The sequence below is a fragment of the Zonotrichia leucophrys genome, chromosome 12, assembly GCF_028769735.1.
Source record: "Zonotrichia leucophrys gambelii isolate GWCS_2022_RI chromosome 12, RI_Zleu_2.0, whole genome shotgun sequence".
NCBI classification, from domain to species: Eukaryota; Metazoa; Chordata; class Aves; order Passeriformes; family Passerellidae; genus Zonotrichia; species Zonotrichia leucophrys.
Genome location: NC_088182.1, coordinates 4,979,116 through 5,267,473, shown reverse-complemented (window position 1 = coordinate 5,267,473; position 288,358 = coordinate 4,979,116). Strand labels below are relative to the sequence as shown.

The window sequence follows — 288,358 nt, the reverse complement described above, 5'->3', positions numbered from 1 at the left end:
ATTGGGAACACTTATATAAGAAATAAAGCTACAAAATCTTTGGGCAATATAAATTGGCCTATTTCCATTTGACATTACTGAGTGTTGCTTTATACCAGTTGAGGAGCTTCCTCCCAGGAGAGCTCATAAAAAACTTTTGTACCTTCAAACCTTTCTGTGAGGAGCTGGACTTTTTAGATCCGTGTGCAATGGCCTGATAAATCATCGTCCATTTTTTCTGAGAAAGTGAAGAAGTGTTTGGAAACAGTGCTGTTGTTCTCTGGAAGAAAGCTGTATGACAAAACAAAGATAACCAGATCTTGGTCAATCCTTGTCCTGTCAGAGCCTCCACCTTTGTCATTGCTGCAGTTGCTGTACAATGTCCCCTCCTCTGTTTTGTTCTGGTGGTTGGTTACAGGTGGTGTAAGAGTGGCTTTCTGCTGAGGGAGGAGATTGAGAAACAATTCTGTTCCAGAGCTTTTACATGACTTTGGAAACCTACAGTGCTACTGTGTGCCTGAATTTCTTCATCAACGTGATCCTTCCAAGCTACTCTATCTCATTCCACTGTCCTTTTCTTTCTGAGGGGCTGCAGTGAATCATAAGCAGTCCATGGAAACGCCATGCTTTTGTGCAAATCAATTGAATTTAAACACCAGACAACTTCTCACTGAGAGAAATCCTGCCTATTCTGTCTAGATAAATATAAAACAGGGACAACAAAGCTTAATTGTTGCCAAGTCATCTGGGAATAGGTAGGGCCCCAGCTTTGCAGCTCCACAGGATGGTGGTGGTGTGGGAAACAGCTTGTATCCCAAAGTGAGCAGTGGGAAAGTAGCTCCTTGTCCTGGTGCAGCAGGACTTTCAGGATCGTGCAGGAGCCATGAGGTTCAAGTCCTGCAGGAGGGACAGGGCAGGCAGTGCACTCCTCTAAGCCATGCACCAAGCACTTCCTGAAATCCAGACTCTTCCAAGCATTCAACTCACGTTTCCAATGTAGCAGGGCAAAGCCAGACTTTCCATGTGTCAGATTCATCCAAGAATAAAACCACACTATGTGAGCCTCATTATTATTTTATTATTATTATTATTATTAACTGGTATGTATTGCATTTAATTGTGGCATGAGCTGATGCTAACTACTTCCAAACAGCCTTTTTAACTAGAAAGTTTATGTTGTATTTTATTAATGCAATAGGTTCTGACTTTCCAAGTTTCCTCAAAATGAAACAATTTTCTTTTCAAGTGTACATCACTGAAGTCAAAGAGACATAATATTCCCAACTGTATAAAACAGCCTGTGGCAACTAGGTTAGAGCTGTCAGTTTTACACATGGGGTGCCTGACAAACATATTATACATACAATTCAAGGCTGACCTTATACTGCACCTGAATTTAAATCTGTGTGCTGCACAATGCTTTATATCCTAAATAAGCTGTTAACACCCTCTTGCAGCCCTTCCCTTTATAATGGTATATAACTGCAAACTCTATATTGTCACGAGCAGCAGCCAGAAGGTAACAACATAAAATTAGTTAATTTTAACATAAAGATGCCAAATCAATGCTGCACACATTTGAAAAATACATTTTCTTTTAAGTAGTTGAGTGCTTGCAGATAAGAAGAATGTTCCATAAAAATTCACCATTTCCCCCCATATTTTAGTGTGTCTGGTATCTCGAAAATACACGGGATAAGAAAATGGTGAACATACAGGACTGAGAACCTTTAAAACAGAAATTCAACTTTGCAAGAAGCACAAACATCAAAGAATTATTTCAAAGAATTTTTATTCCAAATGTTGCTGTAAGGAAAACTGTATGCAGTGGGGAAGTACCAATAATCTCTATAGACCATGGGGATAGGATACAGCTTTTCTCAGGAGCTTCTGCAAGTCTTGAGAAGGCATTTCATGGGCAGTAGGCTATGAGTGTCACTGTGGGGCTCTTGTTCATCTAGTGGGGAACACACTTTGCCAACCTCTCCTTCCTGGAATATCCACAGGGTTTTACCCAGAGGTGATAATCTCCTCTAAAGTAGAAATTGCTGTTTCCACTAGTTTGGAGATGCTGAGATATAAACCAGTGCTTTCCAAGAGTGTAACACAGTCATTTTTCAAAACTCCTGGTGACTTCAGCAGGGTAGAAATTCTGCTGTAATTAATGAGAGCACCACAGAACCAACCAGCAGTGCTTCCTCTGCTCATGTGCTGGGGAAGGAAAATTGTCATTCCTCTCTTATAATGGCTGGAAGATTTTCAAAGGGAATTTTTGCAAGGGATGGTGTGACTGCAGCCAGTGCAGGAGGCAGGGGGAGGTGGGAACAGGGAGGATCTGAGCAATACACTAAATCTCAGTGTAAACTTCTGTAGGGTATGTAGGAGGTTAAAGAGGGAGGTGAGATGTTGAGACCAATGCTTTGCACCTCTTGACTCTCTCTGCCTGTCCTCCCTTATGCCTTAACCTCAAGCAGGAAGTTTTCCAAGCTTAAGCTTGTCTCCAAAATGGATTTTTCCCACCTATGGTCACAGAGGGAAACTGTTTGGAGTAGGTTTAGGATGTTTGTTATATATAATTTAAGCACTGCTTGTCCTGACTGCCACACATGGAGTTCATTGTGTCACACAGGCAAAACAGGGGCAGAACTGGAAAGTGCTTCAGTCTCTGAGTATTATTTACACTGTCTAGTATAAGTGCATCCATTCCTCTGCTGAGTAAATAGGAATATGGAAGGGATCATGGGATCAAAGGGGTCCATGTACCTCATCAGTCCTCTGGCCTCTCCCTCCCAGGAGGTCTGGTCCAGTGTTGTAGCACTGCACACTTGTAGCTGTGTCCTTGCTCAGAATCCAAAGCAATTCTGGGGCTTACTTTACAGCACTATTTCTCTTATCTTTCATGTCCTTGTTGTTGCAGAGATGTGCTGTTTGCATGTCAAATTACCTCTATATTCCTGCTCAGAGGACCAAAAACAAAACAAAAAAAAATTATCCAGCCAAGCCAAGCTGAGGAGAGGCTCCAGAGCAAGGAGCCTGATTTCAGACTGACCCAGGCAGTGGGAAGGTTGAGATCAAGATCTCAGCCAGAGCTCTGTAAATTAGGCTTGGCTCTTTGGCCAGTTTCCAGTCCACAACAGGAGCTGGCTGGGTCTGGCTTCCTGCCCTGTCTCTGTGAGCTCCTACCATGCCTGGCACCTTGAGCAACAATGGAAAAAAGACTGCTTTTCTTGGCATGAACAAATCCTTTTGGAAATGTTTTCAGGCATTTGGAAGAACTGTTTGGAAGTATCCCATTTCAATCTGTAGATTCCCTCCTTTATTTTTCTACATGCTCCTCTCAGCACTAATAGGTACTGTTTCCTTTCAAATCCTTTTGGAAGTAAAATCCTTAGGATTATTGGGTTTGTCTTTGATTTGGAAAGTTGCCACTCATTAATTCACATCAGACCTTAGAAAACTGTCTGACCTAGGGCACAGTGTAGCATGTATATTTTTATATAGTTAATGAAATTATTTCTCACCTGTGGTGCTTTGCTAACAATCAGTAGTAATTCATTGACTGGATTAGTTTCTATAATTGATTGCCAACTTTCTTAACAAGCTTGTACTCCGAAACTTTTAAACATAAGACGACTCCTCTCCCTCCTCTGGAGACATCTGTCTTGTATGCATTATAAAATGGGTACAGCCTATTAAGGTATTCTTTTTCCCTGCTTGGATATGACAGATATTCTCAAAGGAACTAAACTCATTTCTGAACACTGTGCTAGAGATCTGAAGAAGTAAACTATAATTTGTCCTCCCCAAGTAGCACTTCTTAATTCACTGCCCAAGCTGGATCACCATCCCATGGACTTCAACCATGGATGTTTATCTGTGGATCCAAAGCCATATGGATTTATTTTCATAATATGCAAATCATTTTGTAGATAATGTTGGAAACAAACATTTTATTACTGATTTCCTATAAATTAGACAAGGTCATTGACAAAAATTTGACTAGTTACACAGATTCTATTACAGTTTTGCATATTGACTTTTAATTATGCACTGTTTAATCAAACAAATAACAATGTCTTTCCCATCAAATGATAGGTAAAGTATGCAGTCTCTATCATGACTCATTTTCTTAGCTCATCCTCTAGATTTTGTGAGTTGAATGAAAAATCAGAATTTTAAATGTGTGTTGAAAAGTAGGAAGGAAGCCTCTAATATTGTACAATATTCTTACTTGGAAGAATGCTTTGTTGAAGATGTTTGATTGGCACTGATTTAACTGGCATAGGCAATCTGACTGTTTAAACTTGGTCCATATGTCACAAAGAGATTTTTTTCGAGGCACCCTTATGCTGCATCTCTTTCTTTAGGAATTCACTTTTGTTGGTTCAGGACAGGAAGTTTTTATCTGTTTTCTGTGATCAAAGAGATAAAATACGATGGGTGTTAAGCATCAATTTTCCTGTTAGGATTAGCATGTTCACAGACATATACTAACCCTCCGTGCTAGTGGGTAAAAGGGCAGCAAAGTTTAGGCAATTCCTTTTGGGCTTCTTAATCCAAGCAGGGTTGTTTAAACAGCTTTTCCTCTGGGTCAGATGATCACTTAAGCAAAGTCATGGTACTGCCTCTCAGAGAAGAGAGATGAGCAGACATTGAAATCAAGACTGTCCCAAGTGAGAATAGGCTGCTGGTTGCTGAATCCCAGTCTCAGTGTCCCTCTGAACAATCTGAGTTTGCTGCTCTGAAGCCCAAAGCCACGAGATGATCCAGCAGGTCAGCGCTTCTCTGCATGCTCTTGGCCCAATTCTCACCCAGAGATATTCCCCCTCTGCAAGACAGGTGGTACAAGTCACAAATACAGGGAAAATAGTTTAGGAAGACAGGAAATACTTCTGATAGCCCTTCTGAAAGTGGTAGAAGTCACAAGCATATTACCTTTCAAAATAGCCATCCTTCAGTTTTTGTGGTTTCTGGCCTGCTTTTGCCCATCCCAAGATTCCTCTCAAGATCACTGTTTCCCTGTAATAACTGTAATTCCTCAAGCCATTCTTAAACTACACTTTAAAAGCACAAATAAAATGGAACTATTATGAGAATGTTCTTCACATATGAAACTGTGGCCTGAACAACTTTCCAGGTGTTTTATTTGTTAATTAATCTGGAAGCTTCCAGAGCTTATTTTAAAGAGTCCAGTTTATGGACACATGCACCCAGTGCAGCAGCCTGTGCTAAGGAATATGTTTAGAATATATGCATGGAATTGTTTAATGTTCATATAAAGTATAAATGTTGTTTTCTCCAGGTTGTAGTATCATGATTCTGGAAACAAAGGGTTCTGTACTAAAATCCTGCCAACAGAATGAACAATAGTTATTAGTAATTAAGCATTTTTTATTAGAGTGTTAAAAATACTTATCTCTTCTCACCTCTGCAGGTGAGAGGGGGGACTGAGGGGTGCTAAAACATTTGCATTTGCTCTTATGTGAAACACACAACGATTTTCCATTGCTCTCACTGCCAAGCAACTTGGTAGCAATGAATTCTTTGAAAAGCAACCATTTTCTTCAAGTGGCAGAGCTGTTCCTTTAGCAACTCCTTCTGTTAGCAAGTTACTGACACTTAAAGCCTTAAGAGAGAGATTTTCCAACCCTCCCTTTGTAAGAGAAAGTTGGCCTGTAGACATAGTGGGTGGGTATTCTTACCCTTTAATTTTAATTTTAAGGTTTCATTGAAATCAAATCCTGACCTTCCAGATTCAGAGTTTTTTCAGTGCTAAGGGGGTTATGTAGGCACTTTGACAATTGATAAGTTAGCTGTTGCCAACTGCATGTTAATTTTCTATTAATGATTGTTATTAAATAACTCAAGGACAAGTGCAAGAAGTGTAAAAGGTTCAATATCATTCTTGTCCGGAATTAAGCCCCTGTTGCAGTCTCTGGTACCACAGAGAGCACCTACTCAGTGGGCAAATTCAGATTTGTACCTTGCATGAGACAAGCACTGCCTGCCTCCGAGAGATGCACAAGCCACAGAGAGCTGAGGATCAGCCAGATATCCACAAATATTTTTATTCTAGCACTGCAGCATATGCATGTGGGCCCAGAGTCCCAAATGAAGCCCTGACTAACCTGGGCAGGTGCAGGACATCCATCAGTGAGAACAGCTATCTTAGGGCCAATGAAGGAAGTCTCCAAGAACTGGGACTTGCATGCTTAATGGTTTCCTTGATGTGCAACACAGGTGCACCAAAGCATTTGGGAACTGGAATCCCTTGGTTTTGGCTGTGCTTTTCTGAAAGTGGCAGCTTATCTGTGCTTCTACATACAAGAAAAAACAATGGAAATATCTTCAGAAGTGGGCTCAAGAGGCTGAATCATAGCTCCAGCAGAGAAATATCCCACTTTTCCTTATTGACCTTTAATATAGCTTCCCTGGCACTCTGCAATCAATGTAATCTTTTCACTATGATCATAATGGCCATTATCCTGGAGACAACAGATAGAAGTGGAAACAATATTAAATTAGAAAAATAGCTGAAGGATTTCTTTGTTTTCTTTGCGGATTTCTCATGAGTTTTTCTTTTTTTTCTCTCTCTTTGTTCTTCCCCTGGAGTCAAAAATATTTTTATACTGAAGCAAGTGGTTGGCCCCATTAATATTGCACACTTTCCTCTGTTCCAGTACGTTGCTAACAGTAAGGTGTTATTTAGGGAAAAATATAAATGCATAATAAACAGATCTATACAATCATTACTGAACTAAAATAGCAGTTAGGAAAGTATTTTTATTGTGAAAAATGGCCCTGTAAGACTTGCTGGCTATTTGTAATGTTGCAATGTAACTCAGATAAATTGGTGCCCAGGAGTGTGACATTTCAAAAGCTTGAAAATATACTAAATTTTTCTGGGCCGCCATTTTTGTCATTCTGCTGGCTATTTTGCAGGAGCAAGAAGCAATTCCTCTATGCCCAGGCAGTTCAATTAGAGTGTTGTAGATGTTGTCAGAAAGGCTCAAACATGAGTGCCCCTGAGCAACAGTTGCGATTACATGAAGTATCCTGTCCCCCTTCTCCCTGGTAATTGACATTTCTGGTCATTTGTGTGCAGTGTTATTAAATAAGTTTTTAAGTGATGACTCATTTTTCTTGTAAACTTTGTATGACAAGCCCTCCCATTTGGGTTTAGACATGCATTTTTTAGTAAAAATTGGTTAATAGATTAAGACTTCCACAGGGACAAAGGCTTTTTTCTATTAAATATTTCTACTAACATAAGTAAAATTTCACCAGATTCTGGAGATGGATGTAGGGCAGCCTGGTAACATTACCTGCTTATCTGTCATTAATCATAATGCAGATCAAGAGTTCAGGAGATATCCAAAATCCGTAGTGAATGCAGTCTGTGGAGTAAGAAGGGGTGAAGCAGATCAGGCACTGACATGGCTGACCTGGGGGTTAAATGGCAACCCCAGCTACCTAGGCTGGGCAAACAGCACTGCACTTTAGGGGCAGAAATCAAGAGCATTTGAGAGTTTGGATGTGCAGCCATAAGCTGGATAAACTGTACAGAACACAGTGGGAGTGGAGCAATGGATCGGCCCACCACTACACTCTGTGGCCAAGGCATCGCTCAGGACTGGATTCACTCTGGCTCCCTGGACCTTCCCATCATTCTTGTGCTTTGCTGCTTCCATTTCTCACTTCCCAGCAGGGCTGGAGCCCCTTTGACCCCTGTGCTTCTGTGTGCACCCATGGTGCAGGAACCATGGGCAAGGCAGGGCTTCATCGCTGTCCTTGGTCAGACACAGCTCCTGCATGCACCTTGAAGCACCTCAACATCTGCTGGACCCTCTGCACAGACAAGTGCCAGCCCTGGAGGTTTAGGAATTCAGCTCACCAGCTCTGAACACATCTTATTTCACCAGCAACCAGCTTCAGCTCCAACCCCTCCACCCCTGGGGATAAGGAGATGCAGCTCTTGGTCTGAGTGCTGAGACTGCTTCCAGGGCACCTGCTCTGATCCTCAATGCTGCCCCAGTTGCCTGAATAATTGCAGCCTTCAGAACTTTCCCCCATTGTTTCTTCACTGTTGTCTTCATGCAAAAGAAAGATGATTTGTGCACATTTAGGAGTCATAGATTTGCTTCATGCTTCTGCTGCAGTTTTCAGACAATGGCCTTGATTTCCCTGCTCTGAAATGGGACAATAAGATGTTTTCTGATCTATCTATGTAGTTGCTTTGAAGGGACAAGAACGTTTTCCTACTGTATGTGCATGCAATGCTCAACACAACAGGATGCTGATTTTCTAAAGCAAAGCACAATCTGTCTTGTTAACCTCCAGAGTCTTCTGAAGCCAAGAAATGGGAAAAACTTCCTACAGGTGAGATGTGACAAGCCTATTCCTCTTAATTTTCTAATTTTCTACTAGGAGTTTTCACTGACTGCTATGAGAAATTGTTACTGACCAGTTGTCTAAAATCCTCTTGATAACAAGCAACAGTTGTATTTTTGCAATTTGGAAATTGATTCACTCTTCTGATGATCAGCCTCCATAGAGGTGTGACTTAAAAATCCATTTCCTAGTGATGATAAAGAGCAGTCTGGATTTAAAGCCTTTGTAAATCTCTGTATGTGACTTAACACCAGGAGATGAGACAGCATGACATGATGCAGACTTGGTGTTTTAACCCTGAGGCTTAAATGCTATAATGCAGCATCACTTGCTGTTACTACTTAAGAGACATAAAAATAAAATAAAATAAAATTATGGAGTATGGTTTCAACAGTTTCAGTAATCAGAACATGTTATAACTCTTGGAACTACATTTGTCATGTTTCACATGGAATCACTTCATGTCCCATTATTTTTCTCATAGATATCCACCCAAATGACATCAGCATCATTGTCTACATCAAATCCAGCACTAGCATTGAGTTGGGAATTTGATCTTAGGTATATCTTAGCAGGAACTGCCTATACATCCTGGTACAAAGAAAAGACTAAACCAAATGCCCTAATCACAATTTCTGCTACTATCTGCTTTCTATCTCAACATTCATTTGACCTGGAATGTTCCCTTAGAGGAAAGCATTACCATTTTCTGTGGACAAAAACACAGTCATGAGGTCTGAGGGAGAAAAGCGACAATTATTAAACAAGCACACATCAATTCCTAAAATTGCTGTTATGTTAAATACATGGTGTACCACTTCAAAATCTGTTATTATAGGTTGCTGCTAAAGAGAGCAGCATTTTTTATTCTTATGCCTGTGGCCTGATAAATAATCATGAGAAGAGAAGCTTGGAGAAACTTTCTAGTGCAGTGAAGGGTTAAATCAGATTTTACTCCCTTAGTCCAATTCAAAAAAGAATAACTTACTTTTTCTGGAACATATTCCAGTTTATATTCCAAATCATTCCAAGAAATGATCCCACTTAGTCTCTCCACAGTGGTTTGAGATCAATTTGGGATGTGTATCTAAACCTCTGTCTAGTGGCAGCTGCAACAAAGGTCACAATATACAGACATTACCCTGCATCAGAAATAAAAACCAACCAAGCCACCAAACAAACAAATAAACAAACTGGAAGAGCATTCCTCCAACAAAGTTATTTAATAGTACTACAGAGAGGAGTTCTTATTGTTGTTATAATCATTGTGTCTGCAGTCTGTCAGATACTGACAGGCGCCTCTTCACCTTTGGAAAAGGGAAAAACAGATGATCAGATTGCCAAACCCATAGACTTTGATATCTGATCATGTCTAGACAGCCTCTGTCCCTGCCTTTTAAAGACCATTGTCAAACGCTCTGCATCGATAATTCGAAATGCTGCTGTTTGCAAAGCGTTGAACATTGATGTCACCTCCCTGGGTCCCCAGTGCCTGCCTCTTCCACACTCGTTATTTTTAGGTAATAAAGGATACTTGCTTGTGTTTAGTTTTAATAATCATGCAGAACCAGCAGCTTCAGAATCTGAATAAACTGCCTCACAAATTAATCAGTGCAGAACAAAGCTGTTTCAAGCTATGACAGCCGATAAAGTCGTTTGTGATGCATTATCTCTGCTATGTGCTAAATACTAGTGTGAGCTGCAGAGATGGAAAAAAATTTATTAGAAATCAAATTCTCTGGAACTTTTTGCCAAACTGTAAAACTGGATTTTATACATTATACATGATCATTTAATGTAAGTCCTAAACTTTCAGAGGATTATTTAAGAGACTACAAGCTTTAGGGAATTAAGAGACAGAACTGACAATGGAATTGCCCTTGTGATCAGAAATTTTGGATAGGTTAGAAGCCTTGAAGCAGTCATAGTGCAAATTTCTCTCACTGGCAAATAGAATCTTCTTTGAACAGAACTGAACTGTTTGTGGTTGAATTGTAATAAACTTCCCTTAGCTCAACTGCTCACTTGTTGGGCATTTAAATTGTATGGTTGTAGGAAATAGCTGAGTTATGTGGAGCAGTTTTGCATCAGCTCATCAACGCAGAAGGAACTGACCAGAGCCATCATTCATTTCTTTTCATTTTTTATACTGAATACAGAAAAAAAAAAGTTGCATATTGAGCTAACCATTCCTCTTGCTTCTGATTATTCTCAGATTACATTTAACTCTATCATCTATCTGTTCAACAAATCTGTGTCCCTAAAGCATTTATGAAAATAGCATGGGGTAGAAGCTGACATATTAATGTTGATAGATATGCAGAGATAGTGAGGATTTTGAATGTAGCACATTGTAGATGTGAAGACCTTAGTATAGAAATGATCTCCTGAGTAAAATCTATGTGAGATATATAGGAGTTGCAACACAGAATATTGGCTTATTGCACTCCATAGATTTGAAACCATCTCTCTTGGATGGCGGTGGAAAACTTCAATATACTTACATGAATTATAAATGATGTCTGATCCTCTTGTTGAAGTAGGTACTGTATGTTTTTCTAACATAGGCCCTTCAGCCTTTAAAAAGCTCCTTTGTATGTGCAAAGGCGAAAGATCTGCATTTGGAAACATTTACTGCTGTCAATACCTTTGTATAAATTGTGTACCCTACTGGAAATATTTTTGTTTTAATTAGGAATGCCACAGTTATTCCCTTAAAGTCATGGCTTTTAAACAATTAGTTTGGATATGGAATTGATCTGGAAGAAATAATGCTCACAAAGATGCAGTGTAGGAAACCAGAATTGATTCAAGGCGACAATTCTTAAATGGTTCAGACATTTTGGTGCCTTGAAATGAACATCTTTTCTGTCAGCTCAGAAATATAATAATGTGCAACAAGGCAGATCAAAGACAAGAAATCATCACTTTGTTTATAGGATTCTCAGCAGCGATACAATTTACATTCTTTTAGATGCCTTTGCATTGTTTTTAGTGCAGAACAGTAAAACTGGAAGTGCCCATTGCCAGCCTGGATATTAACCCTTCATCATAATAACAGTAATGACCTCAGGACCTGAATGATGGATAAAATTCTGAAGCCTTTGGACAGGATCTTTTAGATTCTACAATGATGATGAACTTGGTTCTTTTCTTGGCAGAAAGAAGAAGCCTTTCTGATCTTTGTTTGGAGCATGTGAGGTTCCAGGTAATTCATCAACCAGCAGAGCTTTTAAACTTTTCGTGCACTTCCTTAGGGCTGGATCCAGATGACTTTTCCCTTATTGAGTGCCATAGACCCTTCACAGCCCCGAGTGAGTTAAGTAATTTTGGCATAGTGAGGCACATCTATGTCTAGGCTGAGAATCTGACTTAAAAACTGAAGTGTTGCACATGGACAGAAACATGCAAGTGGCTTCTTATTAAGTTGAAACCTGAAGATTTTGTCCCATTTGTAGATCTCATCACAATATCAGCTGGGCTGCTTGCAATGCTGCTTGTAATTCCTGGAAAGCACTGCCCTCAATATGAACAGTCAGGCTGGGAATAATGGAACTGGTAGGCAAGGCATGAGCCAAACTACCCTAGCAAAGGTCAGTCAAGGATAAAGGAAGCCTGGCAGACTGCTTGATGTAAGAATTGCTTCATGCAAAAAGGTCTTAATGGAAAATAAAATGCATTTCCTGAAAGAACAAACTCATAAGGATGGAGTGGGAATTGTTATCATGTGTGCCAAGAACAGAAGGTGGCCCACACTGGAGGGTGCCAATGGGAATGACTTTTAGTGTGTTTCAGGCCCATGCAAATGTGGGCAGGCTGTGCCAGACTCCAGCAAACCTGAGGTATGTTTACCTGGCTTAAAGAGGATATTGTCAGAATTGGGCTGCTCTAGAAACTGTCTGGTTCCAGCCCTTGCAGTGCCTGTCATTCAGCTACTCCAAAACTAAATGTGAATCACAAACTCAATACATTTCCCAGTCTGATGGCACAACTTGGGTCATTATCGTTGATTGCAATGCAAGGCTTTCCCTAAAAAATGTGTGAAGAGCATTGTGGTACAGAGTCTGAGCAGTTCAGTGACAGAAGGACAGAGTGACTGCACAGAAACATGCCCAGAGCCACCTGTGCAAGGGGTGATCACAGAGGGACTGAAGAAAAGGACACAGACTTGGAAACAACCTGAAGCCTTTTAAAAGAACCACAAGTTTCAAACAGGTGCCTAACAGAGTTTGGAAAGAAAAATGGAGCCAAATAAGGAGAAAGTTGCCTGTAACACTACATTACCTGCTCTGACAGAGCACTTCTTCATCACAGATCTCAAGACATCTTAAAACCAGAGATAAATATCATTGTTTCTGTTACATAGCTTGGGAAACTCCGAGAAAGAGGAAATTCTACTTACTTATTCTCATTCAAAGTGAGTCTAAAGCTGGAAAAGATGGGTTTCCTAATTCAATCCATGCCTGCTATCATGTGACCCCGAAGTCACAGATGAATGAACTGTAAAATACAGAAGAACAAGTTGATGAATATTAAAGTCATGTTTGAAATATTTGAACTGATATTTTTGCACCTTGATCTCTCTTCTTACTCTACCCAGCTGCCTTTCATTTTCTGCTGCCTGTGTGCTATGCTTTTTTTTCATATTCATGATACAGTTTAGCTCTGCTAATGGTTTTAAGGAAGTTGTTCAAGTTTTGTTCTGCATTCCTTTGATGATTCTGTACCAAAATCAATTATAAATAGCAGAAAATGTTGGGGCTTTATATAAATTATAAGCCAAATTCCATGTTAGAGAAGGCTGATTAAAATAAAATAACTGAAACAATGTCTAATTATCCTAGAAAATAATTTTATTATAATAAATTATAAATTACATATATTATTCCATATATGTATATATTTATATATTTTATTTATATATTATGTATATCATATATCATATATCATATATCATATAGTATATAGTATATAGTATATAGTATATTATATGTACTTATTATAGATAATATATAAGATATATTTTATAGATGTATATGTAAAATTTTATTACAATATAAATATTAATTTAAAATATAAATTTATTTATTTTTTATAAAACCTATTTTCTATAACAATTTTTATTAGAAGATATATTTTTAGTATTATTGTTGTCAGTGCCACAGTCATTTTCAGACTGCATTTCTACAAGTTCAAAGCCTTCACCTAGAAAAGATGCCTTTTCCCAATTTAAGACTCTCATTGCTGTTATTTCTTAGTGCAATGCAGCCTGTTCAGTGGTCCTGCACCCTCAGAGGGAGCTGATAGGAACTGATGGACTGTGGCAAATGCAGACCCAGAGGAAGTGTTTTTCCAAAAGAGAAAACATGGAGTGTATTGTAAATACATTGTCAGAAGATGTTACATCTTCTTATTTTAGTGAAAAGACAGTGATCCCTCCATGTCCCATGCCAACTGCCGGTATGTACAGCTGGCAGGAGAAAATGTACCTGACCTGTGTGCTTGCTGCACAAGAGTGCAGGGACAATTTCCAGTCCATGGATCTTTAATTGCAGCATGTAGCATCATGAAAAGATCTTGTCTGATTTTTTTTTTTCTTTTTCTTCTGCATCAGTTTTTGATGGAATTAGGAGGAGGGGAAATGGGCACTGTGAGCAAAGAGGCCTCCAGCAGGTTTCTCTGGCTACGCTTTGTGGTGCATGTCTGCCCTCTCAGTGGTGCATGCACCAATTTGTGGTGCATCTCTGTCTTTACCAGTACAGAGGGGATTTAGGTGCTTTTCCTGAGGACATAATGGCAGCAGGAGGGTGCCCTGGTGCTGCTCTCTGCACCACAGCAGTCAGTGATGAATGTGTGCTCCTGGAAACACACCCTCCTCAGGGACAGGGATGGGGAACATGGGGCAGCTGGCATTCTTCTTTCAGGCTGCATCTGTCCTTAGTATGGAAAATTCCTTCCAAAAACTTAAAAATACTTAGTAGAAATACCATTCTTAGGAAATGAGTTCAGCTCATCGAAGCAGTTAGAAGACATGATGAGTTGGAGAGCCCAGATGCTGATGCAGGCAGGTGCAGCACTCCTGCATTTGCTGTTTGCTGCATCCTCCTGGCAAACACTCCAGAGGGGCACTCTGGGGGAATTCTGTAGCTGGATTTGCACTACAGCAAGGTGGGTTACATGGGGCTGGAGTGAGGGATAAACAGCAAATGAGTGACCACAGACTGGGCAGCAGCAGCTGCTCCTCTTACTGAGCTAAAGGCAGAAACTGAAATAAGGCTTTTGTCATTCTGGGATGCAGAAATACTTAACTGTCTCCTGAATGGGTGAGAGAGTGACTGTAAGATGTAATGACAGATACTTGGAGTAAGCAGGAACATTTGAGTTCCTAAAACAGATTTCACTGGAATAATCTGATATTTAAAGTATGTTATCACTTGGTCAAATTAGAAACAGATTTCTCCCCTTTTTTTACCCTTATTCACTCCCAGATTTTTCCTGAGAGTTTACATAATAACTCCTGTCAGGGTCATGTGTTTGTGAAGTGGTAAACATTAGGGAAGTCAATATTTGATTATAACACTTAAAGCAGCAACATGTCATTGAACAAAATTCACCTTTGGAAAAAGCAAATGGCAACTGGTTGCCTTTAGGTTTATGAAGGAGTAACTGAAACCTCAGGGAAAGTTGCTAGGTTGAAGTTTGCGTCTGTTGACCATGAGTTGATAGCTCAGTATGAGGAAGATATACTTTAGCCTTTTGGGAACTAAGGAAAGCCATTTTCACTTTTGCCCTCCTGACTCTGGAGCAGGCCCATGAGTAAGAGAGAGCAGATGGAGATTTCACAATTAAAGAAAAAGAAAGAGGAGCATTGGGAAGTGCTGTGGTGTGGACAGGAAGAAATGAGGGTATGGTGGAGCAGAACAATTCTTTATTCATCCCCATATGCACACAGTTGTGCATGGCAGCTAAAGAAATAGGGAATGTAGAAATCTTCACTAAATATTTCTTCATATTTAAAAACATGGTTTAGAAGTCTTCCATTTCTGTTGTATTTATCCTTTTGCATTAGCAAGTAACTGCTTTGCCTTTCCCATCACCTGGTATGTCATTTTTCAACTAATCACACTATGTTGTATGCACACGAACTAAGTACAATAAAACTAAAAGTATATAGTGCAGAAAATACAAAGGATCTCAAATAGCTTCACATAAATTAATATCTAGGAGCTTAAAAACTGAGCTGCATTTAAGGCTGGAAGAGCCAGCCTTTTGTTTTAAAAAGATAAGATTTCAGTTTTGTTTTAAATGAATTCAGTGAATCTGCATTTCTGATGTCAAGTAGAAGCAAATTCTGTAGCTCTCATGAATAGCAAGCAAAAGCCCTACGGCTATGAGAATTTAATATGAATCTTCTATTTTGCATGTCTGGGTTTTTTTTAAATATATTTCTTTTCAAATGTTCTGAAATCTCTGTGGATTTTTGATCATATGAATTTCATGGGTTTTTTATTCCCCACAATTGTCCTTACATTCCAGATTACTAAATGAAACATTCTCCTGGAAAAATATTGTTAACACAACAAATAGCTTTGAAATGACAGCTAGGATTCTTTGGAGCAGAATGCTTTTAAGTGGAAAAGTTCCTTGCTGTACTGCTTTCTCTTTGAAAAAACCCAGTCATTCAAGAGAAGCTGTGGTACATATGATTAATATATATGGATACTCTTAGAATTATGTGTCAATAAGAGAAATACAAATGAAAGATCATCCAGGAGATTTCAGTGCTAAGTCTGCTGCTGTAGGGTCATTAACCGAACTTACAGTTCTCAGAGATGAAGAGAGGACAGAAAGAATGATTTTATGACTAAGGTTCAAGAAATCTACATTAATTCTGGCCTTTTTGGCACTTTGTGCCTTCCATTTCCAGTGACCAATGTCCAAGTTTCTCTGTCTTCTTTTATCTGTCTGATAGGCTTCCCTTACAAACTTTTTGGGACAATTGAGGTCTCCTCTTCTGTGACTGTAGAGTGAAGCTGAAATTCAGAATTTCCTTCAGAACTGTTGAGTTCTGAACAAGCAACAAAATAGTAAATACAGCGATAGTGGATAGCAGACAGACATAACACCCTGGACTGATAAACACAGTTATTACTGTTGCTGTGGTACCCTTCTCTGCCTCCTTCTGCTTTGATTGCAAAGTCCCAGGAAAGGTTGTAGGTGGGGAGAAGAAATGGTTCTGGGGCTTTGTCCTCAAGAAAGATGAGCTGGAATTCCAGATCACAATATCTGATGTTTAGTTTTGATTGCTGCTAACTGAACTTCTTTCCCTTTTATAGAGTTGCTAATAGTCCTCAGAGTCTCCTGGGGTTTCCTCTAAATTATCCCCTTTCCAAAATGATAAAAAATGTGAGAAGTCCCTGAAGGGTGTTCATAGATCTGTGGTGTCCCTTGTTCCATCTCCATTCCTCCCAGCAGAAATAGTGCTACCACTGTATATTTACTTTGTGCTTATTCACTTTGTGCTGTTGTGAAATATCTTTGGCTCTCAGGTGCTCAATATATACCAGATTGTTTCTGGGAGGTCAGAGCTCACACTGTCAGGAGAGATGCAAGTGAGCAAGTACAGCACAGGCACAGATTTATCAGGGATGGTAAAGTGGTAATAACTTTACCTAAACTTTGTACAATCACTTGCTGTTCATCCCTTTTTTCATATCAAAGTTATATCTGAGTCCATTATAGTCATATCCATCAAACCCTGGGCAGAATATAACATTTTTCTTCTAACTCTGTTCCCTGATGCCTCAGCCCTGGATTTCATGGGTAAAACATGAATGTCCACAAGAACCTGAATGTCCAGTGCTAAACAACCAACATTTTCCAGTGTGGGAGAAAGAAAGCACCAAGCAATTTGTAATCCTTTCCAAATGAGAGTGTGCAGCAGAATCAGACACATCTCCCTCTGCAGGAACACCTGGATGGAAGCAGAAGTACCTGACACTGCTCCCAGGTGGGAAATGGGTTTCCCACTCTGCAGCAGTTCGTAAAATTTTAGAAATAATAATTTTAAAGTAGGATAAAATTGAAAATGGAAAAATCCAAAATGACTTGATCATCTCATGCTGTCTCCCTTAAGCTCCTTGTTTCAATAATTCTGAAAACACTGACAGTCTATTAGACCAGGAAATGAAACTTCTTGGCAAACAAGGTATTTGCTAATTTCGGTATTTTGTGTGAGTCAGAAATGTGTGGAGGGAAATATATTGAAACTAACCCTGTCTTGTGAACTCTTTCATATTGCATAACTGACATTTGCCAATAAAAAAAATGTTACATCATATGGTTTCTGAAAACATCCAAAAGAAAAGGCATTAAAACCTACTGCAAACACTTTCTCACAAAGCATTGAAGGCCACTGGTCACACTGGATTTTCACAATGGTCATTGTGATCAATGTCTCTGTGTCTAACACCCACTAATTGCAAAATAATCAAGTTCATTTTTGAACTTACACATTCCCACATAATTTGCTTGATCACAGAATTACTCTCCTCCATTTCTTTTTACTTCATGCTTTCAGCTGCTTGGTGAAAGCAAGTTGATGGAAAAATCCAACTCTTTGATATGGGAGTACAGCTTCTAGAAATCTGTAAAAAGTTTATGCTTCCCTTGATAGCATTTTCACACCCACATGTATTCAAAAATCTTAAAATTTTCATTTTGGCTTCTGGAAAGTACATTGTAAAGTGAAAATTATGGCTACAGAATTAGAGTTGTGGTGTTCAAAAATCTACAAAGTAGTCTTATCTAAATTATCCACAATTGTCTGTTTTTCTTCTTACTGAGAAATAATTTTCTTCTTACCAAGTGTGTTACAGGTTCTCAGGATTTCCTTTGAGTTATGCTAAAAAGCCTTGCACATTACTTATTTGCTTAGTGCATTTTTGAACAGAAGCATTTAATGTTGGAAAATAAGCAGTAAATATATCATAGTTAATTGGAGAGAAAGAAAGATTTTGGGAAAGAATTTGAGCTTCTGTGACAGCTTTAAAATTACAGAGAGATGTGATTTTATTGTCTTTCTTTCTGAGATCTATGTTGAATTCTAATTACATCAAATAAGCAAAATATTTTAAGAGTTAAGGAAACTTCCAAGAGACAAAATAATTGGATCAAATGTGTGAGTAATGTGAAGAATGGAAATTCCTGCTTAACTAGCCTGTATTGACAGCAGGTCATTCAAGAATCTCCATGGTAACAGTGAAAAAATATGCAGATATTTTTAATTTTCAGGAAGTTCTTTATTAAAATCAATATGACACCTGAGAAATGTCTAAACGCAAAGTTACAAGAATCTGAGTGGGCAGTGAAGAGTCAAGGACAGAATCCACTGAAGATTGAATGTCATTTTTGGAGTGATTCCAGTTATTTCTGGGTCTAGATCTTCAGCAGTAGATCACTGATGATTCAAGGTGTGGAAGGCCAGGGGGGCTGATCCTCAGTGAAGAAAATCTTTGCAGAGAAATGGATATTCTTTTGCATTGGCTTCACCCATAGCTTTTAGCTCTGTAACTGGGGAGTTATAAAGCCAAAAGAAATTGATGACATCTTATTGTTCTGGAAGTTTCTATAGACATTTTACTGATAGTGCCTCTAAAGTAAAAACTTTACAGTTTATTTCACTTATCCCATGTTGGTTTTTGTGTATCAGAAGGGGGAGATGTGGCATTCTCTAGTGACAATAAAATAAGGCATTGCTCTGAAACTGCCACACTGATCCCATTTAGAAACACAAAGTGAAATAACACACTGAGAGTGTCTTTGTGGAGACAGAACTGTTCAGATTAATTGATTTGGGAAAAAGACACTGAACTAGGCCATGACCTGAATTACAGCTACAGAGTAAGGACTTCAGGAATGCCTGGGTGTAAAGTCAGGATGGATGTACAGTATTGGCTGGTCCTGGCAGCTTGTTGAACGCCACAGGTGTGCCAGCACACTGACTGAGGTGGGACAACTGCCCCAGGTAGTCTGAACTGCTCTGCCCTGGAGGAGCACAGACACACTCTTGTGCAGAGGCTTCTTGAGAAAGCCAGATATGGATTCTTTTATTTCTCTCAGGAGTGCTGTAAAATCTGGTGTTTCCTTGAAGTGAAACCTGCCTCATGCAGTGCCCTGCCCAGGTGTGAGAGAAGTCTGTGATGGCTGAGGAGGATGGACAAGGCCAGCCAATGCTTCCCCCAACAGTTTTAAATGAACTTGGCTTGGAGCAGTTGCAAGGGTCTTCCTTTATCATTCTCCAAGAAGATCAGAGGTGATCCTGTAGCCATCAGGTCCTTGATGTGTTTATTTATCTGCTGCTGCCCCAGTGTCATGTCTGTCTTTTGTCCCACAAAGGGAAGCCCGAGCACAGGAATTTCTGTGTGCATTAAGCAATGTTTATGTATTCACAGAGCAGGGGGCTCTCTTCACTAAATTTTTGGTCCAATAATCATCTTTGTGCCATAGCACCAAATAATACAGAGGAGGACTATTTTTGCTCTGACTGCATCTTGTTGCCAATCTTCCCACTCTTGAAGCCAGTGCAAAGCCACGGGTATGGCAGTTACAGGATTTCAGTGGTCCCTGACTCAGAATGCCTTTGGGACCAGTTTCTGCTGCACAGGGGATGGGTGTATGGGGGAAACAGGGGGAAAAAAGCATCCCAAGTCACAGAGAGATAATGAAACAGAGAATGCTTTCAGAAGTTAGAGCTGTCTTAGCTTTTCAGCACCAAATGTGGTTTCTTTGTGGAGTTATTTCCAGTAACGACACATGGTGGGTGGTGGGTTGTGTATTCAGCTCCCCAATTAGTTGTCTTTGCATGAGGTCCACTTTTATCACATTAAATAGAACAAAACTCAAGGCAGATGCTACCTGCTGATCAAGATACTGTGGTACAAATGCCACGTGAGTGCTGTGACAAAACCCCAAAGCTGAAAAATCCAGATTGTGGTTTGGTTACAGCTAGAGTTAAAAATTATACTCATCTAAGTTCCAGCATCAAAATATCTGTTCACTTGTCCTCTCTTACAAAAGTGCTCACAACCTGGAAACATTCAGAACTAGTTTTATTGCATCTTGCTTCAAAGTCCTTGCAGTTGTTCCAAGGACTCTTTGTTATTAGAATATTCCAACTTGGCATAGCCCAGCTCGTAGTATTTCTATCATAGATAAATTTGCTGAGGGAAAAAAAAAAACCAAAAACGGGAGATATGAAATAGAAACTATTCTGGACAAATGGGTAGCAAAAAGTATGACATGAGTTATTCTCCATCTCATAATTCAACATCTCTTTAGGATGCAGCAGAGTTGGTGTGGTGTGCCCTGTGGCAGCTCCCTGAACCAGTAATTCTCTTTTCAGTGTGGCTCTGTAGATCCATAAAGGTTCTGTGCCCCTCTGCTGTGTGTGCAGGGATCACCTGAGCCCACAGAGCTGGGAGCCTCAGCCACACAGGGAGCTCAGCACCTGCCTGCCCTGTGCCAAACACAGAGATCTCTCTTGTTTGTTCTCTCATAAGTGGGTGAAAAGCAAGAAACAAAATATTACAGTGTTTACAATAGTTGAGAGTTAACTTTATGAATATATTAATATTATCTGGACAAATCATGTCCAAAATTTAAAAAAATAAGTAGAACCTCCTTTAAAATTTATTTCAACAAAATGCTTGAGGCATCCATGTCTGTGAGCACAGATCCCCCTCTCCATTGTGTGTACATATTCAAACTGTTCAAACTACCCATTATGTCAAGGATGTGGAATGGAAAGGAAAGTGTGAAGACTGTTTCCCACATATGTCGAGAAAAAAAACTGCAGCAGGCAATAAAGAATCTGGTAAGGGGAAAAGTATCTGAAGTTATGTTGCAAGGTAAAAGATGAGACCTCGGCTGTGAAAGCAAACTAAAGCAAGAGAAGAGATAAAATAGCTTTTTACCAGATAAAGTGATAGGACTGTGATGCCACAGTGTGTTTGAAGCATTGTGGGAACGGAATTTGAAGGGTTTGGAACCTGGCCCAGCTGCCTTTGCTGGTGCTGATATTATACAATATCAGCAAATAATCATATAAATGTCAAATATATGGCATTCAGATAATCATATAATCAAATTATAAAATAATATTTCTATATTATAAATAATATATAAATGTCAAATAATCATGTAAATGTCATTCTGACCAGGGGGGCACCCAGCCAATGAAAGGCCAGAAAGTCTGAACCAGGAAAGTGGGAGGTTGCATTACCCTGAGAAGGAGCAAGATGTTTGCCACAGTGTTTGCAAACAGGCCAGGGAAGGAATCCCCACTTGGAGCTGTAACACTTGAGAGTTGTAAATAAATACTTGGAGAATATACTTCACTTGGCATTAATAATGTGCTGCCTAAAGTATGTTGGATGTGCTTTAAATATTACATGTGAATCCCAGCCCTGTCTTGTAATAATTTTAGAAAATATCCATAATCTTGTCATTTTAACAGCAGAACAACTTTTCTGGCCTTTTCATCTTTCTTGGTGTATTAGGAGCTAAGAAATGTGGACTTTCTCCACATAAAAATTGCATTTGCTGTTGTTATTGCCTTTGCAGCTGTGCAAGTAACAGTCAACTTGATTTCAGACAAGCACAATAAATTAAGAGAAGATGAAGATCCAAGCACAATAAAGCTACTTTGGAGTCATTACAAGACATAAATGTAGAGTAAATCTCAGGTCAAATCCATGTCTGGCATCAGCAGTCACAGCTCCAGCCTCTACAGGAAGTGCCTGCAAACATCAGGGTTAACTTCATCTATCAATCAAAATTTGGATTGATTGGAAAATAGTGTTAGACTTTAGAAAACAACATTAACAGTACAACAGAATCACTGAATCATCAGTGAAAGGTTCTTGTCAACATGACTTCTATTCATTTATTTCACAAATAAAAGCAGCATTACTGTGCATGCAGATGAAGACTACCTGGTTTTGTATAGAATATCAAACAAAGCTGATTCACTTTTCTACTTCCAAATTTGCCCTAAATTAAAGAATAAGAAGTAAAAGGAATGCATAGGCAGGAAAAACAATTAGGAGAATTTTTTTCCCACAAAAAAATGTGTCCACTTGCACCGAGTGTCACTGGGACTTCTAAAATATGCTTGCAAGAAAACAATTTGTTCTTTAGATATTAAAAGATACTCAGCCTGTTGCTGTCAACAATGCAAGATGGGCAAGTGGCACAATTTCTGCCTGAGCTAAATGAATGGTTAAAATTTGTATGGATAACTTTTTTGTTCCATTTATCCCATACCTTTGATAATGCTGCATGTTAAAGGTCATGGTAACAGGTCAATCTTTCTTTTGTTATTATTAAAGCAATGCTTAATTAAATTAATGTGGAACTGCTCTCTGATAGCAGTTCTTTCCCCCTTAAACTAGGGCTGACAGATTTAATCTGATCAAGAACTATAATGATTATTTCCTTCCTTCCTGCCTATCCATTTTATTTACATTTGTACTGACATTTTTTTCTGTTTGATATGATGGACATGCAGTTTATTTGCTTAGCTATCCATCCTGATAAGTCTATCTACTCTCAGTGTGGCTGCAGAGCAGCATTTCCAACATGAACTGTAATAATCTCATTCCAGCAGTGATGGGGAGGGAGGAACCATTGGGCTGGGGATGTGAAAGCGAATCCTCGTGTTTGTGGGGATGCAGTGTGTAACCACAGGCAGGTCCCTTCCCCTCCGTGTCCTCCTGCCCTTTCTATCTGCTTTGACGCTCTCTGAAGCGCTGATTGCCTCTTTCCTGGGCAGCCCTGGTGTGGTTTCCCCCTGATGGCAGCTCTGATCCTGTGAGAGGAGCCTGAGGGCCCTGTGTGGGGGTTCCTGTCCTGCTGGGTGTCCCCATGCAGACAGAGGCTGGACAGGTGAGGCAGAGCATGAAGCCACAATTACTCTGCTCAGCTCCCCAGTGGAAATCTCGCCGATGCCATGTGAAAATTGAGCCCTTTGCAACACAACAGGCACCGGGGAACGGTGTGAAATGCACCTTCTGCTTCGTTTTGTAATCTCTGGAGTAGGGTGTGCTAATGGGGGGTTACAGTCTCTCTTACTCCTTTCTGCTTTGTCTGCTCAGGGAATACACAAATATGCTGCACACACACCCCGAAAGCAGAGAGGATTCTGCAGGAAGCTGTTCAGTGTGGAAGTCATAAATCACCCAAGAAATGAGTGTCACCTCCATGGCCTGTGTTATATGAGGGTTTCCTTAGATAACAAACACCCAAAGAGAAGGTAAAAATGGCTTCTTAGGGCCCAGACTGCAAAAATGCCACATTTTGCTGTGGAAGAGGGGTGTTCTGGCAGGGCTCCCATACTTAAATTATCACCCAAGGCAGGAGAGTGAACAGGAAAACTGGGGAAATGGTAATGCAGGGAAGAAGAAAGCTGGAAAGAAAAAAGAAAACCACACAAAACTCGAGCTGTTAATCACATCCCTATGTTGATAAAATATTTATGAGATCTCATTCAATTAATTAGAATAAACTATGTAACACTGCAGGAAACAAATTGAAAATTTAATAAAGTAAGTTCACTTCCAATTTCTTTTGAAGAAAGAAGCTAATTATATTTAGTTCTGTAATTATAACTTTAATTAAAATATAATGCAAAATATTTCATAGAGTGAATACAATTCTGTGATAGAAAATGGAACATTTAAGACAACTTGCTCCTCAGACAAAAATTCATAACAATTTCACATGAGCATTTTAATATACTTGTTTTTAAAATCTTTTCAGGATAATTTTAATACAAATCCATCTTAGAAGTGCTCATTATTGTTAGCTTTTACTCAAAACAGTGGTTTACCTTCCTGCCTCTATCCAGAAATGTTTCTTACTCTATGTTAGTTATGTGTATTTTACTCACTCTATTTAAACCAGACACATTCTTTATTTATACTTGCCTATTGCAGCCTACAGAACCCAATTTTTATTTAGAGAATAATTTCAAAACACATTGTAAAGTATATCCACATAGCAGCTGCCTTCACCTGAGCAACAAGGAAAGAAAGTGCCTCAGGCAGAGAGATCCAGGCAGGCACAGGGAAATTTGGATCTGGCAATATAGAATGAGAACACTGACAAAATGACCTTTCAGTGATGTTTTCAGTGATGATGATTTAATAGCAAGAGAGTCTTCTAGGCTGGTATAAAATGAATTTGTCTTTAGGACTGGAAAAATAATTTTACAAATGATTTCTAGCACACAATCCCAATCTACTCTGCCCTGGCACAGCCTCACCCTGAGGTTTTGGGCATCACAAAATAAAAAGGACATTAAGCTATTAGGGAACATCTAAAGGGGGCCATGAGAATGTTGAAGTGTCCGGAGGGGAAGCCAAATGAGGAGCAGCTGATGGCACCTGGTTAGTTCAGCCTGGAGGAGAGGAGACTCAGGGGAGACCCACTGGGGTCTTGAGCATCTTCACAAGGGCAGCTCCAATCTCTGCTCTTGGTGCCCAGTGGCAGGACCAAGGGAACGGCCTGGAATTGTGCCAGGAGAGGTTTAGGTTGGATGTCAGGGAAAGGTGGTTGGGCACGGAGCAATCCCCAGGGCAGCGGTCACAGCAGCAGCCTGACAGAGTTCCAAAAATGTGTGGACATCACTCTCAGGCACAGGGTGGGATTCTTGGGATTTTCAGTGCAGAGCCAAGACATGGACATTGATGGTCCTTGTTGGTCCCATCCAACTCAGAGTAGTCTGTGAACTATGGATTTTCAGTGCTAACAAAAACTCCTTCTGTTCTCCTGAAGAGGATCAGCTGTAATGAGAGTGAGTCAGTGATAGCAGTGTTAATTGAACAAAACGGGGACTGAAAATAGAACAGTTTGAAGAAAATGCTGGATTGACATATGCTGTTTTCCTACATTTGTTGAACATTATTGAGCATTTCTAGTGCAGTAATGGGAGAGTAGGAAAATATCTGGGAGTGTTTATTTGATAGAGTTTACATTACACAGCCTGCAATACAGCCACAGCAGCATTCTGTGATCTTTCTGATCATACAGTTGGGGTTTTTCCTCCTCTTTGCCAGGGAACTTGTTATGATCAGAGCTGACCACTGAGTGAGCAGGGCTGGTGTTTCCAGGTCTGCCTAATGAACACGAAGCACAGTGACACCCTGATCCTCTCTCAGTGCATCAGAGGCTCTGGCACTATTCCTCAAGGAGCTGCAGAGCTCACTCCTTTTCTGAGGCCATGACAGGGGATGCTTTAATCTCTCACAGTTTTTAGTTTGCTCTGCCTGGTGAGTCAATTGGGGTGCTGGTCATTCATCCCCTTCACCATAAAACCCTTTGTCCTTCAGGCCCTTTCCATGATGGAATTTCTTCATCTCAAGGAGAACAGCTAAAGACACTTGCTCAGAGCTGGCTCACTTAATCCCTTTTTGGCAGGACTGGCTCTCCAGTGACATTTCAATCACCCTGGAGAACTGAAAAGCTAAAGATCTGGGATGGTGAACTCATCCAGATGAAAATCAATACTGAAGTCAATGAAACTGGACCAGGACATAATTTGTGCAAATCAGTAGTATCACCACTGAGCTTATTGGAATTGCTGCCATGTCTGATCCTAATTAACCCTTTACTTCAAATAACTTTAGAATAGGATTACTTGCTGACACATTTATACAGACACAGTATTGGTTTGTACCCTTCATCCACAAATAAACTCACTGAACAGGCAAAGCTGTCTTAGGGAAAGATAATAAAAAAAAATTAAAAACCCCTGTACTTTGCCAACAAAATTGGGTTGAAAGGAAGTGGGGGCGTTAGGTTTGAACTGCAAGGACTAAGCATGATGAACAGAGGGTCAGGTGAACATTTACTTTGAGTTGGTTAATATAGAATTACTTATTGTATCTTTGTCATGGTGGGATCAGATCCTCTCATACAGACAAGAATTTATGCTGGGTTTTTAAGTGGCTTTAGAGAATTAGGGACTCAGCTGCAATTAATTAAATTTGCAGAAAGATGTGGTTTATATCCTTTTTTTCCTGTTGATTCTCTAGCATAGCACAGAAACCGACTGTGGGTGAAAATTATCTTCTGCTGGGTGTTATGGTTATGATTTGCAAAGGCCTTTCTGAAGTGTCTGCAACCAAAGTATCATCTTTAATCTAAATATAATACCCTGTGAGTTCTGCCAGGAATCTACTACACAACTATTTTCCCTTTGATTTTTCCATCCCTCTGATCTTCTTCCTGCCTAGTTTACATAACTTCCACACTTCACTGCAGGAATTAACCTTTCTGGTATGTCTATACATTACATTTACAGAAATGGTATACCTTTATGGTATGTCTATACATTAAATTTATAGAAAAAGGGGGTGTTAATCTCAGGGAGGCTTCTGGACAGAATTATCCTGCAAGGAAGAATTTAATCTGTAACATGTCTGACCTTGTTGTTTTCAATTCTTCTCTGCATCCAGAGGAAAACTAATAACAAAGGGAAACAGACTCAGTTGTCATAGAGGAGATGTGAATACTTAAATAGCTGCCTGCTCTCTTTCATATTTTTAAGACTTAAAGGTTCATGTTTTTTTTTCCCTGCCTGTGTTAAATGAAAACATCTTTACTTGATATTCATCATTCTACAATGGCCATTTTATCACCTAGACAACATGAATAAAAGTTATTATTCTTTCTCATTAGTCACTCAGTCAGGGAAAAGAGAAAAATTGAGCATTTTAGAACATTTTACTTTTCTGTCATTTCAGAGTAAATGACACTCCTAAATGATGGCCAGTCAAACCTACAGAATCTATTAGTAACTTGATAATAAGTGTGAAGGGATGCTGGGACCCAAAGGAGTCTTAAAGTGGCATTTATCAGGCATGTCACATCATTGCTAGTGGTAATAAAAGCATTTTTGTTTTATGCTGCAGCGTCTATAGAGGATAATATTTTTTGTGCTATAGCCAAAAGTGATATTGCTACATTCATCACACTGTTTGATATGAAATAGCCTAAAAGCACTGGAAATTGGCTGTCATTATTTGTTTCTTGCTTTTTTTTTCCCTAATCAAGGAGCCTTCTCCAGTGGTGAGGAAAGTTTTCTTTCTCTTCAACATGGACACACAACAACTGTAACATTTCTCCATTAGAAACCCTTTGTTTCTAGCATCACCATAAAGTTTTAGTGTCATTTCAAGAAGAACATTTATGATGAACTCATTTCATTTCACTTTGTCTTTCCTTATAAGGTTCAGTGTTTTTGTTTGCTGTTACAGCCTTTCCTGGCAAAACCTTCACTGGCTGCTGCTGGGAAAATTCTGTGTGTTTGGGGACTGCAAGATGGTGACTTTGAATGTTGGCTTCCAAAGTGCTAAAAATCAGAAAGTAATCAGTTGCCTGTGAAACTGATAAAATTATTTGGTTTTTCCTCTTTATTTGATACTTTAAATAAGATAATTTAAACAAGGGCAGGTCATCAGGTGCAATTAGGAAGGTCCCTGTGCTACAGTCCTGGTGTAGAAACCCCTGGTGATGGGATGGTGTACACTGCTTATATTGCTGAAAATAGTTTTCCCTGCTGGCACATAGCTACTGATGATAGAAACTAAACTCTTCAGGGGGCAGTTCCTGAGTTATGTAAATTTTTTTTTCAGGCCTGAAAGACACAATGAGACCAAGTTTAGGCACTGTGGGAAATTAATGGTGTGTTGAGAACTCAGTGCATGACTGTGATAGACTCTGCTCTTCCTGAAAAAGAAAACATAGTGATAGCAGTAACTAAATGTTAAAAATGAATCTAAAAAACCCTCAAAACCCTAAAACCCAACAAAATCCACAGAAACACCTAGAAGGGTCTCTCTTCTTTTCAGTTTCCTTCCTTGATGGTGAAAAAAATTCCATCAGTTATGTTGGATTGATGGGTCAACGAGTCACGACCTTGTGCTCCCCTTTACAGCTGCTGCAAATTTGCATGAGAAACTTGTGCTATTTCCTATGGAATTATAAGGCTGGGATAGACAAATGCATCACAGAAGCTTGTTTAATAGCAGAGAGTAAACATCACATTCATCATATTGAATTCTTTCTCTGTAATATTCATCATTTGCATGTAAAAATGCCATTTGATTCTCTCCCTCATAAACCCAGTGTGATGTTTTCCTGTTTTCCTGTTGTTATTTTGGCATGGATTTAAATCTGGCACTTCTAAAAGCTTACAAATTTTAAGTGCCATTGCACTCTGGAAGTAGGAGAAAAATGGGATTTTGAAGGACTGGGGAAGTGTTGGAGAATTTTGTTCAAACATGGCTCATAGAAAGAGGCCATGAAAATATACAGCTGATGGAAAAGTAAAAGGCAGCTGAAAGCAGCAATTCTCAAGCCTGTTTCTTGAGTAGGATTCAGAGCAGGATTCCATGACAATTTAGTTCAGGGTTTTAAAGTTCATGCAGCCAGACAATAATAAAAGGCAGAACATGCAGCAATGTGGAAAAGCACCACAAATGCAGAAATGCTATACCTTTAGTACAGATCCACATTTAGAATGGGTGAACAGCTTATTCCTGCCTTTTTCCTTGCTTTTTATGTAATTATTGCTCATTTTTGTGCAGCAATTAAGGACTGGCAGATGAAGCAGACTTCACTTTGAGGGAAATATAATCACTTGTAGAGTATGGTGTTAAGGAATGCCCAAACATATAAACATATAAATATATGAACTAATTTGTAAATAAGACTAATTTATTGAACTCAAGCACTCTCTGGCTGAAGCTGTTCAGCCCTTCACAAGATATGACATGCCTCAAACCACTGGTTGAATATTCATCTGTTTAACAACTGCAGACCACAGTGAGAAATCAGAGTCATAGAACAGTTTGGGTTGGAAGGGACATTTAGAGGCCATCTAGTCCAACCCCCTGCAATGAGCAGGGGTGTCTTCAACTAGCTCAGGTTCCTCAGAGCCCCATCCAACTTGACCTTAAATGTCCACCACACCTATGCCAGCTTTTCACCACCATCATGTAAAAACTTGCTTTATATCTAGTCTGAATCTACCCTCTTTTGTTTCAAACTGATACCCCTTGTCCTATTGCTACAAACCCCATTAAAAGTCTGCCTCAATCTTTCATAAAAGCCCCTTTAAGCATGGAGAGGCTTCAATAGGGTCTCCCAGGAGTGTTCTCCAGGCTAAACAACCCCAACTCCCTCAGCCTTTCCTCATAGGAAATATGTTCCAACTCTCTGATCATTTTATGAATAAACTGATATCACTCTGCACAGACTCAATTTCTTCTATGTTCCTTTTCCCCAATAGCATTTCTTTCTGAAGCTATTTCTGGCAGAAATCAGTTTGGTTGGCCTTAGGGTGACTCTTGTGGGTGCTGCTTTCTGCCACTGGCAGTTTTCCTAAGCATTCCTTACCCCTTATTCTGGTAGAATTTGCTGATTTATTTCTGTAAAGATAATGCATACACTAGCAGACAGTTCTGTAATAATCATGTCTCAGCAGTTGTCTTTGGTCACCAGTAATGAGAAGAAAGGGATGAGCTTGAGAAAATGCTCTAATTAGTTCCTGCAGATCAGAGCACTTCTCAGCTGAAATAAGCCATGTGTCTTCCCAGAGCTAATGTCACTGCACTTAAAAGTGGGGGTTTCTGGAGGAAAGAAATCGCAGAATGTTTTAATGGACAAACCAAAATAATTTTGTTATGCAAAACAAACAAACTGCAGTAGACAGAGGGGAGAAAGTTCAGGGTTTGTATCTGAAAATCTGAAAATCAAATATGCTTGTATTTATGTATTTATGTTATGTATTTATAGCTCATGTTTAGTTTGCTGTGATCTGTGCTCTTTGGCTGTTTTCAGACTGGGTTTCTTAAGCTGTTTGCAAAAATTTTCCTTTTGTTTATTTAATCCTCAATTTCTGTCTTGCTGGTTTCAAACATCACTGTCTCTCACTGGATTTGAGCTAAGTGAAATGACCCACTCTTTCTTTCATTAGTAGTTTCCTGCAAATCTTGACATGTTTGCAAAGGATCCATGAATTTATTGTGCAAGCAACTGCGAGCAAAGACAATTTTTCTATGTGAGCACAGTGAAATTTCACCAGGAGCAAGCCACAGATGTCTTTCCCTGAGACAGCTTGCCATTTGTTAGAGGAAACAGTCTGAAGCTGAAATTCACTTCTTCCAGAGCAGCTGCCTCAGTCCCCTGTGCATGGTGTGGTGAGCAAGGCAGGTGTGTGTGCATTGCTGTCACCCCCTGCACACCCTCATCTCCCTCACTTTAATTTACCTCCCCACGCCCTCTTTAGACAGAAGGGAAGCAGAACAGTGGCTTTTTCCTGCCCAGATATTTCTTGGCATTCATTTACCACTCTCCTTCCTTCAGGGCTGTTTCCCCTCCCTCTTACCATAAGAGTGAGTTGTCAGTCAAACAAGGATCATCTGTGCCAATACATTGGCACTTGGCAAAAAATAATACCTGGGAAGGAGAAATGAGTCTCTGAAATGAAACTCTTGCTGGGAAATACTTTTTCTGATATTTGGTTCAATGTTTTGCTGTTTCTGTTTAGTCTGGTTGAGAGTGGCTTATAAAGTTTGGACATAGCAATCTTTTTTTCATCCAGGCAAGTGGAAACTCTGGATTTGAACAAATAACTGAATTCTTAAATTCCCTTTTCTTGTGAAACTTGGCATAAGAACTGATATACTAAACAGTTTAGCTCACATAGAGTTAAAGCTGGAAGATTAGGATGAGTATCTCTAAAGTCCTTAAATTTTTCTGGATGTTTATAACTACAATACAAAATTTCCTAACTAAATGGGAATGAAGGATATCATCTACAGCTTATCAATTTATACTGATAGCACATCACTATATTTATTATCCAGCCTTACAGAGAGCATTCAGTTCACTTGATAAAGAATAGAGCCAGATGCACTGTGTTCTGTTGAAGTTATGAGTGTTAAAATGTACATCCTTAAAAAGAAAACTAGTGAATGTTTTTGCATGTTCACCAGTTTGCTGCAGTCTTGTATTACTTGTGAAACATATGTGATGGCATTTCTGGGACAATCCTGCATTCAAAAAACTTGGCACTTCCTTCTTCTTGAAGAGGCACATCCACTGCTGACATTACCAATGATGCATAAACCAGCAATGATAAATTAGACATTACATTTCCCAGTCTAACTCTGAATGATTGTTTTGAGAGACACCTCAATTTCTTCAGCTGTTCCTATAGCATCTTTGTATTTGTGTCTACAGTCTGTGTGTGTGTGTAGCTCCAAATCAAAGCTGATGAAGGTAGGAGGAATACAGAAAGATGGAAGAGTAATGTTTACAGGAAAAGAGCTGAGAAAAGGAGATTTTCACTTATCTGGACAGGTGGATTGCTGTGGATGGCAATATTTGATGGAAGACCCATGCAAATGTCAGGCAGGAAAGCAATACATTCTGACAGCTATCAGAGATCTAACAGAAAGATGCCTCTGAAAAGGAAAGTGAAGATCTACAGCAGCAAACACCTTCAGTGCTTTCTGTGGAGAGGAGATGTGGCAAGAAAGACAGAGTAGAAATTGGATGCTTTGGTACATTTCTAAAATCTTTCTGGAAATAGAAAGCAAGGAGAGAAATTGTTAAGCAGACTTTTTGCAGATCTGCCACCCAGATATTTGAGCCAGACAGAAAAAAAAAAAAAAAATACAATTTCTAGTGAATTTATTGCTTTTCTATATTACTCAAAGCTTGAATAAGCAAGTTGTCAACTGTAGCTCACAGGGACAGTGAAGAAAAATGGAAGACAAGGCTATGACAGGTTGGGGTGTTGGGACTGAATACAGAAAGGAAGAACATCTGTGAGCAGAATTTGAACAGATTCCAGGCAGCTGAGATGCAGACACATCACCTCCCAGTCCCTCTGCACAAAGGAACTCACATGGTCAAAAATCATCTGGTCACACAGAAGAGAGAATACTGCAGAATGGTTTGAAGAGGTTCAGGGTTGTGACCTTTCTACTTGGGAAGAGTGAAACAGCTATAGTAACTCAAATAACCCCTGTTCCTACTGCTGCAGTCATTGTTGTATGAAAAATAAATCAGGATTTGTGCTTATCATTCTGGATAACAGTTTATATTCTAGTTGGAAGGTGTCTGTAAATTGATCATGCTCCTAAGACCTTATCTCCTTGTTTAGGCCCTTCTCCCAGGTAAGAGAAGATATAAAGCAGCTTGCAGAGGAGCAGAGCCTGCTTTGCCAAGTGTAGGAAGAGGGCAGTGTTTCTTTCAGTTCTAAGCTTGCCTTTTCAAGGAGAAAGGGGCAGTATGAGTGAAATATCTAGGATGCTAATTTGGAGGAGGATTTTTATCCCAAGTAGAGATGCTTGAGATGGGATAAGCCAGAAATTCTGTCTTGCCCACACAGGGAAATATCAGAACCACAGATTTAAGGGAGGAAGTATGTATCTATCTTAGGTGTGTTTCCTGGCACTTAATTTTTATATCTACATAAATTTCTGGTCACTTTGTGGGTAACAGTTTGCATCCACCCATCTGACTAACCTTTGCAAAACTCTTACCTACAGGTGCAGCCAGGAGAATAATTATTTAGAGCAACACTTTGCATCAGTTCTTTTCAGCTTAGCCCTGAATGAGTATTGTGAAGATACTAAGATATAGGTTATACCCTGCTACTGGATTTATATCAGATTTAAGTTACTCAGGGATATAGCCTCAAAGCCTGTGAGTATTTGAAAAATTGATTCTAAGTATATTGTTGTGTTCCACCTCAGTTTCCAAACCTGGACATCCAGGGTATTTGGTAATATGAATCTCAAAACCTGAATTTTTTTTTCCTGTTTACTCTTGAAGCTCTTCTCTTTTGAAATCCCATGCTAAGCAGAGGTTTCAGACTAGATTTTTTGTTAGGTGAGCTAGTATGTTATTTATATCCCTTTATCCTGCTCCCCTATCCATCTAAATCATCCCTGACTTAAATATCACACATAAATAGTGTATTTTTATAGCATGAAATAGGAATGATTGCTATCTGGCCAAGTGGAACTGAAATAAAACCCCACAGTTTGTGCTAATAGCTTCAGAGTGTGTCCTGAGGGCTGGTAAGCCACTGCCATTCTATTGATTTCAAGATATTGCATACAAGTTCTTAAAATGTGTTATTAAATAGGATTTTCTCCTGTTATTTGCCATGAGTAGAATGTGAAACACCCCCAAAATGCCATGGTAGAAGGACTGAGGAGGCAGGTGAGTGCCACTCGAGTCACTGTCCCACTGACAATGCTACCTTACTCCAACAGAGCTGGCTTTGTTTGAAGCACGGCCACAGCAGCTCACAGGTGAACCTCTCAATTTTATTGCATGCCAAGTTCATCCTCCTTTGACTCTTTATTGAGAATTTTAATCCTGCAATTTAATGGAAATGAATTTCAGCCACTGGCTTTTGCATCGCTTTCTAATAGCTGTAAAATTGCCCAGGTTCTTTGGAAATTGCCCAAGAAGCATGAACTACAACAAACCTTTGGAAAATATTGTTATATATTCCAGATGCTCTTAGGAGCATTTCCAACAGCCTTCAGTGATAAAGGCTGGAAGCTTTCCAAAGCTGGTAAATGCATCTAATTCCCTCCAGGTCCAATAGCTACCACAACCTCCCTTGGAGCCTTCAGCCAGGAGCACACTGTACTTTTGCTGGGTAGCTCAGACTTTCCTTTAGCAGATTATCAGAATGTAATCATGTTAGCAGTGAATTTTACATTAAAGCAATCCCAAAAATACTACCAATCACTTTAAGTTTATGAACCACATCTCTCAGAAATGAACCTGAGTAACAGGAATTGTGTGAGAGTCAGATAATCCTTCCAGCTGCAGAGAGCTCTTCTAGCAATTGTTTTAAGATGTTATTGTGGGATGAAAGCACTGCTTTAGCTGTCCAATAGTTATAAATGGGGCTTTTTCTTACACAGCACCTCTTTTTCTGGCAATCACCTGATCAACTGTGTATTTTAATCCGATGCTGTAATGGTCTACCTCAGTTCTTCTCTTACTGCTTTTCAGCCCAGAGGCATTTTATATCATTTACTTGCATTCCCTATTACTTCCCTATTATGCATTTCCCATTACGATGATCTCTGTTGTTTTGAACAGTACTTGATCTTAAAAACACTGCAATTATTTTAGCCACATGAATTTCAGCCTTTATGCAGTGCAGAGCAGGGTTGCTGTTTTGTCTAATAGCAGGTTTTCTATGTTAAATCTTTTCCTTTGACCTGTGCCACAGAGGATTCAACCCTAATAGCTGGAGAATGTTTGGCAATGAGCCCATGACAGGCTGTATCCAAGTTCTAAAAGCTCACCAAGTCCACCTGCCCAGTCAAGGCATGGCTGGGGACAGCAACATCAACTCTGACAGCTAAATCCAATTGGGATGGCTGTAGGGAAAACCAAGAGCAAATATCTGTTCAGCCTCAGAGCTCAGCTAAGCTGTAGCTGCCAATCTTGAGTCTTTTTTCACTGGATGGGACAACCTAGGCAGGCACAGGTTTGTGTATGGACAAGTCAGTAAAAGCTTCCGCAGTCATCTGAGGGATTAAGTTTGGCTTGCAAGTGCACCTAGACCTTCCAGCTCTTTATCTGATCCTGAATGGCATTTTCCTTCTCTTCGGAGGGATAACAGAACATTTTATGAAAGACTGCTGAACTCATTCATTCTCTGAGTCAGTGCATTAAGTGAACCAGTCTCAGGTTATGTAAGAGACCAAAGAGAAAGCAAGTGAGTCTAATGGCCATCCAGTCATCCCCACCATGGTGACATCCACATCCACATCCATGTGACAGGTGACAACCTGGGGCAGTGACCTCTTGATAAGACAGAACCCATCCTGCTGTGTGGGGCAAAGTCCCATGGTTTACACTGATGGTTTAGGAACCTGAACATCCATGTATACAAACATCCAAACCTGTAATCCACAAGGAATTATTTCCAAGTCATGGGTTGAGATCAGTTTTTTTTCTAAAGGATTTTATCTCTGTGGTTCCATGTGAGATTGTGGAGAGGTTTTCTTACTCCACATCCTGTTCTGGCAGAGATTTCAGGACAATAAGATGACCTGGCTCTAGTCTCATAAACATGCATTTTTAATCTCTCCCTTGTAGGAGAACTCTAAAAGTCACTAAATGTTGGAAAACCAATGATGAAGACAGATCTTTCAGCAAAACTTTTAAGAGATTTTTTACTTTCACCTGCTTCCAATAACTCATTGGTGCATGGATTATTAGACTTCAAAGCTGTGTTCGCTGCTCATGATTTAGGTTTTAAATATGGGCAGGCTTCAAAATGGAGTGTTAGACTGCATTAACAATGTTTTTCATCACACAAACTCTAAATTTTGTGTGTAAAACTATATTTTCTTGCAATTTTTCTTCAGTGTTTGTGGTGACTGTAATGTCACCATCTGTTCAAGAAGAAATAGCTCAGATGTGTCAGAGACATTAATGCCATGTAATGTTCCAATATTTCACATTATGATAAATCTATTTGTTTACATTTAATATATGTCTATACTAGTTATTGTTTGTAGTCAGAATGTCCAGCTACAGGAGTTATAAGTGAGAAATTTGACACTGATTGGACACTGGAGGTGAAATCTTCCAGGGAAGTTGAAAGCAGATTTTCTTCTGACTTCAGTTTGCAATGTTTCTGAAATTAGCTCTAAAAATTACCTGCTTATTTTGGGCCTCTTTAATAAAACCCTTCAGTTCAGAGCATACATTGCCTTAGCTGATCATGTTGTGTTCAGTCTAGACCTACATTTCAGCTGTGGCAATCATCAGCCTTGATGCTTTAGTGGGCAGGATGCTTTTATTTTATCCTTGTTTGAGACAGTCTGCCAAAGACAGGATTATACCAGGTGTAATATTTGCCAGTAATCACCTCACTAGAGGCTGTCATAGGTTGTCATTCTCTTTCTAGAAACAGTTTGAATTTAAGTTTTAAATTTCATTTACCAAAATGGCCAAGCACTGGATAGCTAATGATTTTATCAAACTAGCTAGGTAATAAATCTGCTTAATCTCACTCTAACATAAACCAGCCATCAAGTTTGTAAATGCAGTAATTTTCCTTTGGGCAACCAAGCCAGTTTCTGGGATTGCTGTCTGAGTAGGAATGGATGTACCCTGATATATTGAAATAGTTCCTCAGTTGTGTCTACAGCAGTTTCAGCCACTACTCATTGTGAGGAACCTGACATGTGCTTCAGGACCAGACATTACTTGAAGAAATAGTTATGTTTTAGAACAATTTGTCTCACTTTGATGAAGAATCAGTGCAATAGAAATATTCATTCTTTCTACCTGGGCAAGAGGGTTGGCACATCCCTGGTAAAGGCAGCAGTAAAGGCAGGGATTGACACAGTTTGGAGGTCATGAGTTCTCCTGAGACACTGCATCATGGAAGGTTTTGTCAGTTCAGCAATTCCTTTATTAAGGCAAATAAACAAAGGGAAAAACCATAATAACAATGCTAATAAAGTGCAAATCTGTGCAAGTTATGGTATGTAAAGTTCACGCTGATATCTATAGCACGCTTCAGCAGTTTACATTAAATGCAATATTTCAAACTCAGATACTTTAGTATTGCTACAAAATGAAAGTAGGAGATAATAATCTTCAAAATCCCTAAGGCTGCTTTTTTTCTTTTTTTTTTTTGAGCAATTTCAACCAGGACCTTAATCAGGACAAGAAAATAGGCAAGAAAGGCTTTAGGCATGTATAAAACAACCCAAAAATCATAGTGACAAATCTCCTGCAATGGCCAGGATCAGATGACACATGCAGCCCTGTCAAAATCCTTTTTTACACTGACTTAAACGAGTCTCTGGGCGTGTGAACCCAAGCATGTGAAGAAGCCAGAAAACATTTCTAGAGGAGTTTAGTTTCTTCATGACCTGTTGAGTTTGTTCTCTTAGCTCACTTTAGCATAAGATACTCACAGCTGTCTCAGGTACAAAGTAACAGGTGCTAAACAAACATGGAGTAATTATAGAGAAGTTGAGAGCAGAGGTCAGATCCCTCCCTTTTAAAATAGCTTTGTCTCCTGTCATGCTGTCAGTCATCCTTTGAGTGCTGGTTGGTACCTAAAGTCAGAAGGACTGCAGAAAAAGTAAAATGGTGTAAACCAATTGCTCCCTTATGTAAAAAAGGGGGAAAATAGTGTTTGACCCCTGTGAGCTGACTGGCGTGTGTCTGGAAGTGTGAGATTTAATTAAACAGATGGTAGCATACATTACTGCTTTAGAAATGTGATTAATCATTATAAATGTTCTAGGTCCTTTAAAAGAATGACTAGAGCATCTGGCTATGCACACTGAAACAGTGAACACCCACCTGACAGGAATCCATCTCCATAAGGTAGATGATGCTTGTGTTTATGTTAATTATTTGGAATCTTTATGCTTCAGTTGAACGAACGAGTTCTGGCACATTCTTTTAAATGAGGCAGATTCATTCTGATGTTAGACTGCATTTAGATTCTACCTACTGGTGAATTTTAGCATCAACAAAAAAGCATGGAGTAAAAAAAAATCCAACCTTAACCCAGCAGTTTTCAAACATGCTGAAGCTGAAATTTGATGTAGAATTTCAGACTCGTTTCTAAACAGCTCTCATGTTACACACACATGTGATCCAGCTTTATCAGAAGTCAGTGATCAGAATTGCTGCCTGGCTGGAGTTCCCTCATGTTCACATATGTGATCCTATCACTCCTAACCACAGTCCAGGTATCTTAGGAGTTATTCCACATAAAGGTTCTTGGCAAGTGCCTGTGAACACAGGGAGGGCTTGGCTGGTGCTGGTCAGCTCCTTCTGAGTGCCTTTGGTAACAAGCCTGGTGGTTTATTTGCTTCAAATAGATATTATATTTTTTAGTCTTCTATATTTATCCACGTTCTGTCATTTAGTTCCATCTGCTGTACATAGGAAAATGGAGTCTTTATTTTAGAATACAAACTGCTGTCAGCTTGAGGCTCTCAGAGACTGGCAGTGCTTAGAGCTGGACAGGACCCTTGTTTTCAGCCTGTTCTCTGTTTTCAGCCTGGAATCATGCATTCTAAGATCCTATTCTATGAATTTTTGCCTCTTAATTAATTTTTGTTCTCCAGTTGCACATTGCTGGCTGATATCCAGAGTATACATCAATCATGCAGGAGGTGTTTGGTGCCTTGCAGGGTGGGGAGATGTCCATGCAGCTCTCTGGGATTCCTCTTCCTGGGAATATTTTAATAATGCTCAGAGAAATAAGAGATGAGATGAGCCTGAGACTGAATTACAGCCATCAGGTCACAATCAGTGTTCTAAAACAAGGAGTGTGGGCTTAGTTGCCAACCTATATTGGTTTTCACTTGCTAAAAATCCCAATAAGAGCCAACAAGCCAGTTTGCTGTTCCTCTGGCTCAGCAGATCAATGAATTAATACTCTCTGTAATTTTCATATGACTCTGAAAGGTTTACAGAAATAAACTTGCTGTAGAGGATCACCTTCCAGTCTCTGTGCATTTATAAATGCCATCTGTTGGTAGCTGAGAGCTGGGTGTTATGGTAACCTGAGTGCTCAGACTCGAGCTAATTGCAGAGTACGTGCCCATGCTCAGGGAGCACAGATGCATGTGGGTGCATAACGCTGGCACGAGGATGGCACAGGGAAAATCCAGAATATGGGAAGCCTTTGGATGGATCTCTCCTGCAACAGTGGTGTGCTTGGAAGCAAGGAGCTCACCTCCTCCACAGCCCCAGCAGGCAGGGAGGGTTACTTGAGTACTACACGTGCCCAGAGGCCAGGTAACAAATTGTTTCACAATATGTGAAAAGATGGGGAAAGATAAGGGCAGGGTGAAGCCTCTGTGCTGAAATTTTATTTTTCATATAAACTTTGAGATGCCTTGTGTGTGATTCAATGTGAAAGTGGCACAAGTTCATTCCATCTGTACAAAGAAAAGCTCATGATCACTGTAGCTATGAAGTGAATTTGAATCATCCTGCACACAACTCTGTGTGCATTTTACTGAATTTCTGAGATTATTCTTCACAGAAAGTAATTTGGCATAGGTACACAGCACTTTTCCAAATGCCTTGTGCTTTTAAAAGTATCTTTCAGCATATGGCCATGTAGATCTAATAGAATTTAATAAAACAATTTCCAAAAGCTGGACAAGTACATGGCCTCATTCCACAAAGTTGACTCTTGTATTAACCAGTATCCTGCTCCTGTTTTCCTGCTTTGTGCATCCATTAATTGTGGATCAATTATTCAATTCTTTAGGAACTCAGGTGAGCCCTGGGCTACTGAGTTGTGAAATTAAAGCAATGCCACAATGAACAGGAAAGAACATGCATTTACTTCAGAGCCATCCTCCTTCTGTACTGATATTCCTGGGACAAAAGTGGTTTTCTTCAGTCAATAATTAAGGCAATTGGTGTGGTTGTGCTTTTCCCCACACTGCTTCCAACTCTTCCAGCATATTATTTATCAAGATCTGCTTTCTGAGTGACAATCTTTCCCCATTTTTAATGGCACAATCAGAATCTGAAAGCCAAATGCCTGTTATCACTGTAGGCACAATTCACTCTGTTCTGAATGTTTCCTAAATGAAGCACAGCACAATTACCAGAAGAACAACTGCTTTACAAAGTGGATCTTGTACTTCAGTAAAATGCAGCCACCAAGGATCAGATCAACAAATAGAGCATTAATTTTCTATTTGACATGCTGGAAAAGATGTCAATCCAAACTGAGAGCAGTTTCTCAGCTTCTGGGAGCAGGAGGAGCAGAACTCTCCATCACATTGCTCATTTTACAGTCACCCTCTTTCTTATCATTGTACTTTTGATTCCTCCAATATGTAGCTGGTTAAATCAGTTTCTCTTTACCTTTGGGGAGTGAAATTTCTGGTGACAAATCTTTTGCAAGTAAAAATTGTTTGCTTTTGAAAAATGCTCTCCAGTGTAACAATCTGAATAAATTTGGAACAAAATATTTACACAAAATCGAACTATGCTAACAAATGAAGATAATGGCCTGTTTTTCATTGCTTCACCCTTTGTTCAGTCATCTACATCAATCAAGTTAATCAATTAAGCAAATTACAGGAAAGTTCTAACACTTTATAGCTTTTTTGCATGGAGAAGAAAGGGAAATTAAGCTGATATTGTTTTCAAATATCTGTTCTTCTACTAAAGTGCCAGGTCTTTATAGAGTGCTGTATTCAATGCACAGTCTCCCTGGCAATAACTGCTGTATTGTAATTTATCTTTAACAATGCAGCAGGAAGTCAGCTCTCTGTAAGAGTGAGGAACGTCTGTGCTGCTGAGAACCAACCTGCTGCTGTCAGAATTGTTTAAAACCTCAGCACAAGGGCTGCAAACCAGTCTGGGCAAAGATTTCCTTCTGTTCCTTTCCAAAATGATTCTTCTATGCTGTGTGATAAAGGTTGATCACACCACTAACCTGAGGCTGCCTTGGATAGCTCAGAAAAACGTGAGAACAATCATTTTTGGGACCCCAGCCCTCCTTTCTTATTACTGAAAAAATATTTAGGGCTTCTAGTTCATTTGTGAAACCAAAGCTGGATATGGAATGATGCATAGTTGAAAAAAAAAAACCCTTTATCTCTAATGTTCCAGATGGACACATTTTGTTATTTGGTTTCCAGAGAGGTTTTCATGACCTCCTGTGATGGCAAAGATTGTCTTCTGCCATATGGTCTGTGAAGGTGGGAAATATGTAAAACAAAAGCTTAAAGTGTTTATTTTACTTTTTTTTTTTTTTAGGTTTTTTAGGTTAAAATGGGGAAGAAAACCTACTTCAGGGTAGTCAGATAGCAATGATTTTGGATCATGCAAGTAGCCTACAACAATGGGCTATTTAGGCTGGGCTTGTTCACTTCCATGATACTTCCAGAAGTTCTCCTTGAGCAGAAAACAACAGCGCATCCAGGAATTCAGAGAAACTTTTTAACTTTTTGGTTGTGTGATTGACACTGAGTTACAATATAACAAATTTTTTTTCTGAATTAAAATCATTAACCTTTGAAAAAGCTGTGTTGAAAGTTAGTTTGTCAGTTTAGAAATGAAAGGGTAAAACTTCCCTTAGTCTATTTGGAAAGCTCCAGCCTACACATATTTGCAAGTTTCTCCCAGAAAATACTGCCCAGGTGTAATAGCTGCCAGAGGATGGTGAGACAGTGCACTGCTCTGGTGTTAGTCATTCATTGACAAACTGCCTGCTTTTGCCACTAGATTTATACAGCCATTTAAAGAGAGAAAATTCAGGAGCTGTGGACTAAACCAGAGCAGCATAATGTGCTATTTCTCCATCTAATGGAAATGTGGTCACCCTTCTGTCTGCCCATGAAATTCTGTGCCTTGAAAAGCAGCCCTATGTTTTATATAGGACAAATCTAATTAAAAAGGCCTTTTTTTTTCTCCTTCTGAGGGAACATTTTCTGAGGTTCTTTATTATCTGTCTATACAAGGTTCAACCCCACTCTCAAGGCCAGACTTGTCCATCCTCATTGATGGTCCCACTGTCCATGTGAGAGGGAACTCAGCCTTACTCATTCTCATGGTCTGTCTGGAAGGAGCACCAGTAAACTCAAGTCCAGTCTCTTTCAGGTTTCAGATCCATTTCTTCCTGAGATGAACCCAGACATCTTCAAATTACCTGTGCTGGAATCATATAGATGATCAATCCTCATGCTATGGAGGAGTTTGCCCAAACCCACTCCCAAACCAAAGCTCATCTTGCAGCACAGACACAAGAAGTTGGTTTGTGCAGGATCCAGGGGCTGCAAGCTTCAAAGAAGTGCATCTCTGGACCTCAGTTCAGCAGCCCTTTTAATGGGCCCAGTCATATCAGCTTCAAAAAGCACCTTGAGCAATTTAGATAAGGCATTTAGCAAGCAGGGCTCTTAATAGACTCTGACAGCCAAACGGGGATAACACTTCTCACTGCTATAAATTAAAGGAGAGATTTCCTTTTCTCATGAGGACTTGGAATAGTGCTAGCAAACACATTTCCTGATGGCTTTTTCCTTTCTGTCTAACTTCAGAATACATCACCTTGGGGACTGCATCCATCCCTGAATTGCTCCTGCTTGCCTCCCCTTGCTGCTGCCTGCTCTGTCAGCAGTCTGGGATGCAGCTGTGACATTTCTCACTCCTTGTCTCAGAGGCACATGGTGCTGAGCCCTGCCCAGATGCTCCTGCAGGCCTTTCTGTGAAGCCTCAGCATAGAGCTGTTCAACTGAGTGATACTCACAGCAAGAGAGGCAGTCTTGAGAAAGGAAATCAGACTAAAAGCAGCCTTGTCTCAGATGGCGCAAGCAGTTGTTGAAGAACTTGATTTCAATTTAAAGGGCACTTCTTTGCCAGTTCTGAAGTGCAGTGTGTGGTAATAAGAGATGATTATGCCACACAATAGCCTGAATAAAGTCACTGAAGTATGTTGAAATTAAAGGAGATTTCTTCATATAAGGCATGATGTAATGATTTCTGTCATGCTTACAGCCAGCAATGAAATTAGTAACTCATTACAAACCCAAACTAAGCAAATATTTAAGGCTGCAGGTAGTACATAAGTAAGAAAACCAAAGCCAGTCTAAGGAACCAAAGGCTGAGTGCATTTCCTACTTTATTTATTAGACCAGAATAGAAGAAACTAGAAATAACCATCCACCTGCTCTGAGCATCCTGCCAATTATTTCAAACTACAAACCCAAAATACAATATGATCATCTCCCTGCTTCTAGCAAAGCACAATCCCCTCTCAGATATTCCTACCCCTCCTTTCCAACCAGCACTTTAATTCATTTCTCTTTCTCCAATAATCATAAGTAGATGATTATTGCAAGCACTGCTGATAGATGCAATAGCCAAGCATTCTTTTCCTCATTTTTCAATGAAAAGTAGGGATTGTTGTCAAAAGTGCAATGAAAACATGTTACAGTGTCTGTTTTTAGCAGCAGACTTGTGAATTACTAGGCCTTTGTTCCTTGTTCTGAGTTTTCTTGAGACTTCTTTTTCTCTCCTTTTCTGTGCTTAGCTACTCAGTAATATTTTGACCTCAGAAATTCTTCTCTGCTCTCTTCTCCCTTGCAACTCACTACAGCTTGAGAGGATGAGTAGCAATATCACTTTAGCAGGAGAAAACTATCTGAAAAGCTGCTGATGCTCTTGCTGTTTAACCACCACATCTTTCTCTCCTTTAATCTCACTTAGAGGTTAACAGTATGTGATGTATTACCCTGAAAGAATTAACTTCTTAAAATTATTTATAATTAATTTTACAGGTATTGCCATTATTTAGATACAAACCAAGAAAACTGTATTTCCCAGACCCACAAGAGCAGTTCTGTGTTATGACAATAGCTGTGAAACCATAGATGCAAACCTGTCACCCTGGAAATCTCTGGCAGAACTACCTATAGTGCCAGTACCTGCATTTTCAAACAAATCAAGTGTCTGAATCCCTTTGAAAAGCTCAAATCAGTCACAGGCAATGTCATTGCAGCATACAGATGGTTTGGGGGGGCTGTGAATCTGTTTACAGATGTGACCCCATGGCAGTGAAGAATTTAGCCAAGGACTGCTGAGAGAATTGAAGAGATTCAGACACCCATATCCATGATTTCTCCTTCCACTCCCACTACAAATATTTCCCATTCATGCCTGATCTGACTGCCCACAACTGGGTGTAAGGCTGCAGACACACTTTCTCTTCTGGAGCATCTGTGCTGCTTAAAGAGGTTCAGCCCACAGCCCACACCCATCTGTCTCCTCTCTCTTATTCTAGCTCTGGTTTCTAAAGTCACCTGATTCCCTCCAAGCCTTCCAGATGTCCATCCAAATCTCACTGATATTACCAAGAACCACTGAAGGCAGGGCCACAAAGTAGGAAATGGGGAACTTTTTTTTACTGAAAGGGAAAAACGTTATTTTCCTTTTTTTAATAAGGAAAATAAATGGAAAGGATGAGATGTACGTTTTTTTCAGCCTGATGTCCAGGACAAAAAGTGTATTTCTCATCATCGTTTTCTTCATTTTTTGTACAGCATGGTGAATGTCCATTGCTTTTCAGGTCTGCTCTGAGTTGTGCTGCAGAGGAACCACCCCTTCTCCAGGGGATGCACACAGTCCCAGCCAGGTGAGGCTCTCTGTGCCTTTCCCTCTCCCCTGCTCCAGTGTGCACCCCTCAGGTTTTGGTGCAATACGTGGGATGTGAGCTCTGAGCTGCAGCTCCATGCAGACATTTTTGCTGCTTCATTTCAGGAGACACGCTCACTTGGTGCATAAATAAATCTGAAGGTGACTACACCAGATGAAATATTAATAACAACTCCCCCTTTCCATTTCCACCATACCTTTGGTGACTCTTTGCATCCATACAAACCTGGTCAGTGACTTTCTGAGCTGCAGAAGATGCTGCTTCTTCTTTCTGGTCCCTCCCGTGTCCCTGGTGCAGATCTGCAGCCCTGGCTGGCTGCTCCAGTAATTCTGGTCTCTGTGTGTGCTCCAGGCTCCCTGCAGTGCACAGCAGCTCCCTGCTCAGCACAGGATGGATTCCCTGAATCCTCCCTCTTGTCAGCTTCAGTTGCTCTGTTGATCAGGAACAATGTTCCTGATCCCAAAATGGACATTTGGCAAAGGTAATGCCCTTTCAGAGGATCTTGCAGCAGAGACTGAGAATAAACAGATGCTCTCACTCATGGCAAAACTGAAAGTCTTTGCTTAATCAAAGGGTGTTGTATGGCCTATTTAATATTAATAAAATTGTCTTCTAAGCATAATTCAGAGAAAGCTTTGATACACAACTTGCTTTCTCTCTTTATAAAAAGGTGGAAAAGCACTTCAGCATTTCTAGATTGTTCCTTTGCATAGTTTGAGTTGCAGCAAACATTGATGTGTTACTCCCAATCAAAGTGCCTTTGTTTGGATGTAAAAGCTTATTTGAAGTGGCATCAACATTTCTTTTAAATGCCCCGGCCAACAAAAAGGAAAAAAAAAAACAGTTTATGGATGTGGCTTCTAAAATTCTGTACTCAGTGCCCTTTAGTATTGCAATCCCATGTTCCTGAGATCCCTTCCAGATATATTGTCAGATTTAGAAGTGAGTAAAGGTGAACTTTATTGAATAAGTTCATTCTAATGATATTTCATAGGTTTGGGCTTGCGATTAATGGATTGTAAATTTATACTTTAAGACTGGAAGAACATGATCATATAAATTGTCTTATTGAAGTTAACAGGGCTGTTCTTTGAAGAAAAATGCCACTCAGCAGAACACTTCAATGTATGCATAGCTCTAAGCATATGTTTAAGTTCAAATGAAGTCAATCTTTTGGTTTTAAGAGAGCTTGACTGTGCTTAGGTTCCTTAAAACATTTATATTAATGTATAGGGTGGCTGCTGCAGTAGCCTTGGGGTGTCATTAATGATTTAAAAACAATAGTCCTTCTGAGCACTCGTGAACATTAGGAAAGAGAACTACTATTAGTTGGCAAGAAGGTTAAAGCCTTAAAAACTCTGTCATCTGATATGTTTATTAAACTTTCATATGCATTTTGCAGATGCAAAGAAGAACATTTAACTGCACACCAGTTGCTGAAGACTGGCACCTGCTTTCAAGTTTTGTAAATAAAAAGCTGCCAGAGTGCAGTTCAATGGTAGTAAGGAAAGGATTTGCTATTGCTAATATGTCTGCCTACATATTCAGGAAAAAAAATATTGTGGATTTGCTTTGAAAATCATTTTCCTTGGGTTATTTTGGAATATCCTTTCCCTCACAGACTAATAGTACTTTGTGGAAGGATGGGAAGGAACCCTCTGGTCGTACTTCTCTGTAGTGACACAGCACTGTGTGATGAAGGAGCATTGCTGACACAGCAGCCACTGCAATGCATCTCCCTTACAGCAAAACCTGCTTTGTGTGAGTGTAGTTTGAAGGCAGAAGTTCAGTTATTATATTTCTGTAACAAAGACACCTGATGTCTTAATTAAGAAAGCAATACAAAACTAACAGGAACATTCTACATTATTAAACAAGGGTATCAAGGTTGAATGTATTTTTTGCTCTATACACGTCGGACACTGTATATACAAAGGAAACTTTTTTAAAGTAAGCCTTCCCAATCTGAATCTCAAGGTCCTTATCATAGGTAATCTATCAAGAAACACAAAACAAACAGCACTGTTAATCCCCTGCTTCTGAAGTGTATCTGCAGGTTACTTGGCAGCACAAAGCAATCACATGCTCCACAGAGCATCCTTTCCCTCCTTGAGAGAAAATCAGCCCATCATTTCTTTCTCCCCTTTAAATTGCAAGTTAATTTTTACATGAGCCTCCAGCTCTTTCCATATCCCCAGTACCCCTCTCTCCAGAACTGAAGGAGAGCACTAGTACATTGGTGTCTGGTGTTCACACCTTAAATCAGCCCCAAACCTGCTGATTTCCTTTATCCAGGAGTTCCATTCCCATCAAAGAGGTGATTAACAGGTTACAGCAAAGGTTACATCCCTTTGGCCTTTTATCTAAAGTAAGAATAATGAAGGATGGAGCAGCAGTGATGATGATTGATCAAGTCTAACCCCTTTATATTTGAGCAAACCTCCTGATCATCATTCTACATGACTGAGGTCAGTCATGGTTCTGCAAATGCCCAGGTACACCCATAAAACCATGGAGAGGGAAAGCCTGTGAGAGATAACCCCAGAGCCCTTCGTGGCCATTCCTCACCTGTAGCATGAACTCTATAGCACTTGGTTGCTGTTGTCTCAGAAAACACCACTCTCATTTGCACAAATGACTTGATAATATGATATCTTCTAAAGTTCTCTTCCACATAAATGCCCAGAACTAGTGGGTTCATAGCACCAGGTTTTCTGCTGGACACTAAGTGGTGCAATTCAGAAGAAATTCAAAATGGTCTCTTTTTTAAAGCCAGGCAAAGGTGCACTTTCATGCATTGAAAATAAAAAAAGTCCTTATGTGGCTGTGGGTATTGAGAACTAGTACAATGGGAAAATGTTGATTAAATTGCAGATACACTGCACTGGGCACTGCTTTAATAATTTTTTTTCATACATTCCCCAAAGAGATGCATACTTTAATTTAAAAGCTCTGGAGAAATAAAAAAGAAGACAGTAGTAACATCACCAATAGGATGTAGAGAAATATCAGAGGCCTCATTCAAACATTTTCAGACTTTTGTACAGCAAAGCAATGAATGGCTCAGAAATGTACAATATCAGAAATGTAGGTTTTCAACATTGCTGCTCTGCTCCAGTGAATGGACATAAATATGATATTTATAAAGTTTTGTGTTTGTCACTCAAGGACCCACTATAAAACCTTTTAAGTTCATTATTGGAAATATGTTCTGTTCCTTTTCCAAATTCCAGCCTGTACTCTGGAAGTCAAAAGGCATATTTTATATCACAGGCATTGACAATAAAGATGAAGATTCAATGCTAAATTAGGGCCTAATCCATAGCTCAATACTTTCAGATTTTAATGCACCTGCCCAAGACTAAAACTTATTTAACAGCTATTAGGATGCTGATACAAAGGAGGCAACTTACATTGCCCTCTTACCTCTGACTTGGCTCTCAGGAGCTGAGAAGAGTCAAAATCATTTCTGTCATAATACTCAGCAGGACAAGGTGAGTGTTGTCTGAAAAGGACAGAGGACACAGGAAAAGGTGCAGTTCTTACAGGTTCTTTTCCAGCTGGAACCACAGCTTGAGTTGTAATGGGTACTCTTTTGTTCTCATACACAGAATTCTCTCTGAGATGGTGTGAGAGAGCTGAGAGCAAGTTATCCTCTGGACATTCATTGATTTCAGCTAGAAAAACACAACAAAGTAACAGTAATCCACCCATAGCTGGCCAGTGAACAAAGCTGGCTAGAATTAATATTAAAATTCATCGTGCTACGCAAAATTAAGGCAAGTGTGATCAAGAAATGTGGCTTTTACATGCTTGCTTCTATCAAAGTTCAGAGGTTTTGTGTAAATATTTTTATACAAAAAAAAATTTGTATAAAATAAATAATTTTCCAACAGAAATATGTAGATATTTGTTTTGGAAGATCACCTCACTTAATATTTGGCATTTTATTTCTTAACAAATTATTTTAATAATATTTGTGAATAAACTCTTTTTTTTAAATTGAAACTTACAGAAATAATATAAGATTGGCCTGTGAGTCATCTGAGCATTCTTATAAATTTCTTTTGTTCTCAATTCTTCCTTAAATTAAAAATAAAGTTCTGGGGAATGGAAATTTCTTCTGACAGTTGGTATTTAGAGCAGCATTTCTGTAGCTGCAGCTTAGCCTGGCTGTTAAGGAATAACAGAAACTTTTTAAATTATAGAACTAATTATCCACACACAGCTGATCAAACACTTTGCACTTCTAGCTGTGAGCACAGCTCACCACATCTGTTGGCCTCTCCCTGGGTAAGCCAGCACTGCAGTTGCTGCTGTGAGTGTTATGGAGTGGAGACACACCAAAGGCAGCATTAAACTAACAAGCCTTGGATTTGTGAGATGACAGCACAAAGCTTCGTGGTGGCTTTTTGCCTGGAGCCTTACCCAGCCCTTGCTGGGTGTTGGAGCCAGCAGAGGGTTTGGGGGTGCCACAGAGCTGGGCAGCTGCAACTCCTGCCAGCTGCAAAGGCTGATGATGCTTGGCCTTCACAACCTTTCCTCCACTGTTTTTTGGTGTTTTTTTTTTTTTAAAGTTACTTCAGAAACTGACTGGACCCACGGATTGCACTTAATGTTCTTGGAGGACAAAGGGATGACTGTGAATTGGCACAACATCAAAAAGGGGAATAGTCCAGGCAGACTTGAGGTGGTTTATCCCTCCATGAAAAAGCTGAGTATCCTTGAGTGGTACAAAGTGGAAGAGGAAATTTGTAAAGATTTCTCTTGTGTTCTCTTGAGTACATTGTATTGTGCTGTTATTTAACATTGAAAATCTCCTTGTGTCCCTTAGCTCATGGAGCTGCAGGATAGAAGCACAATTAATGTACAACGTGCTCACCCTGGCCTGTCACACCAACAGATTGCATCAAGAGTTGTCAGACTGCAGAAGAACCTTCCTGCAGACCCAGAGATTTCCACCTGCAGGGCTGGAAATGCGGTCACCCATGAGCCTTGGTACACCCTCCACATGTCCAGCCTTATGCATATCCATAATCACAGAAAGCCATAAGATGTTGTGTTTCATGTTTATGCATAAGAAAAGTGCTACAAAGCTTCCTGATGCTCCACATTCTCTTTGCAAGCAGAAAAGAAGAAGCAGTTGCATCCCTTTTCTTCAGACTTGTGCCATTTTTCCCCTTTCAGGATCAGCAATTGTCATCCTGATGTTTAAAAATCCCCTGTGCTGGTGCTGTTTGTGGTGCCTAAAACTCTTGCTTTCTCTGACAAAAGGCTTTTTATTGTTACTTTTTCCTCCACTGAATGAGATAATAAGGGCAAGTGATTTTTGATTTAACCTCCTGCTGCTAAGTTTTCAAATTTTAAAGTGTTAACAAAAGGGAATGCATGTTTTCAGTGTTGAAAGCTCTGATTATACCATGTTAAAAATTTATAAAAATCAAAGGCGGGCAGACAATAGCAAGCTAGAGATATGTGACTCTCTTTAGCTGCTGGCCTCCTGTAATAGAAATGGAACTTTGTCAAGAAAGCAAGCTGTAAAGAGAGACTGTTCTACCCAGTCTTAGACTGTATCCATTTTTGATAGATATAGTTAACCTACAAGGGAACAACAGTATTGACATATATCACTTTGAAAAATGCCAGCTGAATGAGGTATTTTTGTTTCCTGGGTTACATGCTGAAGCCATGTCATTTGTTCTGGTTTTTTCAGTCCCTGCTAACACATTCTGTTCCTGTATTTTATGATTATATTTTCACTCTCTCAACTACCCCAAAGATATTGATTGCATTTTTTGGAGAGTGAACAGCATTTCAGTCTATATGAAACTTTCATTTTTTTTTGTTCCTAGTTATGTAATCTTTTGGACTAGAAATACAATTAGATGAGTAAAATTATTATTATGAATATCCTTTAAAGCTGGTAAATTATTTTTGGTAGGGAAACTTCTGGTTCCATAGTTTTCCTCAGCTGACATAACACATGAGAAAGATTTACTCCCAAAGGAGGAAACTAATGAAATTACTTAAATTTTGGTGTTGTCTCAGTAGGTTTTTCATAATAATTAATCACTTCCTGGTCCTGTGCCTTTCAAGTCTCCATCCTGGAAGGATAATGAATATTAAGGAAAGTAACCTTTAGGTTTTTTGAGTCTTCATTAAAACTGAGGATACAGCTGCCTGCTGAGGCACCTCATAATGCAGACACAGATCTGGGATTTTAAGATTCAGATCTGTTAAGATTCAGTGCATGACCAGAACACCAAACCAATATGGTCCAATGTCACCATTGCTGTTACTCCCAGCTTGTTTGGGGGGAAGAGTTTGGGTCAGGCTTGTGAACAACATTTGATGTAAACAAAGCTTTTACAAGGGAATTGTTTATTTTCCTTTCATTCTCTTGTCTTTTATTTCCTACATGTGTAGTGAGTGGGCATCTGTGTGGGCTCTCTGTGTGTGCTGCTGACACCCCATCAAATCTGTGTGCTGGTAAGATTCCTCCTGGTGTGGCTCAGGACCCTGATTTGAGCTCACCCCTTGTCGTAATAGGACATGAGATGAATGGCACACACTCTGAAACTTCTAAGGTTAAAAAGAAGTGAAGTTTATTTCTAATATTCAGGAGCAAAATTATTGCCATCCCACTAGCCACTTCTGGCCTTCATAGGAAAGCTGTGATGATCCATGTTTTATCTTTTTAGGGTACAAACTGTAGAACCAAAGGGACCAACCCCATTTTGGTGAATGGCTGGAAACATTTACTATGAAAAAATGAAATTATATTGAGAAGCATTACTTTGATAAAACAATTTGTGCTGGGAAGATGAGTGTGCTATGAAAAGCACAGGATTTTGCTGGAAATGTGCCAGAGCAACACTGTCCCAAAGTGATTGATTTGACTTCACTATAAATTTGCTTAATTCAGATGAATGACTGGGCTTTGGACCAGTTGGTATTTTAGGTGGAAATGATCCAAAATGGGAGTTGAGTGGAAAATATTTGGGAAAAGTCTCCATAGATAAAGACTTAGAGACCCAAGCCAGCTCTGAAGGGTGGTTGTTTTTCTGTCCCAAGTTATTCAGAAACCCAAACTGCAGCAGGATTTCAATGAATGGGTTTGATTTTGAGAGTCTACAGCATAATGTGAGACAATGGGCACATTAAAACCTACATTAAATTGAATAATGAATAATGAAACTACATACAGATTGAATAATGCTGAATCAATACATGAATGGAAGTGTGTGACAGGGGTTGCTATGGCATCTCCCTTATTTAATAAAGGAATAAATAAAGGAATGGAAATCTCCATAAATGGTCTCAGCAGAAATTAGAGCTGCTCCTGGTGGCTCTAATATATGCAGTAGCATTTTTTGAAAATTAATTATCTTCCTCCATAAACAAACATGGGTTTTTTGGATCATGTTTAAAATTATTTTAATTTGTCTAAATTGATGCCAGTTCCAGTTGAACTATCCCTGAAGCTTCACTTGGGGAGTAGGGAGGTTATAAGCAGAGAGCTGTACAAGTGTTGTGTTCAAATTTCTGGTTTGTGCTGGACATGTCACAGGAGAAGCAAAATACAGCCCAAAATTCCTTGGAGAATGTGGCACCTAAACCTGAAAGAAGTTGAGCTCTTAATTTTGTGACTTGACTTAACAAAGAATGGATAGTAACAGGAATTACTCGATGCCCCTGAGCTGGAAAATCCACATTTACATTCCAGATGGAGATGCCAGACCACATCCTCACACGCAAAATCAGGGTGTCTATGGAATTAACTGAATTACACGATTTGGGTGTAGGGAGATGAAAGGGCAAGGGAGTTATATACAACAGATAATTAATCTATGAAGTTATGATCTGGTTTTACTTATCAAACATTGATTTTCTCATTTGGCCTTAGCAGGATGTGATGATACCACAGACATTGAAAGAGTTTTGCCTGATCTGAGCTTTCAAGGTGTGGTATTTAATTATGTGTCATCAATCATGTGTTGTGGTCCTTCATCTTGAACAGGACAGTGCTGAAGCTGCACATCACATCTTGTATGTGTTCAGATGTGTAATTTATTGGCAACAGATATTTATAGTTTCTCTGTAGCATCTCTTATTAACAAAACCTCAATTATTCTAGCAAACATTTCCACGAAAATGAACAGGAAAAGGGCATATCATGGCAAAAGAAAATATAAAGAAAATTTGGATAAAGCTTCTTAAAATGTTTTTTTTTCTTCAATTTAAAGGTTGAGTGGAGGTTTCTCTGTGCTTGAGCATTTGTTACCCCTTAAATGTAACACACCCACCACATCTCCTACTGTTCGTGGAGAGTGTATCAACCTCTAAATGAATAATTTAAGGCTAAGTTAACTTTCCTGAGAAGGAGTTTACTGAATAGATGTAACTGGTGCCCGCTAGTTATCACATTCCAGGGTACTTGATGAATAAATTATCTTTTTTCCCTCTAGCATGAAACAGTCCTAATTTTTGGAAATACATTTGCTCAAAATATCCAAAAAAAAGTCAAATATATTTTAAAGTGTGAAGAGCCTTCACTCACTTGAGTCACAGGCAGCTATTTCCACAACAAAATGTAAAAACCAAATGACAAATGATTAATGTTTTTCTTAGGAGAAAATATCATTGTTTGCCTCCAGAATCAGGCATTTTAAGGTGCTTGATTTAAAGTTTATCAGTCACTTGAAGGTCACACACCTTTGTGTAGGTCAGGCAGATGAAGAACCCATCTTTCCCCAGATTTTTCTGAAAAGAGAAAACAGCTCATGGGGATATTTAAAAGTAGCCAAAAAAGTTCATTCAAAGGGCTCCTTATCTCTTGCTGTTAGTCTGAGTTGCAGCTGAGGAAAATGGAGCAGATTTATCAGAAATCCCTTCCCCTTGTGAGCTGTGGGCCTGTGCAGCCTCCCTGCTATGAAAGGGATGCACCACCAGTTACTTACAGCCAGTGAATTGCTGGAGTTAATTAAAAGTATAAATAATTTGCAACAAGAGGATGAATGGGGCTGGGAAAATTATTTGTCCATGTATTGATTGCAAGTGTATTTTTAAAGTTCCCCATGATATCTGATTTTTTTCCCACGGGTGGGGGAAAAATTTAGGCCAGATCATTACCTGGAAACTCAGCACCATTTGAACTGAATTCAGAACTGCTGGACAGTTGTAAATCAGCAAACAAAATTTGGCAGCTGAATATTTTATTCTCAGTAATAAACTATACTTGAGAATGCAGGTGCTCTCTTCTGTGGATTTGCACAGATGCACTTTTCTTTGGCATTATGTCACTTTTCTGCCAAACTGTATTTTGAAATTTAATGAGAGGCTAAAGGATGTTTATTGAGGTATTAATTGCTTTTCACTTATCCATTAGGCTGCAATTTCATCTTTTTACAAGAAGACATTCAAACACCTTTTGACCAAAAATACCCAGTAGGAAAAGTTGTAGCCACCCTGATTCACAAGGGGATTTTCCATGTGCCTCAGGAAGGGACAAACAAACAACTGAATTCACTATAATATCACTCCATGCAACTTTCTCTTGCCACTAGTTAGGCCTTAATAGACTTAGAAGGTTGCTCTTCTAATTTGAACTGTGTGAGCCTTTGGCTGGAGGCTACTTCTGTGTCCCAGTGATAAAAGGAGACATAAAACAACCCAGTGCCTGATCATGCTCCCTGGCTGTCAGTGAATCATGTTTAATAGCATCTCCATTGCAGTTTTGGCCAATTTGCTTGCAATGGCATCCTTTTCCATGGGCTTGCTGCTCAGCAGGCCCTGAAGCAATCTATGAATAACTTCCCAACAGATGCTGTTTATGAATTGAAGCAAATGGCTTCCCTGTTTCTCTTTTTTCTCACTTCAATAATTTTCAGTTACATTACAATGAATATTTATAGTCCTATAGCAGTGCATAAAAATGGGAACAAGCAGACCTGTGCATTGTTTCATACGTGAGTGCTGTTCTAATGGCTTCTGCCTCAATGGTTTTAATGTTCTGCTGATGGACTGAAAAGAGAATGCAAATTGTAGATCAGTCACTTCCATTCACGGCTTCAGCAGGCTGGGCATTGATGGAAGAGTGTATTAGGAGCAAGTGTAGTGCACCTGATCTGGAAATAATAAACCCCCTAACAGAAGCCTCACAGAAGCCTACAGAACCTTCCTAGTTGGCTTCATCTCCTGGGAGTAATCCCAAATCTCTGCCTTGTTGAATTTAGGAGTTTGCACCAGTGCAACCAGTTCTTACTGGGTGTGTTGGGTTTGTGTGGCCAGATTTTGGGACTGGGGCACTGCCAGAGGCTTCTCCCATCTCTGATGGAGCCAACACCAGCCAAGGCTGAGCCTAACAGAGCCTCTGGGATAATGTATTTAAGAAAAGGAGAAATAGATCTGTGCAATGGAAACTGCAGCTGGAGGGAGAAAATGGGAGAGAAAGAGCTCTGCAGACACCAAGGTCAGTGACGAAGAAACATCCAGCCCTGGCCAGCCCACTGCACTGGATTCATCAGGCTCCAGGTAAAATGTGATGTGACTTAGCTTAAAATTAATGGCTAGTGGTAGCAGTAGACAGTGTTTCAGGTGAATCAGTTGGAAAGTGCAAAGTAGAAACTAGTTTGTGATCAGCCATCATTCCCTAACAGAACAGTGCAAAATTCTTGTTCAATCCTAAAAAGGCCACTTTACAACATTTTATAATTCTGTAACAGTTCTTCAATGTTGTTTTGCCAAGAAAAGTGGTTAGATTTACAACTTTAGATGTTTATTGAGTTTTTTTCCAAGGGAACTGCTCTTGGTGGTGCTTCATTCATCTCCAAATGTCTGAACTACTTGTCATTTCTATTAAACAATAGAAGGGCTAAAGAAATAATGCTTTTACTATCACAGTAATTCCAAGATTAATAAACCCCTCCAACCTATTAGATACACTTGTACAAACATATTGTCTATAAATCTCTGCTAGATACAAAGCATGCATATTTAAATACAGAATATGTCAAATTGTGGCATTTTCCACTGCTCTATAATAAATTCATTTATACAATAAATATAATTGGAGATATGAATGACCACACACATTATTCACACTACACATCTTTAACACTGCAGTTTATTCCCAGTACAGAAGCTGGAAATAGGAAACAATCTGAACAATTTCTTGTATCCTAATATGATGGCACTCATGTGGATTGCAGCTTTTAAAAATCCACTGTAAATAGAGCACACTAAATAAATATGACTGTTGTGCCTGTGAAACCCAGACTGTGTGATTTCATCACTTTTGGCTTCCCATAAATGAATAAAAAGCATATACCATGTTAACTTACATTATCAATTGCTGTGTCAGAAAAGTAAACTGGAGATATGCAGTGTGGCCTCAGTTCTAGTCCATTAAGTAACAAAACAACACAATTACAGCCATGCCAACCTACCCTTGAAAAAGTATTTCTTTAACATTCTGGAGTCACTTCTAAAAGGTACAGACAGCAGAAGGCTGGACTTTCTAATGGACAGGATAAATCTGACAATTGAAAATGTGAATTTGTTCCATTTCCCATCCATCAGTGCCTTGAGGAGTTGTCATGTTGGGTTAGTGAGAGGCACAGCCCAGGTCGGGCTGGGTGGTGGGACCAAAGCAGGGGCTGCTCAGAGGATTTGGCTCCAGCCTTTGACCCACTCCTCTCCTTCTCCAGCCCCTGCCATCTGCTCATAAACAACTTCCTCAGAAACCCCTGGCCCCCTCTCCTGCTCCCTTTGCACCAGCAGAGTGCAATGTGCTGGTGCCTTCCTCACATCTTTGCTGAGGTTTCTTTTCTGCTCTTCTCTGAGCAGTCCTGCATGAAGTATAGAATCATAAACAAGCCCTTCCCTTGAGATTATATTTAATTAGGAAAGGTACCAAACCCACAGTAATGTAAAGGCCTAATTTGAATTTTTTCCCATCTTTTAAGAATGAAAAAATGCAGCAAAATGTTGACTAGATAAAAAAAAATCTTCTTCCTGTCAATCACACACAGTGGGTTTTTATTTAATTATTCCATATAATTTATCTTCACAGTTCTCTCTACAACTCATTTCCACAGCTCCTTGCTTCTTGGACAGGTTATTGATCTAATGTGTGCAGAGGAGGTTTTTTTAAAGTCAGTCTTTTAATAATAATCACCAATACACAAAATCAAGGAGCTTTTTAATACAGGCAGTAGTAAAAATTTGATCAATGTGATCATTAGGCCTTAAATTAATTGTTTCAGCTTACACTTTAGGTAACTTTAACATTACTTCAATATCTGATCTTTTCAGAGTTTTATCATGTAGGAAACATTATCTTCATAAATCACTGTCAGCTAAGAAAACATATAACAAAGTAAGTGGCCTGAATGATTTTCCAGGGGAAGTTGGGGAGAGAACTAGATTCTGGCCCTAGCTCCCAGCCCCATGACAATGATTTAATATTACAAAAATACCAAAGAAAGCACTGAAAAAGCTCCACTCAAAGCTTTTGACAGAAATGTTTGCAATGTGTTACAGATAAACAGCCATTGGGACAGAGCAGAGGTGAGTTATGCTGGGGAGCAAGACTGAGTCTGTATCTCAGAACTTTTTTCTTCAGTTCACCACACAAATTCCTACTAAGGAATGTTATTGGAATAAGAATTGGAATATTGGACTAAGATCAAAAGTGTAAACCCATTGCTGCCACCTAATTAACATCAATTAGTTTTTTGAAATCATCACAAATTTTAAAATAATTTTAAAAGAAATCTGAAGTAACATGTAGAGAGTGAACTGAGGGGGTAAAGTTGAAGCATTTTGCATCACACACTGCTCAGCTCCCCACTGCTCCTTGGGGATCATCATTCCCAGGGGCAAATTCCCTGTGGGAGCAGGAATAGCAAAGCAGCCAGTGTGCCCCAAAAAAGGGAAGGAAGTGATAAAATGGGTGTTCTATCCAGGAGGAAGAGATGCCCATAAAATTCACATATATTCCTTCACAGAGGTTTAATGGTGTGCATGTAGTTGTGAACTTCTGCACATTTAAACAATCAGAATGCTGGGTATTTTAATGAGTTCTATATTACTGTGGACCATCCATTTGCCACACACCAAGCAGGCTATAAATACTGATTGATATAAATTATTAATAAAATCAACATCTTTTATCACTTTCTTGCCAGACATAAACTGCAATGAGCTGAAAGTCCTACAAATGCTTTTAAGTGGTTGCCCCTCCACCCTCCCAGCACACATGAAGAAAACATTTGATTTTATACAGCAATGGAAGTGCTTTTTCTGTGGCTGGAATAAATTTCCTCAGTGTTTCTATAGTGGAGACTAATAACCAAAGTGGCTTTGTTATTGCCTAACAAAAGGCTAACATGTTTTATCTATAAAAATCGTATCTTTCCTTTTGTCTGTTTCATCTCAGCTTTGTTTTCTGTTATAGTTAATTACTTTTCTCATAGACAAAATAAACTCCATTAGTAGTAACAAGGGAAATCCAGATTAAGGGCTCAGGGAGGCTTGGATCTTAAAGTTAACATTATTGTGTGAGCTGGAATTTATCAATTTGGGATTAAAAATTAAACACCAAAAATGTTTTAGAAGCATGATTCATAGTCAAACCAAAACACTAGAGTGTTTATTTGATTCCATAGAAATGATAGTTGTCTTTATCTTAACTCTATGGGAATTGCAGTGGAAATCAAAAGGAATGTGTCTTTCACAAATTTGAAACATCACATGTGACAATTTCACTTTTTTTCCTTTTTTTTTTTCCTTTCCCAGTGACAGGACTCAGACAAAAATAGCAGGATAATATCACAGATGTTCCTTTACACCAGTCACTGGTTCTGCTTATCCAAATGATGTTTTAATACAAACACACAACTGCTCCTTCTGTTTTATCGTTGTCAAAAGTTTGTTTCAAATGCAATAAATGGAGAAATGTGAGCAGATGTGGCATTGACAGTTTGTTCTCTCCGCTGGGCTGCGTGGCAAGCTCGAGTCACATCTGCATTTTTAGAATATTTAATTCTGAGTCTTTTCCACCCAGTCTGACACTCCTCACTTGGCTGAGCTGGCGCTGTGCAGGAGATGTGGACAATTCCTGCAGCTCAGATCTGTGCAGTCAGCTCTCCCCATCACTCTGCTCCAGGTACCTCAGGCTCCTCACTGACTTCTTGGAGAGCATTGGGGGAATTCACTTTTCCCTGATGGCCCCTGCAAGCTTTGCCTGCGTTTATCCCAGATGTTTCCAGTGTTTGCCATGGCACCGAGCATCCCTCATGCTGCACCACTTTGGGCTCAGTCCCAGCTGTGCTCCCATAAAGCCAGTGATGAGTCTGGCTGCCAAAATCAGATGGATGGAGTCTGCAGCCTCTGGGATGCCTGGAATTCCACAGGAAGGGTATTTCCTGTCAGGTGGAGGTGCTTCAGGGCATTTGGTGGAATTTGGGCAGGAGAATTACCCAGATTCCAGCTAACAAGAATCCTCTAACCTATGGAAATGGGGAGCCTTTGGATCTGGGAACCAGGCAGTGAGAAATCCCAAGGAAGAAACTATTCTAGTATAACAACAGCTGAGGCCATAAACCACTGTGAAATAAATATACTTTATAAACATAAAGTGAAAAGTAGTCCCTCACTTACAGTTTTTATGTGATTTATGCCTTTAATTTATTTAAATCAGTGACCCATCAAATGCAGGCACAAAATTAGGAATTCTGAAAAAAATTCAACAGCCATAAGGAAATACTGAGGTTTTATTTGTTCTCCTCCTGCAGCTGCCTCTCCATGTTACGTGAATTTATCTCAAAATGAAGCACGATGAGAAATCATCTTGCCAGAATATTATTGATCTGTGATTTGGGTACCAGCCTCAATACCCTGCAGACACAGATGTGAAAGAGACAATTTACACCCTCTCACCCCCAAATTTTTCAGAGGGTACTTAGTTTCAGATATATAAATCTGTAAGCTTTTCACAGCAGTTTTGTGACCAAATCTATGCCACTTATATTACTTCTGGGATTTTTCAGTAAACCAAGAATGAGTCAGTATCCTTGAATAATCAGCTGGTCATGCTTTGAGAGCTGCTGATATCCATGCACAGGGCCCAGAGGGTTCCTCACACAGCCAGCCTGGGCTGGGAGGTGCTGAAGGGAAGGAGCTTCTTTTTTCTTATTCCTTTCTTTTTTTCCCCCATTGGTTACAGTGGGATTTGGTTGGAGCTCAATAAATTCAACAACAAGTACCGGATCTTCAGCTGGTGTAAATTTCACACATTTGCTTCAAAAGCAGACGCTGCCTCTCACAGTGGGAATTTTCCTGCTATCTTGGGTATGCACAATTTGCAAGTGCTGAAGTTGGAGTGTCCAGCTCTGTAACTTTGAAAAAGACACTGAGATTTTCAATGCTTTACTGGTGGCTGTACAGTGCTTTTCTCCCTGTGTCTGCTGTCTTTGTTGTAGGCTATTAAAATGATTATTTGCACAGACATTTTTCAGAAATATGTGACCAAATTATGCCTGCAGCATTTGAGTAAAACATGGTCCATGTGTCAGGACAAAGCCAAAAATTAACAGAATGATATTTTCTTTGGCCAGCTCTGCTTAATTTAGGAAATCAAAGTGTTTGTAACATTACAATCTGGCCCTCCCTACCAAAATAATCCAACTCTCTTTCAATATTTACCAGGAAGCTACACCAATGTATCAGTCATTAGTTGTTGAAAATTATGTATGAGCACAGGACAAAGGGAGTTAAAATGCTCTCCAAAATTTTGATATTTTTGTAGTCTCTGAGAAGTCAAACAACCTGTTTGGCCCTGCAGTAGCCTCTTGTTCAGGATATTGGTGGTCAGGATGGAAGGGCTGGTGGGGTTGAGTGTGAGTGTGGGCACATGGCTTGGATGAAGCCCCTCTCTACATGGTTACCTCAATAAAAACTAGTTCACTTTGCAGGCTTGGAATTTTATTACCTGGAGAAGCTCCTTTATCTTCCTTAGAAAGGGGTTAGTTCAGCTCATGAGCATATTTATTCCTTAGGAAGATATCTTTAGGATTAGACTCTTTGAAGTGCAACAAAGACAAGTTGCACTTTCTCAAGGCTAAGTCATTATATGTAAAAGCTCCTTCTGGAGTCTGGCCATTTAAAATACTTTAAAAGTATTATTCTGTTAATATGTTGAGTCATAAAGATGAGATGATGGCAGCCAAATATTTGCTCCTGTTCCTCAATGATTACCCTTCTACCTTATCCATGTCAACGAAGAGCTCTTACATTCACAATGTAGATTTTCTGCCAGTGCTTCTTAGAGCTGTGCCCAGCTCTAGACAAGGATAGCAGCTTCCTGAAGGGCCACCAAACTCTGCTCTGGGACATCCTGTGATGGCCATGGGACCATCCATCTTCCTCAGCAGGACAAGAGAAGGAAACTGATGATTTCTGCAGGACAGGAGCAGGACCTGCTGCCTGTTGTGCCCTCCATACTGTGTGCCATGGGAGTGGCACCAGCCTGTACCTGTGCAGCCTCTGCTTGGAGCCTCTGCCATGGCAGCTCCACTTCTCATTGCTGGCAGCAAGAGGAGACAGAAAAGATGTTCTAGTTCATCAGTTCTTCCAAAATATAACCCAGAAATTTTCAGCTGGTGCTTATGACTTCAGAAGGTTCAAAAGCTGAATTTGCAGCACCATCAAACCTCAGCTCCAAGAGGAGCTGATAATTCTCTTTCCAATGTCATCTCTATTGACCTCAAAATGAGATTTGCTTTTGCCATACTCTGTGGAATATGGAGCCCTCTAATGTCAAGAAACTGCAGTGGGTGAAACGTGTCCTCCACAGCTCAGCTCCTCACCCTTGGGCAACCCTTTCATTGTACTGTGCTGAAACAGGATGATTTCCTTGACGGATCAAAGACATGGTATGTGTGCTGATTCTACATGCAGATTACCACACTGATAACAACTGACTCCACTGGTATTTCATCAGGCCCAAACTCAGCATTGTATCTACAAGAAACTAATGTTTTTCTCATTACAGATGTTTTTTACAACATTCCACCAAGTACTGATGAGAAATGAGGTAAATAAACACTGTATGTTGCATGACAATTTTGTTTGCAGAATAGATACTAGGCAAATTTCTGGAAGAAGCCAGTCAGTTAAAGTTAGAAATTAAATCCTGCCAAAACCTTAAAGTTGGGGAAAATATATGGTTACCAAAGAAACAGAGCATGAAGAGACAGCCAAGCCATGGAAGCTCAAACCTCGTCCAATGGCCAAAAGCAAGAGCAAGCTGTATTAATAGTAGAGAGCTTAGCATGTAACAATGAGAAAATCTGTAATAATGCCTTAAAAAGCCAGTCTAATTTTCCATGACCTTCCATAAGCCCAGTAATACTCATTAGTGTCTACATGAATTTGTTAAACCTTCTCAGCATTGAAAAAAACATGACTTCATTCAATTTGGATTTGTTTGCATCTATAAGTTCCATATGCTGGAGCTTCCCTGGGAGTGACAATAACTTGTATTTGAGGATTAAGGAAACACATAATATATTCCACACCTCAATAAGAGTAGCTAAATAGTGTAATCTACCACATTTCAAAAAGCAGTCAAATGCACAGATCCCTGCCCTTTTAAGTAAGAGAGCTTGCCTGTAAGAGAAGCATTCTGAATTTCTTAATTAAATGAAAAATGAGATGAATGCAAGTGAGGCTATGAGCTGATGCAGCTTCATTGTAATAGCAGTCATTAATAGTTATTAATGATAACTGGGATAAACTGTTAGATGTCATCCATGTGACACGAACAAATTATTAATACATGTATCTTAAGGGGACAAAAAAATTCTTGTCTGAGACTTGGGTGAACTTGCAGGCTAAGAGAGAAGCTACAATAAATGACAGGACCTGGGCATTTGCTTTGATTTTGGATATATTGTGTTTGAGCAAGGCATCCCATAGTGGCCCACTGAGGAAACAGCAAAGTTACAGATTTCACAAGTTGTGATGAAATGCCCCTTCTGGCTCAGAATCCCATCTTCACCCTGACTAATTCCATTATGCTGCTCAAGCTGACATCCTGATTAAAAGAAAGTCATTCCGTTTAATCATTAGGCAAACACAGTATTGAGTGCTGGGTAGGTTTTGTAAATATGAAGCAGATAGGTTCCTGCTCCTCAGGTGCTGATAGCACCAGCACCTGCCTTATCTCCTGTGTTATCAGCACCCCATTCTGCCACAGAGACACTGCTTGAAACTGCAACATCATCAACAAGAAGCCTTTGGGTATTTGCTTTTCCCTCTTTCAAATACACATAATCACTCAGCAATACCAGGATGGTTCAATTGCCCTGAGAGCCAAATGACTTTGAGTTACATTTCTTCTCTTAACTGCACCAAATCCTGATGTGTCACCAACACCTGTGGAACTAATGCACCCAAAGAAAGGTCTTTGCTGGGGGGATATTCTGCCACTCATTACAGCCTTACTGCCACCCTCAGTAGCTCATGCCATGCTGCACAGACTGTGATCTTCTCCGCGTGAAGAGGCAGCTGAGCTCACCCACTCCATGCTCAGTTCATGGCCAGCAAAGAGATTTCTCCTTTGTCAATGCTGTCACTCCTCACTGCCCAAGGACGTTTTTGACTCAGGTGTATGAGACACACTTTTCAAGGCAGGTGAGGGCACTGCAACAGCAGGGGGGGCATTTTGAAAACCACTGCTATAGATCCGGCTCTTTGAAACAATGGGAAATCTACTATTGATTTCCATAAGAGCAGAATTAGAGTACAGTTTTCCAAGACCCTTCTGTGCAAAAGATGCAGACTGTATTTCAAATTCAGGGATCGTTGAATCATAGAATAGCTTGGATTGGAATCATAATCTTAAATATCATCTTGTTGCAACCGTCCTGCCATGGGCAGGGACACCTGCCACTAGCCCAGGTTGCTCAAAGCCCAGCTCCACCTGGCCATGGTGCCATGAGGGTTAAGCTGAGCTGTAGCACTGGTGGGATCCTCCTTTTTATCTCATTCCTTTCCTTGTATTCACACTGGCACCATCTGAAGTGTCAGGGGGAGCAATGGGCAGGCACACAGAGCTGGAGGGAAGGAATTGCAGCACAGACACTGCTTTCCTTGGACACAGCTCCTCTTTCCCTCAGATCCACAGCACGATGGAGCCTTGCTAGGCTGCCATACAGGGCTACCACACAGGAGGTTGAACCTAAATCCTTCTAAAATGGATGTTCTGTCATTCTGCAAGAAACAGCCTCTGAATGCCTCTCAGAACAGAAGTTTTGAAAAGCCCTAACCTGCAAATTAATATTTTTCAGGCAATTCCTGTCACATTTATTATTACAATTACTATTAGCAATATTGGCATTTTTGCCCATAGTTGCTCATGCATTTTCACAGTGTGAGGACAGAATTGGAACCCAATTAATTTTTCCCAATTCTATTCTCACACCTCTGAAACACAAGAAATTCTGCAGTTGTCACTAGCCTACCTATTATAGCTATTATTTTGTTTCCTGATTCCCTCCCAAAGAGGGGCATCAAGATAAGCTTATTCTTGGGATTTTGCTGTCATTTCCCTTTGTTTCCTGTGTGCAAGGGGCTGACGGTTGGTTGCAGACTGGAGAAAGCTCCCAGCACATCAGCTGTCTGGACAAACTGAGGGAGCAGCAGAGCTGGAAATAAAATCTCCTGGAGATGCTGGTTTAATACTGTTTGCATGGCTTTCCCTCTTCAGTTTGCAATCACTCTGACTTCAAAGAAGCTTTTTACAAGTTCCTACCTTCAGAGCTTTGTAGAGAACAGTATTTGTTTCTTCTTCCCATCAGGTACTCTCAGAAACAGCCTTACAACAGCTAGTAAAGGGGAGGGAGGCATTTTATGGTTCTGATTCCCTTAAACCAGCAACACCCTGCAAAACTGCAGGACAATTATAGCTGCTGGGAGTTATTTTGCTATCTCCCTTCCTAGTTTGTGTAATCCAGTTTAATACATCCTCACAAGTGAGATTTTCCATGATCATAGTTAATATTTTGCCTTCCAAATGCAAAAAGATGCATTTGATGCTCTGTCTGGAAGCTGAGCCAGGGAACATTGTTTCCCACTTGCTAACACTTTAATGTTCTTGGGATACATTGGTCTATTTGTTAAAATTTTGTTCAAATAAAACCTCAGCCAAAAGTGCTCTAGGGCTTTTTATATTAATCTTTCCAATGGCCTTGTTTAAAGCATGCATTTTCTTCAGGGGCTGTTGTATTAACTTATTTACTTATTATTAAAGACATTGAAGATTGAGAAAATAAAGGCAAAGTTGCAGACTGAGAGAGGAGAGCTGAGCTGAGAGACCCATTTCCTAATCACAGTGTACACTGAGGTGTAGAGATTGTGACTAGGATAAAAGCCTGGTCATGAAAAGTGACAAAACACTCATTGCCTTCAGGAAGATCAGCATTCCTCCAGTGTCTCTCTGAAGAGAACAGAGGTTCTTCTTCTTTAGCTAAAGCTTGTTTCTAATTAAGCCACTGATTTTAACTTCACAGTGAACTTCATCTATTTTTTCCCCTCCACTAAAAATTAAACTGCTTTAAAATGAACTGTGAATTTTACAGAAATATTCTGGTTTAGACAAATTTGCACTGAGTAACTGGGTATTTTTTGTTTAAAAGTCTTCAAGATCATGGCACTGATTTTACACTGATCCTGAGAAAATTTCCCCTTCAGGCCCCTGTCTGAGGATCTCATTGGTTTGATTCATTGCAGATTTTCCCCTTATCGGATGAGCAGCTTGACCATTTGATTTTATTGTTGGTTTCTTTCCAGATGCCAGAAGTACTGAGTATTTAAATATATATCTGAAGTTCAGCAGGAAATTGAAAATTGATTCTCTACAGCAGTTATCTGAGATATGGTTCAAGTTCTCACTTCAAGTTAGCCATAGCAAAGAGCTGAAGCACTCTCTGGGGAATGCCAGCTTGACAGATACTCCAGAGTGATTTCTGTGGCATCTTTGAGGAGAAATTCAGAAATTATGCTTTTGTTCAAAGGAGTATTCTGTCTCTTCTTGGTTCTACTAAATAAGTGCAGAGATTAAGAGAACAAAAAGGATTTTAATTCCTTGGTTCTTCAGCAGAGATGTGTGATGAGGTGTCAGGAGGTGATGCTTAGGTCCAGGGCTCTGTGATCTTTAGCTGTGCTGGGCCATGGCCACAGGCTCAGAGCTCAGCCAGCTCTGCTGGATCTCATGGATGGAGCTGTGAAGGAAGAGGTGGCTTCTTCCCAAAAATTTCAGTGAGATTCAGCGTGTTGGGCAGGAGCAGGATGGCCAACCATGGCTAGAGCTGGGACATCCACAGACATGAATTTGTGGCTGGCTGCTCCTACAAGCACAATCCACTGCTGGCTGCTGTTGGAAGCTCATGTCTCTGCCATGATACTGGAATTATCCTCCTTTAGTTTCCCAAGCAGCTCCCAAGGCTGCCTGGTACTGCTGAGGCAGAGGAGGCTCCACTAGAGCCAAGTGCTTACTGTAAAAGTAAGTGGCATGACATAAAGTCCTATATTTACCAATGTTTCTATGAATTTGATATCCTGACAGAGATGTACTGACTCGGACTGATGCCCTTTGGCATTCTGAGCTATATAAAAATGAATAGTTAACATTTGGAAGCAGAGTTTATTGATGTTTTTCTCGGCAAAATTAAGGAAACTATTCTTGGGTAAAATATTTACAAGACTATTAGAGCAACTTAGATACTTCCCTGCCTAAGTTTAATGTGTCTCCAGCACCACTTGCAGTGGTCACTTATCAAATGTCTCCAGAACTTGGGATATGTGAGACCTCAAACCCTTTTATGCTCTGGCAGGAGAGTGAGTGCAGCAATAATTCACTATTACAGGCCAGTGTTCAATACAGATTGATTTGGTTCTGTATCTTTTTTGTTTAAAATGCATTTCCACATAAATGAGTCTGGTGTGTTCAAACTTCCTAAATAATCATTTTACCAAAATTCTGTAATAAATAAGTTATCCTCAAAAATCTACTGGATATACAAATAAATCTGCAGAATCTCTGTTCAGCAGCAGCAATAAATCCTTCCTCTATCACATACAGTGTTTACATTTGCCTAGGGGCTCTAAAACATTATGAGATGAAATGATTTTCCTGTTCCTTGGTGTCTGACTGCCATAGAATTTAAGTGTTTCATGAATTTAATTGTGAAGAGAACAGTTTAACATCTTTTCAGCCCCCTGTGGGAAAATGGAAGGAGGAGCCAACTGGATATTGCCTGGAAAATGATTCATATTTAAAATTTAACAATGATTACTGTGTCAGGGGAGGTTCAGAAAGGCAGTAAATGACCCCATGTCCATTAAAGATCTGTGCAAACTGGCAAAAGAAGGATTTGATATCATAAGTAGGGCCTGGCCTTCTGCTTGTGGTTCAGTTGCATTACAGGTTGCATAAATATCTTTATTTATGCAACATTAAGCCAATTTTCAGCATTTTCCTCAAAATCTATTAGTTGCTTTCAAGCTCTCTGGAAGGTATTCTATTTCATTGCAGGAGAATTCATCTGCCAGGCTCTGAAGAGGGTGTTTATATTTCTGGCAACCAAAAGCTTGCAAAAAGACAGTTGCAATCTTCTGCTGGAGGAGAGGTAGATGAAACAAAAACTACTACTGTTGCTTAGATGTAAAAAGAATTCTATTTTCAATGGAAAAGATTGTCCTGACTTGCCTTGATTACTGAAATCAAGGAAAACATAACTTCAATCTATCAAACCATTTTTGTAGCATTTGGGGAATGAAAGAGAGGATTGCTGTACAAGCTGGGAAAGAAAGCAAAACTACCAGTTCTACCTCCATTAAACACACAGCCCTTCATAGTTTCATTTTCCCATCCCTATTTTGTTGTCTTGGTCCTCCTTTATTCACCTTTTTCTTTTCAAGAAATACAAGAAGCAATTCTAATGTATTGTGTATGATTCTTTATTCTGACTTCCCTGCACAGAAGTCAGGGTGTGACATGAACCACAGTTTGATGTACAGAGCCTGCAGTGGATTCTTGCATTTTATTCAGGACTAAACGACAACAAAATCTTTGAAAACCTGAGAAGAAGGTGGGGTAGTAAAAGAGATGTGTGGGAGAAGAGGAATATAAAAAAAGGATCAAAACAGATAAATTTCAGTTGGCAAGAGATAATATACTTTTCAGTTTCCTAGCATTAAATTTGTAGCTTCCGATGTATTTTAGTGATGGATTCTGCATAGGAAACTTAATGTAAATTAGCTATTATAAATTTGTTTTCTAACAAGAAAAAAATTAAATATAATCTTATAAATTTTGCTAATGTTCTTGGTAGCGAAGCAGAATCAGCAGTAACAAAAAGAATACTGCTGACAATTCCAGTGAAGAAGAAAATCAATCAAGGGTAATGTTCATCATTCCTTATTCACTGGGATAATTTGATCCTGACATTGTGCACTGTGATGGGCATGGCATGCTTTGTTCAAGATGTTGCCCATTTTGTGCCTTCAGGAACTGTCTTCTTCCCTTGCCACCAGCTTAATACACATCCTTTTAGCACACATGCATGGGAAATGAGGATTTCCAGAGTTCCTGATTGCCCCAGCACCTCTCTACAGCTGACACAAAGACAAATGAATCTGCGTGCAGGGACACATTGGCTGGAGCTCTGCTTTGTTTCATTAAAGCAGTGCTCAATAAATGCTCTTTACCACTGAAAATTAGCAGTGGTGTGAGCAGGTCTGTTGAACTTTGCAGCTACACTCAGGGTTAAGAATGACAGGGTCTGAGGGTTGGGAATTGGAATAAAAATCTGAAATCAGAGCGGCCTGGAGATTGGAGCATTCATTGCTGCATCTCTCTTAGGGTGGGACTGTGCATTAGCAGATGGCAGCCTAAAAACAATATGTGCTGAGAGAGCTGGAGATGTATGGCAAGATTTTCACCACCTACACAAGCATTCTGAGGAGTATTGTCTGTCAGGGGCGGCTCAGGAATTTACGAGCTGCTTTTGTGTGGATTTCTGCAGCTATTATCTGCACAGGATCAGCCAGGAGATGTTGGAGGCAAATTCGAGGCAAATTTTTACAAAATGGAATATGATAACCAGTCACAATATTAATCCCTAAGCTTTGATGTGAGCCTTGTAAAACACACATAAAGCAGCCCAGGCCCCTCTTTATTGGTAGATTGTGGAGATGGGTTGGGTTGTGAGAGGCAGCAGAAAATTGTGACTGAAGAGCAAATCATGATCTTGCCATCTGCCTGGAAGGAACTATTATATAGGGTTTGCTGTCAATCAACCAACCTGTTTTGAAGCAAAGGCAGAACAGTATATGATTTTTTTTTTTATCCTGCTCATTTCATGCACTAATTCCCCACTCAGAAAATCACAATTTCCAGCACCAGCACAGCATTCTGGGCTCTCCCTGCCTGGTCCAGCAAACAGGGAGAAGAGGTGGAAGAGAGTCCTTAGAGTGTTTTTCTTACATAATGACAAGTGTGTGTAAATAGGTGTGACAAGGAATTAAATCCTAAATATTGCCTGCTATATGCCACATATTCATGATACTTCTCACCTTTTTTTTTTGTTCCCGTGAGAGATCTTCCCCCCAGACTCATTTCCACCCTTTTTAAGTGTGCATTCTGTGTTGCTTTATGATTTTTTTTTTTTGGTTGGTTGGGGGTGGGTTTTTTCATGAACATAACTGAAGGCAAAAATTGTTGCTGTCTGCCTGCTTTATCTTTTCAAGGATTTTCCTAGGAACCCTAGGCTATAGCATTGCACAGCAGTGTATTTCATCTATAACCACATTTCCTCATGTAGCACCTCTAGTCTGGGGATGTCCAAGCATGCTAAAATAGGTGTGTGGAAGCCACACTGTGCTCCTGCACAATCCAGGCCATTTTAGAAGTAATAAACTGAAATATAATTTAATATCACAGAGTGATTCCATTATAAGAGTCCACACTGCAGGGGACCAGTAGCACAGAAACCTCTCCATTTGTTAACGTTTTTTTTCCCCCACCACTGTTTGTATTTATGATAAAGTGGAAGCAAATACATGGGTTTGTAAATCAGCTGTTTGGTCAGTCCCATGGTGTAATGCAAGAGCTGAGATTTGCTCAGCAGCTGAGGCCAAGGCAGAGTTAGAAAACTTTAAAGTGCAATTTTCAGGGTAGCACCTGGACTTAAAAAGACCAGAAGTGCAACACTGCAGAGCTGATCTGCCCTCTTGCATTTTCCTTTGGCACCAGCAAAGCTTCCTTTCCCAAAGAGGTGCTGGGCTATGCCAGGATGTGCTTTGGATGGGCACTGGAGCAGAGCTGGGTGTCTGAAACACTTCCCAGCCAGGAGAGGCCCTGAGCTCCTGGCACAGAACCACCCTGGCACCTTCCCCACATCAGCCTGGGTGTGCCTGAGCACTGGGATTTGCTCTAACAAAATAACATTTTGTACCTGGTGGTGTTTTGAGCCTTCAAACCAGCTCCTCCCAGTGTTCAGGTGGTTTGAGTTTATAAAAGCTCCCTGTAGAGAGGAAAGACACTGAGAGGAAGAGGAGGGTGGTGGGGTTTGCTGCCTTTGAGTTTCACAAGCAGCCAAAAGGAGTTAGAAGGGAAAATAAAAATTAGGTAGTCTAAGGTAGAGGCAAGCAGAACCAAAAACTAAACCTGCCTCTGACTTCAGACCTGATTTTTGGGTATTTGTTTGTTTTTTAAGGTGAGTCTTTGGGAAATAGAATTTTGGGGGTTGTGGAGTGGTTTGCTGGTTTTGTTCATGGTTTGGGCTTTGAGCTTTCATGGTTTGTTGGGGAAATTTTTTGCTTCTGATAGGACTGGAAAAGGGTTGATGTATTTTTGAGCTTTGGTCTGTGTAACAACTTTTTGTATGGGTTTGGCAGCTTTTCCTACAGTTGTCCATATGCCAGGAGAAGGTGGAAGGCTGGCTGGGCTGGAGGAGTCTGCCAAGAGGAGAGAGAGGGGCCATCAAGCTGGGGCTGACTTGCTGCAATGTTTTAGGGGGAAATTTGTCTTCTAGATAGTTTTGTTTCTATGCTGATGTCTGAAATATGTCAAATTTGACAGAGAAGGCTTTTTTAAAACTGTTGAAACCTCCTTTTTTTATATTACTTCATGATAATGACAGACTCACAGAATGTTTAGGGTTGAAAGGGGCCTCTGAAGACCATTGAGTTCAACCCTGCTTCTAAAGCTGCTGAAATAATATTAGAGAGCTATTTTTTTATTAAGTTTAACTGAAATTTAGGAACATAACAAGTGTAGAGGGAGTGAATACAACCCAGTGACCATATCTGAGCTCCCCACAGGGAATTTGCTTCCCAAATTTTTGAATGCTTTTCTTGGATTTATTTTATTTATTTTGTAAGTATTAAAAACACTTGCACCTTCATGTAAATGTTGACTTTTCAGCAGCAAAAGTAGATGCTAAACCTGTGATATTAGGACTGATATTTGATATAATGAAAGTGATATATCAAATGCCAAATGTCCCCTCTGGCTATAGATACACTAATTTTCAGTTCATGCAGCCTCTGACCCATGATTTGCCCAAGTAGGGGGATCTTGCCTGTAATGTGGTTTTTCTGGTCTGGAAAAGCAGCTGCAGCCTGACAAAAGTAATAGTTTGTTTTCAAACTGGGACTATTCCAACAGCATTTTATGTAATGGGCTCAAGCTGGCTCTTTTAAGAGTCAGCTGGAGGTGTTGAGTTTGTGCTGGATGAATTTGGGAATCCATGAAAAGCTTCTGGATTTTCAGATCAGGATGAGCTCTCTAGCTATAGATAAAGGCTAATAGTATCACAAGAAGCCATGAACTGCTATCAGCTCATGGGCTGTTTTAACTTAGATTTCTTTGCTTTTTGGTATCTCTGAACTGAAATGAAATGGACAGCAGATCTCCATGACATGATGGTTATGTTTACCTGCCATGATATCCTGAGCAGAGTCATGTTTTGCTGGTTATATTTTAAATGTATTGAGTGCTATTAATTTTTTTCCTGATGATAATGTACTGCACAGACAATTCATCTTGTTAATCCTCAGCAAGTGCTGATCTTGTCAGCTAATGGCAAGTTCTAGATAAGGGTTGAGAATTTTTGTGTGCGTTGTCCTACATACTTTAAAAATAACTAGGACATAAACTTTTGTGATATAAACTTCCCTGACAAATATAGATGTGTTCTTTTTTCTTTCTCTCCCCTCTTAGGCTTTGGAAAACTGTAAAAAGCAGAATCCCTGCCTCCCAAACACAGTAATTGGGAAGACCAGACATCCCTTTGACAAGGAGTAGCCACATGTTTAAGGTAGGCTGGGAGGAACAATTGTGAGAATCCTTCATTTTGTGTTCTGTTCTCACTTCTCCCTGCTTTTATCAACATTCAGACTTGTTATTTAATTGTTGTTTTCCAATGCAAGCTACATATTGTGCTCCTGTGGTTTTTGTGGGGTTTTGTTAGGTTGAGGTTTTTTGGTTGGCTTCTTTTTGCCCTGTGGTTGTGTCATCTTCCTGCTTGGATCCTCCCTGTGAACTTGGGGATGGTTGACAAAAGTGCTGCTTCTGCCAAGCAGGTTTGGTGTAGCTGAGGCAGCAGGGAGAGGCAGAGCAGGGATGTGCCAGGGATGAGAGGGTGGAAAGGGGCCAAGAGCAGCAGGTGGAGCATCTCTGAGTGTGCTGTGCTGCTGCATCCTGATATCCATGTCTGCACCTGGGCTGGAAACACAGCACATCTCCCAACATCCTGTACTTGAGGTGGGACAAAATCTGTCTGCACCAGCCCCTGGGGTGATCCCATGGGAAGGGGTTTCCCTGCTCATGTTGTTCAGCTCTGCTCTCTCAGGCTCTTGGTGTGTGTGGGGTCTTTGTGTTGGTCAGTGGAGGCTGTGGGCACAGCCAGACAAATCTTTGGTGTTTATTCCCTTAATGAAAAAATGTTGTATCTTTCTGGCAAAGCTTTTCTTGTTTGACTCCAGAAAAAACAGTGCATCTTCTCTTGTCACTGGAAAAAGCTGTAGGAGGAGCAAACCTTACAATACAGACAGAAAGATTTCATGTTGTCATTGAAGACATAGGAAGGGCAAGAAAGGAAATGGATTCAGTTTGGTCACTGAGGTTGGATTAGATCTCCTGCAAGAGAGGGAGAAAAGTGGTGAGGACTGAGAAAGGAAGTCTCAGGATGAGGAAGGTTTTCCTGGGAATGTATCCATCAAAAGTTCTGAACATGAAGTGGAGCTCCTGGCTGAGCAGAGGGGATGTGCACACAGAACATCAAACATTGCTGCACTCATTCAATGATTGTGGGCTGTGAGTGTTTGTCTGGGCCAAACTGTGTCCAGGGAGGTGATAAACCTGTGCTCCCCTGTACCAAAGGAATCCTCTTTGTGCTTCCTGTTCCACTAGGGGAAAGGAAAACAACCAGGAGCCAGAAACACAGGGAGGCTCAGGGCCCTGGCTGAGGATTCCTTGGCTGGTTTTACCCTGGGCTTCACAGCATTGCTGTTCAGGCAATCACGTGTAGGCAGCTCCATCTTCACATGCTCAGCTGCTGGGGATCCATGTGGGATGGCTCCCAGTGGAGGAAAATATCTGTGAGGACAGGAGGAGGCCAAGCAAAACAGCTCTGCCAGGTTTTTGATAAAGCTTCCACTCATGTTGTGAACCTTGGATGAGTGTCAGAAATCTGGCTTTTGGTGGAACTGAGGTAAAATTTGCTGTGAGACTGCACTTGGCTCACCTGGGAAGGAACATTTAGGTGGGGAGGAGCTGCAGTGTGCAGTGCCTGTTGCCCAGGCAGCAGCCAGGGGAGAGGCTGGGATATGGGAAGGAGCTTTGTAGGGTGGGTGGAAGCAGCTGGGAGGGGTGGAGAATGCAATCTGTGAAAAGCAAAGCCTCCTTGTCCCAGGAACACTGGAACGGAGGAGCTCTGCATTTCCAAGGTGGTGAGCCTTTTCCAGACCCTGTGAAATATGAGCCTGGATGTGTGGTGTTAAACCCCTTCATGGGGAAAAGGCAACTGTGGGGGAGGAGGAGAGGGAGGCAGAGGAGGCAGCATGCAGAAAGCAGAGGCCAGAGGCCCCTGTTTGGGTGCAAGCACCAATCTGCTGTCTGCATGAGCCTGCCTGAGTTGCATATGCTGTCCTTTTCTGTGCGCCCAAAAAATTGTGATAAATAGAGGTCCAGGCAGGGAAGAGCATTTATTTTTATTTGCCTATTTTTGTCATTCACTTGGCATCTCTAGATGAATGGTGGAAGCATGAGGGAGAGGCTGTTCTCCTTGTGCATGCAGCCCTGGGTGTGGGGCAGATTCTCAAAGACAGCTGAGTTCCTTCTGACCCCTTGCAATCTTGGAGATGCCATCCAGAGTAATGGTCTGTGCCAGCAGCCCTGTGGAGTCTCTCAGAGCTGTGGATGGGCAGTGTCCATGCTCTCAAGCTGGGACAGCTCAGGTGCTGGTGTCTGTCCTCTCCTGTGTCCCATCAGGTGGGGATGTCAGAGTGGGGATGGAAGGAGCCCCTCCTGACACTTCACCTCCCAGCAGTCAGACACAGACCATGTAACCCAAAGGGTGTTTATGGATTTATTTACCCAACACTGCCAGGAGCTCCCATTCCACAGGAAACCAGCTTTAGTCCCATCTTCCTCTTGTCTAGAGACAAATTACTTGCAGCCTTCCCTTTCCATGAGAAAGCATTTTGAAATGTGCAGACTGCTCACTTGTGGGTTTTTTCCCTTCCTATTTTCTCTTCCCAGGGTGTCAGGGTCAGTAGCCCCACATTCAAAACAGGCCCAGAGGTGCTTGTAGAGCATCATCCCCTCCCTGTCAGAGCCAGCTGAGGAGGCTGAGTAAACCCCAAACCATCAGGTGAATATGGCACTGTGCTTAGCAAAGAGGGCAAGAGGAAAATGTTTGATGTCTTGTTGGTCCACTGAAAGTTAAAATTGGCAGCAAAGACATCAAAGCAGGTGTGAGGATGCTTCTGCAAGATGTGCCAAGGACTCCTGTGCTCCTGTCTGATGCTGGGAGCCAGGGCAGGGAGAGGCTGCAAGCACAGCCTGTTTAATATTCTCTCTGTCCCTCTGATCTCCCCCCTACCCTGCAGAAGCAACATGTCCCCTGTTTCTGCAGAGCTTGTCCTGAGCAATAGCAGCATCTGTCAGGGGTTATGGTGGCATTAGCCTCATGGAGCTGGGAGTTAGCAGTGCTTGGCAGAGTGACAGGTCTGCTGTACCTTACATAAATCTGTATCTTGCATAAATCTGTCTCTGCCTACTCTGCCAAGGTGTGTGGTCACAGTTTGTCTGATTCTTCCTGCTGTCCACAAGGCTTTTGAGTTTCTTAGAAGATATTTGCTTGAGACCCTTCTCCTTCATCTTTCTTCACACCTCCCTACTCTGTATGTTTCACTTGTATCTTTCCCACTCTGTATATTTCACTTGTATATTTCCCACAAAGTCCTAAAAGGGATGTATCTTAAACAGTTGTTTATTTTCAATTAAATCCCCATCACCTGCCCCTCCCAGGAGCTGCAGAAATCTCTCTGTATTCCCATGGGATTGAATTCCTCGAGCATTCTGCAGCAAACCCCAGCAGCCTCCTCCTGCTGACTCCTGCTGTTGGCTGTACCTGATCCAGGGTAGCTACAAGGTACCTACCTTGCTCTTCAGTACTTAATGGGTTTTGTTGCCTCTCATCCACTTTTCTTGAGCCTTCTAGATCCTTCTGAGGCCAGAAAGTAATAACTACCTCAGTTCTTTGCTGTCCTTCAATGTCTAAGGAAATTCTGCAGGAAAACAAGAAAGCCCTTACTAAACATATCATTATATCCCAGACCACAACGTGTTTTCAAACAGAGCACCTGAAAAGAAAATGTTGACCCATTGAAAGCATCTCTGGTCAGTGAGGCTTGGCCTGGGCCACTCTCTGGTCCCTAGCTCTGCTCAGGGACCTGATGGGAGAGTCCATGGCCAGTGATCTCCTGTGTCACTTTGTCACACCCACCTGCCACCAATTGCTTCACTGTGTTAAGGCTGTAATAGAGACCTGCTCTGAGCATTGTGGCAGAGACCAGTGCAACATCTCTGTTGGTCTGCAGGGCCAAATACTTGGTGTGAATTACCAATAAAATACAGCAGCTCCAGAGGAGGATGTGATCTGTCAGGTGAGCTCATTGCACCTCTCAGAGTCTGCATTGAGATAGATGTCCTCAGGTGCTGAGGTGGAGGTACTTGAGTGTAAGAGTACTTAGTGCTATTATTATTTACTATTCTTTGGTGTCTTGTGCTGGTGAGCATTTAGTGAAGGTGGCACACTCTTCTACCACAGGTTATCCCGGGGGAAAACAAATAATCCCACATTGTGTTGTAGCACACATCCTGAGCTCTCAAAATGGAAGTTTCTGTTTTGTCTCCAAGCCCTTTTTCTTTTGTAGGCAGACATAAGAGCTGTAATGCCAAGTGAATGGTATGTACTAAGTCTATACAATGGCTCTTTAAAAAAAATAATTACATATGGTACGAGAGGGAGAGGAAACCACTCCATTCCTGTAAATGGCCACTTAAGACGTGGAGAATAAATAACTGCAATAAATAATCTGGCATAGCTGAGCTTTTGCATTTGGGAGTAAATCAGAGCTCTTTCCCCATTGTCTGCAGAGAAGGCTCGGAAATGGAGTTGGATGGAAAGACAAAGATTCCCCTGAGAGTTGTGGCGAGGTGCTGGACAGCCCCTGGGAGGGTGAGGGAGTCTCCGGCTCTGCCGTGAGCCTCGCTCCCCTTTCCCTGCACCTCCCTTCCCCTTCCCAGGCATGTGCAAGGCAGGAGACTCCTTAAGTCTCGCTCTCCTCTGGTGAACAGGTGCTGGGGGATGAAGGCTGGCGGATAAAGGCTGTGCTGGCGGAACCAGCCCGTCCCAGGCGCCTCGGAGGCCGCGCAGCCCCCGGCGCTCCCCGCTCCCATCCCCGCCCGCCTCCCGCAGCCGGAGCGGCCGCTCCCCTGCGCCGTGCGGGCTCTGCTGCCGCTATTTAAATGCAGCTCCAGTCGCTGGCTGAGCGAGGGCTGTGTCGCTTTAAGGCACATGTGATACTCTCCCGAGCGGGGATGTGTTGAAATAGGCTCGGGCAGGTCCGGGAGCCGCCGCCTTGTGCCGCCCGTGCGGAGCCGCGGCCGCGCTGCCCTCAGCCGCCGGCTGCTGCTCGGCCTCGCGTGTCCTGCGAGCCGCTCCTCGCCGCCAGACCCCTCCGAAGGGCTCCTCCAGCACAAGGGGATGCTCGGCAATGATCTAAAGGTGAAAATGAGAAGGTTTCCACCCCTCAAACCTTGGCCACTTTTCTGACGGCAGTCTGAGAGCTCAGATGTCTTCTTTACTCTGGAAACAGGATTTGTAACGAAAAAGAGATTTTTTTGCTTCTTTTTTTTTTCTACTTTTAATCCTGATAAAGAAGATTATTGGGAAGCTATAAAAGAAATCTCTTATTGTGGTACAGATGGATTTAAAAAAGTATTAGATCTTTCCGATGAACACTACTAGAGTGCTCTGCTCTTGGTTGGATTACTCAGGTAAGGAGCTTCCTCAGGATTTAAGATTCAGAAAGCAGATCTGGAACTCCTCAGATAATAAGTGGAAAATATTCACTGCTGTGTTTCTATATTAATGATAAGATGATCTCTGGGTGAAATTGTATGTGTGTGACAGTTTGCTGATGAACGAGTGCATGAAGAAATATTTGTAAGAAACGCTGGGTTTGAGCAAAGGTAGTTTGAAATAGCAAATGTTTGAGAGAGGATTTTATATTTTAAAAAGCCACATAAACTAATTTTAAAGCATGAGTGGGTAAAGTCTCCTGTCCATGTGTGAAGAACATGATGCCGGAGGAAAGACACAGGAGCATTTAGCAGGTTGTGGAAGTTTCGCTCTTTGACTGGGATTTTTAAAGTTCAGTTTAAATAACCTGATTACCTGAAATTCCCCTGCGTGAGGCTCACCTTTCCCTTTGCCTTGGGGTATAAAAAGCACGGGAGCACCAATTACGACAAGAAGGTGTTAATTCCTGAAGACACGGGAAGCCTCCCGGGAGCTCCCTGATCTGAGGAGATTGAATCTATTTTGCAAGATAAATGGGTCTAAAAAGAGAGGAGAAAAAGTGCATTGTATACTGCAAAGCAAACAGTTGGAAATGAAATTAATTATACACCAAGCAGTGCATCAAGCACTCAGTACAGAGAAAGGAAGAGCCTCATGCTGATCAAAATAATGTTTTGGTATTCTCTATTAATTATACTTGTCAGTTTATGTGGTTCATTTCAACTAATTAGACTTAAAAAGCTTCCCAAAGACTCTGCTGCTTTAAAATCAGGATAAAAAAAAAGGATTTATATGCATATATTTTATTGCCACAGCATTTCACTATTTTAATATTGTTCATCTTCCTAGTGTAGAAATCCCCTGATATTTCATGCAGATTTTTTTTTTTTTTGTAAAGACATGATTTTTTTCCATGTGAGAGATTTGAATCTTTCAAAGTCTTTCTTGCTCTGTGAAAATGATGTTCAGCTGATTGGATTATTAGATAGAGAGCAGCATCCCGTCATTGGCTGAGTGAGGAGAGTGCCTGAAGTTTGATTAATTTGCCCATCTGAAATGCAGCACAAGGTGCTGTTAGGGGAACTGGACGATGTGTAGCGTAGCTGAGCCTTGCAAACCTCCTGATCCTTGCAGGCACTGAGCAAGAGCTGCTGAAGTTAACAAGTCAGAGGGAAATTCACCCAGTTAGTACAGCCATGAGCACAAGTATGGAAAAAGAGTTGTCTGCACTGCATGGCCAAGTACACCAGCACCAGCAGACAAAGAAATTGCCTTTTCCCTTTGCAAAGGGAATATTTTTAAAATTTTGACACAGTCTGCTTTGCGGAAGCATCAAATCTTCTATAGAGCACATCTGAAATTCAGTGTGGCCGTACTCCAGTCCTTGTGCATGCACAGGTCGAACAAAAGGAAGCTGATTTCATCAGGGGATTAGAACATAATTCTGAGAAACAATTACTTTGTTTGGTAGACAAAAGCATAATTAATAATTAATGCTTGCAAAAGCAAAAAACCAAACAATGTACTGTTACCTTCTGGGTCAGTAATAGCCTTTTTAGTTTTGGGGATGGAGTATTTTGGCAATATGTCTTGGATAGCTGAGGATATGTTATGTCTTTCTGCAGTGTATTTAAAGCAGCTTTGATACTGTCTGGACATCATGTTGGTTTTTTCCAGCTGGTGTTGTGACTTTTTACAATTTGGTTTATATTTTTAACTCCCTTGTAAATTGAGCTATGGATCAGTGTGAGAATATTTCCCAGCTTCTATTTATATTGTGGTTTTTTTCAGCCCTCAGATTATTACAGTTTGATTTTTACCACTGAATTATTAAAGTTACCCAGGCTCCTGTGTTGATGTCTCTTTACCTCAGCTGTCCTTTTTGGGCATGACCTTTGTTGTACAACAATTGCATCCTGCAGGGGGGGAATGATAATCAAAAGACATTTAGCAAAAGGAGTGAAAAAGAAAAATATTAAAACCACTGTTGTAATGGAAGCTGACTATTGTGTGTGCTGGAAGGCATTGGATAATAATGTGTGTCTAATATTTTGTTTAGAGAATGGCAGTGGTCTCTGCAATGTCCTGGGTCCTGTATTTGTGGATAAGTGCCTGTGCAATGCTGCTCTGTCAGGGGTCCCTCCATCACACTTTCCAGCAGCATCACCTGCACAGACCAGGTAGGACTGAGCTCAGCTCTGGGCTTGCAGGCTCTCTGCCCGTGCTCCTGTCTGTCTTGATAAATGATTGACTAATCAAAATTCTCTTTATCATTTAAGTTTTATGAGTTGTTTGCCTTTGTATTGCACAGCATCTGTTTTCTGGTGAGTCTAATGTGTGTTGTGCTTTGCCAATCCAATGTGGGAATAGTCATGTTTAATGTCATTTTCTAACAATTGCCCAACAGAAAAATCCCATTGTGGGTAACAGTTCAGTTTCTGTGTCCTTGTTTCTCTCTCTTCTTCTTCCCATTTGGTGAAGTTCTGGAATTTCTGTAGAACTTGGACACTGTGAGAGCACAGGTTTGTGGAACTTTGTGCTTATCTGACCCAAACCGGGTTCAGGTTTGTTCCTTAAACCACAGGCACTGAAACTGGAGATCGGATGTTTGCCTTGGGTTAAAGGAGGCACAGTCACTCAGAGATTCTCAAGTTTACCTCTGAAATTGATGGGGCTGCAAAAGTGTGTCCTGGAGGAGAATTTGGGACTGTGAACAGAGTGCAGTGCCTGTAAAGGCAGAATCAATCCCACAGGTTAGCAGTGGAGAACACAGCTCACTTGGGCTGCTGGGTCTGCAGGGACAGCACAGCAGTGGTTTTATTGTGTTTTTAATAATAGGAATGGATCACATAACTCCTTCAACTGCTAATTGCACTTTGAAGAATGTGCTATGCTAAAAATTGAGGTAGTGGCATTTTCTAGCACAGTGTTTTCATCTGGTTAAAATTAGATGGGCCAAGAATGTCACTTAACCAAATTTGAATCCAAAGAAAAGGTGGGAGGGGCTCTAAGAGTTGTAGAAATGAAAGATGGAAAGTGTTAACTCACAGTGATGAGTCATCTTACAATGTGGCAATTAATATTTTAATTTTTTTTTGATCAAATGATATCCCTTCAAAGACAGATGGGCTTGAACACAGGTCATTGGCAACTTTAAAACTCAGAGTTTTCCCAAGTACATTTCTTGCCCAGAAATTGCAGGTATTGGCATTGTCTTGGCTTGTTCTAGTAAAACATAAATGTTACAGAGGAGTAGACCAAAATCCTTGCTAGGCCAGGTCTCAGTGCCCATGTTAGAGCATCAGATTAACCAAGGGTTTCACCTTTACCCCCTGGCACTGGAAATCTGGGAGTGCTTGAAGTTTGAGGGGTGAAGGACTTATCTGGGACTTGCAGAGATTTATTATAGTGCAATTATCAGAAATGCTGCTGGTTATTTCAGTGTGTCCCTAGTGAAGGAAAGGGGGGAAAAAAGAGCCCAGCTGCACAGGTATGTAAAGGGAAAATGTAATATCACTTTATGGAATCAGTTGAAACAAGTGACATTATGAGAAAAAATGAGAGCTGGGCAGATCCAGAGCTCTGCAACATTTGCCTAAGCTTGAAAAATCACCTTTTTTATGAAGCAAGAACAGCAAGACACTGAATGCATACCAAATGTTGGGGAAATGTGAAAAATGACAAAATCTTTCACTCAGGGATGTGCTACAGATAGAGTGAAGGTTTTACAGCTGCCTCATCACCTACTTAGAAGCAGCCAAGCTTTCCCTCCTGCGAGCCTGGCTCCGGCAGCTTCTCTGCACCCTACATGAATAAGATTGATGGTGTTCTGATCCCAGGCAGCCAATTTCAGTCTCTCAAGAAATAACCCACTACATTGACAGATGAGTGGAATTTGACATGATGTTCACCTCAAATTCAGATTGTGCTGCACCTGGGAAGTACCAGCCAGTGAGTGTCCTTTAGGGAAACTCTCAGATATTTTGGGCGATTTCTGCTGTCACAACAGAAAATCAAGACACTGTTTTTTTTATAAGGCCATGAATTTGCAGTCTGCCAACTGAATGTGAAAGGTTGTACATAAAAGGGATGGAAATGTGTTAACTAGCAAACTGAGTGATTTTAATGTATTCAACTGCAGTCCCTGAGCACACCCTATTTTTCATATTTATATTATTAGGAATGCGTAGTTTACTTTTAGTTGGAAATTGTGTAAGTAAGATTAAAATGTTCAGCCAAATAAAAGTGAATAAAAAATGGATGCAGATAAGCCAAAGCATAATTTCAGTAATTTAATACTTGGTGTATGAAATTTCAACTTATTGAATCATGGCAGATAGAGCTGTAATCAATAGCATGCTCAGCATACCTTTCCTTTCAGTTTGTGATCATGCATAGATAATGAGCTGCCCTAAAATAAGAGAGTTTGAGCAGTTCATCTCCATCATGGGGCCACTTTGGTACAAGATAATTAAAAGGGCAGGTTCCACCTCATCTTGTGCTTCTCATTCTTGATGAATAGAAGAGTCTCACTGAGCACAGGAAGGTGCAGGTAGAAGATAAAATCCTCTTGGAGTGTATTTAGCATAATAAACTTGAACTGAACACAGTGGATTAGCACAGTGAATATATCCATCTGGACCACAGCAGTTAATCCAGTTTGGAAACCCTGGAAATCAAGGGCAATATATTAAAAGGTTAGTTTATCATCAGAGATTTCTGAGCTTGATATTTTTTTTTTCCTCCCAGAAACTTTCTTAAGCAAGTATCTGAATGGGTTGAAATTGATTTTAACACCCTGTGCAATCACAGACGCTTAAAGCCTCTTTCCAGTGCAGTATAATTTTTCATTTTTATAATTCAGTACTTCTTTGTTCAGTTAGATGACTTAGCAGAAGGTATGAACCTGGAAACAAATGTGACAAACTGCTCTACATGACAGTATTTGTGACTTTATTTTCTGTGAAATGTTGGCAGGTGGGCACAGGTAGTAAGGCCATAGTAAATACTGCTTGCTTATGAGATGGATGATGCTGTATTATTTGTGCATGTTCATTAATTCTTTCTTGCCTCATTAACACAGTGAGAACTTTGAGTGCTGCTCTTTAGTGCCCTTAAATTTTGGTGCCTGTTCCTTTTGACTTGGGTAGGTGAGGAAGAGGAGACCTGGGAGTAAACCTGCAGAACCCAACTGCAGTGTAATTCCCCTTGGGCAATGCTCATGGCTTTCTGCAGGGTTTTTTATGATTATATTTCATTTTCATGAAAATCATGTTAGGCAAAGGATGTGTGAAAGCATTCACAGGAAATAACTTTATGTGGAAACAAATCTCCATCTTCTGTGCAAGCTTGTCATTTCTGTGTGATTTAAGAAGAAATAGTGGTAATGAAAAGAATTCCATGCTGGTTGTTTTGGTCTCTAAGATACACAGAGTTGTAGGGCTGTGGAATTGGCCTGAGGGGTTAGAGTGGCCACGGTAATTTGCAGAGTTATCTGAGTGCCTGTGATAGTTCATTGATCATCTGATTGACAGGATTGATCCTCCCAGCAGCAGGAAGTAGATGCTGGGGTTTGGTGACATAAGATATTAGCCAAGTACAGGATTCAAGTTTAAAAAATAAATAAAGCACCCATTACCCTTTCAATTATGCAATTCTTTACAAAATTTTGAGCTTGTTCCATAACAAGGTATTGGATCTTTCAGCTAATCATAGGTGACAACAGTGGCCGTGTGTTGGAAGGACATAGGATTGACCTGTAAGTTTGTGCAAATGAATTAGGTACACATCAAGTTAGTCTGGTGTGCAGTGTAAAGATGGAAGGCACACACAAGCAGAAAAAAGTATCCACTGTAGCACTGCTGACATTTGCAAATATGTTAATTAAAAGTAGGCCTGTTCAGAGGAAGAAATCATGGACTGAATCAAGGCTGGAATTTTATAATGCTAAACATGAAGTACCTTTTATTGTGACAGTAGTTAATGATGTGCCTATTAAAAATCTTCTCAAGAAGTGATTCTCTGTACTACAGATTACGAGACAGAAAAATCAGTCTCAAAGCAATTCTGCACCAACTAACTAGGAACATCAACCTAAGGATGCTGTGAGCATGTTTCTCAGTAGACAGCATTTTGCAGAAACTGTAGAATGTGGCTGTGAGCAAAAAATGTCTTAGTTCTGATCTTGGCCTTCCCACTGATTTTTTTATAGCCCTGGGGTAAACTGCATATTTTCACATTTCAAAAGGTCTGCTATTTTCATATGCCCCATATATGTGGCTATTCAGTTCAAAACAGGCAGGGTTTTGAATCTAATTCCTCAGGAAAGTTTAAATAAAATGTCTGTACTTTGTAGAGCAATTGAGATTGGGAAGGTGAGTTCAGCAGGATTTTTGCTCTTGCTGTGGACAGAAGCAAGTGTGGCACTAGGCAGTTAATACATAAAAGTTTCTGTGATTAGTAAGAATTGTGTTTCATTAATCACATGGTGTGAATGCAAACTGTTGCCTTCAGTATACAGTGTTCAAATTGCCAGGCAGGAGCACAGCCAGCCATGGCCATGAAAGGTGACAGCTATTGTTTCTTGCTGTGTTAATTAAAATCAGCACATTTTTAAGTTCTAAGGTCTAACTCACTTTTTATTTACTCCAGCAAATGCTCAGGAAGCAGCACAGTGCCCTGGTTTGTTTGCAGTCAGAAAATCCTGCTCACAAGGAGCTGTTCCAGTCACTCACTGGAGAGATCTCCCTTGTGATACCTTTGTTATACACACCTGGCCTTGACAGGCTGCTCTTGGAAATGTGAAATTACCAACTGCTAAGTGAAGAAATCCAGGTTGTAAGTACCTACTGTGTTCCTGGTCACACACAAAATACATTTGGATGTATGTGGACACGTACTTTGTTTAGAAAGAGAACTGAAGTGATAAAGTCAACACTTAAGCATGAGGTAGGGTTTCTAGCAGCATGATGGCAATGAACTGCCTGCTGTGCTTGTGTGATGGGCTTGTTTACAGCAGCAGACTTGATCAGAAGTATTGCACCCTGTGATTTTGGGCTTTTGATATTTTTTTTTTTCCTGAAAAATCAAGCCTCTGAAACAAAGCTATCATGGCTCCAGGGTGTGCTTGGAGATAGAGTTAGCCATGGGAAGTTTTTGGGGTCTGTTGCTTGGGACACAGGGGAAGTAAAGGGGAAGGGATAGGTTGGCATTGCTAGGGGTCAGGCTGTCCTCCCTGGCTGGTCAGTGCAGGAGCAGAAGGGCAGCTGGGATCCTCACAGCTTGGTGCAGGTGGGGCAGAGCTGTCACCAGTGACTGCTGAATGTGCTGCCTGCTTACTGCTCATCCAGGGAGATGGAGTAACCTGGAGGGAGCCAGGAGTGTCACCTCCATGGGCTGTGAAGAGCAGCAGGGCCAGGGTGTGCCCTGAGGCCTGAGCAGCCATGGGGGGCTCCCCAGGAGCTGCTGCAAGCTTGGCTGCTTTCCCTGTGAGGTGCCACCTTTCCCTCCACCCCATTGAGTGCCACTTTTTCCCCCTGTTGGGTGCCACCTTTCCTGTGGGTGTGCTCCTGGGGTCACCTTCACTGCACACCTTGTGCAAGCCAGCAATGGCAAAATGCTCCCACAGGGACAATGGGATGATGCCTCCTGTGCTGGTGCTTTGCACTGACACTCTCTGTGCTCTGGTTTAGTCCCCCTTCCTCCTGGCCATGCTCCTGTCCCCATCCCGTGCCATTTCAGCCACTTCAGCTCTCCCTCAGGCCTCTCTGCAGGCAGACACTTGTGCAAGGAGCTGCCCTGGGGAGGCAGGGACCAAAAATCTCCTCTTGCTGTGCTGGCCCTGGCAGCATCTCCTGCTCCCAGCCCTGTGCTGAGCCTCCCTCTCCAAGTGCAGCCTCGAGGCCCTGTGAGTCATGCAGGGACCTTTCAGTGCACACCACTATTTGTAGCTCGCTGTCATGGCCTTAAAGACTGTGGGAATTCATTTTGGGGTGGTAAAATCCCAAGGAAAATTTGGCACCTACAAATAATAAACCCCAGAGGCAGACTACATTGCTCTGCACTGAAGTGTTTCTGCTGATAACATCAGAAACATGCCTTTAATGATTAGCCTGCTTTAGTCCAAGGCTCATTTATATTTTAAAAAGTAATATTCAAGTGCATTGCTTCATAAGATTGATGTGTTTTCCCCTTTAAGTTTGATATTATTTTACCCTGTACTGTCTGTAATATTTGTGTTTCTTTCAGAATGTTTTTCTTTCCACTCTGTGAAACCAACCTGTGCTGTGAGCAAGATTTTTGGTTTTTTTTTCCTGGTGGAACTCGGCATTTTTTGCTGTTTTCAGATGCCCTATACAGAGCAGTTTTCTCCAGCTGATCTTACTCCTTTGCATGGGAGTGATGCTGGAGCTTTCTGTTCAGTGTGCCCTGGGAAGGGACCACGAGGACTGCAGCACAGTTGGAGTCTAAATTTATGAGAGTCAGGCAGTGATGCACAATGGGGAATCGGGGGTGTAAATTAAGCTGAATGAAGTTACACAGCCCAGTGTTTCTGTGACTCATATTTCTACGCTCTATTTAGATTGTTTTTTGACATCTCTCTCTTGCTTTCTGTATTTCTTCTGGAATACCAGTTTGCCCCTTCATAGTGGGTGAAGAAAGCACTCCTGCCCTTCTTGAAAGGTCACTACAGTGACAGCAGTGTGCAGGATCACTGTTGCTATCATGATAATCAATAACTCTGTCCTACTGTTCCACTGTAATCCTTATTTTGAGAAAACAGCTGGGCTTGGGAACTGAAATGATGGCAGGGATATAAAATTTTACTCATTTTTGGATGATGTGAAAGGCATTCCTTGAGAATCAGTGAGTGAAGTACAGCACATGAACAATCTGTTGGGATGGGTACCCTCATTGTGGTGCAGTGTCTCTGAGTTCCAGGTAACCCAGGGAATAACCAGCTCTCCATGAGCAAATCCCACCCAGCCATACATGCTGGGAGATTTTTGGAATTGGGCACAAATATTTCTACCATGAACAGTTAAGTTTTATTTGTATACCATGTACCTTAACTGTTACTAAATGAATAGGCAACTAAAAACCAGCTTAAACAGTGATCCTTGTCTCTTGATTATCAGGAGAGCTCTTGGTTCAGATTAAAGAATGTTTTTAATCCATCCTCATGCATGATCCAATGGTCTGCTGGATTAATTTAGTTTTCTGTAGCTGACAAATCTGAATCAAGAACCCTCATTTTGAACCTACCAAAAATTTGGGAAAAAGGTAAAATACACTGTCAACTAAACTGTGTACAAGTGAGAGTTATATCTGTGGAGAACTTGATTAAAGACTCCTATGCATTTACACACCAGTTTGTTGCAAAGTGAGGAACCTGGGACTGTGATTTTTCTGTGTTGTAAATAATGTCAGCAACCAAAGACTCTACAGATCAGCCTGGGTACAGGCAAAAACCTCAGGATCTGAACTGCACCCCTGTTAAAACTTTATTTTTGCTTTTTTGCTGTCCTCATTAATGCTCTCCAAAACTGCTGCTAAATATTGCTGGCAAGTAAGGCTTCTGTACAATTGTACTGTGTTGTTCAGGATTTATTAATTATAATCTTTTCTTGCAGAGTCTATTTATATTTGATCACGACATTAATTGGTTGCCAAAACAAACTAGAGTTAATGGTGTTTAATTAAGTGCTTGAGAGCAAGCAAGGACATTTTATTTGGAAAATTGGTTTCATTGATTTATATGTTTGTTTCTTACAAGAACATGCAGAAATGAAGGGAACCTATTGGTTAGCACCTCTTTCCTACATGCTGCCCAGGAATCCCAATAACACAGTGGTGACTGAATGTGTTCCAGAGTTTAAAAGTATCTGTAGCTCATGTATTTGCCTGTATAAACATATTAAAAAGTAAGTGTTCACATTCTGAATCATTCTGAATTGAAATAAAACCAAAATCCAGGCAGAAATGAGATCAAATAAAACCAAAATATCATTAAGGTCACTGCATTTTGAAAAAAAACACATTTTAGAAGAGACCTTAGCTTCATTCCTGGACTGGCTGAAGGTGCTGAGGATAAGGAAGGTATGGCAAAATACACTGAAATATGACTAGATATAGGTACTTCCTGTAATTATATTAATAAAAAACTCCATTATTTTATTTCTATGATACAGTGATTCCTATGCTTTCTATCATGTCTTTAAAAATTGGCTAATTTTACAGTTCAGAAACCTTTGAGCACCAGCCTGTTTCATGTTTTATAGCCAAAACTGGAAGTGAGTGGGAAATTCTGAGGACTTAATATATGGGGAGTTTGTTTGATTTTAAGAGTCAGTTTCCTAAGTTGAAACTTTAAGAAGTGATTCTATGTCTTTGTGCCTTCTTTATTTCTGCCTTGGTGTTCCTCTTTGTGGGAAAAAATTACCTGTGTAGCTGTCAGCAGCTACCCAAAACAAGTCATCATGCTGATAAAGGCATAAATCCTGTCTGGAAGCAGAAATTGAGATCTGCCAGTGGCTGCCTCTTCCCCAAGAGGAATCCAGACCACAGAGAGCTCAAATTCAATACCAGGGTGAACATGAGGAGGGTCTTGTGTGTCCTTCTGGCTGGTACCAGCTCTTGTTTTGGTTTAGAGCAGCACTGAAATTAAAGTAGGTCTGGTGTTTTCAGAAGATGCCCCTTTTTACACAAGGATGCACTTTTCATTAAACAGCAGAAATTTGGGGGAAAACCTTTGTTTAATCATAAGCTCTCATGGCTAAGCTAACACAATTTACTGTGACTTTCATTAACACATTAAATTCCTCTTTTTGGTTACTTGTATGGAGTTGTTTCAGATTTGTGTGGTCAGCCAGCCAGAAGTCGCTGCTGTGTGAAACAGGGGAACCCAGGGGATGAGTTGAGCTCACAGAGGTTTTTGAGTTCCTGGTTGTTTTCAGTGTGCTGGGGCAGGATCTGACAGAGAATGACTGTGTCTAAGCCAGCTCCTACATCTGTAGTATTATTATTTCTTTAGCAGTATCTTTTTGTGAAGCTTTGAAATGCAGCTTTTTTTTCCCCTCCAGGTAATTAGAAACTGTATTTCCTCAGCTGACATCTGAGTGCTTTCTCCATTAATTCAGCTGCCTGGGTGGTGTTTATCCTAACCTTGTTTTGAGTTTCTCCAACAAATAGATGACTCCTTTAGTTCTAATTTAGTTTCTCTTGGTATTTCTATTATCACTTTCTAGTTGGCAGGCAAGGAAATCAGATGTGCATCAAATGAAACCATTTGTCATGGATTAGTGCATGCAAATGCCTTGATAACAGCAGTAGACAAAAGCTGTGAGTGTCTGGGAAGAGAAAATTAACAAGGCCAAAGCAGCACTGATAGCTGTCCCTAAATGAGATTATTCAATGCCTAGGAGCAGGGCAACACTTCTGTGCCCTCCCTTGACATTTGTCCTCTACTGAAATCTTAATGCGTGAGGGAAATTCACAGTGAAGCCTGTGAAGTGGAGAAGTGTCTGTGACAGCTCCTGGCTTCCCCAGGAATATGGACACATCAGGATTTTCCCTCTATCTGTTAAAAACCAGCAGAGGTGGAGGATGGGGCTCACAGGTGGGCAAAAGCAGAGAAAAACCATTAATGATTCCCCAACCTTGTGTATCCCAATTTGCCACAGCACACTGGGAGTCAGGAGAGCTGCCAGGCAGGACACAGGAAATTCTGTTGAGGTTTAATGTATCCTCCTCAATGACTTCTCTGGAAATATTTTGCATTTCTTTCTTTCCCTGAGGGCAGAATTGGGTAATTGTTTAATGCTGATTCCTGCTGTTGATAGCACGCTGAATTGAATGAGCTGAGTGGTTATCAGATATTTATCTCATGCTTGTCGTGGTTACTCCAGTTCCATTATGAGCCTGGTTGGTCCCTTCTGAGTCCAGAGAGGTGAATGTGAGCTCTGGAGTTCCCTGCTCAAAGGATGGAATGAAGCACAGTTGGAGGAAGGGGAATTTTGAGGTGCCCTGGCTGGGAGCAGGCTGTGGGCAGTGAGCATCCAGGGCACACTGCATTTCTAACCCTCCAAAACCACCCCTGGGAGATCACCAGACACAGAGGCTGTCATTTAGTGCAGGCTCCACAATGAAGGCAGATTACCAGCTCTTTTCTGTAGGTTTTTATCCTGTTTCAGTCTTTATTTTCCCTTTCCCTTCCTCTAAACCAATTTCCTTTGTTTTCTCTAAATCTTCCTTTATGTAAGCTCCTAAGGCTCTCACTTTTGGAAAAGGCTTTCTGAACTTCCTCCTCTTAGTTAATGCACCTTGGTGTGTGATGTTTGAGCAACAAAATCCTATTTGATTTCATCCCAATTCGAACACCAGCAATATCTTAATAAATGAAAGAGTTTCAAACAGTTTTATTTTTAAAAAAGGATCAAAATGGAGCTATTTGATAAAAATTGAAATGCTAGAAAGAATTTCCTACTTCCTGATATTGGTAGGATAGATTGTTTTCTAAGAAAAAATGGGAAAAATAGAAATCACAATATAAAAAAAAATATATAATTATGTGTATATATATATAAAATAATCTACTACTTATAGGAAGAACTGTTTCTGCTGATCAGAATCTTCCAGTGGGAAAGATTTTGTCGTGGTTTCTGGTGTCTACCCACCCCACATGTGTTTTGATTGGTACCTTTTACAGCAGTGTGGCATCGAGCAGTCCTTTGTAGCAGTCAATCCTCTGAGGTTCAGGCTGTGCAAGTCCCCCCTAAACCCTGTTTTTAGGTGAAATGAATTATTTCTTGTGTTCCTTTCTTGTTTTTTAGCCTATCAAAGGAAAAGATGTAATCTCTAGTGTCTAGAGATGGAACCAAGGTACAAAGGAGTATCAGATTTACACTGAAGTCCTTGTGATGAGGATTGTGTGTCTTTAGTATGCTGCTCCCCAGATCTGAGGGGCTGTGCTCCTTAACAGGTGAGAAGAGATTATCCCTTAGACCTGACAGAATCCATGAATCAAAATCTGGAGGAGAAATTAATGCAGAGTTTGGAATGCAAACCTGCTTTTAAATATTACTATGATAATGTAATTTTTTATAATGCGTGATATAAATTAGTATCTCAAGTTTGAGATATCTTACTCTGAGCTGTGTTCTGTCTGCTTTCCAAGTGCTTTAATGTCCAGATTTCACATAAGAGGCAAAGATATGAACAAAACTGAAATATGCCTTTGTCAGGAGGGATTATTCCATTATTCCATATTTTGATAGCACATATGGGTCTCAGGACCTCATTTGGCATAAAAAAAACAAAGGCAGCCTAGTTTTACAGGGACTCTAGCACTGCCTGTTTGGTTCTTTCTCTTTCTGGCCAGCCCAGGGACAGCCTGTGCAGCATCCAGCAGAGGAACAGGCCATCAGAGGAACCAGCTCTCCCCCAGGAGCGCATTTCTGGGAGCTGGCAAGGAAACAAGTGAGGTTTTGTTACTCTGCTCCTCACAGCCTCCTCTGGTGGCTGCCAGACCCTGTCCTGCAGCTGGTACTGTGATGGGTAATGTCATGGTTGACTCTCAATTAAAAGGCAAATATCATGTGTATATGTTTAGAGAAGTTTTATAGATTTGTAGTTATGTTTTACCCCCTTGTGTTGTTATCAGGGAGTGGCCTGGGTTTGGGATATCTGGGAGGGTTGGCTTGTCACTATGGCACAGCTGACCTCCCATCAAGATTTAAGGAAGTGATCTCCACTGGACAGCAAAGGAGGAGTCAATGGACAGAACCTTGGAAGGGGCAAAAGGGTTAAAAGGCAAAACCCCTGTTGAATGGGTGAGCACATGGTGGGGAAAAAATTCCTCTGCTCCCGGTGCTGTGGTCTTTTCTCTATCCAGTCTTCTGTTGTGTTTTTGATAAGGTCTTAATAAACCTTTTACATTTTTGGAAGTGAGTATCATTTCTCACAGTACCCAGAGCAGGACTCCCCTCCCTCATGCTGTGTCCTTGGCATGGCTGCTCGGGCTGGGTGATGGATCAGGAGCCTCTCAGCTCCCTCTTTTCATGGAATCGAGAGCTTTGCCTTAAGCCAACTTCACGCTGGCTTAAACTTCCATGGTGGTTAAGCTGCAATGGCTCAGAGTGCCCCAGCTGGGAGGTGTGAAGAGCCCTGGTGTTGCTGGAGCTCAGCTGGCAAACAAGTTGTGCCATGTCAGGGAATGTTTCTCTGCCCAGGGAATGCCCAGGCTCTCAGCTGAGCTGCAGAGGGACAGTGCCAGCTTTGCTTCAAGTGTGGAGCTTCCCACTTTGTATTTAACTGCTTCCTTAAAGAGGGGAGAAGATTGAGCTTGTCTTAGGACAGAAAGGCTTCCTCTTTAGCCATGTTTCTCATTCAAAACCTACACTTTCCATCTGAGTTTAGTGCTGTGCTTCCAGCCTTTCCCAGGCAGGCTAAAATGGATTCTGTATAACTCAGGGTATTTTTTGAAATGGGTCTGATTTGCAAATATTACCTGCTCACTGTTACTCAATAGTAATTCTTGCAGGCCAGATACAGCAGTGTGGAAACTTGTGTCAAGATAAATGTCATCTTACAAAGGGGAAAAAAAATTCAAGATTATTTCTTTTGCTATAATTGGAAAAAAACCACCCCGAAACCTTAATCTCTTGTTTGATTCTAAAAACACAGATTAATCTGGGGAAAGCTCCAGAATATCTGTCCCAAAAGAGGACTGTGCTGTGGCAATCCTGGGTGCAAAATAACATGTGAGTGTTGACTTGTTTGACCCAGCCAAAGGAGTGTGCACTCCCACTGGGCAGGAGCAGGATGCTGTTCAGGTCCTTCCCCACTTATGGCCAGTCCTGGGCTCTGGCTGTTCAGGTTGACTGCAGAAGTTTTGCTTCTTATCTGTTGGAACCTAGAAAACCTCCAAGCTGGAGAAAGATCTCTCCATGATTTATCTCTGTTTTGGCAACACAGAAACTCCAAGGTTCTGTAGATATTTGTCGGTATTTTGCTTTCATGTCAGGACTTTTTGCTCTTTTTGCTGTCATAGAATGAACTGTGTGTCCCACTTCAGATTGGAGTCACCTTTTTGGGCTGGGAAGTCCTGGCCAGGGATCCTTTTCCAGAGGATCTTTCTCCTCTCACAAATGAAAAGGTGACTGAGCTGCTGCCCTCAGCCTGGCTTGCAGAAAGTGTCTGGAGGCTCTCATTAGGCCTTGAATATCAAACTTGATTCCCTCTCTACTGAAAATTAATGCAAAAATTGCTCATTGAATCTCTTGTGGTGATAAACTTTCACGTGCTTGAGTAATTGTAGTAATTTTTTTGTTGTGACAATTGTTTATTTTTTAGTTTGAGGGAATACAGGGTAACAGTCTACATTTTGAAAAGCAGTGTTGCTTTTGTTGTGTGACTAAAGCAGTGTAAATAATTGAATTTTTTTTATGTGACAGCCAAAGCAAGATATCAAGCGTTGTTTTGGTGCAGTATTTACATTTTGCAATTAGTTTAGAACCACTCGATTGTTTTTCTGACTAACTGGAAAAGAAAAAAATAGAAAACAAAACCTGAAACAATTTCAAAAATTCCTAGACACTGAAAGAAGAGTGAGGAAATGGGCAGATGAATAAAAACCACTAGAGATAGTACTGCTTCTTTCCTTAAATAGATTCAATTCAGAGTATCTCTAATCAGAAGTTGTGTTCTGCTTTAGGGGCTGACTCTTCATCTTTTTCCCTAAAGTAGATCTGTGGTGTTAAGATATGGCTGAAGGGAAAGTGCCTTCCAATAGCCCTTCAATTTTACATCTTGAATAAATAAATAAGAGAGCAGAGATGAGATATCAGGATTTTTCTGTCTCACTTTTTATGAGGCAGCAAAAAGCCCCCAATCCATTGCTGTCAGTCTCCATGGGTAAGGCAGTGCTCTGTGGAGGTTTGGGTGGCCTTTGAGACAGCCCCAACCCTGCCTGAAAGGGAGGAGATGGACAGGACACACCTGAACTCTCTGCCACTGAAGCTGAGTGTGTGGCTCTGCTCTGAGCTGGTGGGGGCAGTTGCTGGTCATTCAGAACTTAATATTTATGTGAAAATGAGGTTTTAACTAACAAAAGCATATCACAAAAGCAGCTTGTTCCAAAGTTCATGCTGTGGACAGGGAACACTTTGGCAGATTTTTCTTTCTTTTGGGAGAAAGTTGAATCCCTGCCCCCTAACTCTCACAAAGACTTTCTGCTGTTCTGCTGTGTTTGAGCTCAAGGCTTGACCTGTAGCTTCTCTCTGAGTTTTGGGAGAGGCCAAGGCTGCCCCAGCCCTGCCCGTGGCTCTGCTGATCCATTCAGGAGGAGGCAGGAGCCCAGAGGGAGGGAAGGCAAAGCTTTGACAAGTTCCTGTTTGTCTGCAGCGCTGTTCTGTTTTGCTGACTTCAGTCATCTGAAGACCTCTGCTAATTTAATGAGCACATTTCACTTGTCAGTGTGACAGTTATCCCTGTCAGACACCAGTGCTCCTCCTTTAACACATCTGCAGCAGTCATTCTGCTGTCCTTGAAGAAACCCGGACTGAAATAGGACTTTGAGAGATGCTTTTAGGGTTTTGAGGTTTTTAACAAAGTCTTAGTATTAAAAATGTGTTTATCTCAGTAATAATATTTGCTTTTGCCATTTTTATGTAAACTCAGCTCTGCCTTGCACAGCACCACTGTTCTCTTCTGGGAAAAGCAGCATTGTGTCTCAGCAGTGGAGCTCTGTGTGATATAATAGCAGTCACTGAATCCAGCAGTTGTGAAAACTCTCCCTAATTGTGCCTTTTTCATTGCAGGGAGGGTGCAGAGGATTGTGGTGGTATTCCTGTGTGGACATATTTGTTTTAAAATAGACTGGCAGTAAATGAGTTGTGTGCCAGGAGATGTTTAGTGAAATGTAGACTTGTTGAAAAAAACCAAAACCTCACACGTTTGTGGTAGGAACATATCACTTTCAGCAGGTTCCAGATTTGAGTAAATTTGAGAGAGAGGTTGAGATGTGATGTATTGGGTTTGGCCAGATTTGGTGGCAGGAGGGGGGTTCCAGGAGTGGAGCAGTGAGAAGCTGCCAGAAGCTTCCCCTTGTCTGCCAGAGCCAATACCAGAGGCTCCAGGATGGCTCTGCTGGCCAAGGTAAACCCATCAGAGAAGGAGGCATCAACAATAGCATGGGGGTTTGGGAAGGAGGCAGGGAATTTGGGACTGGGAAGAGGAGAGGCATGGGAAGGAAGGTGCTTTTGAGACTTATTTCTCATCATTCTGCTCTGGTTTGGTAATAGATTAAAGTGATTTCCCCAAGGGAAGTCTCTTTTGCATCAACAGTAACTGGGGAGCGGCCTCTCCCTGCCCTGCCTTTTATTTTGTCTCCCTGTCCACCTGAGAGGAGCAGGGATGGAAGAGCTTTGGTGAGCACCCCGACCACGCCAAGGGTTTGGCTTTTTTATTCTTATTTGGGTTTTTTTATTTTTTGCCTCCTTCCAAAGCCTTGTGGGGCCTGTTGAAGTCCCAGCCCAGTTTTGTGGGGTTTTTTGTGCTGTTTCCCATCTCACTGGGTGATCTCTGCTGTCAAATCTTAGAGCCCCAACTTTCTGCCATCAGAAATAGAATTGGGTGTGAAACATTTTGATTTTGATGGCCCTTCATGTGGAATAGAAAATGTAGGTTCATTTCATAGCTGACAAAGAGCTGATTATTTATGTTTGTTAGAAAACAACGAAGAACGTCCAAGAATCTTTTTTTGCCATTATGGATGACTTTCCTTGTATTTTCACATCGTTCTTTTTTGAATCATGACAAAGTGAGATTAAACAACAAACAGCCCTGAGATCTGTCATTTTCTTTCCAATGATTTGCATAGGATGGTGCCCATAAATTATGGAGGCAGTTACTGGGTACTGTGAATGCACAAGTACTTTGTGGTGTAATTTTGAGAAGCATCCTTTGTGTTATATCTGCACAAGATAATGATGCTATTCTGTAAAAAAAACTGCTAAACATTTTCAGGACAGTAAACCTTGAGGCAAGGGTGTTAATTTATTTCTTTTTTTTAACATAAAATTGGGAAGTTTTATGTTGGATTATATAACACTTTGTCTACCTCTCTTATTTATTTAAACATTATAATTACAAAAATCCTCAGTGTTTTAGACACCCTCCTTTGTCTGTAAATCCTCCTTCTGTAAGTGGGAAGCTTGGGAAAGATGCTCTGAGAAAAGGAGGCTTAATTCTGTTCTGCTGCAAAGACTCCTTATTTATGGCTGCTTTTATTTTATGTATTTCCCTTCATTACTGATAGCGGAAGGGGGCAAAGTGTCATCTCCCAAAGTGAGAAAGTGTGGATATGCACATGGCCAGGATTGTCTAACTTTTCTTTCTCTGTGGCACAAGAATATTCACTGCTAGCTCCTGTACCTTGCCTCATCTTGTAGTGCAGAGACCCATTTTTAGTGTGCAGAGCTGGAATCTTCACATAATTGTCCTTTGCTCTTCCCTAATTTCTTGTCTTCTCAGTACAGCCCACAGTGGGATGTTCAGAGCAGCCAGGGCCCCCTCATGGGGAGCTCAGTGCTGGGAGTTTTCTCTTGGCTGACCAGGTCTTGCCCTCTGTTATTCAAACACTCACAAGGGTTTGGGGTCTGGCTGCATTCCTGCTGGTTTTGATGAAGACTGAAATGTTTTCAGTCCTGCTGTTGCTGAGAGCATCTTTCTTCATTGTCCAAGTGCCAGTCTGGAACAAGATGTTTCCCCTGAGACCGCAGCTTGTCATGGACTAAAGCAGTGGGAACAGCACTGTGAGGGACAGCAGAAAATCCCTGTGCTGCCCTGGCCACGGGAAATGGATGCTGCTGCCTTCTCCAGATTTCTCCCTAATCCCTGAGAGAATTCCTGAAGGTTTCTCTCTGCAGCTGTGGGGACACGGTGTGTCAGAGCTGCCCCACACTGCAGGAGCTCAGCACAGCTGGTTTTCCATGTTCCTCCTCCGTGTGTCCCCAGGGCAGGGTGGCTTTGTCTGTCCTGGGGCACAGCTCTGGCAGCTGCCAGTGCTGGGCTGTGGCCCCAGTGGGACAGGCACTGTCCATGGCTCTGCCTCCACAAGGCAAAGGCAAAGCCCCAGCTGGCCTGGGGCTTGAAAAGGTGCCATTGCAGGCACAGGGCTTCTGCCATTCATTAGATAAAATCACTCACTGATGTTGTTGTTTTGTTATCTGTCTATACTTCTAATATTTTTATTCTGTGTTCTGGTTCACAGCTGGGCAGACCTCAGTGCTCACAAGGATAGGTTTTCTAAATGAACTACTTAAAATCATAAAGGATAAGCGTATGAAACCTGAAACCAGTATCAATTACTCTGCCTTTGTTCTTCTCTAGAAATATTTTTCTTATTGCATTTTGAATTATGACTCCTGTAACAAATTCTAAAGCATATCCATCAACTCAAGTGCAGAGAATGCTCAAAGTGTCTTTTAAATCTGCCATGATTCTTTCTGTCAATATTTCATATTTGGCTAAGTGCAACTCATGCTGTAAACAAAGCCATGGCAAACTGGGGGAAGGTAGTGCTTGAATGTCCATACCCCAGCTCTGCATCCACAGTTTTACTGCAATCCAGCTCAATTATTGCTTTGCATTTCCCCACATCCACATGGATTTCTTCCATGGGGGCTTCAGGCACTGTGCCCTTCTGTAGGTGTGGCAAGGTCCAAAAGCTGCAAATCCATGAAATCAATCTACTTGGTGATCTTCCAGTAAATAACACCTGAGTTTATGGTTTGTTCAGCTTTGTGGTAGATCATAATTTGGATTTAGAGCTGTTTGCCAGCCTGGTGGGCAGAGGGGTGAGTCTGCTCCCGTTGGGAGCTCCATCCTGGCAGCAGCTCACCTGTGTGGGATGCTCAGAGCCTGGCAGGGAGAGGGTGCTCCAGGGATTCCTTGCTCCTGCTAGCTGTGCCTGGGGATTCAAGGAAGCGCCAGGCTTTCTTTACTTTTCTTGTTCATTTTGCTTCCAGCACATTTCTGGCAGTGATAGGTATATTAATTATCATTTTTATCATGTAATAGTCTGTAGCCCTAAAATATCAAATTATGAGCACATCTGTAGATCAGGTTTAACTTTTAGTGCTTTTCTGCATATAGATATACCTTATTTCTTTATTGGCAGTATTAAATCATTCCAGTTGAAGAGTTAAATATCTGGATTTTATTAATTTTCCCCTTCCACCAGAATCATGCCAACATCACAGCATCCTGCCCAGCTGTCAGTATATGAAGATGACTCCTTATAAGTCTCTTATATAGGTACACAATATAAAAGAGTGGAGGATATAAAGATTTCATCTGTATGCTTTCCCATAACTTAATTTATATTTCCTATTTTTTTCAAGGAGGGAAACTTCCCCACCTGTGAGGAGAAAAAGAGAGGTAGACTATGAAACATTGTTCTTAATGGCAGCAGTGAAAGTGTTCTGTGATTTGGGATGTAAGAGCAAGTCTGCTGGGAAATGGATTAGTAGGCCAGGAGAGGGTGTTGTGATCAAAGTGCATAGTAAATTAATTTACCTCACACTCCAGCAATTTATCACATAGATATCACCTCTACATGTGTAAAGATATATGAGTATGGATGTGATATTGCTCTAGTGCTTATATCTTATTCCTGAACCTAAATAATTTAACACTCGTGCTTTAACCTTATTGAAATATTAAAACCCTGCCATTCCTTAGATTTGGTTTTGTTACAACTGTTACATTACATTTTTGTGTCATTATGACACTCGTTGGTATCTGCAGCCCAGGCAGGTCTTTGGCTGTTGGAATAGAAAGCAAATCTGTTTTGGGCTGGTAAATGCAAAGAGATTTCATCATGAACAAAGATACACTTTGTAAAGTAGGAGGAATGACAGATTCGCTGACATCAGGAGCCTTTTTAAAAAGAAGTTTTTCATTTTCTCCCCCTTGCAATTTTTGGCTTGTAGTCATTTCCCATCTCTAGAGCAGTTCTGAGTGCTGTTTCAAGTTGCACTAGTTATGCTGCGCAATTAGACTTGGCTGGTAAACAGTTCATTAAAAATATCTACTTCAAAGCAAGATGAAAGGCAGCTTTCAGAGGTTTTGTTGCAGAATGGAACAAAATAAAGATCCACTATTGTTGAAGGGCCTCGAGGTCGGGGAGTGGAGGTGGTGCAGTGAGGTTGGGCATGGGGAGTTCACGGTTATGTCCTGGCCTGAATTAAGAGGTTTTTTTGCTGCTCCTGGGCCAGGGCAGTGCCCTGACAAGGGGCTCTGCTGTCTGCCTGTGCCTTTGACCAAAACCTGCCTTGTTCCTCAGCAACTCCTTCCCATCAAAACCCCAAGTGGCTCCTCCTCAGAAGGTTTCAGCTGTACAGAATCTGTGCTGCCAGGATACGCAAACATTCCCCCAGAAAATTCCCAATTATCTCAGTGCCTGTGCCCAGTTCAGTGGGGGTGAGCTGGTCCCTGCTGCTCCTGGAGCTGGCACAGGGCTGCAGATCTTCCCCCTCCTGCCCTTCCACAATCCCTTTCCAATGATTCCCTGGCTCCTGGCTGCAGAGCCACCAATTTCTCAGAATTCCTTTATTGCCAGTGTTCCTCTAATTAATTACTTATCTCCAGGTCTTTTAAAAATCTGTTAATTGGTGTATGTAGCTGTCTGTCTCCCTTAAAGTCTGAAACCATTTTATGCACATCTTATCTAAGTGTACAATCAGCTAAATTAATACTAATTACAGTTTCTGAGGCTCTCTTGAATTCATTTTCTGAAGGGAGAAATTTTCTTCATGTTTATTTACAAGTAGAGGTCATGAATATCCCTGTATTAATCTTTTTTGATTACTAACACCTGATAACTCGGATTGCTTCTTCCTAAAGTATTTTTGGTTCAATTAATTTGCCTTTACTGCTGGATCTAACACACATTCTGCTGTAGTAAATCACCTGCTAATGAAAGTACATCTTCTTAAATCAGTTCAGACTTGCCTTGTTAGGCTTCTGTTTGAGGGGAAAAAATGTACTTAAAAATACTTAGAGAAAATGCAAATAAAAAATAGTTACTCAGATAATTAATTTTAGCTGAAATTTTTCAAGTGAAATACTGTGACCCTTAATTCTTTTTGAGTGGGTTTGACCATCATCTGCATTTTTCCTTGTAATTTTTTAGTATAGTATTTTTAGTGTTTCTTGTAGGTTTTTCTGTTTGTGTCTCAGAACCTGTACCGTCAGTATGAAAATATGACCCAAGGAAAGCAGGAATTGTTTTCAGAAGCTCGTGGAACGATGATCTGGTGCAAATATTGTAACTCAGACTCACAAAACTACCAAGAAAAAGGGGATGGAAGAAGTTGATTGTCTTGTATAGGAGAAAATCTTTCCAAAACAAGCAGTTGGATCTTGGTTGAGTTTTCATCCTCCTCTTACTCCATCAGCACAATGGAGGCACCAAGTTAGACCACATTGATTCAGTGGCACTTTACCAGCACTGCCCAAAGGACTCAGGGCAGTCGATAACTGTTCCAGGGTTATATAGAAAAGCAGCTTTAGACTCTGTACCAGATGAAATTTGATGGCTCATGGCAGGGATTTCAGATGAGCCAAGTGACCCATCAGAGAGAGGAGTGAATGCTTAATCAGGATTCCTACCCAGGGCAAAATGAATCTCTTCCACTGAGGGAGAAAATTTGTCATGGCAGCTTTTGTTCAGGTCCTCAGGAGGGAGTGTGGTGTGGGACTGGCTGTGCAGGTGGTCAAAAGGATGCAGTGATCTCAAATAAAGAGGCCAAAGCTACAGAACCACTTTGCAATGTACCAGACTCTTCACAAATCAACATGTGGTGGGATTCAAACAAGCAAATTAGGGACTTTGGCAACTAATAAACTGGAGATATATGTGGATAACTTTTTAGGTTATAATCTTCATTTATCAGTGTAATCTAGCTGTTCAAATCTTAGTATCTCTAATGCAAATCCTAGTTATGCCTGCACTGAAATGTGCACCTGATGTCCATGATATCTGGCTTTTTAGTCTGATACAATACAGTCAGAACAAAGTTCTTCTCTTGTCACAGCTGTAGCAGGACTCATCATTGTGTCAGATCTCAGTTTTAGTGTTGTCCACTGTAAATAACCTGTAACTTGAGTATCTTCTTCAGCCTGTGTTATCCTGGCTGTGTCTGAATCATGCTGCATGAGCCATCTAAGATGCAGCTGCTGAAGTTTATATGTGCAGCCAGAAGTCTTATTAAGGTTCTTGTTTCATGCTCTGATTATTTCCACCTTTGTAGGTTTTGTTACACTGTGCTGATGTCTGATTGTCCTTAGCCTGTGCCTTGTGTTCCCTCTGTCCTGGTATCCCTTTTTCCATTGTACCATTTGTAAACTACTTGGTTTGATTTTTTTAGGTATTTTTGTCTGTTCCCAGCAGATTTATTTCCTGTTTGTTGTGTTGCACTTGCTTTGCTGTGTGCCTTGCACTGGGCAGGTTTTCATGTTGCTCATTCCCACAGCACTTTCTGTACCCTTTCCAAGCACCAAGCCCATTTGGCATCAGGGGATTAGGTGTAGCAATTGGTCTGATATTCTGTAATAATTTACCTATTACTGCAGAAAGAAAGATTATCTAAAGAAAGTCTATCTTTAAAAGTCTGTACTTAGGATAAGAAATTATTCTTAAACTCAGGTGACTTTATCTGATCTCCAGAGACCTCTCCTGGGACAGAGTGGTTTAGGTACCCAAATGCAGGTTTGTGCATTTGGGGATTTCTGCCATGAGTTTTCAGGCATTTAGCTTCAAAGTTGCCTCAGGGTCTCTGATTCATTTCACCCTGAATATGCCCCTCTCATAAAATGATTCTAGGCATGTCCACACGGTGCAAAGAGCACAGAGGTGTCCTGGTTGGACACCAGCTCCAGAGCCAGCACAGGTGCATCAGGACACACTCACTGGGTTGATTTGGTACCCTGCTGCCCAGGCCCACTTTGTGTTGCTTCAGTATCACATGTGCTGATTGCAAATCTGCTTTCTGCACTCGGGTGTTCAGAATAGCCTATTTTTAAGCTATTATATCATCCTAGGGGCTCATAAGACCAAAATTCAGTATTTTAAGTGTTATCTTAATTGCACACATTTGTGTTCATGCTATGTTTCTCAGATTTTGTTAATGAACTAAATTATCAGCAAAAATTGTTAGAAGGTGTAGCTAAAATTTGCTATTGATTGACTCACTTATGCCTGTGGGTGTGCATAATATGGAGTGCCCTGGTTTATTAATCTGAACCAAATTTTACTCTCTGAAAGAAGGAAGATGTTATTAAAGTGAAATACATGTGCACAGCCAGGCTATTGCCCTACAAACTGTGGTGATAAACCTGAGGCTTAGGTACTCCTGAAAATATCCCCTGTGGAGAGGGACATGAATTTGTTTATAATAATTCAGGGACTTAAAACAGGATTTCTGCTGGCGTTTGTAGCCCATGCCCTGGCAGCAGTCAGCAAACTCTTAATTAGCATCTAAACCCAACTTTAGGGCCTCAAGGGTGACCTTCAGTAGAGGGGAGCAATGAGACACTTTTAATTTCCTAATTACTGAGTGAGGCTAATGGATGCATGGCAACATCAATTCCACAAAAACTATTCTTGTTCCTCTTGGGTTCCTTGGACTCCTTTGTGTGTATTGATTGCATCTCTGCCCTGAAAAATGTATAGGCAGTGTGAAATAAAGTTATTTTGGCCTGAGGGGCTTTGAGATCAACACTGTCACTGTGTACAGGGTGATTTAAATGTGATATTCCAAACAGAGTGCTCTGTGTTGTGCTCATCTCCACTGAAATAATAATTATTAGCTGTGCTCTGTTTTTAAGGAAATAAATGTGAAATAGGGATTTTCCTGAGAGCTGAAGGGTTTAAATTGCTGCAGTGAATAGCACACATTATGCCATCAGTTCAGAGCAGCAGCTGAGGTCACAGGACTTTTTCAGCCTGGGGAAGAGGATATTGATGAGAGACCTCAAAGCTGTCTAAAGCTTCCTCACAAGGGAAAAGTGGAGGGTCAGGCACTGAGCTCTGCCCTCTGATCAGGGACAGGACCCAGGGAGCAGCTGGAGCTGTGCAGGGGAGGTTGGGATCAGGGAAAGGTTCTACCCCAGAGGGTGCTGGGCACAGCCCTGAGGCTGCCAGAGCTCCAGGAGGGTTTGGACAATGCTCCTGGGCACAGGGTGGGGTTGCTGGGGTGTCCTGGGCAAGGCCAGGGGTTTCTGTCCCCACTGGAGCAGCTCAGCTGCTGGTTTATCTGCAGTGTTCACAGGGTGTCCCTCAGGGCAGGTGCAGAGCAGCAGCTTCTGGGCTTCAGACCCTGCTCCTGCCGTGGATCTGGGACCTGCTGTTGGATTCAGAGGCCACACCATGAGTTATTTCCTCTGCAGCACTATGATACAAAGTCCTGCTTCCCCTCCAGTTTTCTACGCCTCTTGTTAACATAGCTCAAGCTTGTGTAGTGACCTGGAACCAAGTAATTGCTGTGCATTAAAGTACATATCTTTACTGGTGTAAAATGCCAGTAATTGTGCCATAGAGCAATCACACCAACCCATCTAAATCAGTTTGACATGTGTTGTCTTTAATGCATTTCACCAGTTTTGCATTATGAAGAATGGTGAATAAGTGATTGGTCTTTCCATGTCATGTGCTAATGTTTGTGCTTTCCTGAGTCCCTCCCCTTTTTTGTCCCTGCTGGAAATTTAGTGTTTCAATTGGTTAAGTGCCCTTGGTTCCCCTTGGTACTTTTGCTGCTTCCTCTGTTTTTCCCACTGTGTTTTTTTAGGGTGAGTATCTTACATCATATAAAAAAGAGCAAAACTTAGATATATTCCTTCTGTACTATTTCTTTTTTCAAAACTATTATGTTTCTACCTCCCAAAGTGTCAGATGTTATGGCTGAACTATCATTTTTTTTTTCCTAACCTGACATTGTTTACTTTAGAAGTAGCTTGGAGAAGGTAGAGCTGACATATGACTTCAAGTGGAACTGCATCTGTTTTGTTAACTCTTGTATCATTTAATGATTTTCCCCTTTAAAAAGAAAAAAAAATCAAACCACAAAAACAACCCCCCAAAAAAATCAATTGAAATGCAGTTCAACAAATGAAAATAACAGTTAATGTTGGCCTTCAAAGTGAAGCAGGGGGAGTTGATGCTGGTATTCCCTCCAGAGCCTAGTGCTATTTTTCTTCCTTTGATAATACCAACAAAGTGGAAGCAGCTTGGGCAGATTTGTGTGGGGAGGTGTAAAAATTGTGGGAGTGTGGAAACAGCAAAATAAATTTATCTTCATCCCACTACAGTGTGTCATTGCAGCTGTTTATTTCAGTGGTTGTTCCACAGAAAATGCCAGAGCAGAGATGATTTTTGTGCTGCCTCAAAGTGGCTGCAGCACTGGGGTGTTTTCAGGTGATGGGCCAGCAAGGAGCAATGAGCCTTAATTCTGCCCACGTGCCTTGGACAGAGGCAGGTCCTGCTTCTTCACCAGAAAGCAAAATCATGCTGCAGGAGCTGGGCCTGTGCACAGCAAAAAAAAGTGAAAACCCTCTGAGGAGGAGCTGGAGCTTGGAGGATGCTCTTTCCTCTCAGATTTGAAAAGCCACATCCTGTACATTTTTTTTCCCCTGTATCCCCATTTCTGAAGGGAGCAGTGGGACAAAGGCTGAGGAGGATTCCCCTGGATTTCTCAGCTGCTTTCTCCCTCTCACTGGGAAAGTGCCACATTGAGTCACTTGTACAGCAAGAGGTGACTCCAGCAGTGTTGCTGTTGTTGTTGACTGCAGAGGGGAGAGCTCCAGCCCCCCTGATGAACCAGAATTCCTGCTTCTGCAGGGCTGTGTGTTTGACTCCAATGGGAATTGAAACCATTATTTTTTCTAGGACTTCCATGGCACTTGAGTTGTTGCATTGCAAAGTGACCTCACCATCTGCTCCCAGGTTCTCATCATACCTGGCTAGAGACAGGTGTGACTCTGGGCAGAAAGGTTAGAGAAGACTTTGGGCAATTAAATAAATACAGGTTCTTTGGTGTTTATTAAGGCATAGTAACTCTCATACTTAAATAGAAAAATAACTCTTGCAAATGCAGGGGTTTTTTCCTTAAGTTCATCTTCTGCTATATGTGATTCTGGTGCTCCTATACTTAGAAATGCTTAACATAAATTATGACCTAATTAACATTTGCATGGTAAGCGAGACTTCCTAGAGCTTATTCTCCTAATTAACACATGACAAATGATCAAGAATTAATATTTCATTGAAACATAAGTTGTCCAAGCAAGCCCATTAATGCTGCAGAAAACGTTTTGTTGCCTTATAGTTTTATAGCTGAAAAGTGGTGTGTTACAGTTGAGACCATTATATAATTTTGTCATTAAGATTATTTGTTATTAGAAAAATTATTGTAATAATGATAAGTGGAGGTGTTTCAATTTTTCCCCAAGTTGTGTTACAAACAGGTGAATCCATGACCTGATATGATCACCTGGGCTGATTAGGGTAGGGGGAGTTTGGGCTGCTCTGCACACACAGACACAGCTCAGGCCCCCCAGCTGCCTCTTTCTCTCTGTATTTCATGTCTTTTTAGGGTTGCAGAACATCCTTGTGTTTATCCCTGCTGCACTGGGGTCAGTCTGTGAGTGGAACCCTGCTCTCTGTCCTCACCTTTCCCAGGGGGATGTGTGGCCTCTTTGGAGGATCTGAGGGTCTGAGCTCCAATTTTCCATCTTTAATGGATGGCAAAGTCCAGCTAAAACAGAGAGCTAACACTTCAGGACAAAATGCTTTCTTTAGATCTACAGGAAGAGAGCCTGCTGACTTGAGTAAATGTGTATAGGCTTAGGATAATTAACACTTAAATAATAATTAGCTGCTAACTCATATAACCAAGAAACTGAAGGTCTAAATCAAGGTTGTAATTAGGGTTACATGATCAATGCAGCACAAAAATCCAATGAGCTAATTCCTTGAGTTCACAGTGATTAAGAACTGGCCATTTTTGCTGTGTCTTTTCAAGCATTTCTATTTCTGGGCACTGCTTACTGAAGATTTGAATATAGCTTTGAAGTTGAGTTAAAATAGTAAGTTTGGTTACACTTACAAAACTCCAAAAATTAAAAATAATCAAATGAAAATAGATTTTTTTCTACTTGAGTCCCCATGTAAATAATATTGCTAAAATAATAGGTACCCTTTTGCAGGAATGCAAGTCCCATCTTTGTTGTTTGGCTATCAGACACATCTCCACAGGCACCACTTGCTCCATTTCTTTGAGATAATGTGTCATCATTTGTTCACTGAGCAATAAATCCTTAGTGATTAATCAATCAATGCCTATTGGTTTCAGAAGGAATCTCAGCTGCTTTTGAAACACAGGCTCTGCTCTCTAAGGAAAGAGCAGAAAACATGCACATATTAGACTAACATTTGCTTTGTTTTAAAGTCAAATTAATTTTGCCTTGCCTGAAGCTGAGAAGGAACTTAATCATATAGAGAGTCTGTAATAAATCCTGCTTGACATCTGGTATTTCCTTCTGAGCTGCTGAGAAGGAGGGGGGCACAGCAGACAGGGTGTGCAGGGACAAAGGGCTGGTATTGCTCGAGCACCAGCTCAGCTCCAACATTTTGGATTTGCTTTTGTCCTCGAGTTGTGTGTGCTTTTCCTGGAAAGAGCTCCTGACTCAGTTTAGTTGCACATGGCTGCTTGGCACAACTCTCAGGTGCAGAGCAGAGCCACCAAGCTGAAAACTCTGCTTCAGAGATTGTCAGCTCATCTCCAGGGTGTGAGGTCTATGTTTAAGGTTTGAACTTTATGGCTTTTGTTTTATAAAACCCTGAATACTTATCTAATTATAAATTACCCATAAGCTTTTTAATTCAACCAACAATAAAGATATTTGGGTTTCTATTTTCAGTTCTGAGGTTATGAATATCTATCTCAGCAGCTCAACATGCCCAGGCTTCTACAAATGTGATTGATCGGGCTGGGGAGTCTGTTTTCTCCCCCAGAAAGTTAAAATCACAGGCCAGGAATATGGAGGATTTTGGACAAAAGGGAAAGACTGGGTTTGTACCTGAATGGTGGCATGATGTCCATGCCACCCCAGCTCTTGGATGAGTACAGGAGTGCTGGGGATCCTTGTGTGTCACCCTGCCACTGCCTTCTCAGGACAGGCCTTAGTGAGCACGGGGCATCACTCATTTTTTGTCTTAATATTACAGTGAACTGAGTGTTGCAGAGTTGTATCTTTGACTTTCTTGTTAAGGGCAACTTTTAGAAGAGTTCCCTTTGTCTGGAATGGGAGTGCAAATGGAAATTGGCAATATTGATCTGCCAACAGTGATGTATCTTAGAGCTGAGTGTGAAGCATATCATCCCTTTGAAGTTCCTTTTTTTGTTGGGCTATTTTTCCTTTGTTCTAGTTATTTTTTATGTTCTGGGATTGATGCCCACAATGCAAAGAGAAGTGAGTGAAAAAACCCTTCAGAAATACAACAGTTCATGCCTGTTTACATTCTTCTGTTCTACATTAGAGATACTCAAACACATTTGACCCTGAAAAAAGGTTTCCTTTAAGGCTTTTGATTCACTGTGACATATTTTGTGTGTCTACATTATGCAGGTGCCATCATAGCATTTGCCCTCTGCTGTACGGCTGGAGGAGTAAAGTAATAACACAAAATTTCATGTCAGTCACTTCAACTGTAGGTGACATTTCAGTGCTTCCAAAACCCAGATGTGCATTTTTTTCTTTCCATGAATTTCAGAGGAAACAATAAAAGATTGTTTCTTTAGAAGAGTAATGAAGCTGATGAGGGGACTGAAGCACAAATCTTATGAGGAGTGGTTGGGGGTGTTTAGCCTGGAGAAAAGGAGGCTCAGGGGCCTCCTGCAGCTCCTAAAGGGACGTTGTAGCCAGCTGGGGCTGGGTCTCTGCTCCCAAATAACAAGTGACAGGACCAGAGAAAATGGCCTCAAGTTGTGCCAGGGGAGGTCTAGATTGGATTTTAGCAAAACTTCCTTCACTGTAAGGGTTGTCAAGCACTGCAATGGGCTGCCCAGGGAGGTGCTGGGGTCACCATCCCTGAAGTGTCCAGAAGTTGTGGATGTGGCACTTGAGGGTGTGGTTTATTGGTGCTCATGGAGCTGCTGGGTTAACTGCCAGTGGCCTGAGTTCCAAAGAAAATATCTTGAATGTCTTTGATCTGTGACAAAAGGTCAAAAGTCTGAGATGCAGAAGATATTGCACATCACCCATGGGTCTGGGGATGGCAGAAATGTCAGTCAGGCTCCCAGCTATTTTGCAGCAAGAGCAATTTTATGTTTCCTGTGGTCCTAAATCTTCCAAATACAGAGCACTCTCACTCTTGTGTCCCTTGGTTTCTTCAGACACCTGAAGGGTGACTGTAACTTGGCCTACTGACTGAAAGGAATTGTGAATAATTAACTCTTGGCTTGTATGGTTCTTTTGGATTGGAAAGGCTCTGGTCTGTATTGGTTACTCAGATTTGATTTTTTTTTTTTCCAAAGGTTGAAGAGTCAAATACCTTGGAATGATTTTATTTCTTTTACACAATGAACAGCAGTGTTTTGTCTCTCTGCATTGTTATATCCTAATTCCATTAGATCTGGGGATAAACCCACAGCCCTGACTGCCTCAGAAAAGGTTTTACTTTCATCCAGCTGCTTGAAGCAAAACCTATTTGCAAATAAACAGGGAGCTGTTAACAGTGTCCATAAGAAACACTGCTCAGTGCAGTGAGGAGCTCCTCCAATTTGTCTGTCTAAATGCAATTAAATGCTGCAAGACTTGCCATAACAAACTGCTAAATTGTCACTGTCATCTACTGCAAGAGACCCCTCAAGTTATTGGGGGCACTGTTCATTTCCTGCTGCAGATAAGGGATCTGTCCTGCTGTCAGTGCCTGGCAGCAGTGCTGGGATGGAGCCTGGACTCCTTCTGCTGCTTGGCTTTGCTGCTTCAGGGCTGCATTTACATTTTCAGCTTCCCCAAGAGCAGCTTCAGGGGGAAAATGGAGTGGGAGCAGGAATTTAAAGGGGTGAAGTTTTGGCTTTGGTTATTTTGGTGAGACAAGGCACACCTCAGTTCCCTGGCCATGGTGAAGGAACAAGTTGTGGTTTTATCATTGGGGGTCTGTCTGCAGGAGCTGGCAATCACAATATCATTTTGTTTTCTCCACTCCAACTTGTGCTTTGTAGTGAATATCTCCGTGTCCACAGACCAGCACAACATTTAAGTGGAGGAAGAGGAAGAAAATCTCTTTTTTTGTTGTTAAGTTAGCTATAAATGCATATATAAAGACAGGACAGTCTTTACTTGTCGAGAACAGAAACCTTGCTGTCTGAATTTGGTCTCTCTCTAGCATTGAACTCTCACTTGTTTTACCTTTCTGCTTCTCATTCCTTTTTTGAAATGAGAAGAGCCCACCAGAGGCTGTTTTTTAGCATTAATTACTTGGCATAATTTGAAATACGGAGAAAACTCATGGTAGTTCAGACACTTCATTTTGGGCTCTGTTATTGATTGCTGTTGCTTTTCCTCACATGCTAATTTACTGTGGAAAACACACACCTTTTTTTCTTTCTGTCTTCTGCCATCCCAAGCATCTGGAAGCAGCTGCCTGTGTGCCAGGCCATCAAAGAGGAAAAGTGGCTGTGCACTGATGCTCGTGCACATTTCTTCCTGACACCTTTGGCTCTGGTTCTGTTGAGAGGCAATATTCTGGCTGCTGGAGCTGGTATTTCCATTTACATTTGGAGCTGCACTGTCAGTTTGCTTCATGGCTTGCAGACGTGAGGCTGTCCATCCTCAGCCCAGCAGGAGTGGTGGAGAGCCCTTCTGCTCCTGCCCCTTGCAGGGCTTTCTTTGTGACCCATCCAGTCACAAAATCAAAATGTTTATGGTGCCTGTGTCTTGGCAAGGCCCTCTGCAGTGCCCCAAACACAAATCCATCACAGAGATTGTTGCAGAGCAGCCATGTGTATTAACTCTATTTATCAGATAATTAATTTTGGGAGCAGGGAGAAGGGATGACCATAATTTACAATGCACTTCAGGGCCACGTGGAAGGAAAAACAACTCTGTAGTACTGTAGGCTGCAAATAGGAATTTTAAACACCCCTTAATATCACAGTGAATATACTAAATACATTAGGTAGCCTTCTAACCAGAAGTCCAGTCCAGTTCATGTCTTGTTTCTGGCAGGAAAGAAATAATTTCCTCCTGTATGTGTTTCTTCAGTAAGAGATGGGGTTTGGGTTTTTGTCTGGGATTTTTTTGGTGTTTTAGTATCCCATAAATCTCAAGAGGCATTATTACTGGTTCTCTGGCAGCAGTCATGTTTTAATATTTTTTTAAACAATATAGGCCAGCAAAAAAATTTTAACAATTTTAAGCCACAAATGCTGCTTATGAGATGTGGAAATACACTGTCCCAGGCAGGGCCTGAACCCTATGAATGTATAATCAGCCCCACTGCCATTTTCTGGGTGCGTTTTGTTGAATGCCCTGCCAGGGACTGCAAGATGACTTCACCTTGGTTTTCCTGCCCTTTGCTGGGAGAGAAGGAGCACACATCACATCATCTGTATCTCCTCAGAGCACATGGAGTGCTTCTTTCCCCCTCAGCAGCCATGCTGAGAGAACATTTATCCTGGCTGCCTCTTTTTCCCCTCAGTGTTGTCAGACTGGGCACTTCCATTTGACAAAAAATGTACAACATGCAAAATTTCACCTGTGCTTTTCCATAATTGGCGTGACCTCTTTTATCAATAGCTCAACAGAGAGCAGGTAATGTCTTTTAAAATTTATTCTCCTCCCCTGCAGTTTTCCTCCATTTTCTACAGTTTCTAGCTGGAGGGGGGAGAACCAAACTGAGCATTCAGTTTTATTTTCCAGTTCAGCATCCTCTGCACTCCTGCAAGCAAAGTGTGGGTCACACTCCAAACACCAGATAAATGGCTCGTTTTACCTCATCTCTGAGTGAAACAGTCCTGCTCACTTTTTTCTGCTGTTACAACGTGTTTGCTCTTGTTCCATTTGCAATATTTGTCACAAGTTCCACTCTGATGACCCCCACGATCCTCTTGGCAATGTCTGAGAGTGGTGCTATTACAGCACAAAAGGGAACCAGCAAAATTTCCTTTGCTGCTGCAGAAATGCCAATTTCTTTGTAACCTGGTGCATTGTTAGTTTGCATTTTATTTTATCTTGTGGAGTCGCACTGAATATTGTGAGAAAGTTAAAGGGATCAGAGCTTGGACCAGTTGGTGATTTAGACTGAAAATTTGGCTGTGTCCTGGGAAGTGAGACACTCTTACAAAATTATATCAGAATTTGAGCTGGTTGAAATGTGAGGTTTCAGGGTTTGTCTTTTATATGCTATTTTTCAACTTTGAAGTAATTTTTTATGAGTGGTGGTTCAGTATTTCATCAGCTCATCTTCTGTGTTGCATCTTCTCCCTTGTTTTGAGAATCATGATTGCCTTGCAGCTCCCAGATCCCAGTTGCCTTTATCAGAGCAGTGTCAGCTTTGAGCTGCAGTGAAGGGTTTGACACATTTACCAAAATCATGGCCATGGGAAAGGAGTGCAGGATGTTTCTGCCATCATGTTGGAAAAGGCGAGACAAGAACCATGTAAATTATAAAACAAGATTTTAATAGCATACTTATAAATCCCTAATTTAATTTTTAAAAATGCTTAATTAGAATACATTTCATCCCACAATATCTTCATTGAAGTTTGTATCGAATCAGTAGAATTAGTAGAAATTAATTTTTTTAGCAAATATCACTGGATCCAAGGCCACACAAAAAAACAATGTATCCTGGGGGCGAAGGCCCCTCAAGACAATCAGGTCCTTATCAGAAACTCCCTAAGACTGATGCTAAACACACTTTCTATTCTTGCCAGCTCTCTCAATCAACCTCAATTGGGAGAGAGAGGGAAGGAAGAGCTGTTCTTTCCTAAAGCCCTTTCATGAGCCTCTGAAATCCAAGACACAATCAAGTCCTTATATCCTAAGGAAGTGTGTGGTGGATATCAACCTAAAAAGATTAAAATGTGTGCATATTTCTGAGATTGACAGTAATCAGTCAGAGATGACATTTATTTTGCTATTTATACCCCCCAGAGACAGGACCAGATGGGGCAGCTGGGTTGGGAGAGTTTGGAGAGAAGATTGAGGGGGACATGGACCTGCCTTGCCAAGGCACAGTGTGGAGGAAAAACAGCCAATGTGGAGCTGTTCATCACATCCTGAAAAATTGGAGTTATGAGCAGGGCACTGATCTTAAAGAACATTTGTGTTCTTGACTATGGCCAGGGAAGGGCTGTAGGTTTGTGCAACCAAATGTGGTTTGTGCCAGCAACCACACAGATCAGCTCTGGCTGTCACCAGAACCAGATTGTCACTTCTGAAGAACTGAATGGATTTTCAGTGATATGGACAAATTCTTCTGAGGTTGCTTTGCAGCAGGTTTAGCTTGTTTCCAGAGCCACTTAATCTCAGATTATATAATATAAAAGATTAATCTTTTCAGCTTTCAGATTCTCCCAATATCCTATGTCCAAGCTTTGTGCAAGGAATGCAGAATTTAGGGTGAAAACTATCATGATGAATGCATGCATAATGTATTAAACCTATTCCTAAGCAAATACTGGCTGATATTTACCAACATTTGCTTTGTATCCAAGCCAGTCTTTTCAGCTCAATTTATATTGATCTTTCAGCCTGGTTTCCACCTTTCCCCATCAGATTTTTTTGAACCACTGACCTTTATTTTGTCCTCTGGAGCTGTAAGAATGACTGAAGTGATGCTATTAGCTTTATCTTTAGAAAGCTGATGGTGACAGTGGCAGCTTTTCCTTCAGGCTCACAGAAGCCTACAAGTGTGTTACTGATACTCCCATGTTAGTTTAATCTCTCAGGTCAGTTCCAAAGAGAAGAAGCAGTTAAACCAAACACTTTGTCACCCCCAAAATGAGAGGAGTGAACAACAGAAGCCAGTTGGTAGAGCAGACATTTCTGCTGCCCTTTAGAGCTTCTTATTTCAAATGTTATGGAAACACCAGCTTTATCCTCAGACAGGGAGCACAAAGGTTAAAATTCAATATAACTGAACACTGTCCCACTTGTGGGGCTGTCAGGAATTTTAGCTGCACCCTGCAGAACGAGAAGGATCTTCTTGGCAGGACAGCCCCTAAATCCCAGGGCTGCATTCCCTGCCTCAGAGGTGGGATTCTCTGATGTTGGCCACATCTTCCAGTGGGGAATTGTGGCTTTAAGGACTGTATGAAATATTGATGTGCCCTGCAAATGGCACTGCCTGGTTACTCTTTGTTTTACTTGTACCTGTTGTGCTACAAGGCTTGAATCAGAATTACATGGAGGCTGAATCCCAACCAGTGAAACAAACTCCTCAAAACAAACCCATTTTGTTCAGATGATCTGGTCCTTTAGTTTGAGGCTGGTGGAAACTCCTAATTCTGTCCATTTCCAGATGGAACGTGCTTTTGTCAGGATTTGCTGTATCAGGAGAGAGATGAATGCTTGGCAGTGCTTTGTGAGAACATAAAAACCACATCTTGGCTGGCATATTCTGTATTCTTACATCTAGTCCAGAGAAAAGAGCAGGTCACAAAGACCATCCTGCTGGTTTTGAGCTGTCTCTCCCACAGTGTAATTATCAGTTAACTGATGAAGAACCACACTCTGCAAGAATTATTTTGGTTTTTTTAATGAAGGGATAATGGCCTTTTTCTCCTGGGAGCTGAAAATGCTGAGCCTGTCACATGTTATGTTCAGTGCTTTAGAGGACTGTCTCTAAAGGTGGCATAAGTATATATTAAGGTTAATTTTAGGTGTAAAAACCCATGGAGAGAGGCTAAAAATCAGGACACTGAGATGATCTCAACCCTGCAACTCTCCATCAGCACCTGCTGAACTTTTACATATTCTGAGGAAACTGGAAGCAGGGTCACACATACAGACATAAATGTGGGTACATAAAGATACAGAAATATGTTAACCAAAATCTCACTGCATGTGTCACTCTGTTGGTAAATGTTTTATTGTTTCAAATCTGGCTCTTGGCCCTTCCCTCAGCCTTTCTACGCCCCATCCAAAATAACCTGGTTTTGTGATACTGTTTTGAGCAGAATTTCTGAGTTGTGTTTTCTCCTTGGAAGATATTATTTTTATTATATTTTATTATTATTTTATTTTTCATGCTATGAATTATTTCCTGCCAATCCTGACATGTTTTCTTCTTTGGAGCCCTGCAAGATTGATGGGCTTGTTGTCATTTGAGACTAATGCACAACTGTCAATGCCACTTGCTCACTCAGGGATGAAGAGACCTTTAATCATGAAAAATGGTTAATAACAACAGCTTTTCATGTCTACTATCTGGAATTAAAAATCTCATGAAAGCTTTTACATGCTCTCAAATTGTGGTCGCTTAGTGCCTTTGTACTTTTATGTGCAGAAATCTAACAACTCTCCCCTTCATGCCTGCTGAACTCACAACTGGCTGATGTGGGAATGAAACCACAAAGATGGCTAGAGCTCCTCCAGCACTTGCTTGAAGATTAATTTTCATTTCTATTACTTGCTGATTCTAATCTTTGTTTCAATTATAGTAGCATGTTGATAATGTGATATCTGGTATGGATATAAGCCAGAATTTATGTGTATGTAAATTTGATAGGTAGATCTACCTCTTTAATCTGATGCAGAAATATTTCCATGGGTATTAGTTGTGTATAAAAACATATTTCTGTAGACTTTGCAATGCCAGTTAATGCGTGGTACCACAGTGCAGGATTTTGGTCCCCTCTCAGTCTATACACAAAGTTATGTAGTGCCATAATGCTGGGTGGTCTCAGCCTCCTTTACCAAGCTGGCATATTTAGGTGCAGGTGTCGAAGGAAGGGGACCAGGACACCAGTTGGTTCATCACAGGCCTTTCAGGTCCGGTCCCGCAGGTCTTTCTGGTCCAGTTAATTGAAGAAAGTATCAAACACTTATACAGCAAATAATAAGCTTATGAATATTCTGTAAGCCAAGCAATCTATTGGTTAAACTATAGCATTAACTCATCCTCATTCCTTAGGGATTACATCTTTCTTTTCTCATGTCTCTTTCACTGTTTGTTATTATACCACAGCTAGGCCCAAGGACATGCTATCTGTGCAGGTGCAGGACTTGGAATTAGCCACGGTTTTGTAATTTTCCAGTCCTTAGCAGCTAAATTCCCAACATGGAGGTACCCAGGAAAAGTTCCCTGGTGCCTCTGTCAGTGCAGAAGAGTGGCTGGGGCCAGTTTGACCAGAGGTGCAAGATCAAATGTTTCTGGATTCACTCCTGGATCTGTTGCAGGGCTGAGGTGCAGCATCCAGTGACTCTGCTGGATTAGCAGATGGAAACAGATTCCCTCTTTTCCAGAAGGAGAAATCATTCCACTAAGCCCCAAAGAGCCCATGACATCTACCCTAAAAATAACCCTGTGGTGTATGGGAAGTTTATTGCAAAATCATTTTGTGATATTTTTCAAGAGAGCGTCAGTATACACCTGGTAGTAAGTTAGAGCAGATATTTAGTTGAAGCAAAAGAGAAAATTACCACAGTTAACTTTAAACACACTAAATTTTCCCATGTTGAAGTATTAGTGTGGATTAAGCACTCCAAGGAGTCTGTAGACATTTGGATGACATTCACAAGTTCCTTGGGAGTTTCCTGTCTGCACTGGAGATGTGCCCAATGAGTGCCAATTAAATATTTACACCACCACAAACTATTGCACAGATACAGTGCTCACCATTAACATCTCAGAATTTGTCTGCAGGTGCTTTATTCTCTCCAATTTTATTTGCTAATTCAGACATATACACAAAAAAATGGTGAGCAGAACAAATGGTATTTCAAAGAACTAACAGTTGGAGGAGGACTGAGGACATTCATTCACTGATTGTGTCAGTGTAGGATGTGAATTTAGGCAACCACCAATGTCTCACCAGTCATGTTCAAACAAAAATAATGCAGGGTGTAAAAAGTGACTTTAAAGCTATTAAGTGATGTGTCCTTTCATAGTTTCTTCTTCATGTGCTTGTAGTGAGAATGATCTTTCTTTTAAGTTGCAGTTATTCTTGTGCTTAAAGGGTACAGCTTAATAAAACACAGCTTCTCTTTGAAATGTCTCTTGTCAAAACTAAACATCGAGAAATTTTCAAACAAACGTCAGATGAACTCACTGTAATTGGCACCAGTGTGTTGAATATAAAATGCATTACTCTAGTAGCATTTGCTTCACTTGAACCCAATATCTTGAAATGAATGTAATCTGCACACTGAAAATGTTTGGTGGCAAGGAAAGTGATGAATGAATGTGACTGTGGCAATAATTACAATGTGTGAGTAAGTGTGCATTCATTGTGCTGCTGTGTAAACTTTGTTCAGGTTGAAGAGACTCAATTTCCGTGTATTTGGCTGAGCCCTTATAAGTTGCAAGATTTTGTCATGTATTATTGCTGGTTTAATAATTCATATATTTAAGGAGCTTTAGTACCTCTGGTTCTGTGGACCAGGTAAGAACTGGCCCGCAGTGGGAGAGCTCAGGTCCATCTGCACTGCCCAGAAAAATGCACCTTTAAGTGGGCATGGGGTATGGAAAGAGTGGTAGAGGAACAGGATGTGGCTAAGAAAAGGCTAAAAGAATCATAAAATAATCATAGTGGGAAGAAAAGCAAAATAAATCAAACTAGCACATCAAGAAAAGAAGACATAGTACCCTAGAGGCAGAGATATAAGAACTGAAATTAAATTGCTATCAATTACTACACCTGGAATACTCCTACTGACTAGGCCAAAAAATAGAAATGAGGCTTCAAGGAGGACCAGTGCTGGTATGGAAAAGGAGAAACAGGAAGAAAACCACTTTTCCTTTTCTTGAAAAGAAAAGCTGTGGCATTAACACCTTCAAGTATATCCCCTATAAAGAGACCATCTATCTCTTCAGAATGTAGAGTTGTTGTTTTTTTCTTTTTTTTTTTTCTTTTTTGTCTGAGAGGGGATGCAGGGGAATACCTGAAAGCAATATAGTGAATACAGTGAGGTATGAGTGAAAATTTCCTTTGTCGAGTAAAGGGTTGGGTCTTTTTTTGGGGGGGACGGGTGCTAGGTTTTTTTGGTGTGTTTGTTTATTTGTGGATTTGGAAAGTTGCAATCCTGGTTGCTTTGCATTTGGAAGCTTTAGTCCAGCTGATGTGGGGAAGGCAGAACAGAAGTTCCCATTCTGCCCCCTCTGCTTCTGCATTTTTGTTCCTGGGCTGTTGCTGAGCTGCTGGGGTGAAATAATCTGTGCTCCTGGGGTGTGGAAAGACACCTCAAGAGAACAGGGCTCTCTGCAAGAGCCAGCCATGCTAAAGCTCCGTGAATTCCACATTCCTCCTGAGTTCTGCACTTGGTTCTCTCAGAATAATACAGATTATGTGCACTTGCATTAAAAATCCTCCTCCTGACGGTGCTGTTTAGAAATATGTCAGCTGCTGGCATCAGTGTTTGGTAGGGAAACCTTCCTTCTCATGGTTCTTTTCATGCTGGAAGACAATATCGAAGCTGCCATCTTAACCTCCTGCTAATTTGCTTCCAGTCAGTCAAATGATGAGTTAAACTACATTATTTTTCCTTGTATCTGGCAGTATAAGTCAACCTCTACCTTTTCTACATTCACAAAGCCAACAGCACAAAAATGCCTCCTGACTGTGTGTACATTAAATGTGCAGTTTCCTAAATAATCTGATCTCTAAAAAGCAATAAAATCTGTTGCTTGTACAATTTCTGAACATTTAGTTTATAAAAAGTGCAGCAAGGATCTGATGGTAAAAGCTTCTGGAAGTTTTGTTTAATTTAAAAAAGAGAGGAGTTTTGGGGGAAAAATTGCAATGGGAGAGTGACACAGCATTTCTGCTCCTGGGATGAATTCTGGGTTGCATTTGCTGAAGTTGGTCACAAGATCAGTTTATGGAGCTGAAAGCCAGACCTGTCCTTTGCTGCACATCTATCAGGAACGGGGCAGAAATGCTTCTCACAGTTTAATCACTCCAAACAAGCGTGCCTGGAGCAGAAAGGATTACAGGGATATTAGGAAGGGCAATCAATTTAATACTGATGCTCTAAGAGAAGCCAAGAACTTGGGGTGTATTTCAACCCAGAATCTGAGTTTTGTGAGTTTGAATTTGAGAGGTTTCTCAGACTGCCTGGAAATCACTAACTTGTGACATGGAAGCTCAAAGCAAGAGTAACTTGGAATTTTTTTTCCCCTGCTTTGAAATGAGGTTGTTTGTTCCCTCTTTACAATCCTGGGCGATTTAGAGGGCTGGGGAGAGGCAGATAGACAGCAGAATAATTAGTTTGCGGTGCATAAAGCATTCACACGGTGAAAGGAGGCAAATGAGCGCCTCAGGGAGGATGTGGGATGCACCTGAATTAGCCTGGGTGCCCGACGTGAATGACAAAGCTGACCCCAGGCTGGCACAGGGACATTAAACACCCCTGGGCGCGGGGAGCTCAGGTAGGCACGGCGCACTTTGCTGCGGTAAATCACCCGCTAAATGAGGAGCAAGCAGGTGAGCAGGATTTACACAGCCCTGCTCTGTCATCCTTTTACACGAATAGGCACTTAAGACGTTTGCTGCGGTTATGTCTTGCTCCCCTGGGAGGCTGGAATCATTTTTGTGGGGGTAGTTTAGTTCAGCTCTGAGGAGGTTTGTCTGTACCTTTATTTTATGGCACACAGAAGCTGCTGATCTCCCTCAGCCTGTCTTTGCTTGCAAGCACTTGCTGCTGAACTGTGTGATACCTCTGTTTCCCCAGCAACTCCATTCATTCATTTAAATCTTTCTTATAAAGTAACTTTTGCTGTCTACCTTAGGATAGAGAATTGTAAGGGAATTACAAAATCAATATACAAAACAAACACAAACTACATTTAGAGAGACCGCTGCCAAAACAATGTGTGTTTGTGTTCCTTATCTAAGAAAGATTTATTTTTTGCATTGTTCACTTTCATTTTCCCTACAACTATTTCTTTATTCATCATTTCAAACACAGGAAAGGATGCTGAAGCTACTGAGGTGTGAGTTTATGCATAAATGTGATGGAGCTGTGTTATTTTCTTCATCCAGCTACATCTTAAATGTAGATCCCAGTTTTTGTAGTTTACAACCTGTATGGTGCATTTATATGGATATTTTGGAAATACAGAGAATATTTTGAATTCTGTATGGATTTTGTATGGATGGACACAGTGCTGGGTAGAGATACAGTCCCCATCCTGCCAGGATGATTTATCTACTCTATCATTACATTAGCATTAGGAATATCCAAATCCATTGTGTTAGTGATTAACTAGAGGATAAATATTTCGATTCAGTGGTATTTGGTGGATGCACAGCTAAGTGCTCTGCCTTTGGCTCTGGTTTAGAAAACATTGGCATGGAGATGAGAGGAGTTTCCCCCACAGTGCTGAACTCCCACTGCCTGCCCAGTTTGATTCCTTAGCACTCTAAATAAAACCCCCAGGACGCTGGCAGAGTCCTGAAATTTCTTTGGAACTCAGGAATGCATGAAATATAATGGGCACTAGCTTTTAATCTGTTGGAACAAACCCTTAAAAATCCAATTCTTTTTGCTTTCCAGACTGTGACAAAGCCTCTTGGGTTGCAAGAGCTTTTCCAGTCCACACCTTCATGGTGGCTCAACCAGAGCCAGGCTTTGAAGATGTGTCAGATGCCTTCTCGTGCTGAGCAGGTCTCAGGCTTTGTGTTGTCCGTGTTTTCTTCCCAAAAACTGGGGAGCAGTGCTCAGGGCACAGCCCTCTGCCCCAGGGCAAGTGGAATTTTCAAACATTTCCAATTTCAGCTACTTCTGCTCAGCATTGCACAGGCACTTCAAGGAAAGCAGTGAGGGCTGGGCTGAGCTGCTCTCCCTGGCAGGGAAAGCTGGGTTCTGTTGTCTCTGCAGCCCCTGTGTGCTTTTAAAGGATGAAAATTAAACTTGCAGGAGCGTATCAATCCTGAGAAAGTTGTGTACAATCCTATCGCCTGTGGTCTGCACAGGGGCCAATTTCACCCTGCCTTTCTTCGTAGCCCAAGGCTGTCAGCTCCTTGCTTTCCCTGAGCCATGAGGATTCAAAGGGAAAACAAGATAAAGAAAACTGCTTTGATTTTTATATTTTTGTTACCACCACCAAACAGCATATAATTAGCCTTTCTTTTACATATTAAAGCTAGCCTGATGATGCAATATCCATTATAACTCTAAAAGCTTAATCTTAAACAGAGCAAAAAAAACCCCAGAGGAGGATCATATGCCTGGAAATTAGCATAGGGTTTTTTCCTCTTTAGAGGAATGCCTGAGTGCATGGATGCTGAGAGGATGTGACTCACATAGAATGAGAACAAGTTGTTCCTCGGTCTCTTGATACAGTGCCTGGGATATCAAATCAAGTCCAAGCCCTGATTTGAAACTCCCTTAGAGGACCAATTATTAATTGGATGTGAACTACTTTTAATGCAGGAAGGACACCTCTTTTGGTGTTGTATTTTTGTGAAAAAATTAAAAAGGAGTTTTAGATGAGCAGTAACAATCCAGGGCATGCAGCCATAACCCAGCAGAGATGTTTCACAGAATTCAGAATTCACAGAATGACTGGGTTGGAAGAGATCTTCAGGATCATCGAGTCCAACCCAGCCCCAACACTTGAACTAAACCCTGGCACCCAGTGCCACATCCAGGGATGGTGACTCCACCACCTCCCTGGGCAGCCATTCCAGAACCTTATCACTATTTCTGTGAAAAACTTTCTCCTAATACCCAACCTGTATTTCCCGTGGCACAGCTTGAGACTGTGTCCTCTGGCTCTGCCTGCAGGACTCACAGCTAGACCATGGCACGTGGAGGACACAGGCTGCACGTGGCATCTCACGCAGGGGATGTTGGTATTTTCACAGAGAATTTCCCTCTCAGGACAGGAGTATTTTGCCATGTTTATGTCCAGGAAAGACCAGATCCACCTGGTGATTGCTCTGTTCTGTGCATGTGGAGAATGAATAACTGACTGGCCCTCAATTCCCCTTTCATCAGACCCAATTTTTCCCGTGCTGGCTGTGCTGTCCATTGCACCTCTGCAGGAGCTCGTTAACCTCCCTCATTAGTACAGTGAGGAGGTCTTGGCTCCATCCCACTGGGGAATGGGGTCATGCATTTGTGACTCACTCCTTTGCTGCTGCTCTATTTAGTGCCTTTAACTATGCCATGTTTTGGGTTGGTTTTGCTCCAGTGCCAAGGCAGAAGCTTTTAGGAGACACCTCCTTGCAACCTGCCCTGTTCCTGGGCAGGCACAGCACTGACCACCACCGGCTGTAATTGGCACAGAAAGTTTGTCGCATAAAAATAACTCTTGGGCAATTGTTACTCTGCCTTAGAAAGCAGATTTCGCCTATAGTTTTTTTCCTTCTTCCTTCTTATTAACCAGCCAAATAATGGCTTATAAAGCCTAACATTTAAAAAATGTCTTCGCTGGGCATAACAAGAACCAATCTGAATTAAACTACTGCTTGGAAAGAAGAAGAAGAAAACCCCACAACTTGGCCTTTGCCTTGTACTTTTTACTTTTTTCAGAAATGATGGGCTACCTGGCTATTTAAATAATCTTTCATTCCTATAACTAAGTCACTACCACAGCCTCATTATTTAACACTAATGGGAGTGTTTTGCTGTGCAAAATCTCCCTGCTCTTTTTTACCCCTTGTTTTTGTATCTGAAAACTCTCACACCAGTTGACTGTCTTTGTTTTTATGATTTAGTAAGTTTAATATTCTGCTCTATGCTTTCTGTGCCCTGGATGTTCTCAGAGTTGTTATGAAGTAGCTAAGCAAGGCTGCATTAATAATTTGCTTCTCAGTAATTTTCCTGCAAGCAAAAAGCTCTAAAACAATTATTTTTCAGCTGAAGGTCTTGGAAACTTCATTTGATTATCCAACAAGCAAAGGACCTGGTCTCAGGGTTGACTGCATCCACCTTGTTCTCCCTATTCTCTGCAGGTTTTTGTAGCCACAAATTCACAGGTGCACCTGGACACCTTTCAGTGTGTGTTGTACAGCACAGTTAATATTTGGTGTGAGTTTTTCTTCTCACCTGCTCCTCCTTGGAAAGGGAAGTGTGAGCTGCAGTGTTCCCAGGTGGTTTTTTGGTTGACTCATGCAATAGGAACGTTTCCCTGAGTTTGTTCTGCTCAAGTGAATGGCTTTGAGAAGGAGATGTTGAAGGGTCTGTAATTCCTGTGTCAAAGGAAGCTCAGCATCCCCCTTTGGGGGCCTAACATTCCTTAGAGCATATTTTTAATTTCCAAACAATGAAATCCTCAAACACAGGTTGTGATCTACAGACACCTTGGCCTCAGCTGGGTTGCAGGAGTGGTGGAGCTGGGCTGTGTCAGGAGAGCAGTGCTGGGGTGTTCCTGCTTGTTGGGTGGGCTCCCCAACGCTCCACAGCTGTGCCAGGGAGACATTTCTAATGTTTATTCTGGTTATTTGGAGAAAAGAGTCATAGCACCATACTGATAAAGGGGTTTACCCTCTAATCCAGCTGGTCTGGTGGGCACTGGGCACTACAGCTTCACACCCTGAGGTCAGCTGGGATTCAAGGAGTTTGAATCTTTTGGGAATTTGGATGTTACAAACCAGATTATTGATTTTATTTACTTAAATGGAAGCTAAAGTAAATTATTGCAGCTTTCTGTCCAGGTTGGGTTTGCTCTGAACAGTTCTTGATACCCCGGTTCCTGGCACCACGTGCAGACCTGACAAGGTTTGAACTAAAGTCATCATCTGCACCGCTGAGGGGGATAGGGAGCAACCTCTGTGTGTGCAGACACTTGTAACCTTGGATTTCTTGAGTCTGTAATACCATGGAACTCTTTTCCAGACAGCAGGACCCCTGAATCCTGTTTCATTTTGGTCACAAAGGAAATTGGTCCAACCAATTTCATTATTTCCTCACTGAGAGTCAAATAGACCTCATATTAATTGTGACAGTGCTTCAAATTTTCCTTTTTTACTACATGCTGCATTATTCTTTCATGCCAGTTATTCTTTGTTTGGCCTGCCTCACTGCAGGAATTTATTAAGAATCCTTATAGCCCAGATTTAGACATGCTTAGGCATGATGATTTTTCATTTATTGTTATAGAATGAACATTGCAGAGCAAGCAGGAGGCTAACCATTTAACACCAAGTGTCTTATTAATCAGCTTTTGTTTATTTAATTTAATAAGCAGCTTTTGATAGCTGTGAGAGTCTGGTTGGGTATTTAATTAGATCAGCACTTACTGCTCGGGTCTGTGGAACATCTGACTTCAGCTTTCCTGATACTTTGGATCTCAAGTTTATTCTTTTTTCTTTTCTTTTTCACTTGAAAATGCAGTAAGTATTTTCTCAGTAACATAATTTCAGCTCATTTTTGATTTTGGGGGTATATGTGGGGATACAGAAGCCAGGAACCACTTGCCCTTTGGCATTAAATACACAGAAGCAGGTGCTGGAAATTCCTGTCTTTGAAGCCTATCTAGTTTGTTGGGAAGGTATGGGACCTTCTTGCCATCTTCCTCTCCTTTTGAATAAGTCCCAAACCACATCAAAACCACAACTCCGTGAGGTGAGGGCCAGAGCCCCCTCTGAGACCCCTCTCTCACTGTCCTTTGATCATATCTGCTCTGGGTCTTCTCACATTTTTTGGAGCCATTTAAAACACTTCCCACCATGCCCAGTGCTGCATTCCTGTGCCTGGCACCTCAAACCTTTTCTCCTTAGGGATCTGGGCTCCAGCAGATCACTCTATGCTCCTCAAAATTCCCCAGGACAGAAATCAGCCCTGCAGAATAACAGGGCTCTGGGAAGCCTTTCTTTACTTTCATTTACATTTCATGTAAGCATTACTTATTTATTAAGTAATTAATCTGGATTTATTTTTCTGAACTAGAAGAATGCCATATGGTTTTTTGTCTTCCATTAGTTCAATCATGTCACATTAGCAGGATGGGTTTGCATGTGCAGCCTGGAGTTCCAAGAGGCCTTGGGCAGTTTTTTCATGGATCTCATAGCTGAAGCTGAACCTGACTGTATTTAGTGAAAAATCAGGAATGCTCCTTAATAGCCACTGCAACAGGATTCAGTAAGATCTTGATAAATTGAGGACACAGTATTACTGAAATAAATTCACAGAAGTGTGAGTTCCATGATAGCGTTTTTCAAGGAAAAAAAAAAACCAAAAAGACACCAAAAATACCCAAAACCCCCTCTTTTATTACTCACAATAATAATATTTTTGCAGTTTTGCAGCACTATATTGACATAGAGACCACGTATTAAATTGAGTATATATATGTATGTGCTTAATTTTATTCTCAGTGCTGTGGGCTACAATACTTTGCTATGAAAGAATATTCAGGATAAAGTCTCTTTAACTTCACAACTCCTCACATAAATTATTAAAATATTGCAAGGGCTAGGAGGGGAGTTTGAGCAAACCAGAGAATTGTGATTGTCTTGATGAAATGTAGATTGATACCATTAGTGTTTAACTCTTTGGGAAACCCTTTGGGGCAAAAAATTACAGTTTGCTGTGACTGGCAGATCCCAAAGCACTCTGAGGAATACTGGGATGGTCAGCACTGCAGAGTAGCCCTGTCCTTGGCTGTGGCCCCCAGTTCTGCCAAGTATCTCCTATTACACTGTTCTGACACCTAAACAAGAGGGTAAGTGAAGGACAGCTACTCAGTGCTGAAAAGCTCAAGAAAACCCATCCCAAAACAATAATAACAACAATAAACCCCTCCAAATCTCTTACACAATTTGTTACATTGGCTATTAAAACCACCTAACCAAAATTCCATGTTTGGCAGAAAGCCAGGGGCAAGGTTCAATTTGTTTTTCAAAAACACAAGACATGGGTATATAAGTAATTAACAAAGAAGGTTTTTAAACCCAATTTAAAGGAAAAAAAGGGGGAGAGTTTTGAAGCACATAATCCAGCTTCTCTTTCAGTTTACTGCCATGCTTTCATTGGATTTTAGGGGCTGTTGAGTAGTTCAGTTGTAGTCATTAGGATCCTAATTCTCTTAGGTGCTTATTAAGCACTAAATTGCTTGCTTGTGCCAGTTCTTAGTAACACATTCTCCTGGAATGAAAAGAGGGAGCATACAGATTGACATCTGAGTTATTCTTCCTATTGTGTTACCTGGAAGAACAGTAAAGTCAGCATTTTAGAATATTTTCCTCTCTCTGCTCTCTATAATCAGCACATAAGACACTTTTACCAATGATGGAGATCCCTCATCTAAATGGGAAAGCTGAAGTTTCTATTCCCCTGATTTTTTTTACCCTTCCAGGAGCAGCCGTCCATAATTGATTCTTGGTACCCAGCTCCCTCTATTTCCAGATATCCAAAGGAAAAGACATCTGAGCTCAGAAGCAATGGAATTCTCCTTTATCCAGCAACAGTGGGACTTGGAAACATTTTTCCAAACAGGATCTGAAACAAAGACCTTAAGCACCATTGTAGGAGTCTGAGCTCTTCACTAGGAGAGAAAGGGGCTGTTGTGTGGAGGCAGCCATGAAAACTCATTTTCCTATGTCCATCAGCAACAAGAATGGGCCATCTCTCACCTGTTATGCCCACAGAGCCTATGTGGACATCTAAAACCCATTTCTGCTGCAAATAATGTCAAAAGGTCCGTAGGTTAATTATCTCTGAAGCATTACAGCTCCTTGGGGAGGCATAAGTACAAAACCAAATGCTGCTGTGTGCATTAGGGACAGCAAGTGCAGCAATCATGTTTTAGGCACAGAAAATGCCAGATTGGGAATCTATCCCACTGCAGAGCCTTGGGAACCTTGGCTTTCCCCAAAAAAAACCCCAAGTGGCCAAATCTGCAAATTAACCTGAGATGGCTCTGTGTTCTAATGGAAGAACTGTTAGGCAGGAATGTCAACAAGTGGTCTTTGACAGAAAAAATCCTGGATAAAAGATGTCAAAAATAGTCCCTGGGGAGGGGAGACAATCAAAAGCTCAGGTTGGATGAGGAATCAGCTTTGTACAGCAAAAGGTGACACCAAGCTCGCTGCATGGGATAACAGGCAGGAAATGATCCTGGAAAGAACTAAGACTTGTTATCCTTCCATGACCTGAACTGGTGATGGCATGAAGGAGTTATTAAAGGGCAGTGGAGGCAGAGGAAAGAGTCTCCTTTAAAGTGAGAAATGAGTCATTTGAGGAATGAGTTGCTTGCTTTTTTTTTCTTATTTAATTGCTTTTTTTCCCTCTCTCTCTATTAGTTAGATAGCAGCTCTGAAAAATGTGCTCTTTGGGTTTCTGGGAATTCGTCAGCAGTATTTCAAGTTTGTTTGTCTATTGTTTTTATAGACTTATCAGCAAAAAATCATGGGAGAGGGAAAATCAGAAAATCTCTATTTGTGTGTAAATCATCAGTTGATTTCCATGGGTATTTCTCAATCTTATTTCCACAACACTAAATGCGTGTATGTGCTTCATTTTCATTGTGTTTATTTATTGGAAAGCTATGTTATCAATAGAAATGTGTTTTTCTAGGTGCAGTCTTGCTGGAATTGTAATGTCATGTCTCTGTCACTCTCAGTTATGCCAGTGAGAGTATTTGCTGCTGCCATTTCCAAAAATTAAGTCATAGGCTACCGTTCCCTGCCTTATTCCTGCTTTGGACTTTTTCCCCAGATTTTAAGCGAACTCCTGTGTGAGCTTTGCCTGTCCTCTGCACTTTAGGAGCCCATCCCTGTTGCTGAACAGCCCCAATGTAAAACCCTCAAATTGCCTCCTCCCCTGTGGTGATACCCCAAAATCAAACCTTGGAGCACACCAAGGGCTGATCTGGCTTTGTTCTTCCCATCCTTCATCTCATTTATTTATCTTACTCTTCAAAAAGATGTCATTTCTCACACCTTGCTGTTGTTTCTCCATTTTTCACATCTCAAAGGCAAACCCTCACGTTTCACCCACCCTGGCTCTCCCCGTGTCCCAGTGGTTGCTGTCCCAGGGGTAACCACTCTCCTCATCTCCTCCTTTTTCCTGGCACTCCAGTTTCTTTCCAGAGCAGTGCCTGGCAAACAGGTTTACGCCAATTCACCCAAACCAGATAAAATGAATGTGCTGTTATTTTTGTTCCTTGCAGCTTATTTCAGTTTACATCAAAACTGTTCTTACACTCTGCCGTGGTGAAGCAGCACAGAAAAGAACTGTTTTGTTTTTTTTTTAACCATATTGAAGAAACCACCCAAGGTGTTCTGCTGACTGATCCCTGCTGGTTTTTGGATAAGGAGATGTGTGAGGTTGTGGACAGGATCTGAGGGCTGTGTTTCAACCCAAAGCCTCTCTGTTATCCACTGCTTCTGCTCCCAGGTGTTTTCAGGTGAAAGAGGCACTTCCTTGTTGCCCCAACCCTCTGATTTGGTCTCAGCACACTTTTTCTCTTCTGTCTCTGAATTGAGTTTGCACCATTTGGACTTCTCCCTCTGAGTGGACAGAATTTTTAAATTATGGATTTTCAGCTTGGTTTTCTCACAAGTTCCCTCTTCTAGGAAGAGTGTGGAATTGGCAGAGCAGTCCCCTCATGGATGTTCATTGGGTCACCCTTCTCAGCACCTCTCCTGATCCATCTTTTCCCCCTCAATTTGTGTGCCTGAGCAGGGCTGGCTTCCTCAGCATCTGTGCAAACATTGCAGCATTTTATGAAAATAGCAGTGAATAATTCTGTTAGTTCCTCCTCGCTGGGGTTTCATTGCCTGTATTTTAAGCATAGCTCATTAAGGCTGTAGTTCTGTGGTTTTTTTAGCTCATATCGTTGAGTTTTCAGCTTAGATACCATCTACTGTTTATTTATTTTTTTAACTTTGGTGTCCTACTGCTCTAATAGAGTCTGCCTGAGTTTCTGGAAACTGCAGAGGGCTTGACTGTGTCAAAAAACAGGTTTTTACCTTTTCCTGACATTTATGACTGTCAATGGAACACAGTGCCTTTATTTATAATGATAAAAGATACATTTGTACCCTCAATTCTATTTTGGTTTTTTTGTAGCTTGAGACTGTGTTTGAGGGTTGCTTCTCACATCCCTCAGTCTGACATAGAGGACAACCATTGTTTTGTCTTTAATTCTGGTTGTGAGGAGAATGTAGAAGACACCTCTAGGACGGATGCTGGTTTGCAGAGGGATGGATCACCCAGCCAGGCTCTGCTTGCAGAATCTCATGGACAGGCTGGATGCCTCCTTCAGCACCAAGCACTCACTGCTTTACTGATCTGGTCTGCTGATCTTACTGCATTCATTGAAGGGTTTAAAATAGGTATTCTTGCCTTCAGCTTAATTAATTAAATTTTCTAATTGTGTTCTCTTTTTACTGCTGTAGGAGTGATAACTGGTGACTTAATTGGGATAATTCAAGGAAAAAAAATCATCTTGTTCTCATTACTGGGTTGTGGAGTTTGTTTGTTTCTTTAAGGTTTTCTTCAGCGTAATACCCAAAACACTAAATTGCTTAAGACTGTGTTCAAGTTTCTGCCAAATGCAGCACAGGAAAGATGCTGAGAATCCTGGGTGATGTGGGTCAGGCCTGGCTTCCCAACAGCCCTGCAGCTGCTAATGCTGGACTTCAGTCCACTGCTGGGAACCCATTTATTCACAATCCTTTTAGGATTAAACTGCAGCTCGAGGACCACAGGTCTTGTTAGGCTGATCCCAATTTTTAATTATTGTATTGTTCCTCTGAAATGGATGTTGGACAAGAGAAAATTGGCCCATTGGGTGTGTTATGATCACAGGGCTTGCACCATGAACCAAACTTCGTAGTTTGCTTAGCAGATGAAAATACAACAGATCCCCTTTGAAGATCTTTGAATGTCTCTAAGTATTGTCCCTGTTTTCCAGAGACATTTCATGAATGGGAATTGCAGGTTTGGGAATGGGCCATTGAGAGTTTGTGAATATTTTGATTGAAACCTTCAAGGCTTTTCTACAGGGACAATACGACTGGTGTAATTACACCTGTGCAACTGTACCAGGATCAATGCCCCATGTTCCCCAGAATGAGGGTTCCTTTCTTTTTGTTTGTTGTGCTTCCATGGTGACACATTTTGGAGAAAAGGCAGCAAACTTTGGCAGGGATGATCTCTCCTACCAGAGTGGTGGAGCTCAGGCTGTCCAGGGCTTTTCCATCCTCTGCTGTCCCCACAGCCATGTGGATTTATGTCCCAGCACGTGGTAACATGAGGAGGGCTGTGCTGCATGGCCCAGTGGGATTATTTTGTCCACAGTTCTGTGGTAGCTGTTATCCCTCTTTTCTACAGGGTGACAGAAAGGAGCTATCTAGCAGGGACATGTCTTTTTTTGGCAGCACAGATTCTGAAAAGAGCACCATGTGCTTTCAGTAAGGTGATATTGCAGGGGAGCATTGAACCACCCTCAGAAAAGCAGAGGACTCTTTTGAGGGGTGCAAGAGGCACATCCCCAGTGAGCAATGCCTTCAGGGCTGGCAGGGGAACTCTCCAGAGCTTTGCTTTTGGTCTTGGTGAGAAGAGTAGAGGAGGCAATGCAGGTGAGGGGGGAATGAATTTGCTGGAACTTTTGTGCAAGGTGCAGTTTGAAGCTTTAGGAGTCCTTGTGTAACCACTGTTGTTTGAAGAGGCAAATCTCTAATTTTGGAGTTGTGTGTTCAGGACAAAGAAATGTTGGTTCTTTCTGCAAGTCAGCATCAATAGCCAGCTGGAACTTGTATAAAAATGTTTCTCTTTGGAGTTGCAATTATTTTTTGATTAAATAAAGAAGAGGGACCTCATTTTGTTTTAAGTACACATTCTGCAATATTTCTGATACTATGGGAAAGAGCACACCATGCACTTACAAATTACTGCTCAGTAATTAACTTCTTTGATCCTAAAAGTGAAAACAGCCCACCTGTGCTACAAGGTGGCTTGCAGTGTCTTTAGAAAAAAGACTTTTGCTGAAAAAGCCTATTCTCTCTGCTCTGTTATGCAAACAAATGATTTTTTTTTTTTTCATTTAGAAGGAGTGAAGTATGAGTTCTTTTTCTGGCTTGCTAAAAATATGTGATAACAAGTTGACTTCTGTGGGAGTTCTGCATGGGTAAAATCTGAAGGATCAGTCCCCATATTGTATGTGATTTTGCCCTAGTAATTATTCTTCACTTGAACAGCTTCTCCATGGCAACTGCTTCAAGAAAGTCTTGTATCTTCACCTATTTTTAAAAAAGGACTTATTAAGATGTATGTTTTAAATTTTTTCACCCTAAAAAGAGAAACAGCAAAAGAATCAGACACAAGCAGAAACATGGAGTTTCGCCCAGAAAGCCCTTTCTTCCGTGCACATCCCCACCTTTTCTCTGTCCTGGGGGTAAAAAAGAAAACAAAACCTTAGAGCAATTAAAAATAAATTCACTACCTTGCCTTTCCCCAACCCCTTCCTGAGCCTCTGAGACATTGTGACGCTGGCTTGATCAATCATCCCACATCCACCCTGGCAGTTCCTCAACACAAACTTTCTCCTTCCCTCTATTTTCCAGCCACAGTCTGCTTTCAGTCTGGCAGTTAATTGTACCCCTGCTCCAGTGCCACAGTGGTATCCTTGTCAGAAGGCTCAGCTGAAGGTCAGGACCCGTTGGTTTGTAGCTTCTTGATATAAAGCAAAGGGAGCAAAACATTCTGTGCCTGGGTATTCTCTTTCTGCCTGGACTCAGCTGGGTCATTGGTGGTGCCTCTTCGTGCAGTTCTACTCTTAAACCAGAAAATTCTCTAATGTTGTGCCAGAGAATAGAAAACACATCTGTTGTTAGCAATGCAATAGTAGGAAAAGCATCCATTTACTTTAAACTTCTCTATTTTCATTTTTGTATGACAACTGTGCTCTCTAATAAAACTCCAAGAGCAAGGAGGTTTTCTACTTTGGAGGTCACTGTCTTCTGAAACAACACATCCTTTAGAAAGGTTTTTCTCCTTGATTCATTTCCAAATGTTGGGTGATTGTTGTATGCTGGATCTTGTCTTTTGTGTTCAGCTCCTTGTGCTGTGACAGTTTTTAAAAACTAATAGGGTAGAATGGGGTCCCTCTCCTTTGTGCTGACCTCATGAACATGGGAATTTACCTGCCCTGGTGACCTGATTTTTGTCACATTCCTGACTGACTGTCTTGCTGGCAGGTTTTCATTCATGGCTTTCTTAAACTTATATAGATAGATAGATAGACAGACAGACAACCATGTTACCTGTGTTTCACCTGCAATCCCTCATAATGTGGCACACAGAAAACATGATCTGATAGGCTTCAGCAAGGTTACACCCCCGTGAGAGCTGTTTTATCATTTCTAAAGTTGTGTCTGAAAGTTTTTGCAGTTTGTATCTGATTTCAAAATCACTGCTCTTACAGTGATCATCAACCACTGCTGATTTTTTCCTGTTTTTCTAACACAGCCGGGCTGACTGGTTCAAAAGGTGTGTGAATTTGGCACTTGGGGATATGGTTTGGAGGTGAACATGGCAGTGCTGGGTTAACAGTTGGACTCAGGTGATCTTAGAGGTCTTTCCACCTTTAATGATTTTGTGGCTGGCACTGTGTCTGAGTTTTACCTTCTGTACCTCTCACCCTGTGGTTGTGTGCTGCTCCCATCCTCCTGGCAGAGCACGTTGCTTTCAGAGATCCAGTCTATATTATGACCCAATAAAGAGTTTTATCTGCAGAACTAAGATGGCAACAAACCGTGGCAGAAGCTAGGAAGAGTTTTCTGGAGGATGAGAACATAATAAACCAGCTTTCTCATTTAACCTGATTTATCCCTGTACCCTGAGCCACAACACTCGTGCAAGCCAGGAGGTGCTGCTCAGTTTTGTTCTTTTCTTTGCAACTCTCAGTGTCAAAAGGAGGACTCATCAGGCAGCATCCCCAAGTCCACTGGTGCACATAAAGCATTGCCTGGTGCTGTTTTCTGACAGTCACAGCAGAGAGGGTGGTAAATAAAGCTAAACCAGTGGTTTTCAGTCAAAATGTTGACAGACATTTTGCAATTGCCATCTTCACTCATATCTTGGGAAACAGCTCAGTAATTAACCTTTCAGTGGAGATTTGAACTGTTTGCCATTCCTGAGGAGCACCAAAACAACACCCAGGCTCACTGGAGGGAGCAGAGGTACCTCAGGTGGGCTGGACATCAGGCACTGGAGAGCAGCTGTCATGTTTGATATGGTGCCACAAGATGGAAGAAACTTCAACAGAATCTTAAACAGGATGCATCCATTAAGTTTTCATTATGTATGTTTGGCTTGAACAGCTACAACAAGGATTTAATTGTCTTTTGTTGACATTTAAAAAATTAAGCCAGCAATTAGAAAATGAAATAAGCATAACTAGCAGTAAGAAATTTAGGGTTGTTTTTTAATATGTCTTGGCTGTAATAATTGTTAAATAGTGATTAATGGTTGGCTGTCAGTCAGGTTAGGAGAATAATTTTGCTCTAAAAAGCTGCAAGACAAAATTTCTTGTTACCCTCGGTTCTGCACTACCTGTTTTGTCACTTAGTCTAATACCAGAGTAATTAATTCCAAAGAGCTATCTTTGAAAAACAAATAGCCCTGGCTTCCTGCTGAAAATGATAGATATCACTCCACAGGGAGGCTAAAAAATAAACAATAGTTTATATATATCACAGAAAATTGGACTTTTTAATTGAGAAGTATCTAAATTCTCCAAGCACTCTCTGATTAGTGGTTCCATATGTTAAATCTGTGGGTGAAAATGGGTGTGATGTGGTACATTTCTTCAATGGTTGTACAAGTCTTTTGGTTAAAACAGCCCAAAAATTACAGAGGGTTCTTGCACCATTCACCTTAATGCTAAGCTTTTAATAACAACAAAGAGAATGCAAATCTTAATGGCTTAATGTGGTTCTGTGGACCAATGTGAAATCAGTATTGGTGTCCTGTGGATCACCAGGGACAGGTGGGACAGCACGTGGGATCCTTGCTGGTGGCATCCTTGTGGACCATGGAATGCTGTTGCTGACAGTGCAGGATTTCCATGGCCAACATTTCAGCAAAAATCATCTTCCCTGCATTGCAAAGAGAGAAACCTTTCTTCAACAGCAATAAAATGATTGATGGTGCTGTTTTTCATTACAGCTAAGTCTTAAAACATCCATTTATCCCATTTGTCTGTCCCATGCAGATTTTAGACAAAGTGACATCTTCTCCATGAGCCTCCTGAGCTTGCTGCTCTCCCTGAGGCAGGGCTCCTCAGTGCTTGTATTTTCCTCAGGACACCCATCTCTTTGCCTGTGCAAGTAGGATAGTGAATAAAGTATCCTTTTGTGGGGAATTCAGCAAGTTTATTGTTTTGTGTATTGCTGCATTTGGATTTTGAGCAAAGCATGCAGCACATGAATGCCGAAGGGAAGGGCAAGTGTTGCAGTCTGCATCACTGGCTGAGCTACCCTGGTCTGGGCAGGTCCTGAGGAGCAGAGGACATGGAATTATGGACAGCTTGTGCACAGGATTAATGTCAGATGTTTACACCTGACAGCAGCTTGGATAGTGCTTTCTAAGGCTTTTTTGGCTTTGCAGCTGTGGCACTCATCTCAGCCCTTTTATTTATGAAAGAATATCTTTAGACACCTTCCAGCGACTTGGCTAACATAAATCCTTGTAATCAAAACGTTTTCCATCCAAACTAGACCTGATGTCCCACAGTATTATGGGAATTACTCATCCTGATTTCAGCTGACCCTCGGCTGTGGGTATCCAGATGCTGAAAAAAGGATTGTGCATCAGATCAGAACTGGGCACAGGGGAGAAAGGGAGCAGGGCACAATATCCATGGCTGGAGACAAAAAGAGGAAAGGTTGTTATCCTTGCCTGTCTCTCAGATATCACCATACACCAGGTTTCTGGTTAGTTTTATCTGCTCTCCTCTCTAAGCTGTTCGTATTTGAAACATACATCTACCTGAAAGGTGGTATTAAGATAATATCATAGAATCTCAGAATTGCTGGTGTTGGAAGGGACCTTTAAAGGTCATCTTGTCATAATAGGGTACATGTGTCTCTGTCAGCTGTTCAACAGCCAGGGTTATCATAAAGTAGATGGCTAAAGCTGGTTTTGTACCATACCAGCTCATCTTGTTGTCACAATTACCGTGTAGCAAACCAGGAATTAGGTCTCTCCTCTTCCTGCTCTTATTACAAATTAATGACACCAGGGCACCAGACTAGATGGGAAGAACTCAGGAGTCCAACTTACAATTTTGTCTTTAAAAGAAATAGACCAAAAAAAGAGGAAGTGAGAGCTTTATGAGTGTTAATATCCTCTAAACTTAAAAATGCCTCCTAAATGTGATAAAGTTAACACATGTTCCTGTCAAATTCCATTTCTGGAAGGTGTATGAGCAGATTACAGCTTAATGTTTTTCTCAAGGTATCTTTGTTTAACCTCCGTTACAATGTACCTATGTAGTCTGCTGTCTACATATGGCTTTTTATTCTTTATATTTGTATCCTGTGCCTAGATTTAGGTAGCATATAAATTAAATTCTGGCACATATTAAGCAGTTAAGACTGATCCTAATTTTCAGGATCCATTAGAATGCAAAAGGAGCCATGGCATTAATCTTGCAGACTCATGCTTTTGAGATACAAATGTAAAGAAATTTGATTTGCTGGGCTGGAGTTTCAGGTCATGCTAAATTTATGCTTGTGCAGAGTTTTCTGAAGGAGAGAGCCTTTGCTTATATCTTACAAGGGATGTGAGGTAATGGACTTTCACACTGAGACATTTGTACTCCAGAAAAGCTTTTACTGACCAGGAGCAATGCCCAGCCACTCCTGCGGTTTAGATAAAATTAATTGGTGAGAGGCATTCCACATTTACTGAAAATGGAAGTACAGTGTTTTGATAACTTTAGGGACTTCTTTCCTTCCTAGATTGACCATTTGAACATGCTGAGGAAGAGATACAGTCCTGTTGGTGCACTGAAATAAATCCCAGGGAAATGCATTAGCAGGCAGGGTATGTAGTTGTGGATGTGGGCTAAATCAGATGGCTGTGATTATAGATATGGAAGAGAAATCCATGATGTGAATTCCACATGTTTCTCTGTGTGCAAAATAAATCTTGACAAAATAACAGGGAAAGGATTAGTGTATGCTCTGAAGTCAGAGTTGAAAAATAGTCCTGTGAGCTGCCCCCTTTTTAGTTAATGAAGACATAGGAATTTTTGTAACATACAGAAAATCAGGGCTCTGTAATGTGTTCATTATCCTCCCATTAAAGATTATCCTGGACATAGAAATGGAATATAAGTTAGCTTTATAGGGGAAATATCGACTTGACAGGCTGCTAACACGGAGATGGATTTTATTATTTAGAAAGGCAGAATATTAGGATACATGAGCTTTTTTTTTTTGCCTTTTTTTTTTTTAACAGAGATGCTATGCTGTCAGCAGTGAAATATTACTGCAGGAGAGTTTTCTTTTTATACACAGTGGTAAGAAGTATGGCTTCCTTTCTCGGCACTTCAGCCACAGATGCTATCGGCGAGACCATCTGTGGTGACAGATTTGTGTTATATCACTTCCAAACTCAGCGAAGCTGGTAAAGCCTCCTACTACAGGATATAAGTAGCTCCTGCTAAGGCTGGGATGCATTACAGGGCTGTCTTTCTTTGGGGGGCAGAGCAGTGGGAGGATTGTGTGGATAGAGGCTCACAATAGCTTTCAATCACCTCCCCACCGAGTCTTGAAATGCTGGTGTGGATCTTCTGGGGCAACATCTACACAAAGATCCTTCCTCTGGGTCCCACAGGGGATAGGTCTGGACTCTTCTTGCTCTCTGTGAGGCACTTGCAGACCAGTCTGATCTGGGGATGTGAAGGGGGACACTAACTCTGACCTCAGAGGGAATCTGTGTAGGTGGGAATACCAAGCTGTGGTGTGGCCCATATCTCCTCTGGAGGCATGGCTGCAGGGAGGACCTGTGTGTTCCCTCATGTTCCCTCAAAACATCTCCTCAACATTACCTTGTCCTAAAGATGGTGACCCTTTGGTTCACAGCGAGCTTCTTCTTACCCAGTCATAATTTTTTTCTTCTCCTAATGTTCAAAATTATTTTAATTGGTGTTCTGAGATTTCCTGGGTCAGGTTGGATGGGATTAGAGCACCCTGGTCTAGTGGAAGGTGTCCCTGCGCAGGACAGTGGGGCTGGAAGTAGATGGTTCCTGAACCATTGTGTGATTCCCAGACTCCAGGGATGCTCAGCTCTGATGAACACTGCTGTTAGTGTTCATCACAAGTGACCACGGTGACCTGGGCACCATTTGGGCACCAAAACCATGGCACACACAGGGCCAGCTGCCCACACCAGGGGCAGGTTTTCAGCCATGAGTAGGCAATGAAGGGATGTTGATGACACAGAGCATCACACAGCATCTCTGTGCAGTGTGATGCTCTACAGACTGCTGTTTTGGCAAAAGCATTGCAGAAATCCTGGTGGAGCCAAGAGTGGAAACCTCCAGTCTTCACATCTGTGAATGTTGAAAGTATTTGAAGATGTGTTAGATTGGAAAGATATTCATGTCTGCTAAGCATTAAAAAAAAAAAAAAAGAAAAAAGAAAAAAAAAGTGGGTTTAGATTTAAAAGGAATTTTTGCTGCTAATAACATTGCAATAGCATTGTCCTGGGTTTGGAATCAGTAGGACATGCTCATACCAAGTGGGCACAGTTAATTCAACACCATGGAAGCTCTCCAGACATCTTGAACTGGGACTTACAAGTTCCTCAGCCCCTCATTCTTCATCTCAAATTCTAGCAAGTAACAAAAGAACTTAAAGAGCTGAGCACCTTTATAGGAGTTGACATTCCACGATCTCAAGTTCCCCACCTCCAAAACAGAAGAGGTCATTCATTTGGTCATGTCAAGAAATGGCCATGACTTCTTTCAGTAATAGAACCCATAAAACAACCAAAAATAAAACTATGGCATTTTACAAAATCTAAGTGATAACAAACACCTACTTGTCAGTATAAATTTGTAAAATTGTCCTTCCGTTCTTTTAAAATAAAATCCTACTGATAGCTCATGCTTTAAAGGCAACAAAGAGACTTTCCAACAGATGATGTGAGGAAATTGTTTTTTATCTTTCTCTTTGGAAATTTAGACTTGTTGCATTTCCTCCACAATAATTTTTCAGAGGGAAATCACAGCAGTGTTTCTCTGGGTGCTGTTCCTGCACGCAGCACAGCCACCTAAAATTTTCCAGTTGGTAAGAGAAATATTGAAAGAGTCATCAAATGAACAACTCATTTTTTTGTGAAGTCTGGTGTTTCCTAAAGGATAAATTGTCAATCAGTTAAGTCCCTAGCTGGAAGATACAGCTGATGTATCTTCTGTGTGGTAGCTTGTCTCCTCTTTATTCTTTCCTTTACTCTTCCTTCTCCTTTCATTCTTCTGTGTTTGGACTCTTGTTTTACAAAGACAGAGCTGTGCATCCAGAGCAGCTGGAATGATTGCAGGGGTTACTGCATCTTTGGCATCTATGGCTGTCACTTGCCTCTGAGCAAATTCTCCACTCAAGTTCTCTTCTCCCTTGCTCTTAAAAACGTGAACTGGCCATCCATTTAAAATCATCCATTTGAAAGCAAAATGGAATCAACAGTAAAGACTGCTGCATTTAATTATTTTCAATTTTTTTTCATTCCAAAAGTACTGTCAACAGGGAATGTGTTTTACAAAGGACAAGAAACTGTGACTGGTTTTACTTCAGTATCAGTGGTGGTCCTTTAACTGGGCTCTCTTTCATGAGACATTTTTCAGGAGGGTTGTTTTTTGTGTACACCTGATAAGATCAATTTAAGCTCATGATTTGCAGTTTTAATAATTATTTTTTCTTGTTTATTGTTTGTTTGGGTTTCTCAGTCTTCAATACAATAATTTGATGCAGCTCTCCACAATTCTGCCTTAGCAGGTTGCTGGAGCCTGTATTTGTTTCTGTGGCCACTGGCAGGGTACAGAATGATGGGGGATTGCAGGAGGTCTGTCCTTGTCTCCAGGCACTGCTCCACACCACACACACACAAAGATATTTCCCCCCCAATAACTCTTCCTACAGCTAAGGAGATCATTGCTGGAACCCAGCTGCTCCTTATCTTTCCAGCTGTTGACTGGGTAATTCACAGCCCAAAACACAATGCTCTGAGGGTGTTACAAACAATTAGAGGAGCAGGGATGGGAACCATGAGCTCTTGTCAAGTGGACAGCATCACCCAGCTGGGTGTGCTGCCTCTGGGCACCTTCTGGTTACAGCCCTGCTCAGAGCAGGCTGCTCAGGAGCCTCTCCAGGCAAGGGCTGAATGACACACTCAGCACGAGCTCCTAACAAGGTTTGTGGGTGAAATGAAATTTAAGTGTAGACAGGAGTTATTGCCACAGAAAAGATCCTGGCAAAAAAAAAAAAAAAAAAAAAAAAAAAAAAAAAAAAAAAAAGATAATCACAATGCCACAATTATAAACCAGAGAAAACCAAAATTGTCAGCACAAATGATGTTCTTTGTTATATTCTTGTCATGTCCTTACGCCTGGAAATCCACCCCATGGATAACTGGGGTCAGAACCCAGTTCTGCAGCAGACATGTGATGACTCTTCTGTAAAGAATAATACTTTATTAACAGTATGTTTAAGTTATGTCAGCTATCAGCCATTCATGGACTTTTATTGACAGCTAAATAGGACCTGAATGATTTGAGCTTTTGGCTGTCATTCAGGGGGGCATTTGCTTTCAGGTCTGCCTTAACCTGCAAGTATGTAATTTGTTTCATTTATGGTGCTGCATAGGAAATGAACCTGGTCTATAGAGCTCAAAGGCAAATGCAGTAATCATCTGCATGACTTGATTCCTTATTCCAGTAATATGAAAATTGTCAATTATGGATGAATTATGGGTGCTACTGATACCTGTAATTTGGTTGTGCAGTTTTGTAAACATATGCAGCTGCATTTAATTGTATTTTACTAGTCATGTAATTCATTAAGGTGCACCTGCAGTCACCTAAGATACAGATATTAATGAGCTGAAACGCTGTCTTTCATTGCCTACTATTTATATTGACATTCCTTACAAGTGTTTGTTTTTAATCAAATATCTGTGTATCTGAGATGCTGATATTAAAAAAAAAATTAAACGATTGTGAAATAAACAGAGGGCATAGCTAGGTGCTACATTTTTAACTTCTGAAAGTACTCTCTAAATAATTAATTTAAACAATTGCTTTTCCATGCAAAGCCCAAGACTGGAGGAAAGCTGTAGAATCGATTTTTGCAGCAGTTATTGTGGCAAAGATGAATCATTAGATAACTGATTCCAGGGATGTGAGCTGCTGAAGCCCTTACTCTGTATTTCCATGCTCCAGTGGTGATGGATGTTGTTCAGCTCTGCCTGAATACAGTACCTTTACTTTTTAACTTCCAGTCCAATCTCTTGGAGATGTTATCTTCAGACTTGGGAACACACTTATGAAATAGGCATTTTATTTTGCACAAATATGTGTTTAATATTCACAGCCTGTTCCTTCTCTGCTGCTGCTAGATATTCCTTTCATTTGAATTAAACCAGAAACCAAGTGGATTTATTAGCCATGGAACCAGTCCTTGGTTCAGTGGATTTTGGAGAATGTGCAAGTAGAACACTGAGAATCCAACCGTACCCCAAATTTGATTTTTTCCTACTTTCAGCAATTCTCATTTGGCCTATTAGTATCAGGTAAAGAATGTTTTTATGGCAGAATCTTGTGCCTTCAGCAGGTCTGGGGCAAACTCTGGCTCCATAGGGAGTTGTCCTAACTTTGCAGAGGATAAAGATGGAGAAGGAGGTGACAGAGAGAGCTTCAGCTGCTGCCTGCATCCCTGGGATGGTTGCTCCATGGCTGCTGTCTGTGTGGAGCACAGGGGGAAGAGTGATGAGCCCATTAGCTGTGAGCTGCTTAGGGAAACACAGAGCTTTCCATCAGGCCAGCAGCTGTGCTCTGATCTCCTCTCAGTGCTGCTCTCAGCCTGTTCCTGCTCTCTCTCTTAGCTGCCTCTTGTCTCTGACAGAGTTCCACTGTCAGGGACCTTCTTCCTGTCTCTTCTTTCTCCTTGAGCAGAGTTTTGTTTCCATTGTCCCCTCTACTTTTCCTCAAAGGGTTATTCCCGTTTAATAACACTGTTGCAGACATAAAAGAAGCCACACCACTGAAGTTAAATAGCATAGTAACTAAACAATAAGGTTATTGAGTCCAGGAGAGATGTAGGCTTGCTTACCTGAGGTTACGAATGTTGCAGTTCCCATCCCTGAATCAAAGGTATTGTATTTCTCCAGAAAAATCTCTTTTCCTTTAAGAACCTGTTGGTGGATGGAGGATCATTCCTGGAAACAACTTTAACGTGTGTATTCTATTTTCAATGAATTGCTTATGGTCAGGAAAGTTTTCCAATCTCTAGTTTATCAGAATACTCTTCCTGCCTGATAGAAAGTTGTTCCTCTGCCCTGTAATATAGGTCCTGGGACAAAAATAGAGTGAATCCTTTCCATACATCTTGACATTTTCAAGAATATGTGAAGTTTCTGTTGCAGGCTGGGGGGGAAGGGTGTTAGTTCCGCATTTCAGAAGTTTCTGTGATCTGTGTGTGTATGGTGACATTATGTCAGGAAATATTTTCTGGCCTAATGAGATTTTGTGATAGATGCTTTTGCAGTTACAATATTTGTCACAAAATGGACTAATCCCATCGTTCAGATGAGGCACTTTGTGGCTTGGCATCATTTAACAGCACAGTGATGGTTATTGTAAGAGCAGGCTAAATATTCTTCAGCCTATCTAGGATATTAAGTTCTACCAAGCATCACACCTCCATTTCTGGAGGTGCTTTACAGAAACAGTTTCCAGCTAGGAAAATGTCAAGCAAGAAGATGAATTGGAACCTGAATAGCAGGACTTGCATAAGATGGCACAAGCTCCTCAGATGGAAGAGGCAGATATCAGGACAGATGCCCTCAATTAGGAGGAATTAAAGATTTATGTTGTAAATAACTCGGAGGGAAAAAAAAAACACACAGGAAAGAATAATCTGATTATGTCTGTTCTGACATCTGTGCAAGTGTTGAAGTGTCCAAAGGCAGGAACATTTGCATGGGAACAATCAAAGTACTCATGTGCTCTTTCTATGCTGGAGTCTATAAACAGATGAAAAAGATAATTGCAATTTTCTTCTCCTTCTTTGTTATGTCCATTAAGAACATTGCAGGCAACTGAAGGAGCAAGTAAAGGGAACAGAAAAATGAAATGCCATTTTTGGGGAGAGGGCTGGGAGATGAGGAAAGGTGGGTAGGATTTTCCTGTGCATCAGATTGAGGATGGCCTTATTTACTAGGGAATTCTGTTCAGAAGCCTGAGTGAACTTGGCTGTTTTGTGATTCTGTTCTACTGACTGTATTGAAGTTAGGAATTGAAGAACAATTGAAATGCAGGAAAATGTTAACAGTAGACTACATTTTGCAATCACTTTGTTCAAGCTGTGCTTTCCAAGGAAGTATAGAACAGACGAAGCATAGTTCCATTAAATTAATGTGTTGGTTGAGGCATTTCAAAGTCCTCCTTCTGTGTAATAACAGGATTTGTGAGGAAAATTAGGTGTCCAAGTCCCAGAAGCTGGTTCATTTACCAGGCCTTGCACTTTAGCCAGCTCCAATTAGGATTATTTTCTATCTCAGATTCAGGTAAAATCTCCTCCAAAGTTTGGCTTTCACTGGACTTTGGAGTTCTTAGCACTTCTGACATCTTACCCACTTCACTGTGTGAGGAAACAAGATTTAGCCTTCATCTCTGCCTACACTCTTCACTTGAAGTTTCCTTTAAATGGGAGGCTCTTCTAAGCCACATAGGTACCTGGATTTGAGATAAAACATCTCAGTCATTAAAGGGGTCCTTGTCTTGCTGCATTTCATGCAGTGTTGGGAATGGCTCAGTTAGTTCTGAGTTAGCAAACACATTGATTTTCTGCTCCTTTTCCCTCTGCCAAGAAATGGATGCTGGTTATGACAGCACCTATCTTTATAAGAAAATTCCACACATAGAAACAGGCTTCAGAAATAAATGGCTTTATTACAGACTCACAGAGTTGTATGGCTGCATTTGCTTTGATCATTGATTTGTACAGAGTGAAGTGTTAGAAGAGAGGAGAGGTGTTTCCAACTCTCAGCTGACCAGTAAGTGCCATATCTAATTGATTCTTTTGTGCCAAGTGGAAATTGAGTTTTCTTGGCTAAGAAAAATGTGTCTGTTTCTGGAGTTTGCTGCCATTAAAACACTCCTGTTAATGCACACCACTGCTATTGCTGTGTACCATTGTCATTTACTTTTGCTGCTGATTTCTGAGCACACTAAATTAACGAACTTAAGTTTATAACCTTAATGCTTGTTTAAATAACTGGTTCCTGCTACATTGAACATTTATCCTTATACCTCATGTCTTTTATGGCTGAACTCCTCTCAAGCACTTCACTGATGAAGGCTTATCCAGACCATGGAATTGCTCCATGCACAACACAAGTCAGTCAGTGTTTGGTTTCCTGCAGTTCATTTCAAGGACAATTATCCTAAACTTGGTTTGTCTTGAATAAGGACAGAAATGTGATTCTTTCTGGAAACAATAAAAGTCCAAGAGATACAAAAATAAAATTATTTTCTCCTTTTTAAACAATATTGGCAATTCCAGGATGTTACAAGACGTGATTTTGCTGAATTTTAGCTTACCAGTCTCTTGCTTCTCTCTGAAGGGCTTTCAGAGCAGAGCTCCCAGTGCAAAGCCCACAGTGGCTGTGTATTAAACACAGCTCTAATTTGCAAAGACGTGTGGGATAGTTTATAGTTTAATTGGTTTGTGGCTTCAGCTGTCTGGAGAAGGTGGGAAGAGGGGATGTAAACCTGCCAACGTTGTGCAGCTTGCCTGAGCCCCCGCTGCCAGGGAGAGCCCAGCAGAGGGTGGGCAGCTCCCAGGGCTGGGTAACACCTTGGCTCAGCCCTCCCACACGCTGGGTCAAAATAGCTGAGCCAGCACCTGCGTGCTGGGAGGGAAGAATTCAGTCCTGCTCCGGGCCAGCAGTGTCTCAGTGGCCTTTCCCTCCCACGGGGAGTAGGTGCTGGTGATTCAGAGATGTGGCTCTGAGTCAGGTGGCCTCCCGGGGCTCCCGTGGGATGCTCGCTCCTGGTTTAGAGTGGGGAGATGCAGAAGAGAGGATCCTCACCAAAATACTGCTGGAAGGAGCTGATTGCATCCAGGCTGAGGAGAGGGTGTAAGGAACTGCTTTGTTTTTTGGTTCTAGAATGGTCTGGGTTGGGAAGGACCTGAAAGCCCATCTAACTCACAGATGTCCCCCTGCAGGGACACCTTCCACTAGCCCAGGTTGCTCCAAGCTCCATCCAACTTGGTCTGGAACACTTCAAGGGGTGAGGCAGCCACAGCTTCTCTAGGCAACCTGTGCCAGGGCCTCACCAACCTCACAATAAACAATTTCTTCCTAATATGTAATCTAAACCTACTGTCTGCCAATTTGAAGCCATTCCCCCTTGTCCTATCACTCTAGGCCCTTGTGAATTGTTCCTCTTCATCTTCTTGCAGGCCCTCTTCAGGTACTGGAAAGCCGCAATCAGGTCACCCCAAAGCCTTCTCTTTTCCAGGCTGAACATCTCAATTATCTCAGCCTTTCATTCCTTATAGACAGTGTCCTATCCCTGAGGTGTTAAAGAATGGTTTAATGTCCTGAAGCTGAGATTTCTATCTGCTTTTCCAACTGGTTGTTTTCTAAGAAATGTGCTATAATGCACAGAAATGTGATCATAGTAAAGCCTGTGTGCCTGCAGAGATGTCATAAGTGTCTTCTCATGCCTGCATTTCAAGAGGCAGCACTTCCAAAGATAAAGGAGTAATCTGAAATAGTTGAGGTGGTAGAAATTTTCTCACAGATTACTTCCCAAAGAAAAATATATTTCTTCCCAAATCTGCAAAATGCCCATCACTAAAAATGTCAGCTTAATGCAAATTAATGTGGAAAAGAATTTTGGAAGTTTTCTCTGGTGTATCCCTGAAGGCACTCCTGAAGGACTGTAATGTTGCCTTCATTGCCTGTCTGCTGGAAGGAAGGGAACATGCAAGATTTTTTCCCACAAGGCAGCAATTTCAGCCATGCTTAGATGGAAGGGGGGTTTTTTTGGTTTGGCGCTTTTTTTTTTTTTTTTTTTTTCCTAGAAACACTTACTGGGAAGCAGATGGAATTATGTTTCGTTATGGAGTGATTTTCTTAAGTTACTTTTTTTTTCCTTTATACTTTCCATCCAGCTAAGCACCCTGACCAAAAGAGGAAATTCCGGTCAACAGCTTTGTTCTGAAGGTGTCATGGGTTACCCTGGTTCCACCAGGCTTCCAAAGTATTTTTCCTAGTTCAGGCACAAGCAGAAGTGTTGGGGTCCTGCAGCAGGAGCTGCTGTGGGGGAAGAACTTCTTCCTCTGTGGGCTGCTTTCTGCTTGGGGTTGTTTCTTGACTCAGTCTTCTTCTGAGATCTTTGCAAAAGACTGTGACATCCTCTTGTTTCTGATCACTTCTGCTCCAAGGCTAGCAAACATGCAGGAATCAGATTACATATTTAGAATCCATCCAAAACCCCAAGAAATTTCTTCTTTGCCGTTTACTGGGCCTGGTTATTCACTGTCTGTTCCTAGACAGTCTCTCCCAAAGGAGCAGTGTTACTATTTCTTGTAAATATCTTACTTGTGAACACTTTATTAGCTAAAATGAAAGTGTGATCAAAACTCTTCCTTAGGCAGGAGTGAAGGCAAATGAAAGAACAGGAGAGATTCAGGATTTTGTTCTGCCTTAACAGCGAGTGACTCAGACTTGTCTAAGGTAACTTTTATTCCGGTTTTTTCTGCACTCATGCCATGACATACTCATGTCTTGTTCTTTCTGTAAGGTGCCTGGGGTACTTGTGAAAAGGCTGTCATCAGTGCCAGGGAGAGACAAGTGCCGCATGAAAAGCGACAGTGGAACTTTTCCTGCTCCACCAGAGTCGTTGCCTTGATTTTTTTTGGAGCTGTCTGGAGAACAGAAGCTGCAGCTCAGCTATTACGGCCATTCAAACAAACCTGGCTATAAATATCTCTGCTGGCTGCAAGCAGAGTGTAGTTTTTCACTGGGAGTGTTTGCTCAATCAGTGTCTCCTGACTGTCCCCAAGCATTGATGAGTCAAGGCTCTGCTGCAGGGAAGGGCTGCTCTCCATACAAACACCTTCCCCCAGACTTGGAGGCTTTTGTCTCTTCCCAACACTCCTAAAAACTTATGGTGAGAATTATGGTCACCTTCCTCTCCCAGTGCCTCAGAAAGGATGGTTTGCACATCTGGAATGGAGTAACTGCACTGTTGATTATTGCTGGTACAGGATGGGGTACCAGTGGTGGTCCCACGTGTGGTTATTGCAGGACTGCTGATTTCCCAGATAATTGTACAGGGGACCCATGTTGCCCCTTTCCATGCATATCCCTCGGTGGATATTTCCAAATTTCCTTACCCAAGGAATTTATTTTTATCCTCATCTGTTTCCTGTGAATGAATCCTGTAGTTCTAAATCTTCAAATTCAGATTGAACATCAGACTAAAACTTCATGGTAATGTAATTGTTTCATATGAGATCATTCCACTTCATAAAAGGTGTGTTCTGATGGTCTGGAAATAATGTTATAGAACAGAAATACCTCAGAAACACTAACGCACTCTGGCTAGAATTGTGTTATCTAAAAAATACTTGGAGTGTCTTTCTGCTCTGTACTGTGTCCAGAATCAAAATGAGGAGAGAAAAATTTTTAAGATAAATTGGTTTGTGAAAAATTTATGTGCACTTTAGTAGTGCAGGCAGGATGTAATCTGCTTTGTATTGAATCTGCTTGGAAAAAAAAAAAAGCCACAATGATAATGAGATTTTTTAAAGGCACTTTTAAATTCATGCTGGCAAAAGACAAATAGTCATGACTTTTAATTTCTATAAACTTAACAGCTGGGGACAAAATAAAGCGTTATTAACTTAAGGGGTGTAAGGAAGTTGCTTTTGCTTCAAGGACGAAATAAGTTATTCTATTCTCAGTGTTATTCATCTCAGCTGTCTGTCTGATCTTTCTGCTGGTGCAGCCAGGCCAGTGAGTGGGTTTATTTATGCTGCTTTTACTGTTAGCAGTGAGAGAAGGGGGGCTGTAGACATCTTTGGGGATGTCTGTATTCCTTGTCCTTGGTAATGGCTGTGAAAACACTGATTATGGAGGAGCTGTGCTTCAGGGGCACATTGCTCTGCTCCTAAATTGGAGATTTCTTGGATTCAAAATACAAATTGTATTACCAGATATTGAGGAGCTTCTTAACTATATTTTATGGTTTGGAAAAATATTTGTCTCTTCTACCATGACAGACATTCATGATGAAGATGTTTGTCCTTGTCAGACTGAGTTCTTAACAGCAATTTTAGTAGCATTAAGGACAATTTACTGTTACCAGCAGATAAATAACAGTTATTTTTATTAATTGCTCTATGTATGTATTGTATTGCAACTAAGAATCAATCTGTTTGGTTTTGCCTTTCTATTTTTCATTTTGATTATAAATTTAGAGGTAACCCAAAGACTTCCATAGTTTCTTTGTACTCTTAGGTGCCTACTTTTTCCTTTGCCTGTTGAATTCAATTGCTCTTGCATTAGTGATTTATTTTTTTGCTGTGAATATCTTTGGTGGCCACTTGCAGACTCCTCCTGTTTTTTCCTGAACTTCACCATGGAAGAAGTTGTAGAATATATTGTGTTAATATAAACCACAAGTTCATGTTTACATGAGGAGGAGTTTCCCCTGAGTCCCCAGTCTTTACTAACTGATTTGTCATGGAGGTGAGGGGCACAACCTCTGTGTTTAGGAAATCAATACCAGTTGCCATTTCCATTAAGGAGTCTTGGCTGAAGTTGTTCTGTCTTACATATTACGCTGCTGTCAGGATCTGCTTGCACTGTCCAGCAGGAGCTCTGATACAGAGAAGCTACAGCGACCTTAAGGAATTTGTTCCAAGTCTAAACAGAAAGGTTTTTTCCCCAGTAATTCTCCAGAGCACACAGTCTCAGTGCCACTGTGCCCACTGCCAAACCTGCCAGGCATTCATATGACACAGAACTTCCCAACCCTCAAAGCTGAAGCTAAAATTCCCAGTTCTCACTGTTTTCAGGACATGCTGTGTTTGGGCATCACTCCTCTCTTAAAGCCCTTCCCTGGTGGGACATGGCCCTGCTAAGGAGGAGCACGTGGCTCCAGCTCCTGCACAAAGGACAATGCAGAGGGATCTGCATCCCAGCAGCTCCCTCTGAAACTCAACCCTCCAAATGTACCACATCACGTTCAACAGACCAAGATTTCACTGAACAATTCAAGCTATATTGCTGTAAAGGCTTTTTTTTTTTTTTTAGCAGTAATTTTCAGCAGTTTTTTCAACTTTCCAGTGTGCTGTGCAGCAGGATTGAAAGTTAATATCCGTTTAAGCCATTGCCAGAATAGGAATATTTCTGCTCTTGTATCTTTAAAAATATCTCGTGGAGTGAAACGACGGATGCCAAGTTTCAAGGTTGAATGGATTTTTATAGCAAAATTATAAATCCCTGAAAATGAAGGACAAAATGGAGAGTATTTAATAAGCCTGAACTGAAACAGTGCTATCAGATGTCCCTTCAATAATTTTGATAGAAATAGATCTTCCCTCAGATTTTCCTATCTGTGTGTAGAGCATTCAGCACTGGCATCATTCTGCTGCTGGCCAGTGTTTAAAGGCAGAATATTTGGATTATACCAGAGAGTGCCTGAGACCTTGCAATGGCACAGTGGCTTTTCCAGGCAGAAAGATGATGAAATACAAGCTGAGCTGATAAATTTTCTTCAAGCCCACTTCTACAGCACTGTGGCTGCTGTGAATTTAGCACTGCCTTGGAAGACAAATCTTTTCCTACTATTAGGTGGGTGTTGGATGCTGTAGAAAAGAATCCCTGGCCAAGACTCCTGCAGCCTTGGTGCTGGTGCTGCACCCCCATGAGCATCTCTCTAGTCCCACCTGAGGGTCTAATCAAGTTCAGGTTCCAGTGAAAGAAGAGGATGCTAATACTGGTATTAAGCAGGCAAGCTCTGAGCAGCACCCTGGGAGGAGGAGGAGAGTTTATTCTTGTCATGTGCACTTTAATCTCTTAAATGACACTCCTGCCTAGAGGAAATGGTGAGTGCCAATCCAAAACCATGAAAGATGTGTTTTGCAATTTTCCATGCTGACTTCAGAGGTATTTATGGAGTATTTATGTTAAAAGCAGCAATATAGCTTGAATTGTTCAGTGAAATCTTGGTCTGTTGAACGTGATGTGGTACATTTTGAGGGTTGAGTTTCAGAGGGAGCTGCTGGGATGCAGATCCCTCTGCACTGTCCTTTGTGCAGGAGCTGGAGCCACGTGCTCCTCCTTAGCAGGGCCATGTCCCACCAGGGAAGGGCTTTACAGAGAGGGGTGATGCCCAAACACAGCATGTCCTGAAAACAGTGAGAACTGGGAATTTTAGCAAGTGGGCTTCAGCTTTAAGGGGTGGGAGGTCCTGTATCATATGAATGCCTGGCAGGTTTGGCAGTGGGCACAGTGGCAGTGAGATTGTGTGCTCTGGAGAATTACTGGGGAAAAAACTTTTATGTGTAGACTTGGACTGAATTTCTTAAGGTCGTTGTAGCTTCTCTGTATCAGAGCTCCTGCTGGACAGGCTAAGCAAGGCATGGGCATGTCTCAGTAATGTCTCAGGTACAGAGGGAGAGTTGGACTCTCTCACATGTCCTCCAGCCCATTTTTCACACCTTTTTCATGATAAAATTTGCTCTGTGCTTTGTCATTAGTGCTGCTTTTGCCTCTCCCCATTCACCAGGTGGGGGCTTCACAGGTGCCTTAAGTGGGCCCTTAATTCTTAGAGCAGAGGAAAAGTTTTTGGTCTCAGTGGAGGTCTCCATTTTCCTGTCCTTTTTTCCTGACATATCTGAGCCTGGTGTCTTCTTGATTTCATTGGCATTTAAACTGCTTGACATCTTTAGCCCTCAAGGATGCTCTGAGCTGTAAAGGCTCCTTGCTGAAACTGCTGTTCTGGAGTTAGAGGTGGTGCACGATTGGTTGGCTGCTTCATGCACTAAAGAAATCAAGCAGCGTGTAGCTTCTCCCATTAAAAATTAACACTCTGCAGTAGGCAGTAAAGACCTTCAGTGTTTTGTTGTTAAGGAGCAAATAATGGAAAAACACCACCTTTTTGTTAAAGTAGGAGGGATGCTTCAAATTAAGAGCTGTCTCCTGTTATGTAGCTATCTCCTCCTTGAAACGGGTGACTGGAGAAGGATTTCTGGGAATGTGTGGTTTGCTTGGATGTTGTTCCACAGTTCATATCCATTCTGCTTTTGCCTTCTATAGCCAGTGTATGCAATGTGTTAAAAGACGGATAAGTACCTGTTAGAGCTGATAGGATTTGGATATCCTTTCACATACCTCATGCTCATGTAAAGCTTCACACGGCTGCAGATGGCTAATTTGAAAAGAGACCTGTGGGAAATTTGGCATAGAGTATATTTGTTAATGCAAATAACAGTAATACATGTGGGAAGGAGTGAAAGGATCATTTAAATGGAGCACTGATTCCAAAACTTCCCAGACATCTGTGAATATCCTGGGTTAAAGGGCTAAGCTCGTGCTGGGGGATTCGCTATTTGGGGTTATGTGAAGGTGAGCTGTGGGATGCCCATGCTCACATCTATTTTGCACACTCAGCCTGCACAGGGGGCTTTGCCTGGTGCGTGGGGTTCTGCTGCCCTGCTGTAGCTGTCTCAGAAAGCTGTCTCAAGCTGTTCTTCACCCTGCAGAGCAGCGATGACTCGAAGCCTGGGGAATGCCCGCAGAGCGGGACGCGCTGCTCGGAGCAGACTGGTGGAAAGCAGGCACGTTCCCTCTGTCTGCCTCAAACAGCAGAAAATGGTTTTGGCAAGGAGCACAGCGAGGGAGATGAGAGGGGGCATTCTGTCCAGCCAACTGGCACTGCTCACATCCACCTCCCCTCTGCCTCCCTGGTACATGGTCCCTCTTTCTGTGGCACCATCTAAATGCTAAATAGCAGAGCTGTTGTGTGCCTGTAACTATGCAGCACTCTTTTGTTCCACTCTCTGCAGTTATCAGATGAGAAAGAAAAGTAGTTATTAAGTAATCGAAGATTTAGGAGAGCTCTGAAGCGCTGTCATGCAAATAGGAGGAAAAAATATGATGTTATAAGAATGAAGCATTTGTCTTGAGAAGGTCTCCAGAGTAATAGAAAATGAAGTCTCTCTGTTGAACAGCATTGCAGCAGAGGGGTCCTTCAGCTCATCTGGCATGTGACAGGCTATAAAAGCTGGTGCTCACAGTCTCTGTCTAATTGGGAGTAATTGCAGTAACCAAGAGGTGTAGTAAGACCAGTTAGAATAAATGCTGTTAATGAGGAACAGGTATTAACATTGATATGATGATTGCTGGTTATTGGTGTGCAGTTGCTAGTTTTCATTTTAATTTCACATAGAAATGATCTGTTGTCAGCCACCCAGTTGTCCAGTTCAGTGCAAAGTCAGTTAGTTAAGACTCCTGAATTCGGGCTCCCCTGGTTGCTTTACCCACATTTCACTGTGCTTCTCTGTAAATTCTGTCCATAGCCTCCACCACATCCTTTATGGAATGAAAAGAGCAATGTCACTTTGAGGCAGATCCACAGGGTTTAGACCAACTTTCCATTTCCTCAGTTAATTACCAACATAATCTCTAGATAATCTCTTCTCGAGTCTATGAAGATTGGCTGCCTTTGAATTCAGAGGACACTTGGTCTTTTTGGATCGTAGCCATAGATTAAACTTCTTCAAAGTGGAGATAGCTGTACTTTCCTGCTGTTGATTGAAACATGCCACTGAACACTTCTGAAGCTGGATAACCCCTCCAGAAACACAAACAATTGCTGGCACCCTGTGTCCTCCCAGCTGAGAGGTGCCAAATCCCATTATAACTCATCTCTGTGCAGACAGTCAATCATAGCCTTGTTGTTCAGTGTGGAAGAGATTTTTCTAGTGTTACTGGGAATATTTTATCAGTAAGAAATCACACAATATAAAAGAGTTGTTTGCATCAAATTGGCAAAATCATGTCTGTAATTGTGGTGATGTGTGTTGTTATTGCATCAACCTAAACAGGGGAATTTCTGCCTATGTTTTCTGAGCTGTCCTCATCCTGAGTTCTTACATTTCCCATGGAAGGAGAGATCTCCCACCTGCAGGGATGTGCTCCTGTGCCTTGCACTCCTCTGCTGCCTTCAGTCCCAGGAACTTTGGCTCCCCTACAGAAAACTCATAAAGCTTCTCTGAGCTCACCCCTGGGAGCTTTGCAGAGGACCAGAGAACTTTCAGGGGCAAATTAAACAAGTGAGGAAACTTATTTAAATGAACAAATTTCCCTTATCCTGCATGCTTTCTTTCTGTATTTTATGCAGTATAGTTAATGTAAGGAGCCATTTTCCTCCTCTGTGCATGGCAGGGAGTGCAGCATCCTCTGTGTCAAGCACATCCTCACAATCCTCACATCAGACATTCAGGCTGTGCCTCAGTGCCTCTAAGACCATTCCCAGCCCTGTTCTTGTGGCTGTGCACTTCTGATGGGCTCACTAAAAAATACTGAGGACTGAGAGCATGAGTCCATTTTGTGTTCACTATCAAATGCTTAATGTATGTTTTCCTGTAGGGCATAAATTTAAATTAATTTTTCTTTTTAATTGGTCTTATACTTCTAAACTATTTCAAATTAAAAAAAAATGTAGATACCTGCACATTTGGGTTGGTGGGGTTTGTCTTTTTGTGGTTTTGAGATTGTGTCTCTAGCAGCAAGTCTGTCATTTAGTTTGCTGATGTTTGTTTACAAGCTAAACTCTGCCTGTATCTGAATGTAACACAGTAAATGTCTGTTTGGTTGCAATACCAGATATGACCCAATGTTCAGATATCCATACAGTAATTTCCCATGAGCTCAGAGGAAATCATTCCATCTCCCAGTGGACATCCAGCACCATTTTCTATTGTATTTGAATTTTCTTTGCTTGTGATATTGCATTTCTCCCCCTCCCCAGACACATATAGTCATTCCAGTTTCTGGTAATAACTTTTTGATCAGGTTTTCTTTGTACTCTTCAGCTTTTGAAAGCTCACCATTGGGGTAAATTTCCCTTTCATCTTCATGTAGCCTTCTCCTCCCCTTTTTCTCTGAAAACAACAGAAATTGGTAAGGAAGAAAGTTGCAGTGCAAACACAAATTGCTTGTTTTGTTTGAAATTGTAAATCTCCTTTTATAAAAGTTCTCCCTACAGTGAAGGAAGAAAAAACAAACAAAACTCTAACAGTTATTTTTATCTTTTGACATTAAAATCTGAAATTTCTACATCTGAAGAATAAGACAACTCTCTACTTCACCAGCTGTATGTTTTTTACAAATGTCAGGCTTAGTATTGAATGAATGAATGCATGCAAATATAACTGCAGACCTAAATATGTGCCGTAGAGGCATCTGAAATGATGGAATTATGCCCTACCTAAGCCTGATATTTTGAACACTGTCTGTAAAATACAACAGCTGAAGAGTTTGTTAATCAAATCCTGCTCTCTGCCAAAGTACTAAAGATGTTACTATGGCTCAAATGCTTATAACTCTGTGAGATGTGGAGAAGTGGGCAAAAAATACCTTTCAGAGACTGGCAGTGATTTTGGTTTAGGTAGGAAACTCAGATTTTCTACTGTGAAATGAATAGAAAATGGTTTTAACTACAACTTCTGAAACCACTGACCAACCAACCAGCAGTGTGTGTTATTGTTTGGTTCCACATACACTGTGACTAGAGCTATGGGCAGTTTTGGAGGGGATGCACTGGACAGGAATCTGTTTTCATTGCCCCATTTTTAATTGATCCCATTGCTCCTGTCAGTGCCCACAGCCAGGGGAATGGGATAGGGAAGCACAGGATCCTGGAGTGGTTTGTGTGGGAAGGGACCTTAAAGACCGTCAGTCCATTTCCTCTGCCATGAGCAGGGCCAGGTGGCTCAAAGCCCTCCAGCCTGGCCTCAGACAGTCCCAGGGAGGGGAATCCTCCATAGCACACATCCTCCTGCTCTGGGGTTTGATCACAGGCAGGGTGTGATTCCAAGGGTCTGTCGCTCACAGTCACTGCATTCCTCAACCTCCTCACCTCCTCCTGCAGCTCTGGCACTAAGGGGAGGATTTCCTCCACCAGGAGAGCTGTGCCCACTGCTGCTGGATGGAGCTGGAGCATGAGCAGGGCACAGCCTGCAGCTGGCACTGGGTGGGCACCGTGTTCCCCCAAGCCCTGCCCGGGCAGCTCTGATCCCCAGGCTCTGTGCCAGGTGGGCACCAAAGCTCCCAGTGGGGCTGGCAGGGCCCTTCTGTGCCATCTGCCCTGGTGACAGCATTCCTGGTCTCCAAGTGTTTCCCAAGGGTGCTTTTGTAGGTGTGGGAGGCTTTGGCTGGTGCTGCTCCTGGTCCCAGCCAGGTCCTGCCAGCATCTGTCACACGAGCTGCAGGCACCCACTGCCTCTCCTGAGGCTCTCCCAGTTTGGGAAAACCCCCTGCACACCCCAGAGACTCCACTGGGAATTCTGCCAGCACCAGGGCTGCTCTCCTCAGAAGCAGCATGCCAGTAAAAAATGGATAGAAAAGCCATAAACATTTACCCTTGGTCTGTGTCCCCTGTTCCCTGCCACAGAGCGATCTGCAGGCTGGGAGAATCCCTGTGAAATGTTACAGTGACACAGCTCCACATTTGCTCTTTTCCTGCCGTGCTCTTTATTTTGCCAGGGCTAAGAACAGCATCCAAAATCCTGTGAGCTGGACCTGTTGTGTTAAGGACTGGTGTTTGTGTGTGCAGGAGGAGGAAGGGCTGCAGCCTGGAAAGGCTTTTGGCTCAGCTCAGCAGATGAGCTCTGCTGGCACTGGCACAGCCCTGTCAAATGCCACCAGATAAAACCCTGATCCAGAGTCAGGTGTGAAGCCAGATGTTCCAGGCAGGAATGTCAGCTGCCTTTTGTTTTCTGAAATGAGGACTGTGAGCAATCTCAAAGCTGCAGTCTCACAAGAGTGACATGAGTGGATTTAGTGAGATTTTGGAAAGCAGTGAGCATGTACGAAGATCTAAGAAAACATTCATAATTTCTTGTGCTGGGCTTGTTGTCTGTAAAACCTCCCTGTTCTTATCTGCTTTGTTACACACATCAGAGTCTAAAATGGAAGATATGTTTTATCTCTACATCTCTGAGCATGTTATATGTGATATACTGTGTGCATGATATACTGTGTGCAAATATACTTTAAAAAACATTAATTACCAACATTTGGGGGTAAATTATTTCTTAAAGGGAAAAAAAATTCCTGAATTTCCAGACCAAATGGGATCAGATCCTTTAAAATTATAAGGTGAGCCAGATCCCAGCTGATGTAAACTAGTATAGCCTCAATGAAACTAAAATAGCAGTTCAGAGACTACAACCAACTAAAAATGTATCATGTTTCATAGGAAAGTTGCAGAAATAAACTGTTTATTCCTTGTACTGTAGAATATATATTGTGGCAGAATATTTTCAGGCAATATGAATAAGCAAAATTGTTAAAAATATAGAAAGGACTTGGGCACTGCTAAAAGGTGTTATTTTTTCACTGAATGTGGGTTATTACTTGCATAATTGGCACAAAATAGAAAGCAGTTCACAAAAATGGTATTGTTTGCACTTCTGTAATTAAGATTGTATCAGTGTTTCAAGGGCATAATAGCCAGCTAGAAAAACGCATGCAATTACAGCATTAATTCCCTAGGAAATGAATCTTTAGCCAGTTTTTGTGGGGAAAACACTGCTTTGGTTAGTGACCAGGTAGAGGAGTCCAAAGAAAATCATTCTGGGTTCCAGCATGGCATCAGGTGTTCTGCATTCCTCACATAATTAAAGCCTAATGTGCAAGAGAAGCCTTAACGGACTTAACAAGCAGAAATGCAAATATTAGACCGACTTAGTATGTTCCACTTTTGCTATTTATTAATTGCTGTAAATATGCAAAGGTATGCAATTAAAAGAGCAAATGAGTATTTCTAATTAGGATGGAATGGTAGCACATTGCATCGAAGTAGGACACAGTGTGCTGCTTAGCTGTGTATGTGTTTTTGCCAATTAGTCAACACGGGATTCTCATCTGAACAATAGAGCCTCCTGTAATTGGCAAACAAGCACTGGAGCACCAAAATCCAAAAACAACATTTATATTACCTTGTAACACAATGGGATACTTCTGGCCTTCTTTGGGGAAACGGATATAATTCATGGACAAAACCTGAGCCTGCCTGTGGGAATGTGGCTTTTTTAAGCTGTCCTGTCAATGAGCGGTGCCTGGCACTGGGGCACCAGGTCCCCCAGCAGGCCAGGGCAGAGCTGCTTCCTGCCCCTTGCATTTGTGCACTCAGATGTGTCACCCAGCAAGTGGCAAGTGTCCCCAGCACGTGTCCCTGAGATCCTGGCTTTCCTGGCAGTCCCAGCAGCGTGCTACAGCCAGGATATCCTCAGTGGCTGCACACCACAGAGACATGTCAGCAGCACTTTCCTAGAAAGCACTGAGAAACAGCCCTGAGCTGGAATTACGGTGGAAATACAATGCTAGGCTAAGTTAATTTTGATCTGATCTCCTCCATAGAGCTGTATTTTTGTGGAGGAACACGTGGAGAGGGGTAATTCCACACGATGGCATGTGTGGGATGTGCCAGGGCTGTGCAGCCACTTGGACCATGGCAAATGACCTGCTGGCAGGCTGGGACAGCTGAGCACTGTGCTGGGATACAGCCCTCAGACAGAAACCAAACCCATCTCTCATGTAATGGGTGAGAAAATTGATTTTCTGTGCAGCCAGGAGTATCCCAGTGAGTGCTCCCCATTTTGGATGAGGGGCACTTGGAGCAGGTGGAGTTCCTGTTAATTGCTGTACAATGCTCAGTCCCATGGGAAGATTTGTGTTTGCTGATTTAGCAATTTTGGTGATTTTAAGACTAGATCTCTTCCTTTCTTTTCTCTTGGGTGAGAAGAATAGAATAAAATGGAAAAAATTCTGCTCTTGGCTCATGTCTCCATTTTCTGTATGGAAAAGGATGCTACCAGTACAAATTGGAGCCACCAATATATCAGTCATGACATCATTTCATACTGATGTGGGATTTGCAGGAAGAATTCAGTCTGCTTGTCATGAGGAGCTAAAAAATCTGAAAGAGCTTTGGAAAAGCCTTGAAGAGGCAATGGAGCACAAGGATGAGGAGAGGAGGGGTGGAGAGCACAGCAGAGAGCTCCAGCCCGAGGGCTCACAGGAGCTGCTTGGAACAAAAAGGTGCCTCTGGTTCTGTAGTGCTCTGATGGGTTTGGGGCTGCTCTTCCCTTGTTTTTGGATAAAGTTTTCTTGAATTTAGAATCTGTGTTGTGGAAACACTTGAGTTTAGGGGCTTCATTTGGGGAAAGGAAAAGCCATTTTTCCTTTGTATAATAATTCAAATAAACTTAGACTTAGGCTGTACTTCAAGACCTGACTGACAGTTTCTGTGACAGATGAAATAGAACATTCTGGGGTTGCAGAATAAAATAATATAATTCAGACTGTAACAGGCAGCCTCCTGCCCTGAGCCATGACCCCTCAACAGATATTCTTTCCACAACCTCCTGAAATATTCCCAGAGCCTCTCTCATGGTGAAAGGTATCTTGCTTAGTGCTTCTCCTATGCTCAGAAGGCACAGGCCTGTAGCTATAAATAATTACTGACTACTCACACTGCCTTGCACAAAGTTCAGGTTTGAACTTTCATTCAGATACCTCTGTGCCTGTTCCTGCTTGCTGTACCTGGGAAAAGTTGTATTTTGTACATCCAGCCCATTTGCTCCAAGTTAAAGTCATTCTGTCATCTGGTTGAGATGCTCAGACAGGGGATTAGGTTCCAGGCTTTTCTGGTGATTTGTGCTTTTCTTCCATTTTGCTTCATTTCCTGAGGATAGTTACTAAACCCTTGATTTTTTTCCTAAAAGAAAGGAAGCAGGGCATCAGGGTGTGTTTAATGCCCTTGTGCTCCAAGGTGAAACACAACCAAAGCCTGAGGTCTGCCAGGCTGCCTTTCCCAGCTTTCCTCAGGAATTAGGATGTCCTAAGGTGAGGTTGGGGTGAGGAACATCTGCAGGTCTCTCCATAGGGAAATCCAGCTGCCCCAAAATGGGACATTCCTGTCCCCCCACCTTTGCTGAAGTCCAGCCTGTGGTGGCCCTGACATGAGGGATTCTCTCTGCCTCCAGGCTGGGCTCCATCAAGGCCACTCACTGATGGCAAAAAAACCCCAAATTTTACACCTGTGAAAGCTTCACACAAGCCCATGGGGCTGCACCTGTTTCCTTCACAATTACATTTATAATACCAACAAATGCCTTTTGCTTCGTGGCTGAGTAGACATGTAGAGCTGTGTGCTCACAGATTGTGCCTCAGTGGGATGAACCATCCTCCCCAGCTTTCAACAACCCTCAAGGAGTTTTGCATCAGGTTCTTGGATGCTGGTTTTTCTGCCAAAAGTGCTTTACATCACTCAAGCTCACCAGATGCTGAGCTTCATATTTTGAGTGAGGGTAACTTTCCTGATGTATGGAAGGTGTTTAGTCCTTTCATTTGACCTTAGCTTTAGCTTGCTCATATTTGTCACTGGAGAGAAAGGTGATTAGGAAGATCTATGGCCCTCAGGACTGATTGCAGACAGCAGATATGCAGCACTGTCAAGAGTGGGCAATTGCTGACAGAACTGTTTCAAGTTCAACTTTGGATCTCAGGCTCACATCTCTGTCAGCTCTATTTTAATATCTCCTAGCACAATTTCAATATTTACTTCCTGCAGAATAGAGAACATCTGGGATTTATGTGGCTGCTCACAGGAGTAAAGAAAAAAACCCAGAGAAGTGTTTCTGGGGCTTTGCCTACAAAAGCTTCAACTTTCTGAGCAAAGCTAAATGGTGTTTGGCAGTGCTGTAGTAGAAAATTAGAGAGAAAATGGTATAAAGACTCCTGTTAATACCAAAAGAACTTGCATTCTGCAGAATTTGGCATAGCAACAACCTGCATTCCCAGAACTCTCCCTATGTATTTGAAAATAATGAAGTGAGAACAAATTGGGTTTGTGGAGTGCATTATGTGTGCCAACAGGCTTGTTTGTGTGTGTCTGAGATAAATGTGTGTGTGCCTGTGTGTTTGGGGGGTAATTGTTATCTCTGAGTGCTGTGAGATTCCCTTCCTCCCCAAACCCACATCACCACTGGCTGCTGTGAATAACAAAATCCTGGGTACTGCCATTTCTTCCTCTAGACTCAGTTTCCATGTAAAGAGGTTAATGCTAGCTAAGGCTGAAATGGTCTTCTCTTCCTGCTACTTTTGAGGCATTTGGGAATATTTTTATATCCTTTTTGCTTTTAATTGCTGTTGTCCCTGCTTCATCCTCTCCCTTGTTGCCACTTAGTCCTTGCTGAACTGAGGAAATGGCTTTTACATGGTGTTCTGTAACTGTTGAGATCTTTGATTATAAAAGGTGCCTGCTGTTTCTGCTGCCTCCTGTAACTGTGGTTTGCTGAGGGAAGGAATGGTGAAGGCTGCACTGAGGGGGTGGCCAGAGCCTTAGGAAAGCCACCAGCATGAAAACACTGCTCTCCTTTGCACTGGGGGAGGCTCTGTGTCTCTTCTGGCCTCTCAAAGGGGCTATTTTTGTCAAAAAAATAGGGCTTCCCTATGGTGTCAGGGCTTTGTTAGCTGGATTTCAGGACAGCACAGTATCTCCCCATACCTTTGATGCTGTGATCATTCCTGCTCTATTGACAGCCTGCATCTGAGCTGACACTTCACACTCAGTACAGTAACAGCCTGATGTGCTGCAGTAATTCCACAGCACCTCCACTCCTGCACTGCCGTCCTTCTTTCCATGAATCCTGAATCCTTACCTAGCCCAGGAGAAGTTATTAGCATTGGGCTGTGCCCGAGCCAGGCAATCTGTGTGAGGTAAATTGTTGAATGCAAGAGTTCTTGTAAAAAGTGACAGCACACTGCTGCTAACTCAGAACTGCTGCTATTGTGAATTTACAAATTCTCCTGCCTGTCCCAGCTCCTGAGTGCATACTTCTGGGTACCCCATGTCACAAGTTTTCTCTGATTATTTTCCTTTTTGTTCCTACAAAGTGAATATTTTATCCAACTGCATAGTAATGTTTATATTCAGAATTCCTTTGTGCCTTACTGACACATGTCAAGGCCAGGGCACTGCAGGTAGGCAGTAAATCAAACTAACCCTTTAAATGTTGACAATATGGTGTATGCTCTGTATATTTATTGCTCAGCCATAAAGCAAGCCCTGGACTTCATGAAATATTTGGATTTATTTGCATGTCTGGAAAGTCAGTCATGTATGAAAGTGCTGGGTGTACTGCACGTGCACAGAGCATCTGTGTTGTACATACACATTAGGAGTGATGCCTCCCAGGGGCATCTCTGTGTATGCAAGAGATGCACAGGCTGATGGTTGCTGAGCAGGATGCTTGGTCTTCCAGGAAATCTTGCTTGGAGCATATTTTCTGTGGCTCCACAGCAATGGGGATCCCCCACGCTGGCCCATTATTTCAGAGGGGCCTTTCCTGAAGGAAAACCAGCCCTGTTTGAAAGTGGACTGGTCAGCAGGAGGTGATAAAGTGTTCATTGTTGGGGGGAAAGGGAAAACTCTGACATTTCTGTAATTGCTTGGCTGCTGTGTCTCATATTGCAGCAGAGTCATTCTGCATGGTGGGTACCTATAATGGAGAGTGATGGTGTCATTAATCTCAAAGGAACATCAAAAGTCTGAACTGTTTCTGAGCACTGGTATAAATCAGTTAAGTGTTGTCCTTTGCACACAGTCATCTGCTCTGCTTTTCTAATAACTCTGATACATCCTTTCTTCCTTTTTTTGACACATTTCTCCTTAAGCATAGTGGTAAGATGTACCTCCCCACATGAATCACAGTTTGTGCAGACTTCCATTCTTGGGTTTTAACATCAATTTTACCTTAGCATAGTTACAGGTTGTCACTGTGCCTACTCAAGGTATATTATTTCCATATCATTTTTGTGTGAATGTGGTGGTATTTATTCATACACAAATAAAGCCAATAAAGCACATAGCCAGTGCATATTTTATTACTAATGTAGCATTTACAGCACTTTATTGTTAACATAAAAAAATGGTACACATATAAAAAGCAAATGTTACAGCATAAATCACCCTAAATGTTCAGCCAGCATGACCATCACATATAATGTTTCCATTTATCAATCAATATGTCAACATGCCTTGATGCTTCAGATGTAAATTATCACCTAAGGTGTCTTTAACTCCTCAAAATGTCATCTGCTGAACCCAGCTCATTCAAGTTCACCTTTTAGCTTTTTCCCTGAGATGCTCACTGTCCGTCAAATAAGTGAAAGAGGCCAGAGGTTAATGAATCTTAATTGGACTTCATTCTGGGGCAGTGGAGCACCTCAGGTGCCTGGTTGTGTCCTGGTGTGGGGATGGGAGGGAGCAGAAGCCAGGCTGCATCATGCACTGTGGCACTTGGTGACATTTTATGGTTCCCTGCATTGTCCCCACCGAGGTGTAAAGCTTGGTGCAAACCAGAACAGCCACATTTCAGTTTTAGACCTATTTAAAACACATTTATTATAAGCATGAAGACTTCTGAATGACTGAATTATCCTGTAAGGCAAGCCCAGTGCTTTATAACTTCTATCATTACTGAGATCTGGTGTTCTTTATTGCCTGTGATCCAGAAGAGAAATTGTATTCCCTCGCTGCCAGTAGGGCAAGGCAAACCAAAAGGAAAAAAAAAATCCTTCACCCACGAATTTTATGGTGTTAATTTGCCACATATTAATTTTCACGTATCATTTGAGAGCAAACAAAGAATTAAAGTCATTCATTCAGTAATAAAACTGTTTTATTCAGAGTTGTAATTAGGCTATATTATTTTCAGTTTCCCTTTGGAGGATTGGAGGCCATGAGCAGAAAATGATTGTGCTGCTATTTCTTATGTCAAAAAGTCTGCTTAGGCACTGGCTTCTAGCAAAAATTACTGTGAGATCCTGGGGAAATTAGAAGGGAATTGCATGGCCAAAATGTACTGGATCCAAAATGTGGTTTTGGTATATTGCAACTACTGGTGGTTATATTTGTGTTTCCCAAAGTTTCACATTCTGCATCAGCTGCATTTTGCCATGTTTAGGAGTTGACATTGATATAATCACTTTGTTCTCTTATTTAAAACTGGAGCCAGGTACCATGTCAGTTAGCTGGAAATCATGTTTTATGAATAAAAGGTGTACTAAAGAGCTTTCAGTAAGCTCTTCACAGAGCTGTGTAATTTATTGATAGGTCTGATTAGGGTTTTCTTGGGTTTTTAGCTTTCGGGGCTTTAAAATGCTTTTTTTTTGGTTTTTTATTTTCTTTAATTTTAGTCATGCTAGAAGAAAGTATTTTCTATTAGCAAAAAAAAAATTAAGTGTCATTTTAGTTTACTGATTTGAACAAAAATGATGATTCATATTTCTAAGGATTTTAAGTTTCTTTCCATATTTAATTTTTAATTTAAATATTCTGGCTTTTTTAATAATTACTAAATCAGATTTTAATATTTTTTAAAAATCAAAAACAAAAAGAAAATAGATTTTCACTCTGAAAATATTAAATGAGCACTTCAAATTTTGAAAAGCTAACACCTTTTTAGCCCCAAAGTCTTCATGGACATCACGCCAGAAAGGTAACATTGTATGTGCAAACTACTCACTTGTTAATTCTTCATTTCTCAGGTCATTAGTTCTTCATCCTTTTTTTCTTTTCCCCTTCAAAGATTTTGCAGCTTTTTTAGGGGAAAACCCAACCATATTCGCTCCTAGCATCATCTGCTTGGGCTAAATCTTGCTTAAGAATATGCATTAACATTTGCAAAACCAATAAAAATTCAGCCTAAAAGATGACAAACAGTAGGACCACTCTAAACCTCACTGCAGAGATAGCTGTGATTTGGCTGAACAAATGTGCTGTTCCTTCCTGGCACTGCAAATGGCAAATAATTTTAAATTGTTTCATAAATAGAGGATTTTCAGCCAGCAAAAGACCACCTTCATTTCTGAGCTGAAACTGGTAATTTTCTTGTGGGCTTGCAGTTGTTAGGGAAGGAAACAGAGTTATGTGCTGCTGCCTGCACCATCAGGTATCCTGCTTTGAATCCAATAACTGAGCTCAACAGCTTCAAAAGGGTATTAAACATCAATATCCTTTCCTCAGTGAGAACTAATCAGTTCCATCTCTCTACCTTTTGGGATAAAAAGAACTCTCTGGTTGCTGCAGGATTTATAATATTTATAGGTGTATTTTATATTCTGTTTCTGCCTGCCTTTGTTTCCATCTCTCTCGTTTGCTTTATTTGCATGGGGCTGTGTGAGCTGATGGTAACACCCCAAATTGGATCAAGAGCTGGAGGATGCACCTGCCATAGGAAAGGTTCCAGTGGTTCTACTCAGCAACTGAGACTTGCAAATATCTTTATTTTTTATTTTCACTCCATAAGGACAGGCCTCAGGGCCGAATGGACACTGTGGGGATTCTCTGTCACAGCAGTGGCCAAGGATCTTCACCTCTCTGGGACTGTTCATTCCTTTGGGCACCTGGGCACTCCTGAAAGATATAATAAATAATTTATTATTATTATTTATAGATTATTTACAGTGTTTTGGAGTGGCAGGACAAGAAGGAATGGCTTCAAACTGCCAGAGGGCAGGGTTAGATGGGATTTTGGGAAGAAACTCCTTCCAGTGAGGACAGAGTGGCCTTGGCACAGGGTGCCCAGAGAAGCTGTGGCTGTCCCTGGATCCCTGGAAATGTCCAAGGCCAGGCTGGACAGGGCTTGGAGCAGCCTGGGACAGTGGGATATATCCCTGTCCATGGCAGGGGTGGCCTGGGATGGGCATTAATGTCCCTCCCAACTCAGACCATGCTGTGGTTCTGTGGTTGATGACACAGTGGGACCCTGCTCCTGATTAGGCTGCCACAGCACTTTTATAATAACCTGTCTGTTTTCCATTGCACCACCTGATAACTTCATTCAGATAAACTATTACCTGAAAAAGATGAAAACAAAACCAAAAACCCTCAGGCATGTGTGGTGTATGAAAGCAAATCTCAGCTCCTATTAATTTTTAGGCCGTTAAAAGACACTTTCCTAGAGAATAACACATTCCTATTGTCCCTAAAATGTGAAATATAATACAAATAGCCAGTGGCAGCAAGGGATTTATTTGCTGTATGCTCAGTTAGGGTTCATCTGGTGGAGTTCTATCACATTCTGATGGATTTATGACAGTTCAATCACAAGTACAACACTCGTGTGCATGTGCTCAGCACCCACAGGGACAGCACAGATTGCAGGGAATGCAATGAGCATTCCAGCAACAATCACAATTCAGGACAGCAGTGTCTTCTTGCTGGATATCAGTGGCAACATCTAATTATGAAGAAAATGTCAATGCTTCCTCTTTATTACTAACATTGTAGCTGCATTAAATCTAACTTTATTTGACAGGGCCTACTCAAAATTATTTCCTACAGAAATGTGCTATCAGACAGCAAGAGTATATCTTTGTCAAAACAGCAAGTAGTAGCTGCTGTTAAGCAATTTTGCAAACATGGTACCTTCAGGCACATATACTGTATATCATTCTGCATTTCCTGATATGACAATTAGCCTTCAGTGTCAAGATAAAAAAGATTATGGATGTAAATATGGCTATTTCTTTTCTTTTGGTTGATTGTGTCTGATTACAGCCAGATACTACTTCCCAGCATGATGAGTTTAAATATATTTTACTCTTTTCTTTAGGAAAAAAATGGAAATTGACAGTAGAGTACTTAACTGCTGAGATTCACATGCTCACTTTATGTATATATGAAATGTAATTCAAGTGGCTGCAAACATTGACTAATCCAAGAATTCAAGCTTATTTGAGTTTTCTGTAGAGAAGCTTAGATTAGATCAAGTTGATGAGTTCTTTTGAGTTGCATATTACAGTGTCATAAAAGACTAACTCAATTCATACCAATCATGAGCTGGGCTCCTGCTCTCAGCACCACCAGAGAATGGAATCAGGATTTGCATCTTCTCACAGACAGCAAACCTCCTCTTTGATTATTGGAGGAGTTTTGGCAGATTGTCTCACTCAGCAGCAAAATAACATGAAAAAGTCTTATTATAGAGTCAGTCCTTGTACGTGGATTTTATTATTGTAATTTTCTAAATGTGAGCCATTCTTCAGCTTTGCAGCCTGGAGGTGGCTTAAAAACCCTGTCTGGGAAGTTCAGTAATGAATTTGTCATAACAGCATTCTGAAAAAGACATCCTGGAATTACTAAAACATATATGGTTAAAATTAGTCACTCCAGACCCATCTGTGGTGCAGTTTGACCCTGAGGAGCTCTGCCAGAGGACCAGCACAGGTGAATCTGCAGTGCAGCCCAGGGGGTTTTGTTCCTCAATGTGCCAGGGAAGGGCTGAGCCCTGCCTGTCCTGCCCTCCTGCTCGTGGCAGTGGGGACAGCAGAAATCCTTGTGCAAAACGGGCAGCCTGGAGCTCAGTCTTCGTAATTAGAGACCTTTTCCTTTGAGTCTGCATCAGAAAAAAGTTACATTATTTTTTTGCAGGTTATTACCTGAAAAACAGACATAACAATGGAAGGAGCATGTGTGATAAAAGATGGAGCTAAATAAAGAGAACAATAAATATTGCTGAGATTAGGGCAATGAGCTGAATGCAACTGAAAATCCAGGAAATCAGTTCAGGAAGATAAAGTTCATTGAGAGCAGGCATCAAAAAACTGTGTTTCAACCACAGCAAAAACTGAAAAGAAAACACAGAGATGGCCACAGCAGGTGTACTTTAGACTTCAGCTCTTATGGAACCTGCCAGAGAGCAGTATTGACATGTGGCAGCAGAGCATTTGAGTAGAAAAGGAGCATAAAGTTGCCTTGGCATTCACATCCAATTTAAGAGAAAAACACTGCTTGGATACCTAGAAAATATATATCCTCCAAATACTTCATATGGAGCTTGTGTGCTAATCAAGAGAACATTCAGGGAAGAAACCAGTAAACAGCAGGTTTGAGCAAATGCTTTCCCAGCTCCCAAGCAGGAATTATTTTTAATCATAATACATAAAGCATCCATTGGAGTAAGCCCTGATCAGTGTCTTGCTGTCATGTGAGTTGTTTCATTGATTTCAGTGGAGCTATTTAAGAAAAGCATGTGCTTAAGAGCTTGGCAGGGTTCAACCATAAAGAGATGGTTGAAAAGTAGCAAAGATACTGGCAAAAACTGCCCTCATTTGCACCTTAACTCCCATTTCATAGTTCTGTCGTTTAAGAAAACATTAATTCACTCAGAGTAAGAAAGGACTCATAGACCCAAACTGCACCAGAACAGAGGCAGAGTCTGTTCCCTGCAGATATTCCAGCAAAATGCAACGACCTCCAACACCTTTAATTAAAGAGAAATGCATACAGCTGAATAAGCTATAGCTGGTAATTTAGTTCAGCATCAAAAGTCAGCAAAGCAGTGTGCTTCATGAAAAGCAACTGTCAGACCTTGGCCAACAACTATAAAACATGCTGTGATGTACTGAAATATTAGGGGGGAAAAAGGAAACTTTTCCTGACTTCTTCAAACTGGGCAGAGCCTTCATATTCCTTTTAACTACCTGAGGGAATTAATTAATGAGGAAAAAAACCCACCATAAACCCAAAGTGCACTGGGCTGTTAATTGCAGGTATCTCTGTGCAGCTCACCTGCTGCTTTGGCTGGTTTTGCCATCATTAGCTGCTGCTGACCTCACCCTGGGAAACCACTGCACACAGTGTGTGGTGTGGAACTCGCGGTGCTGCAGCCCTGTGTGCCATCCCTGAGCTGTGATTTCAGTGATTAATCCAGGGCAAGTGATGAACAGAGAGCAGCAGCCACCTTTGCTGTCCCATTAGCTGCAAGCCAGCAGAATTTCCATCCCCATGACCAGGGGGAGGTGGCTGGGCACTGCCCAGGCTCCCCAAGGAATGGGCACAGCCCCATGGCTGCCAGAGCTCCAGGAGAGCATGGACAGCACTCCTGGGCACAGGGTGGGATTGCTGGGGTGGCCTGGGGTCAGGCTCAGTGATTCTTGTGGGAACATTCCAGCTCAGGAGATTCAGGGATTCTGGGAATGGACACAGGGCTAATTCCCTCCTCTGGCACAGGGTCCTGCCCCTCAGCTGCTTCTTTCATTGGTTTCACCTCAGTCCCTTTAAAAATGGCTTTGTGGACTTCTCACTTCCCTGTGAGATGAAAAGGCTGGAGCTGGGTGAGGGACACAGTGGGAGTTTATCTTGACCACTCCTTATCAGATCTTGTCAGGTGCCAGTCACAAAAAGCCAGTGAGTCTGTCTTGCTTTCATCTGTAAATGTCTGTTTTTCACCTTGGGCAAACATGTCATTCAAGGCCATGCAAATGTAGATGGCTTTGTAGATTTTTCTCTGATTTTCAGGAAAAATCTATGGATTTTTAATCACAAAAGGTACCCTGTATTTACATATTGTTTTCCTGGAAACTTCTTTGATATTTTGTGACGATCAGGACATAGGAGTCTGCCTGGGTTGCAGAAGTCACACAAATTTAAAGAGATAAGGGACCAACAATTTTGCTGCTCTGGTCCTGTGCAGACTCCTGCAGGAGAGGAGGTGTTTGTTGAGAACAGTGTTAAATTAGAGAATTAAACTGCAAGCAGCCAGGTTGGCCAAACTATCTGTCCTTAGTGCCTGAAGGTTCCTGTTGAATTCAAGGCATGTTTTCTTGCTGGCAGGTCTCAGTGGAGATACCCTTTCCAGGCATTAATGTAACTGATAGCATCACTTGAGTGGTGTCAGCTGGAGTGATATTTCTCTTTCCTTCACCTAATAGAGACTGAAAGGGCTCTGAAGTTCTGGATTTAGTTGTGTGGAAGTATGGGGTATTTAGGAAGGGAAAGGAAGATAAGATGCAGGAATCAAACCCATGACAAAATCAACACAGTGTAATTTAAAGATCAGTCACAGAGGGTTGGAGCCTGCTGGTAGCAGACCTGTCAAGTCTGGGCTAAAGCAGGAACAAGTCTGAAGGAATACTGTAAAAATACCCCAAGGCTGAAGGTGGAACCTTTTCCTCTCTGTGCCAGTGCTTAACTACAGATACACAGGACTAAAATGTTCTAGTGTGAACTGGACTTGATAGTTTTTCCTCCAATAATGTTTAAAGTATGTAATTTTGAAAATATAGATGGCTTGACTGCATACAAGCAGATAGAGAGACCTGTTGAGAATTAGAGCAGATAACCACACTGCCAAGACTTGCTGTACTCTGTTTTGTTTACAATGCATGGTAAATTTCTTTTATTTGAATGTCTCACTCCCATACAAAGTATGACTGAAATACTTGGCTGAAACTGAATCCCCAATAAGGCCACTAAAGTATTTATTTCACCTTTTAATCTACATGTTTTTAATCCATTAGAGATTACAAATTAAAACATAAAAAAATACTTTTATTTCTTATGAATAAACCTCCAAACTCTGGTTTAATTTCAAGTTTTGGTTCTAGTCCCAAGCAGTTTAGTTGGAGCTTCAGTAGTGTAAGGATTCCAAATAGATCTCACTGATTGCAACCTCACTTCCCTGGTAGTCACAGTGATCTCAGAGAAAGTCTTCTGGCTGGTAGTGTGACATCTGCAGTAGTACAACTGCATTTCTTGTTGAAGTGTGTTTCATCTAAACTGTATCATTTAGCAAATAAAAACCATTTAGTGAGATACAGTAGATGGATGCTGAAATTGGCCTATTAAAGATGCTTTAACAAATGGTGTAATGAAATTCTCTGCAGCTGAGACACCACACTTAATATGACTCAGAATAGATAAAGTAAATAGTGACTAAGAGTAACAGCACTTTATAGAACATAATTATCATTTAAGTGAGGTGCTTTGCAGATGTGAGAATTTTCTGCAGTACACTTTCTGCTAGCATTAAAGGTAGTTTTCTCTTGGTAGTGACTCAATGTGGAGCAATTTGTTTCATAACTGGAGAGTTTAAAACGTAGTTTTGAGGTTTGCTAAAATGTCTCAGACTCTTCATTTTGTGGTGCTTTGAAATAGGCTGTGTATTTATGAATGGTTTTCCCCTGAGCCTTTATTAACCAACAACCACAAGTCCCCCACATCATCCAATACAAACTCTTGTGAGTAGTAGATTTTCTTGTTGCCTGTGCAATAATTTCATATGCTGTGAGAAGCTTTACAGATAGAGACTTTAGTAAAATTCTGGCCAAGTAATACACCATATGATTTAAGATTTCAAGTGCAGGGTGTAGCAATCGCTTTTGTTGATTAAATGTAACAGCAGGATGAGTGTACTGTGTCTGACTGGGTTACAGATGTGTCTGTGTCATAAAGATGTGCCCATTTCCACTGTGATATAAACATGAGCTCCATAACCTTGCAGCCTCACCTTGCTAACAGCCCTTTCAGAAATGTGGAGACTGTTTGAAATTCTGTATGAACCAGGTTTTGCTTTCCAGAATAAAATTGGTTATAATTTTGGTCTATACACGTTCAGATCAGTGACTCAGGTTATCCTCATGTACCAGTGACTCCTCCTGTTTGTCTGTGGATAACAGAGGCTAAAGGTTAAAAGAAAGGCTGTGTCTGGTTCTACAGTCAGGATGCAAAGCCTGACCTAGTCCAAAGCCAGATGAAGTGAGAGAGGCCTCATGAGCTGCTCTTCACAGTCCTTGGAGTCACCTGGGCAGGGAAAATACTCCCAGACAGGGCTCTGGCAGGACAAACCTCCCCAGATGAGGTGGAAGAGGCTGGCACACATAAACGATTCTGCCTTCTTAGGATGTATTCTGAAATCCATGAGTCCTGAACCATTTTTCTGTGGCTGCCTTATTTGATTAATTAGTTTGCTGTGATACATGCTATCCATGAGCAGTTAAAAGGCCTTTCCTCTTCATCACAAAGCATTTTGTTTTGCTAGGTATTGGTTTTATTTAATACAGAATTTATTCAGCAGCTGATTGCTGAATCTACAAGGTTTTTTAAGTGTTTGCTGTGTGTTCTAGTAGCCACTATAGTAATTGTAAGATTTAATGTTCACAGTGTTTCAGAAACAAATGGCTTTTCAGTGTCCATATTATTTTATCATATCAGTTATGAGCTATTAGATGAATATGGAACAAGTTTTATGTGACATAGCAGAGAAACAGTATTAATTTTCCATACCATTACATTCTCATTTTGAATTAGCAAAGGTGTGACTGAGAACCATTTCTAAAGTACATTGTGCCATATATTGCTGTATGAGGAACGTCTTGACAAGGAGTTGCTACAGTTAAAAAAAGAATAAATTGAACTTTTCTTTTAGATGGAAATCCCACCTGTGATGCTGCACAGGAGAGGCTGACCCTGCTGTTTAGATACTGGCTCAGGGAAGTGCTGCAGTGCTGCACGTTTGATTTAATTTATCTGAGGCTGAAGTAAGGTCACTCAGAGGTCTTCCCTTACCCCCTGATTTCCCCCGCAACAGATTCAGATTTGTCCTGCTGCCTGCAGCACATCTTGCTTGTGGCTTTTCACCTGGAAAAGGCCTCCATGGCTTGCACAGGAGTGTTCCAGGTCCAGATTAGATTTAGGGCCAGGCACTCTTTTTTTTTTGAGGGATTAAGTTATTCCCATGCAGGGCCTGGAGCCATCCCAAAATTCCTCACTCAGTGGTTAAAATAAAATCTGCTGAATCAGGTATTTCAGGCTGAATCCAGTGTGGGCTTGGGCTGTCAGCAAGTGAGGAGAGCAGGAGGCACTCGAGGAGGAGGGCAGGGGCTGCCCCCTGTGCAGAGCATCCTCCAGCCCACACTGCAGATACCCCAAAGCCAGCACAGCCTCCCCTCATTTCCACTCTGCCCTGCCCGTACCTCCAGCTGTGTCCCAGCTCGATGTTGGCGCATCTGATTTCCCTTCCACACCTCAGTACTTTGCATTTGCCTTCCGTGAATTCCATTTTCTCTGTTTCAGTCTCTTTCTCCAATTTATCAAGATCACTTTTCTAAGTCTGTCCCTGAGAGACTTCCCAGCCTCTTGTCAGCTGCATGTTCAGCAGTGGCTTCTCTTTTCTAATTACTCACTGTGTAAAAAGCAGCACCATTGCCACTGATAAAGCACAGTAATAATTTCTTTGCAGCCTGCAGAATTTAACCAGTGATGCACTTATGCCCTAGAAGGCTCTAAATGGGCTTTAGAATCTTCAGAAGGTATAAAATTATTTATTTAAATGTAGCAGTTTTATCAATTCCTGTGGAATCCAATTGATTTCATCTCAGTGAAAGCCCAGGTGAGTGAAGAATGCAGCCTCTTTGATAAATTAGTAATTGAATGTAATGAATTCTTAATCATGGCTCTTGTTCTGCATTTGGTGACACAAGGTGCAGAGACCCCAATTAATTCCTTGCCGCCCCCACTTCATTCAATGAGCAGTTTCCACAGCAAATTGAGGTTTTTTATAAATATAGCAGAGGAATAACATTAGATATGCTGTTTTTCCTTTTAGTTTTTAGAGTGAACTATGTATTTGCAGTGTGTGTGACTTCCTGAAGTTATTTCAGGATTTTTTGTAACATACATACTTCTTTCAGCAAAAACCCTCTTGTATTCCACAAGTCTGAGTTTCACTTCTTGTGTTCTACCATTGCAAATAAAGAATTGTGAATTCATTGTGAACTCACACACCTCCAAATTACGGTTTAAAATAATCATCAAAATTACAGATCAGATAGTTATGTGACACAAATTATCAGTGAGAAAGCAAAGCCTGAAAATTGGGTCTTGACCGGTGTGTGGGACAGTAAGTGGAAGTCATCCACAATACAAAAAAAAAAAAGGGTTTAAACCAATTTAAATCAAGAGAAGCCTTGCCCGTGTTACAGGAGAAATCAGCCAAATGCACTCTGCTGTTTCATTCCATTCCAGCCTCCCTGTTGATTTTGCAGTTCCCATTTCCTGCAGCTGCACACATCACTTGTACTCAGGATCTCTACTTACCTTCTTCTTGCCCTAATGGGGAGAATTCAATGCTTTTTCTGGAAAATGAGATTACAAACAGCACTGCACAAATGATCTCTCCTTCTCTTACCCCACCCCAGGTACCTGCTGCCCCGCTGGCCAAGTGACAGCCAAAGCTGCTGCTCAGTGCCATCTCCTTGCCTTAGGAAGTGGAATTTCTCCTAAGTGTCCTTGATCTTGCCATAGGATTTTTAATAGAACTACCTCCTTTCTAAGATTCTCATTTTTTTTCCCTCTGAATTATTTTAAAGCAAGATATTCTCTAAAAGGATTTATAACTTACCATTAGAAATCCTCTTCATTGCTTTTTAGCCCTTTAGGATTTTGTCAGGATTACTAACGGGATTTTTATCACCAGGGAAATATGGCTTCAGACATTATATCTTAAAAAAATAAATCTGAAGCATAGACTGCCAATGAAGCAGCCAACACATTTATATTCTCTCCAGAACAGCTTGTCTTGTAAACCAGAGGATTCTTTAGCAAGGTGTTTTAATTTTTTATGTGTCAGAATAAAGCAGATTTCTGGCTGAGGAAAACCATCTGCACAGATGACAGCTTGGCCATCGTGCTTTCCCAGTTTGTAACATGTAGCTGCCACACAGTTCTAGCCATGTTTTCACCATGTTTTGCTGCAGCTGCATTCCTCATTCTGGTCCCATACTTAAATATATTCTTAAATCCAAGTCTGCTCAGCTATTCACTCAGCATTGCAAGAACATGCCTAAATAAATCAAGCAGCCCCTCAAGTGCTTTCCTGCATCAAGGCCTCTCTTTTTGTGGATAGAGGATGAGCAAAGAAGGAATTAGGGACATCAGACCTCTACCAGACCCAAGAAGCTCTGATTTAAAAAAAAAAAGGCATTTCTGCCCTGAATTTATCTCTGGGCACAGAGATTACAAAGGACTTATGGAGTAAAAACTCAGTTGGGCAGGGATACCTGAAGGAACTGGATCTCTGACTTAATTCAGTGGCTTTGCTAAGTGGGTTTGCTTGTCTTAGGGTTGTTATCATCGTCCTCCCTGCAGGGAGCAGGTTTTTGCAGTCACAGCTTTCTGCACATCCATGACACCAATGGAGGCTGTTCACAAGCAGTATTTATGTCCTGTCCTTTACTCTCATGTCTCCACTTTATACCCTGTGTATCAAAAGTTGGGGAATGGGAGCCAAAATGGGAAGGAAATGGGCTGGAGGAAATTGCAGGAGGAAGTGTTACCTTTAGATATTGTCATCAGGTGTGAAAGAGCTGAAATCCAAGCAAAAGCAGATTTTGCTTCCAGAAATGCTTCCTGATGATCAGATTCCTTTAATTGTTTGTCAAATGAAGGAAGGGAGAAATAAATTTCCTTTCTTCTCCCTCTAAAACTGTCCTCACAAGGGTGTGAAGAGCCCTGTGTCTTCAGCGAGCTCTTTCTGCCCACATTCCACCCAGAGAGATGAGGAAAGGAGGACTGGATCACTGTCAAAGCAGAGCAGCTCCAGATTGGAGCAGCAGCCCTTCAAATAGGAGGTGCAAACTCTGAGTTTCTGACTGTTTTTACAAGTCTGTGTTTTGCCCTGGAGGCAGATTCCCACTGCACACCCCTGGGCTCCAGGTTCACTGAGGCTCTGCATGTTCTTCCTGTAAACTGGTCAAAACAATTTCATAAATAATTGTTTTATTTAGGAAAATCCTGTGGGGTTTTTTTTTTCTGCTGTTTGTTTGTTTTGTTGTGGTAGGGGTTTTTTCCTGATCAATAAAGAGCAGAGTTAATTAGTTAATATACATGACACTGCAGGGGTTGGTTACATAAATCTTTTAGAGCAAATAACTGGTGTTTTTTAATTCAAAAAAGTTTATTTCAAATTGTGTGTCTGGGGAGGTATCATCAAGGGTATTTCAATTTTATATCAACTATAATTATTTGAATGACCTTTAATCTTACACCTTAGAAAGTCTGGAAGGCTTTCACAGGAATGAAAACCACTTACAGGATTATCCTTGGGAAAAGCTCAGGGTTTTGGAAGGAATGGACTTTCTAAATACTTCAGATCAGTTAAGTTTGGATTAATTAACAAGGGCAAAATTCAGAGGTTCCTGGGAATGGCAGAAAATCCAAGCAGCAATAAGCATGATCCATCCAGATCCAAGTGCCAGGGGCTTTGTCCAGCTGTGACCATATGATGTCCATGAGCTGCATGCTCATTTACTGTTTATAGCAGCATTTAGGTTGTTCTCCAGCTCTTCTTCATTTTCCTGAAGAATATGAAGAAGTTTTGCAAGAAGCTAAAAAACCCCTCACCATAAAGCACTATTAATTTTTAAAGTGATTAGTACAGTCCTCACAGCTGGTGGCTCCCTGCTATTTGCAGCACAAGTGATCTGTGTGTTTGTGTATTTATGGCAGGCCAGGTAGTGATGAATGTCTGGGGGCCATGGGGGCAGCTCCATCACCCTGGAGCAGAATCCCTGCTCCCCCTGTTCCCCAGCCCAGGTCACCTCTGTCCCCCCACAAACTGCATGTTCTGCCTCTGCACCACTAAATTACACAAGTCAGGAGTCGTGCAACAGGATTAAATGCCTGTGATCTTTGAAAAGAAATCCGTGTCAGGTAACTCTCATTTCCATCCTTGGCTTTGACCCTTCAGGCTTTAATCAGTTTTCATTTTCAAGCTCATCTTTGAACCCACAAAGGCTCTCTTGTCAAAGGTGAGATATTATGTGTAATCACTCCGTTTCAAGAGCTGGGCTTTAAAATTAAAATAGCAGATATTCAAGTTCATGGTAAGGACAGGAAAAGTCAGCCTTAAAACAAAAGTTAGCAGGACTTCTTTCTGCCTCCTCTGTGCCATCCCTGAGCCCACGGCGCAGCCCTGGGCAGCCCTGAGGGACAGGCACAGGGCACCTCCTTTCCTGAGTCAAATTTCACAAATCCCAGCCTTGGCAGCTCGCCCTGTGCACAGGGTTTGTTTTAGCAGGGGAGCAAACAGTTTAATTGCTCAGATTCCAGGCCCTGACCTCAACTAACCTTAATTAATTAATTAGATATCGGCACCAGGCATCAAGCCTGTAGGTGAGGGGAGGAAAAAGCTGCTGTTTTGGAGCGTGATCCAGGACCTTCATATTTGCCTTTGCCAGAGGAAGGGAGTGGGAAAAGTGCTTGTTCAGACAAGACCTGTGCAGCTGAGAGAGATGTGAGCAGAGCCAGATGTTGGGGCTGGAGCAGAGAAAGCTTTAGGGACACCTTAGAGCCCCCTCTAGTGCCTAAAGGGGCTCCAGGAGAACTGGAGAGGGACTGGGACAAGGGATGGAGGGACAGGACAAGGGGAATGGCTTCAAATTGCCAGAGGGCAGGGTGAGATGGGATTTTGGGAGGGAATTCTTCCCTGTGAGGGAGGCACAGGTTGCCCAGAGAAGCTGTGGCTGCCCAATCCCTGGAATGTCCAAGGCCAGGTTGGATGGGATAGTGGAAGGAGCATGGGAACCTGGGATAGTGGATGGTGTCCCAACCCATGGCAGGGTGGAACAAGATGGGCTTTAAGGTCCTTTTCCCAAACCATTCCATGATTCCATGATAACTTTGGACTCTCCTACAGCACCCGTCCTGCAGGAGTTCATGTGGCTGCTGTCACCTTGGGGTGCCTGCTGTCACCTTGGGGTGCCTGATGTCCATGTCCATGCCTGATCTGCTGAACAGTTGAACTGATGTTTTAGAAACTAAAACCACATCAAGGCAGCAGGGCTGCAGCTGGAATGGGTGTCAGGGACTGTCTCAAGCATGGATTGGGGTCAGGTTGTCCAGCAGAGTGAGGCTCATTTCAGGCAGAATTCACCCCAGGTAAAGGATTTTTAGCCCCTCTGGGCATTCTGGACATTGAGGAGGGAGAGGTCCATTCAGAGGGCAATGCAGGAGAGGGGTTTAGCTGGACACAAACCCCTTTTCTTGGCTGCAGCCTGTCCCTGGTGCCTGTGCCATGGTGAGATGGATGCCCAGGGGAGCTGCAGCAATTCCTGTCATACAGCCTGGGGTGGCTGTAACTCAGCAGGACAGAAGCTTGTTTGTCTGCAGGCTCGTGTTTGGGATATAACAGCTTCCTTTGGGAAGGAAAACACAGCTCCCCTGAATAATTTATGGGTTTTCCTTAATTATTCAATAATAGGAGCCCATTCTTTGGTATTGAGATCCCAGATAAAATGCCAACAGTATGTTACGTCTCTAAATCTTATTTTCAGGAGCAGTTTAAGGCCAAATTTTCAAGGTTACAAAAGCAACTTAAGATAGAGATAGCAATTTTCAGGTCTAGTAATTAAGCCAGGCATCAAATTCCCAGGGAGCTCAACCTCTGTAGGCATTTAAATGTGTCTTTTGGCACCTAATGACCTTGGCATCTTTCTCAAGAACAGAGAACAGAGGGAGTAGAGATGACTTCCTATGCCTGAATTGCAGTGGAAATTTTTATTAAGTAGGAAGTGCAAAAATATCTTTCAGCATGTTTATTTTGTTATCTGCTCTCTCATGATACAGAATAAAAAATGAGACTTGCAAAAAGCTGAAGTGACCACCAATCTTGTTGTTTTGGGGCTGTACAAATAAGTAATGCCATGTTTTTCTTCTGGTTCATTTAAAATTTTGTGTCTATGGTACCAACTTTATGTGGCATCATTAGAATGCCTGCACCAAAAATAACTTTACACTATTCATTTCTTAGAAGTCTGAAATGTGACTAACAAATGCTAAATTTTTTAAGGGTTGTCTTCCCAGCTGTACACCACTACTGCCTTGGCAGATCCCCAGCGTGGCTGGGACTCCTCTCTCTACTTTCTGTCCTCGAAATGTTTTCTGGATCAGAGCTTTTGACAAGTAAAGGGTGTGGGAGTGTCACGTTCCACAGCTCTGAATCATTAGCAAGAGGCTGGAGTAAATCAGCATTCCTGCTCTGACCAAGCTGCTGGTATCTGTGCTTGGGTTAGCTGAGATCCCCATCCATTTAATAAAAGATTTAATTTAGATTAATGCTTTAAAGTGTTAATTGAGGAGTTTTTTACATAAACAATCCGTTTTTAATGAAATATTGCTTTGGTTTACAGATTTATCTATATATGGGCATACTTTATTTATTTCGTAATCAAAAATTTTAACTGAAACTATAACAACTTAATAGAACATTTTAGTAAATAATAGGGAGTATGTAATAATAGAGAGTAGATAATAGGGAGTTGAAAAATAGGACAGGAATTCCCATAACCCTGGCATGAGGTTTATGTAGCTTCCACTGGGCATGTGCTAACCATACCACACTCCAACTTCTGCTGTTCTAAACTTCTCTCTGATCACTTAAAAAATAAAATGAAGAACACTAATTATTTACAGAAATTATATGGTAAATAATTGTGCACAAAAAATAGACTTTTTAAAATTATAACCTGCTTGTAAATGATTCACAAAGAGGGAAATAGGAGTCTTTATTTAGAGTACGTTATTCACTACCATGAAGTGGTTTCAAGTAAAGTGGTGATTATTGCCCTATATAGAGCTGTGTTGAAATTTATTAAATACTTGAAGAAAGAGTCACAAGAACATTGCATGGCAGAGTTAGTGCTTGTTTGTAAGAGTCTGGAAGTGACTGCTTGGCATGAAGGTTTTGCTCAAGAAAAATCACCCAACACTGCAGACTGGTATTACATTTTCTTTACATAGATCTCAGATCAGAACAGCCCTGCCTTGCTCGCCTTAACTTGCATGTGGAAACCAAGGGAAAGCGAATGAAATGACAAAAATAATTTTTTGCCAGGTTCTTGCTTCAGAAGATAATTTCAAAAAAAATCAGCTTTTGCAATAGGTTTTTATAATGCCCAGACAAACAGCAGCAGTTCCTGGTACCTGAACTGCTGTGTGCGTTACTTGACAGCTGTCAGTCAATCACTGTTGAAATTTACTTCTTTGTTATATGTGGTTTATGGAAAAAAATAGGAGAGCATTCACACAGCCTGAGTGGACTTCATTAGCATATTGACAATAACATTGCACTTCTGGGGAGAAAAAGAGCATTAGGGGAGTTTGGCTTGCCTTCCACCCCAGAGTCTGCATGGAATGGGAGTTTTCCAACCAAGGCATTGAATCTAATTCCCTAACTCTCTAGACTGATAGTGGAAATAGGAGAGGGAGCAGAGAAGGGATTATTTCAAGTGAAGGGTTATTGCTATTGGGACTGAGCAGGACTCTTGGGAGATGCCAGCCTGGCTTTTAGTTTGAGCATTTCACCTTCTTACTGTCTGACTTAGTCTTGATGAACATGGTTATGGCTTTTGTCTGTGTTTTATTTTGCTGAGGACACTTGCCTTGACATATGTGAGATATAAATATATAAAAATAGATTTATAATATACTTGAATGGCTCAGTTAATATTGTCAGGATGCCCAGAAGCAGTAGTGCAGCATCTCTGGTATAGATGGGCTTTGTCACCAGCTAAGTCAGCAGCACTTCTAAGTTGTTGCTTTTCACCTGTAGCAAAAGTAGGGGTGATACCAGAGCTCTCTCCAGGTCAGTAACCAGGGACTTCACAAATTTCACTCTGCATGAACTGGTGTCACTAAATTATTTTTTAAGGCTTTAAATGCGTTGGCCAACCGGTTTGTGACTGTCCATATTGTAGTCAATACAGAGCTATGGTGATTTTCCCAGCTAAAGACTGAAAACCTAATTCCAATGCTTTGAAATTATTACTTATTACAAGATTCCAAGAGAAAAGCTTGTGATAGGAAGCCCAGCTTTGAAAATATAGCAGCATTCTTTTTCTGTGGTAGCTAGGGAACAGGCTTTTGACTATCAAGCTTATCCACATGTGTACATATAGATGTGCACATTTGAAATGTGTGTATGTGTATTCTGAAGCTTTTTTAATATATATTTATGTAATCACAGATCAGTATTTGTGTCTATACGTTATATGTGTAATTGTATATTTAAAAATTCAGTTCATGCTAAATCATAATTCTTAAATGAAGAACCAAAGTTTTTCCTCCTTGCACAAGACATAACCTATAGAGTGTGCCAAGAAAAATACCACAGTTTGTGTGCCAAGGCACTGGAGTTTTTGCTGGTATAAAGAAGTTAAATATAACTCATTTTGTAAGATGTTGTTTAATGAAAATTCTTGCTTTTTTTCACACTGGTGCTGTTTATTTTTGTCAAACCCTGGCTGGTTTGTTAAATATCACTAAATGATATTTACAAGTTTGCAATGCTCCCACGGACCAGGTGCAAAGACTTTACGTATCTATCTAGCTATATTTTACATACATATATTCTTTATTATATATAATCAAAATGAGAAATTAATGACAAATTCCCACCTACCCATCATGAGGCATGTCACTGCATATTGAATGTCATCTTGTTGTATCTCTACTCAGTTTATTGTTCAGGGAAGTGGATCACACAATACACCCCAAAAAACTGAATATCCAGTAACTGTCTATGACACTTCACAGCAGATTAAGATTTGCAAACCTTCTTGTGGACTCATCTCTTGATTTTTCCAGAAACTACTCCCCAATTCCCAACCCAACACAGCTGAGGTTTGAGTTCTGTCCTCTTTGCAGTCCCAGCCCTCAGGAAGAAGCTGTGCTTGTATCTCTACTGCAATAATCTCCATCTGTTTTCAAGTACCAGCCATAAATACCTTCCCCTTGCCCATAACTCTTCATTTCTCACCCCTCTGCAGCCACATTTTCAGTGTTGGTTTTGCAATTGGACTCTTCACCTGTGGACTGAGCTTTGGGAGGCAAATTCCACCCCCAGACTGGGGACCAAGGAGAGCCATGAGATTACTGAGGTTAGAAAAGACCTCAAAGATTAAGTCCAACCCTCAACTTGGCACCACCACCATGTTCACCATTAAACCACGTCCTCAAGTGCCACATCGACTTTTTGACATTCCCAAGGATGGTGGCTCCTCCACTTCCCTGGACAGCCCATTCCAGTGCTTGAGCACTGAACACTGCATTGTTCAGTGATTTACAAGGCTCTGTCTGGACCATGGTCTTGTTAACTTCAGCCACTGTCTGGTGGGAAGGTCAGCACTGTGGGAACTGTCAGCATCACTGCAAGCTCTGTGTCACAGGGGCTTTTCAGCTGTTCTGGTGTTTTCTTTAGGTATGTTAAAAGAAAACTCCATTTTCATCCAATAGTTTTCATGAATTATAGACAGCAAATGATTTCCACATAATTTTTCCCAAATTGCCGAGTAAAACTGATGATGTCAGTTTAATTGATTACAGGAGGGCATCAGTCAAACACAAGTCTCTAAATATTTTCAGCTGCCAAATAGGTTAAACACAACCACTTATGGCTGAGCATCTCAGCCTTTCCTTCTGTGGGTTTTCCTGCCTGGACTGCCCAGGACCTTCATGCACATGTGCAACTCCACCTGCATTATTTCTGAGCAAGGTTACAACATATTATGGGATATATTTACATATACATATACATATATATATATCTAAAAGTATAAAAGTATAACTATAAAAATACATATAAATATTATATATACTATAAATATAAATATATATAGTTAGATAAATATATTTTTATAACTATAGATATATTAATATATAATATAAAATCCTTACATTATAAATAAATAGTATAATAATTTCTACATTATGTAAATAAAAAATATATATATCACCTAAGAGTACCTCAGAGCACATCAGTAACCAGTCTGCAAGGTCAGAGTCAATTTTTTCTGCTTAATTCTAAGCTATTTTGGATGATCCAAAGAGCAACTTATCTCATTCACCACATCACTGAGAAACTCTTAATTCTGGCATTCATGTGTAGTTGCTGCATCAAACAAGCTAAATTTATGACATCAAGTCTAATTCCAGCCACGCTCTTGAGTTCAGTCCACCTGAGCACAAAGATGATTTGATTGATAGGAAAAATGTGTGATCTGTCTGTCTCTAGGGTGCCATCTTTTCCCATTGTCCCTTTGAGCTCTCAGTTCTGACACCACTGAAAACAAAGGGTCAGGTTACTGCTCAAAATGGAATGATTTTATGCCACTTACTAATGCAATTTCCTTGCAGGCAAGCCAAAAGAGGATGGAAGAGCTTGACATGCTTTTATGCCCCTTGAAATGTGGGATTGAAGATCATATTAGCACAAACATATTTGCTCCATCTCTTTCTTCAAATGTATAGCTAATGTGTTCTAAAATTAGTCTGAATCAGGTTTCTCATAGAGTGTTTGAAAATTTTTTACCTTGATTTCTGACATGCGGTATCTGAGCTGTATTTTAAATTTAGTTATGAACAGAGACAGCCTATTGATAGACAAATGATACCTCTGGTGCCTTATCTTCCTGTTATTTTGACATTTTCCTTGTAATTGGTGACTGTGAAACTTGAGAATTAGCAAGATGGAATTATCTGATACAAGGAGAATTCAGTGAATTTTGCAACACTAAAGTGGAACAGAAATATATCCACAACCATTTTCCTATAAGCATTTCAGGTGGGTGTTTGTGTTTCAGAAACTGCAATTTATTCTTCATAGCTCCTTTCATCCAGAAGAAATGGACTACAAGGTGTTTTATAGACTGTGGTAATTTAACTTACAGCAGTAATATAGGCACAACATGGCAAACAGACCTTCTAAGCTGGCAGAGCAATTAATTCATGATGAACATTGAACACCATGATGAACATTAAGCACCTCAGTAGCCCCAGGATGAAATCCACTGGAGACTGCTGGCAGGCCATTTTAATGTTAATCACATGCTTACAACCTTTGCTGTATGAAGGACTTCATTTACCAACACCAAACAGCTGAAGAAAGAGAAAATAGGGAAGACAGTGAGGAGTCACTCCCAGGTAAAAAGTTCTACACTTAAAAATTACTGAAATGGCCACACTTGCTGATGCTGTGCCAAGATGTGGCTATTTCCATTTGGATTTTTCACTGATAAGAACAAAACCTTGCTTACTCTTCTCTTTTGGTAAATGGTCAATCTCGTGGTGTCAGTATGTTGAATTTTAGTATTTTAGGCTCATTCAGGACAGTCCCAACTGTTTCCCACAGGGAAATAAAAATGCAAATTACCACAAAGAAAGTGGAAAAAGTAAGAGCCAGCCTTCTCTTTTGTGGAGGTGGGGTTGTCACCAATCAAAGACAATGGAGGAAATTCCCTAAAATTATCTTTCTGTTTAACAGAGGTAGCTGGGGAAATGTGTCCTCCACTAAGTGACATCACTTATTGATGGTGTTAGAGCGGTGGGTTTGAGTTCAGGGCTTTGGTGAGCAAAGGGAAGGAAATAAGGTGGATTGGGACCAGATTTGGTCCCCTTAAAACCACCCAGTGGAAATATTTCAGGCACTGTGTGAGATTTGTGCACAAACAGTTGGTTCTGAGAGATTTCTGAATCCTTAAGAGGTTTCAGTGATAGAAAGTGTTTGGGATCTGGTTTGTATCCTTTTGTCTGTCTAATGGGTGTTTTGTGGATTTTTCCTGTGTTGGCTTTGGATGACAGATTGTCTTCAATTTCAGTGAGACATATTCAGTCCTCTTGACAGTTCCTTTGGGTTTGTTTGGTTTTATATATAAACATATACATTTATAAAGCTATGTAGATTAACCAGTTGGGAAAAAAACCCCAACATTTCTCTCATCATGATGAATATAAGTGCACTCTGAAAGAACTATCACACAAAATGAAGGATGGAGAGTTGTGTGCTGACTCTATGCTGACAGCAGTAAAAGTTGGGCAGAATACATTGAAACTTCTGTCATTAGAACTATTTTATTGCAGCTGGGAATAACAAGAACTGTGAGAACTGGTCATTAGAGACAATAAAAACAATGTTTGGTTTTTTTCTCCAGATAGGTAAATCACATTTGGAGAGGTAATTGATAAGCTAATGCTACAGAGCCAGCTGTAAATAAACCATCCATCCCCAAATATGATATATATACTTTCTTCAGTCACAATTCTAAGCCTCCATCAAATATCTAATTTCCTTCCTTTAGCAGGGGAAAACACAAGCCTTTATCAAACAGTAATCCTTTTAACAGAAATGCCAATTAAAGCTACCCTGTTCTTTATGCTAGATGGGTTCTTACCATCTGTCTTGCGACTCTATACTGTAAATAAGAAGGAAAATAAAAGGATTCTCAGTTTATTATAGCTTTAACTGTAGAAAACAAAATTCAAGCATTCCCCTGATGTCAACAAATATCTTTCTTGGCACCCACTGGAAGCAGGATTGTACTCCTGCACTTCTGCTTGAATTAATGAGTTTGGGCTGGTGTTCAGGGTGCAGGGCTGAGAGCCTGAGATGGGAACCTGCAGTTTAGGGCTGGCAAGACTTTACTGTGGGCAAACAGACCTTTGAAACACCTTTGCAGATGACACAACAGCCCCTGACAGGAGTGGCAGCAGCTAGAAAAATATGCAATAAAAATTGTGGAGGTGGGGGCTGCAAATTGGGGGTTGGAAGTTTTGGTTCCTTCCAACCCAAACCATTCCACGGTTTTGTGAAATGTCCCTTTACATTGCTGATTAAAGATTCCGTGGAACAAATCAGTAATTTCTCATCAGCTACTTTAAGACCATGACTTCTTATTTGGAAATGGGATGTCTTTTTAGACTACCAAAGCTGGGAGAAATCTTCTGTGCTTTCCTAAGAAGTTGCATCAGAGCAAGGTCCTGAATCATATTTCAAAGTAAAATCTCTGGCACGCTCTCCTTTCTCTATCATGCCTGCCTAACTGCCTCTCCTACAGCTCAAACTCAGGAGATGTGACAATGAACTTCATCCACACCAGATTAAAAAAGAAATGAGAGTCACTGCTTCTCAAAGCTACAGCCTATTTTCAGAAAAGTACCAAGAAAATAATGAAAAGATGCTCAAGTCCTCTTTTCCTTAATGTGTAAGCCAGTTTTAAGTATTTCATGACCCCTTTTCTTTGATTTTTTAGCGAGTGATTCATAAGTTTATTTCCATGTCCTGTGGGACTGATATTCTCACAAGCTTTTTCTGTTTTGGCAAAGGCCTGATCAGTTGGCCGAGAGGAAATTGCGCAGAAAAGCTGCAAGCCTCCAAATTCACATAAACTGATTCAAAATGGCATTAAATGTTACTGAAAGTGGTGTATAGAGATCCACAGAGATTTGATTTTCCTCCCCTCCACCTTGGTTCTGTTCCCTAGGGGTTCCCTGGTGCCTGGCAGAGGCACACGGGGCTGGCCCATGGTGAGTGTGGGACTGAGGGTGGTGTCCCTTGCTTAGGCTGGGACATTAATGCTGGCTTTGGCAGATGTCTCCTATGATGAATTCAGCAGGTTATTTTGGCAATTTTTGAACATTTTATGAGTTTGCAAACATAGGGGCAGGGAGTTCAGGGAGGGATTGTGTGACAGATAGAAAACCAAACATTTGCTCATTTCAAGTAAGGCAAAATATCTTCTTTACTCAAAATACCTCCTTTAAATCCTTTTTTTTTTTTTTAGATCCAGGAGCATAGAAAACATTTGTTGTATCAGGCAGAATGGCAAAAAACAAATTTGGGGATTTTTTTCCACCTGTATATTATTAGGCAGACTCGAATGCATTTATTCAGGATTGAATTAATAATGTTCTTATCAATGTTATAAATCTTAGCAAAAATACCTTTTGTTTGCCCAATTTTCCTTTTTCTCCCAGCTTTGTCTCATGGTTTTGCAGATTATTATTTCTGCTTCTGACACCTCTTGTGCAGACCTAACCACACATTCCCACAAATTCTTGATGGCTCAGCACCTTCTCTGGGATTGGAGCATCAAAATTTCAACTCCCCTTGGCACTTGGGGAGCGCAGCAGGAGCCAAAGGACTTCCCATCCTTTTAATAACTCCTTTAACTCTGCCATCTCCAGTTTGATGGTTCCTGTTTTACTGCAGAGTGAGCTTTCCTCTTAAAGTTAATGACACCCTTTGGTTTCTAAGTACGCAGTAAATTGGTCCCAAGGTGTCTTATGACTTTGACTTGTTGAAACATCCACCCCATTTCTTGCACAGCTTCTCTCATATTAAAGCATTCCCTGCCTAGTTTGGGGCAGTGATGGGGTTTCTGTGTCATGCTTTTGATTGTGTCATTATTAATTAACAATTTGCACATCTGCAGTGTTGAGATTGTGTGGACACACATCGAACTCCAAACATGCACCTAACTCAGACAAAACTTTTATTAAGGAAAAAGTCATTATATGCATCATGGAAGTTACTTTCTCATTGAAAAATTCTAAGAAATAGGAGGAGAAGAGGATAAGTTATTCAACATAAAATGTGATGTATTGAAGTAAATGAATCCTGTTCATCAGAGCATGCTTTCTTTTCCACCACAGCAGCCCAAATCTTACAATAAGCCTGAGGAATATTATGTGTTTTCCAGACAAAAGCAATCTGAAATATCAGATTCATAATCTGGTCGAATTGTGCTGCCTAGGAAACCTAATGGTATATAAGGATCAGTGTTATGTGATCTGGGGTAGCAATGGGTGACAGGATGTTCCTAAGCCAAAAGAATCCATGAATATGTGTAACTATAGAAAACCAAACCTTTTATAATGGTCTTGGGAGAATATAAAAGAGTTCAGTTACCTTTCCAGCATGTGTAGGAATGCACTGGTCATCCATGTAAATATGAAATATTTTACGAAGTAAAAATATTAAAAAATATCATAGAATGAAAAATATGAAAAATATCATAGAATGTTTAGACATGTGCCTTCCCATGGGAAATTTAAACCCATTCAGGGGAAAAAATAAAAAAGCAGATTGCAGCTTCCAAATGCTCTAACTCCTGCACAAGACATGTAGGTTTTAATTTCACAAGAAGTTCATAACAATGTTATAGGTGCCAGTTCAGACAAATGAAAATAGAAATTGCAGATCCTCTGATGGAGAACCTGTTCTGGTAAGCCATGCTAGTGTTTTGGGCATATCACTTGGCACTCATAAATAATAATAAAAATATAGATAATAAATAGTAATTAATTGGAAGAATGTACTATATAACAAGGAAACAAGTGGCTTTCTTGCATAATGAATATAAATAATACCATAGTGAGAGTTTTGACAGTCTTTCTCAGTACCACTTTCTGAACCCTTTTCTCTGAATGGTCTGCTTGGCCTGTCATTCATGTGGCTTTTGAGATAAAACAGCCCTCCTCATGCAAGCGCTCAGGGTAATTACTGAGGCCACTGCTTAAATAACTCTGCTGGAGTGGCTCCATCTGTGAACGGCATGAGCCCACGGAAAATTATTCACTACACTTGTAAAGAGAAAAAGACAGGCACACAGGAGCATTGCAGATAACCTCAGGGCTTGGCAGTAGGTCTGCAACAATTAAATAAAAGATCTTCTGAAGGTGACCCTGTGGATGTTCATTCCTTACTCCTGTCAACAGTGGACCATGATGACAAGGCGGGCAGAAGGTAGTAATGAGACAGTTTGATTGATCAGTGAATGTCAAATTAATTCAGCTGGAAGCTTGCCAGAGCAAAACACAAAACTGCACAGTGGAATAAATAGAAGAGTGGATTTGATACTTTGGCTAGAACAATGCCTTGAAACCATCAAAAGGATGTCTCAGGCAGGAAAAGTTAAAAAATGAATTCTGTAATGAATTATTTGTCATTCAAAACAAATTCAGTTTTACAACAGAAGATAAAAAGGAGAAGCAAATCTTAGCAGGTTTGCCAAAAGGAGAAGCAATATCTTAGAGAAATGTTAGTGGTACAGATGACGAATATTCATTTATCTTTAGGCAATCTGAAAATTCAGCCTTTTAGATTAAAATCAAAGGAACCAGTCTGGAGTATTCAGTAATTTAAAACATAAAGGAAAAGAGCCCTTTTTTCACCGTGTTTTATATGTACAGGCACGAATCATTTTACAGAGCTTCTTCAGAATCAATCTTGAGAAGATTGGTCTATTAAATATATTTATCTGGATTTGATTGCAATCATTTATGAAATGTTTATGGTCTTGTGGTGTATGCACAGAGGAGAGCCCTGGCTTGCTGAGCCAGTGGCAAAGCTTCCCTGACTACACAAGGTGCTGCTACATATAAAATTGTGCCTCCTGAACTCAGATTTTTACCTGATAATTAAATATAGTGGCTATTCTCCAACTTAATTCAACCCATTTCACTCCTATTAGCACAAAACAATATTCACTTCCTTAACAATACTCTTGCTTGAGAAAAGGTCTCCACAAAACTTGTGCCTCAATAGTGCTCACTGCTGCTGTAAGGCAGCTCCCTTTCCAGGGTGGCTGCACATCCAGAAAACCTTCTTGCTCATGGATGTTATTTGTCATTGACATGATGGGGTTGGGAAGGGGGGGAATGGTGGGGCTGTGGAGAGCTCAGGGCAAGGGGCAGGAAAACCTTCAGCACAGCCCTCTCACTTGTAGCATCCCACCTGCTTTTCCCCATGCTTCTGTCAGGTGTTGTCTTTGCAACCAATTTTCTGTAACCAAAAAGCTGGCTCAGTAAACGTGAAGTCTGCACAGTAGTTATGCCAGCACAGAGTTGTATCAGCTGCTGGCAGCCCATAATTACATAGCTGCACACTGTTAAATGTTCTTTTTCAGAACACAAGTGGCATTGTCCTATTTAGACTGTAAATGTACTTATAGCAGGTACTTTCTGATGTGAACTCATCCTTGAGTGGGAACTTGCTGCCATTTCCCACAGGTTTGTTATTTATGCTGCAAGTGCAAGGCAGCAGAGAAAGATTGCTAGCTGGGCTTCATTATCAGCCCTTAATGCATCTGCTGCTCTGCTGCAGGTAGAAGAATTTTCCTTCCAAGTGCAATGCTGATGTTGGAAGCACTGAGAGAGCTCATATAACTAGGGTTAGTTCAATTGCTCAGTGTCTCCTGGGAATTTTCATGCCATCACACTTGTAAATTAATTTCCTTTGGCTATTCTGTGCTCCACTTGTGTTAATTTTCTATGAACATTTCTACAATATGGTTTTATCAATTAAAATATTCATAGGATGACTCTTTCTAGACCAAGGCATATTTGCAAGGTCGACTCTGGTACTTGCTCAAGTACTTATTTTGAAATCATTAAGTGCTCTTGCATTGTATGTAAGAAATCCTTGTTTTTAAAAATGCCCGCTGAAAACAGTGGCAGATTAGTGAGAAATTTTGCTCCAGTGTTTGAAGAGTCTCAGGGCTCAAAATGTATCTGCTAACACCAGGAGATGCTGATGGTAAAGCTCTTTGTGCAAGAGCCCCAGCACCTTCAGTGGACATACCACAAATCAGGTTTTGTATCTGGAGGAATAGCAGTAAATTCCTCAAGGTGATTTTCCTGTGAGTGGCCAAACCTGGAATTTTGATACTGCAAAGGCTCAAAAGCTGGGAGCTCGTTCTGCTCAGTGCAGAAGGAGCAAGAGGAGAGCAGTGGTGGGACATGGTCCTGTGGATTCTCCCCACAGGCAGCACTCACAAATCCACTGGTGCTATTCTGTCACCACAGCAGGACTGCTGTGAGCACATCTGGGCCTTGTGGCACAGACTGGAGGGTGGGTAGGAGCAAGACATGGGAATTCAGCCACCAGCTTCAGTGGAAAACAGATTGAGGTGCTGTCTTTTTATGCATTTATCTGCAGTGATTAATTTTTCAGGGAGTCAGGGCAGGCAGCTGCCACTGAGCTCTGTGTTCTGGGCTCCAAGTGTTCGATAACTTCCCAGCTGGAGGAGCCTTTGTCCCCACCTCATCTCTTTTTTGGTCGTTCCCATTATCACTTGATAAATATCTCATGACCTGATGCTCTGTTTTACCCAGACCTGCACCTCAGAGACCTCCCTGCAACTTCTGCTGTCCCAAACCCAAGAATGTAATGCATCAATAAAACAAAATAATGACTTGATGTGCCATGAAGTGAGACCTGCAATACCCTTGGTATTGTGTGTCAGACACATTGCAAACCATCACAGACTGCAGGGTTTAATGGCTTCCTGCAGTTCTACTGAAAAACTTTTTTCACCTGAGTAGAAATTTGTCATATATTGTGGAATAATAAGTCAGCCTGATAGAAGACAGAGCCTCTTGATGTGATCTGTAGAATTATACAATGCCTATTACATTATTTGCTTGTTGTTTCTGCAGCTGTATCAGAACTCTTGTTTGGGCACTGCCTGCCCTTGGTGAAAGCTCCTGGGTTTTTGATGGTGGTCAGCACATCCCGTTAGGGCAGTGGAGTGACTCAGGGGTAAGAAACTACCATGCAAAAATGTAGGCAGCCAGTTTGAATGTCCTGAGCAGGAGCCTGATCTCTGATGGGCTGAACCACCTTCAAGAAATGCCAATTTCTTACTACCATGGGGGGAAGCTCAGGAGTCATTTGGGTGCCTGAGCAAAGGGTTTAAACAATGCAATCCTCTGCAAAGGGCCAGAATTATCCCTACAACTGCAGAGCCCATCTTTCCTCCAGGAGCAGACATCTGCACATTGATAAACCTCACCTTAGTTTTGGCACTGAAACCATCTCTTGGTTTCAGAGATGATGCAGATTCCTACCTGTGCAGGGAAAGGCACCATACCACAGTTAAACTTCCAAGAATTTCCACATAAAAATGATCACTGAGAGATTTGGATCTTTTAACTCTCAAGGTAGGACACTTGATGCTTTTCAAAGTAACAATTTTGTTTATCTGAGTTTTCACCTCTTGCAGTCTGTCATCAAATGCAATGGGAAGGATCTCAGCCTACCCACTGCCCAGAAATTCCACCTATTCTTTCTTGGAATAAAAATAAGTATGTTTCTCTCCAGTTCATTTACAATAATATCCTCCCCTAATATTTATTGTACATGCTCAAAATTTTTACTTGATCTTTATTTCCAGATAATGTCCTTATGCCCATGTGATAATATTTTGATTTTCCAGCTGATATGCATTTCTCATAATGCAGCACTTGAATGCATAGCCATGGCTCTGAACTTTGAAGAGGTATCATAGGACTGGAATGAACCTGAAAGTTCTTTAAAAGCCTCTCTTATCTTAAAACACATCATGCAAAAAAATCAAGTGCAAAGCATTCCATTGATTAAAGATTATTTAGCATGTTTGAATAGCTTTCCAAAGAAGCCACATATCTAAAATTTAGTCACATTTCTGTAAGCCTGTGCTGGTGTTTCTGACATGATTTTTATTAATATTAAAGGAAGGGAAATTATTTTGATTTTTCCCAAGAGAAAGAGCAGGTTTTAATGTGGTGAGAGGACAAGCATTTGCTGAGATTTCTGTGGCTGTGACTCATTTACTGATCCCACTCTTTCAGTAATTAGCTTGGATGATTTCTTTTTCTGCCGCTTGGCATTCCCAAAGCGTGTGAGGGAAACCCTGGTGGTTTCTGTTTGCAGCAGCTGAGAGGAGAAGGGCGCTGGGTCAGTCTGAGCACAGACTTTGGCCTCATTCCCCACCTGCAGGGTGGGTGCTGTCCCCTCACCCCCATTGAAGCCCATTCAAGTGTCAGGTCCCAGCAGATGGATTTGCAGGTGGAGTGCTCCTGCCAGGGATGTGGCATCTCAGGAGGGTCACCTCTGGGGAGGGAACATTTAAAAGCATACGGGAGGAAAATGCCACTTTGGGAGGGTTTTGACACCTTGAGTTTCTAAATTGGCAGCTGGGTATGAGGAGAGATTACTGCAGGGAGGTTTTCCCCTTCTTCTGAAAAATCCTTTGGTGCGTTTTGCGGTACAAAGCAATTTTTAAGTGCAGGGAGGGTGAAGGGAGGGAAGCATTAAAGATAAGGATTATATTAAGGGAAGTGGCCAAGTTTGGAGCCACAGCAGCATGACAAGATTGAGGTAGAAGAGCAGAGACTGATTTTTGATGTGGGATAATTTGACTTAAACCGTGACTATCACTCCCAGTTTTACATATTGTAATGAATGCAGGCATGCAGCAAGAACAGTTTGGGAGCATCTGATACACGAAAGCACGAATATAATATTAGGTGCTTTTAATTGCTGGATTTTTGGTGTCTTAGGCTCTTTTTAAATAATTTCCATAGTTATTCTTTCTTAAGAAGCTATAAGGGAGCTCCTTCACTCTGCAGAGCGTGTTGGACGTGGAAATGTAGAAAGCAACTGAATTGTTTCTATACTCTGTGCTAGCAAATGACTTATTTTGTACAAGAGCAGCTTTTGTAAAGCTTCTCCCTTATTAAAGCACTTCAAGCACCCTTCTGAGCTCAGTGTATATTGGCCTAGCTTCAAGATCTGCTCAGTGCAGGGGAGGGGCGCCAGGGAACCCATCACAGGTCTCAGGCACACAAACCCATCTGCTCCTGCCCTGACTTCAGCCTCAGCATCCGAGGGGGTGGCTCCAGATTGCCCCCAGTTCCTCTGTGGCCTCCTGGACTCCCAGCTGGCTGGGAGCTGGCAAAATGGAGATTTCTACCCATTACACACATTGTTCCCAGCCAGGACCATATTCCATCCAGATGTGCTCTGTTAGGGGTTGCAGTGAGTGGGAAGAAACCCTTTAAATACAATCCTGCTTCACCAGTACATCTGTCTCCTCTTAGTAATATCTGCCAGTCCCCAGTAGCCTGATTTATGTGGGTGCTGCTCTCCCCAGACTTCATTACAATTAAATAGTTACAAATTGTATGAAAATTTAGTCACAATACTGCAAAATTTTCCTTAGGATATTCTAAAGGAATCTTTTCATATGAAGCAGAGGGGAAAAAAAGTGGTAGCTTCACTTAATTCAAATGGAGATGCTTGATGTGCTGATATTCTTGGAAGATTTCTGTCAAAAGCTTAAGTTCAGCTGTAAATATTTCTGTCAAAAAAATACTTGAGCTGCAGTGTTGAGGAGACAAATACTAATCTTGGGACTTTGGGGAGATGCATTATTGAACAAATGCTTATAAAAATTAGGGCAGTTCTAAATAAAGTTGATATCTGCAAACACCACATTAAATTTAAAAAAAAAAAAAAACAGAGAGAATTTGTTAAGTGAAATAAAGTGGGTAATAGGATGCCCCTTTGCAGCTCATTTGCTGACATTTGAGACACTTAAACACACCTGTGAAGGATTCTGGTCAAAAGAAGGGTTGCACTTGAGCAGCTCTAGAAGCAGGGCTGGTGATTTGAAATTTTAAAATTATGGGAAGAAAATCTTCTTGCAGGAAGAGTCAAGGACAAACCTGGAGTTAAAGGGAATTGAATCAGAAATCTTTTGTAAATTATACTCCCAGGCTCCTTGAGAAGAAAGTTTCACAGATGTAAGGAAAAATAAGTCCTTGAGCTTGATGTCCACCATTCCTGAGATGCCTGGTGAGTACTTTTATTGTGACTGTGTTCATGTTTTTATGACTTGTGAGGAGCTTCAAGTCTTTGATCTAGTGTAACAAAATGCAATCCTAGCAGAACACCGAGGAAGGTGCAGGAGCCACTGGGGAGCTTTGTCAGCTGAGGTGGCTCTGCTCGAGAGGGTCCCAGCACAGGCTGCACAAAGAGCAGCTTTGGGAGCAGGGAAAGCTCCAAACAAACATCTCTTTCTGATCTCCAGAAATCTGCTTTTGGATAGGGCTCCCAGGTCTCCTGATAGAATTCCCCAGCATATTCAAGAAGAAACATCCAGGTTTCTGATGGAGATTATTCTGTCTCTAAACATTGACAGATTTTCCTTGCCAGAGACATCTCACACCTGAGCAGGGGGGGAAAAAGCACATATCAAAATAGTCTTTGTCTCTTTTTTCTATTTTTAAATATCTTAAATAAATGAAAGGTACTTTGTGTAAAATAAATTATTAGGAAAATACGCTTTCAGTGCCACAGTACCCAGTTCTCTACCATGGATATTCATAGAATGATATTCAGCTCTAAAACACAAATATTAATGAAAAAGAGGATATTAATAAAAGCAGCCTTCTCATATTTAGGTTGTTTTTGCTTTGTTTTTTTTCTTCAAGTTGCAGAGTTACTGCTTTGCAAAAGCCATTTAATAACTCCTGTAACTACACTCTCTGTTGGAGAAGGATGTCATGTCTAAAAATGTTGTCACCTTCAAAATACTGTGAAAGTCAGGGCCAAGTTATTTTAATCAGGCAGTGCTGGAAGTTGTGGGTAGAATCATAATGGGGAAAGCAACATTTACCTTTATATGGCCAATGCAGTAATCCTGGCTCCTCTGGGGAGTCACTCAGAATTATGGGGATGGTGAGATTAGTGTATTACTAAAGCATTTGACAGCAACAACAGCCACAGTGTTGGCTCTCTAATGCATTAATAATACTTAACATTTCCTAGTTGTAAAGCCCCTTTTTTTTGCAGGTTTCTTGTGCCTGTCCTTCCTCACAGCAGCCAGCTCCAGCTGGCTTGAGGCATGGAGGGATAGGAAAGTTTTCTTAGGAAAGTGATTGATTGAGGTGAGGTTGGGGCTCCTGTGGGAGACAAAGGAGGCTGCCAGGTTCGTGCTTTGGAAAATGCCACTGAACAACAGTCAGATTTTTTATAAAAGAAGAGACCTTCTTGTTTGGGAGTGATGTGACACTGTGCAGGAAGAAGCTGATGGTGATTCTCAGATGAAAGGTTAATAAGGAGTCATTTTGTACCAACATAAAATTCAGCTTGCACTGATGGCTTCTCCATTTGGAAAGCACTTTTTTTTTTTTTTTTTCTGCAGAGGAAATCACAATAGGTGAGAGCTGGAATAAAGGAGATTTCTTACTCATTCTCCTCCAACTAACCCCAGGCCTCTCAACTTACACCTTGCGCTGCTTTCTCTCATTTGCTGCATTTGCTGCCCCCTCCAGCTCTGATGCCAATTGCTAAACTGCATCCCATTGGCACTTTTCAGAGGCTTTTCTAGCAGAGTCACATCTCACTCATGGAAGTTCTGTTCCAGATTCCCTTCCCTTATTTATTTATGCACAAAAGCTGCTTTTCAGGAGGAGCACAGACCTGAGCAGGAGGTTGTGTGACATGGGCAGGATTGCTGGCAGGCACAGCAGAATGCACAGCTCAGCCAGGGCCTGGCTGTTGCAGGGAGAGCTCTGCTCAGGCTGGGGTTTGTTTGCAGGGTTCCATTAACTGCATTCCCACCCCAAGCCTTGTTTTGTCCCAGAGCCCCAAAGAGCATCCTGTGCCCACCCAGCCTGGGTAATTAGCCTGGCTTCCTTGGCCCCTGCCCCCCAAGCCAAGGCTGCCAATCTCCCTCCTGTTCCCAGCCAGCTGAACAGCCCTTCATAGTGCTCTGAATTGACTTTTTGGGAGAGCTGGAGTTCACCTATTCTGCCTGGCTGCTCTGCTAACAAGGCTCAGCTGCCTTCTCTGGGCCTTGACAGGCTGGAGAAGGATTTTCAGGGCTTGGCTGAGTTCACAGGCTGTGGAACAGCTGCCAGTAGTACCTGAGGGCTTCTGTCAGTGGCTTCATCTCTCCTGTGAGAGCCTTCCTGTGCATGTCCAAAATAAGCACTTTTCTCATTGAAAAAGGGATGAGTGAATGCTCCCTCACCATCCCTAAAACCTCTTCCCCCTTCCTTGGCTTCTCACAGAACTATCCAAGAAGTGTGGCAAGGAAAATAATGAACCTGTATGTGGTATTTTACTGCTGTTTTCTAACTGTGTATTCTATGTCAGATATATTGAAAGGAATGGGATTTATAACACTGTTATGGTTCTGATAGTTGGCCCTGTCTATGGTTAATCTTATTTTTTTCTCTGAGCTCCCCTGTCCTTTGTTGCACTCTGATTTGATTTTTTTTAAATGTAGTGATATCAATCTCTAGGAGGCAATGTTCAGTCACAATTAGAATTATTAGATGGCACTATTTATAAAATGAGGCCAAAGTGACTAGGTAGTTATTTCCTTTTTTTTTTTTTTTCCTTTTTGGTAGTTACAGACTCATTAGAGGAGCCTCATCCACTTGTAGCAGGCAGGCCAGAGCACACCTTATTAGTGTTTAGTAGGTGAAAATCCTGGCATGAGGCAGCAGAGGTTAGTTACAGATGTATTTTGTGATAGATCTAAAGCTCTCTATTTTAACACTTGCTCTAAAGTAAAGCTGCTGAACCATGGCTCTGTATTGCAGTACATTAAAATGCAATGGTAATTACCCTCATTATGAGAACATCTCCTCACATCTCTTGAAATCCTTGCTTAAAAATGTATTAAGGGAGAGCACACCACTCATGCAGTCCAGAATGTGGGGGGTGAAGGGTAGGAGTGCAAAAGTACATTTATGGACAGCAGAGGTGGTGAAGAGATGTCCCTCCCTGGCTGAATTCTACTGCAAAATGCCATCTCAGGAAATGTCTAATTCAGCTTTCACCAGTCAGAAATTTCCTTTGTCCTCCCTGCACTTGGAGAGCACTTGGAGAGTCCCAGTGGTCCCTTTGCCTAACCCAGGCCTGGTACAGGAGTGACAATTAAAGGGTTTTGTGCAGGTGTGTGCTCACCTGGAGCTCCCTCACACACGTTCCCTTCTGGGGGTTCTGAGGTGACAAAGTGGAAGGTGGTTTAGCTGGAAACAGGGCTCATTAAGAATCAGGTTTGTGTTTCCAACCCGGCCATGCACACAGGGGAAAAACAGTTCTTGTGCCTAGTGTGTAACCCACAGGATTTGGTTTGAAGAGCTGTGGCAGTCTGGAGACAAAAGAGGGAAGCCTTAATTAGCAATAAAACAAGCAGGTTTTCAGCTGCCCTGTACTTGGTGGGATACAAGAAGGCCTTGCAGTAAGAAAACTCCTTGATCTACTGAGTTTCCATATCTGCCACCTCCTAGGAAAGCTGTTCTATTGAGTGAGAGAACAAAAATAGGATATATCTCCATCCTGAGCAGTGCTAGTGTGTTCTGCAGTGTGCTTCCTAGCAGGGGACAGCAGTTTGATAAGGATCAACATCTGATCCTTCAGTGCTGTGGAAAACTTTGCTGACATTTCTGTGCCTTGCAGTTTGCTGCTCCTTTGGAGCCTCCAGGAGCTGTATGAGCTGAAAACCAGTCAGCTGGGTAATTGTGGTAATTAAAAGAGATGTAAACTTTCAAAGTAGCTGACACTTAGTCATTACACCAAGCTGTCATGCTTGACTGAGCTAACGTTAATTCCGATATCCCATTATATCTTGCTGATATCAGTTTAAAAGATAGCTGCTGTGTTTCTCCAGCAAATTGCAGCTACAGTCATAAAAGTATTGATTGCAGTAGGATTTGACAGATGTGAGATGTATTTAAGAGAAATTGTGCCATAGATATTCTTTTACCTCAGCTGCTCAATGCTGCTTGGATTCCAGATACATCCTTCTGGATTTCACTGGTGAAGTCCTGTGGAATCTGCCTGGGAGGGGCAAGAGAGAAGAAACACCTTCTCCTGGGCTGTATTTTTAGTTTTCTTAGCATAGATCTCTTTGATTTTTTGTACCTGAACTACAAAGGTGCTGGGGAGTGAGAGAAAAATCAGGTTTTAACCAACTTAGCCATTTTCTTTGAGCCTTCCTCACATGCTAAGGTACAGACCTCAGCTGAAGTGAAGTCTTCTAATTGACTTCAGCAAGCTTTGATGGAGGGGCTGAGCACTGAAGTTTTCCATTCCCTGGGAATTATCTACATATTTAACAGTTATTTTATCTTGTCTTCTTGCTGGCATCCCACTGATTTCCCAGCAGTGAATTATTATTTTTAATGCCTTGTTAGATTTCTGTAGGTACAGAATTCCCAGCCTGTGGAAGCTGCTGGGAGCCATGCAGGAGCTATGGAAAATTCTCATTTAGGGGATATAAACTCTGTGGAAGTGGCAATTGGGGTTCTCAGAGCAGCCTTGGTTCTTACCACTGGCTGGAAAACATGAAGTTTCCATGTTCAACCCCTAAAGGATTTTTGCTTTCTTTTCATGACTATTCCACCCTTCTTTATCTTGTTAATTGAAATAAGATTTATTAGGCAATAAATTCCATTTTTTCTATATGCAGTTTTGAACTAGCATGTCCCCACACTGAAGCATAAAGAAAATACTGTCAGTTGTCCTGGGATAAAAAAACTGAAGAAATTTTTTCTTGTGCTTAAAAAAAAAATATCACTAAAAATCCAGCAACTTGAAAAACTCTATAAGCCTAATTACTGACATCTGTTAAAATCATGTGCTACCTTGCAGCATGGCAGGAAAAAAAGAAATCAGGAGCAATCCCCCAAACTTGCATGAGATGTGGGAATAGCAAAATGAAATATTAAAAGATTATCCATAGTTTATTTCTCTAGTTTCGGCCAAAAGAATTGTGAGCTGTGGGCTTTCATGGAGACAGGTATGCTGGCATTATGAAAAAAAAAAAACATTTTTCAACTCTATCTGAAGGATTCCAAAGCTGTCATCAGATCAATGTATGCCTTAGAGTGAAGCTTGCAAAAATCATTCCTCAGCTAATATTCTCAAGGACAAGTTGTAGTTTGATTTGACTCTTCCAGGAGATATTCCTGATTGCCTTGGAAAGCACTATTTTAAAATGGGGGTGAGGGAGGGTGGTGCAGAGTTTTATTTTTAAAGCACTTCAAATCAGAACATCAGTCAGCCATGAGGATGGACATTCTCATTCTTTCCTTAGAAAATTCATCTTGAATCTTTATTTTATGCTGCTGTTGTTTTAATGAGCTTATGAAAATCAGCTTGTCTTCCAAAATGGTCCAGAAGTTGTGTTTGTTTGTGGGTTACTGCTTCTGTTTGTTGATTTCTTCACTGCAGTATTGAGGAATTGTGGACCTTTTTTGCCAACATTTGCATTTGATTCATATGTAATAGACCCTTAATGCTGCGTAAATGGATAAGACAACAAATGTTACCAAAAAATGCACGGAAACATGATGGAGACAACCACCCCATACTCAGTGTTCCTCTACTGAGGTATTATGAGTACCAACAATTTACTTTGTTCTTCTCTTTCCCACAAAGCTGATTGACAGAGAAAATGAAAATGGTAACTAAACGTTCATGCTGGTTTATTTAAAGAGGTGCACAGGCTTTTTCTGTGCATCCCACAAGTTCATTTAATAAGATTTGTGCAGAAGGCTTACCCCCCAATGGGCAAATATGCACATTACATGGCCACTTCTAAATGCAGGAGCCTGAGAGGCCCAGTGCCTATTTATTCAGCCAGCAGTGCCATTATAATTATGGAAGGAGGGGATCTCACATTTTGGAAATCCAAGGTCTTCTCTCCCACCCCTACCATAGCAGCAGTAGCTCCCATGAATAACGTATGAATAATTACTGATGGAGGAGTACCTGCTTTTGAACCCCTTAGGAAAATGATTACAGGTATGGTTTTGCTCAGGAGACCCCACAAACATCATTAAAGTAAAAGACATTGCAGAGCAGAGCCTTCTTTCTTTTAGGCTGGTAGGAGATGTGGTCAGAAGGCAAATTCAGGCCTGTTCATAGTTAATTTCATTTATTAAATAAAGTATGAAAAGGGTCTCAGCTGCCCTGTGATTGGCTCAGAAAGGAAGAGATTTTGTGAATTTAGTTTAAAGTGTTTTACAGAATAAGCTTGTGGGTGAAACTAAACCAGGGACAGGTTTTGAACATACCATAAATGGCTGCTGATAGTGGGAGAGCTGTTCTTAGGGCAGGTGTACCCATTTTTATTTCTAGATTTATTATCTTGAGCACTTCTGCTGGTCCCTTCATTTGGTTTGCATCTTCTAGTTGCTCATTTTAGGGATTTTTAGGGGTTTTTCCCCATTAATGGGAGGAAGCAATTTTTCTGCAATTATTCCTTCTCAAAAGATGAAATAGAAAATGTTTCATAACTGTTGTGTCTGAAAGCTCCTTCCAGTGTGCACAGCTGAACACCAGCACAGGGAATCAGAATGAGCAGGTCATTATAGCAATCCTGTTAATCAGTGGAGATATTGGTGGACTCTTTTATAGGGACTGGGAAAGCCAAATTTCAGAGCTATCCATGTGAAATGCATAAAACAAGGGAAAGAGTGGGAGAAAATTCTCTTCTTTTCACATGTGTCACTATAAAGCCTACACTGGCATAAATCAACCCTGATTTTTCCATCTCTACTCTGAAGTGGATTTTGTCTGCCTTTTGGTAAGATGTGGAAATTCCTGGTTGCTCAGGGGTGTAAATTAGCATGGAAAGTGTGTCTTTGAGAAAACGAAGCACATGTTTCTAATGGCTCAGTTTCCTATAGGTACATGGAATTGTATTTATTTCCCTTAGTAATACTTTGAAATGTGTTCTATTCTTGCAAAGTTGTGTATCAAATGCATCCATGGAAATGAGCTGTTTCACCTCCAATCCTGATTTTGTCAAATGACATCAGGATGGAGTTTTCCTGAGTCCCTGGAGTTGTTTTTTTGTTCCTCTGTCACCAGGCATGTCCCAGGCATGAGCTCACAGTAGTGTCCATCCTACTGTTGTACTGGTTAAAGAAAAAATTACCCTGGCATTCCGCTCAAAGATGTCAAAGATACTGAGAAGAAGAGAATTTGCCACTTGGCAAGGCATGTGTTTGCAGTCATTTTTCCAAGTACATCTTCAACCTGTTGGTTTAGAGGATATTTGTCCTCCAGATCCTAGTGCTTCATCATTTACAGAAAGGAGAAAAACAGGCTTATAAAACTGGGTAGTTTGAACAACAATACAGTCAACTCTAAAAAACACAGCCTTAAAGACATGGAAATCTTTCATGCAGTGTGCCAGGCAGTGATCCTGGGCTGATGGTTGTAATTGTTTATCACTGTTCAGCGTGATCGATGCAGGCGTTAACCACAGCGCTCCCTTTCAATGCCATTGATTGGAGCTGCTCCCCCTGACAGTCCCTCGTGTACACCACAGCTCTAGCTACATATTAACATGACTTCTGAATGGCTGGGGAGATTTAGACTCAAAGGATGCTATTCTTCACTGATTTACAGCCCTTGCAGAGCTCCTGAGGCTACGTGGAATGTAAATCAATGGAGAAGCTGGCCTAGGTGATGAACTATTCCATTAGAGAGGAACATTTCCATTTTGGTGTATTTACAGTATAATGCACTTAGATCCTCAGCTGTTACCTCTAAAGCAAAGAAGGGGTGCAGCATTGGGAATAAAAAGTAAAAACCCCTATTTGTTCTTTGAACACACTCACTTAGAGCCATTACTTGCCTTTTTCCTAGTGACTGAGTCAGCACAAAAGCACAAACCTTAGAAAAGCAGTTCTGGCAAATTCCCTGCAGTTTGACAGGAGCTCACTGTGTGTACCTTAGGTGGATATGCTGCGCTTGCTCACTTGTAGGTTATTCCTGGGGTACATGTGCCTGCACTTGGCAGGTTATTGCCAGGGGTGAGCTGTGAACCCTCCTGCTCAGACTCCTGCCATCCTCCAGCAGGAAGGTCCTGAGACGGACCAAGGACAGTTTGCTCTGAGCAATTTCAGCCTGCACTTGGGCAAAGTGCTCTCAGCACATCTGTCCAGTGGTAGGAGCTTGCAAACAGCTGGTTCACGGTCGTGCTCAGCCCATGACACAGGCACCAGGCAGGAGTTTGATGGCTCAGGATGACCAAAACTGCTTTATCTGCTCTGATCTGGGAGCAGATTCAAGCTTTGTACCCCCCCAGTGTCACCCTGATTTTTTTAAGGTTTTCTAAGCCTTCTGATGTTTATATTCTTGTAACGAACTTTTTCACACACTTTATGTAAATAACTTATTGTTTTGCATTCTTTTATGGAGGAGGAGAAATTTGATGGACTGTTGGTTTGTCCAGTGTCATTGGAGAGGTGGCACTTTCACCTTCCAATCCACTGTCACTTTTGGTAATCTATAAATATTGGAGTCAGAAAATAAAAGGTGCCTTTTTACCTTGGAAAAAGCAGTGAGTCCATGTTGTGTTGTTTTGAGATGCCCCAGGATCACAAAGCAGAGTTCTGTAAGCTTAAAAATTTATTCTGTGATTTTTATTTTTATTTCCTTTGACAGTGAGTATAAATATGATAGTAACTTCCATATCAAAAAGAAATTGCCATTATACTCTCACTAGAGCCCTCCCCATTAATCAAGCTGAAGGAATGGATGGTAATGGCTCAGTTGTTTATTGACAGCCATTGGGTTTCTCCTCAGCCAATTCATGATGCTTGTCTGGATTAGTGTTGGAGTCTACCAAATAATCTATGAACACTTCAGGCTATTGACGGACTTCCTTGCAACACTTTTAAATTGTTTTTGTGGAAGTCTGCTTGGGAAAAACTGACTATCAGAGTGGAGGAAACAAGTGCTCCCCTCCAGCCCTACCCAATATATTTGGGGTTTGTGCACTGGACAAATCAAAACAATCAGAATAAAGTTGTGATTATGTCACACTACATCCCCTCCCTGAGCTCTGGAAAGTGCAGGTCTTGCACCACATGCAGATGTCAGAACTTGTAATGGGGGAAAAAGGGCTGAGATTTTGTTGCTGTTGTAACAGAACAAATTCTACAAAAAATATTGAGATGTACATTTGCCTGCACCATGGGTGCCGATGTAATCATAATTCCTATTTGTTGTTTGCCTTTTCAAAACTTGTCCATGCCAAAGTTACAGCCATGGTACGCAGTGGCCTGGAGCATGAAAAAGCAGCAATCCTACATCAAATGAGTTTTGTTTGCTTTTCTTTTCTTTGTTTTCTCAGCTCCTCAATCACTAATCACAGGCACAGAGATGAAATCTGCCCATGGCTGTATCTCTACACTCCCACTGACTTGGAGTGAGATTATACAGTGGGACCTGAAACCAGGGGTTTTGCCTTGGTTTTATTTTTCATTCTGAAAAAGAAAAACTAGACAAGGGACTAGTCAGAGCTCAGAATGGGAAATTTGAGTCCCCAAAGAAATTATTTCTGTGCACCTACACCTTGAAAATAGGTTGTTTTTCTACTTCTTTGTGTTGATGTCTCAGACGCTAATTGCCTAATTAGCAAGCTGACATGATCTCCACTGCTGAATAACGGAGCAAATTAAGGTAGTGCTACATGTGTGTTACTTGAAGGACATGCTTCAGCTGGGATTTCCTTGAGCATCACGTATCTGTGGAAACCTAATGAAACTGCTTTGTATTAAGTGCTTGTGATGATGTTTCTGACCTTTTGTGCGTCCTCTCCATTCTTGGAAAAAGGACCTGCATTTTAGGCCAACTTGCTATGCATGTAAATCACCATAAGTGGTGAAATGACATTTTCTTGATTTGACAGAGAGCACTAAGTAGTGTGCTTTTGTTCCCTACCTACTGAATAGGAGCTGGCTAACTATACATACTGTGTGAGCTATTGTATCACGCTGCTAAAACCTAAGGAGCTTTTTATTGGAGCTTTTTATTGGACTTTCATGCTAAATAACTTCAAAGGTACCACCTGGTGTTTTTATATAAATTATAAATGTTTTAAAAATACTTCAGGAAAAATACTTTAATAGCACAGTTTGCCACTGCAGTGTCTCACACTATGTAAACTTTAGGTTATGGCTGTTTAGCCCTTCCCCCAACAATGACAGTCTGCTACATGGGACTCAATTACAACTATTTATTCAGCATGAATAACAGGTTTCTTTAGATATTTGGTCTTGGAGCATTCATTCTTGTTTTGTGGCTTTGGTGGGAAACACCCACAAACATGATTTTTGCTGCAGTCCCCTAGATAGCAATTTTGAAACGTGGCATAAAGATCATCGTAAAATAAAACCACTGTGGCTTCAGAGAGCAGCACAGAGTTTTCTATGAGTTTGATCTTGCTCAGCTTTACTGGGAGCTTGGAACTGTCATCTCTGTATTCAGAACTGCAGGAATATCAGGAGTGAAGCCCTGCAGCGGGTCTGGAAGGTCAGTTCTGGGTGGTGTGTGCAGGGTACATTGGGGATGATGCTCTCCTGTGTGGGAGGCTACATGGAGCCAGTGCTCAGGGTTGTCCCCATTAAACGGGGCTGAAGGGTTGCTATGGGGCAAAAGTTTCTTGCATTTTAAACATGATTATTTTACCTAGGCAACCTTTCTTCTGTCTGCTTTTCTGCTCTCCTCATTAATGTTGACTTCAGGATGTTCCCTTGTACCCCTTTTAATGAACTTACGATCTTTGATACAAAAGTGTTCATGTGTGCTGGGGCTGTCTGTAGACTGAACTGCAGTTAGTAGTGGAGCATTAGCTTGGAAATGGGATACTTGATCCATCATTGCCAACATGGTCCATAGCCTGTGGGTGGAACTTGGCTGCTGGGGGAGCAGGATTGTTTCTGTGCTGCTGTCTTTGGTGGTGAGGTCACTGGTGAACTGTGATAAAACTGGAAAACAGAGAAAAGCTTCCTCCCAAATATTTGCATAACACTGGCCAAGTTGGTCCTGTGAATTTCAACAATAAGGGAGACCTGCAAGGTAGCTGTGTGTTTGATTCTGAGCAAGGGTTTTCCTAGATTAGGCAGTTATTTGCTGTACATAACTCTTGTGACCATCAGCTGTGCGTGGGTTTACAGTACACTGCAGATCAAAGTATTATTTCTGCTGGCCTTGAAACTGCTGCCTGCAGTGAGATAATATCTGCAAATGATGCATTGTAACTGTTGACACTGGAAAACTGTTTTGCAATCTAATACAGCAAAAATAAATTAAAAAAGCAATTGGAGAACTTGCAAATGTAACAATCCTGCAAATATTATTTCTTTGCCTTCCTATTTATTCATACATTTGTAAATGCCAAAATGTCTTTTATCTGCCCTTTCTCAAGGGCAGATCCCTAGTGCCATAGTAATTGAAAATTAAGAATTTACAGTATCATAATTAGATTCTACCCTTTGAACTCGTATAGACTCTAGCTGCATATTAACAGCTTCCCACGCAGATCATGAGTGGCAAGGAGTATTTTGAACACCAACTGCTGCAAGATAACATAACAAGCTCTGACAGCTCTCTAATTACCAAACTACCCACTAGTTAAAAACTCTTTCCTACTATAGCAATTCTCTTCCTTGCACATAAGTCAAAAGGTATAACTAATTTGTCCTTTAATTGATATCTATATTGCTGTTTAAATAAAGGGCACATTCTCCCCCAATATGCTTAAATATTAATTTGTCACCTCTGAACTACATTTAGGAAATAATTGGAATGACTAAGACTTTTTTCATTGATTTTTATAAATTTTACCACAAAGCATTTACATCTTATTTGATCATTAGTCATATTTAGTGATTGGCAAATCATGTACAGTGATCCTGAGCAAAACCGAAGTTCAAATGCTTCTGTACATATGAAAGATTTCCACCAAGTCCCAGTGCTTGTGGCTGGGTACAAAACAATAAATAATTAAGCCTTTAAAAAAGGTTGCAGAGTGGGCAGGCCTGGCACCTGGACAACAGCAGAGGGAACCAAGTCGTGCCTGCAGCACAACTCCCCCTTCCCCATCCTAAACTCATCAGGGTTTTATGATTATACTCATTAGATACTCCTTCCCTACACCAAGGAGGGGGAGATGGCTCTGCTGGCTCTCCAAAACTGGCCCTTGCCCAGCACCCAGTGCCATCTCTCTGCTTTTCCTGTTGCTGGCTATAATTTAGGAAAAAGAGAGAGGGGAAAAAAAGAAGTTTCTGGTGGTTTGCCAGTTTGGAATGAAGAGTGGGAAGGTGATATGGAAGCTGCTGTAGCTGCATATTCAGCGCAGACACAAAGAGCGAATCTGGGTGTGTCTGAAGGTGGAAGAGGGTGACACAGAGATGTTCTGAGCACAGATATTTCCAGAGGGACAGGAGAGGATCCGCAGCGCTGCCGGGGGACGCGCATCGCTCCGGGGCTGTTCGGGGAGTGCCGCGGGTTCTGAGCCACTCCTGCCTCCTGCTCTGGGCTCTGGGAGGGCCTGTCATCGCTGAAACTTCCCTTAAACTGCAGCAGAGGAGGAGGGAGAGCGCTGATGAGGCTGGGTTTGGGGTGTTCCTCATGCTGTGTAAACACGCCTCCGAGAATGTACTGTAGGCAAAGACAGTAAACGCTGGTTTCATTCCTGCTTTTGTCTTTTGTTCAATACCTGGCATGGATTTAATAGGAATGCTGCCTTCAGTGCCTGTGAATACAATGGGATGTTTTGATGTTGATGACTAGGATTCCTTACATTTTTAGGTGGCTAAAGAAGCAGGCAAGCGCTTCTGAGAGCATCGCTCTGTGCCTCACTCCATCAAGGCTCTGGCGAGAGCAGAGGCTCAAATGAACCCACATGTACTTAGCTTGCCACTCCATCCTTCTCCTCTGCCTTTCATGATGCACAGAACAGACTCCATTTCTTACCCCAACCTTCTCCCTTCAACAATGCCACGTCCTTTCCATGCATTCCTTTAATGATCACTGAATTCAAACTGCTGGCACTCAGTGAATGGCACAACAGATCTATGCTCTTACAGCACACAAGCAAATCTGAGGTCTCTGAAGCACAAAGAGGGCTCAAAACGTTTTTCAAAACTTTTTTTTTTCATGCTTCAGGTTTTTTAAAATGGCAGGGCAGAACATTATTGATCTAACTAAGAACATTCTCTCCATAGCAGAAAAATAACAAGTTACCCAGAACAAGAATGTGGTGACCTGAGTACAAGTTACTCAAGAGAATCATTAGTTAAAACTTTAAATTATTTTAGCAATAATTTTTTTTCTTTGTAAGGAATTTCTGGGTCATGCTTTTAATTCTGGCTGAAGCAGAGTCAGCTGAGTGAGGAAAAAGGTAATTGATAAGAATACCTGATGAGACAAAAAAAAAAATGTGGCTCTATCTGTCATTAAAATATTTTTAATAAGCTGCCTTGCTAGTAAGAAATACCTTTGTGTGCTTGGTTTTCCAAGAGAAAAAAAATATCTGTGCAATGTAACAGGAGGAGAATCACTGGCAATCTGAGAGATTTTGATAAACATTCACTTGTGCCAGGTCCCCCAGATTCATTTATGAGTGAGTCAAGTGTGGAAATATAAACCTAACGTGGAGAGGAAAAAGGGAATGGTCACTCAAGACCAGTATGTGCATATTCTGGGATGAATATTATCCAAAATGGAACTGAACATAGATCCACTCATGACTGTTCTGTACAAGGAGTTGTGTATGATCTATGTAGGGACCAGTCCTGCTGTGATTACAGAAAACCCAGTGAAAGTCACCTCCATGCCTCCCAAAAGAAGGAATATTTCTACCTAGTTCATAGCAGGAAGTTTATATTCATGGGGTTTTCCCACTGTTGCTGTGTTTGCTTTGGACCCATTCAAAGTCTCTTTCCTTCTGTGTGTCCCTGGGGATGGTGTGGAACTCCTTACATGGAATGTGTGGCCTCAGTGCCCTTATGGGGTGACCAGTTGGTCATGGCCCATCAAAGTGACTCATCAGAACAAAGCTGGTAGAAGCAGGTGGAGGGAGGGAATGAGCAGATACCACAGCTTTAATGAAAAACCAATTCTCTCTGCTTCTCTGGGTACAACCACCTGGATTTTCGTATCGACTGCTGAAATGTTCTGTAATTGTGTAAAAGGGACCTCTAGACAGAAATCTATTTTTTGTTCCTCCTCTCCTTTGTATTAAGTGAGCTCTTCTGTAATGTTACTTTTTATAGCCTATAATCATGGTAATTATGTTTGGTTGAATCTTTCACAGTAGTCTAACATTTAGTAACATTTATCTCACTGTGCTGGGACTGGAAATCCTCCCTGCCATCAGATGCTAATTCTGTTATATTGTTGTGGCAATATGGGAGCTAAGCCTAAGCACAGTTGTTACTTCTTACTGTTGTTACCTTTGGCAAATTACTTTGGTTATTACGACTTGCTGCATTTGGAAGGTCAGTATTAAGCAGACCATGAAGAAGATAGGAGCAATAGAAACATTTAAATGTCCATGTAAAACACAGAGTTGTTGCATTGGTCAGCATCCAGCAATCAACAGGCCTTGCTTTCAGCATTGTGGTCATTGAAATGATTATTTTTTGTTGAAGATCCTCTGGTGTGCTTTTTCAACAGAATGTACATGTGTCCAAAGCTAACTCAACCAGAGACATTCTCCTAAATGCTAATATTAGTAGAGTCTTGCCAGCTTGTTTCTATAAATGCTGGACTAGATAGCATCCTTGTATTATCAGATCAATAGGAGGAGGTGTCTCAAAGGACAGAAGTTTGGAGAATTAACACTGTGGTTTCTGTGACATACTCTGGAAAAGGGAAGTGCTCATCCCTTTTTCTCCTGTCATCTGCTCACTTGCTGTCCCACTTTATGACTGGTATTGCACTTTGTGCTGTAAACAATCACCATTAAACTCAGTTGGGGCACTTCAAGACAACAGCAGAGCTTAAACCAACTGTTTATTTCTCATTATGTTTCTTCAGCCTGGCCTGCTCTCATCATTCCAAGGCAAAATCCTCAGCTGGGAAAAACCAGCTGAGTAAGTTTGTGTCAGTCAGGATGTACCCTGTGATAAAGGTACTTTTGTGAAATGTCAGTCAGGTGTCAGGTGCTTGAGGTGGTGGTTCAGGAGCCACAGATCCTGGATTGTCACTGGGGAGATGTGATCCTGCCCAGATCATGTTTTATCACCAGTGAGCTGCAGCAGGGGTCTCAGTGGGTTTGTGTTCATCTCTGGCTGCAGTAAGCTGGAATAAGATGGCTCAAATGGCTGATATTTAGCTAAAAGCATCGCTGCTACTTCTTTGTGTCTTCCTGGTGCACGCTTTTCTCAGGTGCTCATTAGCTGGGAAATGCAGTCACTACAGCCTGTGCCCGAGGCAGTCCTGTGATACACCCTGAGCACTTCACAGCAGAGATGGCTCCTGCAGGAGAGCAGAGCCAGCAGTAATGCTCCTGCTTCAGTGGCATGACACAACAATGCTTCAGAGCATTCTGCTTCCGAGCTTTTGTGGGGTTTGTGTCATACAACTGGAGCTCGATTTAGAGACAGAACTTTGAATTTGTTTTTTTGTATTTCCACGTGGCCACAGCAAGTCCCCTGTGCGCCCTGGAGGGATGGCTGCGGGACAGCTCCTCTTAGCCTGGCAGGATAGGGCAAGCTGGGACTCAGAGCAGCACAAAAACCCACAAAGGGCTGACCTGACATCTTGTGCCATTGTAAATTATATTTAAACTACTGTGAAGGTAAATGGGTGCCAGTGAAGACAGGTGGCTGTGGGTGGCATGTGCTGTGTCATGAGTGTTTTAGGGTGAGAACAAAGAGAAAGGAGTGTCTCATCACCTTTTGCAGCTCCCTCCAGGCATCACTTGGCATCTCTTCACCAAGAGGTTGTTGCTTCTCCAGGTTTTTATGAACTTGCCATCCTCTCTGTCTGGAGATGGCACCACTTCTCCCCACAGGTTTTAATTTTGACTCAATGAGAGGGAAAGTGAACTTCATGTTTCCTGTAGCTGCTGTGGGGAGCACAAGGATGCTGGCAGCAAGGTGATCTTTGGAGCAGAGCTCTAAGGAAACACCCCAGAGTGAGCCCTGAGATGCAGTGTATCCATAACAGATGATTTTTATTTCTTTGTTACAGCATTATTCAGCTGCCACTGTTACCTCTACTTTCAAGAGCCTGCTGATGCTCTGGGATATACAACATTCTTTTTCCTACAATACCTTCCTTGGGGTGAAATGTCCCAGTGCTCTGTTCACCAACAGAATCCCCAGCCTCTTTTTTTTTATTTTAAAGAGCAGTAATGAGTGCAGCATCTGCTTGCAGAGCTTTGTCCTGCAACAAACTTTCAACAAAAGAGAAGTCATTATTGATTTCTAGTGTTATTTGAGTTCCTTTGCCTTCCCCCCACTCTGCTCCAGTGCTTCTGACAAGCAGTTGGCTGTCAGATCCAGGAGTAGGAACCAGCAAGACAAATCCCATACAGGATTTGAGCATCAGTGTGAGGAAAAATTCCGGTTCCAGTGCCTGGAATTGCAGCTCTGAAAGCTCATCCAGCTACCTGCTCTGGGAATGCCCAAATGCTTTGATTTAACAGCATGCCTCAAGTGGCTGGATAAAATGTGCCAGTCCTTGTGGAAGCAGGGTCCCAAATCCAGGGCTGCTGCCTTTCCAGGAGCAATTAGCAGATTTATTGTTCTGTCCAGCAGCACTGGGCTGCTCTGCCTGGGGTTTAGTGACCAGGGTGCCCAGCAGAGGTGGGTGATGAGAGCATCTGTGGCTCTGCTTTGCTGGTTGAAGGCTTTAGCTACAAAACCAATGAAAAATGCAATGAAAAGGAAAGCTCCAGCACCATCAGTTTTAGCTTTTCTAGCATTAAAAGCTAAGTGGCTGATTGCATGTTCTGGTATAAAGGCTGTGGATGTGTGTGTTCAGAGAGGGCCCTGGGTGGAGCTTCCCACAGAAAAGTGTGGGGAGTGGAGCATTTGGAATTGAGGGTCAGGATCTCACCCACATCTGCTGGTGGGTAGCTGGGCAGAAGCAGTGATTTCAGGTACTCTGGGCTCCAACCATGAGATCTTTCATACTCATTTGGTGGCATTGTGTAAGTGTAGGAGTTGTAGCACCAAAGTACTTTACTAGATCTGCTCAAAAATTTATAATATTTTCTTGTATTTTACCAGTCCAAGAAATTTTTCCCCCTCTCATGTTTTCTAGCAGTACTTTTAAATACATTTTTAAAAATGAAAAATATTAGCCACCTATGTATCATTGAAGGACAAATGCAGGTTTTAGCATCAGCTGTAATTATTCACTTGTGTTCCTTGAAAAGCCATTTTTAGCCAGTTTTGCACATTTTACAAATGTCTTCTGTGCCAAATCATCCATGGAATGTACAAATCATCTCAATTGTTAAATTCATTAACCTAACAAACTGTGGACTAAAAGCCACATTTAAAGCATGCATCCTAAATAGTATTCTCATTATGTGGAATCAGATTAGTCCCTAATCAAATTTGATTTGGAGCTTGGAGCAAAAGGTAATGGAGTATGACCCCTGATGTAAAACAAGGATAGGTGAAGTGAATGTCCAGCACCATGATACCTCCATTTTGTGCTGTGCCAACTAATTCCATCCTTTCTGAGCTTTTTCATAATTTTATAAACAGATTTGTACTTGTTTAGCTCCTTACCTCAGCTTCTCACACACACACACAACATCTGCTAAGGAATTTGCAGATATTTGTCCCAGCAGCTTGATGGTTTTGCACATTCATGTCACTGATGTAACTTTAATGGCCTGGCCCAATAATAATGATCAAGTCTATTATTGTTGTGCCAACAGACTGAGCAGTGATGGGACACTGTGGTTTGGGACACAGGAGAGACAGAAGAGGAGAACATTTCTGCTTCACAAAGTTTGCTGTATAAATAGAAAAGGCAGGACAGGGTAGAACATGCAAACAGAAGGGGAAAAATGCTAAAGAGAGACAAATGTTACAGTCAGTTATTTCTCTCCCAGAAAACTGTGGAGACATGAGGAGACAGACTTGCAATAGAAAAGAGAGGAAGGACTGAAAAAGGCCATAGCATAATATGCATTGGGATAGTGGATTTTTCCTAGGGATTTCCAAGCACATCTGAATGATGTTCCTTAATGAAGATTTAGGAAAAATATTTTCCCCAGTTGCAGTCTTAGGTCTTCCCTGCAATGACCTGTTTATTTCATGCAGGAATATTCAGTATTCAGTATGTTTTTGAAAATTCAAATCTGTCCTGCAACTTTGGTAAAGCACTTACATTCAATAGACAAACAAAGCTTTATGTTGAGGTTTTCTGTTGGGTTTTAAATTCTTCCTTTTTAAAAAACTAGACTTTCTTAGAGCATCCTTTGAAACTGTTCCATTTCCTGCACTGCCATAGGAAATTCTTTTGTTTGCCATTGGCTAATTAAAGCTGTAGCTGTTTATAGGATAAAAATGAATACTATATCCCAAAGCAGCTTTAGCTCTTTAGTTGTGTATCAGTAAGGAATAATGGACTGCATCTACAAATACAAAGTGCTTAATAACTGATAATTTAAAAAATCCTTCTGATGTTCAGAAGCCCCACTGTCAGCTCTTTGGAAAGCAAGAGAGAAATATTTGCAGAAGTGTGGTCAAGGACATGACGTGAGGTTACCACAAAGCAATTTAGCAGATAAGAGTGTGTGTGACAGTGCTGAGGTCACTGCCAGCCTGCTCATGAGCTGCTGCCAGGCTGATTTGTGACCAAGTTTTAGACACCTGAGATTTGTGGCTGTCTGTCTGCTGCAGTCAGTGCTCTATCAAGGTCCTTGCATATTTTCCTGCAACAGGGCAAAATAAGGTTCCTTGTTCTACATACTCATCTGGCAGTGCAGCACCTCATTCTGTGACTCCAAAACCATCTCAGTGGAAGGTGCCCAGGGTTTTGTTTGTCACAGCCACCTCAAAGCCACCCTCAGTAATTTGGTGCAGACATCAATCTTTGGTAATAAATGGGTAAAAATTAGTAAAAATTACAATGACTTTTCATAACTCACACCTCAAAGTGAGGTTACTTTTCCTTTGTTTCACTGCAGAATTAAAAGAGTTGTCCATTTGCTTTTCCTCTTTGCAGGTAGTTTCTTTTTTTCAATCTTCTCAAAAATTTTAGAAGATAAAAAAGGCTCCTTAGACCGGATTCTTCAGAGAGACCTAGGAAATGAATGGGGTAGCTGGTTCTCTTATGGTTCTCCTTTTTAAGCTTCGAAAGTTTTAGATTTTTAACTTTTTGGCCCTTTTAAGTAAATTTGTAAGGAGTAAGGAGTTTTGATTCTCACTTCAATAAGGTCTGTCTTTCTTCTGCTGGAAGAAAATGTGATTATGTAATTTGAACTATATCCAAACCTTTCTGCTTGCTAAAATAAAAGACCCTGTTCCTGCCTGTTTAGCACCTGCCCACAAGTGATCCTTGTGGGGACTTCTGGAGTTTATTTGGTGTCAGCATCTGGGTGAGAGCTCCAATAAATGGCTTTGAATTGAGAACCAGAACATGAGGATGAAGAATGGCAGGGATAAAAAACAGGACAAAATCCGAGCAAACATAACCTAATAGCTACTCTGCAGCTCCTTGTACAACTCCTGACCAAAATCCAATTTGCACCTGGAATATCTGGTTTAGTTGTCATATCTTCTAGGAGAAAGCTCTGTGGGTTTTCTATCCCAAACCCCTGTGTCTTTTGCCTTTTAAATATGTTCATTCCCTCCCAACTCCTCACCCAGCCCATGAGAAGCTGCTGCTTCAGCCCACAGAAATTTGTGGGAATGAGTTACCTGTGCTGCCAGGGAGGATGCACAGCTCCAAATCCCAGCATCAGGGCCTGCAGGAGGGCAGAGCAGGAGCAATAATCTGATTTCATAGCAAACAGTTGGGCTTCAGCACATACACAAGGCATAAAAACTGTCCCTGCAGGCAGACATGGGGTAATTTGTCATAAATAAGAGAAACTACATACTTAATAATGCATAATTTGCCTATTCTATGGGCCCCTTCATGGGAAATATTTTGAATAATAAAAGTGTGGTAGGGACAGTCTTCTCTTTTCATGATCTCAATTTTTGAGGTGTTAAGAGGTTTTTTACTGCTTGCACTAATTGAACTGATGCTGCCTTTTGGTCCTGGCCACTATTTCACTGGACAACTAATAAATTATCTGAAGAAGAGGAGCTAGCTGGGGAGAAAAGAATTTGGGTCAAATCTTATAAATAGCTCCTGATGAAAAATATAGGAACAAGAGAGAATTCAAAATCAGTCCATGGGAAATGCCAAAATGTTTCTTTTCAGCATTTTAATGATCCAACTTCTGAACTTTTTGCTTCAAATCAGCATTTTTAGTGTATTAAAAAAAGAAAAAAGCTCTACATACTAAAAAATGAAACAATGCTTTGTTCAGGAGTTATATAAACTGAAAACATAGTAAAATACCTCTTTTTTTTTGAGGTTAAATGAAGCATTTTAGATTGTGCCTATGCTAAATGTGATGGTTTTCTTGTTGTTGAAATAGCATATATATTTTGACCTAAACCAATTTCTTTCTCAAGCCCAGAATTGGCTGGGATGCTGGAAAAGCTATTTTTCCTCTTTTCTTCTCCCTGTTCCAGCATTCTTGAAATCCTACATTCTCTTGGCAGACTTTTTGAGTGTGGACAGGCTTTCCTGGAAGCAAATCTATTTACCTATGATTAGAAACTATATTTCTTCTGCTGAAATATTTTTCCCACCTGTTCTTTCTGAGACAAGACTTTTTCTACAAAATAACTTTGCAGAACACTTTCCTTGCATGTGCACTCAATGTGCCATTATTCCAGGTGTACTTTTTTAAAGCTTTGATTATCATGGCAGATATAGGGGTTAAATTCCTGTAATATTCTGTGAGCAGTGGAAACACCCATTACATTAGGACTACAGACCCAGGAGTTGATTTATGTGCATTTGCAAACCACCAAAGGCTGGCACTGCTTACACAGGATTGGTGCAGAACCCCTGCAATCACATCCATGTTTTTCCAGCTAGGTTGGCTCCTGGTTGAATAATGGATCTCTGAAAGCTGCTCTGATGCTCTCAGGAATGTCCAAACCTGTAAAATTATAGTGCCACACCATGGTAATCTTATCTCTCACTCTAGTAGCTCTTTCGGTAATGTCAAAAAATCCTTCAGGACTGTGAAGAGCAAGGAGCTGGATGAGGAGAGAAGGCAGGATGGAATGGTTTGCTCAGGACACAGCTGTTCAAGTGGCTGTCACATCTATTGCTTTGTTTGCTCTGTGTAACTTGTATGCTCTGAAAATGGAGGAAAAAATCCAATGGACATCAACAGACACCTCTTAAGGTGCTCTTATGGTGGCTGAGAGCAAGAGGTGGAGAGGAAGGCTGGATAACCAAAAAGCAGGCAGCTGCTGCTGGCCTAATTCCTGGCCAAATTACATTTGCCTTTTAATTTCCCACCTGACCTGGGACTGAGTGCCCTGGGGGATGGGATGAGGGCGAGCTGGAGTCACCTGGGGTCCAACCATCAGGCTCAGGGGGTCTGACAGGAACATGGGTTAGCCCCAAAACTCTAAGGGATGGCAGTGATCCCATCTCTGCTGCTCCTCTGTGGCACAGCTGAACTCTGAAATGCAGCTGTAAGCATACAGACTGTGGTGTGGTGAGCCTTACCTGGGCATTCACGTGTCCTCAGAGCACAGAATTCCTTTCCATTCAGTCTTTGTGCCATCTTGCCAGTTTTCTGTTTGGGAAAAGACAGCTCCATAGCTGAAATCAAATTTCTGACTGCTCTTTGCTGCTCTGCTGAGACTGTGAATATAGGGAGAAAAAGGAGAGAAAAATCTAGATTTTTGTGGTATTATGGGGGAAGGAAATAGATAATTTTCATGAGAGGAAAGAAAAAAGATTTGTGTGAACTTACTGTAAGTTAGAGTAAAACATTTCATAGATGTATGGATGTTATTATCTAGATCAAGAGTATTATATGGAAATACATTTAAGTTTTGTGCCCAAATTCCAGTTTAACTTCTGCCAAGTCAATAGAAAAGATTGCAGTGTGTTGAATGGAAGTGAGATGTAGGTCTATAAAAGTGCTTTTCTTTTCACTGGGGACATTGCTTTGCTATTTGTACTCTTTGTTCCTTAGGAACATCTCTCAGAGGTCCTCCCTCTTTCATTTCTCTCGTCAGAAACAAGTTATTAATGATCTCTTTTTAAGCTTTATTATTCAATTCAGGTCACTAATCCAGTACACATGTGCATAGTTCTGAAAACCTGAATTGTCACCACATTCATCCAGCCTGGTGTACGTAGACCTGTAACTATCCTGGAATCTGACAAATAAAATCATTTTAATGAACCACAGCAAACAGTTCATGTTGAAACAGCTGTAAGCACAGTATGCAAATCATGTTTACTGGTAGCTTATGCTCCAGAGAAATAATCTTTATATGACTGCTTTATTATTTACAGGAGTTCCAAAATTTAATTTTAGTCAACATTGACAGATGCCATCCATGTTAATAGTTGGGCTGCTATATATGGAAAATGCTAAACATATTCAGAGATGTGATGTTTGTGAGTTGACAATGTGGTTGACAAATGGGTTTAACAATATCCACTCCTTTCTGAGCAGTCGGCTAAAATTCACCTGAGGTCTGTGGGAACAGAGTGAGGAAGAAGGTCAGAGGAATATGAATGAAGAGGAAATAAAAGAATGACTCCAGAGAGCAGTGGGTATAATAAAAGCATGACAGAGGATGATTAATTATATTTTAGAGTCAGATAATTCCCAGAGAATATGCGTGCATGATAAAACTTTCTAACCTTTTGAGTTGTAATTAAATGAGAGATACACTAATCTGACCAAGTAGAGACTATTCTGTTCCTAAAACAGCAGTAATGCATATATTAAAAATGTGTTATTTTAAATAAGCAGTCCTACCTGCCACGAATAAAGTCAGAGGCTATAAATACAGAAGACAGAAAGGAGAGTAAAAGAGCTAAATTAGAAAAAAACTGAAGGAGATTTTGAGATATGGATGCAATGTCTAAGATGGCATAAGATGCAAGGAGCAGAATTAGTAGGAACAGCTATGGCTGGAAGATAGGGGTGAAATCCTCCAAAATTTTTCTCTAACTTGTTGTTTTGAAGATGCTCATTTAAGCCTTTGCACACTTGCTGTCAAAGAGTTTGGTGGCTCCATCAGAAGCAGCCTGAACTCAGCTTTTGAGAGGTTGGTGGGTTGATTTAGGGCAAAAAATCTAAAAAGTTTAGAGTTTGTCCATATGAATCCAGCAGAATGAGCATGGATGAGAAGGAGCATGGTTTCTCTTCAGTTGCAGTTCAAAAAGTACCTGAAAATCTTGCTGGATCTTGACAGAGCTGGTCCTTTAGGTGAAATCTTGGAGCAGGTGAGCAGGAGCTGTTCTGGATTGCTTGGGGTAGACCTTCAGATTGCAATTATTTCCCACTTAACTCCATTCCTTAGCAGCAATTCCTGAGGTGCTGGAATCTGAGGTACAAACCCACAGTGCTTTAATTTTTAATTAACCCAGAAGGCAGAGCTTAAGGACAATGAGCCGTGTCCCCCTGTTTAGTGAACTTCACTCTGGTGAGAGTCAATATGTTCATTTCTACTTAATTCTGCCAGAGCTACTGCAACCCTCCTTTTCCTACCTTGCTTTTAGGTGCACACCCTTGAGTGTGTGCTCATTTGGGACAGACAGGGATCAATCAGACCCAGCCAGCAGGAGTTTAGGAAAGGCGGGTCCTGCTTGACTGACCTGATCTCCTGATTGGTGACACCATAAAAGAAAAAAAAAAAAGAAAAAAAAGCCAAAATAACCCTGAAGAAGTGAATTTGAGAAGGAAGGTATTCTTTTTAATAGATCTGGATATACCACAGATGCCTGGGCATAGAGCAAGCCTTTATATTCATGGTCTGCTTAACAAGCCTATTGTTTGGCATTAAAATTGAAATCTGTGAAATGGTTAAGTGCATGTTTAATCATAATGGATTGTGGACCCACTCATGTATACCATTTTAACACTTTTTCAGCTTTTTGAAGTACATTTTCCCTTAAGTTTTAAGGTAATAATGCAGTGAATTGTGCTGATTTCACCCTGATCTCACATATTTTTAACTTTGCAGGCTGGATCAGCAAATTTTAAATCAAAGCATTTCCTGTGGCTTCTTAGATTAAAGCAAGAAAAATACAGCTCAGCTGTTTATATACAAACATGCAACAGTTATAATGAAAGAATTACCCACAATGCCAGTGTAACTATAGTAACCAGCATTCACAAAGATCTACATTAAGGGTGGTTAAAGCCAAATACATATTTGTTTCGCACAGACAATATTATTCTTGTAATGGAACACAACAGCACAAAAAAAGGACCTACAGATGCAAACATTAGCTGGGTGTGGAGTCTCCTACAAAATAAACTCTGCCTTTGCTAGTGGCATGTGTACTCCAAGGTGTCAGAAGACAGAGGCATTCAAAGTGCTATTTTAGCACAAAGTCAGCTGAAAACCCAGTTCCCTAAACCCTCATCCCCAGCAGTGTCCAGAGATGGTGAGGCACAGACACTTTCTAGCCTGCAGCAGCTCCTGCACCCTCATACTACTGTAAATACCAAAAATAAGGCATTTTGATTGTGGCAGAGCTGACTCTAAGTGATGGAAAAAGAGAATAGCAATAAACAAACAGAAGGCAGATAGTGAAAATAAAAATAACGAGTGGATGTACACTGTAATCAAAGGCCCTTTCTAGTTTTGATACACTTTATAAGCACTCCTCTGTTCAACAGAGGTTGGTTTGGTTTGGTTTTTTTTCAAATCTATGGCTGATTGCAAGCAAAAATAACTACTGATCAATAGAAACCTCCACTGGGAATGGAACATTGCCTGGAAATGATCTTAGCACAGCTATCTGGCTTTTTGCCGTGCAGGTTTATGCAGCTGCTCCTTCACAGTTGTTCCAATTCTTCTTATATGCAGAAAAGTCTCTGCTAGCCTGTGCCCACCTTGGCATCCTGGCAGTTTCAGGGAGTGTGAGGATACAAAAAATTACTGATTCTTATACTTTGGCTGTTCTTAAACACTGTGAGTTTGGTTTTTTCCAGATTTCCCATGCTGTGATTGCAGAGCATTCAGGGCAGTAGCAGGGCATGGTGGGCAGAGAACAGGGAGGGTTGGGAATCCAGGCACTTTCTGAAGTGGAGGATGATCCCAACAAGGAAATCTCACCTTTCCTAAAGAGAAAGGCACAACCATCCTGCAAATCCTGCAGATCTGATACAGAGGAGGGAAAGAAAGGTCACTCCCAGCCCAAAACCTGGTGAGTGGGGAAAGCTTGAGAGGCAGAGCCTGGGAATGGATGTTCTCTGTGCCACCTCCTGCTTTAGTCCCAGCAGCTCCTCTTCACAGCATGGCTCCACACAGATCCTTCAGAGCAAGACAGGATAAAATCCTCAGATATTCTCTAGGCAGTTGTTTGGTTTATACAAATAGATTAAAGTATGACCAGGTTTGTCTGAGATGAGTGGTTTCAAGCCTGAAAATACAATACAATACAATACAAAATTGGGCAAGGATTCTCAGGATTCAGAATAATTGTGAGTTGTGTTTGTTTCAGCCAAACTTAAGGCAAGGCTGTGTTTTTCACAGGACCAAGATGTTAAAATATTATTTAAATAATGATAGCTGTCGTTGTTGATTGATGTGGAAGGAAAGCTAAGGTGGAAGGGCCCAGTTCATTAGTACATTTCCATCAAATCCAAAGGAAAAATGAGACAGTAAAATTGAAAATGACATATAAATAGAGAATTGAGAGCAGCAAAGCGGGAACAGTCTGGGCAGGATGGAATACTCATAATGACATCTTCACCGCATAGGACAGAAGTTTAAAATCTTGTTCCTAAATCAATGAAGAATTAAAAAATGGCATACTTTACTCCAGTCAAATAACACTTTGATCTTCAATTTCAAATAAGGCAAAAGCAGGTTGCCATGACTACTGAGTACTACTGGGTGTCTTGGTATCTGGATAATTGCTGAATATTTGTAGACAAACAGCTGACGTGCATCTTCCGCTTTCACTGGCAAACTTGGAAGCTTAACTAGTTGTTGCTGTGAGTCCCCTGGTGTCTTTGTGAGTAATTGGCTCAGCACTGAGATACATTTATCCCTACCCAGACAAAAAGAGAGCCTTTCAAATACCCACATCAGGCCCAAATGTCACTGTGTGTTAACACACAGCGAAACTCAGTGTTACAGAGCTTCCCCGTTTAGAGAAACCAGGGCTGCTGACGTGGTTGACATGATTTTATGAAGCTCGGCTGTTTGATCTCTGCTTCCAAAACTCAGTAGCTTTTCACACAGAGGTGGATCTTTGCACACAGCTGGGGAGAGCAGGGAGCTGTCAGCTTTTTTTGCTTCTCAGGGAGCTGTTGTGGGGCTGTTTGGTGTAGCTGCTCCCCACAGGGTCTCCCTTTCTGTGCTTGGGTGGGAGATCACATCCAGCAGGAATTGCTCGTGATTTCATTGTCTTTCATATTTGTACTGATGATTTCAGTTAAACTGTTCACATGCAAAATGAGATGTGGAATTTCCTCTGTCCTCATATATTATGCATATATGCTTTACTCTGTTTGTCTGCTAAAAGCAGCACTTCCCACTGCCATAGAACTAATTGGTGTTTAATCCTGCATAAGCAAGCACTGCCCCCAGTGAGGCTAATTCAGACACCCATAACTTTCAACAACATTACAAAATCCAAGTTTTTATTAACTTGTAATCATCTGTAAGTGACCTGTGTAGTTTGTACTTAGGCAAAGCATTCAACTTTTCTCTTTTTTTTCTTTTTTTTTTTTTTTTTTTTTGCCTGTGGCATGCATTTGAGAATATCTAAAATATATAAAACTTGGTGGAAAATACTTGAAAGAAAAAGAAATCCTTAGTAATTTCACTGCTTCTCATCAAATTCAGAAATATAATTAAATGTTAGAGAAACCATAAAAACGTTACTTCTCTCTCTCTTCTTTTTAACTACATCTACAGTAGCACAGACATGGCAGTTAATAGCAGGAAAGTGGTCTGGAAAAACAGATTTTGTATTGTTGGATTTGTTTGGACAGTTCTCTCTGTCATACAGCACCTACAAAAGAATCAAAAGAATTAAGATGGCACAGGATAACAGGAAAAAGTTCTGTAAGGTACTGAAAGCTTTAAGCTGAAAGTCCTGCAAGTAAATCCCTGATAAATAAATGTATTTGAAAATAAACTCAGAAGGAATGTGGAAAATGCTGGCATATTCTGGGGAGCTATTTCCCCTGCACTCTAGTAATATGTGTCCTGTTCTAGAAACAGAACTTTTGAAGCTGTACGTGTGTTTCTCACCAGCAGTGAAAGCTGTAGAGTTCTTGATAATTAGCTTTTATTAGCAAAATGACCAAACTCCAAACCAGAGATCTCTTAAAACTCCTGGCAGCACCCAATAGTACAGATCTGGATCAAATTTGGCAGAAACTCTCTTCATCCACAATTACGCAGATTCCAACTTAGACTGTACATAGTTGTGGAAAATAATTTAACCATATACTGAAGGCTAGTAGTAGTGAAACTATTACCTGTAGCTTGCTTTCTGTTAAATATTTAAAAATAATTAATTAAAAATTGCTATCTTGAAGTCAGAAACCTTACTTTCTTTCCACTAACTGTACTAGGATGAGTCCAATTTATTTATTCAGTACTTGAGGTCTGTAATAAATCAAGTTTACACATTCCTCTATTTGCATAATTCCAATCAACCAGTGGTCGAAAAGAAGTGCTGCATGAAAGTCTTTGGCCTTCCTACCTAAGCTCATTATGCCCCTGAAGAGCACTAGGCTACTCCTCTAATCACTTAGATTTTTTCTGTCAAACTGTATTAGTCTCTGTTCAGGTTGCACTAGATTTAAGCTTCTCTTTCTTGGAGCTTGCTTAATTGTGTAAGTGGAATTTCTTTCCTCTTGCAGAGCCTTGGGAGGATGCTCCACACCTTCAGTCTCAGCATAAAACATCCCAGTCGCCAAGTGATACATATTTTATTGCTTCTCCGACTGCAGTTCTCTGCTTTTTCTATTTACAGCCTTTTCCCTTTCATCATGGAGCCCATCCACACCTCTGATGGGAGGCAAACAGTTCTTTTGAAGAGTAATAATTTATACAAATAACATTCAGATTTCTGGTTTTGTTCATGATCATGGATTTTCCTTGTGACCCTGCAGCCAGCGCCTTGGAGAGCTCCACGGATGTTGTGCCTTCCATGAGCCCACAGCATCTCCTTGGAGCTCTGAAGGCCTTTGGGGTATTTTTCTTTGCTTTTTAGACCTTTTCAGTCCATTTTGCCTAGAGCTGAGCTGTGAAATCATCACCCTTTGGCACCACTGTGCCTACACCAACATTTCATACATGTAACTCTGGTGTGACTGTGGGAAAAAAAGGTTTTTTCCCCGGCTGTGCCAAAAATGTCAAACATTTTTCTGATTTTTCATAATAAGTGGTCTCTGCTATTCCATTTTAATGTGCACAGTTGATGGTATTTTGAAGTTTTTTCTTGTTTTATATGTTAGTGAATGAGGTAGCAATATAATTACATTGGGTTTCAGATATTATCTCCAGTGTAGATGAACAATGGAAAAAAAGGAAATAAGCTAAAAAAGGGAATACATGGAATTAATTTTTTGAAAGTCCACAGACTCAGCATTTCAAAGATGTATGAAACTTCTCCTTTTTTATAGTTATTCCATTGTCTCCAAGATTTTTAAGGTCAGAAAGTGCCTCTAGAATTCCATTCTCGGTGTAGCAAAGGTCACAGGATTTCATCCAGCTGTTTCAGTGCTGAGCCTCGTAAACTCTGTTGAATAAGCATATTTACTGAGGCAGAAGTCATGAACTGAAGACATGAACTGAGCCTGCCCCTCTCAACCTGTCAAATCCCTTCTGTCCTGTTCCATTTTTACTCAAAATGCCAATCTTTTATGTAGAAAAGTATTTAAATACAGAGAGATCATGGCACTTCTTTGGAATACAATCCAGTGGTTTCTTTACAGAGAAGAAAATACCTATGACATAGTCCTCTGAATACAGGTGTGCTCACACACATTTATCTCATGCTGCTTTCCCTGCTTGCTGAAATGTCCCTGAGAATGAGGAGAGTTAGTTCTGCAAACATCTGTAATCCCTCCTTCATTTTCATCCCTGCATGTATAATAAATTCAGTTTAGACAGTAGTTTCTGAAGACAGAAACTTCATAAAAGCTTTACAGATCAAATTTACATGGTGGAAAAAATTTTAACTTACATTTTTTTCTTTGTTACTTTGGAACCAGTGGAAGTGTTACTTTGTATGTGTGGTCTGGGCTTATATGTATAATTTTCTGGGAACAAATCTTCGGTAAAATCTCTAGAGACTGTCTAGAGTGGACTGTCTGTGGAATGGGAGGACCAGGCCATTCCATGAACTCACAGGCTGAGTTCAGTTAATGCTGGAAAAGCTGACATCAAGGCTCAGCACTATTTTTAAAAACTTTCTTCTATTAAGCATAAAATCTTGTTAAAAACAAGGTTTTCCATGTCTTAATTGTAATACAGAAAGAATCTTTTATTCTTCCTATGCTTGAGATAGCAAGGTAATTTCAGAACTGAAACTGATTGTCTCAGACACTCATGGCTCAAATATTTAATCTAAAGGGTAAAATTCCCAGAGTACTTCTCTCATCATTCCTCAGTTCTATGGAGAATAAAAGCTTCAACTTTATATGATGTGATATTATTTCCATTATTGGTATTATGCTGCAGGCAAATATCCTTCAAAAAGCAAAATCCACTTCTCCAGCACACAGTGAGTTGTGCTCCACAAAGGCCCAATCCCTCCTTTGCACTGTGTGCTGGAGATGCCTTGTAATCTTATGAGAATTTAATAATAATTATTTTACTTCTTGTAGTGAAGAGCCTTTAAGATGTAATATAAAATATTCATCTGAAATCTGATGTCTCCAGATTTCAGGGGTGATTTAGGACTGAAGGATGAATTTTCCAGCTAACTGAATATTTTAGGTAGCAGTGCCTCTATCTGCATCTGTGTACCTCTGTTCATGGTGTGCAAGGGCTTCCTTGGCACCTCTTTCATTTTCTGTTCTAAAACATGCAAAGGCTGGGATAATATTATCTCACTCCTAAGTAATTCATCCATTTTTGGAGCCCTGCCTCAGGAAATGAAAATAAAAGTAAGCATTTGCCTATATGGTAAGCAAAGAGAAGGAATTAATTTGTTCCAATAACCCCTCAAATTCTTTATGTCCTTCATAACACCTCCAAGATTTTCACACAGTCTGAATCCAATTGCTCCTATCTGAAAGTGGTAAGTGCTGTTAAATAGAAACTTCTAAAGAGTTTGCAGTGTAATATGACAAAATGCAAAATATGCTGGGATTGCAAATAGTGGGTAATATAATACACCTTATCTATAATCCAATATAATAATCTCTTAGTAATATCAAATTCTTCATGTCTCTTTTAGTTCTTACTGAGTTGAACTCCCATTGAATTTATCATCTCTTTTAGTTCTTAGTGAGTAGAAATCCCATTGACTTTATCATCTTAGTGTGGGTGCAGGGTTTTATCCACCCTGTCTGATAGCATAACAACATGAATATGGATCCCTTTATTTATTTTAATACAAGGAAATATGCCTTGTAATTATGCATAATGAGGCCTTTAAGGCTGAGAGCTGTGTGTGTGTGTCTGCTCCTTAGCCCCAGACATGCAGGCAGGAGATGGATGCAATTTCTCTATTATTGATCATGTCTAAACATCAAAGGAGATGGTAGGGGGGATTGCTTCCTGCAACTGCACAAAGCAATGCTGCTTCTACAGAGGAAAATTGTGCAAATATGTGTTTTCTTGGGGGAAAGAGGGAGGATTTGTATAAATACATGAGACATGGGTGGTAATTGCATAGTAGTACACACATGAAGCAGCAAGATCAAAGACAGACTAAAACACTGGGGCAGACAAAGTCTTTGCATCACTGAAAATGATTACTTTCTCTATCCAAAATATCTTTGAAAAACAGTATTTCCTGCATGTGAATGTCATAACCAATTTGTAGATGCCACAGCTGGGCTTTGATCAAACAGAGAAACAAGAGAAGTGAAGACCAGGAATAAGCAATCACGACTCAGGACTGTGCAACAGACTGAGAAAAGAAAAAACACAACCTGTGCCAGGAGTGCAGCTGTTAACGTGTGCTTACTCTGAATTTTCCGTGGCATCCAAACCAGGAAAATAAGAAAAATTCAGTCTAGATAATTAAGATTTGAACAAATACACCCATTATGGCCAGGAAGGGGGCATTCATTTCACAGTGGTTTGAAGGTTAACATACAAAGGTTTTCACCTGAGCTCAATTGTTCCCCTGCAGTGAAAAGCTTTGCATGATCTAATGCACAGAACACTGCTGCCAGGCAGCAGATGCTCAAAAATATTGATAAAGCCATGTAGATAAGGTGTGACAACCAAATAAGCTGCCTAAGTTTTATGTGTATTGACACACTAAGATAACAACACCAATAAATAAGAGAAACACCAAATACTGTTAGAAAAGGGAATTGTTTTTCAGGAGATGATGCATTTAGTTTATGGCAATGTTAGTTTTGGAAGCCAGATTTTAAAATATTCAAGCCAGATCAAGTAGACAGATCAAAAATAGCTGTGATGGTCCACATTAGTTATGTTTTCATCTCAGTATTCTAATTTTGGTATTTTCAAAAAGCAGGAAAAAGAAAAATAATGAAGTAATTTATTTACTCTGATAAACTTAATTACCACAATAGATCAGTTCTCCAATCTGGATGTATGTGAAATCAGGATTCCTTGGGTTATCACCAAAATGTGACATTTCATTGTAGAAAATGATCTGTATATGTATTTTTTTAACCTAACTTGCAAATAGCTAGTAAATGTCAGAATATGCCAGATGACATTAAGAAACTTATTCAGGCAAAGATGGTTTAAAACGCTTACTGAGTGCCTGTGGTGCTTTCAGAGGGAGTAGAAGACATCACTCACTTTCCTCTTGTATTCTGAAAATAACAGCAGGTAGAGGCAGAGCAGTTTTGGGAATGGACCTCCAGCTATCTGCTAACTGCACAAATCTTTCAAGATAGGCAGAGACTCCTGAGGAAAATACAGCTGAATTTTAAATTCTGAGCCAGCTGAACCTTTGTGGGTATATATGTTTAAGAATGAGTATGTGCTTATAGACATGCACAGAGATTTTGGAGATATTCACTCTGAGTATGTGCAAATACATCCTTCACTGACATTATAATCTCCATTTAAGTACAGCATATGCTGTGATTCAAAGTCAATTCATAACATTTCTCTCATTATCCTTTATTTGCCTTTTTCAAAGTATGTTGTAGGAGTGAAGTCAAACTCAGTCTCTGATTTTATAGATGAAAATAGATAATGTAATTTAACATTAATTGATGACCCTTTTATTATCTATTACTTGGTCTTTTGAGCAAACATAATACTGCCTAGTGTTGCATGAAAGTCATAATAATAATTGCTGTTTGGTGACTGGAAATGGGTTTCCTCAGCTTTAGAACAGCTGGGATTTTTGTTAGTATTTAGATAAGTTTTTATTTATTTATTTATAGGTATTTTAGTTTGCACTTATAGCAGCTACTTGTTGCATTGTCTGGATTTTGTAGGGACAAAGACTGTAGAAAACACCAGGAGATAGAGTGAAACCCTGTCCACATTTGCCAGTTTCTTCTGTGGGACCAGGATTTTGCCTTGAGATTTTATGTGGCATACAGGGACCAAATCTCCTGTCAACTTTTGCACTCTGAGCTGTCCTTATGAGATAGGTTTCTTTTCAGCTGTGTTAATTCCTGAGAAGCTTCTTAGAAAGGTACTTTAGTGGATTTTGTTGTAATAGCTGTGGAAATTCAAAGTGAGCCGGAGACAGCAATGTCTATTTCATTCAAATTCCTGATGCTCCAGTGTTTGTACATCAGCTTTACATTCTTCCTCAGTTCCACTTCTCTATGTTATTATCATCTCATTAGTTAATTATTGTTAATGATTCCGCTGTATTGTCAAAGAGAAAACTTTTTCCTTTGGCTTTTCCAGTAAATTATGTTTAGACATGGAATAATTATTTTGATAATAGTGGGTGTAAGGATGAAGAAAAGCCTCCTCCCTTCATCTGCAACCCTTGGGTGAGCTGGAGAAGCCAAAGCTGAGTTGAGCTGCAGGTGTTTATTGGTGTTGGTGTTCAGTTAAACTGAGGTGGGTGTGATCCTCTGCAATCCAAGGAAAAATCGCAGGGGACAGAAAAGAATCCAAGTATGAGGTCATTAATCTGTTGCCATATTTGAGAAAGGGAATCAGCATCTCTTACCCACAGTCTAAAGCAAGTTTTAAAAGCTGTACACAAGGGTGACAGCATTCTGCCTTTTCTCCATTTGCTCTTTGGTGATTGCCATCAAGGATCAGGCAGGGTGACAGAAAGACCTTGACACATCCTTTAGTGGCTTCCAACACCTTGCAGGCAAGGCTGGCATCCACAAAAATTGGCTTTCCATGAATAAAATTGTAGCACTTGCACACAAACCAGCTGATATCCAGTGTGTGCCCTCCGCCACCGCAGCTGTGACACACAGCCTTCCAACAGCAGCCTCAATTCACAGCTCTGTCTGAAATATTGTCACTCTGGCAATTAAGTTTGCAAACCTCATGGCAGTAGTAGTAAAACACAAAGTCTGCTGTACACAGCTTAATGTTACTGAACAAAACTGCTAGGAGTAGCCTAGTGGAATTACAGATATGTGGGCAAGTTTGTGCATGCATTTAATGAACTGAGCTAAAAATACGTGAAACATATTTTAATGATTGGAACAAAATGCAGAAAAATGTACTGCTCATCTGTAATGAATGATTTTCTCTAATAGGCCCTGTGCCTATAACATGGAAAACTCTTTATATCTGCACACAGACCAAAGTCTGGCATGCACAGCACAGTTACAGACATGGGTGGATGCTGATGTGCACAATTGCCCACCCTGTGCATGTGCATCCAGAATTTTCACAGACTGATGTGCACAGCCACTGCTGAAAAGTGCATGTAGTTCATGGCCCCTACTGTAATCTAAAATTCTCTCTCACTGCATGCACACCAATATTAAAATTAAAACCTCCTTATCTTTAGGGAGCCAAGAGAAAGTGAACTTAAATAATGCTCATGTAACAGTGTGTGTACATGTGGGGATGTTTGTGCAAATAATGGAATTATCATCAGTAATGCCTTTAGTGTGCTGGCACTCTTTAAAAGCACTTCCAAATGTGTGCAAGACTGTTTGTTACAGTTATGTCATATTTTTAATGCTAATTAATTAGTAGAAAGATAATATTTACCATAAATTAGATCTAGTAAAGGTTTGGGCAGTGATCTGGCACCTTTGGAGAAGTATGGAATAAAAAATTTTAGGAAGCACATATAGAGACTTTGACTTAGACACTTGACTTAGACAGAGTCTTAGGTGATAGAGAATGTACCAAAGACTCTCACAGGGTGAGATGAAAACTAGGTGAGAGGGTGGTGATCTGAAAAAAGTTGATAAAAGCAGGGAAAAAAACCCCAAATGTTTACAAAGAAAGAAAATCACTAAGGATAATTTTAGCCTTGGGGCATTATTCTGCCTTTGCATTCAGTGGAGGGAGATGTGCATTCAAAGGGCCACTTACAGGATCATGTCTGGGCTCCAGGCTGTCCTTGAGCTTGTCCCTCAGCACAGGGCTCCAATTAAATCCTAACCACTGGATTCAAAGCCCCAATTCTTTCTCCTGAGCAGAACATCTGGTTCACAACACTGTGAATTGAACCTGTGACATGGTTCTGTGCTCTGGAAATGAATAATGGATCTGTGACGGATCCTGGAAGGGAGGAACGAGGGAAGGGGATGTTGGCAGGATGTAAACGGTAAAGAGACAAGAGCACCCATGGGGATGTGTGCTGAATGTTCCTGGGGATGAGCAGAGACTGCAGAGCAGCACAAAAGGAGATCAGGCCCAAGAGGATAGCAAGAAAATGGAGAATGATTTGAAAGCAGAGCTAGAGTAGTCCCAGGGGTGAGCCACCTCCTGCCCTTGGAGTGGTGAGGGAAAATCACCTATCTGGTGAAACTGCAGAGGGTGATTTATTACAAAAACATTGGTTATTGGGAAAAAAAATGTCAGTGTCAGGGTGAAATAGGTGTGCCCAAACTGGTGACTGCTGAAATGCTTGCTCCAGCACAGCAGGATAAAAATGGGAAATATTATGTTGAATACTGAACTCTTGAATGTCGTTATGAGTATTTAAGATGTTTCTACTGACAGATTCACATTGCCCCTTTTATCATCAATTTTCAAGCACCAGTGAAATCTAAAATAGGAGCCACATGGTGTGTTTGAGAGACGAGGAAATAGCTTTATATGAGCAAAAATTGACACGTAGGTGACCATATGCAACAGAGAAAAACTCCTGAACAGACACAAAATGGAATGCAGAATAACTGTTATATTTGCAGTCCTTTTGATGAATGAGTGCAGATACCCAAGAAATTTGTAAAATTGATGCAGGAAACCAGGCTTAAAATATTTATTAATACAATGTATAATGTATGTGAAAGGTGTGCACACCAGTAGTAATAGGGATGTCTAATAATATGGACATATAATAATATGTGTATTTTTCTGGATTATTTGAACATTATGAATTTCTCTAGGATTAAAAAAAGCTCCCAAAGGAATAGGAGTTCCCGTTTCCCAGAAAATAAGTGTGTAGGCAGCCTGTATTGCAGTTGTCCCATTTATGGGCTCCTTTAATGTTCCTTTGAAGCCCTTTGTGTTTCATCTGTCACAGGGAGTGCAGAAGAGATGATGGACAGCTGTTCTGATCTAGTTTGGCAGTATTTGTGTTCCAGGTTTGTACATGTTTAAGGGCCATTTAGCAGTGAATCTGGGACTCTTGGAAATCTGAGGAATTCTCAGGCACGTGGGAGATTCACTCTTAGCTTGAAGCCCAAGAACAAAGAAGCTTTGGAGAAGGCGTGGCTGGCAGCAGAAATCAAAGAGCTGGGGAATGTGCATGACAACTTTGACATTTCCTGCCTTGTTCTGTCCTGTAGCAGTGGCTCTGGACAAGGCTCTGCAAGGCAGGCTGTCAGATGGGGAGGAAATAAATAAAAGCTTAGGGTGTGCTTGTGATGGCATTTCATAGCACGGGTTGGAGAAGGAACGTCAAAGCTGATGTGATTTGAATATAAAGAGAATACAGGAGATGGAGATTTGCCCTGGATAAGAGCAGGAAAAAAAAATGGAAATGCAAGACCTGCAAAGGGATATGAAAGTCCCAAAATATGATTTATGTTAGGAATATGTGTCCTAAATAGCTTGGTGATACTTTATAGTGGGTTACTATTTTCAGGTGACTTGAAGAATGACCTCTGGGATGTTGGGACCATCTCTGGGAATTTAAAAACAACCATACTGGGTCAGGTCAGGAATCCAATCTTGTTTCCAGTAGCAGCTGCAGCACATGCTAAGGCAGAGCACAGGAGTGATAAACCAACAAGGAGAATTTCCCTCTAGACCTTTCCAGTTTCCAGCAGTTTGTGATGCAGGGATTGTTTTTAATAACCCCTAAAAGAATTTGCTTTTCTAACTGCTTTGTGAGCTCATGGAAAACTTTCAACTCATGTGCCTTGTGTGAGATTTTTTCCATTATTTTTTGGAACATTCAACTTAATGTTCTGTCTTAACTCCTGGGTTTGACATTGGAAGACACAGTGAAAATTTGTATTTTCCTGACATCTCTCAGTACCCTCATTATTCATCGCTCCAACCACCTCTCCTGTTCATCACTCCCAATAATATTCTTCTTCCGAAAGTCACTCTTATGTTGGCTAGAAACATTTAAATTTTGTTCCTAACTGACATTAGTTCACTACCATATTAAAACTTATTTTTTACTGTTGGGTATCAATGAGTTACAGTTAATTTTTTTTGTTGTCTTCTATTGACTTTATATTGCTGTTTTACTGAGTTCTGTTAACAGGTATTAACTGGCTTCATTATTGGTTTTGGTTTTTTGTTAAATTGACAGCCAAAACTATCGGGAGGGGTGGGGTTAAATTAAACCTAAATTTAATGCAAATGTTCACTTTGAATCTATATTTCTCCACGAAGTTTCAGTGCAGTTTTACACTTATCATTTTTTTTTTTTTTGCTTTGTTCTGATGCTCAAGTGCTTACTCTCCCTGTCCTGGGGATCAGAAGCAAAGCCATAAATCCATGAGCAGTTGACTTGGAATCTGTGTGTCACAAACTGGCCAGAGGGAGCAGAGCCACCATCAGTCCATCATGCTGATGACCAGCTGATGAAATTCACAGCACAGTAAAAAGAATTTCTTACTGAGTGAGGGTCAGTGAGTGAGCAACAACAGCTGAGAGCTTGTTTGTCTGAGCATTGATCAGTGCATATTTTCAATCATCTGAATCATCATCCCATTTGAAGCAGTCACAGTCAGGAATTTATTTAGGACAAACCTCCAACATAAACATGGTTGAATCCTGGAAGAAAACTAACAGAGACAACAGCTTTGTGCCATTTCTTTTGTTTGTATAATTAATGTTCAACATTAAGTGCTCGCTGGGCTGACACATCCAGGGTACCAGCAAAGACAGTTCATTTAAATGCAAACAGTTGCTCTTGTATTGTTTTTGGAGCTATATGGTACATTTGTTCTGCTCCCTGGTAATGCTTTAAAAGCTAATTAGTTTGAAAAGTAAACAAATATGCAAATATACATCAAGAAGTTCCAGTTTGTTGTCTCTGATGCTTTGGGTTGAAAAAACCCAAGAATAGGAACCATGACTTCACTGAATTACTGACAGTGCTGTGGTTTCTATTTCCTGTTGATACATTCTTTATCCAGACTAATTTTAAAATAATTGAAACCAATACTTCAGTTTGTGCACATTTTCAGCTGAAACAAGTCAGCAAAACAGGGATAGTGGGGAGGAGCCCACAAGTGCCCAGGTGGGATATTTATACACAAAGATAACAGAGCCCTCAGGCAGTTTCCCTACGTCTTCCAGGGATGACAGACCTGAGATTGCTGTAGTGAAAACAAAAATCTCCATCAGGATTTGGAACCAGAGCTGCTTTTGATGCCACCCTGCTGGTATTCCATGAGACTGTGCCCTGGGCATAACAGTGAGCAGGAGGACAAAGGTGAGGCATTCCAGATCTAGCCAGAAACTTAGATTTTTTTCAATGATAAAGCTATACAATTGACACTTAGATATAGACTCAGCAATGACCAGTAGCTTATCAAAGGCAGTAGTTAGTGATGATGATGATAATAATAATGATAATATAATAGTAGTAATGATAATAATTCCTTACCTTGATATAAGGGAGCTCCTGGTTCACATTTCTAAGGGAACAGTCAGATTATAAAATCCTTAGTCAAAATTTATGCCAGGAGACCTCAATATTCTCCAACATGACAATTATTTAGGGCCTGATGCTATCTCACTGAATTAGAAAGTTTCTCACAAAATTGTCTCCTGGTCTCAGAAAGCCCTGCCATTAGATTCTTGTTCCAGAATCATTAATTCACTATTCTGTCTCTCAGTAGGACACTGTGCTTGCACATCCATCTTTTAGAATGGTCTTTTAGTCTAAAATTGTGGTTCCAGCATGGCTGAATACTGTTTATTGATGTGGAAAAAAAGGTCTGATCCTGAAAGTATTAACATATATATTCAGGTATTGAAGAGGTGATTTGTCCCACAGAGAGAATTATGATTTTTAAATAAGAGAAGGGCTATGATGCATGAGACTGTGACATGATTGCAATATCAAAGGAGGAAAAGGGAAAAGATTAACTTTCCAATTATTTTATGAACCTTACTCACTCAACAGTATGTAAATTATTGTAATTTATTTAGATGAAATTTCTGTAAGCAAACGTATTTTTCTAGGTACACAAACTTATCAGGAAAAGAATTTCTGTGAAGTTTCCTGAAGGTTTCTTTTTGTGGTGATTGAAACAAAACCCACGTCCTAAAGCTATTATTGTAGCAACAAGGATTTTCTGGCTGCATTACTTGTTCACAGATGGTTAGCCTTTGACATGGCAATGAGATTGTTCACTTCTGCAAGATGTTAGCACAGATCAATAAGAAAACTGTCTTACAGAGGGAGCACCTGTTTGTCAACCAAGGCTGCCTTAAAGGTATTGCTGATATTACATTTTTGTTTGTTCAGTGGAAAGTCAGTAGTTTCTCTGGCTGCAGGGTTAAATTCCTTCTTTGTTAGTGTGCACTTTGATAGGGGAAGGCTCCCACTGGAGCAAGAGGGAACCCACATTTGCAGTGCTGGATAACTTGGTAGGTTGGGCTTGAAAAATCCTTTCCTTTTACTCCATTTAGGGCCATGGCTACTGCAAGTGCTAGTTTAGTTTTCTGCCAAGCAAAAAAGCATCTTTCAGGTTTTAAAAAAAATATTTGGGGATGGCTTTATCCACAGAAAACAGGACCTCTGCCAATTTGCCAGTGACAGTAAAATATGTGTTACAACACACAGGGCTCATAATAAAAAGGATCAGAAAAATCTGAAGGCCCAGGAAATAAGGTGAGTGTATCTAGAAAAAAAAAAGAAGTGAACTAATATACGTGGGGGAAAGAAGTATTCAAGGATTAACGCTGGAAAATTGCCAGCTACTACAATGGGGGTAGAAAAAATAGGAAAGTGATGGCACTTTCTCCTAGAGCAGGAGGTAATAGTGTCTTTCCTTGTTGAGAACACTGCTGGGAAGCACAGAGCACCATTTCAATTAGATATGGCATTCCTCTTCCATCTCAGACTGTTGGCTGGATTTTCTATTACAGAGCATCTGCGTCTGTTTCTGCACCCTGTTTTTTATTCCTTGTCCATCTCCACAGTGCTGAGGTGCCCAGGCAGTAATAATACCAATGTATCTGGTAGTTTATACACTGATGATCAAATATTCTTGAAACTATTAACTTGTGCTGGTTGTCTGTGTTTTAGTTAATAGTGCTGAAGAGCTGAGTAGAGATAAATGCAGGATTGGGAAAATAAGGCAGATTTTCTCTCTTGAATGGAGATAATAATGCTCATCCAATTTACAGCACAGAATTTCTATCACTTTTAATAATAATGTAATTGTTATATAGTGGAATTCTAAAAACATCGGTGATGTCAGTGATGCTGAGAGGAGCTGTGGACATCAGTAAGGTGATGGGGGCAGGCTCATGAAGAAAGGTGAAGTGAAGCAGCAAATGCACAGCTTGTCTAAGTGGTGATAATGATGATGGGGGATGTGATGACCATCAGAAACATATCTGACATCTGTAAATGTGGAACAGGGAATAGCTGTGTTCAGTTGGTCATAGCATCACAATTAGTGTTAATGAGGAAAACTGAGCAAAAGAAAACAGAACATTCTTTTTTCTGCTCAGCCCAATGGTAGATCCCATTAAACACTAGAATGGCATCTTCAAAGGATCCCCTGTTGCACCAGCAGAAGTCCAATTGCTTAAATAATGAGAAAATAAATTGAGCAAGATGCTCATGAGTGTGTGGAGGGCAACATTTTGATACTGGGAAAGATTTGGGCAAGATGACCTCTTCTGCTTCTAATTACCAGCATGCCATTAAGGAGAGTTGGCAGAGCTGTCCTATTTCTAGTTTAGAGGCTTTTCCCAATTTATTTTATTTCTAGTGAAGGCCCAGTTTGTAGCCAACATTATCCAAAACTTTTAAGGCTGGAAATGCAGGAGCAGGACTGAGGGGTCAGAGCACTGGGGTTGTTTCTGTGGTGGGGCTCACCTGGAGCTGGATCCTCATGAGCCCTGTGGGATGGCATCTAAACTGAGCTCTCTGAAGCAAAACCTTGGGGTTTGAGGGAAATGGGGTTTTTCCAACTAGCTCAAAAGTGGACTGAGCTGGACACGATTCAGGAAGAGGGAAGAGAGACCCTTTGGAGGCAGTGCTGGAATTAGCACAGAATCACAGAATCTGCAGCTCATCAGAGGGGCTGCTTCTCCTCAGGAAGCTGCATGTGCATGTACCTTCTTTCTTTTTGCATAATTTCCCTGGAACAGATCACTTGGATTATTTTGGAACAAAAGTTGAATTTCTTTTTTATCTTAATGCAGAATGGTTTCTTTGTGACCATAAGAGACATAGCTCAGATAATTTCTTACTTCCTTCTTTGACTGGACGTCAGCTTTTAAGACAATTTCCCCTTTCTGGGGATGATATCAGTGTGCTGTAGTTTATTGTCTGTAGTACTATATAGGAAAGTGAGAATCATTTGCTAAAAGTAGTTGAGTTATGTGAATTATAACACACACTGAGACAGGGATTTTATCTTGAATTGAAATTTGTTTACACTGGCCAGTGAAATGTCAATGTCTTTCATCAAAAAGATTTTAGTTTTTAAAAAAATCTGTTTAAAAAGCAACTTTTAATTGAAAAATCAGATTCCAAATTTTCTTAGATAGTGTTTGGATGCATACTGATCATCACCAAGGGTAAACAGGGGAGAGAAAAATAAATGTGTTTTCTGCCTGGCCTCTTAGGTTCTGCCAACTGCAGAGCTCCCTGCATACAGCTCCTGTTTAACTAATAAAAAATAAACTAATATTAATTTCAACCCAATGTTGTTAATGTCACATGTTGCTTTCAAAGTAGGAAATTATTTGCTCCCTACACTTCCTGTATTTCCACTGGAGTGTGCAGCCCTTTTTATTCACATTATGAAGGAACAGAGTGCACTGGATTGCACATGTATTCAAAGGAGCAGTACAAATCTGAACAGCAGCCAGGTGATCAATTATTAGGAGGCAGTTCTGCATTGTGTTGTTCATCAGGAGCTTCCAGAGAGAAGAGAAAGAAATTGTCAGACAGAGAAACATTCAATGCAGTTGAAAATAAAAAGGTAAAGAGGGAGAGAGAGAGAGTGGGGAACCAGAATAAATCAGGGTTACAATTCTATGCAGAGAGCTGGAGTGGAAAGACAGAGCAAATCATGGGGGCAGGAAATAAAATATTGTTCATCAACAGAAATAGGGAGGAGAGAGACATCAAAACACAGAGACTCATGCAAAAAAAAGGCAGCTCAGGATAGTGACTATGGAAAAATGTAGGAGAAGAGAGGTTTGGAAAGTGATTAAAGTAATATGGAAAAAGAGAAAATCAGTCAGACTTGCTTTGTTTGAGGTAAACCTCACCAGAACAAAACCAAAAGAAGAAAATAAGAGGTGCCAAAAGATAACATGAAATAAAATATTCCCATTGTCCTCTCCTTTAAAATTTCAGTGAGGAGGAGGCAACTGCCCTCCCACTGTATTTTAGCCACAGTAGTGGCTGCTCTGATTGTTAAATTTTGAGAAAAATGTGGTCTGAGTCCCACTTCATCCTCTGCTTCCTCCTCTTCCTCAGCCATAGTTCGGTCCTGACCAGAAGTAAAACATCTCAATCATGCTTCAGTGTGGAGGGAATAAATCATTGTGAGGGGAATTTTTTAAGCTTGCTAATGCATAACCACAGCAGAGTAGCCTGAAAGTTAAAATAGATTGAGAGAATTCCTTGAGTTGTTAATTCATAACTGAAGTGTAGTAGTCTGAAATTTAAAATATTGCTGCTCACATACCCAATTCCTAACATTTACTGAAGTGCTTGACTGTGCTTGAAGCTAAATAAGGTTCAGAAATGAGTGTGCTATAAATTCCTTAGGCTGGAGACTACCAGGTTCTTCTGCTCTGGATAATGAGTGCAGTGCAAAATGCTTTCCATGCAAAAACAACTGATTGCTTCTGAGCCTTTGGTCCCATGCTCTGTCCTTGTGCACCAGTGTGCAGCCAGTTCCTGGCAGAGGAATGGTTTTCTGCTCCAATGCAGGACCAGCTGCTGGCAGTCACGGTATGAATAATTCTAAAATATATGGGGTGGGATAATGGGCACACTTGTCCACTGGAAAATGCCTGGGAAGTGATTGCCTGGCATTGCTCAGCGCTGCAGAGGACAGGATTTACTGCTGCTGCTGCTCATCCCACACAGCTCCTCACAGTGACTTCTGCTTGTACGTGCTGTAACTTGCAGTCTTTGTTTTCCTTCTCATGGATTTTGTAGCATGGGGTCAACCCCATGGATGAAAGTGTTGTTGCCACCATGGCTAGTCAATGCATCCATAAGAGATCCCATTAAAAACACTTTGATCCCACACTGACTTCTCAGTTTTATACATTGGCCAAATTTGTTTAGACCCATTCCTTCCTGTTATTTTATTTATTGCCATTCACTGGAAGATTAATGCAGCCTGTACCATGGCTATAATTCTCTCTATCAGTCTGTCTGTAGTATCTGTGCAATCCCAGCTCTTCATCACTGTGCATTCTTTATGGATCACATTATTTTCACCACTCCTTATCTAACTGCTTCATAAAAGCATCTCACACATTTATAAGGCATGACAAGAGCATTACCATAAACTATGCCACTGTGCTCAGAAACACATCATAGGCTCTCCATAGGCTAATCACCTTAGTGGATAAAATTATCTGGGGATGAATTTATCTGCAACCATCATATCAAAAGATGAACTGTATGGAGCAACATTGTTTTGCTTTTCCACAAGGATTTAAGATCCCTGAATCATTTTGGGATGACTCAAAGCCTGGGTTTGAAAGTTGGTTTTTGTGGAGCTGCTTTGTACTGTGGATTATTTTATAAATATTTTTTTAAAATCCTGAAAGTGTGACATTTTCATGTACCATATGAAAAATTCAAAGGGTGCATCATGAACATAATAAGAAATTTTGAGTCTCTTTTAAGGCTGAAGAGAAAATTAATACGGTTTTCCAGTTTGGAGAAGTTTGGAGATGAAGGTATTCAATAAATGCATTAGGCAGTTTTAGAGATCTGGTGCTTGGGGAAAGCCTGTTGGGCATAAGTCAGATTCTGGCAGGACCAAGCTGTGCTTGCATATTAGACATAGAATAATTTCTAAATCCTTTCTTAGTAACCATTTCTCATGCACATTCCTATATTCATTTCTCATCAGCAGCTGTGACTGAATTACTTATTTCCTATCAACTTAATTATTCCATCCAAAAAGAGGGTAGTCCTGTCTTTCTTTCATTGTGTGTTTTCCCTTAACGCTGTTTCTTTAGATATCTTTTGCTGGCAGCATTTAGAGCAACATTTTGACGTTCCAAGGAAAATATTCTGTTGTTCACTCAAATTTTATTGTGAGGGTATTTTCAGCCCTAATTCCACTTTGGATTTTCACTGTTCTCTGGCAAGGAACTAGAGATGTCAGCATTGGAAATGTTCATTTCAGTTCAGCAGCAGAAATCTACATTTCTCCACAGCTTTGATACCTAGAAAATTTGTTCTGGGCAAGAATTGTGCAGCTGCAAAGCAATGATCAGAACAGCACAGCAGGTCTTTTTAATCTCTAGTTTATACTGCTGCCTGCAGTTTAACTTATAGGAGGAGCTCTGCTTCAATGCAAGCACATTACATCTATTTTGTCCAAACTCGGGTTTTTTATCCTCTCTGACATATCAAATATTAAATTTTCCAAACCACCCAAGTGACTAAGAGCATGATTTTTTTTAAAGGTACTTACAAGATTTTATGCTCAGCCTTACTGGCATACATCATTTAGACCAAGACATCCTATTTACAAGTGGTATAGACTTCTAGGATTGTCATATCTCACTGAAAGTCAATGAAATTTAAAGTCATAATGCTTATTACTTTTTGATATGGAACTTCAGTTATTTCTGAAAAGTAACATTCTTCTCTCTCTGAATTAAGTCCTGCCTCTTCACACACATCTCTTAATGGCATTCCAGAGCTGTAAATCCCACCAAGACTTCTAATTTCTAACCTCCATTTCTCAAAGTTGCTGTTAGTTGGCCTCCCTTTGAAGTAAAAAAAATCTCATTAAAAGACTGAAGATCCCCACTAAGAGAACATTGGATTCTTGCCTGCCTGGTGAGTTACATGTCTGGGGTTTGTGGTTCATCAATACAGGAGTGCTGATAGTCCTTAGTACAATTCCCTGGCACACTCCCTGTGACAAAAAAGCAATCAGTGCTCTGGGGAGAGGCAGGGACAGCTCCACACACAAGAAGTGGGGTTTTCTCATAGATTCTCTCCTTTTGGGGGTATATTTTACACAGGCATGCAAAATGCTAATTAAAACTACTCATAACTCTGCTTAAATAAGAGCTGGGAGCAGATTCCTCATCAGCATTCCTCCCCAGCCACCCTTGCCCTGTCGCCCCCTCTCCTTCCTCAGCCTTGCTGGTTATTCCTCTTTCTTTGGAGCTGCTCTGTGCCAGAGGCAGGAGCTGCTAGAAGGCTGCCTTCTTGTTCTGGAGACCATTTTCACTTTGATTCATCTGTAAGAGGGTTTTTTTTATCATTATTATTATTTTTTAATATGCATAAGAATAAGGTCCCGCGCAAATTTCTCAGGAGATCAATTTGCAAGGCTCTTTAGTAGAAAAACCTATTCTCTGGTGTGTGTATTGGTTTGATATGGAAATCCATAAGCCAGCCCAAGATCCAAGCACAGCTCACATGCTGGTGTGCTCTGGGTTTTTCCTTGTGAATTCAAGAACAGATCCATATCTTTTCACCTTTACAGAAAATACGTATTTTTAATTTCTGTGAATAAACCAGTTCGTGAGGATCAGAGTCTGTTCTATTCTGGGTGTAAGTATAAAAATCTGTAAATCTCTCAGATAGAAGCCTCCTGTGGCTGATGGCAAAGAGCATTAGTAGAAAATTGTAAAAGACTACAAATCCTTGTGCTAATTAGAGCTTTGCATATCCTTGCTTCCCCTATTATACTGAATGGGAAATAAAATACAAATGGAAAAAAAAAGTTAATATTAAATTGAAATATTAACATTCTGCTGAACAAAATATTTTAAAGATTTTATTTTCCTCTAGAAGTTATTTTGTTTTTCATTTTTACAGAAAAGCTTGGTTTCATTAAAATGGCCATTTCTGTCAAGATTACTCTCAGAAACTTAAGAGTTTCTGAGATAAATAACCAGAGATGTCTGTGAGAATGCACATTGCCCCTCTTAGCCCAGGAATTCTCACTCCAGAATCCATCAGAACTTTGGCTGAGTGTGAAATAGATTTTCACAGGTAGCTGACCTGCTTGGTCCAGCAGCTCTTCTCCAAATTCCGACCATGAGGCAGCACAAAGCAAGACAATCTCATTATTTGCCTTGCTCCGAATGGGGGTGTTGTGCCATGGCACAGGAACTGGGGCAGGGATGTTGCACCATCCCACGGGCTCTGTCCTGGGGGCTCTCAGAGCTGGGACTTCCAGGAGTGCTCTTTGAGTGACCTGGACATCAGAAAAACCTCAGCAGGGTTTTAAAGTTTAACACAAGGTGCATTTCCAAGGGAAAACAAATTTCACTAGCCATGCTCGTCTTGTTCTGTTGTTTTGTAGAGAAGCAGCAGTTTCTTTAAGGGGGTACTCTGTGTCTCCAGATCCCTTTCACAGCAGCAGCATTTGAGAAAATAATGTCCCAACCCAAAACTTAATGACCCACAGTGGGAGTCACTTATGTTGCTGCTGTTGCATAGAATCTTCCCAAAATGAAAATTATAATATAGACTTTGCATAATGAACAACAAAATACTGAATATTAATCAAAATATAAATAGAAATTTAGGGAACAGACCAGTGCAATCTATTCTGGTCCACTGGGCTAAAAAAAAAAAAAAATCCACTATATATCAGGGGACTTGCAGAGCATGTGTGGAGCATTCCAGATTCTCATAGTTATGGTAATTCCACATCTAAAGAATAACTCATCAATTTATTTGTATCTGTTATCATAATGGAAAATAATTAAGGAGTAATGCTGATAGGTTATACTTAGGTCAGTTTTGAGGTGGTGCCTTTGTGTTACATCAGGTTTATGAGCCAAGTTCAGCTTCATTGATGGCAGTTAACCTTGACCTTGTGAAAAGGAGTGAAAACCCTAAGCCTTCTCTGATTGCTCTGAAAATGCATCCTGTAAGCTTGATCCTTTTCCTCCTAGAGCAGATAAACAACATTAGAGGATTGTATGTAAAAGAAAAATTGGAGTGTAATTACACTGTGGCTATGAGAAGTTTTTTATTTGTTCACTTGTGAAGTGGCTGGTGGTGTAGCATGGGACTTTGTTTTTCCATCTGTTACATATTCCTGTCAGAAGTAAAAATGTTGCTTTGTAAGTTCCATAGTAGTGGCTTATTATTTCTTAAAGTAAAGTATAGTATTTTCCCCTGTGCACAGTGTAGTCTGCAGTTCTGGCACATTAGCTGGCATAAACATTTTGATTAAAGCTTATGAATGTATTAATTACACCTGGGAAGTTTCCAAAGCTTATTCAAACTGAAAACTCTTTAAACTGCAGCCCCCAAACCCGAATTCTTTATAGTAAGTGTAAAAAAATAAAAAAGGACTGTCACAGGGTTGTTTTTCCTTTGTTGTATAGAGATGGGGTGGAGACCATGCAAATTTTTACATCCATTCATTTCTGGGAGCAATTTTTCAGCAAGTCTACAAGTGTCTGAAGAATTTTTGCTGTCACCATTTGCTTGGAGTCTATAGAATTTAAATTCTCTCCAAAATTCTCTCTGTTCTCTTCGGTCTAGCAGCAGCATCTGCATATACTTCAGCATTTTCAGAATAACATATGGGTCCATGACCTTAGCAGGATGATAGCACTGGCATTTACACTGGCTACTTGAAGCTGTTACAAATAAATAGAGCTACCACAAACCAGCTATAGTCCTAATGAACTGTCTGGAAATGTTGATAAAATTGGTCCATATGATTTCTTTTGTTCATATTCCCATGGTGAATCACCAGTGGTGTAACAGAGGCAGAATTTGGCCAGCAAAGCCCACAATGTTATTTGGGCACCATTATTTTTTTGCAAGTAGCAGGAACAGGTTCTTACAACAACCTTCATCTGGATTAGGCTGTGAGGTGCATTTGCAATGAGCTGGAAGCAAATGGAACAGAGGATCTGAATTCTAAAATCACTGGGTGTGTGACCCTGAGAAGAGAGGCGCATCTTATCTGTCAGCCAGCTCTGCCAGTGCCAAACAGCCCAAGAAGTCTCACCAAAGCTCCGCTCTGCTCATGCATTCATGCACACATGCATTCATTATGACTGACCTGCCCTAGGAAGGTCCATTAAGTGGAGCTCATTTCAAGCACAGATGGTCCTGAATAGCTTAATGTCTGTCTGGTGGCCAGAATAAGTGAATTCTTGATGGCCTTAGACTTCTGATCACATACATGCAGCCAAGGAGGAAATGAAAACATGTTTATCATTTTGATAAACAACCTCTCTCATTGCTGCAGGACACTCCATGTAACTCAGCAGAGTCAAATACTATTAAATTGTCATCACTGTCAAGGAGAGAATGTATAAGTTTTGCTACCTGAGTCATAGTTAATGACTTCCACAATGTATAACACAAATCAGTAGTGCTGTTTGCTTTTTTTATGTTTGTTTACTGATAAGTTCAGGCTTGGCTGGAATGCAGAGGCAAGTTATAATTTTGAAGTGCAAAATATGCTTTTATTATTACCTCCTAGCTAGAGGTATAAAAAACAGAGATGACTAGAAGATGGCTTTTTGGCTTCTGCCAGGCATGCACTCAGACCTTATAGTGATTAGACATTTTAAATCACAGCCTCCCACAGCAGACTCATACTCATGATAAAATATTTCACTCTGTGGTGTGCAAACTCAAGGTGGCTTTGTAACAGAGACAAAAATGAGCATTATTTCAGGAGTTAGTGTTCTCCAATTAGAATGAAACCTTTGCAGGGGTAACAAACAGCTGTCTCTGTTTTACAGCAGGAATGATCTATTATTTCTACAGTTTTCTATTTGAAGTCTGTGCAGAACAAGGGTTTCTGGGAGGCTGGGGAATGTGAGCAGAGTTGCAATGACACACAGAGTTGCCATCTTCAACATTCCAGGATCCTCCCTGGCAGGCAGTTCTGTCCCTCTGGCTTTGGTCACATTTCCTCCGTGCAAAGCTGAGGCCTCCTGAGTGCTCAGAAAGGATCAGCTGTTCTCACCATCAATTCCTGCTGGTGTTTGGTGTGAAGAAGGTGTAAGTCATGACAGGACATTTTCATTCACCTCTGAAGCTCCTGAAGGAAGATCAATGCTCTTCCTGATCCACAAGTTCGAATTCCATTTCTAATCTTCTGGTTTTCTTGGGGCAGAAAGAAATTATTTTTTTAAAAAATACCAGATGGATTAAACAGCCACTTCATGAAATGTAACTGTCAACATAACATTCAGAAGACATTTACTTTGAGGATTTTTAGGCCCCTTTCCTCTCCTTTTAAATTCAATGGCAAATCCTCTATTGACTTGAATGGGTTGGATGAGGCTATTGTTGTGAAATCAAAGCCAGAAGCTACTGTAGCTCAATAGACCATAAACTTCAAAAAACAGAGACATTTGTGGAGTTTATGACAAGGATTCAAACTTTTGCTGCACTCACAGCCTATCGGGTCAATAGTTCCCATTTTTTTTCAGAACTCCTAGCCATGTAATATCTTGCCAAGTCTTCCCATAATCCAGATGAACCATTAAGGAAAAAAAAATTACTCAGGAAATTAAGCAGATATTGAATTAGAGTATTTCTTGGTGCTCTCCAGCCCCCTCCCCCAAAAGAAGAAAGTTGGAAACAAAAAATAAAAATCACAGAATGCAAAGGTATTTCACATATCCATCTGAACACATTGAGTGATTTTCAGTGGAAAGTGAAGATGGATTTGTGTTCCTCTCCCCACTCAATTAATTTCCTCATTTATGCAGCTGAAGTAGATTTAAATAGAACCTCCCACCCTCAATATATTTGTGGTATATGTGTTTCTGTGAATGATGTAGTAAGGAGCATGCTTTTTCAATGAGGTTTTTTTCCTATTCTCACTGTGTCCATTTATATCTGTCTCTATTCCCATTTTGTATATGACTTTTTAAAAGTCTCACATGTACATGCATGGTTGGTAAAATCCATACAAGAAAACACATTGCATGCAATGCTACCCAGTAGGCATCCATAGGCTAAATATGCTTTAATGCAAATATCTGATCCCACTTTACAGATTTTTCAGGATAACAGGCTGTATAACCTCCAGAATTTTCTCTATGTGAGGTGGATTTTTTTCTTCTCTGTCAGCACTGGAAGGGGTCTTTCTATTATTATAATTATTAATATTTGCATACTTTTATAGACTATGTAGATAAAACTTCCAATTAATGTATTTAAATTTTTAGCAGTTAAAAAAATGGGTTTTCATTGCTTTTATAGTGTCATTATGTTTTGCCCCTCCTAAACAATTACACACTTTGAGCTAAATTCATTACTGCTCCAGCAACTTGAGCTTCCACATAACAATTAAAGGTGTTGTAAAGCTCTTCCACCACAACCCATTATTTTGAATAGATAACCAAATAAGCAAGACTAAGTCATGTGGTTCTTAGTACTCATACAGTAAATTTATAGAGAAAATTAAGCATTTAGGTTATTCACAAATATTTACCACACAGTCTATGCAGTCTAAAATTAGAAATGCTTATTACTGTGTACATTATCTTTATTGTTGAAGTTGCAATCAATAAAATCACAAATCTCTCTTCTCCTAGGGCACGACCATAAGATGGATTAAACCAATGAGAATCTTTTCATTGCTTTCAATACAATTTGGATAGGGGAACAGGGACTTTGTGTGAAGGATTACTTCATAGAAAATGCAAGCATTTGGGGCTGACTTGATTATCACAATTCCTCTTACTCCTCAGATACACTCCAAAGCCCATTTGTCAGAAGATGGCTCTCTGAATTGTTGGGATCTCTCTTTTTTGACACCTTTTGGCTTTCAAAAAGCTTGTGTCAGCAGCCCAAACACACCTAATAACTAAGAGGTGCAGCAGCATGTCTCTGCAGATGACTCCAGTGTTTACTACAGAATTAATCTCATGCTTGCAAACTCCCCCATATGAATCCTCCCTGCCTACCTGCCCAGTGCTTCATTTAAAATGCCACATTTGTAGAAAACCCAGGTACCAGGATGCACTCCTGGTAGGGAAATGCCACTGAACTGCCAGACCTCTACCAAAACCCTTTGTTCACAGCCAGATGTGGGTCAGCATCTCCACATTTCTTATTCTCCTACAGCACACAGTGCCAAAAGCTCTCAATATTCTTTCAAAAAGAGTGAAATCCAAAGATAGGATTAATGGGGTTTATGCTGCAGTAAAAGCAGCATGTACTTAATGGCATGAAGAAATAATGCTCTTCTAGAAAATCTTGCACATCCTGCCCTTTAGTGGGCAGCACATGAGGTTTTGTACTAAGCTGAAACAAACCCTGCCAAATTTGTGCTGCAATTTCAGAAAGCAGCCAGATATCTGTGGGGAGCAGCCTGACACCATTAAACACTCAGTGATTGTGAGCTAAATGCAGTCTGAACTGAGGAATGGAGAAATTACCTGGGCAGGGCATTAGCCCACCGTGGTGTTTGTCTCCTTGCAGAGCAGAGGTGAAGGGGAATGGCCCACCTGACACTTCATTTCTGTGCTCAGCATATGGCACAAACACCAAGCCTTCGTAAGCCCAAAGCCGCCGTGGGTCTGTTGATCACCCCCTGTGCTCTCCTCCTAATAAAACTATTGCAAATGCTCAGAAAGAACAATTAGGGAGGAGACAAATTAAACCTGATGATCTCACACACAGTGGAAATGTTTTCCTGCCTTAAATCTGCCAATCTAGTGAGTGGGAGAGCAAAGGGAAGTGCTGCTGGGCCACCCTGTAATCTGGGGAGACTCTGTCCTTCCCTAAGGGCTGAGTACTACCACAGAATCTAATATTTGGAGAAAAACCTTATTTCTAGGTGGGTTCCCTTAGTCTCTGTCCTTGTATGAGAAGATATTTGGGGAAAAGGTCTCCAATATTGCAAGCATAAAACCAGCCAACAGTGATTGCACATTTTCTGTAGTATTTTACCTACATTTCTTCAGGCCCAGACATTGACAACATTATTTTTAGGCCAAAAATTATGTGGATGTCACAGGGACTTCTAATATAAGAAAGGCAAGGGAACTTATCTACGTTTTCTATTAAAAAATGTAGTGTAGCAGTACCTGGCTTATTTGGGAGCACACAAAAAGACAGAAATAAAACTGTAATCCCACCTGTACAGAAGCTGGGCAGAGGCAGACAGGAGCACGCCTGGGTGCTTTGATTAGCCACTGCTGCTCTTCCTAATCAGAGTGTCAATATTCTCTTTTTCTTTTCTTTTTTTTCTTCTTTTTTTTTTTTTTTTTTTTTTTTTTTTTGCCAGAAGGAGGAACGTGTGAAGTTATAGCAGCACACAGATGCTGTAATAAGAATCGAATTGAGGAAAGATCACAAACAGTAAAATGCTCCTGTCTACCTGGGAAAGTGGCTGGGACTACAAGAAACAGACCTTCCTGTGTTGATGGCAAGTAGCTCCTCCTGTGTATATGTTTCTGTTTGTGTACAATCCATTAGAGCTAGAAAGCTGTAAGTCCATAGACTGTGCATAGGAATTTTGTTGTGTTCTTTATTTAATGAAATAGAAAAATCTATAAGAATAAGTATATATTTAGACTTTCTTGCTACTTCAGTGCATAGCTCTGTGCACATGGATCATGTTAAGGTTTAACTGAAAACTGTAAGAATATTGCCCAGTATGGATGCTTTACAGATGAGTATAAGAGATTTATTATTGATAAATACCTGGATAAAATTATCCCCTGAGTCACTTCACAGGGCCCCTTTGGTGCCACATTAGTTTTGATTCATAAATATTTCAAAGGACAACCACTATTCATTTTGATTTAATTAGTCATTTGGAAAGTCAGTGGCAAAATAACATAAATAAATGAACCTCATATTCTAGCCCTGAAATGAACATTACAGAAAGCAGGAAAAAATCTTTGTCTATTAAAATCACTGCTGCTGTTGCTTGTCATGGGGATTTGGTTTGTTTTTTGTTTTTTTCTGAAGGAAAAGCACCATGTGATTTGTGTCTGGGTTTCATAGGAGGTTTAGCTCCACAGGGTGTTTTCCTCTCTGGGGCTCCCCTGCCAGCAGTGCAAGGTGAAACCACCCAGCAGTCAGGGGGAGAGCCACAGCTGGGAAGTGCTTAGCAAAATATAAATCTCATAAGGAGATGGGGAGTAAGTGGTACTAATCCCATTAGTTACCCTTCTCAAACAAGCTGCTCTGTGCTGCAGAATCCCTCAGTGCAGCAGCTTAGTGGAATGGAGTATCTTGTAAAAATCCCTCACTGTTCTTTTTGGTGAAGGTTGTGTTGTTTGTGTCAGCCCACAGGTGCTTCAGAGCGCCACAGGTTGGTTTTGTGCAGCATTGTAGGCTCTCCTCACTCTTTCCATGTTGGAATCCCATGGGTGGTGGTGTCTCTGCCAGTTCTGGGAGCACCCAAAGTTTCCTCTTTGTGTCTGTGTTTGGCACTCAGCTTTACCCCAGGCAAGAGTGGGGAGCTCTGCAAGAAAATATTGGGAAAAACATTTTCTTCTGGGTACCTTTCCTCAATCCCAGGCTGCCAAGGCATTAGAATGGAGCAGGGAGTGGTCCAGTGTACCTCAGACAGGAGTTGTAGTTAGGCAGGAATATTGGTGGGTGTTGTAGAAGGGAATATTGTGCAGACAGAGATCATTCTTGCAGATTTGACACCAAGAAGGTGAGAGATTAGGAACCCTTAGAGAAATGAGAATCTCATGTTTTCTCAGTAGGTATTTCTGGCATGTGGATATCTGGTTTATATATTAAAGATACAAAAGGAAATGTTTTATTATTTTAAAAACACATTCAGATTTTTAAATTATGAAGCAGTGTTTCATAGCTTGTTACACCGGGAATGCAATTCAGCTTCTGAACTCATGATTAAAACCATGCTATGAATGCACCTGTGAATGATTATGCTTTAGTCCACAACCTGTCATTCTGTTATTGCCTAATTACCCTGATGAAAAGAAGCTTTTCTTTTTCTGCTAAGCACACTCATAAAACCGTAGGTGAAAACTACAGCTGGTTGTAACCAAAGATCAGGCTGTACAAGCCTTGAAGAATTTCATGTTCTTCATCAGGTCATGAAATACAGAGGCAGCAGATAGAGCAGAGAGACACCATTAATTCAGCCCTCATAACTCTGTTCAGAGAAGAGAAGCTCAAAGAGTGCTGTGTGAAGAAAAAAGTCGGGTGCAGGTGTGGACTGGAGCCTAATTGCTCTGTCAGGATTACAATAAAGAGAAATGTTATTGTCTGGAATTTTGAAAGGAGTTAGGATAAAACAATGGCTAATATGAAAGTGTAAGGCAAGTCCCATTGAAGTCACTGGTAAGACTCACTGTGACTTCAAAGCCAGCAGACGTGAACTACAAAGGAATGTCTTCCCCTTTCAAGTTGGGTTGTAGTCAGCCCATAGCTGCTGCTTTTGTAGATGGCTGGAGAACAGTTCAAAAGCCCAATATGCTGCTGGTAAAAATTAATCCAAGGGACATTTGCTTTGGCCTTTGTTTTATCCCAGACTTTGCTTTGTGGCTTTTGACATACTGACCTGGTTTAAGTCAAAACTTTTTCCAATTTGGTGGTTCTGTTCTTGTAAAGACAAACTCCCAAAACTTCCCATGGGAGTCCCACTGACGTCAGTGCTTTAACTCACACAAAGATTTGGGCTTTGCTGTTTATTTTCTGCATGAGAACATTTCAAAAGGTCACCTTTTGAACTTTCTACCTTCTTTGTCTACCATATTGAAAGGTTTCAGGCTGGTTAATATCACACCAGGTTTTATTTACAGTGTGTAAATATATACAATTTCAAGCCATAATGTGTCACTAAGAAATCTTGCTTGAGTCCTAATTAAATATCCACAGGTGTTCAGCAATATACTCACAATATAACAAGCAATGTACTCGCACCCAAAGACAAACAAAGAGGTGACAAGGACTGGGAGACCCCTGTGAGCAGTTTGGCTGTTGGTTGTCACCACCTCAAGCCATCTCCACCCCATGGCTGTGTGCTAGTGTGCATAAAGCAGGCTGAACCACAGTATTGCCCTGTCAAGCTGTGACTTAATGGTATTGGAATCAAGCTTTTGGTGCTTCCCAGTTAAATTTCATCAGAAAACACCTCCTCAAGGCTGCTGCTTTGGCAGTTTGAGTCCAAGTTGCAGAGGAGAGATTGCATTGGCTTCCACTCCTACCAGCTATTGCTCTGGGACACTGCTGGGCTGTATGGAGAGCTGGATTTGTTTTCTCTTTCAAAGAATACAATTATTTGTAGCAGTCATCTTAACATTTTTAATAAGTGTCAGGGCTGATGAATGGTCCTTTTGTCCCTTTTGTTGTGGGATCTGATCATGGGTAGCTCACCATCCCAGTACACAGGGCTTGGCTTGCAGTCCTGCTCCTGCATGGGACAAAATTCATGTTTGTACTGTGAAGGGCATGAAGTTGATGTGTATTCCCAAGCATAACTCCCTGCCACGTCCAGCAAACTTTTTCTTTGGGGTCTCATCTTAATTAAGAAGCGAAGCTCATAGAGTGCTGTGTGAAGAAAAAAGTGAGGCCAGGCCATGGCAGCCTCAGAAGTCACAAATGATTCTTTGTATTCAATACTGTCCTAAAAGCTGCCTCCATCACCAGTGGATTATGCAGTAGCAAAACAAAAGCCAAACCTTGCCATGAAACACAGACCCCAGTTTCTTTTTCTTTAGCTATTCTGTTGCACATTTACTTTCACGATTCCTTTCACTACTTCAAGGTCTTTTTTGTTTGAAGTGTGGTTTGAAATGCTCCCTACCCTCTCTACAATTTATCTTGCCTGCCACTTGGCCAGAGCACATACCACAGGCATCAGGCTGCTCAGCTCTCTGCCATGGATATTATTTTTTTCTTCATTTGCCCAAATACCTCTCCAGAGCAAGTTCCTTTTTCTGGGGAAAGCAATGCCCAGCATTTCCTGTGGGCTCATGAAGGCACTCAGGAAATCTCTGTCACTGGTGCCATTTCTCCTGTGGGCTGAGGTTTTATTCCTTTTTCATATCATTACTATATAAAAAAGATACTTATAATTTTTTAATACTGTCACTTTTATACTGGGGATATTGTGCTTTGTACCATTTACTTTCAAGTGGTATTGAAGCATCCTGTACAGTCAGTAGGTGGTTATGTCTGTGTGTTCTTCAAGGCTTGTGAATAATATATAATTTGTTCATCAATACTGGAGTTTACTGTGTTACAGTGAGTGCTCTCAGACACACATATTTTTTAATGTTTCATTTTTCCGTTCCCTTCCCTTCAGTCGTCTTCCATGCTATTTTAAACTCTTTCCCAGGCAACCTCATATTTCTTGCATAATTATCTGTGAAATTTGTTGGAGCAGAGAGTATGGAATAACAGAAAAGCACCTGCACTGGCTTTTGAAATCAGCCACAAAGGAACCTTCATGCAGGTTGTGCATATTGCCAGTGCTTTTAGGAAATGAGGTGGGTTTAACACTGGTGACAACCAAGCAAAAAGGAAGGTGCTACTAAAATTCTTAGCAGTATCTCTCCCTCTAAATTGTACCTGTAAAGAAAGGCCTCTGCAGACATGTGAGGTGATCCCATTCCACATTTTCTGCAACACAGGATTTGAAGAATTAACTCTCAGGCAGCAGGATTAGTGGTTTAGTCTCCATGGTTTGCTCTTGTCCTGTTTTATACCAGTCATGCACCAGGGGAAAGAAAAGTCATTTACTAATACAGAAAAAAATAAAATTAAATCAAGCCAGTATTTTCGTTTTTCACAGATTGATTTTGGATCACCTCAAGTTTCATTCTACAGTGTATGAAATATTAGCACACATGTGCATGCTTCAGATTTCTGTTAGTCTGAGGATCATTTCTATTAGTTTGAGGATCCCTAGCCACCATGTGGCTAGTTTGACATAACACTAAAATTTACATCACACTTCATCAGGGCAGCACTACCAAGCCAAACATGAGGTTACTACCAGTGGGAGCTCCCTGACTTTTAATCCTCTCTTGGCCAGCACCTCTTCAGTTGTGCTGCTGGATAATTGGTGCTGCTCATCCTTATTTTTCCATGTGCAATAGCTGGAGCAGAGAGAGGACAGCATTCACAGCACACATTCCATTTGCTGTGTTTGCCCTGCTTTCTCCCACCCAGGACCCACAAACAAAAAGGTCCCATCTGGTCTGTCACTCCTTAGACAGACAGTAAGTGCAGCCATCACTTCATTTATTTTTATTTTTAAATTATGGGTAAGACACTGATTGAGGAGCAAGCATCCACAATTCAGGAGTGTTCCTTCAGGACAGAGGGGCAGCTCAGCCCCTCGTGCTGGTGCTCACCCTCATCATCCTCCCACAGCACTGCACCAGCTGAAGGGTGGGCAGGGGATGCACAGACACTCCCTGGCTCTGCCTGCAGGGAAAGCAGGATTCAAGCCTTGTAGAGTCAAATGAAAGACTCCTATTGACTTTGGGTCAGGTCCTTAGTAAATGCTTTGTTAGAGATAATCCTGTATCTATCAGCACTTACATCAAGTGAGAACAGTTCACAGTCACAAAGCCAATAGTTTTCTATTTATCTAATGTGTACTTTAGGTGGTATCACCAGAAAGCCTTTTTTTTTCCCCACTCTGTGAAAATACTTTCAATCAATTCTTATTTCTTGAAGAAAGGGGGAAAAATGCTTTTTGAAATCCAAGGAGTCAGCTTCTCATCCCTCTAGCTGTGCTTCGGCCTAGATAAGAAGAGATCTCAGGGTCCCATATTATTAATTCACTGTCTATATGAATAACGAGCAGCCTTGGTGAATTATTCCTCACTCCTGGGAAAATCTATAGCCCTGTCCTCCTGCAGCACCACTGGAACCAAGCAGTAAGCTCATATTTATTTTTATTTGGTGAATTCAGATGACTTCATTTGTAAGGAGGAAAAAAATGTCTCTCTTCTCCACTGACATCCATTTAGCAAGTTCAGAAAAAGTCACAGAATATCTCATGCGCTATTAAAAAAATAGAACAGGGAGGGGAGAGAAGTCTAACTTTACTGAAATATTTGAGACTTTTCTTTTGTCCAGATCATGTCTTCTTGAAACGCCCTTGCAGCCACCCTGAAATCACAGCCAGATCCTGAGAGGTGCTGACTTCAGAGGGAGCGAAAGCAAAGCTGGCAGCAGCCATGCAGAGTAATTAATTCATTTACCCAGGCACAGAGGCTCTCATTACCAATTTGCCTTCCCTTTGCAGGGCAGAGGCTGAAGGGAGCAGAGGGGATGTGCTGTGTGCCTGACCCTGCCAGTGCTGGGTGAGGTTTTGTGTCAGGGCACAGCCTCGTGTCCTGAACCCAGCCCATCAGGGAGCAGCCTGGGGAGAGCAGAGAGGCTCTGCTCCTCCCTGAGCAATGGATGTGCAAACAAATCTCTGTGTGGGCATATGGATCCATATCTGTGCATATATATATATATGTGTGTGTGTGTGTGTGTGTATGTGTATTTCTGTTCTGCAGAGCCACCCTGCCACGGGTGGTGCCTTACAGCACCCAGAGCTGCTCAGACACACAGGGATGATTTTCTGTGATTCAGGTGCACACAGGCAGGACACTGAAGGAGCAAATCTGCACTCACCTGAGCCAGGTGCAGCCAGGGCTCCCCAGGTAGGTGCTCCCCATGTCCCAGCCAGGGCTGTGCTGTTCCTGCAGAGAGGGGAATGGATGCTCCTGTCTCCTGGAGAGAGGATGGTGCTGTTAATGAGAGCCTCTGACTGTGGGTTTGTGTGAGTACCTCTTCATTGCAGTTATCATTTGTCTCCCCACCTCTATTTTATATTTCTTTATTTTTCCAGTGGCATTGTGGTTTCCTGCACAGCAAAGCAACCACCCTTTTTAATATCAAGCTCACAGAACAGCTGACTAATCCACCCCTGATGAAGTGCAGAGAGCTCACTTAAATCCCAATTTCAGCAGGAAAAAAATTTCTTTTTCTACTTAAGAGTAAAAAAAGCTGTAAGTCATGGCATGTGTCCATCTGTGTGAGGGGTGGTCACTTTTCCCAGGTTCCAGCTGGCAGATTTCAGAGGGAGCAGAGCCCTCACAGCCAAGCAAGGTGCACAAACAGCATCCCCACGGTGAAATTAGGGAATGGCATGGCTCTGGAGCAGTGTGAAGACACACAGGAACATATAATTACTTCACCTCCATACAGAGGAAAGTAACCTTTTGCTCAAATACTTGCAATAAACCCACTAGAGGCTAAATGGAAAAACAGTAGGAGATTTCTACTCTGATAGGTAGCATTAAGTGTTAATCACAGCACTGGAGGAGCCTGGGAAGAGGGGCTGGAGGCAGGGAGGGCAGCCAGCCATGCCAGTGTGTGCCAGCGAAAAGAAGCACAAGCTGGAAGGGAAAAGAGAGCCTGCAGAGAATTCCCTTGCAGGGGTGAAGCCACAGGCAGGACCATGGGTTCAGGTTAAGGGCTGGTCAGGCTGCCTGGAGAGCACAGGGAAAACCAGAACAAGGGGTCTCAGTGCTTGGTGAGCCCAGAACAGGAGGCTCAGCCCCTGTGAGCCATGGGCAAGTACACAGATGGCAGATCCAGGGGCACAAACAGCTGCAACAGTGCTAAGGAAGGCTTCTCACAACAACCCTTCACCCAGCAGTGCTGAGGGAGAGATTTGCAGACATAGGAATGTACAGTCTCATGTACCTGCCCTGCATGGCAGCAGCAGAAGGATTTGCTACATTTACTGCACCTGTGTGGAGAGGTGATGCAGCTGATGGAGGATGTGTGGTACCTTAGGAGCAGGAGGGTTAAACCTTCACACCCTGCCTTTGAACAAGCACTGGGTTCATCTTTCCCTTGCGTGGCAAAACCCAAGTGCAGCATCCAAAAGCCTCTCAGGAAGGGATTTGACACCCAGATTTTCAGCTGGTGTAAACTGGCTCTTAAAACCCTGAGAGGCTTTCTGGTTTGTGCCAAATGAGGGCACAGTTTGGAGGGTTTAGGAAAATGAACAGGGCTGGCTATTAATCCTTGCTCACAGTCCTCAGGGAATGTGTTGGACCAGTGTCCAGCTAATCCATGGCCAAGGGCAGCTTGGGGAAGCATTAGGGTCGGGTTAGCATCTGTGCTGTATCCTCTGACACCAAATCCTGGCAGGAATTCTGATGATATTTTATCTCTGCCAGGGAAGACCATGTTATTAAGTGGCTAATTCTGCATGAGCTCACACCACACATCTTTTCTGCATCAGATGCTGTGGTGTTGGTGCACTGTGAAATGCTGTGTGCCTACAGGTGTCTCTGATACACTGTAGAAAATACCTGACTGGAGTATTGCAGAGCAGGAAGGCTATTTTTCTTTTTTGTCTTTTCTTTCAAAGCTACCTTCCATCTATAAACATGGAGCTGGTTCACAAGGCTTGATTGTGGTTTGTGGGATTAGGGTTTGAACACAAAAGAAGTGGATGATTAAGTAAGAATGAAGAATGCTCCTCCACAGTGAGCTCTCTTTAAATTAATAAACAAGAACCTGAAGCTATTACACACTGGAATTTTAAAGAGGCACTGACCAAATCTTTGAAGGAAGCAAACACATCATTTTTCCTTTTACTGATGAAGAGAGTTCAGATAGAAGTCACTAATTTAGCACTGAGATTATCTGTTATGTTGAACTATGTGAATTAATCTGACAAATACAGCTGGAAACAGGCAAGCCAACAAGTGTTTAATTGATTTCAGAGGATCAATTATCCATACAATTGATCAGAGACACGTTTACAGTTCCTCCTCTCAGAATACAGCCAGGTCACTGCAGGTCCCAAGCCCCTCATGTCAGTCTGGAGTTTGCTTTAGGAGATTTTTATGCATTAATATTGCAGAATTTTCTTTTAGGAATAAAGTAAGGACATTGCAAACAAGGGATTTCTATAAAATCTTAAACTTTTTGTTTTTTGCTGAGGAAGTGTGCTACTCAGCATGTAAATAGCCTTCAGAGTTTGGAACCGGTCTCCATATGCAGGTGTCAAAAAGCAGTTTACTAATCCTGGGTATCAAAGAAAGCATCATTCCTCTTTGGGAGCTGTTCCCAAAGACCTTTCAGTTTGTCACAGTAACTGCTCAAGGTTAAGCAAGATGGAGGACGGCAAATTTCAATATTACTTAAAAAGTGCTGCCTCTCCCTTTTGAAGCCATCATGCAAAAGGCAGTGGTGGGGAGTGGAGCTGTGCTCCACAATTTAAGCATTCTGCCCTTTGTTATTAGTACATAAAAACTATTCTGCAGGCAGATGGATTGCTTTTAATATGTGGGTTTGTGTAATCATTTCCTTTTGATTACAGCTCCTAGGCAGCAACCATACAGCAGAGTTTTCAAGATGCATCTGCATGGTCAGTACTTTTTTTTTTGTCTTCCAAATGTGCCCAGAACTCAGGAACAGCAAGGTGAAACACCAGCACAAGCCATCACTCAGGAATGAAATGGAGAAGCAAATGACACTGTCTTAACTGAGGACAAAGGCAAATCTCCCATTAACTCAAATGAGAGTAGAAAACATCTCTCTCTATTGGTTTTCTTATTACAAAATGCCCTCTCCTTTTTCTCCAGACCCCTCTATGAAATACCATCAAATAGAGTTGTGTGTAATATAGTTATGCAAATAACAAATGAACTCCATTTCCTTTAGAAGTTTCCTTTCCTCCTCTTGAAAATTGCCAATTGGATGAACACTTTTTAAAACCAGAGCACCTGTTATATATAAAACTCCAAGTTCATTAGCACGGCGAACACCTGTATATCCAATATATAATATAAATATAATAAAAGATATATATTTGTTATCCAAGGACACAGGTACCCCTTGTCTGAGCAGGATGGGGAGCAACACAGTGACCACTGCTTTACACCACAGAGCACAGGAGCTGAGCAGCAGAGGAGAAAATCTCCATCCTTTTGGGCAGAGAAGGACTAAAAAATCAGTGGGGGTTTAATTGATATAAACTCCTCATCATTAAATGTAGCTTGGAAATTAGAAGAGTACTACCAGCTGTAAGAGGGGGTTGGCAACAGCTTCCCACCAGGGATGACAGCTGATTTTGAAGACTTCCAGTGTCTTTTGTCTCACCCACAAAATGCAAACTAATTGGTATTATTTGATCAAATAACACTGCAGCATACTGGTGAGCAATAGGTGGATCACAGACATAAAAGCCAAGACAAAATGCTGTACAGCAGACTCATAAAATTCATTTTTATGTTAGAGGCCAGAAAAACCCCTCTTGAAGTCTTTAGTTACAGTTTGGCTTTATTTGATACAATCATTTTTTATTGTTTGGTTGACCAACATTGGTATCTCTTTTTTATTCATTTATTTGCAATAACCTGCTGATAAATCAGCTTTAGCAGTGGAACCAATTAATTCTCCATTGTAAATATTGACTTAGATATTTTTAATCTATTCTGTTTGTCAGAGATGGCAATCCTGGACTTCCCTGGATGAGCAATAATGAGGCAGCATTGCAGAATCCTTTTCTACTGCTCCTCTGAAACAGCCCTTGTATATTCTGTGTGATCATTGCAGAAAAAAGACTCCACACCATTTGCAAACACAAATTAAGGAAATTATGATTTTGCTACCTGGCTTGCATTCTACCAATGACCCCTGGTGTCCACAAGTGGGGATTCTATCAAAATGTATCTCTTTGAGTTTGCAGGTTTCCCAGCTGGGCGGCTCATTAGCACATGGCCTGATGGAAACTGTGACCAGAAATGATCTGTGATTACAATAGACATGGTCTGAATGTGTTTTGTGTACCCTGGCTGGATAAATAGAATGAATGGGGGAGGTTTTGAAATTCCTAAAATTCAAACCTAATTGCAAATCACCCAGGTCTGTGGTTTACTGTTTCATGGCACCTTTTGAAAGCTGATACAATTTCCTAATAGAAGGAATAAATTGACAAACCAGGTTAGAAGCTTAAGCTCTGAATGTAAGAACCCTTATTCACAGGTCTTCAGTGAAATCCTGAATCCTATCAGTGTATTTCTCAAATCATCAGGAGCACTCATTTGTAGCTAGCTTTGAGTTAGACCCTTTCCATCTGAACCACTTTCATTTTAAACTCATTATTTATGGTAAGCACAGCCACACACTTCATGCATTTTGCATATTCAATTTTCAAGCCAAAATATAGGAGCTGCATTAGCTTCAGTGCTCCCAGCAGGTAATCAGGCTCCTGCAATATCAAACCTTATGCCACCACCAGTAATAGGCTGAAATAGTCCTACCCTCACAAGGACTGTGCCTGCCCAGCTCCTATTAAAATTAATGGGCACTGGGCATCCATTCCCTCTAGGCAGCTTTGGAAATATCAGCCAAAATGTAGTTGTAAGTATTAACCTTTAGGAAGTTAGTGTTGGCAGCTTCCCACTGCTGTGCACTGACTGAGCCCAGCCCTGCTCTGATGGGAGCAGCTTCTGGGGCTGATTGGGTACCTGAGGCTGGTTTGGTACCTGGGGCTGATTGGGCACCTGGGGCTGGTTTGGTACCTGAGGCTGGTTTGGTACCTGGGGCTGGTTTGGTACCCCAGGCTGGTTTGGTACCCCTGGGGCTGGTTTGGCACCTGGGACTGATTTGGTACCTGGGGCTGGTTTGGCACCCCGGGCTGGTTTGGTACCTGAGGCTGGTTTGGCACCCCGGCCTGGTTTGGCACCTGGGACTGATTTGGTACCCCGGGCTGGTTTGACACCTGGGGCAGTTCTGGCTGAGCACAGCCCAGGGGGATTGCCTGCCTGCCCTTCCCTCCCCTCCCTCCTCCCAAGAGCAGCCTGCAGTGATCGTGGCTTTTTCCTGGGAATCCGAGAGAAAGGAAGCCCAGCCCCATAAAGGTCAGTGGAGGTGGTGTGAAAATCATGCTCTAACTCAATGTTGAAGTCTGGGGCAGAAATGACAGAAATATTGCAGGCTAACTGTTAAAATAAGTATATTCTGTATAGGAAAAAAAAATTGTCTGTGAATACTTACATTAAACCTTGTAAGGGACTTTGCCCTGCTGATTTAACATTCTTTAATTAGTTGGGTTTTTCAGGTTTTTTTCCTTTCCTGTCTATGTTTGCAAAGAAAAATAGTCTGACATTTTAAAAGAAAAATAGGATTAGAATAATTTATTATTGGATTGCTATTAAACTAATAGAAACAGCCATATAAATTCATTTCTATAAACAACCTCCAGGTCTCAGGTCTAATCCATACAGATGGTGACCTGTGAGGAAGCAGTGTTCCAGGAATAAATTTGCTGGTTTAGACTGGATGGTTTCAACCCAGCTAATAAACTCTCAGTGGTGCATGACTGAAATGTTACTGCAGTAGCTAGAGAGCAAACTGTCCCGTTTCACTTTTTTTTTTCACCAAATAGTTCTAAAATAACCAAAGTGTAATCACCACACTCAACTAGCAGATTGTTCATGGACACAAAATACAGTCCTAAATCAAATAAATTGCTGGCTGTGAAGCATTTGCAGGGCTCTGCTTTGCATAGTATGAGATAAGAAGCAAATGTAATGCACTGGTCTCTATTACTAAATGCTGCTAAAAGTGCAAAGTGATAAATGTGCTCTTTCAATTTCAATATAGCATCATTAGTAGAGAGACCCTGTAAGGATCACCTGCATCTTAATGACCTGCATCTTCACTGTGAGTGCAGCTCTGTGCTTTTCCTGGGAACCTATGCAATTTTAGGAGGTATTCATGTTATTTTGCCAAATTCTGATGCATTTTTGTTCTGGTTCTCTTACATTTTTTACTTTCCCTTCCTAAATATGAGTGTCTGGTGGTGAGGGACCCAGAGGAGATGTGTAGCCAGGGACACCAGCAGTGCTGGCAGGTCAGATGCAGCCACAGCCCTTCCTGGTTCTGCTGAGTCCTCAGCTTTTGGGCAGAATTATGGGCAAGGCTTACTGCAGTATCCCTGTGCTCAGGGTATGGATCATGCACTTGCTCTGCCAGCTTCTCCTGAAATATTAGGTCTTGCTCCATGTATCTTTTTCTGGAATACAAATCAGCCATGTTGGTGTGGTGTCCTGCTTGTACAACATCTTTTGGTTATGTCTACCCTTGTATTTGCTCACTTCATGGCATGCTGCAATATGTCAAAGAATGGAGATGCTGCTGCTTCCTATATAATTTTTCAGCTAAAAATGACAGGTGCCTGGAATTATTACTGTATTATTTTGGTTTGGGATTTTTTTCACTAAGAAAACAACACCATAGATGTTGAGAGGTTCTTCCCAGGAGTTTTGCAGAGACCAAGAGGGCTATATTTGCACTCTGAAATCTAGCAAAAAAATACAATCTGCTATTTTATTCTGCAAAACAAGGCAGGCATCCAGCAAGGGCAGGAGCAGAAAAATTGGGCTGTGGGCAAGACAGGAGTGAAGAGAAGACACATTACCATGTCAGCAGACTTGTTGTGTAGATAATACTGGATGTAGTAAATAACCTCAAATATTTGGATTTGTTTTCTTGTTTTTGAAACCTGAAAGAATGTGCAATAAATAGATTAAAGATGTGCAATGTTCAGATCAGTGTTACTGTACCTGTGAAGGATGAGATAAAAACAGAGCATGGGGAGCAGTTCCACAGGGTCGTGGTTGACAGTAAGTCTGGGAAAGCACTAAGGTAAAAGGAGATATTCCTACAGCCTGCTTTTCACTCCCATCCAAAAATATCCTTCCTTCCAATTTCTCTTTGGTGTCAAAATAAATGAAAATGTTTCATAGTGATTAATGGTGTGCTGGCTACACACTGAATGCCAGTAGGGATGCAGCTGATCAGCAAAGAGGATATTTTCAGAAAACCTCATCATATTTTGTTTTGACTTTATGCTGACACGTTGAATTTTGCCAAAAAAGTGATTCAATTCAGCCAGTTGTATGGGCAAGAGTGAGAGCAGTCAGACACACAGGGAGAGTCAATCCCACGGGGATTCTCTGGTAGGAGATGGCTGTCCCAAGAAATGCTCCAGAGGGAGAAATGCTGGGCTGCTGGCCACCATGTGCACCTGGATTATCCATCTCTATCACTCTGTTCTTCTAAGTTCTTCTAAGCCTTCTGATGTTTACATTTTCATAATGGAGTTTCTCACGCACTTTTCATGTAAATAACGATTGTTTTGCATTCCTTTCTGAAAGAAAAGAGAATTAACAGACTGTTAGTTTAACCAGTGTAGCTGGAGAGGTAACAATTCCTTCTCCAATCCATGGTCACTTTTGAAAGTCTATAAATATTAGAGTTCAGAAATAAGCTCCCTCTTTTTACCTCTGACATTTCAGCTTGTGCGTGTTGTTAATTTTGTGTCCTATTGGAACCCACCCCAAGGACCCTGCCTGCAGGACAGGATTGCAGGAGCATCTCTGTGCTCTCCAGGGCCACCCAAGGCTGTGTGGCACTGAGGGCCCCAGCACGTGCTGCCACCTATGAGAGCAGAGGGAGGTGAGAAATGTCACCACGTCCTTGTTTCCTTTAGGAAACAGTTCAGTTATTGAAAAAGTGCTTACAAGGTTTTGGAGAAAGGACCAAAAAAACCCTGCAACCTAATGCAAATTAACTTTGTGCTTGTAGGTTTTGATGGAGCTGGTTATACATAAAGTCTGTGCTGTGTGTATTCACCTGGAGACCTAAACCATTATGTAGAAAAAAGAACAACAGCAGCACAATATTGTTGCTTTCACTACCATTGATCTTTAATTTCCCACTTCAATTTTGCCTTCTAGATTAAGGGGGGGTTTTTTGTACTGCTGTGTATGTGAGATGTTTAAAACTTGCTTGAGATTTCAATTTCCAGAGGGTTCTGTTGGCTGAGGTTGTAGCTTATCTAATATTTTCATGAAGTCCGAGCTCTGTGCTGTAAAAGTCAATTTACTTTTAAGCTGTTGTTTTCACCACTACAGTGAATAATCCAATTTTTAATTATTTTTATGGGGTTTTTTTAGGGGGGAGGGTTGAGTATTATTTGCTGAAAATTTAGTTGTTTGTCATTACTGTAATTTTAGTGGAAGGGACATTGGAGAAACCAAGCCTCAGTGGAATAGATTGTTATCCAGTGTAATGTATTGATCAGGTCAGGCAGTAAATTAACAGGAGCAGAACACCATTAAATTTTGAACTTAATTGCCTTCTACTCTTAATTTCTATTGGATATAATCAATAGGTGCCAGAGGAAAGTTAAAAGAGTTATTTAGCAAGCTGCTATTTCCTGCAGCATAATGGAAAACTAATGTTTCATCTTCTAGTTGATGCAAATGATTTGTAGTTCAAGAGTGGCCACTTAAACATTTTATCAAAGACTCACTTTTAGTTCTGTTTTGATTAATCTTCTTCCCTCCAAGAAAGAAACATGATTTAGTGACATGATGTGTTTTGGCTTAGCTGCCCCTTTGGTCTTTGTTTCCCTGGAGGATCTCTCCAGTCTCTGTTCCCCTCTCCAGTTCCCCTGAGTGTTTCCAGGGGAGGGTTCTCAAGCCAGTGCCTCTCAATATAATTTCCTTTTCCAGGGAAACGTTGTGCTGCAGCCAGCCGAAGTGAAGGCCATAGCTTTGGTCTTGGCTTTTCGTCTTGATTCTTTTCCCAGCTTGTTTGGGCAAATTGCTCATTTCTCTTTTTTTCCTGCCTGAAAAACACCAATGTAAACACTTGCCTCTGCCAAGGGCTGGTGTCAAGCTGAAGTGTTGCACTTTCTTGCTGGGCTCCTTGTGCTGATGATACATTTTGTTCTCCTCTCCAGCCTCAGTTTGTTGCTCCCTCTATCTCACATTTCCCTCTATAGTAATATTTTCAATACCTTTTTTAACTTGCTGTTGAATTTCAGTGTTGCTTATCCTGCTGTAATCTAAACCCAGTCCCTTATAAATCAATATCTCACTGCTATTATTATTTTTACACCTCTTTGAGCACTCTTTTCCTTACCTGGCCTTTTGCTAATAAAATGCTGCAGAGGGAACACCGTGGTTCAGGTGGCCCCATGCCAAAGCCACGTGCCCAGTGTCACTGCCCTGTGGAATTACAGGGACATTAAACAGCCTTTGAATGGAGGATAGACTTCTGATGCAAATTAGGGAATTACTGCAAATTTTGGTGGGCCTCAGAAGCTGTATTACTGAGGCAGCACTCAGAATAAAACAGGCCAAGGCAATCACACCTCAATATTTTACATTGGTGTCAGTTCTGTGCCAGTGGTGCTGCTCCATATTTATAACTTTGTACTGGCATGAGGCAATTCACATTCAAGCTAATGGGAGTTTTCCAGGAGTGTTGATTCAGGTTCCTGATGAGAAATGAGTTTAGCCGCTTTTGCTCATCTTCACAGCAGAAATAGCAGTTGGAGTTCAGAGGAGTCTACTTGAGCTTTTATGAAGTGGAGCATAATGATGCACCAAATGAACAGACCTTCATGGAAGTCTCATTTTCTAAGAGAGTTAACCTATACTTGATCTGAAAACCAAGTATCTTCAGGGAGTGGCAAGTTACCCACCTCAAAACAGAGTGACAGTGAGTGATCCTTGCTCTGAAATCTTGACCTACATCTGTCCACAACTCTTTCCATTATAAAATGTGTATAATGGGTATTTTACTGGGACCACATTTGTTTTTATCCAAGTCCTATATATTAAAAAAAAAAAACATTGCTTGCTGCCTGTGCAAATTCAAAACCTGCCAAATCATCAAAAGAGCTGAGTATGAATTTACCTCTTTGACAATTATTCCTTGTCACATTATTCTGGTTAACAGGGAATTCATCACAGCAGAGAAGGCAAAAATAAAGCCTCTTGACAGTTACAAGAAATTACCTGTGCTTACAATAATATATTTTCCAAGGGAAGGCTGGAGGGCAGAGCTTGACAGTGCTGAAGCTGTACCACCTGCAGTGACATCTGTGACCATCACTGGCCTGGACTTCACCTTTGCAGAGGGAAGATTTGTTTGTCTGTGTTACAGACCAGCAGGAATTGTGGAAGGTTTGCAGTCCCAGCTCCACAGAGATGCTGAAATTCTCCTGTTTTGGCTGTTCCACTGGTGTCCATCACATCCCTGGCCTTTATATTGGGAGGAGACAGAAGAGGTGATGTTGTGCCTGTTGTATATTTAGGGACTGAGCACAAAGTGCCCATGGAAGCCAATGGCCAAAGAGGAATTTGGACCTGGGGCTAATTGAGTGCCCCTGGCCAGGAGGGTGTCAGCAGCCATAATGGCATTCCCATTTCCCATGAAGAGCTTCTCCTCGTGTTTCACTCTTGTGCCAAGAAAAAATAAAAGGAGATTTTTCTCTGTCTCACTGAGGAGAATCCCCTTTTCATCCAAATGAATTATGCTGTCTTTGAGGCGCCAGATTAATCTGTCTGTGATATCCCTCGTGCATTGCTTCCAGACTAACACATTATCTGTGTCCCTTCTCCCATGATCTACTGGTGCAGATGAAAGCTAGCACACATGGTAGGCTGGAAAGACTGCTGCCCACAGCCATGGAAATCTCTACAGGAACAGCTCTGCCTTGCTGGAGGAGAGAGGTGCATAATGAGACAACATTTATGTTAAGGTTGATTACAAGGATAGTTTGGTGCAGCTGAAGCTCCTTCTCTGACTTGCTGTCATCATAAAAACTTTGTGAACCGTAGATTATTGCATTTTAGGTACCCACAGCAGGACAGGCAGACAAGGTAGGAAGTCTCAGAGACACACATGAATTAGGATTAAATGGAGCAAACTAATTCTCAATCAGATCTACTCACCACTAAAACAAAGAAGATAGAAAAAGACAGGATCAAAATTAGCAAGCTAACAGATTTCTGGTTGGGAAAAAGTCCTGGGCTAAGAAATGCTGGTGGATTTAATGTTCAATTCTACCTTTATTTATCATGCACATTTGTAAAGCATATTTGCAGCCATCACCTTCTAGTTCAATCAGGGCAGTGAGTTTTTGTTTATTGAGAAGTGCTGGAGGTTTTTATAGCTGAGCCTTGGCAGAAGTCTGCCTGTGGTAATATACAATTCACATCATGGTTAGGATGGGCACTGCAATTGTTGCTGCTCTCTCTATTCTCTGCTGTGTTTGTAAAAGGATCAGGATTGGAGCTGTGAGGTTTTCTACTGATCCCTAAATCCAGAAGTGTATTTGCACCATTTTTATCCCCAGAAAGTTATCCACTGCTCACCTCTTGCTTTCCTGAGAAATAGTCACACAAGACTTTTTGGAAAGTAGGAATTTTTGTGCATGCTGTTTGCAGTCCTAAGAAGTTGTACCAGGCAGTAACTCTAGTTATGATCCAAAATCTCCACTCAACAACAATTCCCCAAAATCCAAAAGAAAGAGAAAAAGTAACCTGCCAAAAGCATACAGATCTTCAGAGGTTTTGCAAGGTAGTTTTGGAAGTTTCAGGCAATAATATTTTCTTTGCATAACTGTTCAAACTGAGTGCATTGACTCTATGCATAAACTGCTTTCAACCCTGTCTTGTCATTCAATCTGAAGAGTGTTTTGGTGTCACTTTGGAGTTTTTCAGAACATCAGTGCTGGCAGGTGTAAGACCTTTGGACTCTGCTGAAGGGGAGCTGAAGGGAAGCTTCAGTTTCTGGAAGCAGCTTTGCCATTATCCCATGGCCAGCAGAGCTAAATATGGCTGCAGGAAAACTGTCTAACAGGCTGACAATGGAAAGGACATTATATGGAAATATGTGTGAAACCTTGCTATGTATTTGCACATATTTTCCAAGAGTTTCAGCAAAACAAGGAGTTTTCCCCATCTTTGTCGTAAATGACAAGCATTTTAGAAAGATAGGTTCTGCACTGCCATAAATAACAATTTCTCTTTTTGCCTTTGCAAGCCATCATCAGGAGGTGATGGCATCACCTCCTCATTCCTACCCTCCATCTACCCACAGAGCCATGAGAGCATGCATGTAAAAATGCATAAAAATGTCAGCCTTGCAATTTAAATGTCAACTCTTCAATCTTATTCCAGTACATTTAGACCCTCCTTTGCATACAGTGTGGCTGACTTCTTACAGTTCTGGTTTTCCTCAAAATGACAGAGGAGGCATCCATGGCCCTTTCTGATAGTTCCATTTGTTACTGTCCCCTTGCAGAACACAAATGTAATGCAGTGTGCTCTGCTGAGAGACCAGTGCCAGGCAATCCCATAGGGATATTAAATAGACATTTCTATTGTCTTTGTGCTGATCTGACTCCCTTTTGCTTCTCCAGAATTTAGCAGGCCCTTGCTGAAATGCTGCTGGGATGTGGCTCCATTGTGATCTCTCCCAGCATGTCTGCATGAGGGGAGGATGCTGTAAAGGTGTGTCCCTGATGGCCATTCCTTTCAGCACCCTGGAAAGAAGAAAACACAGAGTTAGATATGTAGATATAGATATATATTGGTGTGTAATCCATTTCACAGCTTTGTCAAGATGCTCCTCTTTCCCATCCTGTTCAGTTTGTTCAGGTCTGCATCAAGGGGAGCCATTTGTGCTGAGTGATGCTTTGGTGGGTGCTGCAGGAGCACAAACACAGCTCTGCTGCACTGCTGGAGCTGCAGGCACAGCCTGCTCCTCCCTCTCTCCCCTTAATGTAAAATGGTATTTTAGAACTCACCTTCAAAGACTGAGGGCTTCCAGTGAGTTACCTAAATTCTATATTTGGAAACCTAAACAACTTGGCCTCTGTGGTTTTCTTAATTAAAAATTACAATTTAAACCAAAAAAGCACTATCTATATAATTTATTTTCTCGTATTTATTCCATTTGAAATTAAGACCAAATAAAATGAGTGCAAAAAATATATTTCTATAACTTGTTAGCTTTTAAAGAATTTCCTCCCAAACAGTAATAAGAAATGTACATGAGTACATTAAGAGGTTTCTCTGGGTTTTTTAGTATTATTCTTAATAAGATAAAATCTTACGGCCATTCTTCAGGAACTCCTGAGTTCCTTTCTATTCCACTGCCCACAAAAAGTGGAAATGATTGCCTCTGCTTCACTCTCTGGTAGAGAACACAAATATAAACCAATATTTTCACTGAAGGATCAGGGACATTTTTACCATTTTCCCCCATGTCCTGCAGAGCAGCTTGTACAATCCACAGTGATCCAAGGACAAGAATATGCTTTCCCTTCCACCTTGGCAGGATTTTACAATGTTAAGGTAGGGCCTGAAAAGTGCTTTGAGATCCTTGCAGTAGAAGTGTTGAAAAGGCACAGGAAGCTGCTCTGGTGTGATGAGATACCACCTTGGCTGCAGCAAGAGCTTCCCCATTAGTACGGAAGCCTTTGAAGGCCAAAAGCTGTCCTAATTTTACTATTTCCACCTGCTTTTTAATAGAAAAAAAAAAAACCTGATAGTGTTTGAATTATTCATTCATATTAAAATACAAATTTTTGAAGCACATCAGCCACTAAAGACTGTTCCTTGCAGAAGCTCTTCTGCATTTCCCCGGCCAGGGCTGCTGCTCCCTGTGAGGCAGAGCTGGAACATCTCCCCATGAGCTCCCAACACAGAACTGAAGCCTTGAATGCTCCCTGGCCACAAATTGAGGCCCTGAATGCACAGTAACTGAATATTCATTTTGTCTATTCTTTAGGAAAATAGTGACAATTTAAAGGACAAGAATAGCTCCATTCATGAGCCACGATGTGAGCAAAGCCTCTGCCACCTCTGCCTATCTGCCTTTCTTAATAAGCCAACAAAGCTGATATATTACCACATATAAAAATAATGGAAAAGAGCTATCCAGGGAGAGAAATTATGTTTTTGTGATGAAGTGATATAAGTTGATTACAAGCATAGGTGTTATTTCTCTGTGTTGTTCATTTGTCTGTGCAGAGCAGGACAGTTGGGATGCAGAGTGCTCCTGCTGCAGGGCTGGGTGATATCAGGGTTTCAACATTTGGAACAGCAGATACTTAGGGCAAAACTTTCCCCTGATTTCAGCTGAACTATTCATCACACACGTAGCTGTCATTAATCTTACATGCAGAGCCAGGCTTCTCATATTTCACAACCTTTGGAGAGGCAGCTTTTTAATCTATATTTGGTTCTTCTTTTTTTCCCCCTCTGAGATTGGTTTCTCTTTGCATATAATGCTGCAGTAGTTTCAATTTAAACAGAACCCTGAAATAAAATACTTGAATTTAAAACCCTAGCAGAGAGAAAGGAAACAATTATCTTGAATGTTTTTTGGAGGTAAAAAACTTAAATGACAGCACTGCTGACTGCCAAAATTGACATGTATTCTAACTTCTGTTTCAAGCAATGCATTATCTTAATCACAACAAGAGGACACATTCTCCAGGATGGAGCCATAAATTCAATTAATCTCAGTAGTAATTCACAAAGCAATTAATTATAATATAATGCAGCACCTTGAAGTATCTAAATTACAGCACCTGGAGATGCTTAATGGCCAGAGGCAGGTGCAGAAGCTGCCCAGCAGCTCCTGGATGCAAGTTCTAACTTCTGCTTCCTCTCTGACACACCATTCCAGACTAAAGGCAGGTTAGGCATTCTCCTGTGAGGCAGGAGAATGAAGAAAAAGAACAAGGAAACAAAAGTGTCATGAAAAACAGGAGAAAAGACAATATCTGTGAGGGCAGTAAGTGTCAGGGGAGTGAGGTCTAAGCTTATTCTCAAAAATATATGAACTATGGCAGCCACAGGATATGAAGTATTCCTATCAAAACTTTCTGGTGACCAAGAGCAAAATTTTTAAGTGATTTGCATATCTCTCTCAGTTCTTGAGATGATATAGCTGCCTGCTCCTTTTTTTGTAGGTGTTTAATACAGCTCATAGTCTAAACCCTTCTGTCTGCTAATATTCAAACAGGATGTTCTTGGAATCCCAAACTCTTTGCCATTTTGCAAAGCAGAATTTGGACACAAAGCATTATGAATTCAGCACTGTGTGTCACTATGGGAACTGTTCCTGCTGCCAGACAGAATGGGAATGAACTGGGAACTGGCTGTTTTGGGGAATGAACTGGGAATTGGCTGTTTGGAATGAACTGGGAACTGGCTGTTTGGAGAATGAACTGGCTGTTTTGGGGATGAACTGGGAACTGGCTGTTTGGGATGAACTGGCTGTTTTGGGATTGAACTGAACTGGGAACTGGCTGTTTGGGCACATGTGTGTCTGTGTGTCTGCCAGGCAGGCACACACATAAACATTCAAATACAGATATGTAAATTTTACCATTAAGTGTTTGCACCTCTTTGCTTCCCCATTTCTTCTTATTTTGCTTCATTTAGCATAGATTATCTCGGTAAGTCTGGCAACTAGTCAATTACTGAATTCCTTTCAAAGGAAGGGAAAAGGAAGATTACAAAATTCATCAAGCTAGCATAAATCACCATATCTTCCCCACCTGAGGATCTGACCGTCCAACAGTAGTTTCTTTCTTCTTTATAAAGGTAATTATCCTATTAAAATTAATAGTAAAATGAATACTGCTGTGACTGAATTACATGGGATAAGCGTGAAATACTGTGATCAGTTCTGCTATGAATTAGTAATTATAGTGTGCCCAGTGAAATTTGCATACTTTGCTCTCCTTCCCTGCTATCTGCCTTGGTTTAGTTGCCAGTGCTCTCTCCAGGCTTGGAGCTGGAGATTGCTGGTGCTTTATGCAAAGAGGAGGTGTTTGCAGAACATAGCACCCCTGAGTTTTAAGTAGCAGAAGAAGTTACAAGATAAGCTTGGGTTTGTTTGGTATTTGAAATAGCTGTGATTGCCTTTCTAAATGTGATGGTGTGAGGGGTTTAGTGCTTACAGAGATGAGGTGAGGGGAAAAAAAACAGAGGGAGGAAGAGTCTGCCTCCTTTCCTCCTCCTATTTCTGTGTGAGAAGTTTGTGTTGATGTGACTTTGAGCTGGTGCTGCCTGGAGCAGTGCAAGCAGTTGGTATCTGACAGGGAGAGGGGAATAAGGGAGATCCAGAGCAGGAGGAGCTCATGGAGCTGCTTCACAAGGAGCAGTGTCCTGCCCCTTGCACTGGGGCGCTGCATGCAAAGCTTAAAGGTGACCTTGAAGAGGATAAATGGTACCAGGATGAAAGGCACGCCCCACACACATATTGAGAGACCTGCCTTGGGCCAGCAGCAGCAAATACTTACCAGCTAAAGGATGGAATTTAATAATCCCTTTTTTTTTTTTTTTTTTTGTGGTGCTGCAAGGTCATAGGGCAGGAGTCAAGCATCAGGTCCAGGCTGGTTTCTCAGGAAGAGAAGGCAGGGAGGTTTTTCCCTGCAGCCTCACAGCCATGCCAGGATCCCTGCTCAGCTCAGGGACTCTTCACCTCAGCACGAGCTAAACCCCCGCATCCCAATGGAACAGGATCTAAGGAAAAAACAGATGGAGAGAGTTTCTCCCCTTCAACACTCAGTGAGTGGAATCTGACATCCTACAAGAGCTGTGTGCTCAGCTCAGCTCCAGAGGTGGAGAGAGGAAATCAGGGATGCCAGGCAGGCTGGGAAAGCTCTGACTGGCTGCATTCCTGTGAAGTAATTGCTTTTGTTAATAGGATTTTATTGTTATTACCTGTATTAGGATGATCACAGGCTGGTTTAGATACCTTATGCTTGATTAAATAATGGCCTGCTGTAGTGATTAATGGAAACATGTTCAGTGGATAAAAAACTTGTTTCTCTTTCCTGAAAATAGTGTGTAGCAACAATTTCTCAAAAAAAACAAGGAAAAAGAGGAAAAAAGGAGACTTATGCTGACATAGTTAGCATAATATATTTTGTTTCTTTGGCTAAACTTTGATCTTGACAATCCCCGAGTTAATAGAAAGTTGTTGTTTTTCCCTCCCTAAAATATCCTGTGTAGTGCACAGCTTATCCAGATCAATAGAAGCATTTTTTCACCCCAGGAACACAACCTTAGAGAACTTGTAAAAAGGTCATACAAACTTTTGATGCAAACCATTATTTTTAATTCATGTGGTCTACCCGTGTTTCCTAGCACCTGAACTGTCCTTTCTGCAAATTACATTCCTTTTGTGAATAGAAACAGTTTATTAAAACTCCTGTATTAATTATTTAAATGAATTTATAAATATTTGAGGAAGCCCATGCAAAAAGCGCTCATAATAAATTATTGTATTCTACCTTCATTGAAAGCTAAATTAAAGAGCTCTGATGATTGCCTTTTCTGAGAAAGCGTTTTCAGCTGCGTGTCATCACAAGGTCTGGGATAGGAGAAATTTTTCTAAGTAGCAGGAAAATCCATAAAAATCAGCACCTAAAGGTCAAAGTGAGATAACAACATTTGTTGTTGGAACCATTCCTTTAGCTGTGCTCAGTGTCTTATGGGGGAGCCATCAGTTTCCAGCCTCAGCTTTGGGATCACAGGTGTGGAGACTGAATTACTGACAAAAGGGGCAGGAATGGTGCTAAGGAGAGGAAAGTGAAGCGAGAGGAGAAATCCCTCACACAGATCAATTGATCGAATGAGAAGTCAGATACTGTGAGTGGTGCTGGGAAGAATATCAACCCTGGGAGTCTGTGGCAGATCAGCCTGAGCAGTGCAAAGGGATTTCTTACATGAAATGAAATGGAAAAAATAAAATTATATTCAAAGTGGCAGCAGCAAAATAGCAGAAACTTCTCTGGGTAAACTTTTCTGGGAATTATTTCCTGGAGAGAAGAAAGCATTCTATTGGAGCTCCCAGTTTTGCAGGGCTGGTGGGTGAGAGTCACTTTGTGGATATTCCCATCTTTTGGGTCCCATTCTGTGTCATGTCTGGCTGTCAAAGACATTGCAGATTATAAATGGCAGGTGCCAGTCAGGACAGAAGCGCTTCTGCAGAATTTGGGTAATGGATAATTAAACTGATTAAATAGAAGGAGATGTCTGGTGATGAACCCCTTCACCCTGTGCTTCTTGTGAATTGTGCTGTGTTTGAGGAGCCTCACCCCATGGCTCCCATGACAGTTTGGTGCAGTCAGTCTGTGGTCATGCAGGATGGAGCAGGAGATGCTCCTGTTCTAAGGCCTCAGAGTGGCTGAGGTGATGGTTGATAAACCCAGAGCACTTGCAGAGATGGGCTCAGCTCTCTGAGCAATGACAGGTCAGACCAGTTGCTCACAGCCAGTGTTCACAGCTCTCCCAGCACTTTTCCACTGACCTGCTTCTCTTGTTCATCCTTCTCTTCTGTTGGTGATCACTATTAAAGCAGAAAATTAGAGATATGGAGTCTAAGGACTGCATCATAATGCCCAGAATTAGGGGGCTCACTAGGCAATTATCTTTCCTATTTGATCAGGTATTTTTAAGATTAATATTTAAAAAGAAAACCCAGCCATTTCAACCTTGTTCTGTTTTAAAGTGCTTTAAAATTATGGAGGAAGGGAGTATTGTAAAATTTAAAAAAAAATCATAAAATTTCATCTAAAGCTTTCTATTCAGTTTTCTGGTAACTATAGCAATTCCCAGTGTCTTTGTTTAGCTATTTTTCTTTGCAGGGCTCCTGCTTGCATACATTTTGCAACTGGCAGAGCTGAACACATTCTGCAAAACCTTTTCCACTAATTCATGCTCCTAATTGTGAAGAGCTTGGGCTGGGCACGCTCAGGCTGCACGTACATTCATTCTGCATTAATGAGATCAAGTAGAACAAGGACAGATGTTTGTGAAAAACAAACTCCCTTTTGTAATGATGAGAGCAGAGCTTAGGGCTGAGAATCACCTGAGCAGAGTGGGCATGAGATTCCTGGAGTACCTGGAGTCTGAGGCTCACAGCTCCTTCCACCTTCTTATTATTTCAGGAGCACATCTTGTGCATTACAATGGAGAAAAATGATCTTTGTATAAATTTGGGATTATTCCCTCTAAGGACAACAGGGTAAGGTCATTGTATAAATTATTAATAGCAAAAAGTTACTTAGAGGAAGTGAAATCCAGGGCCTCTTCCAGGGTAAAAAAAAAAAAAAGAGTTAAAATATCACAGTGAATGGTAGTGAGTTTTGATCTTTTAAAATAATACAACTCAGAGTTAAATTAAATGGAGGCAAAAAGACATGAGCTGTGCCAATAGCAGCGTGGCCATGAAATTTCAAGTGCCCATTAAAAGACTTCTCAGCTCTGTAAAAGGTCTCAGAGTAAATAAGCATTATGAGCACTGAAGGAAAACATCATTTCAAAGGAAAGCTTGTCAGTTAAGGTCAGTTTAATATCCACACTTGAATTTCACTGTTTGTAAGTCTTGCTGATAAGCTTTTATAATTGAGTTACTTCTCTTATTCCATGCATATTGAAGCAGTAATTAAGCTATGATATGAAATACAAAATATCCTGTGCTCAATTCATCAATTTTTGTTCAGTCTTGCAGTTCTTGTTCCAATTGCACTGGCATTGTTGCACTGAAATATCTCCCAATCTATCATGTCAAGATTATGCATGATGTAATTTGTAATAGCAGCTAGGGATTTGTTTACAAAAAACAAATGTTCCTTTAATCTCTGAAACAAAATTAGACTTGTCTTACATCACAGAACAAAGATAGCTGAATGAATACAACACCTTTAATAAATCAGTAATTACCTTGTGTAGTTCTAGTTGGCTCATTTCACTTGACCTTTGAAAACAACTTTCTCCGCACAGATTTTAAAGTGTGCTCTTCTGGACTGTGGAGATAGGAGTGTTCTAAAGGTGTGTTGTTTATACCACAGCAATTCCCACTTCATGGAAGAGAATTTGGACCTTATTGTCTTTTCCCAGCAGAGATAATGGCAAGTTAACTAAACCACCTCCTCAGGAATTTTGCAGGCTCTACCTTTCAGTACCTCTGTGCATAAATCAGCAAACACCACGTGCAGGTTCAGGGTGCCATCATTTGAACAATGAAACCTCCCTTGGTTTTCCTTTCCAGCTCTGGGCATTCTTTGCCAGGGCCTTTAAAGCACAGGGAACTTAGTCTTTTTCAAAGAGAAAGAGAGGGACAGTATAACAGCTTGCATTTCAAAAGGAAAGCCAAAGCAAAAACCATTTCTCACTGGAAAACATACACCAAAAAAAAACCAAACCAAAAACCCCCAACCTAACAAAAAAAGGTGTTTTTCCTTGACTAATGACACATAATCACATTATACCCCATTAATTTCTGTAGATTAGATGGAGGAATTTTCTGTGTGTTACAGGAATCTTCTCTGTTAACAAGAGTTTCTCTGGTAACGTGCATTTGGTAAAACACAATTTATACCCAAGTGGTACACCAGAATTTAATTTCATAACTGATAACCCTCCAATATATTATGCATGCTTTGTTATGCCTTATAAATGCATTACAGTTATATAATTTATTCATTTCCAGTGTTCTTTCATAGAATGCTTTGCTGCCAGGCTGTGATTCTGGCACCTCGTTCAGTCAAAATTTTCACAATAGACTTTCACTCTTCCGAGCTCATTTCACAGCTTTTCCCTTCCACATCCCCAAACCCAACACCAGCGGCACAGGAGCTCATGTTTGAGCAAATGGCAGCTTTTACAGACACCAGATTTGGTCTGAATTCTGCAAAAACTGAGGGGTTTTTTTTTCCCCTGCTTCTCCAGTAACTGTTGGATAACACACTAAACACAGATTGTTGGTTTACATATATATATTTACATATATATATATGAGATTTACAATCCCAGCAGCCACTGGAGGAATAGAACTCCAAGTCCACCCACAAACCTTTGTGTACCCCCCTAATCTTCATCTCACAGCCTGGCACTTCTCCCTCTGCATTTCAACTCATTCATGTACTTTATTAATGAATTATTGTTCCTGAAAAATTACCATTGCATGGAGATAATTCTTTGATTAGTCCTCTGATCAGAAACATGTCTGTGAATATTTATAGGTAGTTTCCTATTGTCTTTCCAAATATATACAAATATGTTGCATTTCTTTGGCATTTCGTTCAATGTATAACAATGAGATTAAACTCTCACTGGGTTATCTGAAGCCATTCAAAGAGGGTATAAATAACATTGCTTCATTGCACAAATGCTTTAGCAGCCTGCAGTCTGCCTTGTTCTGTAGGGAAGAGTGGATTCAGTCCCAAACTTTAGTAATAAATAGCAGGAATGGGTGTCCCTAACCTACAAAAGGTAGGTTGGGAGGGGGTCCTCAGTCACCTGCATTCCCATCAGCTCCCTGAGTGTTGGATTTCATGTTCTCATCAGCCTCATTAGCACTCATTAGTGCCAGCAGGTTGCTCTCAAATGCCCCACTCCCTTTGCAGAGTCAGCCACCAATAAACTCACACACCTTAAACTAGAAACAAAGTTGGCAGCTTGATGCTTGTCTTGGATATATGTTGCTGTGCAAGAATTCAGAAAATTCCAAGAAAAAATATAGGACTGTGTTCTAGCACTCTGGAAGGTCATAGAATACACTATGCACTTTTGGGGAGACAAGTTTATCATACGTGATTTATTTTATCATTTTGTGTCCTTTCTCTGTGCCACAGATATCTGCAAAAATCTGTTTTGTTGAGGCTTGCTCTGCCTTTCCTTTGCAGAAATCCAGTTTCCTGATAGATAATGTGCTGAGGCTCCTGTTAGAATATCAACTATGATCCATGACTTTCAGAGAAAAGGTGTCAAGCTTTAGTCATGTCTGAGTTCAGTGGAATGTGGAATAATTGCAGTTTAAAAAAGCCTCCCACACTTTTTGAGTACGGGATTATCAAATGGGAACAGGGTTGAGAGCCAGCTGCCAGCACAACTGGCCTGGGACCTGCTGGCATCTCCTGAAGGAGTGCCACCAGAGGCCTCCCAGCCTGACAGCCTCTTGCTGGCTTCATTTTTGTATTTCCTAAAATCCCAGACTCAGAAAAGATCTCACAAGTTGAACTGTGAGCAGCTGAGAAACATTTTGGTTTCTTTTCCTTGTCATTGCTGCTGAGACCTTTCAACTGAGCAAATGGTTATGCAAATTCTACAATCCTCCTTAAACTCTGGGTGCTTTATGTGTGTGCTGATAAATCAGTGTTTTACCCCTGGACGGCTGGGCATGCTTTACAGGTGCCCAGGGGACCTGGGTGCTGTCACTGTCAGTGGACTCAGGGAAGTGAAGATGCACATTCACTCACCACAAAGGTGCTGCCCATGAGGTCCCACTTCAGCTGTGGGAGCCCCTCAGCCACATGTCTGAGCAGCAGTTTTTTCCAGAAGTGCAAAGAAAAGGACATGGAAAAATGACAAAGCAGTTGACGCTCCCCATCTGAACAGCACTGAGGGCAAGAAATTCTTTGGCAAAATCCAAGTTTTTTATGTGAAATTTGCTCCTTAACAGACCATCTCCGTTCAGCTCAAAGGCAGGAATGTGCTTAAGGACTTTCTGACAGCACTTCACATCATTTTAATGTTATAATTTGTTTTCATAGTACCTGAGAAACCCATTCTTCAAGTTGTACAATTGGAGAAAAAGTGTCACTCCCAAACTGCTGCAATTCAGTGTTGAGGTTCAGCAGGGCAGAAGAGGCAGAGGGCAACATACAAGGAAACACAGCAAGAAGAACTCATCCTCTAAGTAAATAAAATTGCAAATGGCAAACTGGTATAGCAAGGAGATGATTTACCTGTAGGAATAGAGAGAGGGAGAAGCAGAGCTGGGATTAAACAAACCTTGGGAATTTCGGCTTCTCAGGCCATTAGCCACCACCACCTCTATTGGTCACATTGTTATGAGGGATGCACACAATGTGTTTATGTCATTTTTCCTAATTTCCTAATTTAATATAAGTGTGTTGGCTGCTAGGAGATTGCAATGTAAGTGGTTTTTCTCTAGTGAGGCTTCCCATGCTGTTGAATTAGCACCCTTATTTGCAGGTTTATGCAGGTATTAAAAGGAAATTGTTCATGGATTCTTTGCATTTAATCTGCCCTTTCATATTTAATGGTGCAGCCCACAGCATTGTTCAGACATGTAATACACTCCTAAAAATATCCTATACTAGCTGCTGAATATTTTGCAATGGAGAATCAGGAATTCTGAATGGAAAAAAAATTAAGATCCTCAATTCTTTCAATTCTATCAGTGAATTAATAGAACATTTTTTAAAAGCCTGGAGAATATCACAAAGATCAGCGTGTTCAAAAAGAAAAAGGAAAAAAAAGAAATTTAGGTTGCTGGTGTCTTTTTAATGTTTACTACAATTAAAAAATATTGAGTTAACTCAGCAAGACTGAATTTGAGGCAATTAGAGATGTGAGACACCACTTGCTAGACTGATTGCACTGTGCTTGTATTTTAAACAGGAGAAATGTCCATTTTCCCAGAGCTATGAGAGGTCTGTTATCAAAGTCTGTCAAGCATCACACTGCAGGAGCATTAGATTGATACTTCTAAAATTGAGTAAGATTGAATTAAAGCAGAGAGTTTGATAGTTTGGACTCCCTGTAGGAAATATCCTGCATTTCTCCCAGACAGCAATATTCAACCTGAAATTTTTTGTTTCAAATTTGTATTCTTTAACTTCTCAGACTTCTTCTCTACAGCTCCCAGAGTGGCTTCTATCTCAGTCTGTTTATGAAATACATAACCCTTTAAATGACATTTTCTTTCAGTCCAGTTTTCTCATCCTCCCAAAAAGTGTGTTCCCACCCCTGTAATTCATCCTGCTCCCCATGACATCCCAATAAACTAAGAGAAACTGCATGTCTCATTCAATTCTCTGAAATTTTGTTGTATAAGGAATAGGTGAGCACAGGGTTACAGTTTTTCCCATTCTAGTTTATATCCTTTTAAAAAAAAAAAAAAAAGACAAATTACTTGAAATATTTTACCCACCTCTGTGCTGTTGCTATTGCAAAAATCTCCATCAGCACAAGAATCTCTCACAGGGAGTTTGAACTTCCCTTTAATCTAATCCATTTAGAAAATGACTCACAATATATTGAATAAAGTGGCGAAAATTGATATCTTTTCATTAAGCTGACAAAGTCTTTTTCACTTCTGACATCTGTGAAATGTGTTCTCTATTTAAATTTTATTTATATCAATCTTCGCTGGTGGAAACAAGATTAAAACAGAATGCTCTGTACTTACAGGGAAAAGTTTCCCATCCTGCAATGAGCATCATACTGGCTTTGAAAATGAGCTGCTTATTCCTTGCAGGAACACAACACCTATGACCAGGAGGAACCACAATTTAATATCTCCATTCCTTTGTATTCTATTTCTATATAAACAAAACGTGCCCACTTTATCACAGGCAAAAAGAGAGCTGTTGTGGCTTTATAATGGCAACTGCAGAAACAATCTTGGAACATTTTAATACATAGCATGTTCCCTCTAAACTGTTGAAAAATGCATGATGATACTTTGCTCTGTTTCATATTTCAGGGTATTCCATAAACATGAATTAAAGTTATCTGTTACTCTGTGAGAATGGTCTTATTGGTACATTGTTAAATATAATGTCTTTATACTTTTTGCCATATGGACTCTGTCATATTGTTAAAGCAATTTCCTAAATACAAATGCAGAAAAGCTAAGGAGAATTTTATCTGCAAAACAAAACAAAGAGAATTTGCATTTTCTCTACAGACAGGAGTAGCAAAAATAACAGAAGCAATTGCCTGTGGGTGTCTGGGCTGTGTGTGCTCATTTTCTCTGTCCATGTCCTGTTAACCACCTGTAAAACAGCTTTGAGGAACTGAGTAGCTTCAGTTTAATGCAAGAACTTGAAGACTGAGAAATGTGACACATAATAAATTCAGGGGTTTCAACAGGCATCTTTAATCAAATGGATTGTGTACTATGTACAAACTTCGTTTGACTTAAGAGGAGGATGATTGAACAATTAATGTTTCCATGTTGATTTGATCTTTTAGGTGTAGATATTTGAAGGTGTTCAGTGCGTTTCTACTGCCCCTTAATAGAATATTTTGATGCTGAAATTCAAGGGGAGAACTTTTCCCCAGCCAACTGCCTTCATGCATCAAAACTTTCTGTTCTAGGTGATGCACAGGAGCAAATCAGAGCACGGTCACTACCCTTGTGCAACCTCCAAAGGTTCTTGTGGACTTTGAAGGCTGAATCCAACCTAAACTGGAAGTTCCCTGCAGCTGCCTAAGGCTTTGGGCATTATGTTTGGGAACAAATGTATTTTAAAATGCAATAGAATTGTATAAACATGATAAAATATAAGCTATTCTATTGCTATTTCCCTATATTCTAGCTGATCTTCAGATTTCTTATTTGTAGCTTATTTGTTTGGAGCCTATGATTTGCAAATGCCATTTTAACCAAATTCTTTATGTGTGCGTTAATCCATGCAGACTAAATACATCAAAAGTTAAATATTTTGATCAAAATTATTCCATGGCTTTGCAAACAAAGATTTTAGAAAAGCATTATTTAGGCTGAAAAAGAAACCTCATGAATTTCCTGAAGAAAGTTGCTTTTGTTCCCAGCTCCATGGGTGATATGCTAAGAGTTAAATATTCTTATGAAAGAGACATTTTCTAGAAAATAGTTCAGATATGAACAATCCCTTTTTTAACCTAGAAGGTCATGGGAAAAAAAAAAAAAAAAAAACCCACTGAATTAAACACAAGCAAAGCAGGAATAGTCAAGGCTCTTCTGTTCCACATCCTTTTCCTTTCCCCATGGCAGAGGGATCTGTCTCAGTCAATTCAGCCTTGCATGGAGAAACTCCTGTGCTCGTGCATTCCCCAGACAGTGAGAGGAGCACAGTGAGAAACACTCCAGAATGCTGCAGGTGTCTAATTCAGCATGATGTGAGCACTCACTGCCTGTGCTGCTGGTGATTAACAGGGATCTCTAATTCTCACCCAGGATGAGTGGTTGGGGTCACTGAGAAGCTCAGGTTCCTCAGGATCTGGGAATTGTTGAATAAAAACCACCCTGAGGGGGAGCATCTTAATTTGAGCAATTTGACCCAACTGCTTCAGCTCATCTCAAAGTGACATAACCTAAACATAGAAAAGCTGAATCCTTTCCCTGAGGAAGGTTTCTCCCCTCCTCCTACAGGTGGGCCCAATCTCAAGTGCTGCAAACTGTGATTTATTTTAAAGTGTTTTCCTCCCTCTTTGAACAGAGCTGGAGGTGTAAAACTTTGAAATCAAGTAGAACTCAAAGGATCAGCAGTACCCAAGAAAGACAACTGGTCCTAAAGATTAAAAGGCTCTCAATAGAAGAGAAAACCTATAAACACAAGATTCAAAGAAAGTAATTTTCTTTGGATTTTGGATGCCCCTGCCATGGTAAGGGGCTGAGGACTAGACCACAGTGAGCTTTGTAGTGCTTCAGACTTAAAAAGGATTTTGCCTACATACAGATTAGAAACAAAGAGGAGCTTTTCATCTGCAAATTTTCCCCCATTATAAAAGGAGCCTGGTCTTCAGTCCAGGTGAGGGTGCTCACTGGTGGCACTTGGCTGTAATTGCCCTGTGATCATAAATCAATAATAACATGTATGTATATACTAAAACCTATACACCACTACATGAGTCAGTTGCCATCAGAGTTCAGCACTGACTCTGCATTTGATTATTCTTCAAGGTCAAGATCTGAATACTTGGGCTGCATTTAACAGCATTAAAAAGTCGTGAGATCATTTTAATTTCTATGAGCAGCATTGCCTCTCCATGCTGCCTCTCAGTCTGTATTCACCTCAAATCTCTATTTTACATGGTAAACTCCAGGCCAGGGCATTCAGGTTTGTGGGGTTTAGTACCTTGCACTGTAGGATCCTTCCCTGTGGTTATTTAATGCTACAGCACTGCTCCTAGTACATAATCATGATCATCACTTTTTATTCCATGTCACAGGATTCTTCTCACACATCCTGAGGATGCTCTGTTCTGATGATTGCTGTGCAGGCCAGTATTTAGCAGGATTTGGTTTTTCAGTTTGCCCACTGCACAGTCTATTATTAGAGCACAGATTCAGCCCTCTTGCTTTTTCATGCATAGCAAAGAGAGAGATTTTTCTCTGCTCTTAGCAGCATTAATGCTATCCTTCTGAAACAGGTGTGTGAGTAGCATCATTAAACTGCTTTGCCAGCACAGGTGTCAAGGGCTTTTTTTGTGTCTTGTATATATGGAGAAATGATATATTATGTGATAAAAATCAGATATAAGCTGTGGGAAGAACCAGGAAAGACAACACTGAGAGCCCCTCAAACTGAAATATTCTATTCAATTTTACATTTAAGAATTTAATTATAAGCTCTGTAATGTCCTTAAATCAATGCATGCACAACAGGGCATTTTCCAGAGCCGAACGCCAGTCAGCTGGTGTTTGTCTATATTAATATATATATGTATAAGACAGCTGCTTCAAAGGTATTTTGTGGGCTTGAAGCAGCCATGAGGGATGATATGAATGGGTTAAGCATCTCTCTTTGAGTGACTGTGCAGAAAGCTTTGACAGGCTTCCTGAGTGCAACCATGAAATTAATTCTTGCCAGAGAAAGCAAACCACAGAAAGAGCCACTCATGAGCCAACTCGTCACACTTGCAAGGTTAGCTAAAGTTTATCAAAATCCCCAGACAAAAAATGTCATTAAGATACAGCTAAGGATATAGTCAGATACCAATTCCCAGGCAAGAAACTTCATTAAGGTACATTCAAGGTTGTAAACATATGTGCCAATTAAATTCAAACAACTGGGTCCAAGCCCTGCCATTATTTGCAATGTTAAATATTTGGAAATTAAAAGTTACTTTTAGAGATAATATGGTTTCTGTAAAATTCATAATTGTGTTTTAACAAGCAGCTTCTGCTGCAGAGTTACCTTACCCTCTGTTGTGATGGCATATTGGGAAAGCCAAAAGTCTCCATGGCTTCAAGTAATTCTGGATAGATTTTTGGTTAAAAAAATCCAGCTGTAGTTCCTGAAAGCAAAACATACATGTGGAGTACACTGAACCAGAACTCCTGGAGAATATTCTGAGGACAATCTCTTCAGACTTGCCTTGTTCTTGTACACACCTGTGAAAATCAGATGGGCACTCAGGGACAGGGGCTGTGAGGATGGATGGTCCTTTGGTCTGCAGCAGAATTTTTGCCATCACAGCATTCCCTGCAGCCACAGCACAGGAGCAGACAGGATCTCCTGTGTGAGGAGGCTGTGGCAAGCAGTGCACTGTCTTAGGCAATAGAGGATGCCAAACAAGTAATTAAATGTGAAATCCTTGCAGCTAAACTCCAGTTGAAGGGACACTCTGCCTTTTAACTGCAGTGTTAGACCCTTGAGATATTATTTAATTAGATTTGGTCATTGTAACACAGTTGTGAACATTGTCTTTTCTCTTTTAGCTTCTATAGTGATTGGGAAGTGGTGGTGTGAGATGGAGCCCTGCCTAGAAGGAGAGGAATGTAAGACATTGCCTGATAATTCTGGATGGATGTGTGCAACTGGCAATAAAATCAAGACCACCAGAGTAAGTTTCCTTTCTGTCTGCACCCAGGAGGTTTTAACAGGAAAGGGAATCACTTATGACTGCTCACCCATGTCTTTTCCATCATCACACCTGCTGGAAGTCTTAAAGACCATTGTCATGATCACCCAGTGCTTCTGGCCATAAGTGGGTGAAAATTCAGATGGATCAGGCTGGTCAGCTGGGTCCAGGCTTGGCAATCAGCATGTTGAATTACCAGGTCACTTTCTTACAGACACTCTCACCTCAAAATGCCCCTAATGCACATCCCTGAGTCCCTTTCTGGTGGCTAAAGGGAAGAATGAGCTCAGAGGGATCTGCTGGATCCTGCATCCATTCCTTGGCTGTTCCAGGCCACATCTGGATTAGCACATCTGTACAAGTGCTTTGGAGCAGAGGACTCAGCTCTCTGCTTGCACTGCAGCTCTCACTTCAGAGCAGCTCCAGCCCCATGAACTCATCAGTGACAGCTCTTGAGATGCTGCAGGTTCAGGTAGCACAGGCCAAGAGGTGACAACAGCTTTCACCACACTGTGCCAGGAACAGGCAGAGGGAGGGTGTGAATGAGCTGCCTAAACTCCCACTATGGGATTATTATGGAATAAAAGTGTTTTTCAGGAATAGACTCTAGCTTTTCTTTTGCATTGTGTGATTGTTTCACAACCATTGTCTTCAAACTGTCGCCTATACCTGTATTCAAAAATTTTAATTAACTAATTTTCATATCACAATTGAAATTTTTTTCCAAGAAAATGACATGATTGTCAACTCAAAATGCTTTTATAAATATGTAGATTTTAATTTTCTGTGAATTGGAAAATGGCTTTTGAAATATGCTAAGTGAAAAAGAGCAAATTTTCAAGATTTTTTTCCCTGTTTGATAAGAAATTCTGCATACTGATGCCCAGCTGCTAATTCACAGGATGTGCAGCATAGTGTTGTGATTTCCTGACTTTTTCCTTTCTTTCCAATCCTAACTCCAGTCATTTTTCATGCCTTCTAGGCCTCCTGTTGAAGGAGGAGATTTCACCCTAATTGATCCCCTTGGCACCTGAATCCTTTTCTTTCCCTCCACAGGACCTACCCCAGGATGAATTATTTGTATTGCAATCCTCATTTCTGGAGCAGAGCCTTCTGCCACACCAACACATTAAATTATCAGGACACCTACTGATTTAGGAGGTTTTCTTTGTAGGAAGCAGTCAGTGGCCCCCAAAAACAAGATCCATGTGATCCCTTTGTCACCTCCCAGAAAAAGGGAAGGAAAGATGGAGGGAACTGGGATTCCCTGACTCAGTTTCTTTCTGTGGTGCTGTTCCTGCCAATCTCTCTGTGCCCACAGCTGATCTCTTCCACTGCAGCACCACTGGAAGGCTGTTTCCTAATGAATGTGCCTCGCAGTTAAATTTAAAAAATCCCAGATTTTTTTAATTCACCACATGTCCTTTCTAGTGAGGAAAGTGGGGAGTTAAAATGGAAGAAAGTGATGTAGAACTAAGAAGCAGCATGAAGTATCTTATACAATAATTCAGCCCTTCTGCAATCTGTCTACAAGTTATATAATTGAGGAATTGCATTTTATTTCTTCACTGAAGCTGTCCTTCTCTTAACTCCCCCAGTCCTCATCATATAAACTAGTTTAAGGCAATGGAAGTGATTGCTAGAAATTTAGGAGCTTCATTAATATGCAGATGTATGGTCCAATCTATTCAGTATGCATTATTGTATTTCATTTGAATTAAATACTTGCAGAGTGAGTGCTCATAACTGAAAAAATATTTCTTCATTTACCCACAGGAGTTATTTTAATTAGCTTGTGAGGGGAGTACCTTATGGTGCTGCTTCCAGTAGAATTTTGCTTTGTTGCTTTAAAATATCATTACAGAACCCAATTGACAAAGGCAACATGACATGATGTGCTCAGCAACTGTCTCTTGCATTTTCTAAGGAGAAATTCTGCTTCTTAGTCCCTGGAACTTTGCTCCAATCCCTACCACTGTGTCAACTCTAGAACATAAATATAAAATAATGAAAGCAATCAGATCCTGAAACAGGCTTTTTTTTTTTTTTTCCTCCCATTTTGTTTTGCCATTTCAGACAGCAGCAGAGAACGAGATTACAATGTAATCTGCCCTGACCACAGTCCAGGTTCCAAGACGGGGCCATGTGTGTCTAATTTGAGTAGTTAAGGAAGTTAAGAAAGCAGAAGAAACAAGACAAATCAGTCAACATCCAGCTCTCTCTGTGGTGATGAGGCAGAAGACTACAGCCAGTCTCCATAGGCTGTAAACTGTTTTAATGAAGGCTTTTCCTTACACTAAATACATTTACATTAGCTGCTGTCCTGACCAGGAAAACATTCCCATTTATGACTCTTGGGATTAAGGTACCCATTAGTACATTCTTCCAGACCCACGGTAAATTAAATCACATATAAGCATATGTATATGTTTTTATATATATACATATATGTATGTTTTTAAATATATACATATATATATTTCTATTTCTGAATACATGGATATACACAATATATATCATTTTCTAGCCTAGTGTATAACTTCAGTTGGGTCTCACATGTGATTAATATTGATTAATGTCAGAAAGAGGTGGACAGCAGACTCAGTGAAGTCTTTACCAGCATATTCCTCATTGCTTCCTTTTCATGTATTTATTTCTGTGTTTAGCCCTTTAGCATAGTTCACTAATTAAGTTTTTAAAGCCGAAGTTCTAAAGCTCACAGCTTCCTTAAATTGATTTGTTTTCTATTGATGGTCAGGCAGGTGACAAACACTGGAAGGAAGTAATATTGTCATTCAATTTTTGGAGCAGTTTCAATGTTCATTTAATCCCTTGTCATTCTTTCTTTTTTTTTTGTTTTTAATTTATTTAAGAACTTTCAGTGCTTTCCTTAAAAATGTGGGGCCCTTGGAGCTGTGCTAGGACCTGCTGAAGGTCACCTTGCCACTTTCAGCACAGAAACTGCCACCAGTGGAAATAGGAGAGCAGCATCTCAGGCTGGATGCTGCTGATATTCTGGAGCATGGAAATTAATGTGTTGGTCAGCTGGAAATAGGCAGAGGAGCCCAGCTCAAAGCCCCTCTCCAGTTTCTCAGCCTGTTCCTTGTGCTGCAGCGTGGTTTGATCAGTTTTAACCAGGTTTTTTTGACCCATCTGAACTGGTTCTGAGCAGTTTGAACTGGTTTTCATAGGTTTGAACTGGTTTTAACTGGTTTAATCTGGTTTAAACGATTTGTTTCAATTTTAACTGGTGGGATTCAGTTTCATTCAATTTGAACCAGCTGGATCTCAAGTAAATCTCTCTTGCTCTAATATTTACTGCTGTATTTAATCACCTTGTGCTTAGATAAGAATCTGTAGCCCTGATTTAAGCCTGACCATATTCAAATCAATGTGAGTTTCATTGCTGACCCAGTTGCCTGGCAAAGGGCTGAACCCCTCATATGAGTGAACCAGAACAGCAAAAACATAACAAAAGCATTTCCTTGAGAGCACTATTTCTGCTGTTGGACAGTTGTTCCTAATTTAGCAGCCTAAAAAAACTCCTGGGCATTGGTGTTTCCCCTTGCAGCATTAGTGCAGCACTCAGATCAGTTTTGGTGGTGGTCACAAGGAGGGTTTTGTGTTATCTCACACAGGGTGAGGAGATGGAGTAGCTGCTATGGCCAGTCACTATCCTGCCCTCTGGGGAAGTGGGTTGGAGGGTTCCAGACAAACCTGAAAGGTGGAGGGATGCTCCTGCCTGTCTTGTCCAGCAGAAGTCACTGGAATCACTCTGGGAAGGGGAGGGTGGAAGGATGGGGTGAGCACAGCCCCAGGCCCAGATCTGTCCTGGCTTGTCCTTCTTGCTTGAAGGGCTCCTACAAGGAAAACAGAGAGAAACTCTTATAAAGAGCATTAGGAGACAGCATGAGGGAGAATGGCTTCAGACTGACAGGCAGGAAGTTTAGATTGGATATTAGGAGTGAATTCTTCCCTGTGAGGGTGGTGAGACCCTGGCACAGGTTACCCAGAGAAGCTGTGGCTGCCTCACTCCTGGAAGTGTCCAAGGCCAGGTTGGACAGAGCTTGGAGCAACCTGGGGTAGAGGAAGGTTGACCAAGACATTCTGTGATGTCCAGCACCACCAGCCCAGGTGGTTAAAGCACATCCAGTCTCTCCCAAGTGTGCTAGAAAGACACACACCCCTCTGGTATTGCATTCAAATTCAGCTGTATCAATCAGCTATATCCCACAGAGCCTTTCTTTTCCAAAAGGCTATATTTAAAAAATAACATATTATGCATAACTGACTCTTTCCCATTTTCTCACTGCAGATCCACCCAAGGACTTAACAGAGCGCCCACGTCTGCACGGAGACAGTGAAAGCCCTGCTGATTTATGAGGACAAAGTATTGAAAGTTTAAAACCATCTCAGCATTTCCAAGCCAAATGGATTTCTTATTTGCACTTTGACTGTTTACCAGACAACAACAGTGGCTTTACTGTGTGAAAGAAAGGATTCGGTGGAAATAATGGCCCTGATTTTTGACAGCTGAAAATAAAAAATGAAGAAAGTGGTTCCTTTGCTAAAGTTTCTGAGATTGCAAAGTACAAGCAACAGTATAAGTTTGGATCTACAATTTACTTTATACCAGTTAAAGTATATATATATATAGAAATATATATATATTAATATATGATATTTTGAAATAAAAGCCTCACTCTTCAAGAAATTGAATAGTACCACACTTTGCTGCAGCTGCTGTATTTTTTTTTTCTTTTTTTGCAATGGTCTGGAAGTTCCCTACCTGTTTGAGAGAGAAATGTGGCAGTGAAGAGGCAAAGCAAACCTGCTGTGGTACAAGGACGCCTAAGAGCTACACGAATCCTACCGATGCAGCATCCAGAGCTTCCTGTTCCCTTCGGCAGAATTTTGAGGGCATTTGTTGTTCCACTTTGTGTTCTGGAGGCTTTTCCCCTTGTGCAATACTAGCATGCTGGCTTTGCTTCATTAACCATACTTGATTGATATATAACGATGATAATTCTATCCTCCTCCAGGAAAATATTTTTAGAGCTGTTAGATATTCCATGAAGAAGAGATGGACAACTACTGAGTGAAGTACAGTATGTATTAAAAGTTTATTTGGCAGAGTTTGGTAGACTGTGAGCTCCCTTCTTATTAAAGATGTACTGTACATACAATGTCTTCAGACTTTGTATAGCTCCTAGAGACTCCAGTAAAAACCCAGTAACCACCTCCAAAGCTTTGCATTGTTGGCTCACTAATTCTTTGAAACAACAACAAAGCTATTTCCTTCCAGACTGGCACATGAGGGGAGTTTCTCATATGGTTTGGTGTTTCAGGAGCCCATTTGCAGTTGGTGAACAGGCACCTCAGCTTAAGCATGCCTCTGTGGACACCTGGCTGTGTGCTCTTACCCCACAGCACACATGGGAGAACTGCCTCAATTTAGGTTTCCTTCATTGCCAGGCTAATTCTCATTGAGAGCATTTGCCACCAGCTAAAAGCATACACAAAAGCAATTCCATGGCATAGCAAATGCCCAGCAGTTTGTGGCAAGCACAAACTTGTGGCTGATCTCTTCACTTTCAGAATAGTTTCCTTCAGTTTATTTTCAATCTGTTTCTTGCTATGGTGAATTCAGCTAATCTGAGATGCTCCTCAGCAAGGATGTGTCCACAGAGACCTTGACCCAGTCACTGCTGAGCTCCCATTGCTGGCTGAGCTGTAGCTGTTCACCAGGCAGTCTGGCCCTGGCATTGCTGAGGAAAGATCAAATGTGAGGGCTGAAATGTGCGAGCCTAGTTCACATTCCCAGGCACTTATGTGAGCAATCCAATTAATTTCAGGGGGTTTATTGGTGTGGAAAAGTGTCTTGCTGTCACGCATAAGTCTGCACAATCTACCCTTCAGTCTGCCTAATGCTACCAAATGAAGGAGGAATAGGGAATTGTAAAACTAGTTCTGTTCAGTCCAGCTTCATCCTTTTAATATTTCCAATTTCCTTTCAGCCTGCTTACCTGTCTCTCACAGGATGCCTTTGGCCATGCTGATCACTTTTAATCCAATGCAGAGGAAGTGCTGCACTTCCCATCCTAGATTTGGTTGAAATTCTCCCACTGAGTCTCTTTCTCCTTCAGGGTAACCACTTCAATCCTGATGCTTCAAGAGGCAGAAATTGTCACTGTAATTACAGTGCAGATTAAAGCAGCTACATGACGTGTCACGCCATATTCCATGCTGGCTTTCCATGCTGATCTTTTCCCAGTGCTCACAGTGGAAATGGATGAGCTGTTTCCAAGTACTTCTATTATCCCTCTTCAAAAATATGAGTGAAGAGTACCCAGGGAAGAAACAGATGACCCAGAAAGTGGTAGACTCTCTGTCCATGGAATATTCAGGAAAAGGCCTCAGTGTGGCACTTGGGGACATGGTTTAGTGGTGAAGATGGCAGTGGGAGGTTAACAGTTGGACTTGATGAGTTTAGAGGTCATTTCCAGCATTAAGAATTCTGGTTCTGTGCACAGAAAGGAGCGTGAGCCTCACCATCACTTGTGAGTGATGGTGATCCTTGCACATGGAGATCACCCTCCCTGGTGGCTCAGCTGGACAGGCTGGGTATTTTCTGGGAACAGCCACCTGCCCAAACCACAGAAGATACCTGGATCCTACTTGTATTTTAGATGTAGTCTGCCATGGCCATGTGTCCAGTACCGTCATCTCAGTTCAGAGGGGAACACTGCCTGCCTGCCTGCTTACCCCCAAATGGATTATAAGGTCAGCTGCCACTAGTAAAGAGAAACTCCTCCAAAATAAACCCCTAGCATTTCTGAATTTTACTCAAACAGCACCTTATAAACCCCAAGACCTCCTCCAGCACCCCTTGGTGCACTAATAGATAGACCATCAGGTAAGTCCATTCAAAGCCAGGACATGTTATAAGCCTTTTAACATCTGGAACTGAGGCACACAAAGCTAAACAGCCTCCCAAAATCACATGGGGAGCTATGGAAAATCCAGCAGAAATTGAACTTTGGTTTCCTTATTCCCAGCTGAGTGATGCTCCATTACAGGAGCCCCACAAACAAACCCATGTGTGGTCCCTGGTACCCTTTGCCAAAGCCCCAGGTATCCCCACTGGGAGGTTTTTACCCCACAGCAGAGCTGCTGCCGTGGCTCATCCTGTGAGCAGATAACGCTGCTGTGCTGTGCCTATGAAATATGCCTGTTGAGACTGGGAAATATTAGACTTGCTAAAATGTCAGAAGGAAATGTTGTCATTACCACAGGAAAGTTTCTTTGAGATGTTTATGAATTTTTCTTTGCCAGTAGGCAGCCTCCAATGCCACCCCACCAAATTCAGTAAACATCTGCGTCTCTTTGAAGTTGCCGCAAAAAGCCGCTCGTGAAGCGCGGCATCGAGAAATTGCTGTTTTAATTAAAATGTTTTAGAGGGCAATTAAGGCCTTTGCAAAAATAATGACTGATAGAACATGAAGTCCAATTAAGAGTCAGATGCAACTAACCTTCGTTGTTTCAGGGAACCAAGTTGAAAACAATAATAAAAAAGAATTCAAGAAGCCTAGAGTCACAAATATTCTGCATTTCAGGGATACTCACAGTAGCACAGTGTGTAGCAGGAAGATGTCAGAGCTACTTATCCTGGCCAATGGAAAGCAGATGTCTGTCAGTGGTGGAGTGAATGGTTCTCATATCCTCATGGGAAAGTGACAGTCATGCCATTCTCTGCATAATGTTAAAAGGTTTACGTTAACAGAGGAGAAAATGAAAGTTCCCGCTTTTTGGCAGAGGTCTAGACAGACACACTTCAGGAAATTAAAAAAAAAAAGAAAAAGAATATTTGTAAATGCATCAAATATAAATTTAGATTTATGTCAGTGTTTCTTCAGATGTGTGAAATCAAGTTCTGTAAATCTAAAATGTACAAGTTGGAAAAAAATACCAAAAAAAAAGGTAGCTACCATCTGCCTATTAATTCAGAAAACTTAGATTATGTGCTTCTGTCCAAAAATCTCTGGTAATAAAAGGCTCAGTGTGGTATGACTTGATATTGTTTTGAATATACTATATGCAATATAAAAAAAAACCCAAAATCTTGGAGGATGTCCACTCCTATGGCCGACACCAGGAACAGCATGATGTGCACCCATACCTGGCTCTGCACAGAGAAAGGACCATGAAAAATTGCTGAAGGTGAAGCAGTTTGTGATGAGTGATGCTCTTATCAGACCTATTGATTGACTATTAGCAGGGTTTGCAGGTACTGTCAGTGGTACTGCTTGGATGTTTTCCCATTATAAAATGATTAGTTACATTCCTAACTCTCCTCATTTGCCACTTACCTGTTTCACTGGCTGGTCCAAATATAATTACAGATCATAGAGAAGTTGTGGAGGAGATAAACATACTTTGGCTTGGAAAGCACATCCATTTCATCTGAAAGTGGCAGGCTTTGTTTCTTCTTCAAGGGCAGGATGAATACTGTGGCCTAAAATGAGCTTCTCTTTTATCAATACCTCAGTCACATCCCAGTAAGCAGGGTTTAGAGCTTGCCTGACAAAGAACTGGGTCATGCTTCTTTGCTTGGTATTCTATTTTTTTGTCAGAGAAAAATAGAAACACATTCCACAAATAATCTTTCAGGTAGACAGAAGGAGATGTGTGTACAGGGCAGTTGGTTTCAGGCTGTCAACACTTTTTCTAGTTCACTGGTTTGAATTCAGATCATAGGCCTGACACATATTTATGGTTTCTTCTCTCAGAGGCTCACACAGTCAAAGCACTTAACTTCACAAATATTTGTACTTTATAAAACCATGCTGCTCTGAGGAAAGGAACTGAATCCTCTGCTTTCCAGGCAGGAAACTGAAACTCAAAAGAGCTGAGACTTGCCCAAGGTGATGCTGAAAACCTGCAGCAGATCTGGTGGTAGAACTGAGAGCTCCTGGATTTCAGGTCATCACTGAGTATGGTTCATCTGTGATTCACACCAGTGAAATTTTGCTGAGAGCAGACCCTGAGTCGCAGAGAGCAGAATTAGGGGACCTGCAGTCAGGTGTGGACAATCATGTGCCAGCACCAACGGAGCAGAACTTGTGCATCTCCCTGCAGCTGGGATTTTCAAACCATTGATGCTTGGAAGATCCCCCCCAGGTCTGCTCCAACATCTCCTGGTCCCACAGGGACACAGTCCTGCCTTAGTTTGGTTTCATGGCTCCATAGTAGAAGCTGCTCTGAGTTTTCAGATGAAAGAAG

At 41.1% G+C, this 288,358-nt stretch overlaps 1 protein-coding gene across 2 annotated transcripts; it reads left to right on the top strand.

The window, feature by feature from the left end:
• Positions 1-70,354: 70,354 nt before the first annotated feature.
• TAFA1 (TAFA chemokine like family member 1) lies at positions 70,355-287,151 on the top strand. Of its 2 annotated transcripts, XM_064724264.1 has the most exons (6): positions 70,355-70,434; positions 71,943-72,039; positions 79,373-79,493; positions 243,904-244,044; positions 278,934-279,058; positions 283,392-287,151. In XM_064724264.1, the coding sequence occupies exons 2-6, from the start codon at positions 72,031-72,033 to the stop codon at positions 283,407-283,409; spliced, it is 414 nt and encodes a 137-aa protein (XP_064580334.1). In that variant the 5' UTR covers positions 70,355-70,434; positions 71,943-72,030; the 3' UTR covers positions 283,410-287,151. The 2 variants fall into 2 exon arrangements, with proteins under 2 accessions (XP_064580334.1, XP_064580335.1); XM_064724265.1 differs by lacking the exons at positions 70,355-70,434; positions 71,943-72,039 and adding an exon at positions 76,566-77,288.
• The last annotated feature ends 1,207 nt before the right edge of the window (positions 287,152-288,358 follow it).

Bases quoted from the DNA above. Each gene is read 5' to 3' on its own strand.
- TAFA1 (XM_064724264.1), top strand. The intron at 79,494-243,903 runs GTAGGACTGAGC...TTTTTTTGCCAG, and splicing joins GCATCACCTGCACAGACCAG to AAGGAGGAACGTGTGAAGTT. The intron at 244,045-278,933 runs GCAAGTAGCTCC...TTTCTCTTTTAG, and splicing joins CAGACCTTCCTGTGTTGATG to CTTCTATAGTGATTGGGAAG.